Here is a 278,318-nt window from a genome sequence, read left to right as displayed (position 1 = left end):
GTGTTTTTTTTTATAATTAAACATAACCTCATGTCATCCAAAGCATTGCTGGCCTGTAAAGAAACATTGAGAATGAACACATCCGCCAAATACTAACGTGTGAATATTTAATATCTGTGAACCGTGGCAGAAACATAGGACTGCCTGCACTAATAAAATGTGATTTAGCAATACAGGAAAAACGATACCGCCTCCACATTGGTACAAAAATCCTCTTCCTGTTAGGTCAGTCAAACCACAGAAATATTCCCTTATTTCAATTAGCATTACAACAAACACAATAAACACGACCGGTTTCAGACTCTTCAAAATCACCACCCATATCTCAGATTTGTTCAGCAATTCAAAAAAATGTATTGTTGTGATTGATAGTTTTTTCCCCTCTGGTTAGTAAAGTGGTCGACAAGGGCAAATGTGCTGCAACGGCCCCACACATTTCAATCAGGACAAACGTAGGGGGCGCAGCACCAAATTCTGGGCTCTATGCACAAGCAGTCTCTGCAGCCCCCTACCGTTCCTCTCTTAATCCATGTCCCTCTCGCTCAGTGTTTTTAGGCTGTTGCCAGTCTCAATTATTGTATCATTATTTTTGCAGTTCACACAGCATTCTGTAAAATGCTAATAAAATGCACGTTTGTGAAGATAACTTTAAATATTTTCAGTGTTACATATCATTATTTTTATGTACATTCATCTCCCTGTCATGATCATTCAATGTTATCCTGTGAAGCACTCTGTCAGTTTCCAAATGAACAATATGAACGAATCATTGATTATCCCACTGACACTTCATAGAAATGATGACAGAGATTTCATCACAATGAGGGTTTGAAGAAATGTAATGAATTAGTGGTAAGATAGGGAAAGAACTGACTGACTATGTTTGATTAAGTCTGTTTTGACTGCATTCATTATACTTCATTGATATATATATTTATTGCTGTAAGCTTCTGCATTGATCATCGTCGCACCAGTCTATATGGATTAAAATTTGCAATGTAGGAGAGCAGACAGGCTAATCCTGTCCACTTTAATATGAGGACTGTTCTAGACTCTTGTACAGGAGTGCCAGGGTAACATTTTTGACAACAAATACCCACAGCTGTGCAAAATGACAGCTGCTCTGATACCGTTGGGGAACCTCACCAGTGCCACACACTGAAATTACACTTTCCTTACCATATTTCTCATTGACAGGCTAATGAATGGTGGAGGGGCACAAGAAATATTGGTCGTGCACCTGCGCCCAGAGCCACAATGATGGAGATTTATAAAACAGAATCCGGCACACACACAGCTTTATAAATCTGACCAAAAGAATGTGTATGTATGTATTTTGGCAGATGTGAAAGCTGCTGGATTTTGGACACAGTTTTCCCCCTGTCCTCTACCACCCAGACTGTCTAAACGCCTGAGCGAGTGTGGCTTGATGAAAAATGTTTAGTGTCAACTTGCTCAGCAGTGAAAGTGGAGTGGAGTGTTTGTCTTCTACATAAGTCGTACAGCAGTGCTAGCATCAGTGGCTGCGTTAGCTCAGACCTCCAGGTTCCCTGATAAATGCCTCGTGTCAAGGTGATATTCCAGGCTTGAAGCACTCCGATGGTATGAAATTCCTTACTGCAGAAATTGCAGAGAAAGATGGTCCTATCGACAGTTCATCTGTAAATGTAAATATTCCATTCATGGGGCCAAGTGGCGTCATTTGGTCTGCCTCCATCATGTGACAAAGCCACTGTGGTCTTCAATGATGCACAGGGTCCAAGGGCACCACGGAACGTGATTAACCAGCATTATTTTTGTTTTCAGCTTTATTTTTTCTGTGATTAATTAATCAAAAATCAATGTGTTAGTTTGACAGCCCTAGTATGTGCATTTCTGCCTTTGTGCGTACACAGTTTTAGCCATGAATCGACAGACTTTCATGCATCTAGTCTCTGGACAAATAAACTATCCGCATGGCTAGGTACCATCTGAAGCAATCAAAACAGCACCTCTGGTAGTCAAAAACCCCAGAGGCTATAAGTACAGATCAAATGATTACGCTTGTTGTTTTTACCAGACAATAAATTATTGAACGATTTCTCCTCCACAGTGAAAGAAGACAAGCCGAGTCATTAGCAGCTCCTTTCAAAGGAAAATCAGCATATTACACACGTAGTTCCACAATGTCACATAATACCCCGGCCGCTCCTATTAGTTATGTGATTTCTAAGATGTTTTATGGAGAAGATTTGCTGCAGTCTGTTTTGTAAAAGACTTTCACAACAAGAGATAGAGCTCAGATGACAAACAGAAGACCCACACAGCTGTTTGTGTCTAACTGTGAGCAAATCAAAGGTGTGTGCAGGGATGTAATATAACCTTGAAACAATGTACAAATATAAACAACAAGATAAAACACTCACAGCTGTTGTCCACTGAAGATAAATCCTCCCTGTTTTATTTTTCCTCTTTCATATTTTTCATTTTCAACACAACATGAGGATAATCAGAATCTTAATTACTCTCTGCATGAAGGAGCTTCTTCATGTTCATCACTGGCCGGGGTACAAGAGGACGAGAGGACTCTTGAGCCCTCAAGTGCTAACGCCATGGCAAGAGCACAAAACACAACCCTAATTAAAACACACAGTGTTAAAGCAAAGGGTTTAGAATAAAATAACGATGCCTCTGGGAGGATTCTGACAATAATGACAACACATATTTTATGTGATTAAAGAAAATGCAGTTGAAATAATGTTCTTCAGTGTAGAAAGGTTTCTTTTTTTCAGACAATGAGTTTTTAAGGAGGTGTAGTTTACCTTTGACATGTTTCGACTGTCACTGCAGTCTTCTTCAGAAGCGTCATCTGACGTGCGTCATGACATGTCTTTATTAGCTGGTAGTATCCCGGAGGTGTGACCAGCCTGGCAAATCGGATTGCCAGGCTGGTCACGCCCCCCCCCCGCCACCCGGTGTTCTTTGTAGGAGAGAGTCCCAGGTGTGCGACAGCATGAAAGCCCCCTCATCCCGGTTGATGGTGTTCCTGGCCCTAGCCTCCTGATCTCTATGGCCTCCTTGATCCAACGTTTGAACTTGTTGCTTTCCAATCCGATGATTTTTGCGTTGTCCCAGTCCATGATGTGATTATTTCTTTTGCAGTGATCTGGGGGGGGCGTGACCAGCCTGGCAATCTGATTTGCCTCCGGGATACTACCACAAGTTTTAAGTTTTATTATTCTGGTGTTATAATCAGGTTTTTTGTTCTGGTAGATGTGACATTTAGATAAAATAAGTCAACGGAGAGGGTGCAGTGAGATATATATGTGATAATGAGCTTCATACAGTCGTCAAAATTAGCACAAAAATAGAAATACAGCCACATTTTACATAAAAGCACATCTTATGCCTCCTCTGAGTTTGTCATGCGGTTAAAATGCTACCATGTCTGAAACCTACACCACTCAGTTTACATTAAACCTAGTCATTTCATTAATTGTTAAAAAACACTTCACCTCCCAAATGACCATTTGTATATCAACCATCTAATGTGAATAAATACATGTTAAACTGACGAACACTATTCTTATGCCTGGTTCACACTACACGATATCAGCACGATTATAGCACAAGGCAGCTTCGTACGGTTTCGGCTCAGATCGTGAACAACAATGAGTGTCGTATGTGATAATCCATCATTTTATTTCATGCAGTGTGTCATAGGTAGACGACAACCGATGCCTCGTCTGGGTAGCCTTACAAAGTCCCGACAGAAAGCCTAGCATGTTTGATTTTCTTTTTGTCATTCAAGACTTCTCCTGTCACAGCTGTACACTTTTTACTATACTACAGTAACATTTCATCTGGGACGTGAACAGCCCTAGTGACTGAAATAATAGTAATAATAAAAATAGGACAAGAATAACCAGATGACATCATGCATGTCGTGAATTGGTCGTGGACCATTGCATAGTCTGTCACGTCTGTCGGCTTAGTCACAGTCATTTTATGACTCCACAATCACCTAATCTGGGGCCATAAATATCAGTAAATTGGCAAAGTAATGAGGAGCTCCTAACACTCCAAGAAAAGGAGAGAATCAGCTGCTATATAACAAAGATGGTACATAATTGTTATGGCCATGTTTTGCCATTGTTATTGTTTGTAAAGCGCTACCAACAAGTATGTTTTATGTCACACTAGAGGCCGACACTGCTGTGTTACGTGTCATGCCAGTCACCTCTCTTTTGATTTCGCGACGCTGGGATGCTGCCTATAATCACACACTGGAACGAAATGATGCTGCTTGCTTTTGGTTCTCTGGCCAGACTCCATTGACAAAAACTGTAATTAAACCTCACTGAACACAGGAGCTGCTGGTCTACCTCTGCCTCATTCAGTTAGTTTGCTTGTGTAATTGTGTGACTTTGGTGTTTTAAGAAGTTCGTACGGATTCACCAACATCACACAATAACACAAACAAACTAATCCATTGAGGCAGCAGTTGACCAGCAGCTCCTGTGTTCAGTGAGGTTAAATATATATATATATAATATATATACAGTACAGGCCAAAAGTTTGGACACACCTTCTCATTCAATGTGTTTTCTTTATTTTCATGACTATTTACATTGTAGATTCTCACTGAAGGCATCAAAACTATGAATGAACACATGTGGAGTTATGTACTTAACAAAAAAAGGTGAAATAACTGAAAACATGTTTTATATTCTAGTTTCTTCAAAATAGCCACCCTTTGCTCTGATTACTGCTTTGCACACTCTTGGCATTCTCTCCATGAGCTTCAAGAGGTAGTCACCTGAAATGGTTTTCCAACAGTCTTGAAGGAGTTCCCAGAGGTGTTTAGCACTTGTTGGCCCCTTTGCCTTCACTCTGCGGTCCAGCTCACCCCAAACCATCTCGATTGGGTTCAGGTCCGGTGACTGTGGAGGCCAGGTCATCTGCCGCAGCACTCCAACACTCTCCTTCTTGGTCAAATAGCCCTTACACAGCCTGGAGGTGTGTTTGGGGTCATTGTCCTGTTGAAAAATAAATGATCGTCCAACTGAACGCAAACCGGATGGGATGGCATGTCGCTGCAGGATGCTGTGGTAGCCATGCTGGTTCAGTGTGCCTTCAATTTTGAATAAATCCCCAACAGTGTCACCAGCAAAACACCCCCCACCATCACACCTCCTCCTCCATGCTTCACAGTGGGAACCAGGCATGTGGAATCCATCCGTTCACCTTTTCTGCGTCTCACAAAGACACGGCGGTTGGAACCAAAGATCTCAAATTTGGACTCATCAGACCAAAGCACAGATTTCCACTGGTCTAATGTCCATTCCTTGTGTTTCTTGGCCCAAACAAATCTCTTCTGCTTGTTGCCTCTCCTTAGCAGTGGTTTCCTAGCAGCTATTTGACCATGAAGGCCTGATTGGCGCAGTCTCCTCTTAACAGTTGTTCTAGAGATGGGTCTGCTGCTAGAACTCTGTGTGGCATTCATCTGGTCTCTGATCTGAGCTGCTGTTAACTTGCGATTTCTGAGGCTGGTGACTTGGATGAACTTATCCTCAGAAGCAGAGGTGACTCTTGGTCTTCCTTTCCTGGGTCGGTCCTCATGTGTGCCAGTTTCGTTGTAGCGCTTGATGGTTTTTGCGACTCCACTTGGGGACACATTTAAAGTTTTTGCAATTTTCCGGACTGACTGACCTTCATTTCTTAAAGTAATGATGGCCACTGGTTTTTCTTTAGTTAGCTGATTGGTTCTTGCCATAATATGAATTTTAACAGTTGTCCAATAGGGCTGTCGGCTGTGTATTAACCTGACTTCTGCACAACACAACTGATGGTCCCAACCCCATTGATAAAGCAAGAAATTCCACTAATTAACCCTGATAAGGCACACCTGTGAAGTGGAAATCATTTCAGGTGACTACCTCTTGAAGCTCATGGAGAGAATGCCAAGAGTGTGCAAAGCAGTAATCAGAGCAAAGGGTGGCTATTTTGAAGAAACTAGAATATAAAACATGTTTTCAGTTATTTCACCTTTTTTTGTTAAGTACATAACTCCACATGTGTTCATTCATAGTTTTGATGCCTTCAGTGAGAATCTACAATGTAAATAGTCACGAAAATAAAGAAAACGCATTGAATGAGAAGGTGTGTCCAAACTTTTGGCCTGTACTGTATATCCTCTAAGCATAATGTAAATCAAGTGGTCTGAGACAAACAATGGGTTTCTGCACCTCACCATGGCTCTGTGTTCAGCCTCTAAAGAATCAGTATCGTGCCGATGTACATCAACCAATCAAAGGTCAGCTCAGACCACTGCATTCCTATTGGCTGTTCTACTGCATATGCGCGTTCCCGTGCCGCCGGCAGAAGGGGAGAGCAAGCGGCAATGGCGAACAGTGCACCAGGTAAAATAGCTATTCCAGCATTCGCTACAACTGCCTACACGGCTAAACAACCCAAAAAAGGAAGACAGAACTCGGTTCCCTGGAGCCCCGAAGGGAGGGGAAGGGTGAGGTGGGGTTGGGCCGGGCCGGAGGGCACGAGGGTTGGCCGTGGGAGCGGAGCCGAGGGCTCTCCAGGGAGAGCGAGAGCCAAGCCTCGGGGGTATGTGCGGGGCGGGTTGCTGCGCGGTGAGGGAGAGCCGAGGCTCCCAGAGAGGGAGAAATAGAACCAATTAGGATAAAATACTCGCGTGCTCGTCTGGTACTCGATGAACGAAACCTAACTCAGATGAGATTCAAAAATCAACCGTTTTCAGGCTTTCTACCTACTGCAGCTTTAAATTACCATTTTTGTCAATGGAGTCTGGCCTTGAAGAGTGTATAGATTAATTTTTACTTTCCATTCCCGGTTGAAAAGAGCTGTGTGTTTAGGAAGTACTGAGCATACGACTGGATAAATGAGACTTGGATTATACTGCACAAGTTGAGTGAGAGTTTGTGAACAGATATTTTTGATACAGTTTTGCTGCTGTTAAATATGGACGCCTATAAAGTCATCAAGAATTTTCTCTGTTTTTTGTTCACCATGGAGGCATGTGTTTATGAATTCAACGTACACGAGTGAGTGACTGATGTACAAGGGGTCATTTTGAAAGTGAAGAATTCCTTTGAAAGCATCTTTAAACTATTGACAACAGCTCTCAGGACAGTGGTGGCAGATGAGGAGTGCATAGAGCTGTTTCCTGAATGTTTTTATACTGAAGTGTCTTTTGTTGAATCCTCTGATCAGTGGGAGGGCCCATTTGTCAGTCTCGCCCCTACCCCAAATGAAGAGGGCAGCAACACTCGGTCTTATAAAGGGTTTCAATGCCCAATAAGAGGGGAGAGGAAGACGACTGCAACGATGTAGATAATGCAAGTCCCAACATACTCAGAGGAGGTTTTGTAAAGGTTTTCTAACAAGACAAGAAATCCATTCATCACAGATCTTCAGGATAAACATGTGTCTCTGTGAGAAGCGTGGACTGTAAATAAGTTAGCTCGAAAAGGTGAAAGTGATGTCAGACTTGTGTTTTGTTGACCTTTATGAAAGTGAAATTAACACTTTAACATATGATTAACACCTTCCCCTGTGGCTATCTCAACCTTTTGTCCGACAAACAACACTCCAATCGACACCTGTCACCTCCAAATACCAGCAATTACTGAAATTATCATGCTGTCCCCTTTTCACACTCACGCAGTCCTACACAGCAGTAACACTTCACATCTGCACTCTGTTCAGCACCTGGCTGATAATCACGGGCATAATTTCTGACAGACTGTCTGGACAGTGTGGGTCATCGAGTCTCCACAATGGATTTCCTATTGCAAGTGTCCACAATGACGCAAAGGAAGAAGAAAAGGGGGCTTTGTTGATGCAAAGCTAAGTGGAATCCTCCAGCATGTAACTGAATTAGATTTCAATTTGCAGTGACTGACAGCTACAAGTTAGTGTGATCTGAGGTGCAGCTATGGGAAAAAATAGAGAAGCAATTTCAGCCTCAAGCTGCCAAAGCCCATCATAGTGCAGTGACCCTGCAGTAACACGGGTACACCTGACTGGAGAGACCTTTAGTCACGAATATTGTCAAGGCACACGGAATTAAAAGATACAGAAAATAGTTTCTTGCCACCTGGGGAACATTGTGTCCTACAACTGACTGCTTGAACGGTGATCCTATTGGACATTATAGGCGACAAACATTGCTGCAGCCAGGAGCTTAGAAATTTGAATATATATTATCCCACAAAGCCTCACCAGCCCAAACCCCCAAATTCTTCACACTTGACATTTAATATAAGCAGAAAAATAAAAGCCAAAATAGAAACACTCAACATAAAGCTATAATGAGTGCATGAATTATTCATTTCCCCGACACTAAAATCTATAACTGAGCCCAGGGCATCACAGATAACATATCCTTGTCTTTGCCAGCCTTTACATGAAGGAGCCAAACTCCAGCAGCTGCCCTCCGAACCAAAAAAGATCATACAGCATAAAATATAGGCTGTAATACAATTATCCACAGGGACCATACTATGAGATAGCAGCAGCATAATTGCAAAAAAATGTTTAATAAATGAATTTTTTTCAACAAGAGACTGCCTTTAATGTTCTTTTAACACATTTTTATGTTCTAAATGTGAAGATGATAAAATGGTAATCCACTAAGTTAGAGCCTCCTCTCCTCCCCTCACTTGACAGACCTAAGAAGTCCTGCAGGCAGTCACACAGCAGTCAGTGGAGACACTGGATGGTAGCCCTCCCCTTGGACGTTATGTCCGTGAAGACGCACCTTACACAAGCTACAGGCTTCAGCTGCAGCAGAGGACGCAAGCAGCGCTCTGCGCTGCGCCCTGAGGACCTCTTGTGTCTCAGCTCCCTACTTGAGAACAGATGGATCTGACGCCGGAGCGCATCAACAGCGGCACTTTTTGATTTCTTCTCCATCCGGATCTCTTTTAATCTGTTATCATTTTTGCCTGCACTGATCACAGTTCTAATGGATATTTACGCCTCCACGTTGTCACCAGCGATGGACATCGGCACGGGCTGCTATTTGCTTGTTATAGGTGAGTTTAACGCGGCGCGTAATGCTGCGATTAAGTGATGTAATTAAATGCCATAGCGAGCAGAGGGTTACTACCACTGCTGGCTCAGTTACACTTGAGTGAAATATACTTGGAGACTTGGACTAAAAAGCACTAAATTGCACTTTTCCATTTTACGCACATTTGACCAAGAAGGCTGGTGACTAAACTTTACGCATAAAGAGGGTAAAGTGAGAGAAGTCTCTGCCGTCTAATATTTTCTATCGTCTTATCCCTCCTCTAAAACTCAAAGACGACACTTAGAAATATTTGTCAAGTGTTTCCAAAGTGAGGCGGGGAGCAGGTTCGTGTGGTGGGTGTGTGCACCCGATTAATCCTGCTGTGGGGAGACACTGCGGTGTGATACAACAGGTACCTCGGAAAACACTGATATTCGACACTGATGGCGTACAAGTTAAATATTTTTAATAGAAGATAAATATAACAAGCCTCCAGTATTATCTTGGTTAGTGGCAGAGTAAAGACGGATGAATGCAGAAAACATTAACAATAAGATAAAGCAAGAAAACGCAGCTGGGGTGGTTTATAGTTCCTCCAGAAATGAGTATTGAAACCGTTTCAAATATTCAGAATCAGTCAGTTCATCTTTATTGTCAGAGTCCATTAGAAAACATAGAACACAAGCAATGTATGATAGGGACATGAAAGCAACAGTTATCACAATGTTTCACCAAACACTACAAGCAGGAGCTGGATTGACAGCAGCATTCTGAGAATCATTAAATATCAGTAACAAATTCGTACTTCAGATTTCTCAAAAGAGCCTGTAAAATGGAAAAAGGATTGCAATAGTGACTTGACATAATCTGAACACAACCCTGCAGCCCCTCGGTGGAATAAATGATGGTACTGTATGTTCTCTGCAAACATTTGTAAGTTTCATATGTTGAGAATATGTTTCAACTTTACGGTTCAAATTACAGTTTTATGTTGTGACAACGCTGTGGTTAATGTGTGATTAGGTTTAGGCTCCAAAACCACTTGGTTAGGGTTACAAAAACATAATATTTTGGCTTAAAACATCTGCTTTAGTCACTACAAACACTGCTGGAAATGTCTGGAATAATGTTTAAAAAATAAAGTGTTTTTTACAAACTTGACCCACTTTCGAACCACCACCCACCAGTTGGGAAACACTGTCCTAAACTATTGTTCAAAACACCTGCTTCTGTCACCACAAACAGCTGGATATGTCCCGAAATATCTTCAAAAAATACTCGCTTTTGTCCCTACAAACACGCCTGGAAATGTCTAAAACTCTTGTTAAAAATACCAGCTTTTGTCACTATAAACACAGCTGGACTGGTCCCAAACTGTCATTTAAATAGACCTACTTTTGTTGCTACAAACACAGCTGGAAATGTCCAGAACTATTATTAAAGAATACCTGCTTTTGTCACTGAAAAACTTTTCTCCACCTGCTTTTATCGCTACAAACACAGCTGGAAACATAACGACTCTTGACCTTACAAACATGGCTGGACTGGTTCTCAACTGTAGTTCAAACAGATCTACTTTTGTCAATACAAACAGGGCTTTAAAGGTCCATAACTCTTATTGAAAAATACCTGCTTTTGCTGCTACAAACACTGCTGGAAATGTCCTGTACCCCTGTTAAAAATAATATCTGCTCTTGTTGCTACACAGCTAAGTATGTCTCAAACTCTCGTCTAAAAAGACCAGTTTTTGTTGCCACAAAGACAGCCGGATAAGTCCCAAACTCTCTTTAAAAAAATACCTGCTTTTGTCACTACAAACACAATTGGAAATGGCCCAAACTCTTGTTAAAAAATACCTAATGTGGTCGCTACAAACAATGCTAGACTTGTTAAAAAATACCGTTTCATCACCATAACCATTTTTGTTGCTACAAACATGGCTGCATTCTTCCCGAACTGTTGTTTTTTTTTTTTTTTAAAAAAAAACAAAACAAAACAAAACATTTTTGTCACTCTAAAACCTAGCTGGAAATTTCCTGGAATTTAAAAAAAACGGCGGCAGAACATGTCCTAACCTGACATTAAAAACTCCTGCTTTTGTGGCTTCAAACACAGCTGGATATGTCCTGAAATCTCATTAAAAAAATGCCCACTTTGGTCACTACAAACACAAGTGTAAATGTTAAGAATCATTGTTAAAAAAGACCAGTTTTTGTCACTACAAACATGGCTGGACATGTCCCAAACTATTATTAAAGAATACCTGCTTTCTGTGGTCTCTAACAGTGGTCTGCTGCTGTCTGCTGCTTGGCAGCCATCTCACTTAGGTGTTATGCCATCTACCATCCCCTCCTGTACTCTGAACTATTACATATGCATGAAACATATGACGCAATCATTGACTGGGGCTACTGGGCTGGGAATTTTCTTGCCAATTTGTTATCTTGAGCATATAATATGTAACACTTCCTATAAATGTCATCATCATTGAACATTTGATCTGTAATGTCCTCCAAAGTAACTGAAACATATGGAGTCCATATGTAGGAGTGCAGCCTTTATCCCTATAGGATACATAACCTGTGACATAACATATTACGGCACAATGATCTATATATAGTGCTATAATTGAGTTAATTAGTAGAATGAAAAGTAACACTGACACCTTCCATGTGCACTATGAAGGGGGCAAGTTGGTGAACAATGACTCACAGCAGGTATTTGAGCATGCTGGGAGATATTTTAAATATGACACTGTATTTGAAAATTTGTCTCTCATCAACAGACAGTATGATTCCTGCAGCTTGCGACCGCTGACATTCTCCCTCCACGGGTGCTCTCATCTTACAAAGCCACTAAGATCCAGCAGTGGTAGTAATCAGCTGGGATGACAGACACTTGCAGCCATCCTACTGCTATTCCACACACGGCGTCTGACCTTATTATAAGGCAGTAAATCCACTGAACAACCTAAGGCAGATTGATAGATTTACATAGCATAATGAAAGATGGATGAAAGGGGCTTTGAAGTAACACACTGAGTGTGGGTGTAAATTTGTCAAAAAAACAAACAGACAACTGACCCTGATCTAGAATCTTTGGAGCAATGCAATTAAAAAAAATCCATCATGTGATAAAACCTCCAAACTATCAAGTGATTTGTTTCCTGTAATGGGCAAAAGGAGTTGGTGTGGACACCCTGGATGAGCGTTGACATTCAGTTCACATCTGCAGTTTATCTGTGCTCATTTCTTTGTTATCCACTACAAAGACTAAGACGTTGATTCTGTCCTTGTAGTGCATTGGACTTTAAAATACATGATTCGTAAATAGAAATATCAACAGATTCAACATCATGAACAGAAAGATTATTACATTTTTAAGTACTCATCTTATCTTTCATTGCTCCTGTGACCTCTCTCTTTTTGGTGCAATACGACAACATCCAAGATGACATAAGATGTGTTGTGTAAAAAACCTTAGAGGAAGCATTTTGTGCAGCAAGACACCATTGTTATAAGACCAGATATTTTTAGTAATAAGGTATGTTTGCGATAAAAAAAAAGCAGGATTTGGTGTTAGTTGACCCGTTGTAGTGTGTCGGTATGTGTCAGTCTAACTGTGAGAGAGGGTGTTGGGAGAAAATAAAAAGAATGCAAGCAAAAATAACTCCAGAGGAAAGGGGAAAAAAGAGATTACCGAGGATTTCCCACCTTGTTAGGGCTTTGTAGATGAGTGTCAATGAGTGGGTTAAATTTATTACGTATCTCGTCTTCTTTCACTTCTCTGCTGCCTAATCAGGACAGATGTATAACACTTACTCCTCTCATTAGCAGCAAAATAGAGTGGTATGTCAGCATTAACATGATTGCTCTGGCTCAGGTCATCAAGATGAGGCAAGCTGCTTCTCAGATGCGTTGCACAAATGACACAAATGTGTAATGATGAAACTAATAGTCACACCAGGCAGAAAAAATATCATACTGAGTGAGGGTTGCACAGCGGCGACCAGATCTTTGCTCTCAAACCACAAAAAAATGTGATGGCACAACAGTCTCCTTCAGTACATTATTCTATGCTTTCTTTTGATTTTCACATTGGCTAGTCATCCTGTTTAATTTGTCTTCTGATTAAACCGGAACCGTTCAAACAAGTTGTAGGAAGCCTCTGCAAGTAATTGGTTGCTGGCAGACACTCTGTGCTGCAATAAAATGGTTAATCAGCAGTGCCGTGCACTTTAGAGCCGATGCGCTGCTGGTTCTGCCGGCCTGAATAGAATATAATGTCTATAGCCTTACTGTTGTGTACAGCCTTATAGACTGAGCTGAGTAGTGATGCGTGGGTCGACCCGTAACCCGCGGGACCCGCAAATGGACCTGCGGGTCAGGCAGCAGTGATCGTCTGTTAAATCGGTCTGTAAATGATATTTTGACATTATTGGCTATTACTGTCATGGCATCCGAAGGTACCGATGCGTTGAGCAGGTGACAGTCCGCGGCCGTTTTCAAAACACACTTGTGTTATGCACTCCAAAAGGAACTTGTTGAAACTTTAAACAATAATTTATTGTACAAAACAGGGGAAACAAACGTTGACAAAAACGGTTCCATAATTCATATTAAATTCAAAAGATAACGAAAAAAACAGCTACAAGTTAGAGGGAATAGTGATAAAGTGGTAAAACTTGGCATTGATCCACAACCTCAGACGGATGCGCTCAAGTGTGCCATGCACAAGCTCCGTTGGTAGGCAATACTATATTTTCACATTTTTAACAGTGCAATTTAAAAACTTTGATTTTTATTGATAACCTACATTTACCAACAACAAAAAGACTAAAAAAGTAAATTAAAAAACTAATATCGAATACCAAATTTTCATAACGAATACCTACCCATAGAAACGAATATTCGAATATCCGAATATTTGGGTACAGCCCTACAAAAATGCACACACAACTATTGGTAAGATATGCCAGGAATTAGTGCCCCATGAATGACGTTATGTACTTAACAGAAACTTACATATGAACATAAACGTAGGTTTGGTTTAGGCTAGGTAAGTTTCTGTGGTGAGGTTTGGGAAAAGAAACATGGTGAGGACATACCTGAAAGTGACTCAAAGTTCACTCTAAGTTCATATGGTTCTGAGGGTTTGTTATAGTTTCTCCTGGGGAAAGTCCTGGGTTTTGTGACCCATCCAACTGCAGCCACGCTCTGCTGGTCTGAACTGACTTGACTTGAATTTTGGTACATTGCTTTTTGTAGGAAAACCTACTAACAGTGCAAGAGAGCAGCCTGCCTGAGAACTAAGTCATCTTATAAACTACATCACTTAAGAAATGTTGATACGTATGAAATGTACATATGCAACGTATCTGTATTTTGCAGAAACGTACAATGCTGACATTTTTTTGGGTGACATGGCTGTAAAAAAAAACAAAAAACAAGAACCTCCCCAGGGTAATTAATGTTTACGGTGAACCCTCCTCTTGACTAAGAAAAACTACAACACCAAACTTCAGAACAAGTCAAAATAATGTAACAGCGTGATATAAGTAAAAGTTGCTTAATTGTGTACCCCAGTTTCAACCTTAACATCTCAATGAAACCTCTGTCATTCATTATCTGTAACCACATATCCTATTCAGGGTCACAGGGGGCTGGAGCTTATCTCAGCTGACACTGGGTGAGAGGCGGGTTACACCCTGGACAGGTCGCCAGACTATCACAGGGCTGACGTAAACCCTTTTCCATGAAAATTAGCGCATGTACGCAGGGGTTTTAAACACAAGAAAACCCACTACAAATAGATGATAGAATCCTTTCCCATTGCAAGTTGACTTGAGCTGTGTACACAGTTCTGCAGTGGATGAGCATGCCTTTCTTTCTGTATGTGTCAAGTCCGACGTCACTGACAGGCTAGGGAACAGCTAGTGCCAACAAATTTGGAATGACACTCAAGCGCTGCATGGATGGAGAAGGATAGTATTCTGAGGTGGCGCGTCATTGCATCTTGCAGGTAAAGGGGCTAAAATTAGCGTGTTCACCCAGGTGTTGTGTTTGCATCACTGCTGATCGGAGCCAAAGCCAATAAATACCCAGTAATTACTCATGACTACTTCAGACTCATTTGACCTGAGTGTGATTGCTGATTTTAAACTTTCCCATTACATACAAAAAACAGACGCTGCAGGTGTTGGTGGGTTTTTTGGTGCAGTGGGAAAGTGGCTATAGAGACAGACAACCATTCACACTAGCATTCACATCTGCGGGAAGCTGGAGAGCCCGGAGAAAACCCATGCTGAACAGGGAGTCCCCTTGCTGTGAGGTAAAGTGCTAACCACTGCGTAATATCATCACCTCATATCAATAATATCCTAATATCATAACCAAAATACAGAGTCAGAAGAGTTGTCCCCTGCATATAGCAACGTGTGCCTTTATGAACCATGGCATGAGTGAAAGTTGTCTTTTTTATATAACTATTTATATAATTAACAAAACTGCAAAAGAGAAACAGCAATACACCAGCCCTTTTCTAACCCTCTGTACTCCCTAATAATTTGCATACAGTCCCTCAGGTCCAATATTATACACAGTGTCAATATCCCTGACTTGTAACAGGCAATAATGGGGTCCAGTATGCAAGTCTCTGCCTGCCTCAGGGGGGACACTGGAGTCATGGTAACACATGGTATTCCTATACTGGCTTTATCATTTACATTTATTCTTGGATTGCATTTCTTATATTTAAGTATTTTTTAATAAGTGTCCAAAGTCCATCTAGGTCATCTCGTTCATGCATATCCTGTAGAACTGAAGCTGCACGCTCCATCATAATTAATTCTGTAAAGTCCTTCAGCCAGTTATTCAAACAAAAGCAGTTGGGTTTCCGTACTTTCCAATTCATGAGTATAATCCTTTTCACAGAGAGGAATGCCAACGTCAACAGTTGTTGTATTACACTAGATTCTACACCATCCATTTTAACTCCCAATAAACACACTTTGGGGCATATTGTTACATCATTTTTTACAATTAAGCTTAGACATTTTTGGACTCTTTCCCAAAATTTCCTTATTTCTGGACAATTCCATAACATATGCATCAAAGATCCTTTCTTTCCACAGCCGTGCCAGCACATATCTGACATCTGAGGGCTCATCTTGTTCTGTTTGTATGGGATTATGTATGTTCCGTGTAAAATCTTAATCTGTGTAATTTTATATCTATCTATCTATGGGAAATTGACACGTAAACAGATAACACCCATCTGTTTACGTGTCAATCTCCCATCCTTTACCCTCCACTCCTCCCCCACTGCTCCCTTCACTCAACCCATCTCTCATGTGACCCCTTTCCAGTCAATATTGTACCATTTGACCATTATTGAGCCCTGTTAAGATTAGGATGAAGAAAGCAACCTCATCTGACTCCTTTATCTTTCTATTTTAGTGTAAAATTACTGTTTTATGACTGCTTCACCAGGCAGCTGTGCCTTCTAAAAACTCACACATTTTCACCCACCCATACAGACATAACTTACTTAAGACGATCTGTGCCCTCTTTACACACCTCATGATTATGCTTGGATTTAATTAAAGGGGACCTATTATACCCATTTTCAGTTTATGGTCTACTTGTATTTTTAGAGTTCTACGAGAACATGTTTGCATGCTTTAATGTTCAAAAAACACTTAAGTGTCCTCATACTATCTGCCTGAATATACCTGCGTTCACACTACATATTAGCAAGTGCCTCTCCTGATAAAGCCCAGTCTGCTTCTGAATTGGTTTCTGCTAGGTACCCAGGAAGTGCACCAGACTTTGAAGTCAGTTTTTGTAGTGGCCAAACAAAGTGGAGTTACACCCTCCAAGTTTGTCACCTGATGCCATGGGGCCCAAAAAGACTTTTTCCCATAGACTCACATTGTGAAAGTGGCAAATCAGTGGATAAATTTTTTTGATCGTCACAACCCCTGCAACTAAGTTTACCATTAGAATTTGATCCATTCAGTCCGATAACTTTTGGAAAGTCTAGAAGAGCAACACGAGTAAATCATTTTATCCTCATTAAAGTTAGCAATGCGCTGGAAGTAACAGGCTCGGCTGGCAGAAGTCTCTTGTGCTCCCGCTATATGGGCCACACAGTGCAGAAGCAGTGCCGATCATGCGACTAATTTTATACGCAGCAGTTGAGCTAAGTATAGCAGCAATTTATACTTAATAAATATTCACCAATAAAAGCTTCTGAAACAAAGTCTTCACAACCTTACATGTTTCAGCAGGAATCTGATCCAAAACCAGGGAGACACTGGCAACCAAGATGACACGTTTCCCTGACATTAGCATGTAGCTACATGTTGCACTGAGCCTGTGCAGCCGGGAAAAGACTGTAACGAATATAGTAGTGCTTTCTACAATGAAAAATCACCAATATAAAAGCTTCTAGACTAAAATCTTCACAACCAGCCATGTTCCAGCAGGTATATGATCCAAAATCGGGGAGAAATTAACAACACCATCAACCAAAATTATGTTTCTCTGATGTTAGCATGTAGCTGCAGTACATGTAGCTATGATCTTGTAGCCAGGGAATGACTATAAAGGAGTATAGCGGCCCTCTCTATCATAGAAAATCACCAATAAAAGCTTCTGAACCAAAATCTTCACAACTGGACGTTTCAGCAGGAATCTGGACCAAAATTGGTGAAATATTAACAACACTGGATACCATGATTGTATGTTTTCCTGATATTAGTGTGTAGCTACATGTACCAGTGAGCTTGTAGCCGGGGAACAACTGTAACAGAGTATTGTGGCGCTTTCTACCATAACAAAAAATCACCAATAAAAGCTTCTAGACCCAAATCTTTACAACCAGACATGTTCCAGCCAGAATCTGATCGAAAATCAGGGAGAAATTAACATCAACTACCAAGCTACATGTAGCTGTGATCTTGCAGCTGGGGAATGAATATAAAGGAGTATAGCGGCCCTTTCGATCATCAAAAACCACCAATAAAAAACAAACAAAACCAGCCATGTTCCAGCGGGGATATGATCCAAAATCAGGGCGATATTAGCAACACCAAGCTACCAAGATTACGTGTTTCCCTTAATTTAGCATGGAGCTAGTTGTAGCAACGCAGGCTATGTAATGCAATCACTTGCAGTAGCATGCCTGGAGCAAATGACCATGTTAAGAAATCTCTCATGAGCTGATCTCAGCTTGTCTTCAAAGTAGAAAAATGAGTATTCAGAATAGTCTGAAGTTTTTGCTCACAGGAATTACTTTTACAAACGTTTACATCATTATTTTACATTTTTACATTTAATATGAACATCCAACATTGTAAAACTACGCATATGACAGAGGAGAAGGTAAAGCATATTAGATCCCCTTTAATACTCTTGATTTTACTTGTGCTTTCTGACTGTGTGTGGTCTGCCTTCCTGTCCAGGAGGAGCCTGCTGTCAAACATAATTAATGTTTGTTAATTACCACTGCTAACCTTAAAGAAATTAGATTTCCTTGACTTAATTTGGGTTGGTGCCTGGGAAGCTTATTGCAGCGTTAATGTTTTGGTGAGAGTCTCAGGTTCTGAATTTAATATAATTTTACTCTATCACTGCATATAACAAAGCTTTTTAAGGTCTGCATCGCTGTAGGTTACTCCTCAGTGAGATAAGACCTACCTTTCTTTTAGACCTAAACGGTATTTATCACATGAAGTGTCCCCACTGATTATATTTTAATTTTGTGCAGTAAATGGTTAGAGCAATTGGCTCGGCTGCACTTCCATTAAATTGATTATCAGCGATCTGGAAGGTGATTGGGTCACTGGGCTTTGTGCTAAAGTAGTCTCACAGCTGTTCCTGCATGGTTCAGAGAAAGCAGATAATGACACCAAAGGAGGTTATAGACTGAATGAGTCTGTCTCAGTGTTGGGGGTACAAAAACACACATTTAAACTCAAGTTTTACCTGCTAATTAAATATATTTAATGTCCTTCCAATAAGCAATGTGGTACTAATGATGTAAAAAGCCTGTCTAATTGAAATGACAGACTATAAGCTCTCAAGTAAATCTAGAAATACAATCCCCTTTTACAGTTTCACCTGGAAAGACAAATTACCCTCTCGGGACAAAACAGCACTGTAGAGTTCAAAGTGCTTAGAAATTATTCATCACCTCATGAAACCAGTGGCTGAACTGGTTCACCTTGAAGCTAGGCAACACAGAGTGAGCGCTACAGGCTGGCTCCTATTAGACATGAAAAGCCTCGAGCTATGATGGTGAAGGTTCAGCGTATTAACAACTGTGTTTCATTCACGCCACCAATTGACATCTGTTATTGACAGAGCCCAGGTTAGGCAAAAAAGATGTAAAGGGGAACTACGCCCATTTTCAATATGATACATTACTCCTGAAGTCTTTAACAGTCCAAAAATATTAGTGAACATGAACAATTCTCTCCCAAATCCAAAAACTAGCGCTGAAACATATATTTTTTTCATCATCAAGTATAAAGTCTGGAGCTGCTCCATAGACAAGAATTGGGAGAGATGTTTCAGATGACACTGAGAGCACCCTGGGGAGTGTTCTGGGTAAATGGGTAATAAAGATAGAGTGAGAGTAGAACGGACATGCCTATTCAAATCAATGTTGCAAGATGGTCAGAGTGGTGGCCATTCTTTTTGTACTGTTGGCAAATTTTCTTTTCCTAGAATGGCAATTCTCCCTATGATTGGCTAATACTTGTTACCATCGTGGGTTGAGTTGGTTTGGTTTAGGCAAGAGGAGTGAGACTGGTTAGGGTAAGAACTTCAGGCTAAACCAATCATGGGCACAGTAAGGCAGAGTAGGGTGGGTCATGCTTTTACCATCCTAGGAAAAACAAATCTGTATACTGTTGCCACTGTAACCATTACAGCGGGCTAACTTTCGTATCAACTTCCATGTGATTAGTCTGACTTGTGGCAAGTTGTGAACTCTCTAAGGTGAGGTTTTGCATTAATGACACAATAAACTTATAACTTCTACTTCTAATATGTTACCTTAACTATTATTTCCTAGTTTCTTTTGTAGCCATTGATTACACGGTTGTTGAAACACTGAGAGGATGAGATTGACAGTGGGGATAAACAACATGAATATCAACATTTTTTCACATCTAAAGCCCAGTTCAGATCAAAGATTTGCAACGAGACGAACTGAAACTTGCAATGATTTTGACTGCACCAGTCTGCAACTTTTTTGAAAACCTGCCTGTTCACACCAATGTGACGAGATCAGATGGTCTGTTGTCTCCATAGCATTAACTCTCTGTATTTCTGTTCTGATATCTCGCTTTTCTGGCTCATTTTGTCACTGAATGTAATTTGTAGCCATTGAAAATATGACCAAGGATAGTGATAGTGAGATATTTACTACAGTTGTGTAATGAAACTGTAAAAACATAAACAAAGTGACCTGAGCTTTAGATGGATAGTACTGATAACACTCTACACTCCTTTAAATTACCAGTGCCAATTAATCAGTCAATGAGTTGGAGACTGACAAATGTTTCAACAAATGCAGGGTAGTAAATGAGAGAGGCTCAGGCTTTGTTTGGTAAGTCAGGGTTTATTTGGATCAAACCAGAGTTTGTTGGGATTGTTGGAACAGTGGACTAGCAAACTAGATGTCAAACAAGACTAACTAGGATGGTTTTATTTGTTTTGTTTCTGTCAAGTCTGAATAAAGTGTGTTAAGTGTTTTACAATGAGTCAACAAGTTAGTCTTAGTTTGCTGAAAGTCAGCAAAGTGAATTTGTCTTGGTGGAACATCTACATGTGAGGAGTTAAGCACTGTCATGAAACTGGCTCTGCAAAAGAAAATGCCACAAATACTATTAAAAGTCATATATCGCTGTGTGATTTAACTTTTGCTGACTAAAAAGGCAAACATCATCAGTGCCCTAGAGGTGAAGCATGACTATACTTTAGCTCTGGAGGAGCTCACTAGACCCCTTGACACCCTGGAAGATTGGCTCGCTGAGCATAACATAATTGCGTTAAATAAGTATAAAGATAACACAGAAGCTTGTGTGAAGTGAAATGGATGGGAACATTAGTGAAGTCACTGTTATAGGCGCATGCCGCTGCCAGGGTAAAAAGATGCAGCAACTCAACTTGGCTGGCCTTGTCAGAAAACAGATCAGCATCTGGCACCGGGTCCATGTCATTGGTCCGACAGCCCATTGGTTCGACATCCCATTAGTCCGACTGTCCGCGGTGCTGAACGGCTCATGGCGGGCGTATGGTGCGCTGCGACCGGCTCTGGGTCAGCTGGGAAAGGCTTGAGGCGGAGCAGGCTCACGGCTTATGTGTTTGTCACTTTCTTTTTCATTTTAACCCACACCATGATCTTTTCCTGACCCTAACCAAGTGGTTTTTGTGCCTAAACCTAACCAGACCTTAACCACAGGGCATCATGATTTTTTCAGAACGGACTTCGGAACAATGTGTTTAATATGGTCGGAACAATGGGATGTCGAACCAATGGGCTGTCGGAACAATGGGCAGTTCCCCTGGCACCAGAGTCCTGTGAGACTGAGTCTGGGCTTTTCTGAGATGCGTTCACAAGTTGTTTAATTCATTGTAAATTTTTACAACAATTCACCTAAACAACAAAGCAGACATGCCTTACAAACATTCGTCCCAACTTGCCATTTTCAGCTTGTAAATCGTTAGCTTGGAGGTTGTTGTTTGCCATAGCAGAGGGGATTTGGAAAATCTAACATGTAGATAGCAGAAGGCAACAGCCCAAAGGTAGGCTTACAGCCACAGTCTACATCCAGTGAGTCAGACTACTGACGTGTTTTCACCATAACAACCAATAACTATCACCATTTTCCTTTGTACTTGTCAAGTGACCTTTTGTACTGTTCAATGTCTATTTTTTACTGTTTCTATTCATTCTGTTTCTATGTTCCAGACGTCATACTGACATCACAAGTTTGAGACCCACCTTTTTTTTGGTTTTAAGAGGGAGTAGCTCATCTTCACAAATATAAATTGAACATTTCCAGGCCACTGAAAAAAACATTTAGCAATTTTTAATTTAGGTGGTATTCCCCTTCAACTTTTACAATGGCAGAGTCCAATAATTAGTGTAAATGCTATTCCGGTTTGCTGATAGGGGCAGTTACCAAACCTTTGAAGCATTTCAATGGGTGCTGGAAAATTAAGCTCGGAAAATTCTTTTTTGCTTGTGAAGTGTCAGAAAAGTATTGAGTTTCATGAACTCATGCAGTACACCAAACCACGTTTGATTGAAAGCCTTGGGAGAGATATGGGCAAAAAATAATATCCACTGTTAAAAGTCAAGTCTAAATTGAAAAATGTCCTAGAACGTACAGTCTTTACTGTGCCGGTGTGACCAGCAGAAAAAGCTAATGCAGTAGCAAATGTTCAATGTAGAGGTTTAAGTCCCCAGGGTTGTGCTCCATCACTGACCGCCATGTGGGCTGAGATAAAATTACCTATAAAATTTTAAAGACGTAACAGGGGCACTCAGTTCCCTCTGTGCTGTCTTCATCTTCTGAGTTTCAGTATCAGACACTGGGGCTGCCCCTCTCGAATCTATATCTAATATGCCACCATAACCTTCCTGTGTCAGGTTGATGGACGATGTCAAGCCCCCTCACTGTGAGAGCTTTAGTAGCAGTAGTGTTAGCAATTTACCAATTTCCTGCTCCAAACAACAAGAGACCTGTTCTACTTTCTAACTTATCAAGGGCTGATGAGATAACATCCTCTCCAGTCATTTCTGTTAGAGATGAAAAAAATAAAATAGCCCTGCACTGAGTGCCTTCTAATGTCTCTCCCAGCCTACAAGACGTGTCATGTCCGTGCCACGTGTATTTTAGCCATAAGACTTGAAACGGGGAAACAACCTGACTCTGACCAAAGGAGTAAACAAGCATACTGGCTCATTAATCAACACCTCATATCTCATTTGATCTGTACATAACGTAAAAATACCAACTTGTATTTTTAAGGGGGTTAAGGAGACAACTATTTCTCAGCCATGTGCTGTAACTTTCTGGAGTCTCTGCTTGTCATTTAAACAAGATATAACATGATGTTGGTAAGTAAGCTTCAGAGGTGCTGGCAGATGGATTTTGTTACCTCTAGACAGAGCCAGGCTCGCTGTTTCCTCTGCTTCCAGTCCTTTCCTATGCTAAGATACAGCAAGGCTATTCAAGAGAAGGCTGAGACACAGGGTCAAACATGGGGGGATTGCACATGCGCAGTCTAACTTGAGCTGCGATGCTGGAGGGTGACAGCAGGGGTGCTGGATAAAAAGTGCAGGATCCGCTCAGGCGATCAAGGAGTGCGTTTGGTGCGGTCTGCTTGGACTTTTGGACGGCGGCTGCCTGAAGTTGTCGGAATTGCATCTCTGTCATTCTCACCCACAACGCAGGCCACCAGTGACAGTCCAGTAATAAGCTGTGAAAATGACATGCATGCACATCCCCTTGTATTCCGCTTCTGGCTTTAGAAAATCTAGCCTGTGACAGACACTTTGTCAAATCACAGGTCATTTTAGAGAGAGGGTGATCCTATTAACACACAGATTAGACCTAGTGCTACCGCTGCCCACCAGCCCCCTCAAACCTGGCTGGTGTGTTTGTACTGGCCAAATTCAAGCCGCTCCAGTCACTGATGGAAGGTCCATCTCTGTAGCTGTTGCCCTCTTTATTCCTGGGAAGCAGTCCACAGAGGTGGGGAGCAGGGCAAAGGGACCATGGGGTGGCTAGCTAGCTAATTCTTTAATTTGTTGTCTGATAAACAGAGAGACAGAGAGACAGAGAGAGACAGAGAGTGGGGCAATGGGGAGCTGAGCTAAACTCTACAATGACATAAGATTTTAAATAAATCAATGTATTGGAAACGCTGGGTTACTGTATGAAGTGTCTGCATATGCTTGTGGTCGTCTGGTGGGAGGGGCTTAGGACAGAGAGGGGAGAGCTGCAGGAGTTAGGTGTATTGTCAAATTCTGCCTTTTTTGCCTTTTCCAGAAAACTGCATACCCCATCTTAAAAAAAAAAAAAAATAAGTATATTGTCTCTAACTATTCATAAGTTATTGCTGTATATTATTTGTAATCATTTGGCTGAGCCTTCAGCCATTCTTGCAGGCTGACAGTCGGCAGAGTTCAGGGTCTTTATCCAAACCTGTAACAGAAGCCTCAGAGCAGATGTTACATTAGTGTTTCTGAGTACTTGCTCCTACTCTTGGCTCCCAGGCAACCTCCACCCTGTGTTTGTTTATACTTTCACTCGCCCTTACGTACATCACACACATGATCTCTACCCCTTCTTACACACTTCATTATGTTTGGTGAGTGTGTATTGATTCTTTGTTTGACCTGACTTTCAGTCAACGCAGGAGCACAAGGTGTTTTATGTTGGATGCATCAAGTTAAGGAGTGTCCACAACAAACAGAGGACTTGGGTTGGGTGGAGGGGGGAGGACGACTTATGTCCCTGAACAAGATGTGTCATTCGCCTGCCCCTGGCCTGTCAGCAGCCTGTCCCGTCAGCAGCCTGTCCCATGAGGGAGAATGAGCTCATAACTGTGCTTGGAAAAACATAAACTCCCTCAAACCCACTCTATATAAGTAAGCAAACTAAGACTCTGTGTTATTTTGGGTTTGGTTATCTATCCCTTGAGGTTTGCCTAAAGGAACAGCATCACCCAGCACAGAACAGGAATCTGATAACACTACCAAGCAAAGAAAACCGAAGAACACCTGAATCAGGCATTTTGTGAATTGACCATCACTGTTCACTCAAACTACTTTGCACCCCTCTTTTCATACCATCTGTCTCCTCCTCTTCCTCCTCCTGCTCGTCACAGCTGTTCTCTCCATTGTGGGAAACCTGCTGGTCCTCATCATGGCAATTAAAAGGTCGTCAAGGATGAAGCCGCCGGAGCTGCTGAGCGTGAATCTGGCAGTGACACACCTGGGAGCAGCTGTCACCATGTACCCTCTGTCCGTGGCCTCTGCCTGGAACCACCACTGGATCGGGGGCGATGTTACCTGTTTATATTACAGCCTGGCAGGGTTCTTCTTTGGCATCGCCAGCATCATGAACCTGACTATCCTGGCCATAGTGCGCTTCATTGTTGCCCTCAATCTGCACTCGCCTGGTGAGTAATTCGGGGGTTAGAAACACTGATAAAATGCTACCTGATATTTTCAAATTTAGCATCTGGAGATCATAATGACGATGCAAATGTTATGCAGCAACTTTTAACCTTATTTTTCATGCTCTAAGACCAAGAGACAATGCTATCATTATTCAAGGGGTGACTCTTCCTTTGGCAAAGGATGATTCAAGCAGAGGTGGTAAAACCTTTTAGTGTTAAAACTTAATTGTACCCCACCAAACCTGATGCCTGGTGGTATCAAGTAAAAGCCACCAAAGTAAAAACTGTATATAAAATATACCCAAAACCTGCACTTCAGAAAGGTTAAAAAAACCCAAATCTACTTCACATGGAAGACCGGAATTGGTTGCTTATACTTCTTCTACTACTACCTCAAACAATAATATTTCTATTAGTTTTTGCTTATTAATCAATATAATTATTATACTTCTTTGTTTGAACAGCATTCCAAGTACGTGTGGTAGCCTTCTGCATCTCTGGGTGACTTAGTTTCTGCCTTGTCATGAGATGTTATTGCTAAGTATGATTCAATGTCAAGAAGTATTTAACTGCTGGGGAGATGGTCCTGTCCATACAGTAGAAAGACGCAAATACTTTTAGACTGGTGTTACATGACCAGAGAAAACAGGGGAAAGGCTGTGACATTTGCTTTTGCTCAAGAGGTATAAAACTTGGCTGGATGGATGGCGCAGTTGACTGGCAACAATCAGTCTCCTATTACAAATAAACAGTGAGCTAAAATATGTTTCTAAAAACATTTTAGGTTATAAATAGGCAACATAGTTACAGAGTCTTGGTTCATATTTCATCAACACTGCCTAGTTTGATCTGAGGCCTGCATTTTCACAATACGGGTAACAGTATGTGGCCAATCCCTTTTCACAACTCACATATTACAGCCAGGCCCTCAGGAATGCCGCTCAGTCTCGTTTCCAATTTTTCCCAGTGGTCACTTGCAGCCCAAAAAGCATTTTCCACACAGACCACCACTGTAGAAGAGATGTCTATAAAACTGTTGACGGGACATCTCGAGCAGAAATCAAGGTCAATTATAGGGGTGGGAATCACCAGAGGCCCCATGATACGATACTATTGCGATTTTGCAATGTACTGAGTAGTTCAACAACATATATTGCAAAGCACTGCGATTTAATGCCGTTTTTCAACTGCAAATTGTGTCCCCAAAGGAAAACTTTGTAAACGTTGTTTGATCTGATAAGGTTTCAGTCTGTTCATCTAATGTCAGTCATTTTTATTGCAACAAAACTTATCTAGTGGACTGAAAAAGCAACTGAGTTTATTATTCTAGTGTTCTACCACAGTTTAATTTTTAGTCACAATAAAAATAAGTTATGTAATAAAAGAATCGATACTTCACTTTCTTGTATCGAAACACTATATAGTGTGCCAGGGCTGACGTCAAAACCCGGAAGTTTAGCATCGCACTGGTTCCCGGAAGAGAAAGTGAATGTGATTTTTACATTGCGTTTTGGATTATGTCAGAAAATAAGCTCTGTGGCTAACACAAGTTTATGATACGTACAGGTTTTGTTCAGTGAGATAATCTTCACATATGAACACCTTTCATACCGCATTTGAAGCTTAAATGCAATCGGCAGAAATAAAAAGCTAACGTTAGGCTTTAACGGACGGTCGCATGACTCTTGACGTCATCGCCACTAAGCTTTCAACTGATTTCGGCCGCTTTATTTTAAAAACATTGTATAATGGGGAAATCGGACTTTTAAGCTAAATAAGAAGCTGTAATGGCGGACTGCCAGCACTCTCGCCTGTTCGGGGGTGATGACGTTTAATGTCCCCAACAGGGTTTGTAGTCGTATTGAGCAACTTGTTAGCAACCACCTTTTTTACGACACGTAAAAGGTTCAAAATTCACAAGTAGGGTATTTACTGACGTGTTTTATGTCGTAGAACAAAACCTGAAACTCGCTTAAGCTTTTGTTAACCACAGACCTTATTTGAGGCATTTTACCGAAATCCCATTCAAAAAACATATTGACTTTTAGACGAGAGAACCAGAAGTGCTAAAAGCGCTATCTCTATTGCTATTATGAATTTTAATCCATTAAGGTTTTATATTAGTCGAACTCTCCTTGAGACGAGAAAAGTGATTTAAAAATCGGTGACATCGTCAATTTAAAGACCATGAGCCCAGCAGGAACTTGTGGGCAGAGCTGTCATGAGAAACACTACAGTGCATATTAAGTGGGCTGCATACCCTGGAAGTAAACCCAAATCCAAGGAACTGTAGAAACTGTTTTTTGTTGTGTACATCAGGCGAGCAATTCCACTGGATTGAACAGGCACCATCCTGGGTTCTGGTATCTAGTTGTTATTATTAAACTTCTATGATCACAGCTTAACAGTGCACTAAAATATGTGTCTGAAAACATTTTAGGCAAGAAATAGGCAATGCTGTAACAGTCTTGGTTTATATTTAATCAGCACTGCCTAGTTTTACTGTTTGTAATCTGAGTTTAAGAAGGGCAGCTTCCTCTCTTGATGTACTTCTACACTCTTTGTGTCCATGGCAGCTGGCATACAAATGTGAGGAAGCACAATCCGTAGATTGAGCAGAAGCCAAAGAGCCAGAGAAAATGCGCTGGATGGTGCGAAGTGAGCAGTGGGCACTTAAGATGGAGGGAAGTTTACCACAGCTCATTTACACAAACTACCCACATTGTAATGACACAAAGCTGATTGAAAATTGGTAAAGTATCTCTTTAAAGCAGTAATTTGACATTTTGAGCAATGCGCATATTTGCTTTATTGCTGAGACGTAGATGGACAGATTGATACCACTCTCGTCCAGTAAATATACGGCTATGGCCAACAGCCGGTTAGCTTAGCTTAGCATAAAGTCTAGGAGTTTAGGCCCAGCTCTGTCTTGTAAGGTTAGTTACAGTGTGGCCCTTCCTAAAACCACAATTACATTTTTGCGCTTTATTTTTTGTGTGAACAAACAAATTAGATATGATGTGTTACTGGTGAACTTTAGAGATGCTGGTAGGCAAATTCTGTGACCTTTAAAGCAGAGCCAGACTGTTTCCCCCTGTTTCCAGTCTTTATGTTAAGAAAAGCTAACTAGCCGCTGGCTATACCCTGATATTTACCTGCCAGATAATGACACCTTGAGTATATTTCCATCCAGGCTCTCTTATTAACTCTGTGCCCTGACACTTGAACATATATCAGAACATACTGTTGTGACAGCTAACCTTTCTCTTACTGACAAACATGATTGCAGCTCTGTGCCTGAGATGAACAGACTGCTTTGACAGTGCAGGCTGGAGATGTAGTTATTAACAGCATGGAGGTTCAGGCACTTGACTCAAGGCCTATGAAAAGTGGTATCAGGTGGGTGTATCTAAGTTGAACAGTGCTATCATATAGGGAAAAAAAGGCCCACACTCTGGCAAATTACTGAGGACCTCTGCAGACGCATATAATGTCATCTTAGTGACTGTTTCAGAAATAAAACTATCATCAGCACAATTTCCAGACCATGACACTACGCAAAACACCTCTGAAGAGTCAGGTGGAAGACAGTAAGAGGTGTGTGGTCAAATGTCTTACAAGGAGGTCTGAATAAATATACAACACAAACACATACAGAGTACACCCACATGCATATATAATGTACATTTCCACATATGCAGATATGCCTGTGGGTGTACACCAGGTATAATTAGCACGCAAGAGCAAAACAGAGTGTGTAAGACAAAGTCTACATCAGCCTGGGGACAAGAAGACAACAGTAACATGTTACAAAGTAATGGACAACTCCTCATGAAGACCCGCTGGATGTTTTATCATCAAAAAAAAAAAAACCTCTCATGCTCACAAGGGCTTCAAAATACTATTGTTAAAACATGCAAACCTGCTTACCTGCAAAATCATCTCACATCCATTATGCTATCCACCAGATTACTAAACCATGTAGAATATCTTATCAAAGAGTCCACAATAAACACTTTAGGAAAAGATCAAGTTTTGGCTTAAAATACCCAGTTTTGGTGCCACAGTCTCACCTAGAAATGCTGCCAATGTCTCGCTAAAAAACAACCAGTTTGGGAGGCACAGTCGCTGCTGGAAATGCTGGGATGTCTTGCTAAAAAGAACCAGCTTTGATGGCACAATCCCTACTGGAGATGCAAATACCGCTGATGTCTTGCTAAAAAAACAACCACTTTTGGTGCTAACATTTGCCACTGGAAATGCTGCCAATAACCAATTTTGGTCGCACAACCACTTCTGGAAATGCAGCCAATGTCTCGCTAAAAAACAACAGGTTTTGGTCGCACAATTGCTGCTGGAAATACAACTGATGTCTTGCTAACAAAAAAAAATAGTTTGGGTTACAAAATCGCTGCTGAAAATGTCACCATAGTCTTGCTAAAAAACAACCAGTTTTGTTGGCAACATTTCCCGCAAGAAATGCTGCCAATGTGCTGCCAAAAAATAACCAGTTTTGGTTGCACAATCGCTGCTGGAACTGCCGCTGGTGTCTTGCCAAAAAATAACCGGTTGTGGTTGCACAATCGCTGCTGAAAATGCCGCCGATGTCTTGTAAAATAACAACCAGTTTTGGTGGTAACATTTCCTGCAAGAAATGCTGCCAATGTGTTGCCAAAAAATAACTGGTTTTGGTTGCACAATCACTGCAAGAAATGCCACCTATGTCATTCAAGAAATAATAACTGGGTTGAATCTTAAGTGCCTCATGTAACTGCTGTCAGTATGTGCAGTTTTCTATAGGGCTGAACAGTGAGTCAGGTCTTACATCGGTAGTATGTTTTCATCTCTATTATATGGGCACTTTTCTTTGATACTTACAGTCTGCATGTATTTTTGAGAAATTCAGGAATATAACTGTTCTCATCTGCATATAATGTAAGCTGCACCACATAAGTGCCTTGAAAAGGGAAACTGTCTATAATGTACAGTGTGCTTAAGCAACAAAAAAAACAAGAGAACAACCAATCTTTCTTTGTCCCTCTGCAGATGAGAAAATCAGCTGGAAGAAGACAAAGATGCTGTGCATCTGGACCTGGCTGTATGCTCTGATCTGGGCTATGTTACCCATCCTGGGCTGGGGACGTTACGGCCCGGAGCCTTTTGGTCTGTCCTGCTCTCTTGCCTGGGGAGAAATGAAACATGAGGGTTTCTCTTTCGTCATCACCATGTTCTCCTTCAACCTCCTCATGCCTACTATCATCATCATCTTCTGTTACTTTGGCATCGCCTTCAAACTCTATTTCACCTACAAAAAGTCAATGAACAACAGCAACCGAGTCCCCAATATCGTCAAGCTCCATCGAAGACTGTTAGTGGTGAGTCGCTCATCATGATGAGACAGCTCTATAATTCTACACCCGTTTGTCCTTGGGGCTTCAATACTGAGTTGAATGGTTCTTGATTATACAGACGGTGGTCTGTTATTTAAGGATCATTAAATGGCCATTATGAAACAGCATGTTGCTCGATACTGCAAATGCAAACCCTCCTGCTTATGTAATACAAGTAATACACTAGTCGTCCTTTGCTATTGCTATTACTGTATAAGTAACCCTGGTTGAGAATCACTAGTACAGAGGAAAACCTTTCGAAGTTTGTTTTATTTAATACATATACCTAGGGGTAGCTGCTAAGGCAATCAACTGCTACACAGCTGCAGTAGAGGAGGTTCATATAAGAACAGAATGTTAACACAGGTAAACATTGTTTCATAAGGAAAACGAATGCAACAAATATAAAGCACTGAACAAAAACTAGCTGAAAAGTTAGCTGTTCTCATCCTGAAATGTGTTGCATCCATTAGTTTGCTAAGTTTGTACAGGGCTGGAAATTAGCTTCAGACACACGTCCTATATACCTTTTGTTTTTGCTCCCATTTATCGCAGATTTAACTAAAAATTTTAAGTTTTTTATGCACACAAAAGACTTATTTCAATCAAATTTGGGTCGCTAATTCGTTTAAATCCTTGTTAGTGAACACTTCTCCTTTTCCAAGATAATCCATCCACCTGACAGTTATGGCATATCACAGGCTGATTAAACTGATTAAACATCATTAGGTGTGTACTGGGCTGGTCACAATTAAAGGCCACTCTAACATGTGCAGAGTGATCACACAACTCAATGCCACAGATGTCGCAAGGTTTGAAGGGATGTGCCATTGGCATGCTGACTGCATGAGTGTCTACTGGAGCTGTTGCCCATGAACTGAATGTTGATTTCACTTCCATAAGACGTCTCCTATGTAATTTCCCTGAATTTGGCAGTGCATCCAACTGGCCTAACAACAGCAGACTACATGTAACTAGTGCTGTCAAGAGATTAAAAACATGGAGAGATTAATTAATTATGATCTGTAATTAATTAATCTAATTAATCTCTTTTTTAATCTCATCTCAAAATTGCAGAGAAAAGCCCTCAGCTTGAGGTATTTTCATTTAAATTCATTACATTATCGTGGCAGATGATTAAAAGATTGATATATACTACAAAAAGTGGTTTTATAAAGTCATAATTATTGTTTTCAACAATAACCCACTTGAACACAGATGCAGTACACCTAGCCATTACATTCTATTGTTTTTGAGATTAGTCCCAATAAAGAGTGCTGCAACCTTCAGTCTCGACCACCAGGGGGTGCTTGACTGTCATGACATGTCAGCTTCATTAAAAGCATAGCTGCAGATTAACGCAACAATAGATGTAAAAACACACAGAAACAATACATCTGTGATCAGTTCCCTAATTTTATTTTAACAATTTTCTAAATTATTTTCCTCATTTCCAATTTCTCGTTTTATTTCATGGAAGTGATCAATGTAAGTGCACTTGTCCTTTAAAGTTAATAAAAATAAAAGCTAACAAAATGAAAGACACCTGGTACATTCGTTACAGCTGTATCAGTTTATAGAACAGTTTTGAACAGTTAGAACAAGAGGCTGCACTGCAACGTGCAAATCACTCCTTCTCGTGGCTGCCTGCGCTTTCCCTGTCCTTGCGGCTGCAACTTGCCCTGTCTTCTCTTCTTCAAACTACAACACCCATAACTTATGTAGGAACTGCTGCAGCCAATGTGCAGCCAGTGGTAGCTGCATGACAAGTCAACCACCATGATCAGTTTTTAATATTTTATCGGGCAATAACTACTCCAGACTCTGCTCTAGTGTAATTTTCGGGACAATCAGAGCAGGATTCAGGATTCAGGACAGCTGAAAATTACACGGAGGTTGCCGGGGAGGTCAGATACTTACGTGCTAGGGCACACAGCTTTTCATAGGCTCCTGAGTGAGCAGACCACCACTGCAGGGGACAGTCAAAAATGCTGATGCTGGGCTCTGCTCTGTAGCTCTGCAGCTCTCCCACAACTCAAGCACAAAGAAGCCCAATCGTATGCCTAAAGACAGATTTTATAAAAGGCAACTCTGTGGCATAGAGAAACAGTAAAGTTAGTGATTAAAAATGAGATTAACGCGATCAAAAAATATAGCGCATTAAATATGGCTGTAATTAATTATTCGCAATTAACGCGATAATTTGACACCCCTACATGTAACCCCACCAGATCATGACCTCCGTATCCAGCATCTTCACCTGCAAGATCGTCCACTCAGACAACTGATGCAACAATCAGTTTGCACAACTGAAAAATGTCTTCACAAACTGTCCGAAAGCATCTCAGGGAAGCTTCTCTGCTTGCTTGTAGTCCTCACCAGGGCTTTAACCTGACTTGAGTGTGCAACTCCTCATGCTCGATTGCGCCTGGCACTTTAGAGAAGTGTCCTCTTCACAGATGAATCTGGGTTTTCACAGTGCTGGGTGGGAAAAGCGGTTTGTTAAAATGATAGTGCACCCAAAAGTGAAAATTCAGCCATTATCTACTCACCCATATGCCGAGGGAGGCTCAGATTAAGTTTTAGAGTCCTCACATCCCTTGCAGAGATCCCAGGAGAGAGGGGCTAGCAACAAAACTCCACCTAATGCAAGTAGTGTGGAGATATTCTGTGGTTTCAATTATGTGTTTTTTGGATGTTTTAATCTGGGGCACCGTCAGCCATTAAGTGTGCAGTTGTGGTGCTAGCCCCTCTCTCCTGGGATCTGCGCAAGGGATGTGAGGACTCCATCACTTCACCTGAGCCTCCCTCGGCATATGGGTGAGTAGATAATGGCTGATTTTTTTTAAAAAAAAAATTTGGGTGCATTATCCCTTTAATGTCAGCTTGTGAACAGAGTGCCCCATGGTGGCGGTAGGGTTATAGCATGGGCTGCCATAAGCTACAGACAACAAAGAGATGCTGATTAAACAGCATGATTACTACACAGGTGTGCCCTGGGATGGTAACAATTAAAGGAAACTCTAAAATGTGCAGATCTATCTTGAAAAAAGACATTTATTAGGATTTCACGTGACTAGAAAGCGAAAGAATGTGGTCACAGTTCCCCCAAAGAATCAGTCGGTACCTGTTGTGACCTCAGATGGCTGGTCTCAGACAGGTGAAGATGGTGGATGTGGAGGTGAACCAGCCTGAAAATGAAGGACATCTGAAACGACTGCATTAGAGTCAATGGAGCGCAGCTGTGTTGTTGTCAGACCTTGGTCTGAGCCGACCCAATGCTAATTTATGACTGGCCAGTCTGCGTCCAGAGGGTGGACTTAGCGAAGGGTCAATTGCTCTGGTGGACATTCCTGCAGCCCTGTACAATCTAAACAAACAAACACAAACAGGTTTCAGGATGAGAACAACAAAAACAATCTTTGCACTCACACCTGTAGTGTACATGTTGCCAGGCACATTTTGGTAGATCAAGACAGGTTTTTTGTTTTTCAAAGATCTTGAGAGGAATTTACTGACTTCATCTTCCTGTTCTATTGCAGATCGCTGTGCTCATCAGTGTAGGCTTCATAGCCTGCTGGGCGCCCTATGCCATGGTAAGCCTGTGGTCTATTTTCCGTGACAGTAGCACCATCCCACCTGAAGTCACTCTCCTCCCGTGCATGTTTGCAAAGAGTTCCACCGTATACAATCCTTTGATCTACTACATCTTCAGCCAGAGCTTCAAAAGGGAGGTAAAGCAGATGCGCTGTCTGTGCCTCGGCTTTAACCTATGCCACAACTCCAACAGCATCAACGACAACAACGTTTTTATGGTCAGCACTGACGTCAAGTCGAAATTAGAAGCACGGCCTACTTTGCAGGAGCTCACCGAGTGAAAGACAGTGATTCTTGGTTGAAAGACTTTTTTCGGACATGCTTGAGAATAAAGACTTTTGTGCTGTGTTAAATGTGAAAAAAACTAATGGTCTCATAATTTGTCATCTCACAAGCGTTAATAGGATGTACACCAGTACAACCGGTATGTGCTACTATAACACAACAAGCAGGGTCATACTAGCCTTTTTTTGTGTGAGGCCATGATGAATGAGAGGGCATGTTTGCACAATATGTTAAATGCTGTGAAAGTTCAGCAAAGTAAGCTATAGAAGAGAGTAAACTCTGTGCTTAAGTGGTGGCTGAAAACCCCTAAATTATTGTAGCCCAGAAACAGAGGCCTCCCCACTGCTGCCAGATGATTGAAGCAAAGGCGACAGGTGGCAGCCAAACAGGATTCAAGAAAATCATGCATTTTAACACAATACAAACCAAAGGTTGTACAGCAGTACAGTACAGTACAAAACTTTATTTTGAGCAAAGAAAAAAAGAAGTGATGTTTACTTTAATGTGTCATGTTTCATTTGTGATACACTTTTGTTTGAGAAATAACTTTGTGACACCAACTCAGTATTTTTCCATGGAATAAATCTCTTTCAGTTCAGGATTACCATTTACCAACTACTGCATGTGCTAGATGTTTTAATTAAGTGAATGCTGGAGGATCCTATATTTCATAAGTCTGCCTCTGAAAATGTTTACATAATGAACACATATTGTCCATGTTCACCCTGTCTGATGGATGTATAATGGTTTCTAATATCATTTTTAGCAGCAGCTGCAACAATCTTGTTTAGGAGAAAGAATGTGACCAGCTATTATATTTTAAGGATGAGACCATCGTTATTCTTTAATCTTTTTATTACCAACAAATTTGGACCAAAACCACACAATGGATTTATTCAACTAACAAGTTTTGTAAGGTATAGTCATTAAACTGATGTTCACTGTGATGAAGGAGTATGTTGACTGAATATTTTTGCATTAGTGGCTCTTTGTTGAAGAATTTGGCATTTTGGGAAGTATGCTTATTTGGTTTCTTGCTGAGAGTTAAATGCATAGCCAGGAGCCTGTTAGCTTAGCCTAGCATGAGGACTGTAAACAGGGGGAAACAGCTAGCCTGGCTCCGTTCAAAGGTGACAAAAACTGCCACAAAACATCCTTTTTTACACTTAAGTTTTTGCACAAATTAATCAAACAAGAGTGTTAAAGGGGAACTAATGTTTTTTTCAACCTGGGCCCTATTTTCCGATCTACTTTTGTCTAAATGAGTGATAGGACGTACAATATTTGACATTTCTCCAGTACGAAGCTAGGGCTGACCTGCCTGCAGCCTGTGAGCTCGCACTATATTAAATAATAGGGCACTCAGACAGCATCAGTGTCAAAATACGTCCACTAAAACTGCATTTTTTTCACACAGATAGGCTCGGATTGTTAGTATAATTATCCGACAACATAACGGAAAGGAGAAATGAACGTCTGTGTTTACCTTTAGCTGGATTCAGACATGTTCCTCTGCCTGTTGCTGCTCCCTCTCTCTCCTCGTCCGCTCTTCAGTTTCAATGAGCTCTGCGTCCGTGTACGTCCATGTACTCCGTGTTCAAATAAATACGGGCGCTCATCAAATTCATATGGCTCATCCAAATCCAGTTGGTCAAAATCGGGTAAAAATTCGGACATGTTTGTTGTGGCAAGTCAAAACACTCACTCAGAGAGTGAAAGTCTGGCTCTGAAATCTCACGTCTCGCGAGATTCTTCTTCTTCTTTGGTGTTTTACTATACAGTCTATGGTGTTTTACGGGAGTTGGTTGACTGTCAGCACTGTACTGTCAGTGCTTGTTAGTAGGATAAATGTATTTCTGTTTTTGGCCTTTCTTGGATTTGTTAGCAATTTTTTAAAAAAAATAAATCCTTTATTTGCAACCTTGTGAACACTCAGAATGATTAAAAATAAAAGCTGTTTTAGAAACCTGTGTGTAGCTGATTTTCATGTCATCAAGGTTTCAACAACTGATCTTTATATTTCACTGGAAATTCCCATGACAATCGACTGCCTGTAGTCAATGCTACAGAACACATCACTGTACACTGCTCAAAAAAATAAGGGAGCACTTAAATCACACATCAGATCTTGATTAACGAATTATTGTGTAATTTGTTAGGAACAAAATGATATACACATTTTCCCCGAGACAGCACAGACGATCTATACAATCAGCACAGTTTCAAGGTGGACACCCAAGATAAGAGTCACCTATTCAGTACCTGACCAAATGTTTCCCCTTCTGTTCCTGAGATATGACGTTGACTAATGGCCAGAAAAAGTGTTTTACGCATAACATTATGGTGTCACAGTGAAGCTGACCTTTGACCTTCTGGATATAAAATGTCATCACTTCATTATTTTATTCTATTAGACATTTGTGTGAATTTTTGTCATAATTAGCACATGAGTTCTTGAGTTGCGGCCAAAAATTATCTTATGAGGTCATACTGACCGTGACCTTTGACCACCAAACTCTAATCAGTTCATCCTTGAGTCCAAGTAAACATTTTTGTCTTTGGCCACAGCTATTGCCGGCGCAGACGACCAAAAATTTAAATCACAGGCTGATCAAACTTGTGTGAATTTTATCACGGCAACTCAAAATGTGACTCAGTAATGTGTATGGCTCCTGCATACCTGCATGCACTCCTGTCAACATCTGGGCATGCTCCTGATGAGTCAGCCGATGGCGTCCTGGAGGATCTCCTTCCAGATCTCCTTCCAGATCTCCTTCCAGATCTGGCTTAGGGCATTAGTGACTGGACAGTCCCTGGCGGTACTTGGCAGCGTTGGATGCACTGATACATAACATCCCATAGGTGCTACGTTGGATTTAGGTCAGAGGAACGAGAGGGCCAGTCATCGACCTCAAAGCCTTCGTCATCCAGGAGCTGCTTACACACTCTGGCCACAGGCTGGGCATTGTTCTGCACCAGGAGGAACCCAGGGCCCACTGCACCAGCGTAAGGTCTGACAGTTGCTCTGAGGATTTCATCCGGGTACCCAACAGCAGTTATGGTACCACTGACTATGACATGGAGATCTGTGCATCCCTCCAAAGATCTGCCTACCCAGACCATCACTGACCCCTTGCAGTGCTCCCCCTGTTCCTCCTCACACAAAGGAGCAGATACCAGTCCTGCTGCTGGGTTAATGCTCTTCTATGTCCCAGTCCAGCTCTCCTCATGTAATGGCTGGTCTCCTGGTATCTCCTCCATGCTCTTGAGACTGTGCTGGGAGACACAGCAAACCTTCTTTCGACCACATATATGGATGTGCCATCTGGAGGGGCTGGACTACCTGTGCAACCTGACTAACAGAAGAAAAACTAGAGAAGACTCAGTCAGGAAGGATAAGGAGAGAGCAACTGTCTGTGGACACCACATGTGAAACCATTCCCTCTTTGGGTGTTGTCTTGTTTTTGTCTCTCCATTGCACCTGTTGTCACTTTGATTTGCACCAAAGCAGCTGAAACTGATTCAAGTCACTTGTGCCTCCTAAATTGACAGACTGATATCCCTGAAGTTTAACTGACTTGGTGTTAGACTGTGATGATTAAGTGTTCCTTTAATTTTATTGAACACTGTACATAAATCAGCCTATGAAAGCATCTCTGTAATGATAATGAAGTCATGTTACTGCACACGCTTCTGCCGAACAGGAAACTGTTCTCGTCCTGCTTTACTCTGGGAATACTGTTTTCTTCAGCTGCAGTCTATCAATTCTCTTTTCAACCTTTCCTTTTCATTGAGCTTGACTGAGTGGCAAACACTGTACGTTTTTGCTGTGCCGTGTAGCTTTGTTTTATTGTAAACTATTGAATTATTTCTAAAAAATGTGAATGTAGAGCTCTGAACATTAACACTGATAAACAAAGCAAAACACAGCGATTGTCATCCTGAATTCCAGTCAGGCACAGCTGCAACTGTGAGACTTGCACACATTTAATTCTCTGTTTTCTTACTCTCACTTTCAAGGCAGCCAGAGCTTGATGCAGAGGGGATAGTAAAGTCAGTCAGCGAGCGTATCAGCCTGTCTACAAAGCGTCAAAATGTCAGTGTATAAATTAGCAGACACTCCTAAAAATACTCTTAGTATGCAGTATGAAAACTAAGTGTGTCTGTAGAATAAAATGAAATCAAATACTGGTGTATTGGTGTTCATGTGTGAAGAGGGGACAAGGTAAGAATATTGTCAGCCGCTTTGTGTTTCAGCTGTGAAACATACGCCATTTTGAGATTAAAGAGGCATAGCAGCGTAGACCTGTATCCAGGCTTTTCTCCCTGATTGCTGGCCTCGATCCTCAACACAGGAGCTGACTAGGTGTCCAGAGGGGTATTTGATCTTTCATGTATTACATTTTATAATACATACGCTATGCAATCATATGCTGTCTCCCTAAACTGGCACTTAGTCATCAAAACTTTGAGAAATCCTGTTATATCCGTTAAAAGTTTTGCAAGAGGCTGTCATAAACCAAAGAATAAAACATATCAAAGTAGGTCTTGTGGAGTACCTCTGCATATGTAGACAAAATAACATATATAATGTGTATATGTGCCTTGAGAGGGAGCTGCATAACATCCATAAATGTCCATAAGTGATGTCACTTTAATCGGCATCATTTGGGGCTGAAGGGTACACGTCTGAAAATGAAAAACATAGAAGTGAGCTTACCTGACAATAGAGCCTGCTCCTCATCTCTGCTGGCGGCTTGAGGATCCATTCACCACTGCTAGCATTACACCCAGATCTCTAACCAAGCTGTCAGGGGTTGCGTTGCGTTGTAGGTAACGTAGGCACTAGGTTTTGAAAAAGAAAAGGAATGCATGAAATGAAAAAGACAATATCACTGTTCCAACAATGATAAAGAGGTGCAATACTAAGTCATCGGAATAGTTTAAAGGCCCAGTGTGCAGGATTCAGGAGGATACATTTGCAGAAATGGAAAATAAAATGATAAGTATGTTTAATTTTGGTGTATAATCACCTTAAAATTAAGATTCTTTTGTGTTTTTGTGACTTTAGAAGGAGCCGTGTATATCTACATAAGAAGCAGGTTGTTGTCTACAAAGACAGTAGTCCAGAACGAACAAACCAGACACTGACCTTATATAGAGGCATTCGCCAGGTCCATGTGTTTTGGAGAGGAAAAGACCTCTGAGGATAATCTGGTAAAACATCATAATTTTATCAGAGGAAAAAAGCTGAGCACACATTAGCACATGCTGGGCTAATGGCCTGTCTCTGCCGAGCCAAAAGGTGTAGGAGAAACACAGAATTGTAATGAGAAGCTGCTTTATTCAGAATTTTAATTGCTTAAATCTCCTGGTCCGTTTGTTTTGGAGAAAAAGAAACCTCTGCAGGTAATTCAGCTCCCAGCAAAAACCTCCTGAATGTCTGGATCACTAAAAAGGTGACTACACTGCATCTGCAATGCACCAAAAAGCATAGGAGCAATTATGATTTGTAATGAAATGACATGAAATAGCTTTATTTGGTGTTTTTACTGCTTTAAATCGACAGAACAGTTTGTTTTGGAGAAGAAGAGACCTCTGCGGATAATTCGGCTCCCAGTATAAACCTCCTGAACCATGAACACTAAAGGAAATCTAACTGGGAGGTTTCAGCTGGTTGCAATCTGCAGTCTTCACCACTTTGTGTGAGTAGTGTGTGTCAATGAATTGGGGTAAACTTCCATCCATCTTATCAGCGCCTAGATCTCCCCGCTACATCGCTCAGATCGAAATTTCGCTAGCTTTGAGGCTGTTAATCCAACTAGATTGTACTTCCGCATTTTCATCTGCCCGCCACCATGGACACACAGGTCAAGAGAGTGAACCACCCTTCTTGCTCCCTCTTACACTGTAAAACTAGGGAGTGATAATCAAATACGACCAAATATTCTGTTAAAACACTGCCTATTTCTCAACTAAATGTCTACAGAAACGCATTTTAGTGTCTTGTATGGCTGTGATACAAACATTTGTAAACGAAGAGCGGGCGGGCGCCATCTTGTTTCCTGCACCTTGTAAACGGAGGCTGAAAATACTGAGCTCTAAGGGTAGAACTTGGCTGTGCTAAATAAACGTGAACCAAGATTCCGTTACTATGCGTATTATTTCTCGCTTAAAATGTTTTCAGAAATGTATTTTAGCTTACCGTTTGACTGTAATTTGAGGTCGTTTGTCACTGTTAGCAGCCTTTCGCCATTTTGTCCTCCGTGGACCAACCAACGGCCAACCTCGCACGTCATCCACCAGAGGTGGGGCGAAGTGCATTCTGGTAGATGTAGGTTTTCTACCTTTTCAGCAACTCTAAAGGCATAGCTCTTTTCCTCTGTTTTCTCTGATCATACAGCACAGATTTCAAAACTATCTGATATTATTCAATACTAAAAACGTATAAAAATACATTTTTAAGATTCTAATATAAATATGGAGTTATATATGTGAGACTGTAGCTGCTGCACTACAAAGTAACATGTCCTCTGACGTCAACACCCAAACGTGTTCGATTTCAAGCAAGTAACAAGCTGGAACCAGAAATTACTGTGCTCGTAATTGCTGCAAGGTTCAGTCTCTAACGAGTACATATGCTCCAACTCCATGAAGCCAATTACTGCAATGTAGTCAATGTCAAAATAGTATCAAAACAAATCACCCTCTCAATTACCACCAACTCTCATCCATTAAGTTTGAGATAGTACCTTCCAGTTATAGAAGTTGACTTCTGCCTTACCAGGCTTTAAAAAAAGATTTATTTCACCCACTTCATGTCCAGAGTTCACATACTTTATTTAGAGCAAAGAGCGCTCAATCTGGTTCACAATCACAAGTAGAAAAATACTATATCCAGCTGTTTCATAAATTGGTCTGTGGTTTTATCTCTGACAGAGGTTGGCTGAATTCAACATGATGCAATAGAGGCAAGAGAAAAAGACAACAGAAGGCCACATTCAAGATGATAATATCCATGAAAATAAAACCCAGGGGCAATGAAAGGTTTATTTTAATGTGAATTAGTACCCATCCGTCTCCACTGCTCTAGCACTATTACCACCCTGCATGCTAACTTCAAATTACACACATATTTCACAATTAAAACAGCACAAGTAGGATTATAGTGCTGTGGTGTAATGTTTTATATTGGATGCCAAAAAAGCGGATCTTATGCCAATGTTTCTATAACATATATTATGTTTTTTATGTCATGTGAGCTATGATTTATTGTTTGTTAAGTGTGAGTAGAAGTCTTAGGGTCCTCTCACACCAACCTCGTTTGGTCTGGACTTCTGGACTTTGAGGATTGATCCAAACAAAAATAACAGGTGTGAAAACTTCCCTGGGCCACGGTCTGGACCAAACAACCAAATCTTGGTCTGACGGTCTGGATCACACTAAACCATGGCTCAGTTCAGTTTGTCCATGAACAATGCAACATAACAAACTAAGCTGTGGTGGCACATGTGGAGAGGAGGCGACGTTATTACAAAGAGTCAGCTGGACAGTTTTCAATTATTTTCTGAGGATAAGAGCGGGATACAAGAGGATGGGAGAGCAGCTCACGTAGATGATGACAACAGGACATTGGTACGTTCTGTACAGTTCTTAACTGCACTTGCATAATTGCAATGTGAAACCAAAACGAACTGAATCAAATGTATACCACGTAAGAAAAACGCGAACCTGTGTTAACACCTTGGTTCAGACTTTCAGGTGTGAAAAGGCCCTAAATATAGTCTAATTTCTGTCAGAAATATTTAAGTATTTTCTGTTAAAGGGATAGTTCAGATTCTTTGAGGTACAGTTGTATGAGGTACTTATCCATAGTCAGTGTATTGCATATTGCACACAGCAGGTGTCAGACGGCACGTTCCCAGATTGGAGAAGCAGCAGCAGGAGTCCAACATGGAAGCTAAATAATGTACTACTAAAGATGAATTTTAGCTACCTAAAAAAATCAATATCAGTTTAAGTGTACATGATATTAAGAATATTTTCACCACTTTACCTTTCAGTCTGACAGGGAAGCCCCTGACTGCTTCAGTTCCCCATCTATGCTCTCGTCAAAACCACCAGACCCCACTGACAAAAACCTTAATTTAAGCTCGCTGAATTCAGGAGCTGCTGGTCCACTGCTGCTTCAGTCTTAGTTAGTTTGTGTTGTTGTGTGACTTTGGTGAATCCGAACTTGTCCTTTTTAATGCCAAAGTCACACAACAACACAAACAAAATACCTAACCGAGGCAGCAGTAAACCAGCTGCTCCTGTGTTCAGCAAATCAAATCACTGTTTTTCTCAATGGAGTCTGGCTGTGAAGAGAGCAATATAACGGCTTCACTTTCCAGTTGGAAATCACTGTCTGACATTAAGGTACAGCTGTGAAAATATTCTAAATATAGCGTACACATAAACTGATATTTTTAGGTGGCCAAAATATGTTTTGTTCCTAACCCCTCCACAGCAGTAGACTGTTTAACATCCATGACAGACTGCAGCCTGCTTCCCCAAACTGTGCGGGTGCTGTCTTTAGATTAACTACCTCATACAACCCCACTTCAAAAAATCTAAACTATCCCTTTAAAACTCTTAAGTGTTAAGCAAGAGGCAGTCTCACTCCTATTCTGGTCTTTGTAGGATACTAGCAGGATATTAATAATCTTATAACCACTGCAATACACACAGGCATCCTTCAAAAGTTGAAGTAATTCATTAAATGGCTGTTTACCCAACAGAAGATGTGAGAATATTTCTTTAGATTTTAACTACAGACTGTTTGTGATGTCATTCTTTTTTCTTTGTGAAGATACAGGACTGAAAAAGACAAACTGTGAGGACACTGTTAGTAATTAAAATCAAATTAGATAAACAGTAAATGCAGTGTTAATACAACCACATCACACCAGTAGGGTTTTAATCATCTTGACTGCTGTACATGCGTCTGTGTTCTCACACTGGGGAGTGATTTTTGTGGTTTTACAATCTTATGCTACGAATCAAACTGATTCTGTACACAAGCGTGAGCTCCCACTTGTGACTTTGCTGTTGCCACAACATGAATAAACAGTTCTTTTAGTTGTAGTCTGAGTTCACATGGCCTGCCGGATGTTTTCCAGGCTCTTCTCAATGTTGTCAATAACCTCCACTGCAGCTTGTGGGATCCTGGTTCCTGGGCCGAAGATGGCGCACACGCCGCTCTGGTACAAGAACTCGTAATCCTGCGTACACACAGAAGTAGAGCATTATCAGGGTTCCTATACATTTTGGAATTTCAAAATTCCATACTTTTCCATACCCTAATTTCCAGACTTCTCTGCGTTTTTTTTTCTCTCAGAGAATATGCGACATCTGAGTAAATATATCAGTGTATCATATTTCACATCATATTTAATTATTCTTAATAGGCGATTGTAGCCAAGCACCATAATGGCATGCAAATAAAAACTCAGGTAAGTTCAGTGTCTGGGCTGAGGCAAAAAGATTGGGACTCTGGGTGCAAGCGATGCAGTAACGAGACGTCAGTGTTTTTTCCTTTCATGTGGCTCAGAATCGCCTTCTCCCCCATGTTGGCGATGTCAAACAATTTCACACAAAGCTTGCATCTAGCTCTGTGTGTGAATTGGGAATCCTTGGCCAACCAGTATTTATATACGGTATCGTCAAGCCATCCATCCAAAAACTTGCATCTACCTGGGGGGCTGGAAGAGGGTCATGGGGCAGCGGACTGGACATACCACTTGTCAATCAGGTAAACACACACAAACTGTGCTTGGCCCGGCATAAAACACGATCCGGACTGATTACATTATTTTTGGAAATACCTAATTTTCTATTTTAGAAAACAGTATTTTAGAACAGTGGTAATAGTCTGGAAACATAAATATTTTTCCATACTTTATTTTTAATTTTCCATACCTTTTAATACCTGGAAATTGATCAAATTTATTTCCATACTTTTCCTACTTGTGTAGGAACCCTGCATTATGAAGTGTAGTTAATGAGGATTCAGATTTATTCATGTAGAGAAATAAGGATGTGTTAGTTATGCTTATGCAAGGCAGCGCTGCATGCAATCAAGGAAACCTATAGTAAGGATGTGTTAGTTATGCTTACGCAAGGCGGCGCTGCATGCAATCAAGGAAACCTATAGTAAGGATGTGTTAGTTATGCTTATGCAAGACGGCGCTGCATGCAATCAAGGAAACCTATAGTGTGCTACTAATAATTACATGTATCAGGGGGGTCCTAATCACTTCAGATTGGCTCTTTGTCCACATGATGGCAGGATGACATTTCATTTGCTTATCTGTGTGCTTTCCAAGTGAGCTACATAGTAGTCTCGCTCATCAGACCTTTCTCAAGAAAAGAAAGGTCTGGCTGGGCCGACTCTCACTTTGAGATTGGAGAAAAAAACGCCCCGGCTGCTTGTATTTCTTTCAACCAATCACAATCGTTCTGGGCAGTGCCACAGCAACGGAGCGCTTGCAAAAATATTGCCGGGGGAAACAGGTTTTGGTGTAACACACACACAAAAATATCGCCTACAGGACACAAACCATGGCAGAAAAATGGCTACATCCACGCAAGACCAAACACCGCAAAAGTTATTAAAGGACGTGCTGAAAACTGCAACCAGAGGTGGTAGGCCGGGACGTCAGCAGGTGGGTCGTTCCGCCCAATGAGAGGCTGATCTATGCAGCGAACTTCTGCCCACTCAGACTAGCTACATAGTGGCCTCCACACTCGCTGACTGAGCCCTCACAGACATCAGTCATCCCTTAGTCTGTGCTCTGCTACAGACTGGAAGACCCAGCAGAGAATGGTGAGGACTGCAGAGAATAATGTCAGAACCTCTCACTACTCCTTCCATTGGACATTGGACACAAACGCTGCCTGACACGTGCACGCAACATCACTAAGGACTCCACACACCCCCATCATTGACTGTTCTCCCTGCTGGCCTCTAGCAAGAGATACCTCAGCATCAGAAGCAGAGAAGCCAGCTTCATCCCTCAAGCCATCAGACTCCTGAACTCCATAAGATGATTACCCTCTTACACACCATCCACTTACACTGAACTCAGTCGATAAACCCCTTCTCACACTCTCACTGATCTCTGGTCTGAGCTCGACAGACTTTTATTTGCATTATATTTATTATTTGCACTGGAACTTTTGCTGCTGATGTGTAGCTTTATTCATTTTTATTCAGGGAGTCAAATGCAAGGAAACTTATGGTAAATAAATCAGTGAGGTCGGGTGAAGTCTGCACCCGAAATAAACGCTCTAAAAGTCTGCAGAAAGTCCACTTGAGGCCCCTTGCAGACTGGATAAAATGTGGATTTCAGAGTTACTATGACTGGATTTTGTCACTGTCCTAAGGGTTCTTAAACTTCATAAATTGTTGTAATTCAACGTCTCTTTTTTAAAGATATTTTGGGGTTTTTTTTGCCTTTGTCCTTACAGGTTTCGTCAGTGCTCCATCATGTTTGCGTGTCTTCAATAACCTCACATCATCTACTGGGGCTGCAGTAGCTCAGTCCATAGGGACTTGGCTTGGGAACCAGGGGGTTGCCAGTTCATGTCCTAAATTAACCACAGAGGCCCAAAATACACACACAGATAGCTATACATGCATTGAACTGGCACCTCTCCAGCTACTAGCCCACGCTCCAAACATGGAGCTTCAATAAAATACATAAATGTGATATATGTAAAAGAAACTGTAAACCACGTACAATGTATAAGGCTGTCTCACACACATATGTATAAATAGACAGCATGTTAATATCAGTCATTATATACTCATCATAAACTTCATCAGACTGCATCCAGGAAATGTCAAAACTTGTTTTACCAACATTTTAATCAATAACATTCTGAAAATGATTCTTCTGATTAAAAAAAGGATTTTAATTCTCCAGAAATGTTAATTTTTTATTAAGAAGCCATTAATGTTTTAGAAATGGATTTGTCTTTGGTTATTAGTGAAATTGCAATTACGGCCTTGATGCTCTGGCATGTGGCCTCGCAAAAATTGCCCCCTGCAGTCCAAATTGCCCTGCCTCTAAAATGACAATTCCAGGCCTGACACTAACATAAGTTTTCATTTCCTTGTTGTGTGCTTTTCATTTCCATCATCTTTCAGAGGGCACAGCTAAGTGCACACAGTGTGGTGGGATTATTAACATGAATGCCAGCTCATTATGTTGAATGCTGTAATCAAACTGACACCAGCACCTCACGCAGCCTCTCTGAGGCTCATTAGAAGATTAAATCCTCCGGGTCGGCTTTAATTACTGAGAAAGAAAATGCCTCACGCGTGCTGGGAAAAACTGATGCTTTCACTGATTTTGAAAAACATCAACATTAGCTTGACAAATACAGATAAGAAAAAACACATGTTTACATGCAAGTGTCCGTCATTAGTATGCACACAGTCACATCACTGTTGTGTCACAGAATAAACAGGACGACAGGAAATGAGTGGCACACGATAGAGATTTGATAATCAAAGTCAAAGGCTACCTGTGGTGGGATGACGCCCCCACAGATTACGAGGATATCGGGCCTGTTGAGCTTCCGTAGTTCTTTGATGAGCTCCGGAACCAGGGTCTTGTGTCCTGCGGCAAGCGTGCTGACCCCAACGCAGTGTACATCTGCATCAACCGCCTGCTGGGCGACCTCAAGGGGAGTCTGTTCACCCAGGAGTCAGACATGGAAAAACAAAGACAACACAACTTTGAGTGACATGTATGAAACATGAGAAAATACCAACATTTAAAATACAGCCACACAACTGAAGTAAAAGTATAAATCCATTTCTGGTTTTCCATTCCATCTCATTTTTACAGCTGAATCCAAAACCTTAAGGCTACAATACTGACACAAAAGGAATCATTTTGTTGTTCAATTTAATTTATATGGCGAATTTAGATTTGGTGAATGGTTGGAAGAGGATGATAAGAGCTCTAATTATCTCCAGCAGACAGAAGCTTGAAGGGGGTCATGTGTGTATGTACAGGAGTGAGTGTCTGTCTATCCGCAGCTTATCTTGCAAACAAATGGACCAGTCAAACTAATATTTTGTGAGCACCTTTAATACTGTATGTATGCTAAAAGATTCCCCCGGAGGAATAGACAATTCAAAATTAGATCTCTTCGTTGTCCAGCCTATTTCTCCCAGACAGAACTGAGCTGGATATAACATTAATATGAGATTTTGATCATTTTCTCATACTTTTTAAAACCAGCTCCTGACAAACAGCCTTCCTCTTGTGTCAGCCCGATCCTAATTTATCATCTTAATATGTTCTTTTTCCTTTCTCACTGCAGTAATCTTTATGTGTCTGAAATAATCATCTTATGAGACAACAGTAAGATCCAAAAGAAAACTTAATTGGCAAATAAATGAGCGTGCACCGTTTCAGAAGTTTGTCTCAGTGATCAAATTCAAGTCTCAACTTCTAGTCTCAACAACTATACTGTCTGATCTCAGAGTCAAGACATCTCGAAAGAAAGCAAAAGAACTCCTGCTAATTTATTCTTGTGCTTGGTGAAGCGGCGGGGGATTTAGTAATCTCCAAATAAAGAGCTGCTTTATTTCTGATGTAACACAGAAGACTCTGGGTCTCATGGTTGTGGTGATTCATAATAGCTGAATAGCTGAGTAATTTCATATTGTCGCTGACTGCTGACTCCTCACTCCTCTTAATCAGCTGACAGGAGCCAGCATTATTCTGTCGGTAATGCAAAAGTTAGCATCGCACTGGTTCCCTCGTCAAAAAGCGAATGGGATTTTTCCATTGGATTTAAGATTAGTACTAAAAATAAGCTCTGTTATGATACTTACACGTTTTGATCAGGAAGATAATCTTCACACACTTTTATGGTTATTGAAGCCTAAAGGCAGTCGTCAGAAGTAAAAAGCTAACGTTAAAAACGGCTATAAACAAACTACACTGTGGTCATATGACCCAACGACACCACCATAACAAGTCTGTAAAGCCATGTTCGGCACAGCTCGGCATGATGACGTTCTGTAGTCTCATTTAGCCACTTGTTCGCACCCACCTTTTTTAAGACACATAAAAGCTTCAAAGTTTACAAGTGGGGAATTTACTGACGTATTTTATGTGTAAGAGCAAAACATGATAGTCTCTTAAAGGAAATGGCCACTTTAGAATGAAAATACAGACAGTACTTATTGACCCTCAGGCCGACAAGAAGTCCAGGGTAGTTTTTTAATCTACAAAACTCATTCAGGGTATCGGAGGATAACAGCTAGCCGGATTTTTCCATACACTTGAAGTGCATGAAACCCACATTTTGAAAATGTAATAAAACTCAGCCAATATATTTCAAAAACGTCAGAACGGCTCATCCGTCGTAATCTGAGTGCCCTGAAGCCGCGGCATGCAAAATTGACTTGAAAAGACGTAATTTACCCCGAACGAGTTTTGTGGATTAAAAAACTACACTGGACTTCTTGTCGGCATGAGGGTCAGTAAGTACTGCCTGTATTTTCATTCTGAAGTGGCCATTTCCTTTAAGCTTGTGTTAACCACAGACCTTACTTCAGGCATCTAATGAAAAACTCATTAAAAAAACCCATTGACTTTAAGATGAGGGAACTGGAATGTTAACTCATTCCTGGGTTTTAAGGACTCATTCCTGGTGGACTCAATTGGCTCGGCTAAAAACAACAAGCTTTACCGTCTGTTACAGGCCACATTTTGGTTTTCATTTTGGCTCAAAAACTGACTTCCATAGAAATGTTTGGTATCATTTAAAACTGGACCAGATCAATTCCATACCCACTATGTTATGATCCACTAAAGTTATGCCTGGTTCACATTACACGACATTTCTGTCTGTTCCAACAATCACTATGTCACATGACGCGATTGTGGAGTCATAAAATCGTGCCATGACTTGGCCGACAGACATGGCAGACTGCACGATGGTCCACACCAATTATCCCCGGTCGTCTTTCACAACTTGTGTGATGTCATCGGGTATTCTTGTCCTATTTTTATAACCTTTACTATTATTTCAGTCACTGTGTCAGCTGACATTGGGCTGATATTGTGTAGTGTGAACCAGGCATTAGACATGATGCGAGATTAATTAGGCCCCATTTCAGTTATCTCTGCCACCATCTTGACTGTAAGGGAGCTGGGAGGGACAATTCTACGAGTTTTGTTCCGTCTGTCACACAGGGTTATACCACAGTGGGAGTATTTCAGAATGTCGGTGATGATTCTCAGTCATCCAGGTCATGGTAATAATAAGCGCTATGTCGTGGGCAACTAGACTTGCTTGCGTTTCTTGAAGACGTTTCACCTCTCATCCATGAAGCTTCTTCAATTCTAAATGACTGGTGCAGATTCACTGGCTTTAAACTCTGTGTGGGTGTGAACCCTTACAGGGTCGTTGAGTCTATGTTGTTTTGTTTTTGTGTCTCTTCCTCTCTGTCCGTTCTGGGTCTTTCTGAGGTTTTTGTAAAGGCCTAGTTGGGGAAGTAACCACAGGTGCTTCCCTGATATGTTTGTGTTCCTTCACTGTCCTCTGTCCTTGTCCACAAGCTGGGAGTCATCAGAACCCCGAACCATCGGGCTGAAAAAGTGCCAACGAGGACGGAGGGGAAGGTGAAGGAACACAAACACATCAGGGAAGCACTTAAAACCTGTGACTTCCCCAACTGGGCCTTTGCAAAAACCTCTAAAAGACCCACAAGAGACAGACAGAGAGGAAGAGACACAAAAACAAACAACATAGTCAAGCTTGTCCATCCTAAGGATAAAACACCCTGGCAGAAGCAGAGAAATGCACTGTATGCACTCCAATGCAGCCAGGAATGCACAGATTTTCACATAACAGCACAGGAGAGCCAGCTCATCAGGTCAAGACCCAGCTGGCCATTTATATCTACAGGAGAAGGGACACTCCCTCAAGGACAGCAATGTGAACATCTTGGCCAGGGAAGACAGATGGGTTGAAAGAGGCGTGAAAGAAGCCGTCTACGTCAAACTGGAATTTCCATCTTTAAACAGAGGAGGTAGCCTACGACACCACTTATCACCCACCTACAATGCAGTCTTGGGATCCCTCCCCAGACGACTTCACACCCATTCACACCTGGTCCCACTTGACCCTAACGACACACATGATGGCTAGGTGGGTCAACGACTCACATGTGACCTCAACGACTCTGTAAGGGTTCACACCCACACAGTGTTTAAAGGCTGTGACTCTGCACCCGTCATTTAGAACTCAAGAAGCAAGCAAGTGCAGTTGCCTACGATATAGCACCTACGAGCATTTCAGAAGCCTTATATATTTTATATTATATCTTTTATTATGTTGGTAACCATTATTGGCATTATTGGCCTCATTACTGTCATGCACTGTAAAGCACACCCTCACATGTAATATTGCTTAAGTAAGTTCCTGATGTAAGCTGCACTACTGTAAGTTACTGTATCACAGAAAAGGGCAGACACATGCTCAATAGGTCAGATAGTCATCAGGATTTTGCACATCACACTGATATAGTCCCATGATATTCAATGTTTCAACATATCACAAGAGGCCGTTTGATAATTGTGAAATCTCTGATCAAGCGACAAACAAAAAACTGTCTGTGAATCTGTATCTGTGGCATGTAATTAGTTTAAAGGGCAATGAAGCACGATTTGCAATATCAAACCAAAGTCACGGTAACACTGTGGAGTGATAAACAGGGAGGTGTGCCTCTACACATTTTCTGCCCTCTCAGGTCAGACCACATTAAATGTTCGGTATGACATCATCAAATGGAGTTACATTTTTTGGATGGTTTTAATTATACTTTAACACCAGGAATGGAAGCAGTCAAAGTGCTTGCAGACCTGTTTTACAGCGAATGTTTTAACTTCTCATTGCAGGAAAAGCACAGGTGCAATTAATAAGATTAACAATGCCTTTGTTCCATTTGAGAGTGCCAGTAAGTGCTGCAGTGAGTGAGCATGCACAATGACAGGACACTGGTACTCAAACACCTGAATGAAATGAAGCCATTGTTAATAAAGGTCATTAGCTGCACCTGTGTTTGACAAATCCAAATGTCAGAAATAACAGAAAGGTTTATAACCCTTTTTTTACTCCAAATGTTTCGGCATTTTAAGTTCCATGTCATTCAAAACTCCCATTATAAATATGATCACATTAGGAAACAGAAATAAAGGGAAATTTAGAACTAAAAGGGAAATGTTTGTGACTATTTAATTGGAACAGACCTGGCTTTCTTGCTCTTATTATGCACTGCAGCAGTTATCATACTATACAGTTTAACTGCATCACAACTGTATCATGTTTTACCATGTACAGGCATGAGTATTTGTATTTTTCAGTGCACCTGGTTTCAATAAAACATCAATTAAGAGCCCTTTTAGCGTCTGATAGTTTGCCAGTTGGTACATTCCTAAATACAAAGAGCTGTTTGGCAAACACTGGAGGAAGAGGAAGAAGTAGAAGAAGAAGAAGAAGAAGAGCAAATCTTTGAAGTTGTGTAGGACTTAGAATATCAGTAAATAATAGATATATTAGTAGATATCTATAATAGATAGATAGATAGATAGATACGTAACCATTAGAAACTCACTACTACTGAACTTTGACAGAGCAGCAAGCGATGTCTCCTCCTGAATATATTTCTCGCTTTTCCCCCAATGGTCTGAAGGAGTCACTAAATTTGTCACGATTTGCTTTTTAGAAATAAAGTTGCTAAGAGGGTCTGAAAAGTCACTAAATCGGACGAGAAAGTCAAGTGTCAAAACTGTGTTAGCCTGAGGCTGAGTGCGCTGCTAGCATGGGGCTAAAGCCAACCTAAAACTATAATACATTTTGCAATTCTCTTTTTATCTACACCTTACCTTTTGTTCTCACTATATTCATTCATTCACAATTACTTCTCAAGAGGTGACCTTAACTGAAATGCCTGTTTTTTTTCTATTTAACTGCAGTTGATGTGAATGTGTAGCTCCACTCTACTGTCAGACACTGACCTGAAACAGTGGTCCGATGTCCACATCAAAGCCCAGATCAGCAAACCCTGTGGCGATGACTTTGGCACCCCTGTCGTGACCATCCTGGCCCATCTTTGCCACCAGCAGTCGAGGGTTTCTGCCCTCGTGCTTCTTAAAATCTGCAACTCTGAGATTGGAAGACAAATTGGAAAGAAACCCTTATGCAACTCAATCAATCTGAGCAATCAGTCTGTGTATAATAAATGTTATAATGCAAATTAGTTTTATTTCCCACCTATTGTGAGCTGCAGCGATCTCTTCATGCTCCCCGAACTCGCTGCGGTAAGCACCGCTCACCATCCTGGTGCTGGCCTTGTGTTCACCAAACACTTTCTTCATGGCGTCAGTTATTTCACCAACTGAACATCTAAACAATATATATACACACGTTATTATTTGTTTTTAAGGCACTGCATGGACACATACCTGCTTACATATCTGAACTGCTCATCCCCTATTCCACCTTTGATCATTCCTGTGTTTTTATATCTATGTTAGGCACTGTTCAACATTTGCTGTTTTTAAATGTGCTTTATAAATAAATCTGACTTAACTTGACAGCATCTTCCATCATATATTTTCACCTTATGACGATAAATAATGCAAACTAGTCACTCAATTTGTTCCAACTCATTTTAAGACTTCCACATTCAATTAACTGAATAAAAAGGCCCTTGTTTTTTTTTCATTTTATTGCAGTATGCTTGATTATCTGTATAATTTATTGTCATGCCTTTTTTAGTGGTTGTGCCACAGAGCAGAAAGACTTACACTAGTCATCTGTCAGAAAGTATAAAGCAAAACACAACAATTCTTATTTTCCAAGTGATTATTAACCAATGAAAACACAGTTATGAAATTATATACAATTTCTGCCAACAGATGCCCCTGAATCCTACACACTGGACCTTGAAGTCATCTCAGTTATTCAATGCTGGTTCCTCTCAGCATGTTGGCTGTCAACAGCATGTGGGCTCTTTGTCAGATCTGTTTTCTTTAAGGCTTAACAGAATCAGATATCCACGTGTATGTGTGTGGGCCTTACATAGAGGTCAAATAGTACATCTCATAATGTTGGTTATAAGACTTCTTTTCCCATGTGACATCATGCTGGTCTTACCAGTAACTTCTTTGCTAGTTATTATCTGACTTTAGTATTCTGGCAGCTTTAAAAAGATATGTATGGAGCTTGAATTTCATCTATGTCCAAACACATGGTCCTCAGCTAAAAGACATCTGATTCTAAAGTAATTTTAATTAAATCTGATTAAATATTTTAAGACAATCCTTTTTCCTGCAATTACTGCTTTGCCACTGATGAGTTCTACTGCGACATGAACTGCCACATGACAGTATGAAGAAATAAGGGCCACAGATACACTGCTAGAGGCTGATGAACAAAAGAGCTCTGGAGAAAAACACCACATGAATATCATGGACATGTGCAAATCAAGTTCACATGTTTTCAAAGCATCAGAGGGTCATGAAAAGGGGAACCTCCTGACACACCAGTTATAAATTGTTATAGGTCATCTGGTGTTCCTACTAAACCTTTTCACAGAGTTCATTTGAGAATAATTAGGCGAAGGAAAGGCAGGAAACATTAAGATGCATGTCGTATGTGAAACTTAAGTCATGCAGACGTAAGTTCTGACCTGGCTCGTGCCGCCTCTACAGCCAGGGCTAAAAGGTTGCCCTCCCTGGTTCGGGCACACTCCTCAATGGCTGCCAGGCACTTTGCCGCTACCTCTGGGTCACGACTCGCCCTCACCTGCAACACAGAAAGTAGGCAAGATGCCATAAACATAGCATTTTTAGTTTTTGCCTGCACAACATTTTTATCATGAATAGAATTTACTACATACAGTGTGTATGGATGAGTCAACTGGGAAAACTTCTGTGTTCTGTTCTGTATGTGCTCTTTAAAGAGACTGAAAGGATTAAAACAGCTTAAAGAGATTTCTTACGGCAGATATTTTGGCTCATCCTTTCAGGAAAAGCACAGGTGTTACTGATAACATCAATGAAACCTCGGTTCCATTTTAGTGCGCCAGTAAACTCTGCAGTAAAAACCCAGCGCAGAGTACAGCATCACAAACATGAGGAGAAACTTCACAGATGTTCTTCACTCTAATCCCCAACATGCACACATGCACAGATTTAAAGAAATAATAGCGCTTCATAAACTGCAGGAACTTATTAAGATTATCATGCCAGAGGAAGCCAAGTTTTATTTTGCAGAAGATATTTAGTGCGTCCACTTGACACTAGAAGGGCTTCAGACACATACTTGTACACAGCTGTAGATGTTAATTACGTTTAATCACGGGTGAGCACATGTAACATTTGTCATCTGTGTTTCGATCAATATTGTGACTCTAACATTACTTGTAAAAGCAATTGATGACTGTTTGCAAGAAAAACAAATATAAAAGTTACCCATATACAAAAAGCTGAATCCAAATATTTCAAGAGGTTTTTTGAGTAATGATGTCAAAACCAAAAATTGTTATAATTGCACCTGGTCTCCTCTAATCAGTTGTGTATTGGTGCGATTTTTATACACCAGCGGCGCCGCTAAAAAAACAAATAGAGAAAACAATGTACATTATCTCTTACATGATCTCATGGGGAAGCAGATGTAATCTAGAATTACCGCCCCGAGGTTGTGTGCCTCTGCACACCACTCAAGTTTCTGTTACAGTTACATCCATGTACATCCAAAAGTGTTTTATGCAGAATATTATGATGTCACAGTGAAGTTCACCTTTGGCCTTTCAGATATAATCAGAATCAGAAATACTTTATTGATCCCCCAGGGGAAATTATTTAAAACAAGCAGGAGCGACTACAACAGGCTGCACGTGTGGGCGCATGCGCACTATCCATGTCCATGTCATCACGTCATTTCATGCTATTAGACATTTGTTTGAGGTTTTGTCATAATCAGCATAAGAATTCTTGTGTTATGGCCCTATTTGTGAGGTCACAGTGACCTTGACCTTTAACTTTCAACCTGTTATCAGTTTACTCTTCAGTAAAAGTGGCCGTTTGTGTCAAATTTGAAAAAATTCCTTTAAGGTGTTCTTGAGATATCAAGTTTTGTCATAATCAGCATAAGAATTCTTGTGTTATGGCCATATTTGTGAGGTCACAGTGACCTTGACCTTTAACTTTCAACCTGTTATCAGTTTACTCTTCAGTAAAAGTGGCTGTTTGTGTCGAATTTGAAAGAATTCCTTTAAGGTGTTCTTGAGATATCAAGTTTTGTCATAATCAGCATAAGAATTCTTGTGTTATGGCCATATTTGTGAGGTCACAGTGACCTTGACCTTTAACTTTCAACCTGTTATCAGTTTACTCTTCAGTAAAAGTGGCCGTTTGTGTCAAATTTGAAAAAATTCCTTTAAGGTGTTCTTGAGATATCAAGTTTTGTCATAATCAGCATAAGAATTCTTGTGTTATGGCCATATTTGTGAGGTCACAGTGACCTTGACCTTTAACTTTCAACCTGTTATCAGTTTACTCTTCAGTAAAAGTGGCTGTTTGTGTCGAATTTGAAAGAATTCCTTTAAGGTGTTCTTGAGATATCCCGTTCACGAGAATGAGATGGGTGCAAGGTCACAGTGATCTTGACCTTTTACGACCAAATCTAATCAGTTCATCGTTGAATCCTAGTGGACGTTTGTGCCAAAGTTGGAGAAATTCCCTCAAACGATTCTTGACATAACATTAACAGAGATGTGATGGACAGATGGACGGATGGACGGACAATCGGTAATGAGGCATAATAAAACACATCAGACTTAGTGTGCAAAGTTTCTGTGCGTCACAGTTTTTATCAGATGACGGATTTATCTTGAGTCATTTATTCATTATTTCTAATTCTATGCTTTTATTCAAATAAGGGACTGTTCGTTATTTATGAGGGGGAAGTGGTGGTGAAAAAAGGGGGAGGCATGTCAAATAATTTTTCAAGCACTGGGGCGGGACTTATGTTTTCTATTTTGGCTTTGGGAAGGGGTGTTCAAATTGAAATGGTTGTATTTTACATTTATTTTAGTGCCAATTTTTCAAGAAAATGTGGCATGTTTTCTTTAAAAATTGTTAAAATTACAGCATTTATCATAACCATTAACTGTAAAAATAAAATTTATTAATGGGTTTTCAAATTTCCAACGGTCCTTGGACACATTATGTGGGACAAACACAAACACACACAAAAAAACCCCACATCTGACTGTAAAATAGTGAGATTTTCCACCAGTCACTCAGGGAGGCTCAAGGAAAAATCTGAAGGTTTGAATATTTGAAGCTTCAGGGAGAGTCAAAATAAAATAAAATTTGATAAGCCACACCCTAGGTTCCCCCTCCTCTGATAAATAACGAACAGTCCCTAATGTTATACATTTCATTTCAATTCATTGCCCTCCTGCATATAATTCATGCACATTATAAATCCAGAATATTGATATAAGAGGATATCTACTGCAGTATTCAAAATAATGATAAAACACATTCTTCACATTTACTCAAACAGAATGGCAACTGAAACAAACTCTTGTGATCCTGGTAAAATATATATAATATACTGTATATACATACATAAAATATGTTTTTTCTGTTCATCTCCATGTGTGACAGATTTCAGTATATTCATCATGTTACTTATTTCGACATGAGAACTGTGAGTCTCAGTATCAATATGAGGATTTTCTGGAGAGGTGATGAACAACACTGAATAAGCACATGTGTTTGCAACTTCCCCTGAGGATCTTTGTTGCATGTGAGTGTCTTCATTATCTCCCTGTGTTTTCTGTCTGTCTTTACTGTCAACGATGAAACAAAATGCCAAAACAAACACACCAAAAAAGCTAATGAACATTTGTATGTGTTCTATATATCAGGGCTGAGGTCATCTCAACACAGCACCTAAGTTGACAACAGTGACAATGTTTTTCTGTCTTTAAATGCGATGGTGTTTTTCTCTGAGTATTTACTTGGACAAAAGCTAAAGGTCAGAAAAACAGCATTAGTCTTTGGGTGCCACACATGTATCTATTCAGTTGTTAAAGGAACACTGACCTTCTTCAGTTTTTCAATCTGTTTCTGGCGCACAGCCGTGTTATCTATAGCCAGCACCTCCACAGTCTCCTCTTTCTCCAGACGGTACTTGTTCACCCCAACAATGACCTCTGATCCTGAGGACGAACAGGGAGAAGAGAACACAGGTTAGTGAATCAGCAGGGGAAAAGAACATTTCAACCACTCATACACACATCTGTGAACAACCTATTCACAGAACAGAATAAGGAGCTTTTAGTTACACAATAGTCCAGACATATGTTACATCCACTGACCCTCCTTTGACCTCTTTCTGAAAGAGAGTCTCTTACAGTCTCAACAGAGACAGCAATAGCTTGACGACATGGCCAAACCCAAGTAAGATGCTGAATGTATTAAACTGTGTGGACCTTGAACTAATGACTAAGGAGAATTCTGGACCCCGAGGCTGAACCAGTTAGGAACCACTGCATGAACATGAAAAATATGTTTTATCTGATCCCACCTGGTGTCCAAGTGCGCCACAGGTGCACCAAAGGAGCCTGGCTGCCCAACTACCAAAAGCTGTATTTAGCAGGCACCAGACGCTCATGGCAGAGCACACCTGACTGCGACAAGAGGGCACCACATTAATATTTCATTGCCAAATGATGCTATCAATAATATCAATAGCGGGTACTGCTTGATCTGACATTCATTCATTCACTCATTTTCCGTGACCCCTTATCCTGTTAAGGGTCTCAGTGGGGGCTGGAGCCCACCAGCTGACACTGGGTGAGAGGCGGGGTTCACCCTGGACAGGTCACCAGACTATCACAGGGCTGACACATAGAGACAGACAAACATTCACACTCACATTAACACCTACGGACAATTTAGAGTCACCAGTTAACCTGCATGTCTTTGGACTGTGGGAGGAAGCTGGAGCACCTGACTGCACCACCGTGCCGTACCGTTGATCTGACATTTTTAGCTTATAACACTTGGGACAGTTGTCTAGACACCTTCTATGCATGCTGGCACGGCGCTCCGGATCTCTGATAAAAAATTACGACAGGGCAACCTCTAGCTCACCAGGTAGAGGTCGCCCCGTGTCAGCTGAATCCTTAGCATCAGCTCAGTTTCGATTTCAACCCGCGGCCCTTTGCTGCCTGTCGTCCCCATTCTCTCTCCCCGTTAGCTGTTCTGTAATAAAGGCCAAGATCCTAAAAAAATCTTTTTAAAAAAACCCTCAGAAGTAGCCTAATAGGAGGAAGCAACTTTTTTGTAATTGTCTTGTTATCTCTTGATAAAAAAGCTCCTTCTCTCATAATAACAAAATAGCAAACTCATGATTTTAAATTAACAGCATTAAATAAAATGATCTGAAGCATGGCTGCTCTCAGTTTCCGTCGTTTTAGCTTTCTTTACCACCTTGTTATTCTATGAAGATTTTTATTATGTAACCATCAAAGACTTAGATAGAAAGCATCCGTTTTCAAAGTATGATGTAAGATGTGACCACATCAGTAGCGAGACAGTCACTCAGCACATTCGTCATTTAGGCGGAGCATTGTCTGACAATCCTCCTGCAGGGTTTGATGGCCTTCAGTCTCTTATGATACTTGGGAATGAGAAAACAGTGATGTGCTCCAACTGCTCGAGAGGAGCCCTCACTACAGAGTAAAACGCCTGGTGGAATAACACAAAAACACCGATAGCGTATTTTCTCATTCCTGGCTGGTAGCTGTAAAAAACTGCTCTTTTAACCTCGGCACTGCTCTTCGTATACCGACATGGTTGAAATTACCCAGTGCCAGAACTACTGAGTCAGGATGGCAGTTTTCAATCTCCATAATTTGGGCAGATATCTGCTGAGAGGCAGCTGTTGCTCCGGCTTGAGGAGGAATGTATACTGCAACCAGGATGAAAGGTGCAAATTTCCTGAGGAGCTCTGGCGCTCATTGTGTTAACAGACCATAACGGTGTATGGTGCCCACGCTATCCTAGATAACTGAATTCTGTAATGAACTGTCATGATAGTCGCTTTCACCACCTTACAGACAAATCCAAATATAGCAGCCTTGCAACTTCATGGTCATCTTAAAAAAACAATGATTGCTATGAACACTCAAGTGTCCAAAAAATACACAGCAAGTAGACAGAAGCTTGTAATTCTCTATATTCTGGGGGAAAAAAAAATCTCACAATTGGACCACAGTGTTGGCAAAACCAAAGCTGAGAGCTGAACATGGTCAATCAGAATTCAAGCCCCATCAGAAGTGCAAACAAATGTCAGCAGCAACGATGGGCTGCGAGGAGTGAATGAGAAAGTCAATGAATATCAATGAGTGCAGGCATCAGGGGGATTAAGGCGGAGAGCTACACAGTCCGTGAAGGTTCTACTGTGCTCCGTCGCAGTCATCTCTGCCCTTATGTGAGTAAAACAAATTCCGAGGAGACACAAAAAAAAGCCTCAGCTGAACACCCTGATAACAACCTCTCCAAGTGTGTACACATGCCGGCCTCGCTCCTCTAACAACACAACAACATACACAAGGTCTGTTTGAATAAAGCTGTGATATCTTTTGTGAGCTGAGTTACTATCCGCTTGTGGTAGTCTTGCTACGCCAGCCTACAAATTATGTTTCAGGCACTAGAGTCTAACGAGGCTCAACAGGCAAGCGCTTGGGTAAAGGGCACTTTCAGGAGGCATATACATACATACATACATACATTTATATATATACAGTACAGGCCAAAAGTTTGGACACACCTTCTCATTCAATGCGTTTTCTTTATTTTCATGACTATTTACATTGTAGATTCTCACTGAAGGCATCAAAACTATGAATGAACACATGTGGAGTTATGTACTTAACAAAAAAAGGTGAAATAACTGAAAACATGTTTTATATTCTAGTTTCTTCAAAATAGCCACCCTTTGCTCTGATTACTGCTTTGCACACTCTTGGCATTCTCTCCATGAGCTTCAAGAGGTAGTCACCTGAAATGGTTTCCACTTCACAGGTGTGCCTTATCAGGGTTAATTAGTGGAATTTCTTGCTTTATCAATGGGGTTGGGACCATCAGTTGTGTTGTGCAGAAGTCAGGTTAATACACAGCCGACAGCCCTATTGGACAACTGTTAAAATTCATATTATGGCAAGAACCAATCAGCTAACTAAAGAAAAACCAGTGGCCATCATTACTTTAAGAAATGAAGGTCAGTCAGTCCGGAAAATTGCAAAAACTTTAAATGTGTCCCCAAGTGGAGTCGCAAAAACCATCAAGCGCTACAACGAAACTGGCACACATGAGGACCGACCCAGGAAAGGAAGACCAAGAGTCACCTCTGCTTCTGAGGATAAGTTCATCCGAGTCACCAGCCTCAGAAATCGCAAGTTAACAGCAGCTCAGATCAGAGACCAGATGAATGCCACACACAGTTCTAGCAGCAGACCCATCTCTAGAACAACTGTTAAGAGGAGACTGCGCGAATCAGGCCTTCATGTTCAAATAGCTGCTAGGAAACCACTGCTAAGGAGAGGCAACAAGCAGAAGAGATTTGTTTGGGCCAAGAAACACAAGGAATGGACATTAGACCAGTGGAAATCTGTGCTTTGGTCTGATGAGTCCAAATTTGAGATCTTTGGTTCCAACCGCCGTGTCTTTGTGAGACGCAGGAAAGGTGAACGGATGGATTCCACATGCCTGGTTCCCACTGTGAAGCATGGAGGAGGAGGTGTGATGGTGTGGGGGTGTTTTGCTGGTGACACTGTTGGGGATTTATTCAAAATTGAAGGCACACTGAACCAGCATGGCTACCACAGCATCCTGCAGTGACATGCCATCCCATCCAGTTTGCGTTTAGTTGGACGATCATTTATTTTTCAACAGGACAATGACCCCAAACACACCTCCAGGCTGTGTAAGGGCTATTTGACCAAGAAGGAGAGTGATGGAGTGCTGCGGCAGATGACCTGGCCTCCACAGTCACCGGACCTGAACCCAATCGAGATGGTTTGGGGTGAGCTGGACCGCAGAGTGAAGGCAAAGGGGCCAACAAGTGCTAAACACCTCTGGGAACTCCTTCAAGACTGTTGGAAAACCATTTCAGGTGACTACCTCTTGAAGCTCATGGAGAGAATGCCAAGAGTGTGCAAAGCAGTAATCAGAGCAAAGGGTGGCTATTTTGAAGAAACTAGAACATAAAACATGTTTTCAGTTATTTCACCTTTTTTTGTTAAGTACATAACTCCACATGTGTTCATTCATAGTTTTGATGCCTTCAGTGAGAATCTACAATGTAAATAGTCATGAAAATAAAGAAAACGCATTGAATGTGAAGGTGTGTGTCCAAACTTTTGGCCTGTACTGTATATATATAAAAAAACACACAAGGAGAAAACCGGTAGACGTGACCCTGACCTCAGGGTGCCTACGGGTATCAGACACTTAAATTTAATGCTTTTTAAGTCCTTCCAAGATCACTTTTAACCAAATTTAAGATTTTTTTTTGGACGTTCACACAGAAGAGCTTGATTCATTTTGACAAAAAGAAATTAAAAGATGGATAAATGAAATTAGATAAAGTGTCGAGGCAACTGAGAAACAAATTCAAATTAATATTCAAAACTATTTAATGTCTTTTAAGGCCCTATATTTATAAAATTGAACTGACATTTTAAGATTTAATCGGGACCTTAATACCACCCTGGATTTAAATATTTCATTCCAAATATGGTTAGAAAAATGACCATTTTAGACAGGATGAAGAAGCTCGGTACATTACTTAATGTCAAAACTGAAACGTCTATTTGACATTCTCAAAGCGGCTCTAGTGAGTTAAGAGGCAGAGAGAATTAAGTATTTTAGACAGACGAAGAAGCTAGAAAGATCAAAGGATGAGAGGCTTTAAGGCAATAAGATTATGATTTATTCAAACAGTACCTGAGTCAATGCGGGCCTGTCTGCGAGCTGCACACTCCTCAATGCGAAGTTTAGGGATCCCCTCTGCCACAGCTCTGGCCATGCCTCCCATCTCTTCAATGTCTTGGATGAACTGAAAGAAGGAAAACGCAGCTTGTAAAAGAGTGACTCAGTGATGATGGATTATTTCTGCAGATGTATGCTGACATTTACCCCACAACATAATGTGGTTTTGAAAAGCACTTATCCATAGACAGTTTACTACATACAGTAGGTCTCAGTCGGCATGCCCCCAGTTTGGAGAAGCAGGATGGAGTCGGACATGGAAGCTAAGTTATGTACTGCTGCAGAGTCAGCAGCAAAACCAATTTTAGCCACCTAAAAAATCAGTATCAGTTTAAGTGTACGCTATATTCAGAACATTTTCACTGCTTTACCTTACCGTCAGAAAACAAGTTCAGTAGGGAACTGAAGCCGTTTTAACACTTTTCAAAGCCAGACTCCATTTAGAAAACTGTGATTTAACATCGCTCAACAGAGGAGCTGCTGGTCTACCGCTGCCTCCATTAGATAGTTAGTTTGAGTTATTGTGTGAATCTGGCATTTTAAAGGGTTAACTCGGACTCACCAAAGTCACACAATAACACAAACTAACTAACTGATCGAGGCAGAAGTAGACCAGCAGCTCCTGTGTTCAGTGAGTCAAATGACCTTTTTTAGCAATGGAGTCTGGTGGCTTTGACGAGAGCATATATAGGGAACTGAAGCCAGTAACGCCTCGTTTCCAATCATTACTCTGACTGGTGTCTGTAGATCCATAAATACACGGATGATGCCTCTAGTGTCCAACAGAAGGAAGTGCATTTCTCTACGGATGGGTAGAAACCTGATAGGCACTACCTGTAGCGGTGGGGGAGAGGCTTTTTTTGTCCGTTTTCGCCATCCAGTAGTTTGGAATATGTGCTTGGAACACTACCTGGACAAAAACAGGACCTGCCAGGTACGTGGCATGTTAAATTCTTAATTAAAAAGACATATGAATGGCTGAATGAGTCATAATGACAATCTGACTGTATAACCATATTTTAGCAGAATAACATTACTCAGATAAACATGTTCTTTTCATCATACAAACTCACTTGACAATGAGCACAAGCAACTGAATTGAAGAAAATACCCTGTTAGCTTAGCTAGCACACTGTCATACAGTCTCTCCGAAATCCACTGCAAAAGTTCAAATTTTTGAATGTACTCGAGGCAAATTCCGGACCGAAATATTACAGAGAGGAGGAGTTTTGCAGGGACATCGCATATCACTGAGATTCCCATAGGAATTGATAGACTTCCTGTTGCCATAAGTGGAAAACGAGGGGCATTCTCGGAACCCATCGGCTGTATTCGGCGTCTGACTTCCGGCAGACGGCGATACAGCCTCTGGGGGCAGACCCCTGATTTTTTGGCATTCCGGTTTGATTTGGGCGGAGGAGGTGAATTTCCGTTTCCGACTTCCGTTTATATATAAGTAAATATGCTGAACCATTGCAATGGATTCAGAGTTTGCAGTGACGGCAGTTATGTTCCGCCTCGTTAGTTCACCGCACGGAGCGTTTAACCTGGCAACAACTGCAGCCGGCTCAAACGTGATCAGTCAATATCACGCGGACTACAAACAGCCTACAACCGGAAACCAGGGCTCTTCCACTCATCTTCCAGAGGCAAGATCTCCGGGGTTTGCCTACAGACTCTACGTTGACTGAATGTAGAGTCTGTATATAGAAACTAAATAACAGCTTCCCTGTCGGAACGGGTTGTCTGGCGGAAAGGTCAAGCAGTGAAAATTCTCTCAATATAGCATACATTTAAACTGTATTCGATTTTTTTTGGTGGCTACAATAAATTTTGCTACAGCCCCCGTCCACAGCAGTACATTGCTTAGCTTCTGTGGCGGTACTCCTGTCTGCTTCTCCAAACTGTGGGCGTGCCGATCACAATCTACAGTTGGTAATGAACTGACGAAGGATAAGTGCCTCATACAACCCCACTTTAAAGGATCTGAAATATCCCTTTAATAAGAACACTACTCTGATTACTTCCGAAGGAAGCCCGACCTGTTGCCCATTTGTCCTCATGACAAACCTTCATAGCTTTGTTGTAGACATCATCCGTGAGAGCCTCCATCATGTGCGAGCCCCCCCAGGGATCAGCGACTTTGGGGATGCCCGATTCTTCCTGGATGATGATCTGGGTGTTCCTGGCAATGCGAGCACTCTTCACTGTGGGCAAGCCCAGAGCTTCATCAAACGAGTTGGTGTGGAGCGACTGAGTCCCCCCGAACACGGCTGCCATGGCCTCAATCACTGTGCGGATCACGTTGTTGTATGGATCCTAAGAGGAGGGATCACAGGGTGATGCTGTAACGACTATTCTTTGATTGTGACGTGTTTGATCTCTGTATAGTTTAAAGACTTATATTTACTTGTTCAGTAAGAGACCAGCCTGAAGTCTGACAGTGTGTGCGGAGGAGCAGAGACTTGGCGTTCTTGGGCTGGAAGTTCTCTTTGATGAGCGTGGCCCACAACCTCCTGCCTGCCCTCAGCTTGGCGATTTCCATGTAGAAATTCATCCCAATACCCCAGAAGAAGGACAACCTGACAGCACATACAAAAAAGGCAGAAGAGAGAAATATAGTCAGTTATTGGAATTAACTAAACCTGGAAAAGTGTAGATCCTCCCTGTCTCCATGTGGCTCAAAGAAATCTCCTTGTACTTGGCATCACAAAAATGTGTTTAATCTTAAATGCAAACCATATCTCTTTGATAACTGCTGGTCTGGTTTCAGGAGTTAAATGGGAAATATTTCTCAGCCTGATGTGGGTTGACAACAACATATGTCTGACAGTTGCACTCAAGCTAAGGTATTAACACCGATGCTTTCATTATGGCCTCATGTTTTATATCAACACCAGTACGCAAACAAGCAGATATAGTCACACATTCCACCCAGTGATGACTATTACTGCAAACAGATGGCAAGCAACAAACCTCATCATAGCTTAAACTGTAAGTTTGGTATTTCTTTAACCTGGATCCTGTTTCCCAATGTTTTTGTGTCTACATGACTAATGGGAGCAACAGTTTTTAAACTGGTTCAGTATTCAGAGAGAGGGCTACAGCCAGCAACAGCCAAACAGGCTGGGATTTAACCACTCTCACAACATTATGGAAAGGATCCCTACAGAGATAGACCCTTCTGTAAAAGAGTGAGACCCTTTTGTTTAACCACAAACAGCCCCAAACAACTATCACTAAACCCACCAGACTCCATTTAAATAAACAGTAATTTTGTCATTGTAAACACACTTAATTCAAAGTCAACAGCAACAAAATAAAACTCACAAAAACCATCTTGGTTCAACTTTCCACTGTTCCAACAATCACCAGCTCTGGTTTGGTTCAAATAAATCCTTAATTCACCCACTCACTTAAATGTACATATGTTTAAATGGAGTCTGGTGGGCTTGGCAATGGCACTTTCAGAGCTGTTTTTGGTTAAACAAAAAGGAAACTCTCTAACAAAAAGGTCTATTGTTCCTATTAGTCACTTTCTTAGACACAAAACATGGGGAAGTAGGATCGAGGTTGAAAAATGCAAAACTTACCCTTTAAAGGATAACTTAGGTATTTTTCAACCTGGGCCCTATTTCCTCATGTGTATGTGTGCGTATGATTCATGGGTACAACTTGTTCTAAAATTGGTTCAGTATTGAGGGAGGTGGATGCAACCGGGAGCCGCGAAACGAGCTAAAACGGTAACGGGGGCAAATGTGTCCCGTATAAGTTTGCGCATTAAAAGTGCTTTTTTTCGCCACTGACCGGTTCAGACCGCCAGTGCTATGAGTGATTTGAGTGGAGTCAGCTGTCAGCCGGTGTTGGAGCAGAGAGGGGGAGGGCTGCCCCGCTGGGTACTGTAAGTGAGTATCTCTGGAGTGTTACCGGAGTTTTTGGAGTGCTCAAATAAACAGGCCTTTTTCCCGAACGTAAGAACAGGATGTCACGCAACACCCCATACAGCTTTCGTAGGCTGCCTTTGTTGGACGGCGAGATGCTGAAGTTGTGGCTAGTTGTGCTACAAATGGATGCTAACACTCCTGTCCAGACACTGCGCCTTGCAGACCATCGGGTCTGCAGTGCTCACTTCTCCCAAGATGACTACTGCCAGCCGAAGAAGAGAAGACATCCAATCCCAAAACACCTCTTCCTCAAGAAAACGGCTGTCCCACGAGTAGAGAGAGCTACAGACACAGTGGAGCAAAGCTCGTGACATCACACAGCCCAGAGGTAAGGGAAATGTTTAGTATGCTATTTACAGAGATAGCACTGGCGATCTGAACCGGTCAGTGGCGAAAAAAAGCACTTTTAAAGCGCAAACTTATACGGGACGCATTTGCCCCTGTTACCGTTTTAGCTCGTTTCGCGGCTGCCGGCTGCATCCGCCTCCCTCAATACTGAACCAATTTTAAAATGAGTTCTACCTATGAATCATACGCACACATACACATGGGGAAATAGGGCCCAGGTTGAAAAATGCAAAACTTACCCTTTAACGTCCAGGGCTGAAGTTTTCAAATACGCTGCCATACAGACAAAAACAAAGAGGAACATGGTTGAGATGCTACTTGGGTTGGTTTAAGGTTGAAAAATCGTTTAGGGTGTCACAACCTTTCCACCTGTCAGCATCCACATGTAATGCATTCCAGTTTTAAAAGCTGGGTGTACAAGGTCCACATTCAGTGGCAGACAGTGCCAACTAATATGGGCTGCAATAAGAAGGACCATGAAACTCAGGATCATATCTTACACCTGTCGTAAAGCAGTAAGCAGCACAGTGCAACTGTAATCACTAAATTTGGACCGTCCAACACCCATGTTGTATAAGAGAGCTGCAGAGCTGCAGAGCTGCCGTCTGACTCCTCATCAAGAGAGATGCTGTGTACATTAAGGAGAAGCGTGACTCCATTGATTGATTCAGAAGCTAAGAGTTTAAGGCCCTGACACACCAAAGCGACAGTCAGTTGTCGGTCAGTGTTGGGCCAATGGTGAGTGTCTATAGCCCTAAATTGGTGTGGTGTGCAAAATGTGCAAATGAGAACTGGCCTCCTCCACACTTACTAAGATGTTAATATTTTGTACCTTGGGGCAAATTCATCGATTGTTAAGCCTGCTTTCAGACCAGTGCGGCAGTACTCCAGGCCGTTAGCGATGGTGTATGCTACTTCCAGGATGGCATCAGCTCCAGCTTCCTGAAGGTGGTAGCCACTGATGGATATGGAGTTGAACTTGGGCATGTGCTGGTAACATGGAGACACATTAGAGTCACAATATGATTGATGAGGATAACATTAACAACATGACATAAAGGAAGCACCTCAGCACCGAAGGGAACAGTTCACCCTCAAATCAATAATACTGTATTTTTGATCTTGAGGTAAATTGCCCCATTAAGTGACACTTATGGTACCTACCTTGGAGGTGTAAGCAAAAATGTCAGCGATGGCGTGCATTGAAGGTTCCGGGGGGAAGATATAGGTGTTGCGTACCATAAACTCCTTCAGAATATCGTTCTGAATCGTGCCAGTTAGTTTGGCTATAGGCACGTCCTGCTCCTCTCCAGTCACTATAAACATCGCCAACACCGGGATGACGGCTCCGTTCATTGTCATTGATACAGACATCTTCTCCAGTGGGATTCCATCAAACAACATCTTCATGTCCTCAACTGTGTCTATGGCAACTCCAGCCATGCCGACATCTCCGTGGACTCGGGGGTTGTCCGAGTCGTAACCACGGTGCGTCGGGAGGTCAAAAGCCACGGAAAGACCCTGCTGTCCAGCTGGGAAGAAAGAGAACAAGAGATAGTGGGTGTGAGCCCTTGAGAAAATGCAAAAAGGGAAGGGATGTCATTGCTGGATATCTACAGTGTTTCAATCTACCTTTAATGTTATCTTTATAGAACTTGTTGCTCTCCTCCACGGTGCTAAAGCCAGCATACTGCCTGATAGTCCACGGTCTGTAGGTGTACATGGTAGGATAGGGCCCCCTAGTGTAGGGAAACACTCCCGGCAACTCATCTGGCCTGCCAGCTGAGTCTGTTTGGGTGTACACAGGCTTGATGTTAAGTCCCTCAGGCGTGCGCCAGATCAGATCTTCCGGATTCTTCCCCTTCAGCTGTTTCTTCGCCAGACTGGCCCACTCAGGATGCAGGTCCTCCTGATCCTGACGTCGTGTGGAGGTGTGGATCAGACAGCGGTGTGTGCGTGCTGAGGAGACAGACGCTCTAACCAGGCGCCGGGCAGCCATCGCTGCACACGCCCTCTGTGCAGTCAGCATGCTTACTGTGACTCAATCAGACGCACATGGACCACCTGAGGGAGATAATGAGGAACAGATATGAAGTGGTGAAAAAAACGTAGTTAGGAGTGAGGTAGTGAAGCCAGCACACATGGGCTGAACACTTAAGCACATCATCATCCTCTATGGAGATAACTGACTCAAACCTGTTAATGTTAGAGAAGAAAACAGTGCTTCAAATATGATAATTTCGGTACACTGTGCAGGATTGTCTCTTCCTTTTTGTAAACACGCTCACCAGCAAAAGTCAAAGCAAAAGCCAAGACCAGATTTACTGTCATTTGGCTTTTTGTCTCTGCACTGTGTCTCTTGGATGCCTGCTGCTTACGCTCTGGCACCTTTTTATAAAGGCCCGACCTCACCTGAGCACTGTGGGGATACACACCCATGAACAAGGGCTCAGAGTCTCTGCAGATAAATACACCACCACACACTTCTAGTGGGCCTTAAGGGATGACTGAGAGGGCTTACTGCTGTATGAGTGATCTGCTGCATAGTGTATCTTTACGAAGTCAATTGTTTTTGCCGCATGGACATCATCCTGCCAGCAACATATCTTACAGTGAGAAATATTAGTGTTGGTTTCCTGCTTGCTGACACCCTCTACACTTTGTTTTAGTGGATGATTAACATGAGGCCAAACAGTAAAACAGCATACTCTGACACAAGAATGCCCTTCACAGTCCAGTTGTTGTTGTACTAACAGCACTCAAAAAATAATTCCAATATGTTATTTCAACGACAAAGGAAAGTTTTATCAGTATTTGAGAGCATGAGCAACTTTCTCTCTCAAAGCCAGAAACCAGTCTCAAACATGTGATGTCATCAGGTATTAAGTCTGGAGCAGTTCCAGTGGCATTGTTAGGTCTGGGCATCCAAGACTCCAGTCCCAAATGTCCTATGTAGAGACCTGGTTCTAAATGGGTTGTATATATTTAAATGAACAAATAATTTAATAAATAAATAAAAATAGGCCTGATAATATATATATTTTTTTAAATCTCCAGATCTAATAATGTGCCATTTCGTTCATGCATTAAATCCCTCACAAATAATATGACATCGCTGATTAGGAATGGATCTTCCATGTCATTCAAGCAGCGCATTTTGAGTGAGATCATGTGCAAGAGAGAGACAGCACTGCCGGTAATCAGTTAAATATTGCAGCTGATAAAGGTGGAGCTCATTTTAAATGCTTTATATTAGGGCCCGACCGATTTATCAGCCGATTATAGCCATTAGAGAATAATCGGCAGTCAGCCAAAGTTGGCCTATTGACGGCGATGTTAACACTTAACACTTTCATCACTAATAAAATGCAGGGGATATGGTGTTTTACTTAGAAATGATCCTTGTGTTACTTTTTGCACTATAACGTCCCTCTGTTAAATTGGCAATAATAAGAAGAACTCTGGTACTGTGAACATACATGTGAATGTCTTAATTCATATAGACTTTGCATGATTATGTTATTTCCCAGAGCCTTTTTGCACATCATAATTTTGATTTATTTTTTGTTCAGATTGTTCATATGCTGCTTGTTCCACACAATTTCTGATAATAAAGCATTTGAAAATAGTAAAATGTTCTTCCTTCAATTTATATATTTGTAACAAGTGTTTGAACTACAGTACAGGCCAAAAGTTTGGACACACCTTCTCATTCAATGCGTTTTCTTTATTTTCATGACTATTTACATTGTAGATTCTCACTGAAGGCATCAAAACTATGAATGAACACATGTGGAGTTATGTACTTAACAAAAAAAGGTGAAATAACTGAAAACATGTTTTATGTTCTAGTTTCTTCAAAATAGCCACCCTTTGCTCTGATTACTGCTTTGCACACTCTTGGCATTCTCTCCATGAGCTTCAAGAGGTAGTCACCTGAAATGGTTTTCCAACAGTCTTGAAGGAGTTCCCAGAGGTGTTTAGCACTTGTTGGCCCCTTTGCCTTCACTCTGCGGTCCAGCTCACCCCAAACCATCTCGATTGGGTTCAGGTCCGGTGACTGTGGAGGCCAGGTCATCTGCCGCAGCACTCCATCACTCTCCTTCTTGGTCAAATAGCCCTTACACAGCCTGGAGGTGTGTTTGGGGTCATTGTCCTGTTGAAAAATAAATGATCGTCCAACTAAACGCAAACTGGATGGGATGGCATGTCACTGCAGGATGCTGTGGTAGCCATGCTGGTTCAGTGTGCCTTCAATTTTGAATAAATCCCCAACAGTGTCACCAGCAAAACACCCCCACACCATCACACCTCCTCCTCCATGCTTCACAGTGGGAACCAGGCATGTGGAATCCATCCGTTCACCTTTCCTGCGTCTCACAAAGACACGGCGGTTGGAACCAAAGATCTCAAATTTGGACTCATCAGACCAAAGCACAGATTTCCACTGGTCTAATGTCCATTCCTTGTGTTTCTTGGCCCAAACAAATCTCTTCTGCTTGTTGCCTCTCCTTAGCAGTGGTTTCCTAGCAGCTATTTGAACATGAAGGCCTGATTCGCGCAGTCTCCTCTTAACAGTTGTTCTAGAGATGGGTCTGCTGCTAGAACTGTGTGTGGCATTCATCTGGTCTCTGATCTGAGCTGCTGTTAACTTGCGATTTCTGAGGCTGGTGACTCGGATGAACTTATCCTCAGAAGCAGAGGTGACTCTTGGTCTTCCTTTCCTGGGTCGGTCCTCATGTGTGCCAGTTTCGTTGTAGCGCTTGATGGTTTTTGCGACTCCACTTGGGGACACATTTAAAGTTTTTGCAATTTTCCGGACTGACTGACCTTCATTTCTTAAAGTAATGATGGCCACTGGTTTTTCTTTAGTTAGCTGATTGGTTCTTGCCATAATATGAATTTTAACAGTTGTCCAATAGGGCTGTCGGCTGTGTATTAACCTGACTTCTGCACAACACAACTGATGGTCCCAACCCCATTGATAAAGCAAGAAATTCCACTAATTAACCCTGATAAGGCACACCTGTGAAGTGGAAACCATTTCAGGTGACTACCTCTTGAAGCTCATGGAGAGAATGCCAAGAGTGTGCAAAGCAGTAATCAGAGCAAAGGGTGGCTATTTTGAAGAAACTAGAATATAAAACATGTTTTCAGTTATTTCACCTTTTTTTGTTAAGTACATAACTCCACATGTGTTCATTCATAGTTTTGATGCCTTCAGTGAGAATCTACAATGTAAATAGTCATGAAAATAAAGAAAACGCATTGAATGAGAAGGTGTGTCCAAACTTTTGGCCTGTACTGTATATTTAAGCCATCAAAAGCAGGTATTTCAGGGTTTTTTCAATTGAAAATCGTAAAAATTTAATCGGCCGATATATCGTATTTTTTTTATTCCATAATATCGGAATCGGCATCGGCCCCAAAAAATCCATATCGGTCGGGCCCTACTTTATATACTGCTGGATAGTTAAATCTATAATTATACATCATCATTTATTAGTTTATTTGATTTTATATTATTAACCTGACATTTCAAAGTCACTAAAGCAGACAAATAAATGTAGTGCAGTAAAAAGTACATTTTTCCCTCAGAGATTTAGTGCAGTAAAAGTACAGAGTAGCATAAAATGGAAATACTTGAGTGCAAGTACCTCTAAAGTCTTTAAATGTTAAAGTATTTTGTTTCTAATCAGTTACTAACAACTACTAATATTTGTAACATCACAGGTGTGTAACCTGGGAAATAAAATTAAAATCAGCTTTTAGGGGTAAATAAGATGCCAGAGTGCATTTTAAAAAATCTAAATAGAGCTTGCTCATTAAAAAAAATTGCCAGGGGAGGATCCCCCCTCAGACCCCCTTACAGAGGCCCGGGCTGAGCCCCTGATGTCCTCATATTTTAGAAACACCTCTGAATTGCTCCATAGACAATGAATGAATAGAAGCCTGATTCTGCAGACCTGAGGGACCAATGGGTGAACCTTTTCCAGATGTGTGTTCTGGACTAAAAATAAACCACTGTCTAGTGCACATTATCTCTTTGGATTTGGCAATCCCTTTATTCTCAATACAATTTACACATGCTCAACATCACATAGAAAGGCAACAGCACTGCCATATGTAATCATTATTCCATTTAGCAAATTCAGTCTTCTACGATCAAAAACTGTCTGCTTCCCGTTCAACACACTTGGAGCTTACCTATATGCACTTTACACATGAATGCTTCTCCCTGTGTTCACTTTCATAACTGTCTGTGTATATTCATATCTAACTTGTGTTTAGATTGAATAAAGTAAACAAACTAAGACTATATTATGACTCTTAGAATGATCTCAACTCTAAAACAGAAAATGTACCCACATACACAGAACATTCATGTCATCTTTCCAGATTCAGTATCTGTGGAGCAGCTTCAGGCTGTATACCCCATGACATCACAAATTTGATTTTTAGCACTTTAGTTTTGGACTTGGAAGACAGTTCATCAAGTTTACTAACATTTATCGATGGTCTTAGACCATAGGAATAACGTATGGATTTAAAAATGGGCGTAGTTTCCCTTTAATCTCTCAATACCCACATAATGTGAAGCTATACTGTAAAGCAGACACGTTACGTCACTGCTTCGTAGTACTGCCCAGTCATATCTGAAGTAATTAAATTACAACTGGGCATGTCTGACCATACTTAGCCAGCAGCTAACATGTGATATCGACACTAGATGACATTGTTGTAACACTTGACAGCAACAACGTTCACATTAGCTAGTTTAGCATGGTTTAGCATTGTCAACAAGCCACTAGCCAGATATCATCTTTTAGCAAAGTTTAAAAGGCAGCGAAAGATTAGACACCAATAAACGACAGTGATAACTTGTTCACGTAATATTAAAGAGGCAAAATGTGCAAGGTAATGTTGACATGACGTTAGGTGAGCTGCAGCTGTGCTGCTGCGCACTGCTAGCTAACAACGACTGTTAGCATGAGCTATTAGCATTCGTTTGAAGTGCTAAAATAATGTCCGCTAACATTTGACATTTCGTTGTCACGTAAATATATTTTACAACGAACATTTCTGCGTATTTTCAGCTCATTTTCTGACCTTGCCGAGTGTTGTGCTCTTTCAAGTTGACGAAAGGCGTGTGTTCGTTTGTCCAATGAAGTTTCATAACATTAACATTCAGCCAATAGCGTGCTAACATCAACGGGTGAACTATGACCCGAGGACACCGGAAGTAAATGTTAAATTCAAGATTGTTGAATTTCGTAGAGATAAGTAAAGCCAGTTATTGTTAGCATGCTGTAATTATCATTTTAATTATGTGGTATTTAGTTTTACATGATGTTTTTTGCTAGACAGTAGGCGGCAGTAGCTCAGTCCGTAGGGACTTGGGTCGCCTGTTCAAGTCCCCGTCCGGAAATAAATATGGAGCGTGGACTGGTAGCTGGAGAGGTGCCAGTTCACCTCCTGGGCACTGCCGAGGTGCCCCTGAGCAAGGCACTGAACCCCCCAACCTCTCAGAGCGCCTGTCATGGGCAGCCCACTCTGACATCTCTCCACTTAGTGCATGTATAGGTCCTGTTTGTGCATGTGTGTGTTCGTACCTGTGTGTAATTGACAAACAGAGTGAAAAATTGAATTTCCCCTCGGGGATTAATAAAGTATATATATATATATATATATATATATATATATATATATATATATATATATATATATAAATCCATTTACTCCGATTATATTAACCACTATTTAGTTTTTAAGAAAAAATAAATTTTGGTCTGATTTAAATTATTTATATGATTTATTTTTCTTTGCTTTTTATATTTCAATGGGGCAATAAATACCAAAATCTTTTTATTTTATTTCATTCTTTTTTTTTAACAGCCCTCCCTTAGTTTTTCACAATATAGGCCTCCATCAAACACTTGAAGTGACTTCATTGTATTTTGCAAAACAGAAAGATACATATACAACATATATCAATTTTTTTTTTACCATGGTATCAGTTTTATTAACACTACTACTTTAATTTCCATGTATTTATGCTACATATTTACCATCACAGTATTTTGAAAACAATTAAAAATGGTGAAAATCATACACATATATTCTTTAATGAAATATGCAATGCAATAAATTGTAAATTAATTATTTTAGCATCACTACATTTTCCATAAAATGACAATTCAACAGTTGGCTTGAACATGGCTTTGAAGGGTAAAACAAAAACACAGTTAATGAAATTATTTCGGCATACATAGTATGCTGAATAACATGAAATGTATAATTTAACATTAATGAATGATCAGAAGTGTTTCTATTTGTAGCAAATAGTCAATTTTAATAAAATTAGCTTAGCTTCACTACCATAAATGACAAATAAACCAGTGGGTAGACCATGTTTTGTTTTTAGAATATATTTGTATTTTTGTATAAACGTACATAAATATGTTTAACAAGATCTCTTAAACTATGTCGAATAAACACGCCTGCCTTTGACTTACTGTTTTGTTACTAGCTGTAGGAGGAGACCTGAAAAGGCAAACTATTTAAAGACAGTGACATCTAGTGTTTTTTTTATTTATCTTTATTTGCATAATATACCTGAACCAAATGGTCGAGATAGCTCGGTAAAATCGGTTGAACAGAACGTTTAAGTGTTAAAGATATAACTTGTTACTGAACAACATGAGCAATCAACATCTAAACTATGCTATTAACTTATTTTACCTTAATGGGAAATACTTTAATCATACAGTAATCCTTAGGTTCACTACCCCTTTTTTAAATTCTATTTAAGTCAGTGTTTAACTCCCTTATTCTTACAAACAACAAAAAGCAATGGTTGCTTACAATATTACAGAAATCTTACAATTAAACCCCATTATGTCAAATTAATTACTCATTTCTAATGTCTGTCCTCATCTATTTTTAAGATTTTCATTATTTTTTTTAATATCTATATACTCTCTTTCAGTTATTAGCTCTCCTGTGTTGTGTACCTGTTTTGTGCCTGATGTGATAAGTAACTAAGTTCTGTGTAAAACAAAGAAATGGATAATTCAGACTCGATCTTGACCAGTGTGCATTTTTATAACGTCTGCCATTGGGAGGCGATGCTGCTGCGAACATGCTGTCAAACATACTGTAACTTGTTTGGCATTCCTTCTCCTGTTAAACTCAGAAATCAGACACAGGACGCAGACGTCTCAACACAGTACATGCCATTTTTATTCAAGAGTTGGTCGATAAACTGTCGTAGTAGCAATGGCTCTCAAAGAGTTCTGTACAGTATTGACTTGGGTTCAGTCGGATAGGGTACACTTGCAGTAAATGTTTATGAGGGATATAAAACATACTACACATAGCAACATCATTCAGAGCATTCAGCAGGACAAACCTTTATCAAAGTGGCAATGCAGACAGTGGTATATAATGCCCAGTTAAGACACAGAGCAGACGTCCTCTGTTGTTGAAACTGTAAGGCAGTATATGTTTTGACTGCAATGTAGTACGGCTTCTCATCAGATGACTGATTTCCTCATGGTTCAACAAAATTTACAACTTTAAAATGAAATTAATAAAATAGCATCTCTGACTAACAAACAGAAACCAAACCTCAGTGTGTGGGTGAAAAAGTCTTGCAGTATCTATAATGACAAGATGGCAACAAAGCAGCAGTAGATACGTTTAAATATTGAACTAAAGAAGACTGTAGATATCAAAGAAGAGTGGGTGGATGGTGGGAGGCAGCAGCCCAATATGGTCTCCCTGTGGAAACAGGTTGTGGCGAACGCAGCCTCGTTAAGCTTTAACCTTTGTACTTGACCTCGGGCATCACTCCAGCTTGAGCAGTTCCACATCGAATATAAGTGTGGCGTTCGGGGGGATGACTCCAGGGTGGCCTGTCGCTCCGTAAGCCATGTCTGGTGTGCAGGTGATTTTTGCCCTCTGGCCCAGGCTCATCTGAATAAGGGAGAAAAGAAAAAACATAACTGAGTTTGCTGCTGATCATTGCTGCAACTAACAATTATTCTCATGATGCATTTGTGGCGCTCACTTGGGTGATGCCTCACTGTACAACCGGGGTTTGTACAGTCACATATATCTAATGCAGTTACATATAATTCTATGTGCCTTGTTTGTGGGATCTATTTGTTTGCCCTTATGATCTACTGAGGTGGAATTTATACTTCTGCATTAAATCGACACTGTACCTATGCCGTAGCCTGATGTACACCTCCCCAGAAATGTAACTACTTGTCAAGGCGACGCAGACCTCCTGTCTATTTCTCTAAGTTGAAACCATTTCCCTCAGTGGAAACAAAGCTTTTATTTACTTTAATTTCACAGATAAGAAACAATAAATTGTGAAGACAAAAATAGCATTTTAAGTCTTGTGTGTGATTCATCCTGGCTTCACATGAGCAGAGGAAATCTCCGCTAGTCTCTAGGCTAATTTATACAATGTAAAATGCCATAGGCTTGTGCTAATAACGTTAGCATGTTGTGTTTGTTTGGAAAACATGTTTAGTATAAGACAGTTGTTTTGTCAGTGAACCTTGTGAGTTGTGACGTTACCTTTGTTAAATGTTGCTGTTGTCCCTGGCTTCATATGAGTAGAGGAAAAGTCTGCTAGCTGCTAGGCTAATTTATACAATGTAAAATGCCATAGACTTTTGCTAAAAACATTAGCATGTTGTATTTTTGGGGAAAATGTGTCCAGATAAAGACAAGTGTTTGTCTGTGAATGCTGCGAGTTATAGTGAAGCTGATTTGTGTACTTGTGTTTGAAATTGTCTCTGTTAAGCCATGTTTAATGTGTGTTTAATGTGTGTTTGAATCAACTAAACTTTACAGCACTTCACAGAAAATTGTCGCCAACTAGTGTTGGAGGTGTAACTGCAGAGTGACAAAGACACACCACTGCACAAGTGCGTAGGCTACAGCGTAGGGTCTGCTGCACAACTTTAAATCCAGTTTAACTCAAGATAATCCACAGACCTTGTTGTGAGCAGTTTCATGTAGGAACTATTTTCTTTCTACCAAACTACATCTGCTAATCATATCACCATGCAGATGGAAGCATTCCTCTAATGCCAGCCCACCCACCACCACTGAGCTAGCTAACGTTACATGTCAGCTGAGGACACCAATAATGGTCACATCTTGCGCTGTCACGTCCATGAGTAGATGTGCGCTTCCTTCTGTTTGTTAGAAAAAAATAGTTCCTACATGAAACTGCTCACAACAAGGTCTGTGAATTATCTTGAGTAACCCGGTTATGATTTCTGGAAAGAGACATTGCTGGGTTAGTTCCATTATACTGGAGAGAAGGCAGACATCTCTACGGTCGATATCTCCAACACTCTGCAACTCACACCAAAACAATTTAAACTGATAAACAGAACAACAGGAAAGAGGGAACATATGTGTTTCTATGTGATTATCTTTTGAGTATCAAATCCCCACCCTCTATAGACTTTAAAGGTGGTTTAAAAGGTAGTTTTAGGAAGAGTATCACTCTGAAAAGGCTGCTGCGGATTCACACTAAGTCTTCAGTGTCAGATGTCAGAGCTACACCTTCAGCACTTTCATATCAGACATAACTTTGCCAAAAACAACAGTCACTAATTAGTTGGTGTGACGCCTTCATCACAAATGTAAATGACTTAATTAACTTCCTGCTGCAGTCCAAAGGGCTGAAGGATGTGTGGTAATGTGATGAAGTAATGAGCCTCTCAGTGAAACTAGGCAAAGTGTCAAAGAATCCGTGCTGTAACTTTCCCCTCTTACCTGTGCTACTCCTTCCTCCCAGCCCTTAATGACCTCGTTCCGTCCAATCTTGAATTTAAATGGCTTGTTCCTGTCTCGGGAGGAGTCAAACTTCTTCCCATTCTGCAGCATACCTGCCAAAGAGAAAATGACATGAACGAAAGTCAGAGTGGTGAAGCAGCTGGCTCAGAAACTACCCATCTTGGTCATCTGATGCAAAATAAAGACGAATCACACACTGTGGTACTTTATCTAACTCCTAATTCATTATCGTCTTTTATCACAGCGTGATGCCAGATCAATGCACGCCCTTTCCTCAGCGGCTAATGTTTGGGAAAGAGACATTTTAAGATTAAAGGAATAAAGTAATGCTGGCTCCAGACTGAGGAATTATTCTGGCGGGGCTTCTTATCGGGATCTTGGGTTGGTTTCAATTACCCAAATGAACAAAGGGAATGTGAATCAGGAAGCATTGGCCTGATTTAGTGGATTATTTTTAAAGTTAACTAGGCCAGTGCTTGCCTGTATCTAGACCACAGGGAGAAAAGGGGTAACAAAGGCGGAGCAGTGCAGGACTGTTCCTTCAGAACACTGACCAACATGATAATAACATCTGGGCCTTTAAGCACAACTAAAGGCACTGGCACAACATCATCAGTCATCTTAACACGCACTTCTTCACTTCCCATGACCACATCCCCTTAGTGGAATTTAAGTTGCCATTTGAAATGACTGACAACTCAAACTTTCTGATGCTTTCGATATGCAAGAGACCAAGTCAACATACAGTTCAGTTCTCAACGTCAAGGACAAATTCTTAAATAGCTGAATTTCAAGGATGCTATGTCAACCAGTCTCGTCTAAGGACTGTTCCAATGTCAAGGATCCTTGAAATTCTACAGAGGACAGAGTCCTTCAGACAGAGACTTTTCAAGGATGCATGTGTGTATCCTCAGCAGGTATAAAGTACCCACAAATCTTTGCACACGATTTGCTGGAAGAGAAATCGGGGCCTCTTCAATGAAACCTGCGCCAGCTGAGCTCGGCAGGATTTAGATAAATATGTCATTTATTTGGATTAATATCTCCCAGAGTTTTTATTATACAAGCAAAATAAAAATACTGACAGAAACCTCATAATTTATGCTTTCCAATGTGTCCACTGCCAAATAATGAGATCTTTAAAATACCGTGATTAAGATAAAACATAAAAGCTTTTTAATTAATCATTCACAGCAGTATTAGAGCGGCAAGTTTCAATTAGCCTACCTCTTTGTTTTTTTAAGTATAATCCATAAATATATTCTCCCTAAAAGTCACGTGACTTTGAGAATACTGCTCACTTTGTTCAAATTGTACGACAACATTAGAGAAGGCCAAAAAGTCAAATCTTATTTAAGACTGTTCATTTCTTTTTTAATAAGAAGGATGTTCACTGAAAAAAGTTGCACATCTTGTCTTTGATGCAATAATATTTCTTTATTAAAATGCAAGGTTAAGTGATTCCACAATTATTTTGGCCAGGTGACATGACATTTACATACTGTGCCTAATCTATATTGCTCATTAACTTTTTAAACCTAGATCACAGTCACACAGCAGGGATTCAACCTGGTCCACAAGATCCACTTGCATTTTGGAGGTTGCTCTGTGATAGTCCTTTGATTTATCTTTCTCTGTCATACTTCAACAAGTGTGAATACTTGGCATTTAAAGTTGTGTGCTAACTGAAGTCATCCAGTCATATGAATGTTGGTACTGTACTGCTTCTCCTCTTTCACTCCCCCTAAACTTAGTAGGTCCATCATTTCCAAGAATCACTGTAGCCCAGATATCAGTGGACTGGGCTCGGTCCAACCATGGAGTCATCAAGTGCACACACCGAGGCAAATGCCACCTGCTACAGGGCATTCGGGTGGCAGAGAGGCAAAACTTTCATGCGTCAACCGCAGAAAAGCGGGTTCAGTTTCTGGCAGCAGTGGATGCTTCGTGAAAGGAAACACTCATTGGCAATGTTCACAGGTAGAAAGCCACTGGGGGAGCATATCCTGGGTGCTGCAATAATTAGTCTTACTGGTTGGTTAGGGAGTCTGTTTGGACTGCTAGTGTAAAAGCCTACGCTTGAAAACACTGTTGGTTATGGCTCCTCCCTGTTACTCCACAAGGAACAGCTTACAACTCTGACTGTACTGGAGGAGGAAGCAGCAAGCCCCCAGGAAGAGCGTAAAGCCAATCTGACATAGTGACAAAACTCTGGAATTACAATGTTCAGGTCGTCATGTGATGCCATGAGGCCCTACGAGAGTTTTTCCCATACTGTGAAAGCGACATCTGTAAAGCCCCGCTTCCACCAAACACTTTCGGTATGGTACCTTTGGAACTAAAAGTAAACCTTCAAACACAACCTAGACCCTAGGTCCGTTAAGTGTTTCCATGGCAAATAGTACTCTTAAATGTGGGCGGGGTTGTTGTCACTCACTGCTCCGTCCAGCACTCACTGTACTTCCTCCTTTATCAGTCTGCACCTCGTTTATCATCCACAGAACGAGGCTGCACGCATTTTCAGAACAAATTGAACAGGCTGCAGTGAGAGTCTCTCTCCATGGGATATTTAAATATAGCAGCTTTGTGCATTTAGTCCTTCTCAGGCACGCTCAGGGGTTTAATGTTGCTGTAGCCCACAGGAACGACGCTCTGCTACACTTTTTTCCTCCACATTAGGATTAGAAGATCCACTCATAACTAAAAGTGTATGTCATCCAAGAGAAACAATAAAAACTTAAGTAACGGTCAAAGTTGTCACAGTGAAATTTAAGGTGTGCTGATGGATTCACGTCGTCGACTCATGCATTGAGTAACATCACAAGTTAACGTTCCACCTTAAAAGTTGCCAGCAGTCGGCCCAGTGAATTATTATTTTCTTAGTCTACAGCTGCTGTGAGAGGCAGCAAAACATTATTTGATTTTATAGTTTACTAATATATGTAAACAGTGGATACATGAGCCTCAAAGCCAGACACAACTCAGCCCTGAGCAGAGTGACCGTCCTCTACTGACCAATCAGACTGCAGTGTTCACAGCTCCACCTTTTAGTACCAGATCTGTGTGCTAGGTACCCCAACAGAGGGGGGACCAAACATGGGGACGCTAAGGAACGGTTATACTGGTACCATCCACAACTTTTCAGAATGGAAACAGGAAAAAATGCGTACCAACTGAACTGAACTGAACCATACTGCTTGGTGGGAATGGGGCTTAATCTAGCCTGCTCGGCTGACAGAGGTCTCTGGTGTGCTTGCTCTATGGACCCAATAAAATGGAAGACCCTGGTAATTTTAGATGCAAAACCCAAACTCTTATGGCTTCATGCGCAACTGTACAACTTCAGAGGGATGAACGGGGCCGTCCCTGCACCACTGTATCCAGTTCGCCTTATAAATTCATGGCAGCAGCAGCCAGCAGAGGGGTTAACAGCAGCAGGGCCTGTGATTCACACTGGTAACTAGCTAAAACCGGTTTGAAAAACAAACAAAAAACAATGGAGATAGCACCACCTGCTCCTTGTTTCCTGTGGAGAAAAATACACAGCAGCATTGCTCTGAAGAGAGATATGAATTCCATTATTTCATCGAGTTACAGCATGGTAATGCATTGTGTAATGCTCTCAGCCACTTTTAGTTCTTGCTGCAACATAGAGAGAGCCAGGCTAAGCAGGTGCATAATGTTTTACTCATGTCTGTCAGATTGTATCTCCCAGGAGAGCAGAAACATCCAAAACTACGCCAGTGTATCAGTGCTTTGTTATCACTTTTGGATAGCTAAGCATGGGTGGGGTCTCTGCGAAAATAAAGCAGGGGCCCGTCCCTTCCTGAGGCTGACTCCAAGACTCTCTCCTCATGAAAGATTTCACTTGGTAGTGCTCTGGCTAGATCTGCAAAAAAATCTGTGGCGCACAGGGGTGGGGTTATTTTTACTCAGTTTACTGTATCCTGTCTCACTCCCGTCTAGGACGGCTGCCAGCACAACAACCCCCCTCAGCAGCCCAAGTGTGGATGAAATGAGATGCGTGTAAAGCTATCTGTCTACAACAAACTTATATATGTCTTGCTGCGTATCGCAGCTGCAGAAGCTCACGTCTCAATGGAAAGAAGAAAATCTTGCTCATGCTTCATTAAGACAGCAAGTGCCACAAATTAGGAGTAGGTATTGGGAGTATTTTCAGCAAAGACAATTAACGGCACATTGACTGCTGCAGCACAGATAGCCTGAAAATGATTGTCAGCAGTGGCTTAAAAATTACTTGTGCCAAACAAAACGCAATTCTGAACAAGATGTGGGGTGTCCTGATTCTTCAGTGGACCAGCAGGGTTTGCTGAATAATTATTCACATGCTATCAAACACAAAGACAACTCAATATTGAATCATGTTGAATCAGCTGAGGGTTCTTATCAGCTTGTCTCTTTCTTTCCTGAGCTCTGTGATGTTGGGAATGAACACTTCCCACGGCATTCAATCACAACATTCTCCGTTGGAAGGCATCTCCTTACACACAACCCTGTGTTTCAGCCTCTATCTATTTCTGTGTCACACACCGAGGGCCTTAAGGTCTCAGCACGTTTCGTGGTGAACTCTGGAGCTCAAACATGGTAAGGAATAACGTCCACATTTAGGCATGACATCATATCCAGTGAGCCCGTTGCTCCCAAAGCTCACGCATCTTGTCAGTGGAGCTGGACAAGGCTGTTTATCATCATAACCTGGTGCCAAACTACATCAATCACAGAGACCCACAGGCTGCTGTAGTTTTCTTCATACTGACTGAGATCAGATCAGCTTCCATTTTATTCCATCAGGGAGAGCCTCACACTAAGAGTTGGGCTTGCGATTTGAGGACTGCCGGCTCAGCCTGGCGCAAACCCTGTAACAGCTCTTCAAATCTATGATCTGCCCCCGAATCAGGCAGTTCACCATTAGATTTTCAAGCTTTTGGTCAGTCATACTATGGATGTAACAATATATCAAATTTCATGTTATCACAATAAGGCTAGTCAACTAGTCTAAAAAAGGGAAAACATTCAGAAAACAGTCCAAATTTCATGTACTGCCAAATCGCGCTGTTTTTGTAAGAGGACATCTCTCCAATTTCCCACCGTGCTGTTTTAAAACTCTGGTCTACTCGAGCATTACTGCAGGGAGGGGGACTGCTGTCTGACCGGTCTGTAGCACCCACAGGTGACGGGTGGCTGCATGACAGTTAAGCGGCCTTGTGCATGAATAAAACACTAATTGGTTTTAACCGACAAATATTTCTGGTGCCGACTAGCGAGGGGGCGGACGTTTAATCGTTTAAACGTCTAATCGCGTGGATCCCTTGTCACAACCCCTGTGATATGACTCATTTCACCATTGGGATTTGACCCATACAGTCTGATAATATTTGCATGTCTTAAAGAGCTACATGGGCCCAACTTTTTGGGCTTCATGTGCTACTGAGCAACAGCATCAGGCTAGCCATCTGTCTGTCAGCAAAGCCAACAGAAAATCAAATAAAAGGCAAGAAATCTACAACACAAAACATTTATATTTCACCACTTCTAAAGTAATCGTGCTTCATAATGAGGCGCTAAAGCTCAGTGAGTCAATGGAGCACCAGACGAAAAAGGAAACCACGTGATTTTGTGTATTTTCTTGAAAATTAAAGGGTTAGTTACCAGCTGAAGGATGTCGGGCTTTCAAAAGCAACATCAACCGAAACTGACATCCCTGGCTCAGACCCAAAGAGAGATGAAGATGAGAGAGAGGTGGAGTGCTGCACTTTGGGTCGGACCAGTGTGAAAAAAAATATATTAAAAATCAGGTGCTCTTCAGTACAGGATGACAAAATGAAAAACAGAGAGAAAGGCCTTCAAAAAGATTTCAAGTTGGCCACAAAGAGGCAGACTGAGGCACTCTGATGGTGATAGGAATAAAAATCCTTTATTGTAAGGGATACCAATACGTTTCAACTGGCATGGTCTTCTTCAGGGTAGTGCTAACTAATGCGTTACAGGTGTGTGAATTTATACGTCTGATCTCTATTCACACAAAAAAGGATTGTTAGTATCGAAGTGCATGTGAAATTGTACAAGGTTATGCTCTATGAGAAGCAGCTTAGTGAGTGTAGGGCAAACTACAGCTGTAGAGCGACATCAGAATGGCAAGTTTTAAAAAGGGGGTTAAACAAAAACTTCACAGGAAGGGAGAGAAGTCATTGTCTTCACTGAGTCCAGGAAAAGTAGTGGCACTGAGAGTGTTGATCCAAAATGTCCCCTCAGTGCCACTACTTGTCCTGGACTCAATGAAGACAATGACTTCCTTCCCTTCCTGTGAGGTTTTTATTATTTTTAAGTCTATCTACTTGCCTGAAGTCGGCCTTTCTCTCTGTTTTTTCCAAAGAGATATGAATTATTAAATACAGCCATCATCTTTCTTCATTCTTTAATGCTGTGATAAATATCTTATCATGGACTTTTTATCCTGGCGATATCGCACTGTGAGATTTTGGTGTTGCATCCCTTACTGTAATTAGACTGGGCAGCTCAGTGTGTACATGTGTGAAGGCATCGCAGGCCAGTGAAAGATAATCCAAGAGTCTAACAGATGATAACACATCTCAGTCCAACTTGACCCACACAGACTGCAGCTCTGAGATGTGCTGCTGATAGAGCTGCTGTGAACAGACTGACAGTCAGGCGTGACAGAAACCAGAATATGTTTCAAAGACCGAGCCGCTTTTCTACGTTCTTTTTTTTGTTTTGTTGGCAAAGCAAGAGCCTCACAGGCCTCGTGGCAATAAGCACTCTGCTAATTTGGGCAACCACAACTCTCACCAGAGTCAGAGGGTGGGTGTGGGGGGGGGGGGTCACACATATGTGAATGTCTATGTGCTCTGGCATGTGTGTGTCTGCATGTTTAAAATCCCAAAGGAGAAAGTGAGGATTAAAAAGCTTCAGCAGTGTGAGACAGCCTCTGTGAGAAATGAGCTTCCCCAGTGTTGAATGGTGGACACAGAGTGGTTTCCAATCCCATTATGTATTGGGAAATCACTCTCCCCTAACCCGTACTGTTTCTCTGGCTCAGTGCAGGCTGCAGTGCAGTGCAGTGCAGTGCAGGGTTTCTGCACAAACAGCCAGCTGGATGACTCGTGTCCCAGATCTACAGCTAACCTCTATCACCACTACTGTCTTTGTTTTAGATCTTCAACTGATCCTGCATCTGAGCGTTTAAATGAAACAAATGTGAGATAGTGTCCGTCTTTAACGACCTTGAAAGTAAGTATGTCATGTTAAATCCCCATTAGTTTAGGTTTCATACAAATTCCTGTATATCTAAGGGTGCTTTCAGACCTAGAGTTGTCTTGCTTTGGTCTGAATCAGGGACAAATTTTGTACAAAGCTGCATAATTTTTAGAGTTGGTTCGGCAGCATTTACAAGAGGACCAGATCAAATGCCTTGTGTGAGAAAGCTGCTCTTGATTGGTCAGAATTTCCATGTGGGAAAAATCCAGGAAGTAAAGCAAACGTTGAAGAAGAGTACACTTGCAAGATAAATGTGACACTTTCTAATGTCACAATGGAGGGACAACTACGCAGGTTGATTTTAGCGCTGCTCATCGTGGACTATATTGCTGTCATTGTTCATTTTAGTCAAACCATACAGTTTGAAAACGAGGCGCGGCTCCAACTAGAAAACAATGTTTTGATGCATTGGATGTGCTGAATGTGCATATTAAAGCAGTACAGGAGGAGGTGCACATTAATAATAAGGATAGACCGATACATCGGCCGGCCGATATATCGGGCCGATATTTGAGTTTTTACTTGTATCGGCATCGGCCGATACGCGCGTGGGTTCGCGGATTTATTTTTCCCTGGCACTTTTTTTCATTTGAAAGTATGTGGTTAAGTTGAACAAAGCTGTTGAATCCTACTGTGTACAGTAGTTGTTGTTTTATTTATGCTTCAGCTTAAATATTTGTTTATTTTATAAAGACATTACTGGAACATTTAAGAGCACTGAACTCTTTTTTTTATTTGAATGTATAATAATAATAATAATAATAATAATAATAATAATATTCTACCTGTTCTACCTCAACTTTCCATCTTTTTTTAGTATTTTTTACTGTTCAATAAATGTTTCTTATTTTAAACTTGAGACCTGTAATATTTGTTATCATTGTGTCATTTTTTTGATGTAAATTGAGGGAGCAAAAGCAGTATCGGCCCCAAATATCGGCTCAAGAAAATCGGCAGTCCATAATCGGTCATCGGCTAAGGGTGATGGAAAAAAATCGGTATCGGCATCGGCCCTAAAAAATCCTTATCGGTCTATCCCTAATTAATAATCCTCCAGGACTGTAACATGCTCATGTTTAACCCAAACAATGTGTCATGTGACTGCAGTTGCTTCACATCCAGGTCGGAACACCTTCTCACCACAAATGAACCGCACCAGAGTTCGTTTGTAACCGGACTGAGACCACCTCTTCAAGAAGGTCTCGGTCCGGTTGTTTTGGTGTGCACCTGAGTGTGATTGCTGTGTTCACACCTGCCCAAACGAACCGCACTGAGGGGGCAAACGAACTTGAGTTTGATTGAACTGAACCAATCAGGGCAGGTGTGAAAGTAATCCACACTGGCTGACTGCACTAATTAATCGGGACTAACCAAAATAGAAGATTATCGTCTGTGTTTTAGGATTGGTTTTTGCCTATTAAATTACAAAAATGTGAATGAAAAATCTAAATGAAATGAGAAATGCCTCTTTAAAGCACCATTATACAATGTGTGACTTACTTACAGGTGCACACATACCTTACTGTTGAGTATCCTGCATATGTTACAGTATTTATTACAATACAAATCCTTTCATATTCTCAAAGAAAACAACATTCTCCAGCTAATCTCCCGGCTTGTGCTCAACACAAAGGTCTTATTTTTGTCATGGTGTACAGCTCTACCTTTAAACACTGGTGTATTCATTTCTATATAAGAACTGCACACGCATTTCCCCTGCTGATACAATAACATATTTACAGCTCTTACACAAGCTCCTTGCTTTGGCTTAACTCTGCATTTAGCGTGCCACTGCTGCTAAGTTACTGAGAGCTTATGGGTAAATCCTGTGAGTCAAAAAGGGAAAGACAAAAGCAGAGAGAGAGATGGGGAATAGTTGAATCAAACAGGCTGAGTCACACAATGAAGAATGCAAGCTGAAGATAGTTGTGTGTGCAGAGTTTACTCTAAACAATCACACCAGCCGTTCCCAGGCTCTAGCACATCCTGGTGTTAACAGGTCTTGTAGACAGGAGACTGGCCGGCTTTGTTCCATTCAGGGATATGACCAGTACAACAGAGACCAGCCGTTAAAGGGTGAACTTGGAACTGTTTTTATCTGGACACTGTTTTCCTATGTTTTTGTGTGACTAATGGAGACAGCACTCTTTAAAACTGGTCCAGTGTTGAGTTTGAGGGCTGCAGCCAGCAGCAGTGGAACAGGCTGCACTGTAACGTAAATAGGCAGCTGCACACTGTCAACTTCTGTCCACTAAACTTGCTTGTTTTTGACACTTCAGGGTTCAACATCTGTGTTTTTTTCTTCACTTGCCCAGTCAGGAAAGTAGGTCAGAAATGTACTTGCCCTATGCCAGGGGCAGGAAACCTGCGGCTCAGGAGCCACATACAGCTCTTTAGGCCTTCCCCAGACACTACATTTTGGGTTTACTGGACCTTGTACTTCATTCTGCTTAATTAAGGCCTGTTGTCCTCATTTGTGGATGCTTTTTTTGTGCCATCTAGTGGTAGTAAGACCACAGTACACTAATTAATGTAAAAACAAGATGGTCGCCAAGTGGACAAAGTATAAAACCTGATCAGAATTAATGGTTGAAACTTGTTTATTTATGATTAATAATGTTTGTAGTTTGATATGGCAACAATTTTTACGATTTTAAGAACGGTACCAAGCTAAGGAGCTGTTAATTAGAAAGTATTCATTTGAAGACATTGGGAATTTGTCATCTTCTCATTTGAGGACATTAGGACTTTATTATCATCTCGTTTAAGGACACTGGGACTTTATTATGGTCTTGTCTGGGGACATTAGGACTTTATTATCGTCTCGTTTGAGGGCATCAGGACTTGTCTATCGTCTCATTTGAAGACATTGGGACGTTATTATTGTCTCGTTTAAGGACGATAGGACTTTATTATCGTCTCGTTTAAGGACAATGTGACTTTACTGTCATCTCGTTTGAAGACACTGGGACGTTGTTATCGTCTCGTTTGAGTACATTAGGACTTTATTATCGTCTCGTTTAAGGACAATGGGAATTTATTGTCGTCTCGTCTGAGGACATTGGGACTTTATTATCATCTCGTTTAAGGACAATGGGACTTTATTATCGTCTCATTTAAGGACAATGTGACTTTATTATCGTCTCATTTAAGGACAATGGGACTTTATTATCGTCTCATTTAAGGACAATGGGACTTTATTATCGTCTCGTTTGAGGACAATGGGACTTTATTGTCGTCTCGTTTGAGGACATTGGGAATTTATTGTCATCTCGTCTGAGGACACTGGGACTTTGTCGTCTCGTTTGAGGACATTGGGACTTTATTATCGTCTCGTTTAAGGACAATGTGACTTTATTGTCATCTCGTTTGAAGACACTGGGACGTTGTTATCGTCTTGTTTGAGTACATTAGGACTTGAACGTCTCGTTCAAGGACAATGGGACTTTATTATCGTCTCATTTAAGGACACTGGGACTTTATTATCGTCTCGTTTGAGGACACTGGGACTTTATTATTGTCTCGTTTGAGGACATTGGGAAGTTATTATCGTCTCTGAGGACATTGGGATGTTATTATCGTCTTGTTTGAAGACATTGGGACGTTATTATTGTCTCGTTTGAGAACACTGGCACTTTATTATCGTCTCGTTTAAGGACAATGGGACTTTATTATCGTCTCATTTAAGGACAATGGGACTTTATTATCGTCTCATTTGAGGACATTGGGACTTTATTATCGTCTTGTTTAAGGACAATGTGACTTTACTGTCGTCTCGTTTGAGGACACTGGGACTTTGTCGTTGACAACGTTTAGTTTTTTAAACTTATCAGGTCCTTCTAGTCCAAAATAACTAGGAGCAATTAAAAATGCATACCAAACAAAAGTTCTGGTCTCAGGAGGAGAAGGAAATGAATAACATTTTTTTTTAAATGCAGTCTGGTGGGTTTGGTGATGGCGAAGTCAGGGCTGTTTGTGGTTACACAAAAGGGATCTTATTCTTTTATAAAGAGGTTTAACTCTGCCGGGATCCTGTCAATAATGTTGTCAGACACTTATATAATATATAATAATCTGACCCTGTCAGTGGCAGAAACAAGCACTTTTATTGTAATTACAATGAAGGTGCACAAATGCCCCAAGCAGTTACATTGCAGATTGTTTCATCACTCCCATCTGCAGCGCTCTTGCTCAATCCTGGACCAGTTTCAAAAACTGATGTCTCCATTAGTCACCTACACATAAAAACATGGTCAACTGGATCCAGGTTGACGAACACCAAAGTTACCCTTTAATGGTGTGATTGTGAGAATTAAGCACAGGAAATAAAAGGCAGAAAACACAGAGAAGTGCATTCAAAATCAGTTTAATCCAAGAGTGGGGCTGAGGTGCTGATGGAGACTGAAACTTGTTATCTGTTTTTGTTAATTTACTGACCAAAACAGTGAGTTACTACCAAACCCTCACTATGGAAGACTCGCGACTGGGATGTGCTGTATCTCTGCAATACTCCAACAACTGGTCAGTCTTCCACTGAACCCAAAGAAGCTGAACAATACCACATTCATTATCCAGATCTGGTCTGACAACTCTCACACGCTAGTCAAACAAAGCGAAAATTCCTCCATTAAACTAAGTCCTATGAGAAGTCAGTCCAGCCAAGTAATCTCAACAGATTAAGACATCCACGTGAGCCTATTTTAAATCATTGATGGGAAATCCCTAGCATCAGGGACAAGAAAGAATCGGCGACAGACTAAAGCACGCACACCTTCACAGAGAATGAACTACTCAAACACAAACCCGTTTACCACAGAGCCAATACCAGGGAGTGTGCAATAACTTTTATAGCTATGTAATAACACTGATACTCAGACAGACTGATGACTGTGAACCAGGCTTTGTTTACTTTCTGTCTGACCTAGTTGTCTGGACTACCAACCCTGGGGCACTGAATAACCCAAATTTATTTCCTAAACGTCTCCGCGTCTTGCCGCCCCGCCTCACACTTGGGCAATCTGACAGGAAACAAACAGGAAAAATAAAGCATGTCTGTGCATTTGTGTGTGCGCACGAGTATTCTACGTGCACGGTGCAAGTTGCAGCAGTCTCCAACACGGCACTGACAACACCAATGTCACATTTCTCCTACAAAACAAAAGAAAACTAATATTTTTTGCACGTACTGGCAGCTCCACCCTATCTCTGAAACTTTAGGCGACACGCAGGTGCCTACATGTCGTGCAGACTGTGAGAGCTGAGCTGCAAACGGACTCATGTTGTGTTACAGATATTGTCAAACCCGCAGGGACAAATTTCCCCTCTCAACAAGGAGACAGGAAACACGACTGGCTTCACGGCTGCCAGCACAAAACAAAAGAAGAAGGGTCAGTTACCTATGTAATGAACAACACATGTCTGGTTCTTCTTTGGAAATGTTCTTCCTGTTGAGAAGAGAAAGAAAACAAGGGTTACTGTGTGTCAGCACACCTCAGAGGCTGTCAGGCTTATCTTGTAGATTAACAATGTCTGGGTTAAGTCTGGTGAGGCATTCCTAGCAGGAATGTCATACTCCCCTTATGTCTACAAGCAAACTGAAGTCAAACATGAGTCTGAAAATCATCCTCAGTTTGAAACTTAAGCCTAGGGGCTTCTTTTTCCAGGACAAGGGGCTATGAAGTGCCTCTGAATATACTATTAGTGCATTTGAAAGAGAAAGAAATAAGCCTGAAGGAGTCCTGCAGGTTAAGACACACATGCATGTATCCTGAGCCAAATCTGTATTACCTTGTGTGCAAATTCTCAATGTAATAAGACATGCAGATTAATCTTGACTGAATTAACCTGGTTATCAGTAACAGTATGTATGGAGAGTTCTAGAAATATGCTATGCAGGCGTTGGTCATGGTGAGTAACAGTGAAAAATGGGATTTACAGACTTTTAAATTAACCCCGAATATTACTGTTAAATGCCACCTATTTAAAGAGTAACCTAAAACACCTCCTACTAGACTGAAGTCAATGTTTCATGTGATTCAAGTTCAAATTTAACAAAATTTGAACGAGATTCCGGGGAAATACCGAGCCCCAACACCACAACCACCACCCCCCGCATCAAAGCACACACAAGCGGATAAATCCACTCACCATCACCGGGGGATATTGTGTCGACTTCCACGCCCATGGTTGTGCTTCTTCAAAAAAAATCAGCTCTGAAACATACAGCCTAGAAAGCCTTTTCCACAGCCAGTGGCGCCCGTTTTGAGGCTACAGGTCGGGCTGTATCGGTGGAAACCATGCATTCACCGACCACTACGGACCTGCAGCTGCAGCCAAGCGCGGGACAGCCAAGATATTTCCTGGTTTGTGGCTGACACGGCGTCGAGATCTTCAACTGCAACGCGTACGTCGTCTTCAGCTTTTTCTAACAAGCACAAGACGGTTTGTGGGCTAAGTTTCAATAAATACACCAACCGTAGCATTACGCCATGTTTTTCATTTTCTAGTAAACTATTCTTAATCATAGTAAATATTTCACCGCTTTCAGTTCCCTTAACTGCCTTGTATTTAACAACAACACACAAGAAGCGCCCTCGAGTGGCCAAAACGGCTAAAACAAGACGGTTGTAAATCCACTACATATCCCATGATGCACCGCCAATGTCACTTAGTTTTGCTTCCGGGCTAAATCGAAATGAACAGTGAAGACACATTTCAGCCGGTAAAACGTGATTTAAAGGATGGGAAACTCGCTTTCAGTGTTTTACAAGGATCCCACATGAAATGCTGATGGTTTTATAAGGTATGCGTAGAGTAAAACTACATATTTTTGTATAGTTTAACGCTTATTATTAGTTAGCTTGCTAGCTACATGTAAAGGATAGCTAAACACATGCACCTGTAATGGTTTCTGGTTAGCACTAGTAGCTAAGTCTATAACCTTATTTTAACCACATTTGTAGTATAACTTCTCCTTAGTTAAGCAGTTTGCTGTTACTTCCTATAAACTCTCTATACGGTAGATTTAAATAATCAAATTAATGTGCTCTATTAATAAAATTGTCAATTGTGAATAACTCACAAACCTAATTAGTCTATAAATCAAATTTAGTTGTCTTATTCTTTTGAAACTTTATATTTGATAAGAAACAAATGCTTTATTTGATCATATGAATTTATTAATTTGATGGGGACTGTGCTATTTAACATAGATAGACTATAGAAATTGCTGATTTGCAGCACTTATCTCTAGTTGGGCTTTTACAGCGTTTACATGCACAGAAAGTGTAATTAAAATATACAGCTTTCAGTATTATAAAGCCACAATACACTACGAATATATAATTAAAATAAAATATACATTATATAAAAGTAGGGCTGCAAATAAGGATTATTTTCATTGTCGATTAATCTGTCCATTATTGTTTTAATGAATCAATTAAGTGTTTGGGCTACAAAATTTCAGAAAATATTGTGCCCAAGATCATGTCCTCAAATGTCTAGTTTTGTCCACAACCCAAAGATTCTCAGTGTACTGTCACAGACCAGTAAAGAAAACAGGAAATGCTCACATTAAGAAGCTGAAATCAGACTATTTTGACTTTTTTTTTTCGTTGAACATGACTCAAATTGGTTGTCAATTATCAAATTAGCTGGGGTTTAATTTAGGGCTTGGTGGGGGGTGGGGGGTCAATACAGCATAGTGTCACAATATTTTGCGTGGCAATATTCATATAAGAAAGCCAAGTATGGATTCACTTATTATACATTAATGATATGACAACTACAAACTACAAACTTTGGTAGCCTACTAGAGTGATAAAATCAGTTCACTAGGTACATTTTGCTGCAATAAAAATGACTGAAATTGGATAATTAGACTGAAACCTCATTAAATAAAACAAACATTGACAAAGTTTTCCTTTGAGGACACAGTTTGCAGTTGAAAAAAGGTAATATATGTTGTTGCAATACTCAGCATATTGTAAAGCAATTAAAATTGCAATATATTGTATCATGATAATATTGTATTGTTGGGCCTCTGGTAATTCCCACCCACAGATTAATTTAATAGTTGAGAACTAATTGATTGATAATTGCAGTTTTACAGAAAACACATACCACTATATGCATAAACCAGTGCACTTTGGTAATTTACAATAAAGTTAGATTAAAAAAGGTACAGCACCAGTTTGTTTTATGAGCACTTCATCTTTTTTTGTGAAGGATTTTATATCCAGAAATTAATTTGATTTTAGTTGGTAATGTGTTGCAGAGTTGGCGGCCCTTTATGGAAAAACCTGTTTGTCCAAAGTTAGCTCTGCAGGGTGGGGACGATAAGCAGACGACCTAATTCACCCAACACGATTACGGCAGTTTCGCCAGATCTAAAAGAGGAAATGCTGTGATGAGACACTCCTTCTCAACACATAGTATCGTTAATGCCCTGACAGTAGCGGCGTGTTGTTAAGGTCATTCAGGCGTAAGCAGCTATAAGTGTTCGTCACCACTGCCTCAGCTCAGGCAGAGGGGATTAAGGCATGTACTTGGAAGGAGACACGAGAGAGGCTTTTGCTATTCTTAATCTGCATAGGTATAGGCATAGGTAGCAATAGCTACTCCTGTGCAGGACCGCTCAGACAGGTCTCTGTCATCAATGTTAACTCTCTGAGTCATTTTGTTTTCTTTTCTCTTTGAACAAGCATCTTCATAGCTGCCAGGATGGATCTTGGTAAGGCAAAGCTGCTTCGGACTGGTCTCAACACTCTCCACCAAGCCATCCACCCTGTGCACGGGATAGCATGGACGGACGGCAAGCAGGTCTGCCTGACATCTCTGTATTTCATCAACGGCGAGGTGAACTTTGGGGACACAAACGTTATTGGGCAGTTTGAGCACGTTTTCGGGCTCTTCTGGGGCCCGCTGTGTTGCCCTGACTCCCCTGCCTTGCTGGCTGTTCAGCACAAGAAGCATGTTACCGTGTGGCAACTGCAGCTCAGCGCGCTCGAGCAGAACAAGCTGCTGTGCACTCAGACCTGTGAGATGAGTGAACCCTTCCCGTTGCTCTCACAAGGCTGTGTGTGGCATCCTAAGCTGGACATCCTGGCTGTGCTGACCAAGAGGGACACTTCTGTGCTGTTTTCTGTCAGAGTGGACAACAGGAGAATCAAAGCGGACATCAAAGGTAGCGGACTTATCCACTGTGCTTGTTGGACTAAGGATGGTACACGCCTGGTGGTGGCTATAGGGAGTTCTCTTCACTCTTACATCTGGAATGACATCCAAAAGAGTCTGGTGGCCTGCTCCTTCTGCCCCATATTTGATGTGGGAGGCTACATTTGCGCCATCGAGGCCACAGGGGAGGCTCAAGTAGCCGTGGCTACGGAGCTGCCTCTGGATAAAATCTGTGGGTTAAACGCCGGCATGGCCTTCGACATGCCGACAGAAGCGGAGTCCCTGCAAAGCCACGGCTCGCATGTGGTCTTGTCAGAAGAAGACCACCTTATAGACTCGAGAAGACGATCTCTTGAATCAGAGAGGTCCTACATCCCCAGCTCAGGCCCTCTGGACCTCACCCACCTCTTAGCAAGGCACCGCCGCTCTGACCCCAGCCCTCTTATTCACCTGCGTCGCAGAGACACTATGACAGGCACTGGCCAGGACTCCTCACACCTCATCCTGGTCAAGTATGAGCGCAAAGTCACTACCAGCCGTAAAGTCAGCATCCCAGGGATTTTGGTTCCAGACATTGTGGCTTTTGACCCACGTGGTTCCACAGTTGCAGTGGCTTCCAACACCTGCAGCATGGTTCTTGTGTACTGCATCACAGCCTCTGCCATGCCGAACATTCAGCAGATCTCTCTGCAGACGAACGAGAGGCCCAAAGGAGTCTGCTTCCTCAACGACAAGATGCTGCTGATGATGGTGGGCAGGCAGAAGTCCAACGACCCTGCCTTCCTTCCATCATCTAACACAGATAAATATATCCTTCGTCTCGTAGCCAAAGAGCTGATGCTGGACGGGGAGACTCCCATCGCACCATCCCCCTCTCCTCACAACCACGAGTCTACTTCTAATTTCTGCGCAGGGATTAGGAGGCACTCGGAGCACCTATCTAAGGATGACAGGGAGCGCCCAGGGATAAAGGACTTGGTGTTACCTGGAGGGGGAGTTGTTCGTTCACCTAGCAACAGGCGCAGGCTGGTGGAGGAGGTGAGGAGCGGCGAGCCCAGCCCCGTCACCAGCTCTGTGGACTTCTCCGACAGAGCATCAGCCGTGTCCAGTGCCTCCTCCATAACGGTGGAGAATTTCGACATGGACCACGTCAACCGCATGACCAGCCTGGCGGTGGCCGGCCAGCTCAGCAGGGACTCCAGCCGGGCCAGCTCTCCTCGCCTGGAGCCTGCAGACAAGCTCCACACAGAACCGACACTGCCCATGCCTGAAAAGCCCCCGAGCCACGCTAAGGAGCGGGCACTGGAGCAGCTGGTTCAAAACATGGAGAGGCTTTTTACACGCTTCGCAGATGTACAGCAGTGCCTGACAGAAATCAGAGATTATACCCAGAATGGCAAGAAGGCCCTGAGCGTCTACCCCAATGCCTGTGAACCCCCGTATGTCAACGTCACCTGTCAGGTACGGTTTCACTCACTTTATTTCCTCTGTGTGTTTGTGTCTGACTCTGCAGGGATAAGCTAGAGAGATGGAGATTTCCCTTTCTTTCTCTCTGCGATCTCTGTCGCAAGCAGCTTTTGCTCGAGAGGCTTAAACAGCTTAATCAGCCACTTTAGGGATAAGACAACTGAAATACCTGGAATCGTTTAATGTGGCAGAAAAATCCAACTATGGTGCGTGTAACTTATCGGGTTGCATTAAGCTTTACTTCTTTGAGTTATTCATTGCTCTGCCCTTTGTGCACATGCAGAAGCAGTTATCAGAAAATGTGTTTATTGATGAGCGGAGGCCGGTGCTGCTGTGTGACGGGAAGCTGTGTCTGCGTGCCCTCCAAGACCTCTTCAACCTGACTATTGTGGAGATGATGTACGGTATGTGCAACCTTTTTTGCCTCCATTCTTAACATGGCACTTTGAAGACTTATTTGCTCTCTGTCATAACTCCATCTAAACCTTAGGATATTTTTGTTTTTAATATGTATTAAAACCGCCTTCTTCTTGCCTGTGAGATTAACCATGTTGTGACAGAGAGTAGAGGGCGACTGCAGGTCCTTAAAAAGTAAAAGAAAATGTCCTAAATTCAGTTTTATAAATATTAGGCTGTAAAAGTTATTTAATAGTCTTAAATTTAAATTATTTTTGTCAAACTGAGTCAAGCTTTTCTGCATGAATGTCCACGTCTGATGTTTACTAAACCTAATTCTGTCTTTTTACTTTACACTTGCACTTCCTTGTTGGCAAAATAGAGATTAAGTTAACTCACTGCAATGACCATATCATTGCATAAAACCTACCTCTGCACAGGATGACATATATATTAATTACCTTCTCACTTAGCTGCAATGTTTGAGCAAGAAAAAGATGATTTGTCCAAAAGTCTGTTAAATTTGGTTAAAACTGATCTTGAAAAGGTTCAAAAGGCCTTAAATTGAAGTGTTTGATACCTGTAGACATGCTGTGTACAGAGTTAATCATTTAAAACCACTTAAAGGAAACTGTTTTAGGAGCTCGCCTCCCTGTGAGTATTTTCAGAAAGCCTGTGTGATGGGCTTCCCTCGTGAGGTCACCTGGAAGTCATCACATAGAAGTCTTTTATAGCTTTTATAAACCATTAATTCAGAATGCATTTTAATTGATATTTTACTGTACAGTCTAAGGCAGCACATATTCACATCGGTGTTCTGTCAGCGTGCGTAAGCTATAATTGGCAGTGATTAAAAGCCTAGGTCAGATTACAAGGTTTAAAACAAAAGCAGCTTACGACTGTTTCATGAGCGTAACATTATGCAGTCGTAAACTGACACACAGCAGCAGGAAACAGCTATCACAGGCTACATGTAGCAGTGGTTTAACACTCAGATGTTTAGAAAATCACGCTCAGCCAGTAATCTTTTGTTATTTTTCCAGGTCCGTTGTGGATCGTACTCGTAGCAGACGCAGACGGCTTTGTGCCTCTGACGTTCAAGCCCAAAGAGGAGCTCACGGTGCGGAACGGGAAGAGGAAAACAACCCTACGGACTCCTGGGAGTCCGGACAGCTCCGTCCCATCCAGTCCGGCCCCCGGCCAAAGCCCCAGCATGAACACTGAGTCTTCCACATAGTGCCTCTGAACACACACCTCAATTTATGGACTTGTGCAGTTGTATTCATGTTACTTTAATATATCTGGCTGGATCCAAGCATGCAAGGCACTTGGATCTGAACTGAAGATGCAGAGTCTCAGTAATGCAAATAGATACAGTCGGTGTCTAGTCATAGTTGGGGGGCGTCGTCAGAGAGGAGGAAACAGTCCTTTCCTAAGCCTGTAAATGCTGGGACAGACTATTACATTTACTTTAGATATGATTAATTCAACTTACCCTTCAGCCATTATTGCCACGATGTAATAGACAACCAAGTTTTTTGAATTCCATGCACATTTCAGGACAGTATAGCAGCTCTAACGCCATTAGCCTATGTTTTGACGATGTGCTATAGAGTTATCATGCACAATTTGAAATTTAAAGAACACTAGGTCCTTGGAAGTTCACTACTTTTTTACCTGTGGATAAACAATCTAACGCTGTTTGGAAAAAGAGTTTGTTCCTTTTTGTTTAACCCGTCACAGCCCTGAAATCACCATCATCAAACTCACCAGACTCCATTTAAAAAAACAGTGATTTTAGCGTGTATAGAGCCAACATGTTTTCACATGTAACTGGGTGACATAAGGGTTATTTTGACCAAACCTGAGCTGGTGGTTGTGGGAACAGTGAAAAGATGAACCAAGATGGCTCCTGTGAGTTTTATTTTGTTTCTATCAACTTAAAACGAAGTGTGTTTTATGATGCTAAAATTACTGATTATTTACATGGAGTCTGGTGGGTTTGACAGTAGCGATATTAAGGCTGTTTCTAGTGAAGGAAAAAGGTTCTTACTCTTTAACAGAAAGGTCTATCTCTGTCGGGTCCCGTCGATAATCTTGTCAGACACTTGTATTAACAATATGAGCCTGTCATTGGCAAAAATAAGCACCTTTAGTTTTAAAAAATGTTGTTCCCATTAATCACTTTGTCACAGGATCATGGGAATAAATGATCCAAGTTGAAAAATACCGTAACTCTGGATTTTTATTCGACATGCAGAAAGCCACTCCCCCTGGGTGTAAAAGAATGTGACGTTTGGTTGGCGCTCCCATAAATCCCGACTGTATCTACAACCAGAGTTATAATTTCAGACTTATTTTTGTATTGAACAGTAGTGGGGAGATTAAAAAAGCTGCCTGTTCAGATGTCATGTTTACATGTTGCTGCTTTAAAGTGAACCTGAGTGAAGTTTGAGCACTGAGCCATGTTTTTTCTTTTACTTTTTTTGTTGACAAAATGCAGTGCAGTTGTGGAGGACACCAAATGTAGTGCCATTGTGCTCTACTAATGGCTTTGAGTACTTCTTTAGAGATTACTTTAAGTTTAAGACTGCTGTTCTGGTGCAGGAACAATAGAGGCTAATGTACTGTATGTAAATGTTTCCTATTTGTTGTTACTGGAGTCCTGCAGGAATCCCTGCTTGTATGAAAGTCAGGTTTTACCCATAAAATGTCTGTACTGGCACTTTTATGCTGAATGTGTAATTTAACTTTGTTATACAACACTCTAGGTTAAATATATTGATATCATAAATGGTGAGGAGAACACAGTTGAAACTTGTTATTGTTACTGTGTTACTGCGCTTGTTATGAAGCGCAGTAACACAACTGCCCACCAGAGGGGACAAGACTCAACAGAAACTTCCATGTCATCACTATGCAGTGTTGCTCAGAGCTCCATTGAAGACCAAATAAGTGAAAGTGTATCTTTTGGTAGCTTTTTCGATATTAAATCATAACTACAAGCATAACTACTGTGCACTCTGTGTGTTACTAATGCCTACAATACACCAGAAGACTCTGAAAACACCCTCAGCTCACACAGGCTCATCAAAACATGACAATAGAAGATTGGAAAATCGTTGCTTGGTCTGATGAGTCTAGATTTCTGCTGCCACATTCAGGTGGTAGGGTCAGAATTTGGTGTCATGGATCCATCCTGCCTTGTATCAACGCTTCAGGCTGCTGCTGGTGGTGTAATGGTGTGGGGGAGATTTTCTTAGTACCAACTGAGCATGGTTTAAACACCACAGCCTACCTGAGTATTGTTGCTGAGCGTGTCCATCCCTTTATGACCACAGTGTACCCATCTTCTGATGGCTACTTCCAGCAGGATAACGCACCATGTCACAAAGCTCACATCGTCTCAAACATGACAATGAGTTCACTGTACTCCAATGGCCTCCACAGTCACCAGATCTCAGTCCAATAGAGCACCTTTGGGATGTGCTGGAACGGGAGATTCTCATCATGGATGTGCAGCCGACAAATCTGCAGCAACTGTGTGATGTCATCATGTCAATATGGACCAACATCTCTGAGGAATGTTTCCAGCACCTTGTTGAATCTGTGACACCAAGAATTAAAAAGGGCGTCCAACAAGGTACTAGCAAGGTGTACCTAATAAAGTGGCTAACGTGTGTAAGAGCTGATTGGGGGATCAGATACACTCAAACACAGATTCTTGTTCTCTCCACAACTCCACCACCTCCTTATCCACAGTGAGAGAGAACATGTTCTTGCACCTGTTTGATGCTGGAGAGAGCGCAGCTATTGGTTGTGCATGTCATTGAACATCAGCTTTTGTTTGGGGCCAAAACTAAAAACTTGTTTAATATTAAACATTTGATTTTGTCAGAACATCCAAACAAGAAAGTGACTGCCTTAAGACAGCTCGCAGCCTTCTTTTTTAATGTTCCGTCACTACCTGACATCAAACCAGCGAGATCAACTGAGGTAAAACTGAAACACTAGAAATTTGTCTGCAGCAGTAAAATCGCTTGACAAGTCGTGTGGTGTGAGGTCGGGATTATTTCACTTCATCAAAGAACACACACACATTTATTCGGTCCGCCAACCAACCTCTACAACATTTATTCATTTCATATCATCAGCCCTCAGTAATAATATATCATAAATAAATAACAATGTTGTAGAGCTAAACACAGCAAATAATGATATACATTCATTTATATAAATTAGGTAATCTTATTATATATTTATATATATCCAAGATAACTGTACAGTACATGTGAAAATGAAACAAAAATGTTTACATTAAAACAATTGAACTATTTATCAGTGTAATATACACTAATCAACAACTTTCCAGCGCCAATCGCTGGAATACGTGGCTTTGTGGGTTCACTTCATTCAAGATGCAGGTCACACGTTGTTCAGATCTTCTGCTGTTCTGGAGCTGATGCTTTGTTTCCTGTGGGACACATGAATGTATCACGTTAACCCTTTGAAACCTGGAGAGACATCACTTTTCTTGTGCTGATTTCAGACGCCTTTTGCAAGTCTTTAAACCTTTGAAATTGGTGTGATTTATTTCAGAAACATGACAGATTGATTATTTATATTGCCTCTTACTTTATGTTGTATTTATTTATTTTATTTTTAACTTAGCTTATTTATTTATTTATTTGTTTGTTTGTTTGTTTGCTTATTTATTTATTTGTATTATCAATTTATTTTTGATTACTACTCCTTATGAGTTAGGTCCTCATTTGGTTTGGATTTTATTTGAAAAAAAAAAAAAAATATTCCAAGAAAAAAAAACATGGGAAAGAAGACAATGAGCAACTTGACAAGAAATGTCCCACAAATTGCAAAAAAAAAAAAAAAAAATAGATTTGGATAATTATTCAAAAACAAAAACTAGGAAAAAGAAAAAAGCTAGAGAAAAATTATATTCATAATTATTATTATTATTACATTTTACAATTATCTTTCAGAATTATTTTAATTTTTAAGCTCTCTTTCCAGGTCATTTCATTATTTGTTTGTCTTGAACAGTTTTTTAAAAAAAAATTAAAATTTATTTATTTATTTTTTCCAAATTTTATTTTTTCTTTTTACTAATTTTTTGCTAATTATTTGGGTCATTTCTTCTTTCGCTGCTCCCATATTTTTTAAAAGAAATCAAGCCAGTCAACAGCTGCAGTGTAAAGTAATTAAGTACACACACATAATAACTTTATATAAAATGTTCTTTATTTTAGATTAAACTACCCAACAATGATTGAAGCAGTTAAGTAGCTCTGACTTGACCAAATATAACATATAAATACCTCTTACATGTAAATATTCAATAACAGTGATCCTATAACGTAATAATATAACTGACAAGGATCAGTCTGCATAATGAGTATTTTTACTTTTGATAGTTTAGGTACATTTTGCTCTTAATACCTCTGTACTTAAACTGAAAGTATCATTTTAAAAACAAGACTTCTAAATTAGTCCAACAATACTACTGTAATGGAGTATTTTTATACTGTAGTATTGCTGCTTTTTACTTCAGTAAATGATCTGAACACTCCTTCCACCACTGATCAATAGTGTATTAAATGTTTATAGCATCATTAGTATAATGGCACAGCTGAACACGCTGGCTTTAAACAGTTTGTTTCATGGTTCAGATATTTAATGAAGAGAAGTAACAGCAGCATTTCTTACAACATAACATCCTTTATGTGGAAATCCTCGTAGTGTTTTTATGTTTTTATTTGATGACAACTAATCTCTATTTCTAGCATAGAAGAATCTGATTTGTTTCTTTATTTCACCGAAACTGTAAAGTAAGAATCTCCATAGTTGCCAGAAATGTTGGCGAGAGTGTGGATCTGTTGATGGAGACCACTCTCATGTTTTTTGGAAATGTCAGAAAGTAACTCTATTTTAGGAAATGTATGTAAAGAGCCTAAGCACATACTAGGATCTGAGGTTCCTAACAGCTGTTTGGTGCTTTATTTGTGTAAATTCTCTGAAGAAAATGTTAATGCTAGTGATAAATATCGGATCAAAATGTTGCTGGTAGCAAGTAAGAAAGCTATAGCAAGCTAAGAAACACCACCAACAAAGGACCAATGGCCAAGGACCAATCGATGCACATACTGAGACTACATGGAGCACAGCTAGGAGGAAAATAGGAAAAATGGACTCCATACAGGACTCAAAAAGACGACACTGGACTGGAATAATCTAATCGTTAGCTCTTTTTTGTTGTAAAAATTGGACATGGAGGAGCTAACCAGCCATGTATAGATGTCACGGATTAAAGAGGTACTCCAGCAGTTTAGGAAAGCACTTCCATTAAGTTGTTGGACTTGCTGGAGTCACACTGAAAAAAGACTGGTTAATGCTTGTGTTATTGTGTGACTTTGCTGAACCTGAACAAACCCTTTAAAACACCAAAGTCACACAAACAAAGTACCAACCGAGGCAGCCGTAGACCTGCAGCTCCTGTTTAGGAAGCAGTGAGCATATGACTGGATAAATTAGACGTAATTATACTGCACGAGTTGTTTGAGAGTTTGTGAAAGGATGTTTGGATGAGTCCAGTCTCAGTCCGAAGTTGTCAAAATCCAGTCTTGGGCAGTGTCTTGCGGTGTCAGAACGAAAAAAGGTGCGTCAGGGGGAAACGTGGCAGGACAAGGACGAAAGGAGTGGTGGATGGGTCCAACAAACACCGACTTTCACCCAAGAGAGTGGTGTTTGTGTCCCGTAAGAAGCCAAACCCTGGTCTTTTTTCCTAAACCCAATCACGTGTTTTTTGTTTGTTTGTTTTTTTGGATTCCTCATTCATTGTGAAGGCATTTGAGAAACGAGAAAAAAACATTTATCTATTTCGAGGTAACACAGTTATTCATATACAAATGATCATTTAGAGGCAGAAGTCTCCCTATTCCCTGTTCCTTGTGGGGGGGGGGGGGTTCTCAAGTGTACATTAATGATTTGTGCTCACCGTAGCTCATCCAGGCAGAGTCTGTTCCTGAGCCGCACGTCTTCGCTGATCGGATAGAGCAGTAGGATCATTAACCCTGTAACAATGAAGGCCACTGGGGCAGCACCAATCAGCAGCTTCAGGGTGTACACCACCGGAGCAGGCTGCTTGCAGGCGCCGGTGTCATACCCTGCAAATCTACATACACACACACAAACATGCAGAGATCCAATTTAAACACAGGTTACAGAAAATCGACATCCAGCCTGATGCTGCAATACTGCAAACACTCAAACTCCATACATCAGGTCTGGGGTTAATGCATTTCTGTAGGGCATCATGACACGCTAAGTGCACGTCCAGACTATTATAGAGTGTGTAAATTAGTGTGATAGTAATGCAGACTCACTCCAGACAGAGGGTGGACACTCCCAGGGAGATGCCGGCAGCAAACTTGGTGAAAAACACGTAGAACGAGTAGAAGATGGCTTCATGGCCTTTAGAGTACGGGTTGGCCAGTCTGAAGTCGTCCACCACATCTGGCAGCATGGACCTGCATCACACACACACACACACACACACACACACACATGCAAAGTCAAATTCACACCAGTATTTATTTTACGAGCACATGCCCTTCATATTATACTCAACATCGCTCTGAGACATGGTAAAATCTGAGGCTGATGTGTGTCTAAGACCTCCCCCACGCTCTAACTTTAATCATCTTACACAAGATGTTAGCAGCTGATGATGTGAGGTCTACTTATAGCGCTCTGATAAACCGGTGGGCTAAAATTACAGAGCTAATAACACGATTAGATGATGAGCAGCGGGGGCGGCACCACCGGCCTCGGCCCACAGACAGAATAAACAATCGGCCCCTTCCAAAATAAACATGCCCCCGTGGGAGGCGCCTGTAATTTGGGGTTTGAGGGAGGGGACAGGAGATGAGTGAGGAGCGGAGTGTGCCATAGAAACGACTGCTTTACCTCTGGTGCTGTGTTAGCTCTGTGATGGTATAGAGGATTTATAGAGGACGCTGCCTCTAATTCATAAAAGTTACGTCACTGTCATGACCTTGATGTGACCTCAGTGAACAAATAGGGCCCTGTAGGCACCGAGTCACCACTAACAGCAGGCTGGTGTGCTATTATGGGTTAACTAATGACACTGCATCAAATCAGAGCAGCACAACCACTGTATAGACAGACCTACAGGAGGAGGCTTAGCGGATTTTGAATTTCCTGCTTGAAGAAAAAGAAAGTCTTGGTTCATGTGATCTCATAATGGATTTTTTAGCTCAAATATTTAGACGATTTTTATAAATTATTTGGCGTGGAATCTAAATAAGTGTTGATCCTATGTATAATGGAAAAGTGATACATCCCAGAGGAATAAGGTGGGAGACCTTTCCCTGAAATGGATTAGGGCTGGGCAGTTTATCCATAGTATATTTATACTATTGACATGAGACTAGATATCTTCTTATATATTGGATAATGTAATATTGTTTCCTGGGCCCTTCTTTGTGGAGTTTGCATGTTCTCCCCGTGTCAGTGTGGGTTTCCTCCAGGTGCTCCAGCTTCCTCCCACAGTCCAAAGACATGCAGGTTAACTGGTGACTCTAAATTGTCCGTAGGTGTGAATGTGAGTGTGAATTGTTGTCTGTCTCTATGTGTCAGCCCTGTGATAGTCTGGTGACCTGTCCAGGGTGAACCCTGCCTCTCGCCCAGTGTCAGCTGGGATAGGCTCCAGCCCCCCCTAACAAGATAAGCAGTTATGGAAAATGAATGACTGAATGTCTTTTCCTGGTTTTAAAGGCTGCTTTACAGTAAAGTGATGTCATTTTCTAAACTTACCAGACTGTTCTAACTCATCTGTTATTTGCCTTTTAACACTTAGTCATTACATCCTCATTACTGAATATTATTTATCAAAAATCTCATTGTGTAAATATTTTGTGAGAGCACCAGTAGTCAACCGTAGTCGCAATATTAAAATTGACGTCTATAGTCAAAAATATATATTTGATTTTCTCCATATCGCCCAGCCCTAAAATGGACTACCTTCATGGCAAACAACAAGAGAGCTATCATATGTGGAACTAGACATGTGGTTCGGATCCACTCAGCCTCTGTGTGTGTCAGACATGACATTATATAGTTCAAAATACTTCACAGACAAATTTGATGCAACATGTCAGTAACTGGGATGCAGCAACTCTCTTCCACTCATTTTGGGCATGCCAAAGGATGGGACAATTTTGGGACGAGATTTTTTAGACATTTTTGTACATGTGTACTAAAAGACCCAGAGCTGCAGTTGGCAATATTTGGTGTGGCCCAAAGAGATCTTTCATCATTGCTAGCAAGACGTCTCATTCTGCAACTGGAAGTCTAACCTGTCCCCTCTGTTTGGCTGCTAGGTCAATGATGTCATGGCTCACCTGAAGTTGGAAATGCTCAGATACATTGTTCAAGCATCAGTCCATGAATTCTATAAAGTATGACAACCAATCCTGGACTATCATAATAATGTCTGTACTTCAAGAAATGTGATTGAATGCCTATGTGTGCCTATTAAAGTATGGAAATTTGAGTGCAGTATGACTTGATGTGCTCTAGAGTCTCTTACCATGGCAGCAGGAGCGACGCAGCCACACTGAGTCCAGAGGACACAGCCACGACGTATGCCACCACAACATTAGGGATGAAGACCAGCATCAGGGTGAAGGGCATGATCCACTAGAAAGAGGGGAACAGAGTCTTTTAGATGAGGATTCCACGTTCCCATTTTGTCCACAAGATGGCACAAACATCAAAGCGGTGTAGTCAGCGTTAAAAGCTACTCTGGCGAACCAAAATAAAAACAGAATACTCACTGTGATGCCGCAGAAAGCTGCCGTCTTCTTCCCAAACCTCTGCAGAAACCATTGCCACAGCGGGATGCTTATCACTGCAGAAACCTGGGTAAAGACGTGCAAGAGAATCATGTGTGATGCATATGAGAGGAGAACTGGGAAAAATAGTACCAACATTTTTTAAATCAAGGAGTCATGTTGTATCTTCATGAGGTGAAAGGGTGATAAACGCCGTACTCACCAAGATGGTCAGCACTATATTCTGGAAGTGATCCCTCAGGTCGGCGGCGTAAGTGCAGAAGAGGACAAAGTTGCTCTGTACCAGCTGCAGAAATCAGAGATCAAATGTTCAGATACTCGTCTTGCCTCGTCTTGTCTACTCAGCGCTGTCGCTGGGTGCTCAGCTTGCTGCACTGAGTGCCAAACCAAGTGACTGGAGAAGCTGCTGACGGCGTTTTGCAGTGATTTATTCCCACCCTGGGCTCATACACATGACAACTGACACCTCCACTGAGATGAGAGGGCGAATATATACAGAAATAGATCCCATGTAAAAAGTTGGAGTAGTCTGCAATAATTTAAGCAGCCCAAACCCCCGAGTGTCAAAACTGAAGCATCGGCCTACATGTGACAGACAAACTGCAAGGATGTGCCACGCTGCTACGACTCTCAGGAGACTTAAAACATGTTTTAAAGCGTTCGCTTTCAGTAAGTGCTCTTCTACATTGATCAAATCAACATCGAGCGTCAGCAGCAAGTCTTCCGCATTGTCAGGATCCCACACTGCCTCCATTTACTGTAACGTGGAGTTACGTGTCTGAGGAGTGCTTTATAAATAAATCTGCTTTTACCTGAATGGCGACAGTGATGAAAAGGAACGCAGCAGTGAGAGTGAGGTACGGCCCGTGTCTCATCACTAGGATGAAGCCCTGATGGAAGGGGATCTGCTTCTCGGTCCGTGGGGCGTACGGATCTGAAACAGTTACACGTGGAATAAGAATATGAACGTGCAGCATATCGGATAACATGCAGTGAAGAGAAAGGAGATGTGTTTGCTGCCCCTGCATTGCAGAGGATGCTGTGTGTCATTTATAATAAAGATCAGAGAATGAGAGCAAACACTGGCAGATTCCAAACTAGTTCAGTGATTCTCACTGTGAAGGGAAAGTACAGACGATGGAGGGAAACTAGAACAGCTAACGTTGCAGTTACAAAGTGTGAATCTTAGACCAATAACCCAGAGGGATGCCCTGAAGACACTAATCTCATCCTTAACTCTGCTACTTTAAATTCAAAATTCTATTCCAAATGTGGAGTAGCTCATTAGAGCCGTATAATTAACACTTTTCATTATTACTTTTTTTTTAATTTTGTCAGTGTGACAGAGAACAGACAGGTTGTAAATTAGACAGACAAAGGTGTAATGACAGATATTTCAAGTGTCTGTGTGCATGTATTTGTACAGAAAGTGTGTCTTATATTTATGTATGAATAACTGTGACCAGAGGAATGTGCAGGTATCTGCATGAGGAGGAGAGAAATAAATAAATAAATAGGTAAATAAATAAATAGTCAAATAAATTGTAATAATAATGTTTATAAGTAAATTTAATGACAACAAAAATATTAATAAAAATAAAATAATGATCAAAATATTAATAATAATAACAGAAATAAAATAGAATAAATAATAAAAAATAAATCCATAAATAGGTAAATAAATGGTAATAATAACCATGTTGCTAATAGAGATCAATAACTACAAAATAAATGTTAATAATTAATAGCAATAATAATAATAATGAAAATAATAATAAAGATAATAATTACAATATTAATAACAATAAAAATAAGATAATTAATTAATAATAATAGTGATTATAATAAAACAAAAATTCACAAATAAGTAAATAACAGGTATTATTAATAATGTTCGTTTTAAAGTACAAAAAAATAGTAATAATAAGCAAAAATAATGATATTGAAAATAATTATAAACATAATCATAATAATGATAATTATAAAATAATGTAATGATAATATCAATGAAAGGAAAAGAATGGGCAATGAAATGGTAATAATAATAATGTTAATTTTAAAGTACAATAACTACAAAATCAATGATACTACACAAAGAAAAATGAGAAGAAGCAGAATGAGAGGAAGAAGAGTAAAAACAAGTAAGTAATTGAGTCAATTTAAAATCAAAGGTTCAGTGTAGCCTGGGGGGGCTGAGGAGGGCTAATGGAGTCTACCTCTAATTTCAGTGACATCTTAAGAAGGCTTGTTTCTTAACAAGAGAAACAAGCTGACAGCAGCTAATGTCGAGCACTTTGCTTGGGAAATGATTCCCAATGATGACAGTAAACAAAAACAGAAAATAAGGGGTCTGCGTTTAACAACAGCAAAACTATACTAAAAGTAAAATGATCCAAGTCTCATTTATCCAGTTGTTTGCTCATTACTGCCCAAAGCCAGACTCCATTGACAAGAAAAGTAGTTTTATCTCGTTGCACACAGGAGCTGCTGGTCTACCGCTGTCAGTTTGTTGTGTCATTGTGTGACTTTGGTGTTTTAAAGGAATGGTTTGGATTCACCAAAGTCACACAGCAAAGTTCAGCAAGGTAAAATTACAGCTTTTGTCAATGTCTGGCTTTGAAGAGAGAAAAGATAAGTTTCACTTTCAGCTCAGTTCCCCGTCAGAAACAGCTGTTTGTTGGGAAGTACTGAGCGTACGACTGCATAAATGAGACTTCGATGATACTGCACGAGTTGTGTGAGAGTTTGCAGACCCCTATGACTTCAATTCATCAAGAATTTTCTCTGTTTTAGGATTCTTTGTTCACTGTGGAGGCATGTGAGAAAAACAAAGTTTTCCTTGTGGATTCAGCGTTACACGGGGCACTCAAACCACCTCAGTTAAGTCTCAAGGGACAGATTTTGAAAAGAGAATGCTCGAAATCAATACCTCCAGTTTGTAATGCAGTCGCTTTAAATCATAAAGTAATTACTGAATTATTTTTTTGTCCATCGATTGTTTCAGCAGACCCAAAAAAAGTCTCACCATCTCTCTCTTTGACTCCCAGGAACATCACCACGGTGCAGATGAGGAACACGCCTCCTATAACACCAGCAGCGATCATGTACACCTCCTTCTGCAGAGACAGGGAGAACACACACATGTAGCAACATCAGTCCGTCTCTTCTTACACAGGCAGCACAATCCAGTCTATTCTGAGCCGCTCCTCAATCTTTAATTCATAATGTCCTCAAATGCCTAAAAGATTTAAGTGCTTCATTTCAACAAGCTGTCACGGAAGGTGTAGATGTACTTTTTACTCAATTAATGGATAGGTTTATTTCATATATATATATATATATATATATATATATATATATATATATATATCACTCATCAGTGCCTGATTTATCGCCTTTACCTTTCTGTGTTCTTTTCCACATCAGCCTAAACTGCACATTTCCCTGTGCAAACACAAGCATAAACAGGAGGAAACCTCAAGTACATCTGTATCCCAAAATACAGCCTTATCCGTTCAGCGCCGTACCCCGACAGGAACTGCTCTGCCTTAAACAACCTCTGTTTGTTTGCTATTTTTCCGTGTGGCTCAGCCCAGCGGTTCATTATTATTTATGCACATCAAACACTCCCTGTTTCCGAGGGCAGACCCAGTTTGCCCAGACGGTGTGCCACCCTCACCAGCGACCACAGAGGAATTTAGCGGGTGGCTGCAGAGGGTTTGGCGTGGTGAGCGGGTCGCCCTGATAGGGTTCACCCAAAATCCATTGGAAAAGAACCATTTGAAGCCCAAATAGCTGTGGTGCGACCAAAATCCAATGCAGGACAGTTTGGACTTGTTTCATATTTGCAGAAAAGTCCTGTGATGGATTCACAGCAGTTTATTCACAGCTCTGCAAACTGAAATGTGGATGTGAACATGCCCTCCACCTTGAAGTACAAGACTAATATCTCCAACATATTGAATCTGGAGTGCCTCGTTCCAAATGTTGTGGGTGAGATATAAATAGGCCTAATGACTTACAGACTGTGGAGACCCCTCAGAGTGGGGGCCACAGTTTGGAGCCTGATGTGAGGGAGGAACCCCCTTTGTGGTCACGAGAGGGGAGCAGGCTCAGGATGTCGGGTTCAGATATCAAACAGTGGCATCTCCTTTCAATCCCCTGGGCTTTCATGGGTTAAAACACGAGGCCATTTTGGATGTCAGAACCTGTAGACAGTCTGTAAATATGGACCCAATTTCCAACAATCCCCCTTTTCATTCAGCGCTGCTTTTTTCGACCCCCGGATATTTAGCAAACCGCCCTGAGCACACACCGCAGCTCCAAGTTAAGTGAGAACACTGATGACAGTCCGAGTTATTTTCAAACCAACTCTGCGGCCTACTTTTGAGCACACCTGGGCTCCTGGTTTGGCACCGGCTGCGACACTTACAGAGTGTGACAGGTAGTCCTGGGAGCGCACCAGGCTCTTGACGATCTCTGCCCCGCTGCTGTTGCCAAGGTAACCGGCGGACATGTTGTGAGGCGGGCAGTGCTTCAGAGTGTGAGCGCTGGCCACAATCTGGCCCTGGATGGCAGCACCCACGAGAGTCCCCAGCACCTCCATTGTCATTCCTGTCACACGAGAAAAAGATCCAGCCATCAGTTCCAGCACTTCAAAGCTATTCACACAGTCTTAATCTTTAAACTGAGAAGGCAAAGATTAATTCAGCATTGCATGCATTAACAAGTGCTTTCTGCATACTCAAAGAGCTTACGGTAAGCAGTGGCTGAGTCTCTTTCCTTCTGGTCCGTGCTCAGGAACATGGTGAGAGCAGAATAAGGCACGTGGAAGCACTGCAGTGGGGCAGAAACACACAGTCATGGCTTGGGTAAAGAATAAATACAGGTCTGGCACAGCAGCAGTCAGTCACAAGTCTCACAGGGTTAGAGAAAGATAATGAATTTGGAGTTCTATTATTCTTTATTTATTAGCTCTTGTCGGTCGGTCCAACACTTTAGTCCAGACCAAAATATCTCAGCAACTATTAAATGGACTGCATTGATGACTGCATGATTCCCTCATGATAAATCCAAATGACCTCGTGATCCCCTGATTTCTTCTGTAGTGCCACCATGAGGTCATGAGGTCAACATTTACTGTTTTGAATGAACATCTCATCAACTTTTGGATGCATTGCCATAAAATGTGGTGGAGATATCCACATCTACGGTGGCTGACAAGGGACAATGCACTACACCGTCTGCTGCAGCTACAGAAATGATGTTAATAGATATCATTTTTACCACGTTCACCATCTTACACTTAGAGTAATGTCACCAATTTCAATCAAAGCATTGGATTAACTGGGATTTTGACCTGACAATGGTGCTAGATAACAAATAAAGGAACAATCAAAGTGATTAAAATTCATCCTGAAGGGACCAGCGATGGCCGACAAGGGCAAACCAGCTACAACAGCTCTGAATATTTCTGCGGACTTTCACGTTTTGTTCTACGACATAAAATACGTCTGTAAATACCCCACTCGCGAATTTTGAAGCTTTTGTGTCTTAAAAAGGCAGTTGCTATCAAGTGGCTAAATGAGACTACAGAACGTCATTATGCCGAACATGACTTCATAGCCGTGCTGTGGGGGCGACGTTAAGATACGCAATTGTAGTGTAGTTTGTTAATAGCCTAACATTAGCTTTCTACTTCTGGTGATTGCATTTAGGCTCCAATAATCATAAAAGTCGTGTTCATTCATGAAGATTATCTTGCTGAGCTAAACATGTAAGTATCATAAATGTTTGTTTGCCACAGATCTGATTTTCTGCGATAATTTAAAACTCAATGGAAAAATCCCATGGGCCTTTTTGATGAGGGAAACGGGTTGATGCTAACTTCTGATACCAATCCAAAAATGGAATGTGCTGCAAACGAAAAAACGTGCCGTAAAAGCCAAAACAAATGCACACATGCTGCAAATACAGGCATTACGCTAAGTCAATAGTACACAAACCCAAAAAGTCAACACAACAGAAGTTCTTCAGGCCTCTACAGGGAGCACCAAGTGAAACAGTTTGAGAAGTTAGCGCTGCTTTGGTTCCCTCGACAAAAAGTCAATACGGACTTAAGATTACTGCAGGAAATAAGATCTGTAGCAAACAAACGTTGATGATACTTACATGTTTTTTCAACAAGATAATCTCCACAAATGAACAACATTTTTATGATTTTTACAGTGTAATTGCAATCGCCAGAGGTAAAAAGCTAACGATAGGCTACAAACAAACGACACCACAATTGCATGACATCAACGTGCGGCCGCAATGAGGCTGTAAAGCTGTGTTCGGCGTGATGACGCTCTGGAGTCTCATTTAGCCATTTGTCTTTTTTAAGACACATAAAAGCTTCACAATTCACAAGTGAGGTATTTACTGACGTATTTTATGCTGTAGAAGCTTGTGTGAACCACAGACGTTATTTCAGGCTTTTAACCAAAAACCCATTGACTTTGAGAAGAGGGAATCAAAGTGCAAAAACGCCAACTTTTTTCCATGTTTTAGGACTCATTCCTGCACCTTATCTAGTCAAAGTCAAAAACTTTCGATTTGTCCAATAATGTATGCTTAAATCTGCAAAACTAATGACATTCCCATGAGTCTAAAATGGTGAATATGATAAATATTATACTGATAAACATTAGCACCGAGCATGTTAGCACGCGGCTATTCATTTAGCTCAGCCTCACAGAGCTGCTAGCACTGCTTCCCACTCTTAAAACATTTGACTCACAATCAAACGGGAACACCCAAGATATCTTTAGATGTCTTTTATCAACGAGTTCCTGTGAAAATGCAAGATGCACGCCGACTGTAAATATATCAAAAGCAATCTCTGCAGTTTCCATGTCGGCCAACCTCAGCTCTCTGTTTTCTCCTTCCTCACCACCTCTCCCAGCCAGAGAATAGGCGAGCAAACCGAGTCCTGCTTCACTTTGTAATTTACACAAGGGCTCAGTCAGCACTGCGGAAGCCACGACGAAAATAAACGCGGCCGTGAAAGGATTTTTTTTTTTCCCCCGCCGCTGGTTCTATACAGCATGTCATTTACGGGGCCTTTACTGGATGCAAACATTTATAGAATTGAAGCTGCTCAACCGACCGCTGCAGATGGAAGTGAGAACTAATAAATCTGACAGAAGCCCATTGGAGGTTCATTACATAAACAGATGATGTATTACATCCTAACCTCTGTTTACAGGCTGTGACCCTCTGAATGATAACAGCTGGCCTTTTCCAGCTCGCTTCACACAAACACACAACCAGAGACAATGAAGGAAGGGCTAAAAGTGGTAACCAGCATTTACCCAGCGAGAGGTTCCTGGCAGGAGTGACCGTATACTTATCAGGTAGTTAGAATGACATGCCATTACAGCTGGCCGCAGTGTGGCTGCAGCGGTCTACGCGCTCTGTAGCACATGTTATATGGGTTACCCCAGAGCAGAGAGGGAGAGAGATGAATGGTCTGGACCATAATAACAAAAGGCAACCTAAATAACTACACTTCCCCTTTGAGGTGAGGTGTCTAAGAGCTCTGGGCTCTAATCTGCTGCACGTCTCGCAAATCAAAGTGTAAATCCTACCAGGGGCTGTTGGAGTCTGGCATGAGACGACTGTAATCGTCTCCACTTTGTTATTCGCAGTGTTTGCAGCATTTTATCTATATGTTATGTAATGTGTCATCTGCAGACTGTGAGCTGCATCAGTCAGAGCTTTCATCTCCTGTTTGACGTGTCTCTCGCGCTGCGTGTGAAGTGGGTGATCTGAAGCATGCGTTCAGATTTCTTAAACATCAAATGTACTTATGAAAGAGCATTCGTCAGTGCTGCAGTCAGGACCACCTAAACGGAGACCAAGAGCAGAGTGTATCAAGACTGAGGCAACGCCAAGACTTTGACCAAGACCAGTCCAGGGTGAGTCCCACACTGCATGACACATAATAAAATGTGGAACATGCAAACCATAGGCAGTCCTCACATTGATCTGAAAGATCCACACTCCCATAAACACACCCACACTCTTCAATCACCTCTTTTATTGACATAGACCTACTGTATATATATGTTTAAGTGCAGAGGTGAATTTTATGTGTGGGAATTTTCCTTTGTTTTCTTCAAGCAAACAAATACAAACAAAAACTAAGGAGCTCAAATCGACTTAACCATCTAAATTCAATACTTCTTTTTTGCACAGGCAATCAAGTGCGGCTGTGGTCTTGACCGGTTTTGAAATAAAGGTAGTCTTCTGCATGGATCTATAAATAAAACTGGATACGTCACCAGACCTTGACATTTGGTTGAATTTAGGTTGTGACGTCAGGTGACCAAAATTCAATGTCAGGACAACGTCCAATGCCAACGTCAATTTGACAAAGAATACTGACGACAGATGACGTTGATTTTTTCTTGGTTTTAAGTTGTGATGTCCTGAAATCAAAATCCAACATCTTTCAAACATCTCATGCCAACGTCATCTGGGCGTTGAACAATGACATTTTGTCGTGAGGTGTGAGGAACAAGACCCAACATCAGCAAAACGTCACCATGTTAACCTTCACACAAAATGAATTTGAACATTGTTAGACGTTTAAAATATTATCAACCTCATTTTCATTTTAACTAAAATTAACGTCTGTCCAGTGTAAGAGTCCAATGTCTTTCTCACGTCATACCAATGTCCATTGCCAACTGGGCCAAGATCTTCCGTATCATTGGGCCCATACAGCAAGTCAATTGTCAGACTTCTGGTTCGGCCCTCTTATAACTTATGTGAGGATAAAATGATTTAATCGTGTGAATCCTCTGGACTCTCAGAATGTTATCGGACTGAATGGATCAAATCCTGATGGTGAAATAGGTCATTTCACAGGGGTTCTGATGGTCAAACATGCCTCTACTGATTTACAGACACCTCTTTCCCAAAGTCAATGGGAAAAAGGATTATTTGGCCCAAAAGCATCATGTGACAGACCAATACAGTTTGGTCACCATGTCGAATTGGCTTCAAAGTCCAGCACTGTTCCTGGGTGCCTGCCTCTTTGTCTGTGACCGAGTCAAGACCAATCTCTAGTACTACAACACTGGCATTCATACTTACGGTGATGAGGGTTTGGTAGAGGCAGTAGAAGCCGAGGTACCAGATGAACCTGCCGCTGATGAAAGGAGGAACAAACCAGAGGTAGAAGTAGGAGACCACCAGAAACGGAGTGCAACCCACCATCCTAGAAGAACACAGACATATGACAGGTGAGAACACTGAAGTCAATTTGATGCATAAATATTCATTCATTCATTTCCTGTAACCGCTTATCCTGGTTCAGGGTCGTGGGAAGGCTGAAGCCTATCCCAGCTGTCATGGGGCGAGAGGTGAGGTACACCCCATACAGGTCGCCAGACTATCACAGGGCTGACACACAGAGACAAACAATTTAGAGTCACCAATTAACCTGCATGTCTTTGGACTGTGGGAGGAAGCTGGAGCACCCTAGTTTGCTGTGACGCGACAGTGCTAACCGCTGCACCAACATGCCCTCCATTTTAATCAAATTTCATAATTTGTTTCAAGCAATTACAGTTCTAAGCTTCTCCGTGCAGCCACCGTCACCATTTTGAGCTGTCAGAGTCGAGATGACAGTGGCTGTGTTATGTAATTTTCATAGCAGCGCACTTTTAAAATCAGGCCATATTTCTGGCAGATTACAGTGAGGCTTAAGCTGACTGCTAAATGATTATGTTGCTGTAAGTATGATAGGAATCTGTCCGGGGAGGGACGGGCAAGCATGCAGGGAAATACCACAATATTTCAAACCCACATAGCATTTAGAGATCAACACACACACACACACACACACACACACACACACACACACACACACATAGACATGAATATGCAGCAAACGCAGCATGAAGCAATTCTGCTGCGATGTGCTTTTCTCAGAACTTGGACTGATACAGAATGTGGGCCATGTATAATTCATAGGTAAACAACTGCTATGTGTCATTATGGTTAAAGTGAACAGCTGCGTGTTTTGAAATGAGGCGAAACAGGCGGATTATGGATGATCAAGAGTATGACTTGTCTGCAAGCGCCAATAAATCATCCGCCCTCTTATGTTTTTTTTGCTGTTAGGAGATTGTTTGTCATGTGGTGTGGAGAGACTGGAACAACTGTAACAGCAGCACATCTACAGGTAGAAAAAAAAACCATGGCATTTTGGTGACTGTGGCAAATACCTGCAGCGGCTCTGACCTCTGACCTGCCCTGCACCAGGAGGTATAAAGAGAGAAAGAGGTAGAGAGAGTCAGGGAATGGTCATTTCTAGCATCGTCCAGCCCTCCCACCTCGCTCTCCTCCTGATTGTTTGCTCAAACAAAGGCGGCTGACAACGCTGGTGCTGCAGTATTGACCGCTTGGTCATGGGAGCGATGAAAGGGCCCCGGGGGTCGATGAATGGGACAGTTAGAATGTTCCTGCAAGATGACTGTGTTTGGAGAGAGGCAACAAAGCCACAAGCACCAAACACATATTTTCTCACACGTCAGGCACTCGCACCTGTCCCAATAATTTGCACAGTCTTAATTAAGCATGGGCAGGTTGACGGGAAGCTGGCACACGCGTTTCTCTTCTCTCTGACTTGCTCAGGACACCCGCAGCATGTTAATTAGACAGCGTGGAGTGGAACGGAGGAGATTTAGAAGAGGTGTGGTGGGGGGGGGGAAGAGTGTGCTTTCTTTACTGATACTGAGTTCAGTAGTGTTCAGACGCCCCAGGGATGGAAAGTACATATACTCAACTACCGTTCTGATACTTGAGTATTTCCATTTTGTGTTACTTTCTACTCCACTGCATTTCAGTGGGAAATATTATATCATATAGCAGATTATAGAAGATTGTCTTTCTCTAAGGAGAGGAGACAATCTTCTATAAGAAAAGAGATGTTGTCTGAAGGCTCTACTCGGCAGTAGGATTTTACATTACTACAGTCACAAAAAAATAAACACAGCATCACCGAGGGGGAAGCCAAATGACTCCATCCTAAAGAACTCAAAGATAGAAATCACATCATGTCTGGCTGTGGATGTGACAGCCAGAGGGGGGAGAAGCACTTCCTATTGGATGGGCAGAGGGGAATTTCCAAAACTGAGGGAGTGTCGTGCAATCTCATCACAAATACTGATGAACACACATTTAAAATATCCCTATATACCACACACAGTATTCACATGGGCACACACACACCTACGGCTTCCCGGGGGTAATTAAAGCTGATTTAACAGCCATCAGCATCTGTCTGCTATTGAGCGCGGCTGGCTGGCCACAGTGGACTTGGTCCCCCTCCAGCTCTGTCAGCCTGTGTGTATAATCTATGGTTTATAATGCAGCAGAGAGTGGATGTGTAATTACAGTAAGTGTCACGCTAGTATGTTAAAAAACATACACTGCACACACACACATCATCTTAGCAAATGGAGATTTATGGTGCTAATAGCTTTGTATAATCCACCATCATAGAGCCACAAAGCAAAATTGCACTCAGAGGCTGTGAAATACTGAGACACATCTTGCAGACAAAGACAGCTGGATGATGCCCAAATGTGAAATGAGGTGTTACATAAATGCAATAAAATGTCAACTGGCAGCACAGTGGCAACATGATTAATGACAGAACACCGAAGAATTTCCTTGTCTTTTGTTGTCTGGTCTCGAAAGGCAAAAAGCAGCCCACGCCCTTGAAGCATACAGAATGCAAAGCTCATCAGAGGGAGCGTCGGGAACAGTGTAATTAAAGCACAAAGGCTATTTATTCAGTCCAATCCTCAGGTGAGACGCTCGGGCCTGAGAACGATTTCAAAACTGGAGCAGTTGGTTTGTTTTTGTTTAGATTGTGCACAAACATTAGCATTACGCAGCGGCCGTATTTATGTCTGAGAGAGCGGGAGCAGACCCAAACAAGTTTCATAATCTGTCGACAAATTGCAGACCTTTACGCAAGCTTAGCTGTATGTCAACAACGGCACTTCGCTCTGTGTTAACTGAGGCGAAGAGGGTCATTTCACCCAAGATTATCAACTAAGATGAATAAATATATATATCACATGGATTCCATTTTCATTAGGTCCTTTGACAGCTTGGGAGTAGAGCTGAGCAACATGCCGGTATCAGAGTGTGAGACTAGATATTGTCCAGTAACTGTGCAATACACTGCAATAAATCAACTATAGAATACTGTTTCTTATTTAATTCTTACTTATTCTATTCTTGCATTCATATGTAACACATTTTGTGGTATGATGCACATATTTGTTTATATTTCTTATATGTTTTATTTCTCTATTATATATATATGTACATAGTGTTATATATTGTAGCACAAGGCACAATTTTGTTTTACGTCCTTATTTTCTTTTACTATTTCTTATAATTTCTCTATGCCTACAATATAGGAGCCGCTGTAACGTGTTCCATTTTCCCCCCCAGAGATCAATAGTAAGTATTTAACTGTCTGTGTGATTTAAACCGTTGAAAACACTGAATTAAGCAGTGTCATGTTACAAACCAGTGTTTCTACAACGCTGCTCTGCAAGTCACAAACAGCCACTAGCTCAGCGCCTGCTAATGTGTGCTCAGCTTTTTTCTCTGGTAACTTTGGATCCAGACGTTCAGGAGGTTTTTACTGGGAGAGATCTTTTCCTAGTAGACCTGATGATTTGAACCGGTAAAAACACTGAATACAGCAGTTTCACATTAACAAATCAGTGTTTTTTCACTGGCGCTTATCTTGGAGGGGCTGCTAACTAAGGTAGCTGACACAAAAATGTGAATGGCCCTATCTGGAACCAGTTTGGTTTGTGGGCTCTGGGCTACTGTAGAGACATGGTGGTGCAACATGGTGGACTCAGTGGATGAGGACCTACTCCATATGTAAATATAAATGACTCATTCTAAGGTAACAAAAACATTACGCTTCTTATTTTCAGGTGATTACACACTAAAGAAAACATACTGACTATAGTTCAGTGGTGTTCATTATGTCTTTAGTTTCTGATAATGTTGTTCTTTTATCTCAGACATGTCCTGGAGTGTAGCAGGTGGCATGACCATCCTGTCAGTTTTTGACAGGACGGTCATGCCACCCTGATATCGGCTGTTTGACAGATCAGCTGATAAAGATGCATCACAACCACCACCAAGTGACACTTCTGAGGAAGGCGGAAGTTTCCGCCGAAACATGTCAAGGTATGTAACATCCTAACATGTCTGAGATAAAAGAACAACTAAAGTCATGCTGATAATATCATATTCCATTTTTGCCAGTATATCCTCCTGAATCCTACACACCGCACCTTTAAATCTCATCCCTTTCTGACCTTACACATCGCATTAAACAGTACAATTCTGTGCACTGTTTCACTGGGTGGCCAAATAATAATGTTTTGTAATTTTCTTTTGGGTCAATATCTTGAAATCAGTGATAGTCTGCTCCTAAAGAACTGTCTTATCATCAATATTTATGTGGATGCTGTGAATCTAATACTGTAGTTCTGCCTAACCCTATTTTTGTGCCTATGTAAAATCTAACTGTAGAAATGCAGGAATAACCAGTAAAAGGAGAAGGAAATCAACACTGACAGAAGTAAAGGACGGGTAAGAGAAATAACATCAAGGAGTATCCTTCAGTGAGACCCGGAGCTCACCAGGGCATGAGTCTGCCTATCTTGGTCCATCTGCTCTTTGTAATGAAGAAGCCGACAATAGGGTCAGTCACTGCACCCCAGGCTTTACCAATGAACAGCACCATGGAGGCCTGGAAGGCGTTGATCTGCAACACAGAGCAGGGACAGACTGGAGTTACAAGCAGGCGCACACAAACTCATTTAACACACATACTTTCTCATGCTCTTTGTTCTCAAACAAATTACCTGAGCGACATCGAGCAGGTAGATTTGCAGGAAGAAGGCGGTGGCGCTGGCAGCCACCTCCTTGGGCGCGCCACCAATAGCGAAACACAGCTTACTGCATAATGTCAGCTTCTGGCCCAACTCCGTCTGTGGAGACAAAGGTGACAAGGGAGAGGGAAAAAATTTAATAAGATAATGGTGGCCTGGCAGGTCGGGCTGCTAATGAGCAAAATAACTTCTCACCACATGCAAGCATTGTGATGAAGACTCTCCTTCCCCGTGGGAACAGGAAATAAAATGTGGTTTAACTGCTTACTGTCGAAGTTTATACTAACTGTATGATAATCACTTTCAACATGGTTATGCATTTCTGGACACATATTCTTTGCAAATGACTTATTAAAGTGATACATAAACCCCTAAGAAAACCTTAAAAGATGACATTAAGAAAACTTTGTTTTCTTGCATGCCTTCACAGTGAACGAAGAATCCAAAAACTGAGAAAATTGAGCTTCAGGACACGGCCAAATGCAAGTATAATGCTGAATATATTAAACTGTGTGGACCTTGGACTAAGGACTAAGGAGAAATCTGGACCCCGTGGCTGAACCACTGTATTTAATCATATTGAGTGGGCATTTATGACTTATATTGTCATCAGGCTCATTCCTGGAACAGCAAATCAGGAGTATAAATAACAAATATTTCATTTTGTTGGTTAGTAAGCAAAGATGATTCAGTCATAGCATGATACACTGTATGATTTTTGTTGCTGTACTGAAAGACATAAACTCTTACTAAACTAACTTCGTTTTTATTTTTGTGTCACAGGGCCGGGCAAATTCCTACCTAAACTTTACTTACCAGAAACAAAGACACGTTGCAAGGTGTGTCGCTCTCAAACACATTAAGCCATGATAACAGATGTATGACTCATGAATAGTCAATTGGGTAGTCATTCATAGTCTGAATATCCTTTCTATTTCAGGTGCTCCTAAAATAACATTTCCTCCTCATCTTCATGTCGCAATGATTCAGTGATTCAGTGGAGTGCAAAGAATTGTTGCAAAAGTGTTTGCACATCACACTACGTTTGCTGTGATGATGTATGTGGAAGATATGTAGGTGGTAATCTGTTTTCTTATGAATTCCACTTCCTTAAAGACACAAAAATAGTCTCCTGATCATTAATCTTCCTGTATTTTTGTCCCTCTAAATGACAGTTACTCTAGGATAAGAGAGATGTTCGTGTACAAAATATGTGTGTGTGCAAAATAGAGGATCAGAAGGAGACCCCCTGTCGGCTATTTGTATTGTGGTGAATCTGTGCAGACACTGTGGGCCACAGAGGAGCCTGACAAACCCACCGAGTCATCCACAGCTCCATTTCCCTTCACCGTCCTCTGCCAAAACCACGAGGCACGTGACTCCGTGTGTGTGTATGTGTGTGTGTGTGTGTGTGTGTGTGTGTGTGTGTGTGCAGCAGGAAGGGCGAGCTTTCATCTTCACACATGAATAAGACGAGACACCGCAGTCTAGGGAGCCCAATATTTACGACTGTCTCCAGGGCCGTGCACAACCTCTGTGTGCCCCCCCCCCCCCCCACCCCCCCCAAATCCTTTGGTGTCGGACACACACCTTCTTGTATTTCTGTCTTTGTGAGGACCTGCGCTGACATCATGCATTCCCTCGCCTTCCCTTCTCTCGAAAATTATGATGCTAAAAAGGTCAAATCATTATTTCTTGCAGGTTTTAAAGGCTGATTTTGCTCCTCAGTGACAGCTGATTGTGGTTTAGACTATTATTTATTATTAGAACATGACAACATTTGCCAAACAGCAGAACATTTAACAAATCGGAGGTACAAAATCTCAAAAAATAAAACAATAAATAGACAAATAAATCTTAATTCTGGTCTGCAGCTTGTCAAACTCTTTCTGAGGAAGGTTAAAAACATTTTGTAAGAGTTTTAGTTGACGATGCAAAGAGAATGAATAGACGGAAGGAAATCTGTTTTACCCCACAAGGTGTCATTTCTGCTGTTTCTCAATCAAAACAATAACAAACGGCGGACTTCGATGACGTCGTGAAGTAACGTGGGATCATTCATTGCTGATAAAAATCCATCTGACGTGACTCAGGCAGGAACCGTGTTTACCGACGAGGAAATGTATGACAGTTTTAATCATCTTATGTTTAGTCACATTATGTCATTTCAGTGCAATGAAATAGCCGAATAGTCAGTCATGTTACCGTGCTAATTCACCATTAGCACTGGATGAGTCGACTATCGCATATCGTATGCATTACTAGTCGGGCTTGCAGCGCTGCCGTGCCCACTCATCATACGCTGTGCTAAGGGCACCATTACCAGAGGGGGGCACCAACATTAATCATGATCATACATATTGCATTAACTCTCTCAGTTAAGGCCCTCTCAGACACAACACGGTTTGAGCTGCGCTGCTGCTACTTCAGTGAATACAGCAAAATGAGAAGCTTCCTTTCAGGTTACGAGTACAGTTATTAATACAGTCAGCTGCCTCTGCTGAGTGAAGTTCTTCTAAACTTAAGCTTATTAAACATACCTGCGTGTAACAATGGGACAGTTTTGCTGTCATCAGTATCGATGCAGAGCTTACTCAGAAGGTGTCATATAATGACCTAATTTACGACCTTGCAGCCAGGTAGAGCAGACGTGTGTGTCTTTGTAGAGCCTCTGGCAGCTGCTGTAAAATGCCTGTTATATGTAAGGACTTTTCTTCTCTATGTGTGAGCATAACAACAAATCAGTTACACTTAGGGCGCCCACATGACCAGCAGTGGCCCTGCAGTCTTGTCTTCCTCTTCTTTTACTACTACTACTACTTCTCTTTCTTCTTCTGGTTAATGGCGGGTGGCAACTGCTGTTTAAAGCGCATTATCACCACCTTCTACAAGTGCATAGATGTTTAATTGCATTAAGGATTTCTTATATCTCTATTGAGGAAAATTATATTGAGGTAAATATCGTTATGGAAGGAGAACCCTCAACCACCGAGCTGGACTCAGTGTTTGAGGCAAGTGATGCAACATCTAAAACTTGAGAAACTAAGATTCATATTAAATGGCTCTTGTGTTAAATTTATGAGAATCTGGAATCCATTTTTGGAATATATATAAAAGCTAGAGTCTAAACCCCCAGTTTATTGATAACTCCACGTGAAGTAAGTCACATTTAATTATTTTATTTATTCATTTTGTATTTCATCGTATTTTATTTTACTTTATCTCTTTTTATTTTATTATATTTAATTTTATTTAATTCTATTTTATTTTATTTTGCATGTAGTACATTTTTACTTGTAGCCTTTGAAGGTTCTATGTGTATGTAGGCATCTATAAATATGTGTACTTGTGCATGTATATACTTTTTTCTCCTTCTTTTGTAATGCTGTATAGCAGTTTATATGTTCTTAAAAAATATATGTTTTAAATATGTTAAAAAAAAGGTAATTATAATTATCATTTTATTGCCTAGACCTACCTTACCCTCACCCTACTCTAAACCTAATTTTAATCTAAACCCTAAAACAAAGTCTAAACCCTCAAACAGGCCTTTGAAGAAGTGATGTCCTCACTTTCCAAAAATGTCCTCACTCTGTTGGTTAAAAATGTACTTCGGTCCTCACTGTGTAGCAAGTACAAGAACACACACACACACACACACACACACACACACAACAGTGTCGCTCCACATCCAGTGGCCCAGGCTTGGCCCGTAGCTACTCCCCTCAGAACTTTATGAAAGAGGGAAATCACCAAAGTAACCACAGCCGCGACCAACACACTGTTATTATCCGACTCACGTTTTCTCTTCCTCCTTTTTTCGCCCCATCAAAACATGGAGGGGTTCGAGAACGACAATTACCAGGAGGGAGGTGTGTAATTATTCAATTGCAAGACAAGCGGGTCAGAGGTAAGTAAAGGCTGCGCGGCGGTTCCGACTTCAAAACTCTCTCTTCTTCCACTCTCACTGCAATTACCCCTAATTGGAGAGAAAAAATTAAAGTCTTTGGTGTCTGGAGAATGCTGCTTAACTGATGATGTGCAAAAATACTCTCTCTCCCTCTCTCTCTGTCTCTAAACTCTCGTTCTTTTCCTGCAAACACTCTCAATCTCTCATTACTGAGTTCTTATCATCAAAGAGGATAAACAGGATATCCCTTCTACTGTTGTCTGGATGCACAAACAGCACCACATACACACAAATCAACACACACAAACACATATACAGAAATAGTTGCTCAGACTAAAGGGAGCATCTGTGAAGTTCATACTGTCAACAAGCGAGGGACAAGGACAGATAAGACTAATCTCTAAAGTTAATGAATCCTTAACCGTCAGAGGGAAAACAATTTAAAATGCTTGAACTGCACTGCAAGTGATTTAAATCAGGTTTGAGGATAATTCAAGTGCAAAGAAAGGGGGAGGGGAAAAAAGCGTTTTAAACCAGCTGAGCTTTATTTTCCAAACTAAAATGTGTACACTGATTGTTGGCATGCTAAAAGTTAAGCTAGTAAAAATGGATCCATAAAGCAGTTTAAATGCGTGGTGAAGGATTTTCTGACAATCAGGGTCGTATCATGGGTTGCCGGTATAGGAGTTGACAACAGCAGCTTTGTGCCGTCAATTCAGATTATGGATTATGAGCATGAAAGGGATGGTTGATGATGTCAGTGATGGAAGCAAGCCATTAAAATGTGACGCTGCAGCTAAACTTGCAGAGAATTGATCCAAAATCCAGAGATGGACAGAAGTTATAATCATTCCCTTCAAACATGCTCCACATGAACGTCACAGTGACAAAGCTCGGTACTTGTGTGATGGATCAGGAAGCTCTTCATGTGGCAGTTAACTGGATCCATCAGTTGGTCTCATTTAGCTGCTTTCATCTCTTTTGTCCCACTTAGTCATCCTTATTTGACATTTCTCATGCATACGACTAAAAATCCCTCTTGTGCTCCTTGGCTTTCAGGGTAACATGCAAGTCTAAAAAATTTCTAGTCTTATCTAACTTATCAAATTTAAAGAAATTAATGGTATATTTCCAGCCTTCCTAACATGCATTGTTTGGGGGTCAAAACATCTTTTTGGAATTTAGAGGAGAGCAAGTTGCTGTGTATATTTGAGACACAACCCAATCGCCAGAAAAAAATGTTGGCTCTGTACATTTCTGAAAACCACAAATATGCTAGATTTGGACATTATCATGTAGCGGATACGGTGAAACGTTAGGTTTCAACAATGCTGTGGTTAACGTGTGGTTAGGTTTAGGCATGAAAAATACTTGGTTATGGTTAGTAAAAGATGATGTTTTGAAAAGCAGTAACGTCTTGGTAAAAAATAACCTCTTTTCGTGCCTAAAAAAGCCGCTGGAAAAACAGCGACAGGTCGCTACAATCACCCACGTTTGGTCCCTAAAAAAAATGCTGGGAACACAGAGATGACTCGCTAAAACACAACCGCTTTGTTGCTTGTTTGTCTCAAACAGTGGTCTGCAGCTTGGCAGGTGTTACGCCTCGATGACACACCACCCACCATTCAGATGACAAAGTCAGCTCACATATTACGGCACAATAGAGATGTTGATATGATACGTATGAAACGTACGAATGTAACATATTCGTGGTTTGCAGAAACGTACAATGCCAACATTTTCTTCTGGCGACTGGGCTGTTGAGCCATGTTAAGCGGAGTGTAAGAAAATATTGACACACTTGAGTATTGCATTATTGTGTTTTGTGATACTGCATTGATCAACACCATATTGGACAAACGCTATCACCATACATGCAAAGACTTGTGGCAGTGGTTCATTTTGTCTTTAAACCCCCCGACATCTGTTACATAACAGAGCTGTAATCTATCTTCAGCCATTTGCCATATATGTAGTCCCACCTTTACCAGCTGCAACAAGTCTATGTATATATATCATATATCTGACCAAGGAGCACAGCATAATGCAGAAACAGGATAAAAAAGAGCTATCAATGCACAGCAGCATAACAAGTGGCATTAACAGTAACTAATAACACGCTCTACCCATTGACAATTGAATAGGCCTGCTTTACACCAAGGAAATAACAAAGTTTCCATCTAAATTAAGCACAAACTTTACAGAAAATCAGTGAAAGAAATTCAAATTATTGTGTCTTTCAATCCACTACTTTTGTGTGAATATTAATACTCTGGAAAATCTACATTTTTTAACTGATTTTCTAGAAATTAGTTTGAGGTAATTTCAATTTCATTTTAATGGCATTTACTGTATTGATCTTTTGTTCATCTATTGTATGATATGAATTGGTTGTCCTGACTATTGTTTGCCCCTCGGGGACACTAAAGTCTATCCAATCCAGCTCACCTCGGTAAAGTTCTGCCATCTTCAGGGAAACTACCATCACCATGATTTGTTTATGGTAAAATCAAACTCTCAGGTGTCAAATCCACTCAGCCAAAACCAATAACACTGCAGATTATATGAAGGTTTCACAGAGATGAGACAGTTGCAGAACAGGTTAGAGGGAGTGATGTCACCCTGCTTCAGAGGCAACCTGAGTCAAAGTAGCAAAACAGAAAATAAGTGACTAACTACCACGGTATTGGATTACGTTAGTATTTGACACACTGTCTGCACAGTATAGTTTCTACCTAAATAAAGGGGCAATGCACCACGTAAAGGCTTTGGTCTATGTCTTTTATTTCCTCAGTTTTACAGCCTGAAGAGCATCACTCTGAACGCACAGCAGCTGCTATACAAACACAAGCTCACCTCACAGACTTATCACCCTCTAGCAATCAGATGGCAATCACCCATAAAGCCCTCACAGAGATAAATAACGCAAGATAAAACAGAAAATGGCAGGATATTCCACCCAGGCTTCTGTTCTTTGCAAAACTTGAGTAAGTCATTCCCTTTCTACTGTCTCGCTTCCTATTACGGCCGTGATTACAGCTGTCTTCATCGCTTACTGATCAGGCAAAAGAAAGCAATCATCTCTCAAGTCATCCCATCAGTGGGAACAGCCTTTATCAAAAGAAAACAATCAACTTCCCGGCATTGAGTCTATTGCAATCTGGGGGATTGCAGTTCACAGGAAAACAATGCAGCTGATTAATCACAAACAGATTAGCCACTAAAGAGATCACACTTTCCATCTTTTATTCCCCTCTTCATCCAATCAAGTCACTCACAGCCTCACTAAGCCGCAAACACACCAGATGCGATTGAAAATTGTCACTCAGATTTAGTGACATGTGATAACTACAACACAAAAGAAGCACTAAAAACAAAACAGGTGAGCTTACCTGCTGAGGTGTTTTAGGAAACAGCGGTTCAGTGGGCTTGATGAGCTTCCCTGCAGAGCCCTGAGCTCCCTTCTCTCCCTTGGCCATGGCTGAGAGGCTGTGTGTGAGGCGGCAGCCGTACTTCTGCGTCTGTGTGTGTGAGGGAGTGTTGAAGTGAGTGTGACTGTGACTCCTCGTGTGAGCAAGAGCGCGAGGAGGCTGCCACTGGGAGGTGGCGGTGGAGGTGGTGGTGGTGTGTGTCAGAGGGTGAAACTGGATGTGGCTCTGGCTCCGGGTGTGTGTTTGGTGTTGCACATGAGCAGCGGCTCCAGAGGCTGGGAGCTCGTCCTGCTGCTCCTCTGTGACAACTCTGCCGTTTTCCGTCGCCATTCACATGCTGTTGTTGCTCTGGAATGAGGCCAGGAAGGGAAGGGCAGAGTCAGACAGGCACACATATGCAAAAAAAAAATGACACAACCATGCTCTGCAACATACAAGCACAGGAATGCAGGGAGGTAAACACACAGACAAAGACTTTTGATGCATGCATGAAAACACAAAAATGGGACAATGCACAAGAGCAGAGCCGAATACAGATGCAGGAGAATGTTGCAAGAACACACAAGGTCTGTAAGCTCCATTTTAACATGGAGAAGGGGACACATATGAAACAAGGGGCCCTCGGCTATAAGATTTTGAGCATCAACTTAATTTCCTGCATTCTGGTGAATCTTTATTTTTTGCTTTTTCTGCATCAAGTCATGGTGTTATTCTGTCAAAGTAAAAGTCCTCTGCTACTTTTATGCTTTTATTTGGTGGACACAAATGTACATGCATGTTTTAAATATTCTAAATACTGAGGGGGATGTGTCCCCTGTGCCCCCCCTTAATCTACACCCATGCTCACACTCTGGCTTTGAGCAATCGTCTTTAAAACACACAGCCTACTTAAAGCCAAATGTCATTCAGGTTACTGTGATCTGCAGTATTTAACAGCTTGAAAGAGCAAACCGATGTCCCGTACAGGACTGTGCTGTCTGCCCTCATCTTACTATTACTGTAATGCACAAAGAGCAGAGCTGAATACAGATGCAAGGGAATGTAACAAGAGCACACAAGGTCTGTAGGTTCCATTTTAACATGGTGGAGGGGACACTTATGAAACAGGGGGCCCTCTGTGAGAACATTTTGAGCATCAAACACTTCATTTCCTGCATTTTGGTGAATTTTTCTGCATCAATTCATGGTTTAAATGTCTTTAATTCTGTCAAAATAAAAGTCCCCTGATACTTCCATGCTTTTATTTGGTGGGGACAAATGCACATACATGCTCTTAATATCCTAAATATTAAGGAGAACATGTCCCCTGTGCCCCCCTTAATCTACACCCATGCACACACACATGCTATTTAAAACAAACAGCCTTCTTAAAATCAAATGTCACCCAGGTTACTGTAATCTGCAGCATTTAACAGCTTGAAAGAGCAAACCGGGGCACACAACGCGACGATGTCCCGTACAGGACTGTGTTGCCTGCCCTCATCTCACTATTCCTGTAAGTGCATCCATAAACAACCACTCTGCACACCTGATAAGAACCACTGAAGCTCATTTTAAAAAAGCGAGAAAACATATTAATGATCTCACCCTGTGTTGATGGAGAAGCAGCCGGTGCTGTCAGCAGGTTGCAGTTGCAGGTATAGTTAGTTGGTGTCGGTGCGGTGATCTGCCAGTCAGCCAGACGGGCTGGATGAGAAGGAGACTGCGGAGGATGGAGATGGTCTGCGCGTCTCCACTCGGGCTTGTTTTCAGTCTGCAGTGACGGAGCTGCGCCCTGCAGCGGCCGTCACGGTATATGACACTAAACGGATTGCATGTATGTGGGCTGTGCGTGTGTGTGCGCGCGCGCGCGTGTGTGTGAGGGGATTATGGCAGGGGATGCGTTGACACCAGCAGTGTGTGCGTTTTGGATGGGAAAGATTATAAATACTGGTATTTCTGTATCTTAATATTTCACAGAGGCTTATTTTGTGCTTTAAATCATATAGTGACATATTTGATATTTTTAAATCTCATGTCATAAACAATCCCACAATATTTCTGTAATATTCTCCCCCTGATATAACATAGAGCCAAGCATGACAGGCGCTATTTATTTGGCACGCGTCATTGTTTTATTGACACATTCCCTATGAAAAGCCTCCAGGCGTCATGGTGATGGGTTTGTGTACAAACACCACCTGTCTCATATAAACATCTTATTGGTAAATCATAATTATCCTCGCACTGATAACATTCCGCTCGTGAATGTCATTTTTAATGAAGTGTGGTGTAGCTCACGCGGAATGTCTAAAATGCAGTTTGGTTTCATTTCCGTCACGGAGAATTACCTGATGATTTCCTGGGAACAAGGAGCTGGAAAGGTGTGTGAGAAAATACCTCAAGCATCACACTACATATTTCCCAGACTGCATCATCATCATCATCATCATCATATAACCATTATGACTGTTGCTGTATGCTATTTTTAAACATGAATTACATATATTTCTGTAATACATAACAATGTAGGCCTACAGTGTGTGTGTGTGTGTATGTGTGTGTGTGTGTGTGTGTGTGTGTTGGGGGGGGGGGGGGGGGGTGTAGTTAAAGGGTTACTCCAGTGATTTATGATGTATTTCATAATGTTGATGGAAAAATATAAATAGAAAGGCAGGTATCCAAACTTTTGCTCGTAAATGGGTTTAGCCTCCCAGAAACCACTGGATCCTACATTTCCCACAATCCAACAATCTTTCATTAAAGCCTGGTGAAGTTCACGTTTCAAAAATGGTGAAATTTAGTATGAAAATAATTCAGATAAAATCACAGACATTAGTTAGATTGCTCATGGCGCCGCAGGAAATATGTGCCGTTTTTGGTGAACTTTGACTCACAGATTAGTTGTTGAACACAACATGGTCTCACAGAAATACATAAAATAAACACAACCTCTTAATCACCCACGTAGTGGTGGCATGTTATGTCGTAAAACATACACATATACATAAAAACAATGCCAACGGAAAGTCCATTAGGATCTCTTTTCGTGGTGGACACACAAATTCCCTGGACAATCTCACGCAATAGGGAGTCTAATGAGCAATAAAGTAGGGCAGGAGAAGAGGTGGGTCAAACAAACACAGGACTTTCACGCAGGAGACCGCTGTTCATGTCCTGTATGAGACCATACTTGAGCATTGAGATATTTTAACTTTGCCTGCTTACGTACTTTAAGTAAAGTGTCATTGTTACTAGCTATGCATGGTATTGGATTTTTGCCGATATCCGATATGCTGATATATAACAACTCATTTGGCCAATAACCGATACCAATATCGATATTCACTTTTTTTCCTGTCTGATTTTAGTGATCATCCACTTCTGTAGTGGAAGGTTGCACTGCTACATAATGCAGTGTTAAGAGGTTGTGGCCATTTCCTGTATTTCTGTGAGGACAGGGTAGCTGACCAACAGTAAACCGTCTTGACCTAAGAGTCCAAAATGGAGGAAGCTTCTCTAACTTATTAGCTCTATTGCATCATTCACTTCTATTCACCCTCCTCTAATCAAGAAAAACTGCTCCACAAGACAAATGGTTTGCAGTAGTTGATCATAGTGCTCTTTATAGTAGTCTCTTGAGTAAACTGTGTTAATGTACCCTCCCGTTAGCAACTGAGCTAGCTTTTTACCCCCTTTAATAAAATCTGTATTGGATGAAATCACGTAAAATCCCCAGGAGTCGCATTAGTAAACAGTACAGCTCAGAAAAAAACAACCACAGGGAGCCATAGTGACTGGCTTGTGTTAGCATGTCCTGCCACTTACAGTAGCATGTTAGAGGTTAGCTCGCCAGCTAAAGTATATTAGCAACAAGCCTTGCGAGTTGTCGAAAACTGGCACTTGGGCAGTGACTCACGGCATTAGACCTCGACGAAAAAGCTGCCCTGTAACGTCCGCATGATGAGCAGCTGGTCGCCGATATAGTTTAAAAATGCTCAGTGGTGTCAGGGGGGAACATGGCAGGACAAGAACAAAAATAAGGCGGTGAAAGTCTGACTGGGGTGGGCAAGCTCAACAAAACAGTGGTGTACGTGTCCCCTGAGATTATAAAGCCAAAGCCTGTTCTTTTTTTCCGAAACATAACCACGAACGTGTGTTGTTGAAGGAACAAAACAATCAATTCGTGGTGTTGTACTGATGTAGTGCTTTTATTTTGAAAGAGATTGTATGTAAAAAGTGAATTTCCTGTGAAAAAGGAAGTGTATTTTGAAAGAAGACAATGCATGAAACAGGCAGAACTTGACACTGTATCCCAGAACGTCACCAACCAACGCACCCAGGGTACCTTTCACATTGTATCTGGACGTGGAAAGTCCATGACCAAATGTTGATACATGACGAGATCGGAGCGAGAATGTGTTGTCTCTTGAGTGAACTGTGTGAACACACTGTACCATTAAAAACTAAACTAGCTTTTGTTTACTCTTTAATAAAACATGTATTGAATGAAATCATGTAAAATCCCCAGGAGTAGCATGAAGTGCCAGAGAGGGGTAAACAGTACAGTTTAGAAAAATCAAACAGAATCACAAGGTGCTATTGGGACTGTGTGTTAGCTACAGTATCATGTTAGATGTTAGCTTGCCAGCTAAAGCAGATTAGCAATAAGCCTTGTGAGTCGTCCTCATGTCACCAAGCCTCTAAGGCCAAATAGTTTGCCAGTACGCACAGATTCATTTCACTCTGTGCCACTTTCTAGTGTCTCTGCCCTGACACGTCTGCTTCTTTCAAACCTCATGCATGTTTTAAAAAAGCGAACTTCGGAGCCCTGTAACCTTGATGACATCATAAAGGTTATTTTCCTGAAACTTTAGAGAGCTCCCTTCAGAAAGCATAATGCATCTGATTCACAGGCTGACCAATAAACCGAAAATCTTGTGAAAACCCGGTTAGTGCCTTTTAATTGAACCTTTATAATTTCTTTCTTGATATCTTATAAGATCTTGAAGGGTCAGATTCTTATTGTACGATAATATTTTCTTTTATTTAGAGATGCTTACTTCCATAAAATACAATTATTCTTTAAACTGCATAGAAATAGTTTAATCAGGCTTGACCCTGAAAAGAAAGAAAGCCGTCTCTGCACATTTTTGTCTGGTTGAAGAATGAGATACAGTTTTACACATACTTGTTATGCTATTTTTACAGGCTCCTTTTTTAAGTCTTTCACTTATGATATATTGAGTGCCTTTTATTTTCCCACAAAGCACTTTCATAAACAGCTCCTTCAGATCAAGCCGCTTGCTCTCCACAGTAAGCCTTTCCTCGGAGCATGACAACAAACATGCCATAGAGACCTCGGCTGGTGAACCCAGACCTCTCCATAAATTCCAAGCGTGCAAACCCCTCAACCAAAACCACATTACTGACAATGAAAAAGGCACCGCTGCAGAAAGGGCCCGGCATATGACCTGCATTAGAACGGGTATGTTTCCGATAATGCGTGAAGAGGAATGTGCAAAATGAAAGGTTGGCTGCTGCACGAGTAAAAGGGTCATTCTGAAAGGAAATGTGGGAGTTAAAGGGAAAGTAATTCCCTGCATGCTTAGCCTTATTAAATATGTAGCAGAAAGGAAATGTGCTCTCTTTTACTCTTTAGCCAGACCCCCTCTGGCTGCCAACCAAGTGATGCCCACAGCAGCCTTCACATTTAGGTTGAAGAATCTTAAGATGTGGCCTCATAATTCTTCAGAGGGGATTATAATATTCAAGACATTTCTTCCCTTGACCTTGACCGCCCTGAGGCTGTCATCTTGTCTTCCTCAGCCATGAGCAAATACAAACCCTCTCCTGTTCTGCATCCCCCTCCCTCCCAAAGCTTTAAATATTGAAGATGGATAATGGCGTTCGCCTTCCTCCCCAGGCCGGGCAGAAAAGCTCGGAGAGGGAGAGGCATGCACACACTCATGATAAAGCGCATGCATGTCCTTACACATGCCAAGAAGCACAAGATGTCTCACTCAAGAAGAAAGGCAAGAATTAAGAATATGAATGGCTTTTTTTTTTTAACAGTTTTGATGTGAAGCCACTGATTTTGTACAACCCAGTCAAAACTATCTGGTCACAGCAGTTACACTTCATACCCATAGGTGGGTTATGAGACCTCTTCTACACAGTAGCAGGTCACAAACTTCGTGGTGATTCTGCAAAGGCTATGGAAAGCTGTGGTTTGATTGTGCGGGGATTTGCAGCCAAATTAAAAGTTGGGGATAGTTTTACTTTTAGCAGCGGACTGCAGCCAGAGAATACCTGCAGCTAGTCAGTAAACAGAGTCCTGTGATATGTTGACCATGTTGTTAGAATGAATTTTCTTGTTGTCTGAAACACTTGAAAATGCGCCCAGCCACAGAAAAATTTAATTATTGCAGTTGGATACACTGCACTGCTCTGGTGTGTTTTCACTTTTATGCATGAGTGGTAATTTTGTGCCCCCTCGTGAATGTGTTTTGTCTTTTTGAGTCGACTTTGTGACATTTTTGGTCATTGTATGTCTTTGTAGTCGAGTTGTGTCTCCTTGTGGTTGTTTTATGTCTCTTTGAGGAATATTGTGTGTTACTGAGGTGAATTTGTGTCACTTTGAATTGATTTTTTATGGCTGTTTTTGTCATTTTGTGTCTCCTTGTGGTTGTTTTATGTCTCTTTGAGGAATATTGTGTGTTACTGAGGTGAATTTGTGTCACTTTGAATTGATTTTTTATGGCTGTTTTTGTCATTTTGTGTCTCCTTGTGATGGTTTTGTGTCTTATTGAGATAGTTTTGTATCTCCTTGAGGTCATTTTGTTTCTTTTGGGTCATTTTGCATTACTTTGTTGTCATTTTGTGTCTCCTTGTAGTTGCTTTGTGTCTCTTTTTAGCCCTCTTTGCAATTATTTTGTGTCTCTTTAAGATAATTTTGTGTCTTTTTTGGTTATTATATGTCTCCTTGTGGTTGCTATGTGTCTCTTAATGGTCATTTTGTGTCTTATCAAGGTAGTTTTGTATCTCCTTTAGATCATTTTGTGCCTTTTGGGATCATCCTGTGTCACTGTGTAGCCATTTTGTCACTCCTTGTGGTCCCTGACACTTCTGGTCACTGTGCCTGCGCCTTGTTGACCCATTCAGTAATCCATCTATGTTCTTATCCTCAGATACATGCTTTCCATACTATGTGTCTTAATGTCAACACTGTGAAGTCATCACTCCTCCATTTCTGACATCTTTGACATTAGCAGCCCCTCCCCGCCTCCTTCTTTAAATCCCTATTAAATCTGTAATGACAGCACAGATGTTGCATAACAACACGGAATAAGGTGCTGCCTGGTGTCATGTCATAATCACTGTGATAATCATCATCGCTTGGAGCTGATGGATGCTTTAATTATCAAATATATCTGTCAGCAGTCTTCACACCTGGGCAGTTATAATATCACAAATGCTCATTAGTGCTTTAAAAATATTTCACTTTGTTTTTTTAGCATCAAAAAACAAAACAAAACAAAACTTTGAGGAGGATTTTTATTGTACCTTGATGTGTGATATGTCTTTAAAGAATGCAGTCAAATGAAATAATACATTACACATTCTGAATTAAATACCCCGACCCCAGAACAAAGGCAAATGTTCACAAACAAATGCAAAAAAAAGGCGAAACAATTAATAGGCCAGCACAAGTAACAAGCTGCCGTCTTCTCTTTTTAAATTGTAATAAATGTGCAAACAAAACATTGCATGTCCATTAAATATAACTGTAAACTCAAAATTGAGATATCAGCCCCTTATTTTATCCACTGTAAATAGTGCAGAAAAACTGGTGATCACAGTTTGGGAAGACTTTAGAGGGTTGGTTGGTGGTGCTGGTGGTAGTATTGTGCACATGTGTGTGTGAAGGAAGGAGGGAGGGTAAGACCAACAGATGGACACACATGGTTGACCATCTGCACGGGTGACAGAACTGGTTTGCCTTTCTGGAGTTTGGGGGTTTGGGGCTTTCTGTTGGAAGTTAAAGACTGTCCTCCAGAGGGAGAAGACATAATGTTGACGACAGCATTCCAGCACCTGTGGTGGTGACGAGCTGGCGACATCTCCATTAGGCTGTGGATAATCTCACACTGAGATTAATATGTAACAATCATCAAGTGCAGCACAAACTGCAGAATAAATTAAGATTATAGCTTATAGAAGACCTTGAGACTGCAATCATGGTGAGGGGTCAGTGACGGGAGTAAGTGGCGTGCTGTGGGAATTATGGGGGAGCCTTTTTAGTCAGGAATGTCCAAACGCAGACTGTGTGTTCAGGGGTCTCTGGACGATGACGGCGTTGGCCAAGTCGGCTTGTTCGAGGCTCAATTCTTTGTCGTCAAGCTCTCGGAAAGGAACTGATGTCGTCAGGACAAAAGGTGGGCAGCTCCTCTGGCAGCGTGCCACGAAATCTTGAACATCTGTGATCCTGGAGAAAAATTAGAGACAAAATCAGAGAAAGATTGGGACTGAGGGGTTTAAGAAACATTATAAGGTAAGGGTGACTCTGGTATTTTTCAACCTGGATCTGATTTTCCCATGTTTTTGTGTCTATATGACTAACTAACAAAGACAACCATTTTGTAAGTTGGTCCAGTGTTGAGAGACAGACTGCAGTGTAACCAGTTGTGGCATTTGGCACCATCAACTTCTGTCCTCTACAAGTTCGTGTTTTTGCCACTGACAGGCTCAGAATGTTAATACAAGTGTCTGACAACATTATGAAGGAGAAGGACCTTTTTGTTTAACAAGAAACAACCCCACAATCACTATAACCAAACTCACCAGGCTCCATTATCAATACATCAAACAGTAATTCTATCAGCATAAAACACTCTTGTGTCCAATGACGTTAGGGAGAACATCCCTACAGTGAAATAAAATGTTTCTCTTTACCTTTTGCTCAATCCAGTCTGTTCATGATCTATCTATTGTGTCTAACCAAGGAGAAATCTAGTTTTTACACTGTTGAAATCAGCTAAATATTCAGCTGACTTTGGAAATCTTCTAACTAATAACCATAAAGCCCAGTTCAGACCAAAGATTCACGATGAGACGAGTGAAAACATGCAACTACTTGCAACCGTTCTGCAACGTTCTAAAAACCTGCCGGTTCACACCAATGCAACTAGATGAGCCGGTGTATCATCTCTATGCAACAGCTCTCTTCTCTACTTCTGTTCTGATTTCCAGCTCTTCAGACTTATTTTGTTGCCGAATATAATTTGTAGCTTTTTGAAATATGAATGAGGATAGTGATAGTGAGATACTGGCTACAGCTGCATTAATAGTAGTGATGAAACAGGGAAAAACAGAAACAAAACCACCATCAGATAGACTGTATTCATAATAAATACACCACAATGATATAAATAACCAGCAGAAATTAATCAGTCTGTGAGAATGTGTGTGTTTGAGGGGGCATAAGCACATACAGTGAGCAGCAGCAGTGACCCACTGTCTGACACCGGCACACTGTGCACATACTGCCTTCTATAATATTAAAGGCAGGGTCCAGGCTTAAAGGGTTTTTCAGTATTTTTAAACCTAGATGCAATTTTCTTATGTTTTTGTGCCTAAGAAACTAATGGGAACAACTTTTTTTTTAAAAAAAATTGGTCCAGTATTGAGAGAGAGGGCTGCAGCCAGCAGCAGTAAAACATGCTACAGTGTGAGCATGTTAACACGACCAATTTACGCCCACTGAATATGCTCTTTTGCCACTGACAGACTCAGATTGTTATTCTAAGTGTCTGACAACTAAAGGAAAGGATCCGTACAGAGATAGGCCGTTTTGTTCATCAGAAACAGCCCCAAAATCTTGATTGCCAAATCCACCAGACTCCATTTCAATAAACAGTAATTTTGTCATTGTAAAACACACGTTATTCAAAGTTGAGAGAAACAAAATAAAACTCAAAAAAGCTGTCTTGCTTCGTTGTCCTACAATATGCTCTTTTGCCACTGACAGGCTCAGATTGTTATTATAAATGTCTGACAACTAATGGAAAGGATCCCTACAGAGATAGACCGTTTTGTTCATCAGAAACAGACCCAAAATCTTGATTGCCAAATCCACCAAACAGTCATTTTGTCATTGTAAAACACACGTCATTTAAAGTCGAGAGAAACAAAATAAAACTCAAAAAAGTCGTCTTGCTTCATCGTCCTACTGTTCCAACAATCACCAATTCTGGTTTGGTTGAAACAAACTGTTAATACACCCAGTTAGATGTTGAAATAATCTGGTTCTATACATGCTAAAATCATTGTTTATTTAAATGGAATCTGGTGGGTTTGGTGATTTTGGGGCTGTTTTTGGTAAAAAATGATCTTACTCTAACAAAAAGGTCTATCTCTGTAGGGATCATTTCCATGTTGTCAGACACTTATCTGAGCCTGTCAGTGACAAAAACAAGCTTTTTTAGTGGATGTATAGCAACAGCGCCATATGTGCTACATGTTTACATTGCAGCCTATTTCGCTGCTGCAGCGCTCTCTCTTAATATGGACCACTTACAGAAATAGTTTACCGCATGAGTCACTTAGACACAACAACATGTCCAGGTTGAAAAATACTGAAGTTCTCCTTTAAGAAAGGCAGAGTTAGAACAATCCCTTGTGTCTGCTCCTTCCGTCCAAATACTCTACTCTCTCTTGTGACACATGACGTCTCTGTGAAGCACTATACTAGTAACATCATCCATTATTAATCACGGCCCAGCATAGACGAGCAATCTCATGGCAGCCCCACTCCTCACACACAGAGGCTGGCTGAAGGTTGGAGGGGTTCAGCCCTCTGTATCCTTCAGCTACTAACCCCGTTATATAAATGCTGCATCCGAGTTACGCAATCCCTCTCTGGGGATTTTATAGATCCACTCCGTTGCTACATCTCAGATTATGTTTTCTGCAGCCCCATGCACTGTGGCAGGGAATATAACATGCAACATGCCTTCAACTCCAGCAGACTAGAACAAAGCATTACGTAATCCTTAAACAAACCCCCCTCGCCGCCTCCCATGCTAGTCCAAACAAAAATATTATGTCATTCCTTCAACTACTTCTTTCCTGCGATACTCGAGATTAGAGGATTTATGATAGCATAGCAGGAGTGGGAAGTGTTTAGATATACGCAGATCATTCAATGTGTAAAATATGATTTGATGATGTGAAGCTCAGATGTAAAAAGATGCATTTCGGCCTCGACTTTGTGATACACACCGATGCGATAGGTTAAACCTCTGCACCAATCTCCTGCCGTCAGCCAACCAGATCTGCAGGGAGGTGACAGGAAGGGCGTGGTCTAGTGTTACCATGGGAATAGGAGGAGATTCTCCATCCTCGTGCACAGATGGTGACCTGGCCACTACTCTGGGTGCAACACTGAGAATGGACAGGAATAAATAGAAGATTAAGAATCGGTTAAAAGTGCACACAGCATTTGCATTGTGTATTTCTGACTAATTACTGCAAGACGTGAGCAGACACTATCACACTGAATATTTGTTTGAACTCTCTGGACAATTTAGCATTCATACAGTGATGCTATGGAGATGTTGAGGCTCTGAGTTCATCAGGCTGTGTGCTTGCTCAGATTTGCTTGTGGGTGTTTTGATACCTGGATGTAGAGGGACATCTAGTGGTGTAAAGTAGGAAGTATATTGAATTTTGAGGCTTGAGAAACTACTTTAAAACAGTAACTCCACGTGTACATTTTTTATGATTCCTGACCATATTCATAAACTAAATAACTATTTAAACAACTCTATTTAAACAACTCTTATATTAACATATACACTATCATGTTATCAAATGCAACCTTTAACTTATCGTCACAGCAACAGTCTCTTACCTGCCAAGTCGATACCCTCGGCCGCTGAAGGGGTGAAAGGCCTTTTTCCTGGGAACATAATTTTCCTCCGTGAGGTCCTCCACACTGATCTCCAGCTCCTCCTCCTCGGCTCTGCTCTCCCACTCCGCCGGAAGCTCCCTGGGAAAGATAAAAGACCGGGGTTGGCGTCTCGTCAGATCAATCAATATGACAAATGAGCGCTAATGAGCATTTTGCTTTATCTATCTTATGTGGCCTGGCTGTGGTCTGTAGGAGGGACATCTTTACTGCTAACCTCCCCTTGGGGACTGATCGGGTTCGACTGTGAGATCGAACCATCGACTGACATACACACAGTGTTCATATGTTTTTGTGTCTACGTGACTGATCTGAATAAAAATCAAATTACATCCACTAAAAGCGCCTGTTTTTGTCACTGACAGGCTCAGACTATTATATTAAGTGTTTGACAACACTATGGAAAGGATCCCTACAGAGATAGACCTTTTTAAAAAGAGTAAGATCTCTTTTGTTTGACCAGAGACAGCCTCAAAATGCTCGTTTCTTTAACCTTTATTTTAGGATTTCCAATATAACACAAATTCTCAGTATATCATTTTAACAACAAATATTTTGACAGGTAGAAAAACAACAAAAAACATGTCCTAGAACTTCAGCATTACTAGTAGAATAAATACATATACACAGCAATAGCGGGTTTACTGCTATAGAGATAGATAGACACTCAAGTACAGGGCTCCAAATTCTGACAGATATTTGAATCTTATTCTTATTATAGAATCTTCCTACATACAATAAATTAATCAGCTCTCTTATCCATATATCATATGCTGCTGCACAGTCTGACTTCCACATAATTAGAATAAGTTTCCTTGCCACAACCATACCAAGTGAAATGGACTGAGTTCTATACTGCCAAAGGTAACGCACCCGAGGCACCTCGGACAGCAACTAGTGGGTTAGGTTCCCAGTTTTTCTCAAAGGCATTAGAGAAATATACTCTTCCAATAAGTTAACAACGTCCAACATGTCCAAAGAGAATGTGTTAATGTCTCATCTGCCTCTTTACACCTACTACAGAGGGCGGAAACATTACATTACCATGTAATTAACATTAATTTTATCATTATGAAACACCCTTCATTCACGGAAAAAAAAAACATGTAACCCACAAAAACGGTCTTGGTTTATCTTTTAACTGTTCCAACAATCACCTACTTTGTTATTGTTGAAATAAACCTTTAATTCACCCGGTTAGATGTGAAAACATGATGGCTGTGTACATGCTTAAATTACTGAGTCTGGTGCATTTGGCAATAGTGATTTCAGGGCTGCTTCTGGTTAAACAAAAAAAGGACCTTACTCTTTGACCAAAGGTCTATCTCTGTAGGCATACTTTCTATTTTTGTCAAACACTTACAATAACAATCTGACAATGAGTCTGACAATGGCAAAAACGAGCTCTTTTATTGGACAGATTTTGCTGCTACTGGCTGCAGCCCTCTCACTCAAAACTGCACCAGTTTCAAAAAGTGTTGTTCACATAAGTCTCTTAGACACAAAAACATGGGAATATAAGGCCCAGGTTGAAGAATACAGGTTACAGTTGTTTGTCACAGACACGAGTCACATTTTCTCAGTACAACCCAGAGCCAGCAGAAACATCGAGTGATGAAATTTAATAACACAATAAAAAATAGAGTAATAATAATAACACTGCTTTGTTATTTGCTTTTCGACTGGAGAATATTACGTGTCACAATATCTGACCATCGCACAAATCACTGTCCTCCATCTGTAGCCTGAGTACAGGCCAGAAGGCAAGTTATTAAAAGACAGATGACAGCATTTGTTGTAGTAGTTGTTATGTCACTGATATTAATCAACAGTCCTGTCAGATCTCAAGATACTACGGCTCTTATGTGCTTAAAATGAATACGTCACCCCCAAAATGACTAGTTTTATTTCAATTACTCACCCAGTGTTTCATTGAATTCAAATTCGTTTTTCTCACATGCCTCCACAGAACGGAGGAAAGTCTTGATGAATTGAAGTAAAGGCTGCCCAAGTTCAACAGCAAAACTATATCAAAACATTGGTTAACAAACTCACACAAATCATGCAGTATAATCCAAGTCTCATTTATCCAGTCGCACACTAGACAGTCCTTTCTGACAGGGAACTGAACTAAAAGTGAAACTTATCTCTGCTCTCTTCAAAGTCAGACTCCATTGACTAAAAGTAATTTTTATCTTGATGAGTACGGGAGCCGCTCATCTTCTGCTACCTCGATCAGTAGTTTAAATTATCAGCCATTTTTACAGAGACTGCACCAAAGGATAGCTTCAAAGTTCCTTCTTTATGCCTCCTTTGCATTTTTACACAGAACCAAATAGCAGCAGCATCATTCTGCTACAGTGTGTGATCACAGAGCGTCAGCCTCTAGTGCATTTGTAGCGCTTTACAATCATTTACTGTCTCTGTTATATGCCTGCTGATCTTGTCCCCTGCTCAGAAGGTAAGGAGCCCCCGAATCTCTTTGTTTCCCAAACTAGCGGACATTTACAGCTGCTGTTCTTCTTCTTTGAGTTAGCCACTTACTGCTAACAGCTACTTTTTAAATCTCCTGTGGTCGGTTGCACGCAAAACACATTGTCAAAACCTCACACCTGTCCTGCCCATGGTCCCGTCCTGCTGACTGACCTGTTTATACAGACAATTTTGTGCTGTTACTACTACTTGTACAGGCAGTGTAAAAGGGGATAATGTGTGACTTTGCTGAATTCGAAGTGAATCCCTTAAATACGGAAGCGTATTGCATTCACTTGAGTTTTTCTGAGTAATTTTTTCTGTTTTTTTTTTCTGAGTAATTTTTTTCTGTTTTTCAGAGTAATTTATTTATTTTTCTGTTTGTCGAGATAATTTTTTTCCTGAACGAGGAGACAAGATACTTCAAAATCTTGCGAGAAGCTCCCACCTGGCACCTGCAAGTGACCCCTGCATCCATGGTGACTCCTGCTCATGGATGTATCTTGCATCCGTGCTCCTGCTCCTAGACAGTTTCAACTACGGGATCAATAAGGGTAAGGCACGTAATTAGTTACACACAGGGTATGATAATCTAGCTATGTTTTCCACTGCATCCTTCTGGTGTAGGCCTATCGCTCAATCTAACAGGTTAGGTTAGTAACAGGTTGTAACAACGTTAGCTGACAAATTTGTGATGAGTAACAATGTTCAGCATGATGGTAAAAAACTGTTAGCTTAACGTTACCTGACAACTGAAATCATGCCCATACACGTTTGTCAGGTAATGTTGTTACAACCTGTTACTAACCTAACCTGTTACATTGAGCGATAGGCCTACACTAGAAGGATGCAGTGGAAAACATAGCTAGATTATCATACCCTGTGTGTAACTAATTACGTGCCTTACCCTCAGTGCTTAATTTGTAAAATTAGAAGTAGGGGAACACTTTGGGCCTCTGAGAGAGCAGTGTTCCCCCACTCCCAAAAGTGGGAGAACACTTTTTTAAGCGGCACCTGAGCCGCCTCACTGCGCAACTCTGAATGGAATGGTTGTTACATCTAGTGTTGTCACGGTACCAAAATTGGGACCCACAGTACGATACCAGTGAAAGTATCACTGTTCTGAGTAGTATCAGGATACCACAGCAAAAATGAGGCAGATGTGCCTTTTGTCATTTATAAAAAGATAAATCATTTTTCTATAATACATCAATGATATTTCAATGGAATAAATTACTTATTGACTTATTCATACTTCAAAAACAGCATCAATAAGTGATGAACATAGGGGGGATCAAAATAAAATAAATAAATAAAATAAAAATCAACCAGCCACCCTCCTCCCCTGACAAGTAAAGAACAGTCCCTTCATAAGTAAAGAACAGTCCTTAAAGTGCGGTGAGGTTTGTGGACCGTTACCTGCCACAAAGAGAGAAGTGTGAACGGCTCGTTTCTCCTCTAACACGCCACATACCTATGTGCCACAGCTCGGTTGTCCAGGTACTACTGGGCAGTCATGACGCCAACGAAAGAGGAAATTAGGCTACTGGACCTGGAGTTGGACTTCTCTGTCGCCGGTAAGCCGTTATCTTGCGCCGTGGAGCCGCCATAGGCTATTTGACCGCCGTATTCCTGTCTGTGACCCCCGTTCAACCCACAACTGCCAGGATTCACCTTTCGTTTCTGCTGCTGGTTGAAATCTGTACTTGCACAGCGTGCTAAATGAGAAAAAAATTTCCACGAAAAACAGAAAATATTACTCCGAAAAACAGAAAAATAAAGAAATTACTCCGAAAAACAGAAAAAAATTACGATGAAAAACAGAAAATATTACTCCGAAAAACCGAAAAATAAAGAAATTACTCTGAAAAACAGAAAAAAATTACGATGAAAAACAGAAAATATTACTCAGAAAAACCGAAAAATAAAGAAATTACTCTGAAAAACAGAAAAAAATTACTCCGAAAAACAGAAAAAAATTACTCAGAAAAACAGAAAAAATTACTCAGAAAAACCGGGCTTTTTTTATTTGTCAAGTGAATGCAATACGCTTCCATACTTTAAAACATCAAAGTCACACAATAACAAACTACTGATGAGAGCAGCAGCCCATGTGTTCGGTGAGATAAAATTAGGGCTGTACAGACTTTTGTCAATTGAATCAGATTCTGACATTTATCATGACTATTCGTTGATTTGTTTTGTGTTTTTCCATTTGAAGTTTGAAGTTTAAACAGGGCTCAGCAGGACGTTCGGTGCAACATTCTTTTACACAGAGAGTGTGTGGTGTTAAGTATCTGCGAGCTGTAAAATCACCACTTCCTAGCAGAAGAGAGAAGATAATGTTATCTCGGAGCTTTGCGGTGGAAAGTTTCTCCTCCTCTGCTCCACTGCATCACATCTGCAGCTCTGTACCAAAGAGTAGTGTGAAAGACAAGAGTGCTCACTCTGTGGTAAAATGGTCCCCAGAAGTACACTGCAAAGCACACCAATGACTGAGGGGTCTCTGACTGATGATTCGAATCTCCGACTTTCAAGGGGCTGGTCTAGATAAAATAACAGTTTTTGTGAATGGACTCTGGCTTGGAGGAGGGCATAATGTTTTAATATATAGTTTTGTTGTGGTTAAACACGGACCCCTATGACTTCAATTCATCAGGACTTTTCTCAGATTTCTGGCTCACCATGGACGCATGTGAGAAAAACACAAATTCTTCATAACACAGGGTCAGTACTTGACATACAAATGGTCATTTAGGGAGTTAAGTATTCTTTTGATACAACAACCCTATCAGGGTTTACAAAACTGTGCTCCCATTGAGCTTTAAGGCTGAAAAATCTGACTCAATACACCTGTAACACCTGTAAAAACTTGTCTTTGCCGCTTTCACTCACCCCCTCTTGATGGCATCCAGGAAGTCCTGATTCTCTGGTATGGTGTAGCTGCGAAACTCCTCATCGTTCACAGTGAAGCCGTCCTTCCACAGCCTCACCACCATCTCCACCTTTGAGTAAAAGCCACACAGATGATGATCAGCCTGAGACACAACAATCCCTGTATGTGCTGAACTCCACAGGCTCTGGAGGCGTCACAGGTGTAAACACGAGTCGGTTAATGAGCATGTATAACTGCAACGTCACCCTAACAATGTCCACTGAATTTTTAAAATGGCAGCCTAAATGTCCCTGCTGACATGTTTTAATACTCATTTTTTATTCATAGGCTATAAGTCTGTGTGTGTGTATTAATGCAAAGTTAATTACATACAATAACAATCTCAATGTCTGAGGACACAATGAGGTTTTCCCGTTTCCCCTGCAGAGATATCGGCCCTGCAGATTTACTGGTGTGAAATTGTTTCTGACCTTTGATGTCCCCGAGGCATCGTAACAGATCTTCTCCACCTCATCAAGGAGGTCCTCTACCGAGAAGCTACGCCTCATTGGAGCCTCCTCTTCATTTTCTTTACTGACAGCAGCCCATTAAGAAACAGACAAGTGTGTAATTCACTCATTATATGTCTTATTGAATTCGGCCCGCAGTCACAGCCTTTATTATACATAACTGTTCTATTCTTGAGTTCTCAACCCTTAAACTGTGCTCAGGCATGCAGGTTTGTAAACCAGAAAATGCAGCTTAAGGGGGAAAAAAGAGCTCTGCTTGACACATTACAGTCAGATCAAATTGATTTCTTACTCTGGATGAGACACACATGATACTGACCTGTATAAATGAATGTTTCACTCAGGAAAAACACCAACAGGGTGACTGGGACTCTTAAATTGTTGCATTTAAATAGGTGGGATTTTAATTAAGGACAATATATCATCATTATTGGTTGTGACTTACCCGTTGTCATCTTTCTCGCCCCCCTCAGTGTCAATCTCTTTCATGACGTTGTGTGTTTTCCATCTGATAACAGAGCAAACATCATGTCAGGGCCTATCACACCATTCTATATATATCTATTAGCACATCCGTTCATAATGTAAATGTGATCACTGGTTATTCACGTGTCAGTGTGTTAAGCCCCAAAAACCTCCCCTAATACACCAAATCATTTCTACACAGCTCCAGTATCGATAAACAGCGTGCAGCCTTATCTTTAATTATATAAGTGGGCGGCGGAGACAGAAGCCATGGAGGCGCGCGGAGACAACGACACACACCCGGACCTGTGTGTGTGTACCCTCACATGGATTATACACACATATACACACTCATTAGCATGCGCGTATTAAGGTTAAGGTCACATACTGATTTGCCAGTCCGCGTTGTGTCGCTTAATCCCGGGCTACACATCTGCAGCCATAAGTTTCGTGCAGCGAGGCTCTTCTGCTGAGCAATGTGTGTGACGTCACGGTGCCGTAAATCGACCCCTCCTGTCGTGACGACACCGCTGCTGCTGCTGAGCTCAGCACATCGTCCTACAATAGAAACTGATGATACACTATTCAGTGGCATGAGGGTATAAATAGCACAGTGAGGTGTATATCATAATGTCATTGTAACAGTGAGGGAATCACTGGGCTGTTTTTGGTGGTAAATTTCCTAATAGCATCGCAGTAATTATACATGTCCTATAATCTTTTTATTATATTGCACATCTGTGGTGCAGTGAGATTATAACGACCCAACTGGACTGTATAATCATGATGTTATATATTTATATATGTTTTTATTATGGACCACAGTCCACATGTGATCAATATTATGTTATATTATATTGTTATATAACTTATATTATTTATTAATATTATTTAAGATATTATTATTATTATTATTATTATCTATTTATTAATTATGTCTCACAGTCCAGATATGGTCAATATAGTATATTATTATACTATATATATATTATTATATATATATTATATTATTATATTATATATATATATATATATATATATATATATTATATATATATATATATATATATATATATATATATATTATTATGCTATTTTTTTGGTAAATTCCTAATAGCATCACAGTAATTCTACATTTCCTGTAATGTTTTTATTACATTGCACATCTGTGGTGCAGTGAGATTATAATGACCATCTGGACTTTATTATAATATTTTCAGCAATTATTATTATTATTATTATTATTGTTACTGTTGTTGTTATTATTATTATTATTATTATTATTATCTATTTATTAATTATGTCCCACAGTCCAGATGTGGTCAATATATTATATTATATTATATTATATTATATTATATTATATTGGGCTATTATTTTGCTATTTTTTAGGGTAAATTCCTAATAGCATTGCAGTAATTCTACATTTCCTGTAATGTTTTTATTACATTGCACATCTGTGGTGCAGTAAGATTATAATGACCCCATCTGGACTGTATTATAATATTTTCAGCAATTATTATTATTATTATTATTATTATTGTTATTATCATTATGTATTTATTCATTATGTCCCACAGTCCAGATGTGGTCAATATATTATATTATATTATATTATATTATATTATATTATTAATAGTAGTAGTAGTATTAGTGTTAGATTTATTTTTATTTTGTCTTTTTATTGCTTTTATTCTTTTTATTTATAATTATTGATATAGACATTTTGCGTCTTGTATTTTTTTGTCTCATCGTCCAGTTTTACTTTACTCTGCTTATGTCAGATTATGATTTCAGTGTTTGACTTTCTGTTGCTATATCCTGTTTCTGTTTTTCCTTCATCTGTCAAAGTCCTTTGTAAAGGTGCTATATAAATACAATTCTTGTTATTATCATCATCATCATCCATTGTGGTATATTAACAGTCCTATGTTCATTACACTTCTTCCCTCTATTTAACAGCATACCATTTATACAGAGGACTATACACATTGTTTATATACTCAAAAACCACGCCTGCCCCTTTATTAAACACTGGACAGTGGACAATCTGAAAAACATGTTTATTTTAATGTAAGGCATGTTGCAGCCCAAGTCTATTCTTAGCTTGTTTTCAGGTGATGAAGGTTTCTAGAGCTGCATACGTTGCCATGCCTCCTGTTGCCCACTAGGAGCACACAGCATAACCACCAGTAAATGGATATAACTGAGTGTACAATATGAATTAATTACTTAATGCTTGTGTGCATTAATAATTAAATTAATATTTGAATGAGTCATTTTCAGAATTTATAATTCACAGTGCAACTAAAACCCATGTATAGCCTCAGGCAATGTCAAAGGAACAGCCTCTCAACCCTCTGATAAGTCAGTAATGATTTGTCTACTTGTGCCCTTTGAAAGGCCCAATGAATCCTTTATTTGTTCAGAAATGTGAAACATATTCACATACATACTTGAAGAGTTTTAGATAATTGAGTTGTGTGTGTTTTGGAAATAATGAGAATTTAAAAAATACTAATAAATACACATTTACAACATCAGAAAACATTAGAATTTGGACAAACATAACGTATTATCCAATATGATAAAAATAGTTTTGATTCTGCTTTTTTTAAAAAAAAAACATAGCTTGAACCAAAAACATGAAACAGATGGCTAGCACAGTCACATCCTCAGTCAAGCCAGAAATAGAAGAGGCAACACACACAGGTTTAGGTTTCAGCAGTGATCCCCAAACTGGGGTCAAGGGATCCCACAGAGACTCTGGAGGGGATCACAGGACGTTCTTGGCAAAGTATGGTTTTGTTAAATGTCAGTTTTAATTCAAGGGACACCGAGTATGATCAAAGGTGTGACCACTTCAACATGACATGAATTGTGCCTGACAGATATTATGATATTGCAGATATTCATTATATATATATATTTTACATGTGGGAACTGAATGGTGCAGAGAACAAGGTGGGACAAGGACAGGCAAGGTGAGTTTATTTATATAGCACCATTTAGACACAAGGCATGCAAAGTGCTTTCCAGGGGCATAGATATACATTAACTATAATATATTAAAAAAAACATTAAAATTGCATTTAAAAGACAATGAATAAATTAAAAAAGAAAAAGAAAAAAAGGCAACAAAAACAAATAAGGGAGTGTTCTTTACTTATTAGAGGATGGGGGTTGCTGGGGTGTGACTTCTTTTTTTACATATATTTTTTCTTGAGCCTCCCTGAGTGACTGGCAGAAAATGCATGACCCTCCATCCCACATAATTTAGTTATTATAAATTTAAAAACTCATCCTTTGATGTTTTGAAGTTAAAGACAAATCCTGGAGTTGGAAAAAAGCCTCAGTTTTTCGCTCTTGTCGTGTGTGCTGGTTAGCAAATAATTAATTTTTTGGTCAAATTTTAAATGAGACATGCAGATAAAGTGATTTTTAAGAAAGATTACTATTTCAAGCTCTTATTTGGTTATGTTCTTTTCTGTCGTGTTGGCCCCACATAGGAATGTGTCCAAGGACTGTTGGAAATTTGAATATCCAACAATAATTTCTGTTCTGGCCACGATCAATTTCATAAAATTGGCATTTTTTGATGAAAACATGTCTTCCAATCAAAGGCTGATTGTTTTCGAATGTTTTCTCTCGATTTTTAAAGAAAACATGCCTTCCGGACCCCACATACGATGTGTTCAAGGACTGTGGGATATAGGAAAACCCAAAGATAATTCTGTTTTTACAGTTTCTGGCAATTTTTAAAAAGAAAACATGCCTACCAAACACGTCACTAAGTTAAGAAGGCATGTTGCTTTAAAAATCTTTGGTCTTAAACTTGAAAAAATCAGGCTGACTGTGTGTAGCACTTTTAATGCATTTTAAAATACCTTGAATCCTTTTTGTCACGTTAATAAAAATGGCTGGTTATAGGCTATAGCTCTGGACTAAATACGATTGTCTTGTTTGCTCAAAGTTATTGTTACTTTTTTTTAAACAATTGCTTTACAAGGGGTGTGTATGTGGGGGTGGGGGAGGGGGGCAGTTAATAAATGTTAATGTGTGCATTCAATAAAAAAGCACAACTGAAACTTGTAACATATAATTAAAACCAGTAAACAAAGTTGGAAAAATAGCGGTAAAATAAATAAAAAAACACAACCATTTGAAGTTGTAATAAAAACACAAGTCTACCCCAAGTGCTTAAAAAAGTCTTTGACATGCCTGCCCCTTTTTGCACTACCCCTTCCCCCTCATAAATAACGAACAGTCCCTTAAACTACAGTATGAATTTTGAAAATGGGTGAAGCCCCCCTTTAATACTCAATCCTTACAAACTATTTGAGGTAATAATTATTTAATTATAATAATTATAATTTCCACAGCCCTGGAGCTAATGACTCCAGTCAAAGTTTTACATGTCGACATCGTTTTGATCATATTTTAAATTAACTTAGAAAGAGAGTAAACTTTTTTTTCTCATATAAACTGGAAGCTGCCCACTCCCATCTGTTTTCTGCAGCTTCAAACCGGTGTCCCACTGGTGTTTATTTAGAGGGTACACTGTGTACTCAAGTTTAAAAACATCACATATTTACTTTTTTCCAAGTTTTTTTCTTTTTGTATTACTATAGGGAATTATTGTGCATCAGGGGTGTTTAGTGGAGTTACTTTATTTAACTTTATGGTAACCTTTATTCCCAGTGCTCCAGTAACTAGTCTTACACTAAGTTGCACATTATAACCATAGCAAAAGGACACAGTTAATTCTGTTCATTGTAATGGTGTTTGATATATTTTTATGATAAATTTATGATAATAAGGCTACTAGTTTTTTTTTGTGGTAGTAGTCCAGTCAGCAAAAATTAGTGCACCTGCAAAACAGACCAGGCTACATCCACTTGAGGGAGAGGGAGGGAGGAGATAGAGACAGACAGGGAGAGGGAGAAATGGCGCCTCGATGCTGCGCTCACTGAGGCAGTGTTTGGAGCCGGTTAGGGAGATTCAGTAAGGGCAGACAAAAGGAAAAAACATGGTGAACACAAGGAAAAGCTCGCGGTCGAGGAGCGGTCCCTTCATCTCCTCCAGGACTCGGTCGTCGTCGAGAAACGAGCGAAACTCTGAGGAACATGTAAGCCGGTTTCTTTTCTTTGCCGGTGTGCTAACTGGCTCTGCTGCTACTTGGCTAAGCTAGCTAGCTGTAGCCGTGGCCTCAAGGTGTTCCACTAAATGTATTATTCACAGCAAAGTACGACCACCACCGCACTTGACACCCACTCAGTCACGCAGAGACACAATAAAACTCCTGAATGCGGTGATTCGTGTCCGTGTCACTCGCTCTGAACGTGTTGCACAGCTGTCAAATGACATGCTAGCGATGTTAGCTCCTGGCTAGCTTCAAGTTGAGTTCTCTTTGTGTTTGGCAATTTCTCCCGGCTGACTTGTTTCACCATTGTCTCCACATATTAGCCCTTTCAATGAAGACAACTTGGATTTTGACGTGAGGCTTCTAGCATCGCTTCACGTCGCCGTCCTGGAAGCGTTAGCGTTGTTATTTTCTCAAATGTATAGAGATAAAGCTTTAGAGAAGCTAACATTTGTAGGTTAGCTAGCCCGACAGCTAGCTTACAGTGGGGGAAGGGAGTCCCTGGTTCAAAACAGTTGGCTGGCTCCAGTCCCATATTTAGAGTCTGAACTTGGTGAACTTTATGTTGTAATCCTCAAAAGACCCCTGTGCAACATGTTTACACGTTTAGTGTTTCAACCAGGCAAATATAACGTTAAACAGACGCTTTTTTCCGACTTATTCGGAATGTAGGCTAAATTAATAGCTGATGTTTTCACTGTGGCTGTGTGACCCACAAGCTGACAGTCTTTGTCTCAGAATGTAAACATTGAGATTATGTAAGGCCGGGGAGGTCGTGTTTCTGCATTATTTGCGATTATTACAGCACTTAACACAGGAGAACAATATAATTCACCGATCTGATAATTTATTGACAGCCATTAGCACATTCTGGAGTTTCAATGGGCTGTTTGGCGGGGGTTTATACTTTGTTGAATTGTGGCTGAAGAAATCCGAGACCTTCCTGGATCATGTCCAGAGCTGTGGGTCTCAAGCCAGGCTAACTGATGACACATTAAGCGATATGTGATTTATTACAAGGCTTGAGAGTTAAAAACCCTACACGTCCACTATGCTATTTCCAAGAATTAAGATTGATTTTGTGCAATACCTCCCAACTGTTTCTCTCAGCTTCCTGTGTGATGTCACAAACTTGTTGCTTAAACTTACAATAATGTTAAGGCGCACCTATCTGGCCACAGCTGGGCTTTTGCTAGTACATTATTCACTGCCTGCACATATCTATCTATCCAGTCAGTCAGTCAAACAGACAAACTCCTCTGCAGGCATTGCAGACAGTTGCCTATGACAACAGCGAGATATGCTCTCATATCAGCAGGGAAGTTAAAGCTGTGAAGGGCACAAGCATCAAGGGCATATGTCTGGATGGTGCTCTGTTGTGATTTGGGGAATACATCGAGGAGTTGGGCACAAGGTGTCTTGTCTCATAATACGCTACTGGAGCTCTTGTCTTTTATGTTGTCACAGATTTTTACTTTGTTCACACATGCTCGGTATTTGCTTAATATTCTGGCTTTGTACGTTGATTGATGGGGTGAATTTTTTATGCAAATAATTGTGAAAAGCTGTCACGGTATTTGGCATCCTCTTTTTTTGTTGCTTGCGTGTTCTGATCATTTTTTTTGCATTCTCACCTCCTTCCTCTTTTAAATTGGTGTGATTTTCTGTTTGCTCAACAGAAGGAGCCCAGTAGTGATGTGAGCAGTCCCAGCAGCCCGCGGTTGGCTCCCCCTTCTAAGCGGACGCGGCGGCAGACTGCCTCCGAGCCCAGCTCTAGTGATACCTCACCGTCCCCTCAGACTAAGGGCCAGAGGGTCAGCTGGGACATTCCTACCTACCGCACCAGGTCAGTTACTGGCCTTTGTTTCGCTCATCACGAGCATCTCAGAGTGATGGTGTATGATATTGTGCAGAAGAATGACAGGCTAGTACATTGCTGCTTTGTCTTTGGCAGTCGTGTAATGTTTTGTCAAGACAAAGTTGGCTGCACAAAAAGTTTCAACAAGTCAGCTATTTGTTGTCCCTGGCTGTCGAGTCAGGTCTCATTCTTTTCAAATCATGCATTGCAATCAGGTAAACATGAGCTCTTCAGCTGTGCATACATATTGTCACTCATTTTGTTCTATTTCTAGGTTGTCCTCTCGCATAATGCAAAATGGGCACGGTAATAAAATTCTTTTCAATTACCCTCAATCATGATTTTAGAGGCACACAATTAAAAAAATGGTCACTAATTAATTTTTTTCTTGTTGATGCTGCAGCCCATATGAGTCACCGGAATGACGAGAGTGGAGGGGGAGATCACTCTCACATGAATGGTCATGTGGAGCTGAAGAGGAGCTGCAGGGTGAAGAAGAGCCAATTTGAACACCTCAATCAGAGCCTGCTGTTTGACCAGCTGGTCAACAGGTAAGCTCCCAGTGACACTTCTGACACCTTTCTCTGAAATATTACTTATAAAACAAGAGAAACAGGAGGAGGAAATGATTGTATTGGTTGAAGCGGACTTTATTCATGTCAGAAGATATGAATTATGACTTAATATACTTGAAAAAAGCATGACAAATCCAGAAAGCACAGTGTGTACTTTTGAACAGTGCAGCTGTCAAGTCAGGGCTACAAGTCCTACACTGCAGTTCACCTAATATTGATGTGAATACCCTCAAATTAGAGATGAAATTCAGCATCTCATACATATTGGTAATTTCTCAACATGTTATTTAAATGGTTGCTCAAGGCCATACATTACATTTTTTTTGCACATAGCACTGGTGCTACAGAGGTTGAGAGTTTTGTAACACAGGAATAAATGTATCAAGTAAGTCCATTGTAGTTTGTACTGTAGTAACCCCTTTCCTTCTGGGATACAGGCTACATGTGCAGTACACAAGTATTTGTGTAGAGAAACAGACAGAGACTTTGTTTGATCATGAAACCCAGTGTTAATTGTAAAGTTCTCTGGTTTATCAGTGAAGTCTGTTAACTACTACTGACAATGATGAACAGAGTGACAGCTGACTGATATTAACAGGTCCACTGTGGGTTGAATGCGCAGCAGCAGGTCCATGTTATACACAATACATCTGTTGTATCAAATGTCTGTACCATCCTGCGCTGCATTTTTATAAACGCATCTGTTGCCCACATCCAGGCGCCTTCTTACCGTCTTAGGACTACAGCTACCAAGTAAATTGGTGATGTGCTATTGATTCACCTCACACTCAAACCCTCACCTTAAACAAGATTCTCTGTCTCACATCCATGCACCGCAAAGCTGTACAGCATGGGTGCTACCGCAGTGATTTCATTTATTGTACAGATGGATTTTTGCTTATGTCGCACTGTGCAGCCCTGGTTTAAACAGCAAAAGATGTTATGTCAGGATTAGGCATCATCTAGGGTAGACAGGTGGTGGAGCGGTTTCCTTCCAAGATGATGTTGGGTCTGGGCTCGGCCTAAACAATCAATATTTGTCTTCATTTTAAATTACAGATATGTTTTAAGGTTGTGATGTTGCTCAAGGAGAAGTACAGGGTACACAGGACAGTACACACACACCAGCAGATACAGACCTGCTTAATGTCAGGCACACCGGTGTGACTGATGAAAATGTTTAGTTGCAGCAGACAGATTTTTGCTTGCATGTGCAGCAGTGCTTCAATTTGTTATATTGTGTTTTGTTGTCTGTGTGCGCAGCACTGCCGAGGCTGTCCTTCAAGAGATGGACAACATCAGCAGCATCAGGCAGAACCGTGAGGTGGAGCGACTTCGCATGTGGACTGGAGACACTGAGGAGGTGAGTGTGGTCCTGCTGTAACACACAGCCCAGAGGAGTGCAGTGCCACTGCCTGATGATCTAGTGTGAATAAAAGTGATAGTGTAAAGGCCCTGTGTTTTTCAGGAAAACATGGACATGTATTCCCGGGTGAAACGCAGGAAGTCCATGCGCAGGAGCACTTTCAGCATGCCTACACACCACAAAGTTATGAGCAAGAATGAGCAGGAGGATGAAGAGGAGGAAGGGACGGAAGGTCAGATTCCTACTAATGTTGTGCTTGTGAATCAGTAGAGCGTGAGGGGGATCATGAAAACTTAATGAACCACCTCAGCTTTGACTGAAGTCATCAAATGAAAAAAATCTCAATTGCTGGGTGAATCTTTTAAAAGCTCACATGTGGTAGTACTCTTTTATCTTAAGTTTGAAAACTGCATTTTTGACTTTCAGATTCCCACGGTGAGGAAGAGGAGGAGGACGCAGAGGATGAGGATGATGAAGGGGATGAAGCAGAAGAGGCAGGAGAGGAAAATGACAGACCGTACAACCTGAGGCAGCGAAAGACAGTGCAGAGATACGAGGCACCGCCTATTGGTAATGATCTTCTCTCTTAAACAAACCTTTGTATATTCATTTTGTTTAACTGTGTGTCAGGGGCATTGTTGATTTATTTAATGATTTCCTTAAAGTTGAATCATGTTTAAAACTATTTTTTAGGGATGTCCTGATCCGATCTCAAATATAAGTATCAGAGCTCATCATGGCATTATTTTTTGTAATATATTTATTTAACCTTTATATAACCAGAAAAATCTCTTTTTGACAGAAGCCCAGCGAGTAAAAAGCCAAAAAAGAGTAATTTATTAATGTAATTTGCACGACAGATGTGCATGTGACAAAAATAAGCGTTCAACAGAATACAGTCTATTCAGGTAACTCAGGCAAAGGCTGCACCGAATGATTAAACACTGGAGAATATTCTCTCAAAGGGAGAAAGAAATTCCCTTGAGACAGCGACAAGGCCACAAAGATTAAAGAGAGGGTTTCTTATTTTATACTTTATTATTTTGTGAAAAACATAAAAGTAGAAGAAATTAAAGAAGAGCTTTGATGCAGGCAGTTTTTTTCTAAATGCATTGGAGAGCTGTTCAGTTTATAAGTTCATAAATTCGATTGATTTTAATGAACCATACTTGAAGTGTGCACTGTGCAGCTGTAAAATCTAGTATTGGATCATGACTTGGTATCGGCAGATACTTGATATAAAATGACTTGGATAGGGACCGTGGGCAGAAAACTTGATGGGAACATGTCTTATGTTTTTAGACGCTTGGTGTGTGACAACCAGTCGCTTTTGTTTGTTTTCTCAGAGCCAGTGAACAGAAAACAGAGCAACCCCTCACTTTTTGACACCCACAGATCCCCAGCAAGAAGAAGCCATATAAGGTTGGTAGAAATTTGTGAAAAATCACACTCAAACCTGATGCTATAAGCAGAACAGTGTGTGACTCCTAAGCAGCTTTCTCAAGACCTTGACTAATGAGCTGCGGTTATGAAAAAGGTTTTTACACTTTGACTGGTTTCAGCTGACTCAGGAGTGTCGCTGTGTAACGGTGCGATACTCAATCTAGATTGTCCCACTTCTGCAGAGTGAAGAAACATGCCATCCACAGCAGCGACACCACCTCGTCTTCTGATGAGGAGCGGTTTGAGAGGAGAAAAAGCAAGAGCATGACCCGGGCCAGGAACAGGTGCTTTCTGTCTTTTACCTTTTCATCTTCCTCTGTTTTACTTTTTTTTTTGATCGAGACACTTTTCTGGCATTTTTTTTAACATACATGTCAATCCTATTCCCCTCCCCCACAGATGTTTGCCCATGAACCTGACTGCAGAAGACCTGGCTAGTGGGGTGCTGCGTGATCGGGCGAAAGTGGGCGCCAGCTTGGCCGATGTGGATCCCATGAACCTTGATAGCTCAGTGAGTGGAAACCAATAAATACCAAAAAGCAGCACAAGTTTTAGTCTTAGCATTTTTAAGCATTCAAGTTTTTATGAGTCAGTTACTCTTTGTATGAAGACCTTCAGCTTTCATAGGTAAGTGTTACGAACGTGTGTTTTCTCCTCAGGTGAAATTTGACAACGTGGGCGGCCTCAGTAATCACATTAAGGCACTGAAAGAGATGGTAGTGTTCCCACTGCTTTACCCTGAGATCTTTGAGAAGTTTAAGATCCAGCCTCCCAGGTGAGAAGAGCTGTGATTATGTGTGTTTATTTGAAAAAGGTCACTTTATTTGAAAAAGTTCAATAGAGAAATTGACTATTTTAATAACCCAATAACGGATACGCTGTCCACTTTCATGAGGTCATTTTATGTTTGCCATTATCAAATAACCACGGTTTCCATTTCCTCTCCCTTCCCTTTTAGAGGGTGTTTGTTTTATGGCCCTCCAGGGACAGGAAAGACCCTGGTAGCACGGGCACTTGCCAATGAGTGTAGCCAGGGAGACAGGAAGGTTTCTTTCTTCATGAGGAAAGGAGCCGACTGTCTCAGCAAGTGGGTCGGTGAATCGGAACGCCAGCTACGCCTGCTCTTTGACCAGGTGAGACACTTACACGGCACACATGTGAGGATGAAGGCAAATATCCTCGTAACCCTAGCTTCAGGTCACTGACCTGAATTGACTTCACAATGTCAATAGAAAACTGGTGGCTGCCTGTTTTTAGTGCCTGCATTTCTTGTGTGTTAGCTATTGTAACTTTATATTGTCACATTGCTTTTCACTTTTTTGAGAAAATTTACTAGTATTTAAAGAACAACTTTGATATTTTTCAGCCTGGTTCCTATTTATTTTCCCATGTTTTGAGCTGTATGTACTGAGCCAGTGTTAAGTGAGAAGGCTGCAGATGGCTACAGGGAAACATGCTGCGTTACCACTTGGTTACATTACGTTACGTTGCTTCAATTCACGCCCACTAAAAGTGCTTGTTTTTGCCACTGACATGTTCAGATTATTATTTTAAGTGTCTGACAACATTATGGAAAGGATCCTTAAAGAGAGACCATTTTTTAAAGGGTAAGTGTCCCTACACTCACCAGACTCCATTTGAATGAACGGTCATTTTAGTGTGTATAGAGCCAGTATATTTTCACGTCTAACTGGTTGAATTAAGGCTTTATTTCAAGCAATCAAGAGTTGGTAATTGTTGGAACAATGGAAAGACTTTCAAGACGGCTTTTGTGAGTTTTATTTTGTTTTGGTTAACTTTGATTGATTTGTGTTTTACAATGATAAAATTACTGTTTATTTAAATGAAGTCTGGTGGGTTTAGCGATGGCGATTTTGAGGCTGTTTCTGGTTAAACAAAAAGTATTTTACTCTTAAAGAAAAAGGTCTGTCTCTGTAGGGGTCCTTTCCATGATGTTGTCAGACACATAATAACAATCCGAGCCTGTCAGTAGCAAAAACAAGCACTTTTAATGTACTTAAATGGATCTGGCACAAACGTCCCAACTGGTTACATTGCAGACTGTTTGGACCAATTTAAAAAATTGTTGTCACTTCAACTCAAAAACATGGGATAACAAAGTCCAGGATAAAAAATACTGAAGTTAACATTTAAATAAACTGAACAGTACTAGATTTAATGTTGTTTTTTAATGAGCATAATGTTTTTTGTTTTAAACAGGCTTACCTGATGAGGCCATCTATAATTTTCTTTGATGAGATTGATGGTTTGGCTCCTGTTCGCTCCAGCAGGCAAGACCAGATACACAGGTAAGGCAAAAAAAAAAAAACTTCACTGTTTCCACAGATGTGACATGCAGTGGTGAGAGTATGAAAACTATAGCTGTTATTACTTTTGTGCACACTGGCATGTCTGGCTCTGCAGGTCTGAACTGCTGCTGCTCTTACATTCTTTGCCAATAGGTGGTGCAGGTTTGCTGAAAGTGCAGCTTTGGTTTTGGATGAAATTGGCTGGATTTGAATTTGGGTGCTTCACATTAGTGACACTTGAGTCCATGTTTGATTGTTTATGTGGCATTGAGTCGCCATAGCAAAGGAAATTGCAAATCAGAACAATTTAACTTGCGATTTAGACCACTTGTGTATGAACTGCAGGTTAGGAAGTGTCCTATTATGCAAACACAGCTTGCAGTTAATCCTCATAGAAATGGTTGCCTTCTAGAAAATGGAATATTTGTAACTGTGAAATTGAATTCTGGACCAAAGTTTATTCAGAACATGAAACGTGCTTATGCTTGAGTTTATAGACACTCTCCTCTTTCTGCCATGCTGGGTAAATACGTGCATGGAGCTCTAGTCAACATGGAAAAAGAACAGCTGATATTTTTGCCCCGCAGTGTTCTGTTCAATATGTTATGTTACTATTTGCAGGAATATTGTCTTGCAAATTTGGTGAGCGCTGACTCATGGGTCTTGCCAATATTGTCAGTTTCATTAAAGTATTTAGGCTCTAAATGTCTGCACATGTACTTACGTTCTGTCTCACCACCTCCTTCTCTTCATCCCTCCGTCCAGTTCTATTGTGTCTACTCTGCTGGCCTTGATGGACGGCTTGGACAGTCGTGGGGAGATAGTGGTCATTGGTGCTACAAACAGACTTGACTCTATCGACCCGGCACTCAGGAGGCCTGGACGCTTTGACCGGGAGTTTCTGTTCAACCTGCCCGGCAAGAAGGTGAGACGGAGTCACACATCAATATTGTGTACAGCGGACACATGTTCATTGAACTAGACATGCACAGTCTTGTTTTCACCGCACAAGGAGTTTCAGCAGATGTGTTTATGGCAACCATTTGTACGCATGCATTGTAAACTTAAAGCTTAAATATTATTATTTATTTAATGTACTCAAAGCAAACGCTGACCAGTTATAGTGACTTATAACCAGCTTTTAATATACTATGTCTGCCTCTACCTCAGGAATTTCAATACTAGTGGTCCTCCAAGCATTTGAAGTGCTTTAACACTACATGTCACATCCACACACTGGTGGCTGAGGCTACCACACATGGTGCCACCTGCCACGATTCACACGCACTCACACACACCGATGAAACAGCAATCGGGGTTCAGTATCTTGCCCAATCTTGCAAACTGGAGGAGCCACTATTCTTCCAATTATTGGATGACCTGCTCTGCCTCTTAGCCTCTGAGCCACAGCCGCTCCCACTTTAAGGAATACTTCACCTGCAAAACATTTGTATATCAATTATTCACCGCATGTTACCTTGAATTTGTGAAGAAAACCTCATTTTTCTTGCATGTCTCCATGGTGAACAGAGAATCCAAAAATCGCTAACATTCTGCATGAATTGAAGTAAACAAGACTGCGATTAACATCAGCACAAACATCCGGTTACAAATTCTAACACAACTCGTGCAGTATAATCAAAGTCTCATTTATCCAGTTGTATGCTCGGTACTTTCCAAACACATGCAGTTTCGCTCAAACGTTTTGATTTAAAACCCTTCTGCCTGTAAGTAGCACAACTTGAGCATGTGTGTATGAACGCATGTACATGCCCAGGAACACTGCTCAGCCATGCATGAGACTGTGTCAGGGTTTCCCACACATTTGTTTATTTCATAAATGTAATTTCTTTGCCTCCATGCATTTATGTTCTATTTTGGAGCTGAACTGACTGAAGTAACTAATTTGATGTTGGAGTACATGTATCGTTCGGTTATTAAGAGCACCACACTTTTCTAGCGCAGCGTGCACTCTGTAGTAGCAGATCTCCAGACACAGTGAAGTAATTCATGTAGAAACAGAATGCTCCGTTTCTTACAACAACAGCATTCTCATTTTGGTGTTGTCGATCGGCTACATTTCCTAGGAAACTGTGCACCCTGCAGTCCAGCACTTGGGCTAAAAGTTTGCTTTCACTTGCCTCTGCAGCAGCTGCTTCCTTAAACCGGTTCATTGGTCTGATTTGGTCAGCTCTGATCAGTCTGACCACAATGATCAAAGCGGCATGGAGAGTTATGCCTGTGTTGCGTTCAGGGACCTGCAGATCCCTCCGAATTCAGAGAGGGAACACAAAATGATCAGAGGGACACACACAGGCAGAACCAGACTCTGTATCTCCTGGCCAACTGTGAAATAACAAAATGTAATTTTCTGTATGAGGAGCACTTAACTGTACAGTGCTGTACCCACATGCACACCCAGCTGGAGACACAAAATAATGCAGATGTAATTGGTGTTTTACTCACAAGAGTCGTGCGATGAAACTAGTACATGCAGCCCTCTGGCTATTAAGAGTCTCCGCAATTGTTTTTTTTTTCTCTCTGTTGGATGTTTTGATCCAAGAAGCAAGTGGCAAAGCAGATGCTCATTAGGTTTCTGGAAAATTAAAAATCAATTTCAGAAGAATTATTGCTGCGCAGATCTGATTGCTTTAATCATGCACTCGGGGAGACTCGTTTATTTTCCTGCTATGCACAAAAAATGTTACATGTGTGTAAAGTGACAGTGAGTCAGAGAAATAGCTCAGCGTAGGTGACTCCTCTCCAACGAGCCTGTCTAATGAGGTGGCCATGCATCATTTGTCCTGACAGCAGGATCATATTAATCAAAGCCTAATCTACAGGCCATCGCTGGTTAAACTCACCAGTAGCGAGCTGACTGATTACAAGCCTTGCTAGCAGCTTGCAAGCAGCCATCCTCTATGCACATTCAAGTTCAGCTCCCTCCTGGTATTGCCCAAGACAGAAACCTGCATGAAATCTGTCTCTAGTTGTGTCTTTTCAATAGAAAAGGAGATGTGATGAAAGATGATGAAAACTGTTGCCCTTGATTCACGACAAAGACCACTTTGTTCTTAATGTCTGCTCATCAAAGCAGCGTCCTGTGGAGACGACGCAATGAAATGAAGGACGTATTGGGCTGAAATGTTAGGAAGCCCTTCACTTGAGTTGATTCCTTTTTGATCTTTCGGTTGCTGTTGTCAGTTCTAGATAGCGTAAAGGTGAGGAAGGCTTGGTTCTTTAATTACAATATTTATGATGTGATTTTCCACAGCATTATTGTCAAGCAATGTTTCTTTTATCCGGTCTTATGCAACGTGCCATTTAAATGACAAATCAGAATTCTACAGTGTTTGTTAGCAGTGACAGCTACTCTGGCAGTTTAACTTGTTAATTCGCCAGTATTTTTGTGACATCTTTATCACAGGACTTGTACCCCCTCATAAATTGACTCTTCCTTTTTTTGTTTTTCTTTGTGTCTGTTTTTCTTTGTCCACCCCAAATCCTCTGTTCAGGCCAGAAAGCACATCTTGGAGATTCACACACGGGACTGGAATCCCAAATTGGCTGAGCCATTTGTAGATGAACTTGCAGAAAAATGTGTCGGTAAGTGTGACATCTGTGTATAAAACTGTGTGTCAACTCTGCTGTATACAGGGAGAGCAATACGTATTCAAACAACAACATTTTTGTTTCATTAAACAAATTTCCAACGCAGCTATTCACATGAAATTTAGATCAGACTACACATTAATTGAAACATTTCAATCCATAATTTGTGGTGTTGCTGCTGAAATACTTGTTTGAAGTTTGCTGCACAACATTTTGTCGAATGAAGGACTGTAGTGTGGTCAGACGAGACAAAAATCAATCTTTTCTGCCACAATATGCAGCACCATGTTGGGAAGAGAAATGGCTCTGCATATGATCTAAAAATACCACACCTGCAGTGAAGTTTGGAGGTGGAAGCATTATGATATAGGGCTGTTTGTCATCCAGTGGTGCCAGCAGAATCCAGATCATCAAAGCGCCAAAATGAGTTTCCTCTGTAGAGCGGCTGGGCCCAGCCTTAGAGATAGGGTGTGGAGCTCAGACACGTGGAGGGAACTTGGTGTAGAGCTGGTGCTCCTTTGCATTGAAAGGGGTCAGTTGGGGCGGTTTGGGCATCTGATCAGGATCCTCCTGAGCACCTCCTGTTAGAGGTTTTCCGGGTGTGTCCAACTGGTAGGAGGCCCCGGGGCAGACCCAGAGCATCCTGAAGGGATTATACATCTCATCTTGGCTTGGAACGCCTCGGCATCCCACAGGAAGTGCTGGAAAGCATTGCTGGGGAGAGGGATGTCTGGAGTACTTTGCTCAGCTGGCTGCCCCCGTGACCTTGCCCTGGATAAGCAGATGAAAATGGATGGATGCCTGGAAGATGAATAGGGCCGTGCACTGGTTAAGTCTTAAGAAGAATCTGTTGCAATCAGCCAGGACAGTGAGGGTGGGGATAGGTTGTGGGTTGACCTTCCAGCAGGACAATGATCCAAAACATACAGCAGTGGAGACTGTCAGTCGGATCCACAGAAGAAAAATAAAGATGTTGGAATGGCCCAGTCAATCACCAGACTGAAACACAACAGAACATTTGTTGAAGGCACCGAAGATAAAAATTCACCAGCGGGCCCTCCCAGAATCCTCTAGATTTAAAGACTGTCTGTGTGGAAGAATGGGCCGAAATCCCACCTGAGCACTGAGAGAGATTAGTGTCTTTGTACAGGGAGTGTCATGAAGCTGGTACTGCAAACAAAAGCTTCTCCACCAAGAATTAAAAAGGTATTAAAAGGCATGGTTTCTGCTTCACTTCACTTTATTGCACTTGACGTTGTTTTATTTATGGATTTAAATTTTTTTTTTTTTTTTGTGGTCTGGTTTGAATTTCACGTGAAAGGCTGCATTGGAAAGATTGTTGAATATTTATTTCCCTCACTGTCAGTGTCGGTGCAAGTTATCACAGATGAATGTGAACCTGTAAGGCATGATTTTCACTAAGCCACCCACTGACATTGCTCTTCTCTGTGCTGTTTGAAAACAACCTTGACAAAGCCAAAATGTATTTGAACAAATCATTAACTAAGCTTTGTGTATCTGGCTTGCTCACAGGCTACTGTGGTGCTGACATCAAAGCGCTTTGCACAGAGGCAGCCTTGGTGGCGTTGCGCCGCCGCTACCCCCAGATCTACGGCAGCAGCGTCAAACTGAAGCTGGATGTCACCTCCATTGTCCTGGGGCCCGGTGACTTCAGCAAGGCCATGAGGACAATCGTCCCAGCCTCCCAGAGGGCCCTGGCTCCCCCTGGCCGAGCCCTGTCCCCCACCCTCAGGCCCCTGCTGGCCAACTCTTTCTCCTTGGTGCTGAAAGCTCTGCTCCGAGTCTTCCCCCATGCTCAGTGTACTGACAGGGACAACACACACGGTAGGGATCTGGGACCCAGGTGCCCATGGTTTCATTTGTTTTCACTTTCCCTTCTGCCGCCTCTCCCTTTTGTGACTCCTGCTCTCTTCTCCCTTGCCGCCTGTGTCACTTAATGTGCTTCCCTGTTGGCACATTGTAGTATTTGATTGTTTCTCTTTCCCCCGCCTTGTTACCAAAGTGCTTTGTATCAACCCTAACACAGTGAACATAGTGTGATGAAACATTCCCCCTGAGAATGCAGAGGTGATAGCATAGAGATTGGATAACCAGTCATCCTGCTTGCACTTCAATAACTCAGCTCCAGTCAACAAAAGTGTTTACAGCAGATTAGCCACAATGCAGCACTTGACCAATGGGAGATTACCTGCGGGAGTTGTACTTCTTGCACCCAATAATGACACCAGTTTCCCAGAGTGCTGTATCGCTTTAAATGCCCATTACATCTTGCCTAATAAGCCAGCTCTCTTTTTTATTCTCACTTTTTCAGGGAAATGCCTGCATTAATGTCAGTGATAGGGCTGTTTTGAGGATTAAACTCTGCAGAAACAAACTTTTAAGTGCTATTGTCCTAAATAACTCCAGGAAAAGTGAATTGCTGCATTATGCATGGCCGTATAAGCAGCGTTTCCCTCTGTGCTAGGCGGTGACAATCAACTGCTCGAAGAGGACTTGTACAGCGACGATGACAATGAGGAACGCTCCGCTTCCATCTATGAAGTCCAGCCTGCTGCATCCCCAAAGAGTCAGCTCTCCTCTTCTGCAACGCACAGACCCTTCCTCCACTTCTCCTCGTGAGTGCATTGGAAAAAAAAAAAGAAAGTTGCTATGTGTCAGAAAGTAAAGTTATTTAAAGGGCAGATCCATCTGCACTCTTTCACATGTCTTTCAAATTTGAACTCCTACTTGGCTGTTATCAAAAAGCAGTGACGTAAGTTACAGGGTGTGTTAGCTTGGCAGATTCATGGATTTTTTTTAACCAGGTGAAAACAAACTGGGATTCAGCATAATACTGCATTTGTAGTGTATACAAAACATTAATAGATCCATAGTCACAGTGTTACCTACAATAAGATGAGGTAACTGGTAAGCCTTTGTGTTCAGCGAAGTAAAATTCCGATTTTGTCAAAGGAGTCTGGTGACTGTGGAAGGGAGTGGCAGCAAGATGTATTTTAGCCTCCTGAAAAAAGACCACCTAAAAAAAAATCAACATCCGTTTAAGTGTATGCTATATTTTGATTATTTTATGGCTTTACCTTGCTGTCACAGCTCTTTCAGACGGAAAACTGTGGCCGTTATTTGTGCTCTCATTACAGCCACCAGACTGCATTAACAGAAACGGTGATTTTACCTCACAGCACATGGAAGTTGTTGGTCTAGTGGCTGCCTTGCTCGTTAAGTTTCCTGTTATTGTGTGACTTTCAGAACTGAACTAACGTGGCGTCCACAGCAGTGCGTGGGTTTATATGTTGCAACATCATAATGCAGAAACCTACATCAGCTCATATGGGAAAACGTTACTAGAGGGGTTTGAAAAAAAAATAACATTTTGAGGATGAAAAATACATACTTAGACCAAAAAGTGAATTTTCAGATTTGAATACACCAGGGCAGGCCTCGAAATTAACACCTGGCAAGCGCCAAATGTGGGTATTTCTCCATTTGGTGATTAAATCTCAGCAGACTATCTGCCACACAGGCATGTAAATGTTTGAACCATAATTGTCATGTAATAGAAAAACTATGCCGAGAGTCTCTATTACGTTTTGGTGACACACACATACAGACTTGCATGTGCACGTCAAAACCTTGGTGCTGCAAAACTGACTGCCTCTAGCGCTCATAGTTTTGAGGCATTGTTTACGGTGCTGGACATCAGCTGATCTGCAAACTACCACTGCTGTCAATCTGCTGCTAGCTAACGTTGCAGCCATACTTATGAAGGTAATGAAATAGTAACATGGAGGCTTTGTTGTCTGAACCAAGATGGCAAACTCTGTATCGCCTCCCACATTGTCAGCAGCAGCACATTACAGTGTTACTACTTCTGTTCTTACCTTTCACAATTAAAGCCCTAGGCATATACTCTGCATCACTGCTTACTTGAGGGAACTTAATCATATGATGAGGCTGAGGTGATGAGTTGTTTTACAATCACTTTAATTCTAATTTTGCTCTACCCTCTTCTTTATGTTAGCAATCAACATAATACCTTATTATCTCAATGAAAGAATGTATATGTATGACACAAAAAGAGTATTTATTATTTTGGCCAGTAAAAAATGTGCATGGCCAGTGGATTTTTTAATCTACCGACCCCCTTGGCCAGTGAGTCAAAAAATTAATTTTGGACACTGCATCAGGAACACCACTGAAAAGCTACAGGATGATATAAAAACGTACTAATAAACAAAACATAATGGAGCCGCCCTAAAAGTGCATAGACACTGGTGTCTAATTATGCTGCTAAAGACAAAAACAGGAAAATAACATTTTTAAAATATATTTTCATACGTGTTTTATATGGGATTAAAAATGAATAGAAGATTTTTTCCCTCTAAGATGAGCTTTTGGCATTTTTGCCTTTTATTCATAGAAGAGCTGTAGATTGACAGAAAAGGGGGAAGTGAGAGGTGGGATAACACACAGTAAAGGGCTGCAGGTCGGAATTGAAGCGCGGCCGCTGCAAAGGACTCAGCCTATATAGGGCGCGCACTCTGTGCTAGTGAGCTAGAGGCCGCCCCAGGCGAAGGAATTTTAAAGACAGCATGCCATCATACCAAGCATACATAGAATATATATTTATTTTCAAACATGGAGCCAGTGCTGACTGCTGATACTGTTGCAAGACGTTGCCTCTGCTCTCCGGAGTGTTACTGGTTTTTATAGTGTCCTCTAATTACGGATTAATATAGATCAAGTGTGCCTTGGAAGTACAGTTATCGTTCTCGTAGAGGGAAACCTCTTAATTAAAATACAACACATTAGTTCCCATACAGGTTGGACTGTATAATAAGACGAACAAATAGTGGCTCCACAGGCAGCACTTAGACAAGTGGCAGCATGTACAAAATGCTCAGCAGTGGAGACAAATGAGCTAGATCAGAGGAGAGGATGAAAGTGGAAAGAGATAAGACATCTCTGAAATCAGAATTTCAGTCGCTGTTTCCATACAGAAAAGGGGAGAGTTGAAGGAACTGGGTGACTAATAGCTTTTCATTTACTGGAACCAGTTATTGATGAACCAATTAAGCAGCTATCAAGCCTCTAGTTTTTAAGTTGTATAGGAGCCTGAAACTTTTTTTTACTATAGAGGTGTGTGTGGCAGACAAAGGAAAAACATAGAAAGGCTTTATTGGATTGTCACCACTTAATGCCAATTGACTCTGACTTTATTAGAGTGCTCTTAAAGCCAGGGTTTGGTTGTTATCACACATTTGTGCCTCAGTGGAAGCTTAAAAAAAATCTCCAGGAGTTCTAATACATACGTCCTGTAGGTAGAGTTCCACAAAACATATAGGAGAGATCACGAAAGAGCAAGATGAGAGCAGAGACACCCTCAGTCTAAAGCGCTACCAACCCCAAGAACAATGACTGTAACAATACTGATACGATGTGAGCGTCCACACTGCTGAACCGTAACATTCTGGAAACAGTGGCACCAAGATGAAACCATTTTGCAATTATTTTAACAGATATTGCGATATGAGTCGAGATTTTAGATGGAATGGTATTTTTTGCATTTCACTTTCTCTGAAAAATATCTAAAAACTATGCTAATGTGATTTTTGCTGGGGTCTTTACTCAACAAGCATGTTCCCTTGCATCTGGAATATGATTTGTAGCCAGGAAATCTCCACCATAACGCTTCATTTATAATGCTATGTTGTGACACATTTTACCTTTATCAAAAAATTGCTGTGATTTGGATATTACACTCGGCCATATTTGGCTTTTGAATATATTTCAATTTATTCTGCAGCCCTACTGTTTCAGCAGCTTAGGAAAATGGATATTGATGACCTGTTTTCTTTCATCAAATCACTCTCAAAGTAATCCAAACAATAATGTTCGCCACTGTCTTTGTTATTGGAGTGTGGACTCCACCATCCACTTGAGTCAGAATGATTTTTAAAGTGATATCTTTATAAATATTGTTAGTTATTGCTATAGTTATCAATCTCACTGTAGACAGCCCTTGATACTTGCAAAATGCACAGTAGATGTATGGATTTTGTGTACTGATGCAGACCTAACAAACTGTACTGTACTGTACCGTACTGTACTGTACTGCTGTATGTTGGGTGGTGATGATGATGATGATGATAATGATAAAGTAACTGAGCAGACAGTCCTGACAATCATGCCTAGCTTTCTTGTGAACCAACAAGCGCTGTGACCAGTGATTGCGAACAATGCTCTCGCAAGGCTATGTGTGATATGAAGCATTTGTCGAACGTACACTTACCAAAGCTAGCTAATGTTGGCTGTCTGCTGATGGCATGAACAAGCAGCTGCAGAGGATTATGTAACATCATAAAGATATATGACACTGATTCTGCACACTCACAAAACCCAGATTGGAGGTATGGAGAACAGCTAGTAGGCAATTTAAAAGGCTAGCAACAGTATAGTAAAACTAGCTGATAGCAAACTCTAGTAATAAGACCTGGTTAACATAACTAGATTTTGAATTATCCAACGCCTGGTGGCAAACGTATGTCCATGCAAGGAATATCCACGTGTGTTTTCTCACTCACACCATGAGCAAAGTAAAAAACCACAAAATTAGTAGCTACATTGATGGTAGGATACAAAATGAACACTGCTACATCGTGACGTCACTTGTTCTGACATAGTCCACTACATAGTGGGTTCCCCATTTTGTAGTGCTGTCCGAATGTCTTCTTCCTCTTTTGGCTGTTCCCTTTAGGGGTTGCCACAGCGAATCATCTGCCTCCATCTATCCTCTGCATCCTCTTCCCTCACACCAACTTTCACTACATCCATAAATCTCCTCTCTGGTCTTCCTCTAGGCCTCTTGCCTGGCAGTTCCAACCTCAGCATCCTTCTACCGATATATCCACTGTCCCTCCTCTGAACATGTCAAAACCATCTCAGTCTGGCCTCTCTGACTTTATCTCCAAAACATCCAACATGAGCTGTCCCTCGATGTACTCATTCCTGATCCTATCCATCCTCGTCGCTCCCAAAGAGAACCTCAACATCTTCATCTCTGCTACCTCCAGCTCTGCCTTCTGTCTTTGCCTCACTGTCTCTAAACCAAACATCACTGGTCTCACCACCGTCTTGTTCACCTGTCCTTTTAATCTCGCTGGTACTCTTGTATCAAGTCATATTCGTGATTCGCATGTTTGATTTGGCATAGGTTTTATGTCGGATGCCCTTCCTGACACAACCCAATGAGAACACCGGCTTGTGCCCATTGGGGGAATGTATAGTGGGAATTATTATGCCCTATATAGTGGACTCAAAGTATCCCACAGTGTACTGTAAAAAGTAGTGTACAACTGATGGTCACTCACCAAGCAATATATCCCATTATGCATCGCGCCAAAGGAAGGGACGGATTGTATGGGATGGACACCAAGATGGACCAGAGTAGAGAGAGCAACTTGATGTCCATGGAACTTCTTCCCCACCTCCTCTTCCTGGTTAAACCCAACCCTGCTATAATGTACTTTGCAACGTTGTTTATTAATCGGGGAAGATAGGCTCAGCGTAATGTGACATTTTTATCTTGTCAGTATTTGTTACAGATGGTTCACCAGCAACATGTTTTAAGTTTACAACAGCAATGACGTACTAAACGAGTGAACAATTTCGGACACATCCAGTTTCTCCAGCAGGTACAATTAGAATTGAATGGATTTCTTTCCACATGTACATTAGACAGCTTGGTTATCCTCTTATTTACTTCATTAATATCATTCCAGTCACAAAAAACACCCCATAGCTGCAAGCAGAGCCCCTGCTGTGGACCCTGTGTATGTCCATATGACAGGTACACAAGGGAACATTTTCTCTTTTTCTTTCTCTTACACTACACCACTTGAGCGCAGTGTTGCTTTCACTCCGGTTCAGAGAGTTCATTGTTGTCCAGAAGAGGCCAAATTAGTCTTCATTGTGCTCTGATTGCTCTCATTTTGGTCAGAGATGTAAAGCACTCAATTTTGTCCTTGAAATGTTTTAAACTGACCAAAAAAACGGTTCTCACAGATACCTGGAATTTTGCTGTGTGTCAATGTGTGCTGAGGCCTACCACTGCCACTTACATCAAAAATGCATTTATAGTGAAACACTTAGAGGATTGTTGAGTTTACTGTAGCTTTACGCTGCGACTTCACTGAAAACAATACGGCCTCTGCTGTGGAAATGCTTTTTGAATGACAGTATGACTTAAAAGGTGAGAGATACTGTGCTTACTGTGAACTCTATCTGCTTCTAGATCTGCCCTCCAACAGCCCACATCATACCGGCCTCGTCTGATGCTGGCTGGGGCCCCGGGCTCAGGACAGAGCTCTCATTTGGCCCCCGCCTTGCTGCACCACCTGGACAAGCTGCCAGTGCACCGCCTGGATTTGCCCACTCTCTACTCCGTCAGCGCTAAGACGCCAGAGGAGTCCTGTGCTCAGGTAACACACGCTGATGCATTCACACACACATGCAGATCCATAAAAGGCCATCTGTTACACAGGTGGTTGAAATCTGGAGAAAGTAAGCAACATACTGGCTTTCAGGTTTAATGATTTCTACAGTAACTCTTTTCTTTTATTCAGTCAGATTTAAGCAGCAACGTGTGCTTGACCTCTCTGTGTGGTTTTAGGTTTTCCGCGAGGCCCGGCGGAGCGTGCCCAGTGTGGTGTTCATGCCACATATCTCAGAGTGGTGGGAGACAGTGAGTGACACTGTGAAGAGCACCTTCCTCACCCTGCTGCAGGATGTGCCCTCTTTCAGCCCTGTCCTTATCCTTGCCACTGCTGAGACTCACTACTCACAGCTGTCAGACGAGGTAGGAACACGGTGCACACACACCTGAGCTGACATTTTCAGATTTACCTCGAGGCCTGCACCATGTTTTTCAGGATTACATATTGCTGTTGATGGATTTCATTCCATGATGTGTGAGAGGAGAGTGCCACTGTGATGTCTTTTTCTATACGGTTTTGGAGGCTAAAGCAGGATTCAAAGGGTTCCTTTCTTTCTTTCATCTTGAGGAACACGAGTGTAGTCACACACACAGTGTCACAGTCAAGGTCATGTGCTCCCACAGAGTTTTTATTTACTTTGGCTCCGTCTCCCTTTTCTTGTCATTTATCCCGTTGCCCACTTTTCACATGGGTATCCCCACCCCTGCTCCTCCATCCTTCCCTTTGGATTTATTATTCTTTTTCTGAAAGCCAAAGCAGAGTCAGACCACCCGTTGTGGGTTCAGGCTGTCGGGGGGGGGGGGGGGGGGGGGGGGGCGTCAGAGCGAGGGGAAGTGGAGAAAATTGGAGCTGGAAAAAAGGGACGGAGACAAATAAGGAGGAAGGTCCTCTCTAGTCAGGCAACAGAGGGGCTTTAATTAGGTTCGGGGGTTGGCAGCCCCGTGTCTTCACCCCTGGCCACACACACACCACGTCAATAAGCCTCCAGGCTGCTCAGGTTTTTTTTTCTGTTTGTGTCTTTGTATGTGTGTGACTGCTGTTTTGGCAAGGCGTCAACCCTGGCTATGCTCCAAGGGGAGCGAGGCTCTGGGGATGATTCCTTCTCTGTGGTGGACTCATTAGGACTGAGGCACCTGGGCTGTTACACCCAGTGAGGCTGAAGATCTTTTCTAGCCTCTGTAGTGCCTTGAGAAATGTAGTCGAATTTGGCACAGACGTATCCTTGGACTCAAGGATGAAGTGATTAGATTTTGGTGGTCAAAGGTTAAAGTCACTATGAAATCACAAAAAAAGTTTTTGGCCATAAAAATCATACAGGGCTGCCTCCTGAAATGCAGAGGTTTGAATCATCGATCGACTGAGTTTCCTTCAAGTTTAGCAGTCTTTTTCATTGTCAGTCAGTGTGCAGTGTATTTCTGGGGATATTCAGGTCCCCAGATTTAGCTGCAGAGTGCGCTGCTCACTTTCATGCTGCTCTTCGTCACAGGCAGCTGCGTACATGGACACAGCTGCCTTGAGGAGGAGAGGCGTTGCCCGTCAGGCTCTGAAGGTTATCTTCTGCCAGAAGTCTAAGGTCAACATGACGTTCTGCAAAAACACTTGTCTGGCCATCATTTAACGCCATTACTCAGGAACAGAAGGAGAAACGTTTGGTTGGATACTAAATTGGTGACACTAAGCCTGGGTGTTTACTTTGAAACTATGCTGATTATAAAGATCTTTTGTGCTGCTGGGGGAACTATGTGTGCACAACATCTATGTTTCACACACATCTGGACAGACATGGATGTAAACTGCAACTTGACTGGTTGATGGAGGCATACAACTGTTTTACACAAGTATTCTAGTTATATTTTTGGACTGTCGTAGACCATAGGACTGACATGTATGAATTTTGGAATAATGGGTGTAGTTTCCCTTAAAGCTTTTCACCTAACTGCCCTGTTTGTTGATTACATGCTGCGTTAAGTATGAAAATGGAAGTAATCACACCGCACCGACCATTCAGCCTCAGTGTCATGTGACAGATTGCTATTCATTACATACTACGTGACTGGCTGAAACCACGTAGGACTGGCAATTACTGTTTTCATTAAATTACCTTTTCTTTGCTCATTGAACACATAGCCATGTAGCCTGTGAAGCTGGGAAGCTCATGATGGGACAAATGGTGTGCTGCATGAGGATATCAACACTGTCCTCAGGCTATGTTGGCTTTCTCCTGTGTCGTCTTCTCCATTTGAGTGTCTTGCGCTGCTAGTTCATAGTGGTGTTGCATCATTACACTTGTTAATCAGTTCTTTTCTTAACTTTTGTACAGTTGTAAGAAGACACAGTGTCTGCCTAAAGTTATGTTAAAAATCAAACTATTATGCCTGTAGTACACACTGTGTCCCTGTCTGGCAATCAACCCACACTGGCAATCAAAATGCATGGCATAAATATTTGACAAATCACTAACAATAATGCCAAACCCTTGTGCTGGACTACGGCCCAGTTGCTGTTGCAGTTTTGTTACTGGTTTTGATAAGGCTGCTGTTCAGTGAGTCATTGAGTCATTTCCACTAATGGTGATTCTGCTTATTTTAGATCCAGCTCTCAGATCTCTTATGCAGAAGCTTCCTATGAACACGACAAATTTCAGTGTTTCCCTCAGAATTAGAGGCGCCATATATGGTTAAGTTTCACGTTTAAGTGAGCCTGACGTTCTGCTGAGAGTTAGGAGCCCTGAATATCTGAACGGTGTGTGTGTGTATATATATATATATATATATACAGTACAGGCCAAAAGTTTGGACACACCTTCTCATTCAATGCGTTTTCTTTATTTTCATGACTATTTACATTGTAGATTCTCACTGAAGGCATCAAAACTATGAATGAACACATGTGGAGTTATGTACTTAACAAAAAAAGGTGAAATAACTGAAAACATGTTTTATATTCTAGTTTCTTCAAAATAGCCACCCTTTGCTCTGATTACTGCTTTGCACACTCTTGGCATTCTCTCCATGAGCTTCAAGAGGTAGTCACCTGAAATGGTTTCCACTTCACAGGTGTGCCTTATCAGGGTTAATTAGTGGAATTTCTTGCTTTATCAATGGGGTTGGGACCATCAGTTGTGTTGTGCAGAAGTCAGGTTAATACACAGCCGACAGCCCTATTGGACAACTGTTAAAATTCATATTATGGCAAGAACCAATCAGCTAACTAAAGAAAAACCAGTGGCCATCATTACTTTAAGAAATGAAGGTCAGTCAGTCCGGAAAATTGCAAATACTTTAAATGTGTCCCCAAGTGGAGTCGCAAAAACCATCAAGCACTACAACGAAACTGGCACACATGAGGACCGACCCAGGAAAGGAAGACCAAGAGTCACCTCTGCTTCTGAGGATAAGTTCATCCGAGTCACCAGCCTCAGAAATCGCAAGTTAACAGCAGCTCAGATCGGAGACCAGATGAATGCCACACAGAGTTCTAGCAGCAGACCCATCTCTAGGACAACTGTTAAGAGGAGACTGCACGAATCAGGCCTTCATGTTCAAATAGCTGCTAGGAAACCACTGCTAAGGAGAGGCAACAAGCAGAAGAGATTTGTTTGGGCCAAGAAACACAAGGAATGGACATTAGACCAGTGGAAATCTGTGCTTTGGTCTGATGAGTCCAAATTTGAGATCTTTGGTTCCAACCGCCGTGTCTTTGTGAGACGCAGAAAAGGTGAACGGATGGATTCCACATGCCTGGTTCCCACTGTGAAGCATGGAGGAGGAGGTGTGATAGTGTGGGAGTGTTTTGCTGGTGACACTGTTGGGGATTTATTCAAAATTGAAGGCACACTGAACCAGCATGGCTACCACAGCATCCTGCAGCGACATGCCATCCCATCCGATTTGCGTTTAGTTGGACGATCATTTATTTTTCAACAGGACAATGACCCCAAACACACCTCCAGGCTGTGTAAGGGCTATTTGACCAAGAAGGAGAGTGATGGAGTGCTGCGGCAGATGACCTGGCCTCCACAGTCACTGGACCTGAACCCAATCGAGATGGTTTGGGGTGAGCTGGACTGCAGAGTGAAGGCAAAGGGGCCAACAAGTGCTAAACACCTCTGGGAACTCCTTCAAGACTGTTGGAAAACCATTTCAGGTGACTACCTCTTGAAGCTCATGGAGAGAATGCCAAGAGTGTGCAAAGCAGTAATCAGAGCAAAGGGTGGCTATTTTGAAGAAACTAGAATATAAAACATGTTTTCAGTTATTTCACCTTTTTTTGTTAAGTACATAACTCCACATGTGTTCATTCATAGTTTTGATGCCTTCAGTGAGAATCTACAATGTAAATAGTCATGAAAATAAAGAAAACGCATTGAATGAGAAGGTGTGTCCAAACTTTTGGCCTGTACTGTATATATATATATGTATATATATATATATGTATGTATGTATGTATGTGTATATATATATATATATATATATATATATATATATATATATATATATATATATATATATATATATATATATATATATGTATATATATATATATATATATATATATATATATATATATATATATATATGTATATATATATATATATATATATATATATATATATATATATATATATTCCAACAATGCTGCTAGTTAACGGTTCAGCTCCAGAAATTGAAATCAAACATGGCAGCAGATGGTTTAATCGTGGGGGGCTGCCACAAATAAATGAATGTGTGGGAAAACTTGGATTTAGTGTTGTCACAATAGAAAAATTATGACTTTGATGTCGTGCTCAGCGTTATTGCTAAAAAATTTATCATAATAAAAATTTTCATGTCAGTCGATATTTATCACGATACATCTAAAATCATTATTTCTTCAAATTCAAAGGCTGATTTTTGCTCCAGAGTGAAGGTTGAAGAATCCTGGGTTTGAGCTTCATCACCATGAGTAGCCAGACTTAAAGGGGAACTATACCCATTTTCAAAATTCATACGTTATTCATACTGTGGTCCAAAAATATTAGTTAACACGAATGATCCACGAGTGGATGGAAAAAGATGTTAAAATCTAGATGACACTGAGAGCACCCAGGGTAATGTTCTTAGTATATGGGTACAATTTTTTGTTTCAGAACTGAGAATATTACAATAGAATAAAACTCTGTATTCCACAAAATCAGGCTCCCATTCATTGTCTGTGGAGCAGCTCAAGACTTTATACCCTAAGACATCATCAAGTTTGAGACTTACTTCTCTGATTTCTGGCTGTGACAGAGTAGCTCATGTTCACATGTTGAGTGAACTCTCCAATGCCATGAAAATAACATTGGAATTCATAATTTAGGTGATGTTCCCCTTTAATGTCATTTATGTTTATTATTTTCAGTCAGTTAAATTGTAGTTTATGTTCTGTTAGGTTTTTTCTTGTTTGTTTGTTTTTCCATACATGTAGGTATGTTTTGACAATGAATTATGACAATAATTTGATTATTATAAATAATTGGATTCAGGTCATAGTGTTATTAAAGCTTTAACATGGTATGCAGTGATCTGATGTCCCTTATACTATAATAGTTTGTTTATTTAATCAGTGCACCTTGGTGGCAGTCTGAGCTCTACTGTGCATATAATTATTGACAAAAATGTACATGTCATTACCAGCACTGATGGAGTATAAAGTAATAATTTTATAATTTATAATGGGTATTGTTGGTCTGTATAACTGTGAACACCTAATTTTTAAAGAAGCCTACAAGTTAATTTCGCCAGTGTGGATATTACGTTTGAATATAGTTTGCCACATTGTTAAGTTTGCTAAAAAGACAGAGCCACAGTCACCAAACAGTCATCACTGCCCTTAATTGCCTTGTCAAACTTTCGTGGTTAAAAAAACATCTCTTCTTTACAAAATAAATCACACTCGCTTGATTAGCATCTGAGGGCATGAGCACTATTTGTGTTATGTATCACATTCATTAACCTGTTGCACGGCTCTCGTCGAGATGCATTGCTAAGTTGAGTGTGTAGGTTTAAAACATCTTTTACAGACAGGCTTTGCAGTGTCTGTAGGCTTGCCCTGATTGTCGTCTGTGTCCCCCAAAAAATGCTGTATTTCACCTGGTGTGTATGCTTTGTCAACAAACCGTACACGGTCAGAGAGGGAACTTGCATTTGCAGCCATGCCTCTCCCACTATGCCCTCTGGGAGTGGAGGCAGATCACTGCACATACACACAGCAGGGCAGTGTGTGTGTGCAGCTTGCTGCTGTCTCACATTGATGCAGCTCATAGTACATACTGCCCTTATTAAAACGGTCATTCTTGAAGTATTGGTATTAATAAAATGGGGCATATTATCGTTTTAACTGCAGGGTATTGCGATATCTTTTGAGTAACTGTGTACGACTAACACTTAGTGAACACTCAGTGGATTACAAGCAGGTTTCAAGTTTCTGCTATGAGGACACACAACCACCGCTGCAAATGATTTTCATTGTGATGCAGGTGTAAGTAAAAGCTCTGTGTGGAAGTCGGGAACAAATCTAGTAGTTGGCCCCCCAGGTTTTGTAGAGCGAGTATGACTCGCAGACTATTTGCTAAGACTACGTGAGTGGGATTTACTCAGGCTGTGTACATGTTAAGCAGCTATAATTGTTTGTTTTATCAAATGATATTGCTTGTGTCTTGTCTCCAAAGTGGCCCAGTAGTTTCCCTCAGCAAGGTTTGAGGAGTTTTGGTTTAATTTTTTAGGCATAGACAAGCTGCAGTCTATGGTGCTTTAAGTGATTTGGCTATCTCTGAAAGTGTTGTTTCACTCTCTGGCACGGAAAACACAGTGACAGCTGCTGCCTCAGCTCCAAACCTCAGCAGGGAACAGGCAGCATCCCTCCCCAGCCAAAACTGACACTACAGGCTTGGGTCCAACTACATAGCCTCCCTCCCTCCCTTAACAGCCGTTCACTCCGCTTAGATTGACTTCCTTCTTGGTGGAGGACCGATGGAAATTGCTAGAACACGTGATTGTAAGTGTGAAGTAACTGCAGTTAGAGTGAGAGATCGTGTCCCATCAGTCTTTACTTTTACCGCTGTAACACTTTTTGGGATGTGTGTTTTGAGTCATCTCAAGTGCGTTTTAATGGTATAAACTACATGACGAATCGCACCACATTTTTACCACCAGGACCTGATTGTTAATGCATCATTAATCTGGTTGAGATAAAGTAGACAATGCTTCAAACAATAGCCATGTCAGATGTTTCGCTTTTGGTTGATTTTGCAGCACAATGGCGTGGATGGAGTTATAATTATAAAAAATTAACCAATTCATTATAGTCAGGATTTATTTTTGGGAGCGCAATGTTTACTTGTCTTCGAGCACATTGAAGATTGCATTTCTGAGATTCAACCAAAAAAATCTTGATTTAGTGCAACAATTAACATCTATACTTTTACACCAGCTTAAAGACAGATTGTGTAAAATGATGGATGTTACCATCCTGACGTCCTCAAGTCTGGCATTTTTTGCCATCTCCATCTTGGACTTTTGGAGCTAGAAGTGACCCTATTTGTACGAGAGGGTGGAGCTAACCCTTGTGCTATCTGCTAGCTTGGTTAACACAGTGGATGGATGTACCATGGATGTATTAAGAGACCTGGATACAGCATTGAAGGTGGGAACACGTTCATCCCTATGAAAGCTGCTCAGTGGTGCATGAAGCCAAAAATGCTCTGTTTCCGCAGTATAAAACTACCTGGATGATTGGCACTGCTTGCGCATCATTGGCTCATTGAGCACGCACTGTACAGACTTCAGCCGGCTGAGCTGGCTACTTGCGGTTTAGTGCCCCACTAACTTGAATGAGTGTAAAATGATTTAATCGTGCTGCACTTCTGGACTTTCCAAATGTTACTGGATTGAGTGGATCAAATCCTGTTAGTGGAACAAGTCATTTCACAGGGGCTGTACTGCTCAAAAAAATTTTTTTAGTGCCCATTGGCATCACATGCTACCCTGGAAATCCAGAGATCTCGCGAGAGCACAGTTTGAATTTGCTCAGCGAGTCACTCTGGCAATCAGTAATGATGCTCATTACCCATGCTGTTGGAGCCGAGCTGCACCAATCACATTGGTGTATCTGATATAGGCGGGCCAGAGGCGAGCTAAACAGATGACGACAGCGCTGCGACGACAAAGTCCGGAATCAGTCAGTAAACATTGCTAGATGGCTACGGATGAACACCAGCTGTTTGAAACGGCTTTGGCCGCTACAATGAACGAGTTAGACTTGGCTTTTTCTCTAAAAGAGGAACAGAAGAGGGCGCTCGAGTCTTTCCTTTGCAAGAAGGACGTTTTTGCTGTTTTGCCGACCGGATACGGCAAGAGTCTAATCTACCAGTTAGCTCCACTGGTAGCTAAGCGCTAAGTTTTGTTCTGATTGGTCGTAGTGTTATCCAATTGCGTGCAGTGATATTTTCAAATGCATGCTTGGTGCTGCCCCTCGAGTTGGGCCATTTGCATTACTCATAGCCAGACCCTAAATCTTTCTAGATTTGGCACACTCCACAGTTATGGTTAACTGTAATAATGCTAATTTCTGCTAGTAAAAACAGGCTTAAAACCATAAAATCAGCAACTTGTCAATGGACAGCACCCACTTGTCACTCAAAGTGGCCACACCCAAACACGCCTTTAAGCCTTAATAAGAGTTATTGTGCGTAAGTTATATAAATGTTCACCCCCCATACAGTTGTCATTAATATTGAAATTAGCTATAGAGACCAAAACTGTTTTTTACCAGGCTGTAAACATGTTTATTTCTCCTGTAAAGTTGGGCATTTTAACATTAGGGTATATGAGGAATGACTTGGTTTTGGAGCCAGCCTCAAGTGGCCATTAGAGGAACTGCAGTTTCTGCTGCTTGTTAAATGATATATAATATATTATGCACAGTAGAGCATTTGGCAACACAAGCTTACAAACTCAAGGAAGTTGCGACTACCCACTCCTGAACTACAGTGCACCCATATTGTCAATTTGCTTCATATACCTCAAGCTTTGTAATACACATAGGAGTCATGGCACAAATTATGGCGTTTGTGTGAGTTAACAAAATGCAGCAGATCTGAAAGAAATGCTGAGTCTTCTTCAAAATCATGGTACCTACACAAACTGTACAAAATAATGGTGAAAAATTGTCTTTAGAAATGACTTGAGCCACATTTGTTCAGGCATAGCACCATCTGGTTATAAAACAACTCTCCGAGCCGTGTGCTGTAACGTCACTGGTCATTTTTCCTCAGTGGATGTAAAACATTTAGTTAGTGAGAGCATACATCATCCATTTTCTCTTGTTTTTCCGAGTTCGGGTCGCAGTGGCAGCAGGCAAGGCAAGGTAGTCCACATATCTTTCTCCCTCGCTGCATCCTCCAGCTCTTTTTGGGGGACCCCGAGGCACTCCCAAGCCAGATGGGAGGTAATCCCTCCAGCGTGCCCTGTGGTCCGCTCCCAGTTGGACATGCTGGAACAGCTCCACAGGGATGATGCCCAAACCACCTCAGCTGACTCTAAGGAGCAGCAGTTCTACTCTGAGCTCCTTTTAGCCGCTTTTATCTGTGACCTCATTCTTTTGGACACTACCTAGAGATCATGACCATAGTTTAGGGTTGGAATGTAGATGCAGTGGTAAATCGAGAGCTTTGCCTTCAGCGGCCTCTTTGCCAGGACAGTCCAGTATAGCGTCTGTATTACTGCTGACGCTGCACCAGTCTGCCTGTCAATCTCAGGCTGAATCTTACCTTCACTTAGTTGTTACTATCTGGACTTCACTGTGTGCATTATTGTCAGGACGCCATTATCACCATTTTTCTTATTGCAGGATGTTTACTACTCTGAGACATCCCTCCTGGTTTCTGAGAGCGTTAAGGTACCATGTTTAGACAATTGTGATTCAGGAAGGTGTCTGAGCTGTTTTTATGTGGATTACACGAGGAGTTATTCACTCAAGCTGTGTTTTACTGCCGTCTCATTCTACACCTGCAGTAGTGATTCTTTTTTGCAGAAAATTGAGACGGAGATGTAGGAACAGGGCAGAGTCGGGCAGTCTGACAGAAATGTTTTTGCGTTGCTTTTAAGTCTGTTTCTGCAGTTAGGAATTGATCATGCTAGCAGAACAGGTGTCCAGTTTTGTTTTACAGTTGCACTACCCAGCCAGACATCCTGAATTTTCCTTTGTACATTCAGCTCTCTTCTCTACACCTCCCTCTTTTTAAGCATTCACTCTCCCTGTGTCAACACCCCCGCAGCCTTTATCATGATGAAAAATACTCAGAATCATTACCTGCTGTGTGCTACATACACTTTGGCTGTCTCTGGCTCCCCTACTGTCTTCGATGTTTTTACTCCATTCCTCCTTTTCTCTCCTGTCTTCTGAGGAGAGATTGTGAAATCCAGAGAGAGGGAGGATAAGAAAGAACAGAAGGCAATGCAGGGAGAAAGGGAGAACAAACATGTCACGGGTAAGGGAGAGGATCGATGTGAAAGACAGATGGGGGGAGATATAAAGTGGAAAGGAGGTGCTTGGTCAGCAACAGGGCTTCCCATCGGGAGCGGCCTTGAGCTTCATCGTGGAAGTGAACTGGGATCTTTGAAGCCCCAGTATAGATGCACACCAGATATTAAGGTAGCTGGGAAAAGCCTTGTCTCCCATTACTGTGTATTAACTTATCAAAATTGGTAAAAAAAACAACAAAAAATCAAAACACTACACCGTACCAGCTGGGTTTGTGGATGGATCTCTGAATTTAAGAGAGGATATTTTTAGGAAGCTGGAATGGAGAGTCAGTAAAATTGGCCCAGCAATATGCGCTGGTTGAAAGATATTCCCTTGCTGGTTGTAGATGTGTTGTTTCCTCCCCCAGCTATTGTTTTGATCATAATAATTACAGGCAAATTCATGTTCCACTATTATAATTATTAATTATCAGCTGTGTCTTTACAAACATAGCTGATGTGTTAAACACCCCAGACAATGCAGTGAAATTATCATTTAACATAAACCAGGTGGAGGATCGGTCAAATCTGGTTACAAATGTGAATTTATCAACATAGTTTGATGTTGCAGTTCTTATGTTGTGATATAAGATAACCTCTGAATTACAGAGGCGATGCAAACTGAGAAAGGTGTTGTAAGGCTGAGTGTTTGAGTGGGATTGTTTTGTTACTGGGGTCAACAACTAGCAGGGATTCAGACCGAAGACAGAACTGTGTTCACGTTACAGAATAATATGCCACACAGGGGTGGTGGAAAATAATTGACTCTTGCATGCTTTGTGATTCTCTCTTAAAAGATGACGTCTCAGTACAGAAAAGTCAATAATCGGAAATGTAAAACCCAACTCTTCGACATTATGATCAATTGATCTATTTTTTATTTTATTTTTTGTTAGTTTTCTCTTCACTGAAAATAAAACATGAAAAGTAAAGGTAAAGGTAAAGTTCCACTGATTGTCACACACCTGAATGTGTGAAATTTGTTCTCCGCATTTGACCCATCCCCTGAGGGAGCGGTGCCGCGCTCGGGAATCATGTGGTGATCTAACCCCCCAATTCCAACCCCTGATGCTGAGTGCCAAGCAGGGAGGCAATGGGTCCCATTTTTATAGTCTTTGGTATGACCCAGCCGGGGATCGAACCCATGACCTCCCAGTCTCAGGGCGGACACTCTACCACAAGGCCACTGACCTGCCACAAACCTGCTGAGTTACCAGGGAAAACAAAAGGTTGGCGCACTTCCTTTGTGCCATGAATCAAGCCCACAGTTTCCCGGGAGATCGTACTGAGCGGCTGACAGAATTGCATAATGAAAGTGAGGTTTATAGGGAACCAATCTAAACACAGATGGTGTACTATGCTATAGCCATTACATTGTGCAATCAACATTTACTTCATAATGATAACGTTAAAGCCAAAAGTGTGCCTATTTCCACTTTAAGTCCTGAACTTCATCTAAGCAGAATGCTCCGTCTCCACTGTGCTCAGTTGTGCTTTAGCTTAATGTAGTGGCTGATGAAAACAGGCACGCACTCCCAGTTATGTGACAAACATAAATTGGAGTAATCAGTTTAATACAGTGGGTGTACAAAATGAAATTGGGTTGAAATGTAGGATTCTCAAAAAAAAGGTGATGAATTTTATAGGGAGGTAAAATTAAGAAATGGAAGGAGATTTGGTGCGCTGCCCTGTGCAAGGAAAAGGACAGAAACCTCCCACACAGCCACCATAGTTTCATCGTACTGAGGTAATTCTCTGCTTTGCCATTTCATAGTGTAAATCTAGCTGGGAGCCTCGGCCTTTGTGGTTGTTTTATGCTTTAACCGTCATTACAACAGGAGTTTAATCGGAGGGCGTATCAGTATATCGTGGTGGTGACTGAATTCTTATGAACCCCTTGTTTGTTTTTAATACAGGTGAGAAGTATGTTCCAGAGGACCTACGGGGAGGTAGTGACGCTGTGCCCTCCAGGAGAAGAGGACCGGAGGAGCTTCTTCTCCGACCTGCTGCTGGTCCAAGCGGCCAGGGCTCCGCCGCGCCTCAGGATCACAGGTACTCACTGTGCTCACTTAGACATACACATGCAGGATGAGACAGTGATGTCTCATCTCTGCTGTCAGTGCTAGAGGGCAGTGTTGTCTGCATGTGTGTCTTTCCCTCCTAGATCAGGTCTCCATCTTTCCCACAGTCCTTTCTGAGTCCAGTGGAAGGTGGAGGAGCAGATGGTATTTCATTGGTATTTGAGAGATCCTCTTGTGTGTGTGCATAATTCATATTTGCCCACTGCAGTTAAATGTTTGACATCTTAGAAGCTGTTTAAATTCACTCAAAGGGATAGTTTGGATCTTTTGAAGCGGGGTTGTATGAGGTACTTATCCATAGGTGTATTACCTATGGTAGATGTCACTTGACACGCCCCCAGTCTGGAGAAGCAGGTCGGACACAGCATGGAAGCTAGGCGATGTACTGCTGCTTAGTCCCACAAAAAACATAAAAACAGTAACAGTTTAAGTGTTAGTGTAAGTCACCCAATAACACAAGCAAACGAACTGATTGAGGCAGTGATAGAGAAGCAGCTCCTGTGTTCAGTGATGTTAAATCACTGTTTTTCTCAATGGAGTCTGGCTTTGAAGAAAGCAATCTAACAGCTTCAGTTCCCCGTCGGAAATGACTGTCTGATGGCACATTAAAGTGGTAAATATATAGCATACACTTAAACTGACAGTGATTTTTTTTTAGGCGGCGAAGAAATATGTTTAGTAAGTAAATATTTAAGCAGTACATTGCCTAGCGTCTGTGTTGATACACCTGCCTGCTGCTCCAAACTTAAGGTGTGCCATCTGCCATCTGCTGTAGGTAATACACTATACAACCCCACTTCTAAAGATCCAAACTATCCCTTTAAGAAAATAGAAACATACAGATGTAAAATATTGAGGAGTTTACACTCACAAGTTGGTGCAGTGTGAAACCTGTATTTTCTTTGACATCTCTATCCCTCATCCACATAAAAATCAGCATCCCCCATACATCCTGTACCCCCTTGCCACCGCCCCAGTCCTCAGAGCTCTCCTCACCCCACGATTGGGTTCAATATAAGAGAACTGTCCTCCTGGGCTTTCAAATGGAAATTGTGCCCAGCGTTCATCCACAGTTTGCTCATTGATGCAAGGCAGGGGTCCCCCGCTTTACTTGCCCGGTGCTCTTCAGGGGTTCCTGCCTGACTAAGACAGCAGCCTGGCTTCCAACAGAGAGGCCAGCAGAAAAGCAGGGAGAGGAATTGCTATGAGAGGGCCCGGCTGCTATTAGCCATAATTAGAATCAGGGTTTTGGATTGCTGCTAGTGAGTGAAGCGGCCCGAGGTGCTGTGGAGCCTTCCTAACGATGTCGGCAGATGCCTTGGGCGAGGACTGGTACCTTGGGAGAAGAGGAGAGGATATCTGCTTGCCTTGCTTCATCACTCTGTCATTGGCCAGAGGCTTTTCCTTAGTGTATTTCACAACCTGTGTTTGGGAAGGAGAGTAGCTGTATTATTTTTTTTCAGCTGCAAGAATCTCAGAACATGTTTTTTTTCCCTGGGGTACGTATTTTTTGGTTTGTGTCTGCAATGATGATCAAATGAAACAGTCAAGGATCAGGTTTGATATTCCACTGTCTGGTTGTTCACTTCTAACCAATGAGTGTTTATATTTTATTTGCATAGTTGGTGTAGTGATTTTGCCCATACGAGAGGCCGTTGTGTTTTGTTGCTGTGGGCAAACTTGAAAGATTCTTTTTATGTGTCTGGATTGCTCTTGGTGTTAGATTTTCAGGTCTTGTTTATAGACAGAACTGTGCGAAAACTTTATTTAGTTAGTATACTTCTCTCTTTTCTTCCAACTTTATTTATTTATTTTTTTTTGCTTCTCTCCCGACAGAGGTGTGTATAGAGACACTACCGGTGGCAGAGGCTCCAGGCCCCAGAGTCCTGTCAGCAGAGGAACAGCGCCGCCTGGCTGAGCAGGAGGAGAACACACTACGGGAGCTCCGGCTCTTTCTCAGGGATGTGACCAAGCGCCTGGCCACTGACAAACGCTTCAACATCTTCAGCAAGCCAGTGGACATTGAGGAGGTAAAGAAGAATGGACTCATGTAGGGACCCACACCTTGATAGCTAACTCAGAGCTTGACAAGCTGGTTTAATAAAATAAACTTTGTGTGTCAGGTGTCAGACTACCTGGAGGTTATTCGGCAGCCCATGGACCTGTCCACTGTCATGACCAAGATTGACACTCTCCAGTACCTGACAGTGAAGGACTTCCTGGTGGATATCGATCTCATCTGCAGCAATGCTCTGGAATACAATCCTGACAAGGATCCTGGAGGTGAGGAAGAAAATTACACTGGCACGCACATGAATACACTAATGCACACACATGTATTACACACAGTAGTATTGACCAACCACTTTTGAATGACTGTAAAAACTCTGTATGGAGAGGCGGAAAGCAGGGGCCAAAATGCAGTCTCTGACCTCATCAGCCAACAAAGAGTTAGCTTTGTGTGAGCTATTTTTAAAAAAATATCTGCATTTATATCTGCTTAAAGAGATTAGGCTGAAATGACCAGAGCATGGAAGAGGAAGTCTTAGCTCAGATATCTGCTTGTTACACCAGATCTCCCCGAAATATTGGCCCTCATCCCCGGAGGCTCTGTTGTCGTCAGACCAAAAGCCAATGGGTTCTGAGACTGTACACATATGAACCTTAAAGGGATAGTTCGGATCTCTCGAAGTGGGATTGTATGAGGTCAGTGTATCACAGTAGATGTTGGTTGACATGCAGACAGGAGTACCAACACGGAAGATAAACAACGTACAGCTGTGGACAGGGGCGCAGCAACAAAACGTATTCTAGCACCGCAAAAAAATTAATATCAGTGTAAGTTTACACTATATTTAGAACAATTTCACCCCTTTACCGTGCTGCCAGACAACAATTTCTGATGAGTATGTCGCTCTCTCCAAAGTTCTCATTGAGAAAAATGGTGGTCTAACATTGCTGCCGTTGATCTACCGCTGCTTTGATCAGTAAGTTTGTTCCTGTTATTGTTTGATTTTGGCACTGAAAAGGGTTAGTCCTCATTCACAAAAGCCACACGATAAGACAAACAAAAAATTGATCGCGGCAGCAGTAGATAAGCAACTCATATGTTAAGCAAGCTAAAATTACTCTTGCTGTTAATGTTGTTAAGTGGCTTTGAAGAGGGCATAGATGGGAACTGAAGCTGTTAATGTTGCCCCCATCAACAGCAGTACATTACTTAGCTGCTGTGTCAGTACCCCTGTCTGCTTCTCCAAACTTGGGGTGTGCGGACCAACATCTACTGTAGGTAATGAAATGACTAGAAGTAAGTACCTCATATGACCCCACTTAAAAAGATCCAAACAATCCCTTTTAATGTGTGCACACCTGACATGCTTGCAGTCCATCAGACGTGCCATTTGCCAGGTAAAAAATAAAACTATAAATTAAATTTATATTGATCATTGCATCTAAGACTTCAACCAAATGTTGATGGATTCCTTTAATCCCAAACTCAATCCTAAAATGATCTCTACTCTCTGTAACTTCGACAGTACATACTCAATAAAACTTTCCAGTTTTTGTGATGGCGCAAGACAGTCTCTTGATAGTAAGACAGCATTGGACAGTCCAAATAAGTATGACCATGTGTCTGTGTAGTTACTGTTGTGTTCCATTTGGCTGTCATTGTGTGAGTAAAAAGTAATTAGATTTAACACTTAATGACTTATGAAAAGGGCTTGCGGGCAGTCAAATTACGGAACCTCTAGATTGTTTTCTTCAACTTGGAAATCCAAATGAAATAAAGCGCATACAGCCCCCACCGAAAATAATATTTCCACAGTGTAATTCATGCTCCGTAGCTGAGAAAGGCTGCATATGCATGAAAATTTAATTGTCTCTTGTCTTGCAATTTGAACAGATTTTTACATCACCCTCCTTCCTGTCTCAGCACCTTTTTCCAAAGGCAAATATGGGCTTCATAATGAGTGCTGGAAAACACAAGAACACACATGTACACACACACACACACACACACACACACACACACAAAGAGGCCAGTTATTTGCAATAGCTTACAAATAAATTGGATTTGTATTTATTGTTTAAACGGGGTACTTGCTTGCATGATGGGGGAAAAGCCCATGTGGAGAAAATATGACACTAGAAGACAGAAGGAATTTACTGGTACCATTCATGTCATTCTAGTTTGTCAGAGAGGTGATGAAATCACGCTCACAATTTTGACAAGGATAAAGAAAACTTGCATGTGTCTCTTGAACTCTCAACTCAGGATATCTTCTGTGACATGCCCACTTTATGCTAGTCCCATGCAGTTATTCTCATGCAGCACAACTGTTGTGTTTGCCTATTGTATTTGAATATTTCTGTGAACTGGGATCCTTAAACAGTACTTGAATTGCATAAATTGGGTCTGACTGGAAAGCTGAGACTCTTGTGGATCCAATGAGCACAGTTTTATTCATGTGTGATGATGGTAGTCCCCATAGTAGCCATTTCATTGTAGTAAGTCCATTTTTTGAAACTTGACCTCACTGTATAAAATGACCTATTGTGACCTCTAGGATAATCACAGCCTTGTTAAACTTTACAAACACAAACTAGAGACCTCGGGCATTCAGAGGATCTATGACTTTCATGGGTATATTGACAACAAGGGGGTTTGTTAGCAGTTTCCAGAACAGAAGTGTTTGTCATCTAGTCCCAGAAAAATGCAGTTCTTACAGAAATCTCCAAATCCACCAAATTACAGCATGGATTTCTTTTGGTGTTTATGAAAGTCTTGGTGTCTTAATTTGATATTTTGAAGGGGATTTTTGACAATTTTTACCATTCTCAGGTAGAAGAAAATGTTAGAATTTAGCACCAAATCTTTGAAAAAAAAAAAAAAATCAGAAATTGTCACAGCAATTGTTAGATATAATTCAGCATGGGAAGGGCCATCAAATACTTCCATCATAATGTTCTAAGCCCTTTCACACTTTAAATTTAAAATGTTTGAATAGATGACATACTAAAACACTACTTACTACATATTTATGACCAGAAAAATTTGACACACAGTGCTGAGCCGCATCTCAAATTATTCTTCAGGTTGCCAGTTTTCAGATGATGTAAACGACTTCTGTGGCCTTGTTCAGACTACCAGCCCAAATCGTTTTTTGGCATAATCAGTTTGTATTCAGATTTATTTTAGGAGGTCTGGGCAGCAAAAAAAAGAGGCATGAAATGCAGTTTTTGTCAGTGTGATCCAAACCACATTTGCAGGTTGGTTTGAGTTGGATTTTAAAGTGTCTTTGAACACAACACACAACAATTACATCAAGTCCAGAGTGACGGCAGTGCTGAGCAGATCCACGCTGCAACTAGCAGAGCGATAAGAGGACAACCTGAGGTGAAATGATGGACCTTCGTTTTTATGCTTCTGCAATGGAAAGTCATGTCACCACTGTCGCTACATAATTAATGATGCCTGCGTCAATTACTACAGCAACCCATGCAGATAGGCTGGTGATGTCTGGACACACAAATCCAGTCTGATTACCTTGAGAGTTTTTCCTTATCTGCTGTGAGGGTCCAAAGGACAGAGGGATGTTGTATGCTGTAAAGCCCTCTGAGGCAAATTGTAATTTGTGATATTGGGCTTTATAAATGAAATTGAAATTGAATTACTTGCAAATAACAGTGTGTTCAGACTGTCTTTAAGATCTGATTTAAGAACCAAATCTAAATTTTCCTGCAGGCTGAGCATAACCTGTGTGGTATGTACTGCTGACCTGTTCTCTCCCCCTAAAAATCCCCTATCCCCACTTAATAAAGACAAAATGGGTCTATGATAGGGAGGGGTGCAGTGGAAGAGATTAAAAAATAATAATGAAGGAAAAGTTGCTCGAGAAATGGAGCTCGTCACACAGAAGAAAAAAGTTAATTTCTCCCAGAATCAAATCCTCAAGAGCAATACCGTGATGTTAATTGAAAGCTGCATACAGTAGGTCTGCTTCAGACTATTTAATTGATATTACCATTTTAATTCCTGCCTTGTGTATTTAGCTGCTTGGTTCCCTCACACGACACCAATGGGAAGCAATTCTCTGCCAGCCCAAATGAATAAATCATATCTCTGTCTTTGCAGGCGAAGGCCTGGGTCATTTGTTGGAATGCAGGGTCTACAAATGATACACTAAAGGGGAAAAACGCAATTAGGCAGTTTAATAAAGAAGACTAACGAAGCCTCTCACCCAGTGCTTGGCCCAGGGAATATGGCCCAGACCTTGCACAATTATGCTGCTGGGAAAGTTCTACATCAGCTCACAAAGCGCTGGGAAAAAAACCTCATTATCCCTCAGCGGTGTGTTTCTCCTTGTCCTTCGTGCTATCTTCATTGTGCCATCCCTCCTTGTACAACCGTGTTGGCTTCCTTGTCTTTTACCTCCTCACCTTGCTAAATAATTACTTGGTCATGTTAAAAAGGCTGATATCTCTGTGCCTCTGTCACAAATACGTCTTTGTTGCTTGAGGAAAATGGCAATAACAATCCTTTTACTACGAAGGAACGAGTAGGAAGCAGTGTTTCATGTTCAGCTCTAGATGGGGCGGTTAGGCAAGGCCCATAAGGGTGCTGATGAGCTCTCACGGCATCCTACCTGGCCTTTGCCACCTATTCCACTGACAGGCCCTTATAATGCACTTGCATGTACACACACTTCGACATACTCTGTCAGTGGAAAAGCATGCACGCACACAAATTGCCTCCATCGCAATTAGGCAGCCATCCTCCAATTAGACAAAGGAAGCTGGCAGATTGTGACCCCTCTGCCACTCTCTGCCTGAACTGTTCTCCCTCTGCCTGCCGTAATGAGAGACTGCCTGTTTACAGTGCCTATGCTTTTAGCCTGCCTCCTCAGCTCCGTCTTTATTTTCCCTCCATGGATGCAGGAGCGGGGGAAAAAGGAGGATTTAATGATGCTGCGGTACATCTAAGGGAAAAGAGGCATAAGAGTTATGAAGGTGTAAGGAGTGTGAGAGAGAATGCATTTCAGAAAATATTCCTTGTATATGTGCCTGTCTGTGTGTATGCCCCCACCTTTGTCTTAAAGGGCTGAAGTGGTGATATCAAGACTCCCATGCATGTGTGCCTGCTGACGTTTCTCACCAAAGCCAGCTCTATCCTTTTATTCAACCTGTGAGAAAATACTACAATCCCCTTTCTCACAGATACAGTGAAACGGGGTGGGCTGGCTATTGACTTTTTGCCTTACATTTACATACATGATGGGGTGCTGCGGACATGCAACATCATTGTGCAAATTACATGATGGGAGAAAAAGAAACTGCTATCTTAAAAAATGTTACAATGCCATGGCAGAGATTCAAAGGACGTGCACAGAGGACCACTGTTTTTTATCTTGTGGCACTGATGTCATGTTTCACTGTCTCCTCTGTTCTCAGACAAGGTGATCAGGCACCGAGCATGCAGTTTAAAGGACACAGCCCATGCTATATTTGCGTCTGAGCTGGACCCCGAGTTCGACCGCATGTGTGAAGAGATCAAGGAGGCGCGCAGGAAGAGGGGTAAGAAATGTTTCTCAGCCACTGAAATAACACACCAGCTATTGTACTTGTATCTGTGCACTGTTGTACAGGTGAGGGATCACACTATAAAACTTGATCATCTCTGTTAACATCGAAAACATTTACAGGCCCAAATGTATCCCTGAAAGGACAATTCATCCTAAAATCAAAAATACATATTTTTCGTCTTTCATGTAGTGCTTTTATCAGTCTAGATTTTTTTGGTGCAAGCTGCTGAGTGTTGGATATACTGGCTGTAGAGATGTCTGCCTTCTCTCCAGTATAATGGAAATAGATGGCACTCAGCTTGTGGTTCTCAAAGTGCCAAAAAAAAAATACATTTAAAAAACTCAACAGCAATGTCTTTTTCCAGCAATCATGACCTTGTTCCTCAAGATAATCCACAGACCTTGTTGTGAGCAGTTTCACGTAGGAAGTATTTTCTTTCTGTTGAACTACACCCACCAACCGAATCACCGCACAGAAGGAAGCATGCATCTACTCATGGTTGAGAGGCTTCAGACAGTGTGAGATGTAAACATTAGCCCCTTTTATTATACTGCCTGTTGACGGCGGGAATGTTGCGCTGTTATTCTGCCAACAAAGGTAGAAATACAGAATAGTTGGTACAGAGTTTTCTCGCCTTAAAGCCAGCTGTGGTTCTAATAATGGCGGCAAATTGACTTCTGTCTAAAAATGTAAGCCGGCAGGACAGGAGAAGCGTGACGTTTTGTCGATGTGTTATGTGTGCATCCCGCCATTGTAAGAATGAAAAAGCAGCTAGACGCAGTTAGCAGCTAACTCAAGGAATAACAGCACTTGAAATTGTTCGCAAATTGGAAAAGCAGTGAGGTCCGGAAGCCCCTTACCCCACAACCAGAGGACGAGATCAACCACTATATATCAGGAACGGTAAAATGATTGTTATTGCCATGTTATGCCATTGTTATTGTTTAGAAAGTGTTGGCGGTGTGTTTTTTTATATGTCCACTGAGAGGTTGATACACATACTAGGGTGGCATTACGTCGGCGTCGTTTGCTTCTGGATAAAAAAAACCCAGCAAAGCCAGCGTAATAAAGGCTCTTTGTTGTGGCAGTATTGTGGAATCTCTGAGTAATAAGCACAATTCGTGACATCCCCCTCTGGTGAGCTGTAACGTTAGCTAGCTCAGTGTTGCTAGATGAGCTAGCAGTAGATACACACTTCCTTCTGTGTGGTGATTCGGTTGGTGGGTGTGGTTCGGTAGAAAAAAAATAGTTCCTACATGAAACTGCTCACAACAAGGTCTGTGGATTATCTTGAGTAAACAAGTCATGATTTCTGGAAAGAGACATTGCTGTTGAGTTTTTAGATTTTGGCACTTTGAGCACCACAAGCTGAGTGCCCTCTAGTTTCATTATACTGGAAAGAAGGCAGACATGTCCGACACTCAGCAGCTCACACCAAGACAATCTAAACTGATAGATAGCACTAAAGATAAGAGGAAAAGTATGTATTTTTGATATCAGGGCGAACTGCCCCTTTAATTAGTAGTGTACTACAGCACAGCTTTACAAGATCATTAACCTTAATAACTCCAGTTACTTGATAAATACCTGTAATTTCATCTTCACTGCCCTTTTCATCTAGGGATGCTTGTTTTCAGTACATTATCGGAACAGCAGACTAATATAGCATAGTAATAACCCTGAACTGAGAGGCATCATTTGTTTATCTAAACAAATAAACATTTTGGAAGAATACTCCCTCACATGAATAATGAGCCCAGTCCACGCTGGCTGTGTAGTTCCCGGCCTGCCCCCTCACCCCCTCTCTCTTTGTTTCTAGAAAGTCTTTGATAGATTATTTCAGAGAATAGAAACCTGCTTTTAGGAAGGGGTAAAAAAATCTGTAGGCTAGCCCGGTCGCACTTGATGGAGCAGTCAGTTTTTAGTGTAGACTATGTGGCGCGGAAAGGAGCGATGCCCGAGGCTTCAGTGTTCCAGACAGTGCCTTCTGTGCTCGCTGTCTGCCTGGCGCTCTGCATCTGTACACTCACCAAACAGCCCCAAGCAGTGCTGAGTGGATTTAGGGTAAATCTGAATTAGGTTTATGCACGTAGAAACACACACATATACAGTGTAGTTAAATTCCTGTTGCTCCATACTTAGCCAAGACTGCAGAGTCGGAAAGAAATGAAACCACTACAAAGTTTTTTTTCCCTCCGTCTCTTATTGATTGACCATGAAGACATGTCCCTCCCTGCTCTTGATAGTTTTTGAATTCACAGGCATGAGAAAACAAAACCATTCTGCCACATCAGAAGCGGATCTAAGTGCCTCGTGCTTTTCCCCATGAAATATCCTTTATCTTTCAAGGAGATGAGACACTGTCACACATTATTGCCCTTTTTGTTCTGGTCTGTCGTGATTCATTTTTTGGGAATGTTTTAAGGCTCACAAGCGCATTGAGGAAACTGCACAAGAGGACCCGGTTTCTCTTTAAAAACATTATCTACAGTATTATGCGCAGCCTTTACCCCCTGAGGGCCTATTGACTTCTGACTTAAGCCACAGAGGTTTGGCTCTTCCGTGTCGAGCGGGAAACTTATCAAAGAGGAAGCAATTTTCAGAAGTCACTCTGTTGCTTTTGATTTCCTCTTTTAGCAACTAAAAGCACAGGATGCTAAATGAATATTGCAGGAGCAGAAGTCAACTGCCTGAGAGGAGGAATACAGCAGTGTAAATATTTCATCTTCCAGTCAAGGTCCTGCTATAAAGCTATCAATTAGCCCAGCGCTGCATGATGCCCATTTGCAGCAGTGTTCAAAACCCGCAGTGCATCTCAGTGGATTTTCTCCCCCCCACACCCCGTGACAAGATGAAAGGAGCCATGATAAATTTGGCCAAAAAACTTCAATATCACTTGATGTCAGAGTTGAAATGTCTCATTTTCAGGGGCTTGCATGACTCCACACTCCACCTCTGCTTTTCATTCCCGTCACACTCAGCCTCTCAGAGTGAAACATGGAGCCACTGCAAAGGGAAATCATTGTCATTTTTTGTTGTCGTAATATTTGCGCTGATGGACATGCGGTTGCACCTCGCTCACCGTGTCGCAACCCCTCGGCCATCCTCGTCTGTCGGATCACATTTTCATCACTGCCTGTCAAAGCACCTTCCTCGTCTTTCAGTGTTTGTACACACATCCCCACACACACGAGCACTCTATCTCTCCAGCAGTGTGTTTCAGAAGTGTTTTTCCCATCTCCACGCACACACACACATATTGCACACACAAAGTCTATTGTCTGTTGACGGTAACTGATCCTCTGTGGGCACCACAGACCTCCAGACGCCAGCTCTGCCGACGCCGCCGATGGGTGCTGTGGCAACCAGAAAGCAGCACACTGCAGGAGAGGAGCAGGCGAGGAGCAGCACTCAGGGCGAGGCCACTGAAAAACAGTGCACCACTAGTGAGTAGTCAGACTCCATCCGAAACTTATATAGCTGCTAATCTTTGGAGTGATCATGCATGAGTGTGCCCTCTGTAACCCACACACCCACCTAATAGGAGAAGCTAAGCCTACCATCCACTTGAAGATTTAAAAGATTTTTAAAAAGACTAAAGTCTGACACCCTCTAACATCCAAAGACAATGTGAGTTTTTAGTCGCACACTATAGGATTTTGTAATGACTGGGGATCTTGCAAGGTCACAATTTGCATGACTACAACTACCTTTTGAGATTATTTCCCATCATGTTCTGGTGGAAAATATTACGCCAAACTACCTTTTAATGAGTGACATATAAACAGTCCGCAAAAGCATATAACTCCAGAAACACAAGATGAAAGGTGGTGTTTATATACATCTGTATGTGGTGTGAGATGTTGGTATCAAATAAATGAATGTGTGAGTATCTTGGTGTTATGTAGACAGTATTCTTGTTAATTCAGCATCAATATAATCCCCAAATACAAACTTTACATTTTGGATTTTGTCGTCTCAACGTGTACCAGCCTTCGTTGCCTCAACTGTGCTGTTTTAGTGGGAGGAAACTGGGGGAACGAGTGGCGAACCAGAAACCCTAAGCCGGGCGGCCCGCCCAGCCTAAGCTGACCCCCTGCCTGGTTCAAGCACGGGGGATTTTTTTATAATGTATTTTTAAGATGGTAGCCTAGAGTGTAAAGATAAACGCTCTGCTAATGTTCCAATTAACAGCAGTGTAGATGAAACTGACTACACATACAAGCACTCACACATACACACACAGCACAGAGCCACGAGCCTCTGACATCAGGGCAGCCGCTGTTGCGATAAGGAGTTCGACCCAAGTCAGTGAGGTAGCGTTATGCTTGCTGGTGTTAATGTTACCTATTGGCTAACATTAGGCTGTGTGTAACAGTAACATTACTGTTCATGCTTGTACATCAGCAGCTGGCGTTTTGCGCTTACAGTGAGTGAGATGACGATAACGTTACTATGAGGAGCCAAAACTCTGCAACAAATCATATTACTTACTTACTCCTCTTCATCCTCTGTGGAACATAAGACTGCAGTGAGATCTCTCCATTGTATTTAGTCCTTGCGCCATGCTGTGCCTCTCCCCGTGACGGCTGCATCTTGTCCAGCAGGCACACCAGCTAGCTCTTGGGGGCCCTATGCAAAGTCTTGTTTTGTCCCCCTACTTCAATCACACCAAGGTCCTGTCCCAATACCCACACTTCCCCTAGAAATACCCACTTGCACTTGGTTGTGCCCGTTCACTTTTAGGCTAGTGGTGTCCCAAAAAGAATTGAGGTAGTGGAAGTGGTTTCCAAGTCAGCAACTTCGGCAAGTTTTGGAAAACAATTTGTTACCGTACGATCGGACTGTAGGCTATACAAACAACAGATGGTTGGACTAGCGTAAACTCATCAGCAACTCGGTTGAACACAGCGTCAAAATATTTAAACAAACCGACTTACTCGAAGAAATCGATCAGAACTTTCTTCTCCGTTGATTCATCAGATGAAGAAGAATAAATATAGCACACGCCACAACACAAGCACTGGAGCTGGCATTGTCATTGCGTTGCTACTACGCGTGACTTATGCCTGCACGCCATTTCTTAGGGAAAGATGTCTACCCTTATATTTCTCACTTCCCTCATCAAGAGTTATCTCGCAAACGAGGGCACTCAATACCAAGTGGCAGATTTAAGGGGTAGAAATGGGACAGGCCCCAAATCTCCATCATATCCAATATGCACATGAGACCAAATGCAAATTTTTAAACATACAAACTTTTTTAATTTGACTTAACTGGCTGCCGGCGTGCACCAGGCTGCAGCCAGCCCTCGTCAAAGGATACTTGACACTTTTCTTGGGGTAAACCCTGAGAGCTGTTTGAAAAATTAAGATTTCCAAGTAAAATAAGTGCTGGTTAATGAATTAGATGCTTGCTGACATCAACTCAGACCTTTGCTCTCTTAACAACTCCACTAGTTTTGCCCTGTTTCCCGCAGTAAAGAGAACTGAGACTTGTTCATGTTCTTGCGCCTCCCCAGAGTCCCTCTGTGTACCTGGTTTGCTGCTTCCTGTTTGTGCTGGAGAGAGCACAGCTGTAGGTTGTTGACAGTGTCCACATCATCAAACTTAAGTAGTTGCATGAGCCAAAACTAAAAATGTACGGTAATATTAAACATGTTTAATTTTATCTGAATGTCAGTATGAGAAAATCACTGACTTAAGACGGCACAGCACAGAGTTTTATGACCGCCCCACACCAAATGATCGAGATCATGGGAGCGCCCACAGACTGAGCTAAAACTCATTATTTTATTCCGACATTGGAAATTTGCCTGTGACCGTGAAATAGTTTGAAAAGTCGTCAGGTGTAAAGCTGGCATTGAGTGACAGCAGTGCTGCGTCCACTACACAGTCAGGAAACACACACCGTCAACTTTCTGTCTCTTTGACTTACACACACTCTCAAACTTTGGTTCTCACCTATTTTTGTGTCTCTGACGCAGCAGCAAGCAGCTGGGTTGTACTACAACAGTATACCAGATGTATATGCGATGCCACACACCTGCCTGCTCACACACACACACACGCACGCACGCAAGCACACACACACACACACACACACACACACACACGTGCATACATTTCTCATCAGTGGAGAAGCATCACAGTGAGTAGCCTCATTAGCGAGGCTGCTCCCTCCCAACCACTCGGAACATGACCACGCCACAGAGCAATTACATGCCCACCTGTGGTAAACGGCAGGTGCCTAAGGGTGAAGGGAAGGCCAGGTATGGGCAGGGGGCAGACTAATTAGGCTGTTACCTGAGCCAATCAGAGGTAAGCAAGTTGTACATGCAATCTGGAGAATGCCCTCTAGATTCCACCTCGACAAATAATGGAAATGATATGATCTTAAAGGGAGTCTTTAGCAGCCATCATGAGATGTCCAGAATCTAGATTAAGTCATAGGAGAATAGAGGTAGGATATGTGGCATGTGCTGTGTAGTGCAGTCAAAAAAAAGGGTTTATCAAGACATCAATACTGAATATTTGCGCTTTCTCACTCTCTCCTATTGTTAATGTTTACTACAGTCATTGTGCCGCTCTCTGCTTCTGCTCTCAAGAGAAGAAGGAATCGTCCTCATGTTATAGCCTTGTTATATTTGTCTTTTAATATTAATTTTAAATTGCATGCCCTCAATGTTAATTTTCCCAGAGGTGTCAACAATGGTATCAAATATTGATATTTTTCACTGTGTTGTATTGAAGTCAGAGATTCCAGTATTGTGGAAACACTGGTGTTGTGACATCCTCTCAGAAAAATCACCGAACTCATTTCATTATCTGTGCAAATCACAGTTAATCCCCTTTCTGTGTGATTAGTGGTGTAATTTTGACTTCAAATATGGGGGACACAGTTAGTACAGGCACAAATCCTCCAAAGGGCTGTAGTTTTTCAGATACCCCAACCTGAGGTAGAACAAAACGTAACCATGTTTTTCATAATCATGATTTGTCGCCTTCATGAAGTGGATGGTCTTAACAAAAGTATTTTATACATTAAGAAGAGATGAAATTGATTAATATAGTACAGTACAGCGCACAGTAATACTATTCTGGAGATGGGTTGGTACCTACTTAAACTTGTGTGATTTTCCAGCTATTTCTTGGATTACGTTCAGACTTGCACTAAAATCTGCCCTGCACCTCAACGTAGAGGTGTCACAGTACACCGCTATTGATGATAACTGCGCTATTAATGTGCTGAAATCTTGATACCATGTTAATAGTATGCACATGATGATATGTAAATAATCCAGAGCCTCTTAAAATATGAATGTAGGGAGGTGGAGAGGGAAACAAAGCGAGAACAGGAAGAACCACAAATGATTTAAAGATGAATTTGACTGATAGCTTTATTTATTTAAGAAAAAAATCTGTGGATTTATCAAGAAATCCTTTAGTGACAATAATAGTCTAGTGATAATTTGATATTGTGGGGCGTCGGTGGCTTAGTGGATAGAGCAGGCGCCCCATGCACAAGGCTGTTGTTGCAGCGGCCCGGGTTCGTCTCCAGCCTGTGGCCCTTTGCTGCACGTCATTCCCCCTGTCTCTCTCCCCCTTCATGCTTAGCTGTCCTGTCAATTAAAGGCAAAAAATGCAACCAAAAATGTCTTCAGAAAAAAAGGCAGTGTCCTCGCTGCAGCAGCTGGAGGTTTGATTCCACCCTGTGGCCCTTTGCTGCATGTCATCCCCCCCCCCCCCCTCTCAATTACTGTTCTGTCAAATAAAAGCATAAAGGCAAAAAAAAAAAAAAAAAGTATAAAAACTGAAAGAAAAGAAATCTGGATATTGTGCTAAGCCCTCCATCAAAGCAATATGAACATCAAAATATTTATTTATTATAAAACTAGAGCCTTGAGGCTTTTAAATACAAATATGTCAAAGGCAGAAATTTACTCAAAGTGTTACAGTGTGATGTTACGTTAGCACGGTCGTCATGTTGATAAAGGTGGTGCAGTAAAACAAAATATGTAAAGTGAGGAGTAAAAATCTTTTTTTTCATGTTAATATGTAACAAAGTATGCAAAAGTCATTTTTGAAATATCCTTTATAATTTGGAGATATATCAAAAACAAATTTTCACCCCGTTAAACCCTGTGGTGCTCAAGATTTAACATTTATCTCCACTTACAGTAATAAAACTGGACCCTCTGAGCTCCAGTTTTATACATACTGTTAATACTTTTCAAGATTTTGTACAATTTTTTGAAATTTTGTGAAGTTTTTCCCTGTTTAATTTCTATAACTTATAAGATATAAACACCATTCCAACTCCTATACCTTATTTTAATATGTTAGTTTTCAGACCTTAAAATCAGGGGGATTCAATACTGTCATGTCCCCCACATTCCCCCCAGTGAGTTACGCCCCTGTGTGTGACCCAGCTTAATTTTATTTTGAGGCAGGAATGATGATGATGTGAGATGACATGACATGAATGAATTTATTGGCTGAAGCTGTACGCCTTGATACTTATTACAGTCTGTTTGTTGTAGCCAAAGTTTAGATTCATTTCTGAGTGTCTGTGTAGTACAACTGTCCAGCACAAGGTGGCGCTTGTCCCTCATGAGAGCGTCCCCATTGGAACACCTGCTGTTTGGGTAAACCATCCCTTCTCCCAGAGAGCTGGTGCCCTCTTGAGAGATGAGGGCCTCTGTTGGCCACCATTAATACTGTAAGACTCTTGTCTCGAGCTCACTACGGTTTATCTTGTTCTGCTAAGCCTGGAAAAAAAAACACAGCTCTATAGCAGGGAGGTGTTATTTAATTAATTGTTTAATTTTCTCCAAATATAATTTAGTCTTCTCCGGGGTGAACTAATGGAGCTTTGATGGAAGACTTTAATGTCAGACCTGATCCAGTAGTTTTTCAAAGATTCATATTTTCATGTCAGTACATATTATACATGGTTCAGTCTAATACAGTGCAATGCTACACAATCAGTAACTTCAGTCTAAATTGCCACTGAGCTGATTCAACATCTCTGACACTCTGTCAACAAAAAGTCAACTTGAAAAGATTCAGAAACTTATCATTCACTGCCTTGGTGTTTTATTTTATCACGTTATTGTAACTTATGAACTCACGTCTCAGAGTATTGATTAATTTACTGTGCATTAAGCTGATATAATGTCTCACTTATCGTATCTGTAATGATGTGAAACTCATAAAAGCAAGGTAAAAAAAGAGTTCATGCTAATATTATTCAACCAATTGATAATTGTGTAACCCAGACAGACCTCTATTCCTCCTTTTAAGGGTGACAGTCAGCAGTCAGGCACGTATTTGCTGCTTTTAGCTGTAGTTTTTATCTGTAAAGCCAAATGTCACAGATGCGGACCACCAATTTAGAAGCTCTTGGGAGAGTCGTTATCAGCCTCCACCAGAGGCTTTAATTAATTAGGCTAACTCAGGTGATTAATTTGTGACATCGGCAGCATGTTCTCACCTGGAGCACCTCAGCAAGGCAGCTATTAGGCTAATTGATCACAGAGTCAGTTGTGCCTGGAGATGTGACACAACATCATAATGAAAGCACAGTGCATGCGGTGGAGGAGATGCGTCCTCTGTGCCGATGCTGAAGGAATAAACTGTTTGTGGAAATACACCCGCTGCAGCTGGGTCACACCGGGGTCGCTGGCTTTCCCTTCGTCTCCCACGGAAGGTCAGGACACATGAAGGTTAAAGTTATCCCTAGATCATTACCTGCAGGGGGAAGCCTATCTGCAGCTGTTTTGGTGTCTGCTTTTTCTATAGGGCTTTTATCTGGGCCACCTCTCCCTCTCTCCCTCCATCCCTCTTTCCCGTCCGCCTAGAGCCGAGAATTGCCTGCGACATTCAGATATAACGGAGAGTGGTAGCAGGAATGAGATGCACTATTTGGAACCGTGGAGAAGGTTCCACGAAAAGCTTTTTGAAGGCTCTGGATATTTCTGAATCAGGTGTTAAAAGCAGTGGCCGTGGATAAGCCCGGTTGTTGAGATCGAGATAGCCGGGGCAGCCGCTGCTGCTGCTGCCGGGTCAATCAGGGGGAGGAAGAAAGGAGACCTCTCTGCTGTTAATGCACAAGAAAACTGGAGGAAGGATGTGGTTTCCATTAGCCTGCATGGATAGCTCTGTCATGGTTTCTCCGCTCCCCGTCTCTCATAGCTCTTTCTCGTTCAACCCCCCCCTCCCCCTCTCGCCTGTCACTCACTCCCAGGAGGAGCAGAAAACCCCAGGCCCATTACCTGGGCCACAGCCCTGGGTTCATTCATAGTGCATCACCACAAGGATCTGGTTCATATGGAGTGCCTTCCTTTCATTCATAATTAAGTCCTCTCTTTTTCTCGTTCACTCTTGACATTTTTTCACAAGCCAAATCAGACAGTCAGAAAACATGTGCTATTGATTGCTTAGCTAAATATAAATGTCAGGTTATTCTCCTGCTTTTCTTAAATATCTTAGTCAGACCTAAGTGGTGTGCTGCTTTTCCTCTTTGGTGGAAAAAAAAAAACCTCACACAGTCTGTTTTTTTTGGCATGGTTCACCAGTGTTTTTCCACTGCCGATTGACAAGATGGTCCTTATTCAACTGTTGAACTGTTTGCGGAAGAAAAGAATAACGATGCAGGCGCTGCATAATGTGTCCTCCGCGTCACTCAATAGCACGCCCAAGGCAACAGGCACCAGGCTGTATTCATGTAGATGAAACACTGCTGTGTGTTGCCTCTCCCCTGCCTTGCATCTCGCATCACGGTAAACAGACAGCTCCTCTCCCCATTGCCAATGTCAATCCATCACAAGACCTTGATGGGATATTTAAGTCATAATAAACCATCGTGCTTCCTTTTACCCCGGGCTGAAGTAGTTACCGCATGAAAGGATGGCCTGGATTTTTTTTTCGCGCTCAGGACAAAGGGACAGCAGGCACACAGCCCTGTGACGTACACGGGGAAATAGGTTAATAGGAGGGCACTTTGTCTGTTTAAGAAACACAAAGCACTGTTGAAGACAATTCTATTAACTTGATTTTCTCATCTTTGCCTCTTCTGTTTACAAGGATGCACTACGCTGACTGAAGGGAGAGGTTTAACCTTGAAGCCAATGTGTTTTGCATACAAGCTGATGTCCGTAATATCTCCCACGTATATGTTTTACTTCCAGGAGCTTCACAATCAGAATTACTTTATTGATTCCCAAGGGGACACTGGACAACAGTTGCTTTTATTCTGTGTATAAGCATGTTGGATAAGAAATATAAGAAATATGTAGAGAAATGTGTATCTTACTGCAAGTGTGGTGAATATATACCCTATAATCATGAGAAGAATAGTGCCCAGTTGAACTTATATTGCGCAAATTACATAGAGGTTTGCAGCTGAAACCGTGCAGTATTGCACAGTTAAAAATCTAAATGATAAATAAATGATGGGTTATAGCTGCTACTGACGAGTGAACAAACAAACCAGTACAAACCAGTTGTTGCCACTGTCCCTGTTTTAAAGCTCTACGAGTGTTGGATTTGATGCATTCCAGTTAATTGAGAGTTAAGTAAAATGTGGGCACACAGTTGGCCAGTACGTCATGACTGTACAATCCAAGTGATCTATAAACACCCTCATGTCACCCAATCCCCCTGTGAAGATTTCTGCACTTGTTTTCTTCCTTCATCTCACATTTTTGTTCCAAATTTGAGAATTGGAAAAGAAAATGTGATAATGAAATTCTGTCCTGCAGTTGATCCTTTCTTGTTTGGCAAATTGATTCAGCGAATGCAAAACAATGTTTTCTTCAAAGCGTTTTTTAAATACTGGTGTATGTATGTTTTTGCACTAATATATTCCTGTATTCAAATCAGAGCTGCTATTATATCATTTATCTTAGAGTGTGTGTGCATGGATATGAATAGCGTGTTTATGATCAGGCTTTTGGAGTATCCTGTTTATGTGTTTGAGCATGTAAACACCATGTGCTGTTTATGAAAAACTCGAACATGATAGCTGGAGTGCTCCTAAAGAAACTGGGATACTGTTGCATGTATCCACCTCATGCTGGTTATTGAGGATCACTGGCTGTCTGCACATGCACAGCTTCAGCCAAGTGGAGCTGAAAGTTTCTGGTAATGACCATTGCTAACAACAACCTACTTGCTTTTGGTTTGTTATATCATTTCCAGCAAGTACCACAATACAAAACGTGTTTTTTTTTTTTCAAAAGTACAAACGCAAAATGACGGCAATTACTAACCCATCTTTTAAGTGGTTACGTCTTGAGTATGAACATGAGCACACAGCTGATAGGCACGATGGTTTGCTTACATGACATGAGAGAAGTGCATATTTAATGGACTCAGTGTGGACAATGAGAGGCTTGCTTGCTTGCTTGTTGTTAGTACACAGTGTTCTCAGAGGGAAATCTTTTTACTGGACATGACCGGAGAGATTTAAATATGTCAGACTTCAACAAATTCCACTGGTCATAAACCAGTTAAAGCTACTCTTATCTTTCTTGCATTTCACACAGCACTTAGAAAAAATTTGAACATCCACAACTCCCGCCTCCCTCCAAAGTCCCATCCCCCTCCTCCTGCAACTCCACCTCCCTCCAAAGGCCTACCTCCCCCCCCCTCCTCCATTACGTCCTCATTACGTCTATGATAGATGCAGGCATTGGCAAGCTAACGTTAGATACACTGAAGAGGAGAGCGAATGTAACGTTACAACCAAGACAGTCAAACGCAACCCCGGAGTTTTAAAACTCAACCGGAGTCAGAGATGACTGATGAGTTTTAGAATAAGGTTACAGTGCTAATGTTAGATAGTAGCGTTAACGTTACTAGTAAGTAGAAAAGCGAGCAGTTACGTCAGTTAAAGGCCTCCACGTGGGGAAGACAGACAGGATGCTCGGCTCGGAGTTTTCTTAGAGCCGTATGAGAATGGTATAATTATGAGTTTTTATCGCTGGTGGAACAGAATTCACTTAAATTTTAGTGTGCCGTCATCATATTAATAGCATTTTAACCTAAACAAAGAAAAGCGTAAAATTTCCAGAAAGGTAAGTGTCGCTCTAACAGAAATCCTGAGCATAGTAGCGCTGATGATAAAGCTGCTGTGTTTGAGAGAGAGACAGAGAGGGGAAGAGACGGTGGAAGGTGGACTATTGCACAGTGTTTCTGTAAGTTATTAACTGACTCAGAACGCTACTTTGTCATAAATGACTACCAGTAGTGTAACTACTTTAAGGAATAATGTTATCTAAGTAGGCTAGTAGTGTGTCTGGTTGAGAAAGAGAGGATGCATTAAGAGCAGACAGCTGTTGGCGATCGCAGCAGAGGGACGAGGAATGAACAGTTCAGTTGTCAAATGGTTGTAAATGTGCAGTGTAGTGTTTAATATGTCCTGTTTCTCTCATGTCCCATCGCAGGTTTTTTTTTTGCAAACATCACAGGCACCTGCACAAATAAACAGCAGTAATCCATAACCGGGTTACTGGTATTTGTCATTTATACAAGGAATATGAATAACCCAATTTCTCTGTGCTCATGTACACATCATATCCCAAATATGACCATAACTGTGATAAGCCTCATAAATGGGTTATTCATGTCCATATAAACGCCCTCATGTATTCCACACTTGCACAGACTACAGGTGGTGAATGCCGTCTCTTAGACTGTACTAGTGGCGGACTGCAGAAAACAAAGTGTCTTGCCTGAAACTAAAATGGCGATGCTATTAGTAGTTATTAGAACTGGACACTCATTCTCCCCAAGCTACCTCTCGGCAACCAGGCGGAAACAATCTTAAGTTGCACACTCCGACACCCAGTGGCGCTCACTGATAAAATCCATGCAAAGCATGCAAAGCCCTGAGCGAATAAGCGCTGAGCTTAAGCTGCCATTTTGTGGGCACAGATGCCTCTTGGATCATTGTGGCACCAAGCGTGAAATGAATGTAAAATCATCCATGATGCCTCTTGCTTCCATTTATTGTTTTAGGGTGCAGATGAGCTGACATCAGTGTTAGTGTCTCCGAAGATTCATTGTGTCTGTGGGTCTTTTCACTCCCGGCGTATCCCCGTGTATAGTTGTTTCTGCGTAATAAGTGTACACAGTTGACAAGGTTGGGTGGTGATCCTCTTCACAGGATTTTAATGTTGGTTTTTTATTACTGTGCGATGCAGATAACCATATATATATTATGGTAAACAGCTTATACTTCTCCCTGAAACGAATGAGCCCGGAGAGTTGCACTGGGATGATTGAACGCTGCTGCTCATTGCCTCTGTGCACGCCCAATAACTGCAAGCTGTGCTGCCTAAGGATGTTAGAGAGGTGATGGGAGGGGAGAAGACGGGGAGTGAATGAGTGAGGAAGGCTTTGTAAAGCTCAGCCGACTTCATACAGAGTAGAAGTGCCAAAACTTCTGTTGATTGACTGGTGAATCCGATGGCTGGACCTCAAATGACACATTAATTGTTTTGAGATTGTGTTTTCTTTCTAAGAATATCTGTCCATCGCAAATTACATTCAGAGGCTTCCGTGGGTGGTAGACAGGTTTAGATTTTCACAAAGGATTGGCTGGTCTGGCGTACCAATTAAAGTGGATCTGGGGCTGTGCTTTTGTATGATAAAAGGCCTGTCTTTTCTTTTTTTCCTCTGTTCCTCTCCAACATTAAAGAGCAGCCCGACATCTTAGCATTTAGGTTGTTCTACAGACAGAAAATTATACAAGGCCTCCTGGGCTTTTTACTCTCATTGTTTTTGCCATAGTGCAGTCGATGAGTCAATTTCAGTAAACATCAGAAGCTAGTAAACGCCAAGCAGCTTAATGGGGTGTATTCCCTTACTCTGCTTGGTTCTGGTAAATTGTAATTGACTGGAACAATTGCACAAACATGATGCATTAGTGCTTGATTAGTTGGAATGACTTATAGATTTGTTTGTGAGATCCAAATTATCTTTCGGACTTTATGCACTCCTCAAACTCAGCGTGATGGAAAGTGAGCTGGTATCTGTTTCTCATTAACATCTACCTTTTTATAACAAGGCCACTTTGGATATTATGGTTTGCATTTTAATGCAGTGATGTTTTGAAGATTTAGTTACTGGTTGTCTGAATTAAGCCATGGATTTATTATTACACCTGGATACCAGACCCCAAGATGGCGCCTAATCAGTGAGAATTGCTCACCTGGTGCATACGCCAAATAAGTTCTAGCTTCCAGGTTTACTTCCAGGGCTCATCGAATGTGCGTAGTTGTGTTCCACAAGTTCACGCCTGGCTCATGGACTTGACACTGTGATGACGTTAAGAATTGTTCAATACCTTTTTCTTGGCTTGAGGAAAGTTTTATGAATGCAAAACCTTTATGGATCGGCAATTCATAATAGAAAAAGTCATAGTATACTGTGTTTGCAGTTTGAGGTGTCCTGTCAACAGTTTGACAGGCATCTCTTTTATGGTGGTGGCCTAAGGGAAAAAATGCTTTAATACCTCGAGTGGCCACTGGGAAAGAGAAGCAAGGTTGAGCTGCTTTTCTAGGGTCTGATTTAAATGCACAGGATGTAATTCCTGATACTAGGGGTCTCTCAATCTGTGCAGTAACAGAAGAACGGCTTTGATGATGTTGTGAAGTAGAGTGGGATCATAGAAGTTATTGTCTTCATTGTTAAACTACCATCTAGAAACGTTTCTAGAATTATGTGACAACGGCTGTTGCAGAGGAAAATCTTTCTGATGTGACTCAGGCAGAAATCATGTTCTTGAAATACGTGCATTTATTCATTCGTTTTCCATAACAGCTTATCCTGTTAGGGGTTGCGAGGTTGGGTGAGAGGCAGGGTACATCTTAGGCAGGTCGCCATACATCACAGTGCTGACACATAGAGACAGACCACCATTCACACTCACATTCACGCATGTGGCCAATTTAGTCACCAATTAACCTGCATGTCTTTGGATCATGGGAGGAAGCTGGAGCACCCAGAGGAAACCCGCACTGACACGGGTAGAACATCCAAACTCCAGCACCTCCTGTGTTCTGCAAAATAAAATTACTGTTTCTGTCAAAGGAGTTTGGATGCTTTTGTAGAGAGCGACAGAAAAGCAGCAAAATGTACTTTAGCCACCTGAAAAAAAAAAGATTCTCTATCATTTTAAGTGTATACTATATTGAGAATGTTTTCACCACTTTACCTTATCATGACAGCGGATATCATATGTGTATATAGTCTGTTACAGAAGAAGCTGCCAGCCCTTTCTTTTCAGCTTTTGACCATAAATGATTAAGACAACACAAATGATGTAAATAACTGTATCAGCTAAAGTGCAGTTACGTTTACTTTAAATTGCTTCCACGAATGCAGATAACATATCACATTGGATGAGTTAACTTCAGGGCTCCCTGTCATAGAGAGACCTTTCTGGAAGAAATGTTTTCATATTAACCTAAGCAATGATCTTTTTCCCAAAACCTCAGGGTTATCTGTCTTCAAGCCCTGACGGCAAACTGCACCAAACAACTATGAAACATTTATCAACAGCATCATTTAACAAAAGTGTCAAGTCCAGCTTAATAATAACTGTTCAAGATTCACAGACAAAACAGTTGTTTCTTGCTAGTTACTCTTAATTGGCTTAAGCACGTTTACATTGCATAAATTAGCCTCGAAGCTAGCAGACATTTCCTCTCATGGCTTTACACATGACATCTATTATTTATGCTTTTTCTTAATCACAGTTGGTTTAAGTCACTGCATTAGCGGAGTGAGATGACTGGCCAGGCAGGTATGTTGTGTCTTCTCTCATAATGGCATTGTGTACATACGGCATGTGCTTTGTGTGTTGACCCATATTTTATGTAAAATCGAAAATACTTCCACACTGCTGATTTATTCCCAAGAACATAAAGTTATCCTTGCCGTCTTTCTCTTGACTGCTCGCTATCTGCCTGCTGCTATTTGACGGTAACACAGAATTTCAAAATAAAGGCGTATTCCAGAGATGATCGAGGTTTTCACTTTGCATCAATGATATTGGACCATTGACCATTAAATTGATATCAGTCCAGATTGATGGATTGTTACACCCCTACATGCTGCCACTGGTTAGTTTGTTTGTGTTACTGTGTGACTGTCTAATTCAGATGAACCCTTTAAAACACCAGTCACACAACTCATTTTTGAAATTTCTAAAATAAAAAAGATGTCAAAGATTTTTGACAAGGACAATGACACAAAACAAGTTATAACACAGAACAAGCAAAACAAATGTTCAATGTCGCCTCTTTTTTAAACAGAAAGCACAGACAACTTCCTATCAAACAAAACAAGGGCGAGTATAACAGAACTAAATCCTCAAAGGCAGTCGTTTCCCCCCTAAAATTATCCAAGGACACAATTCAATTTACAGTAACTCAATGGTATTGTAATATTATAACGTCACCGTATGCCTTAGCTCAGTGCCTGGCATTACCGACTTGTTATAGCAGCACATTACATTTAAACAGTATTTAGACAGTTGGTATGCATGGTTGTATGTAAGTGTATGATGTAATGTGCTGCTGGATTACTATATAGAGTTAATTTCTGGGACATCTATGAATTTTAGTGACGTATCGTCTGATGTTTCTCTGGAAGTTAGAGCAACTTAGTGGGTTAAAGGCGATATGATGACATTCACAGGCGACCAAATGAAACTCTCTGGGTTTGAACACCATTGGAAACATCTGGAATAATGTTAGAACACAACTCCACAAAGTATATAACATAGGTTCAGTCATTTTTAGACATTTTAATGTAGAACAGTTATGTATCTTAAAATATATTACCCCCCCATACTCTGGGAATGCCATGAGACAACACCCCTACATCTATTCCATTTTTTATGTGTGTACTTGCTTTATAAATATTCAGTGGGGTAGTTTTGGTGCTTTGGTTTTGGTGGTTATTGCTACTGATACGTCTTCTTTCCCAGAATAATAGATAAGCTAATGTCTACATGTTCTGTGGTGGCGATTAAGTCTCCTAAACACAAACTCAACCATCCATGCTTGTGTCTCAGGGGACTCTGGGGAATAGATGGCCACATTAAGCGACATGAGTCACATTAGACCACCATAAGAAAAGGAGTGCGCGCAGACCGGGTTTTTAATTACATCAAATTACTCTTAGAATTGCACTTATCCAGGCTAATCACCACATCTCCATTAAACCCAGAGATGAGATACATGTTCTCTCAACAAAACTGCTCTTTCCCTGCTAACCACTCATTATGACATGTCATGAAAGGTCGAGGGCAGTTATGTATCTCATCAGCTCTCTGGCGCTAAGACCAACCTGTGAATGGTTCATTGTTATGTATCAGACTATCTTATCTGTCGTGTGTCAGTCCATGCAGCGTCAATGTGACAGATTTGAGTAAGAGCTTTTTAATTGTTGTTGCTCTTTGTTGTTGTGGCATTGACATGCCATTTTGGGGTCTGAGTCAGGGATAAGTGGCTGTGAATTGCTCTCTTTCTCTTGCAGACCTTTTCAATGACTTTCAGTAATGCTTTGCTCTCATATCAAAGCATTGTTAATCATCTCACCATTTAGGGAGTTCCACCAATCCAATCCCACTGCAAACTACAGCATCAGAAATGATTGAATTCCTGTCACTCTGGTGGTCTCGAAAAATGGAACATTATCACCTTCAAGATTTATTGCCGAGTGTTTGAATTAGATTGCATCACATTTTAAGCTTTCTGGGCAGTATTCATTGTGGCTCAATAAATGGAGAATATTAAGTACGGTCCAGACGACTGAAGGCTATTGTTTACATTTTGCTTCTCGTTAATGCACTTTGGAATTCCTGATTAAATTTAGAGTGTGCATATTGGGAAAGATGTTATTTGCAAATCTCTGATCTTTATTACACTACACTGGAAAATTGGTTTGAAGTTATGAAAAAGTTTTGAAATGTAATTGTAAGAGAAGTGTGGGAAGGCTGGATATATGAACTTCCCTTGCTTCAGAAAATCTCCCAAAAGTGCAGCCAATAACCTGAAAGGGAAGAGAGTTTTTATACATAGGGATGTGAATACACTCATCTAATCATTTTAATATTCAACCCAGTCAGCAGAATAAATGCTGGTAATGTAAGTTTCTGCAAACCATGGATATGTGACATGTTGAAACTTAAAGTTTCTTTAATTTTGAACAACACTTAAGTTGAGCTACAGTTATCGCTCCACAAAGCCATTTCATTGGACTACAGTCCTTGTCCCAGTATACAAGCACAGGAGTGGAATCAATTTATCGACCAAAGTATGTCCAGGTCCACTATGGTAGGCGGCGATATACCGCCTTTCATCTTGTTAGTGTTGGGCCTTTTTCCGGTTTACCTACTATGTCATAGACCAAACAATCAACAAACAAGTTAGCTATGGTTAGCTAGCTGCAAATTGGTGCCATGGTGGACAACTTTACAGCTCTGAACATTCCGTTCGTCCGAAATTGCACGGCTATAGATTTCACCATGTTGTTACCCAATTTTTTCTTCTGTTATGCTTTTAATGCTTTCGACTCCTGGGTCTAAGCCTGGGAAGGACATTGTGGAGGATGTGCCGAGCACCCCGGCCAGTTTGGGTCCGATTGACTGTATCCATGCAGGAATAATTAGACTCCCAAGTGCATTATCTGGGTTTATTAGTCCAACTTTCAGTTGGACCTACATGTTTACATGTATTGTAAAAGTACGGTTGTAGCTGGATGAACACAGTAAATCGATTCTCTCTAATTACATGTAAACGTACTGACTGTGGTTAATGTGATTATGTTTATGCAAAAATCCACTCTGTTATGCTTAGAAAAAGATCATGATTTGGCTTAAAATACCCGGTTTTAATGGCACAATCACAGCTGGAAATGCCACTGATGTCTCACTAAAAAACACCTGCTGATGTAAAAAAAAAAAAAAAAAAAATCTTGGTCAATCAATCTTCATTTTGATGAATAACAAAAAAAATACGTCTCAGTTGATCTTTCGTGAATATATGTTTAATACAACACAAATCTGACATCAAAGAAGATCCTGGTATAGCATGTATGCATGGACACAGCCATACCACAAACTTAGACTAACAGCAATGATTCAGCCTTATATTTAGTGTATCACACACATCTTACAGAAGCACATGTAATAAAGCTGTCTTGGAGGAGTCAAAACAGTTGTATCGCATCCTTTGGTCCACTCTGTTTAACATTAATGTCTGAACATCTACAAGGTCGTTATCTTACAGAACCTCTACTTTTTAGATTCCCTGGAGCCTCTTCAATATGCTTGCATGCAGACGGTGAAGGACGCTGAGGCCTTTCAAAATACCAAACCATGACCATGGATTAATCACAGTCATATAACTATTACCATCATTCTTAATCATTTAATATTTTTTGTAAGATATGCTTTTGGTGTCCTGATTATGGCTGGAAATGCAGCAATGTCACAATTTTTTTTTGCCACTAAAGCGACAAAACTGGTTGTTTTTTAGCGAGACATACACACTCATTCCTCTTTAAGTTCATTCCGGTCTTTCTGCGCATGCTCGTTTCCTTGCCCTTCTGGCGCGATGACGTATATAGTGCGCATAGCAACGGGCTGAGATAAAGCAGTCGGACTCGTTGCACTCAACGGTTTCCATTCACCAGAGCACGGTCTTCTATCTCCCCTCTTCGACCTTCTACCTCCCTTCTCCTCCTCAACAGACGAAGCATTAGCAGAACAAGGTTGTTGTCGTACTGCTGCTTCAAGAATATAAGCAAAACAAGCCCCAAAATGGCACTAAGAACGGCGTCGTCAAGCATCTTGTCATCCAGAGCGAGGACTACAGTGTTTTCTTCCGGTAAATGTAAACACGTAACGTCCGCCCTGCCCCCTATCCAATCAGAAACCTTCCCTGCCTCAAACCTTGTGTGGACCTGGATAAAGGTGATTAAACTGATCTCCTGTGTAAACCCTCATTCGGAATGAATATTTCCCATGTAAACTACCTGGAAAGACTTTAATTCCGAATGATTTCATTGAGATTTATTACGTTCTGAATGAGAAGCCATCATGTAACCGTAGCCATTGGTGTAACACTAAAGTGGCTGGATAGGTTGCCAATGTCCTGCTAAAACACACTGGCTTTTGGTGGCACAATCACGGCTGGAAATGCGGCAGATGTCTGATTGCAAAAGAACTAGTTGTATTCTTTGCTGGTCTCAAACTGTGGTCTGCTGCTTGTCAGCCGTCTCGCCAAGGTGACACGCCATCCACAATCCCCTCCACCTCTTGATGACAAAGTCAGCCCATACACATGCATTCAGAATTATGTCACCTTGGAAATGTTGATATAATACGTATGAAATGTATTGTGGTTTACAGAAACATACATAATTTCAACCACTCCTTCTGGCGACTGGGCTGTTGTATTGCTAGTGATAGTTCATCAGAATCACTCCTATATATGCTGCGTATCCTTTGTACAAGTTGTTTTATTAACATTTCTAAAGGCTATTGAGCAGTACAATATAATTGTCCAAACTGCCTGACAACCTTTAAGTAGAATAATAATAGTTGACAAGAAATATGTATTAGATATCTGAACATGTAATTTAGCTACAGCCAAACATAATAAACTTCACCAGGTACTTTTTGTTGCAGAACGAAGTCAAAGCAGGAGCAAGAAAGAAACACTAACAGCTGCCGGTGGGGTATGAATACATAGGAAGCTCCAGCAGTGCAAATTGCAGTTCAGAATCAGCAACTCAGTTTGACACCTTAAAAGACCATTCACTTGGTAATGACAATGCAGGAACTCAGCTGACAGATTAGCAGATCAAGTGCACAGTATCACTTGAATTGCCTGCCTGAACTAGCAGACTCACTTCATTTCGGCTAGACAACTTACAGACTCCATAAGAACATTTTTATTGAGCATAAATGTTAATACAGAGTTTTATTTTGGTGTCTGGCTCTGTTTTGTTTACAGCCTGCGGGCAAAATTGTTGAATCAGCCAAAGCAAGAGTTGGGAGAAATCAATAGTAACCTCCTAACATCTCAAAGTCCGACGCCAACTTCACCATGGGGCAGTTTGAGCCTGGATTAGCCTTAGTCTAGACACTGTCTGGGAAAATTGCCATTAGATAGAGGAGCCCATCAGAACACCAAACCTATATCCAATTTTTCTTTCATGGAGGACAAAATGTAAGCTGTTACTTTCTTATGTTTTCAGATCCATTAGATAATGATGAATATATAAATGTAATCTTTTGAAGAAAAACACTTTAGAAAGCAAACTTTATTTCTGTGCAGAAACTCATTACTCTGAGTGCAGCGGCCTATCTCATATGCAGCAGTGTTGTGCAATCACAACACAGCATTATTCCTTAATGCTGTTCGTAACAGCAGGAGCCCATTGTCTCTTGAATATGACTTTTAAAAAAACACGTTTTAGAAGTAAAGGTCCTGGAAAAGTTAGATCAGAGACAAGAAGACTTTCCAGCGGACACAGCACAGCGTGATCATGTAAGGAAGCAGATGCTTGTTTTAGCATCACCACTGAGAGGCAGATGATCACAGGGGCACAGAATGTTCAAATTTGGGGCATGGAACAACAAAAATGTTAGTTTTAGCAGATTATTACTCACTGTCCTTACCGGTAAATTATTAAGACATCATAACCCCATGCATGTGACTGAAAGAGACTGATTTTTGATTTAATTTGCCACCATATAGAAAGTCAGTGATTCTTTAAACTGATCTAGTAAGGTGTCTATGTAGAGCAAAGAATCCCTGCGTAAAAAGTGTTTAATTTAATATCCTTTCTGCCGAGTCCCATTATTACACAGCTGTGACGACCTGAATCCCTTAACAGACTTGCAGGGTATCTAATTGGTATCTAATCTAATCAGTCTAGCAAGTATAAGTGTTCTGACAAAGTACAACGGCTATCCTTCACACAGTATGGCTTTTGTCAGATGGTCAGCAGAGTTAAAGCAGCTATAGCAGTAACATAGTAACATATCCAGGAGTGATCTAACTCATGATCCCATCTAGGACCTCCAACTGTTTGTATCTACAAAGGTTTATAATAAGATGTTCTGGATTGGTTGTAGGAAGGATAGATGATGCAGTATGTTTCTGGTAAAGATTTATTTATCCATGTTGTGCACTTATCTTAAGTTCCTATGGTGAGAGTATGTAGTATTGACCTTCAGTGGTTTCATTAAATTACATTTATGTAGCTGATGCTTTTTTCCAAAGTGATTTTAACCCCGTGCCCACTGGACAAAAATCCCACCAACACACACTAACATCTGGCCTTTGACTTTAGTGGGGAAGTTTACAATTGGCATTTATTTCCAGGACAAATGATTATGCAGTAGTCAGAATCTGTAGCCAGTAGTCACGCAAGACTTTGCCCTTCCTCTGGTGTGACATTCAGTAACTTCCATGACTCTTTGTCCTCTCAGCCACAAAATCCGTCTGCCTCTGTCCAAGCAGCACTCAAACATAGTTCCAAGTAAGGCTGCCCAGAATTTGAATGAGAGACTGCATAATATAAAAACAAGAAGTAACCACCATAATGTTTTCCGCTGGCCTCCATGCTGCTTTTTACCGTTCACTAACACTCTTTTCTGACACGTTCAAATCTGACACACCGGAAAAAAACCCTAACAGAAATGCAAACTTGTCCACTGGCAGTGGGAGGGATTCTATCGCCTATTTTAGCGGGTTTCCCTGCTTTTAAAAACACAGCATATCCGCACCAATTTTGGTGGAAAAGCGTGGCACAATAAATGCATTAAATCAAATCTGTACAACTCCAAAAATTGCAAGAATCATGCAAGTATAGTAACTTCATCAGATATGCTGAACTGCTTCAAGTGCTGCAATTTGAGACAATAAGAGAATTTTTTTAAAGGTTCTGTTTAAGACATTCAGAGCATTATTATAACAGCAAACCACTATAGAGTAGAGAGTAATAGCATCCTGAGAATGAAGTCACGCTGCCTGTGTGTGTTATTACCCGAGCTTCTCTGTTCTTTGTTGGGTTGACGGTCCAGCCATACATGCATATTAATGCATGTGAGTCTATGTATCTGTCCCATTGGTTAGCTAATCGCCACCATGTTGCACTGTGCTCATATAGCATATACTGCTGATACTGGGATGGTGTTGCTGTTGTTAGCACTGTTCATGCTGTAAGCACCGTTAGCTGCCAGCTAGTTGCTCTGCCTCAGAATCATAGATATGTTAAGGATGTCATTAATGGGCAGTGGTTAAGTCTGAACAGGTATGTTTCAGTCTGTGATGGAAGATGTGTTGAGTTCCTGCTGTCTTGATGTCAATAGGGAGCTTGTTGCACCATTGTAGAGGCATGACAGCAACAGTCCAGATTTTGTAGAGCTTTAGGCGGGCCCCCCTTTGTAGTGAGGGAGTAGCAAGCTGATTGGCAATAGTAGAGCACAGTGGACGGGTAAGACTATATCCTGGATGTGAGATGGGCCTGAGCCATTCACAGCACTGTGGGCAATACCAGTGGCTAGCTGTGAGACATTGCTATTCTCCTTGGAGGCCCCGTCCTAGGTGTATTCTTCCCTCCACAAGAGGTGTGATGACTCAAATGTCAGTCAAATGAGCCAACCAGTGCACATCTCCTTACCTCATCACTCCTGCCTTATAGCTTGTCTGTATGCATGTTTTTGCTGTGGGCGACAGACCTTTCCCCCAGAAGGCTTTCAAACCCTGCTTTGTATGTACGTGTGTGCGTAGGCTGACATCTTCAACAGTGCTTGGAGCTGCTGGTGCATTAGGGCATATCTGTCTTCAGAGGAGAGGGCACCACAGGCACCGTCATCTCACTGGCCATTTACTGAGCAGCAGAGAGAAGGACAGAAAAAGATAGATGCTCCGACTGAATTATGTCTTCAGCTTCTCCACCTTGTGACTGTATTTCCCTTCTTACTGATACTGATATGCAGCTAATACATAGTCAGCCCATAGTTGCCTTAGAGGAGTCTGACACCTCACAGAGCTCTGTGAAATGGCTGTATATTATGATTAAAAACAAGAGTTTTGTACCTGATATGTATGCAACTATATGCTGTTTCAAATAAATTGAGTTGTTGGCATTGAGTGAAGCAGGGAGGCAGATATGGAATATGCAAATTATGGGGTTCATGTAGCCATTAAAGTTAATGGGTTTTTGTTTAGGCTTTAACTTGGCTCGGCATTATGAAATGTTTATGCTGACTCCGGCCTTACATGACAAGACTGGCAGATAGAGTTGCAGTGCATGTGTGAAGATGAGACTGTTAAGTAGAATTGTGGCTTAAAGGTACAGTTCACCCCCAAATCAAACTTTGATATTTTAGGTTGTTGGTTTATTTGTTTGTTATCAGTCTGTGTCCCTTGATTGAGTTCAGACATTTTTGTGGGTCCCTGAAGACAGCACAAGTTGAACTTTTCATGACTTATTATTTTTTTTCCTCGGCTTCCTTTTGATCAGTTTGTGGTTGGATCAATCAGAGCTGATCAGATTACATCAGTGGATTAGAGGCGAGTGAAAGCAACCTTTCTCCTGCTGCTGTTACACAACAGAGACCTAGCTCTGCACCACAGGGTGCATGGTTTCCAGCGGCATGTGGTCTGTTATATCTAAAGTAGGTTGGAGAAATGATAGACAACACTATAGCTATATGAATTAATGAACGGTTAAGTTGCGCTTTCACAACGCTTGGCGCTCTACTACTCGGTCTATGCCCAGACTACACTCTGCTGAGAATGAGGCGGAGACAAAACAAGAAAATTTAATTGTGGCAGCACATGCCAAGGATGTGGCGGTGTGCCACAAATTGATGAATGTGTGGGAAACCCTTCCATTAATGCTTAGATAGATAGATAGATAGATAGATAGATGGTTTGCAGCATAATTACAAAGGCATTTTATCACATAAAGTCACTATGAACATACACATGATGAAATGGAAGTCACATACAACAAAAATCATCATCAATAGACCTACTGTATGTAGAGATAACAGATATACTCATTCATTTGCCAATAGGGATACTAGGAGGGGAGCAGAGGGGAGCAGACCAGCTGGACACCTCTTGTCCATGAGTAGATGCATGCTTCCTTCTGCGTGGTGATGTGGTTGGTGGACGTAGTTCAGTAGAAAGAAAATAGTTCCTACATGAAACTGCTCACAACAAGGTCTGTGGATTATCTTGAGTAACTGGGTCATGATTCCTGGAAAGAGACATTGCTGTATTTTTCAACAATATTGTTTGGGTGCTTTGAGCACCACAAGCCGAGGGTCATCTAGTTCCATTGTATTGGCGAGAAGTCAGACATCTATACGGCCAATATCTCCAACAATTGACAGCTCACACCAAAACAATACAGACTGATAAATAGCACTACAGGTAAGAGGAAAAATACGCTTTCTTGTTTTTGGGGTGAACTGTCCCTTTAATGGAACCAGTCTTGAATAGTTGAGGGGAAATTTTCTCCTTGTGTTTCTTCTATGAAGTGTTGTTGTAACAGTGACTTCAGAAAGTCAGTGGCCAAGCCAACTTCCACTGCAGTTGAAACTTTCTATTTTTCATGTAGGAATTGTGCACCGAGCAAACAAGATAAATTGTTAGTGAGCTTTAGAGGTGGTGTTGGTCGGCAGGCGTTTGTTTCCTTTGGACAGAGCCAGGCTAGCAGTTTCCCCCCTGCTTCGTTATGCTAACCTAACGCTGACTGGCTCTGGCTCCATAATTAGCATATAAACATGAGAGCAGTATTGGTCTCCTTTTCTGACCCAGGAAAGTGAGTAAGTGTATTTCCCAAAATGTTGAACTATCCCTTCAAACCAGCGGGGTGGTGTGGCCAAGCAGCAGCCTCCGGGGCTGAAGCATGAAGCCAACGCAGAAGTGCCAGGAACGGCCACTCGAGGCTGGCTCCAAAACAGTTGTTGGCCATGTTGACGTGGCCAACTTTGCAACAGAAATAAACATGTTCACGGACTGTTACAAAAAACAGCTCTGGTCTCTATAGCTAATTTTCCCATTCATGACAACTGTAAGAGGGTGAGTTTAATATACTCGACTGTTTCAATTTCATAAAGGATTAAAGTTACACATAATTAAGGGAGTAGCTGCTTTGAATGACAAGCTGACGAAGCGTCACCTCAGTCCGTGAGCCAGATCCACCCTTCGCTTATCCGCAGCTCCACCGTCTCGTCCAAATATGTTCACTTCTGGCTCCAACAGTCCAAGAAGTCGACGGCCAAAACGCCAAACTCTGTTCTGTTTATAGGGATTATTATGTGAGAGAAAGGGAGAGAGGGTGGGCAGGAGGGAAATGGGAAGGAAGCAAAACAGCAATTGAGGGAAGTGACTGATCTCTTTCATTTCAAGAAGCAAGGATGGGATCATTTATTGATCTGGACATTTCATTAAGTGTCAGTGTGAGGTGTCACATCAGGTGACAAACTGCTTTCCGTCTTTCATGACCCTGAGGCCCTGTGTCACCATGACAGCCTCTCTGGCTTCCTTTGTCTCCTATAGTGTTTCCTATGTTGCCTCCTGTTTGCTCACCCCCCTCTTCTTTTATAGGCTTTCTTACTTCTTAGTTCAAACTCCCAAAGCAAATGTTATATGCTGCGACTTATGTGCATTTTTCAACATGAGGTGATGAAACTATTGCGGTTAAAAAAAGTTAATACTTACTTAAGATAAATTCACTTTTTTACCTTAGCTGAATGGAAGTAATTTGAAATTCATGCCCGACTGAGAAATAGTCTTCATTTTACCTCGACCTATGCTTAGAAATTTATATGTAGAATATCAATGACATTGCTAGCTCAACAGAGCTGTAAAAAAAAAAATCATCATTATTTATACACACTCATCATTTACGTTAGATTAACATTTAAAGAGATTCTTCTCTTGACCTGTGTGTTTTTTTAAAACATGTCCCGGAGTGGTTATTCTGTTTTTTTTTTTTTTTTTCCTGTGCATATTTCTAAAGACAAAATTTAAATTATTCATTTAGTTTAAGTGATTAGGAACCATTGAATTGGAATTTGTTCAGCAGTCACGGCAGGGGATATACAGCTTTTGTGCTGTTAATTACAGCTCAGTGGAATGATTCAGATAGAAGAAAAATGGCTGAAATCCCCAAGGAAGGATAGGGTTGGAAAAATATAGTTTTAAAGAATAAGCCGTTATCGCTTGTGCTTAGAACAGCAAAACCAAAGCAGTGTCACAATTTACATTCTTCACTGTGAATACAGTTGCATTGTACCCACCCTAATTTCTGCCTTTTTTGTTCTGCGTCAAAACATGACAACAAAAAGAGAAATATATGCAGCAGGTGCAGACCTTCTTTTTTTGGCTTTAATTTAATGCAGTGATAAACAGATGTCTGATGACGCTGGCATACTCTGCAGACATTGATGGCATTCTCATACAAAGCTCTGATGTCCTCAAACATGACCTCACCTGACTGTTGGTTATTAATAGATGTGTTATGATAGCTGTTCCTCTTTGTCTCGCGGAGCATTGAGTGTGAATTGTCACATCATTTTTTAAGCCACCGGTGTGAGACTCACTTTGGGGTTTTGGTTCTGTTGCTTTCTCCTTTGGCTCTCTCCCTGTCACAGATGCAAAAAAGAAAAAAAAAAAAAAGACTTAAAAACACGATTTGTCTCACACACACACACACACACACACACACACACACACACACACACACACACACTCCCCTGCCCAACACTACCACTTTCTCCTGGGTGATAGTGTGTGAGCAAGCGAGGCATGTGTTTTTGCATCTGCAGGGCTCCAGCTCATTTAGTCTCATTTTACGACCATGGAGCACCAGTGCAACTTACATATATTATTTATATACGAACTGGAGAGATCTTAGTTTGTTTCCTACTCACAGATAATACATCCTCATGTTTAATAGTGTTGCTGTGATGGTTTAACTGTCTGCTAACAGCTAACTGTTGACCAGAAGCTTTAAGTTCACAGCAAAACATGAATTCTTCTGGACGGAGATGAGCCGGGTCCTTCAGAATAAAAGCACCATTGTCTCTGCTTTGACTTATTTCATTATAACAGTACTTTATTTAACATTATTAGAACAGAACTTCAAGTTTTTAATTGCAGTACTTTAACTTTATTTACCTTTATTATAACAGTACTTTATTTTACTTTATTTACCTATATTATAACAGTACCTAATTAACCTTAATTGTAACAGTACTTTATTTACCTTTATTATGACAGTACTTAATTTGACTTTCTTATAACTGTACTTTACTTAACTTTATTATTGCAGTACCTTATTTGACTTAACTATAACAACAGTTTATTTGCCTTTATTATAATATTATTTTATTTAACTTAATCAGAACAGTTCTGTATAACTTTTTATAACAGCATTTTATTTCCCTTTATTATGACGTTACTTTTTCAACTATTATAACAGTTCTATAGTACTTAATTTAGCTGTAATGAAACATTACTTCATTTAATTATATTATTATTACAGTACTTTTTTTTAGCTGTATTGTAACAGTACTTTATTTAGCTTAAGTATAGCAGTACTTTAACTGAATTGTGACAATAATTAATTAGTAGTCTTTAGTAGTTTAAAGGAGATTTTAAAATATTGAGATATATGTTGTTTGTTTTGATATAGCCTAAAAGTAGTGTGATATTATTTATAGGCCATATTGCAGAGCCCTGTACACAAACAGGATGCCCCTAATTATCTTAGTGAGAGGTGGACAACATAGTCTTTTGTCAGTGGACCAAAAAGGACATTAATACTTTTTCCCATGTGAATTTTGTCCGCACTTTAGTTAGAAAAGAGTTACAGAAAACTATTTTAATATGTCTAAAAGTTTGGCAAGAAAAAAAACCCCCACAAGGACAGTTTTGCTTCAGTTATAGAATGTGCAGACTTGATGAAGGACAAGAATTTCAGTCCGTTAAAAGTGCCACACAGGTTTGGAAAGAAAGCCTCATGGTCTCTGTGTAAAATCATAAAAAGGTGAGTGAGTTTGTTTGTTTTAAGATTGTAACACAACTTCTAACTCCAAGCTCCTCCCCATCAGTCGCAGGTGATGAGAGCAGGGCCGATCAATACTTCATTAATGTTACAAGATTGAGGCCCCAACTCCAGTCGATTCCAATGAACCAGGATTGCAGAAAGAGTTGGAGGCCGGGTTGTGCCTGTGACCAGGCACATAGCGGGCCTGCATGCAAGTATCTGCCTATGCATGCTTTCTTATGCACTGTATGTGTGCATGAGCACGCACAGAGCCCATCAGTTACAGTGACTTGTGGGGGCAGCAGATCAGCAATTCTTCCATAAGTGTTTAATTAGTTTGAGACCAGGGCCTCCTCAGCGTTTTATATACTGTACATCACAGAGATTGATAGGGTGGTAATTGCTTCTTTGTAGCGCACACAGTACACCTGCATGGGTGTTATGTTTCCCCAGTCATTTATTGAGGTTTGTACTTTAATTTTTAGGTTGCACCACAATAATCTATTCGTTCTTTACAGAGCCATGTCCTAATCATTCGAGGCACTGTGTTTATTAATAATTTTCTCTAACAACAAATTGTTTTTTAACCATTTTATAAAATTGTAAGCCATTGATTTAACTGCTAAACAGCTATGATGTAATCAAATATATTTCCCATTAGTGTCAATAATAGTTTTAAACCACCTTTACCCTCCAAGTTTAAACCATAATCCCATTGCATTCATATATCACCAGGATAACTGTCTCATATCTCACATGCGGTCCCCTGTCCCATTTTTTTCTCTCACTCAAATTTAAAAGTGTAATATTTTTCAATTTGGGCTCTTTGTCGTAAGTCTTCCCTCACTTTAATTCGAAGCCGAGATCTATAGCCCTCATCCTGTGACTGATGTGAATCTCGAATCAGTCGGACTCTGGCTGCTACTAATGTGCACATAAATCCCAGGTGGTTACCAAATACAAAAAAAAAGCATGTTTGTTTAATCAGAAATTTTCTCTGGCACTTCACGTCTCAAAGTGCTGTAATATTTTTCCCAGTGTCCTAAATGTGAATTCATAGAGGCTAATTAGAGAGCAAGCATTTTCTGCAGGCGAGGGAGATGTTGTTCATTGCCATGGAAACACACTCCACCACCCCTACACACACACGCACACACATACACTCAACAATAGGGAAGTAAGTAGGTTAGTAAACAACAGAGCATCTGTCCAGGTTAGCAGAGGATTGTGTCAGTGTGAATTTGGACTGATTTGTGCAGACGAGCTGACTCTCCAGACCGTTGCCTCTGACAAATGTTGATACGTTAGGTTTGCTGCTGTACTCAGTGTTACTGGTGTTACATGATGTTCCAGCATACACGATTACATTACTAGCCCACCACCCCACTGTCAGTTTGTGTGTTTTTATTGAAACTTAGCCCGACGAAGGACGCTAAAATTATAAGCTCAGAGTACATTAGCAACAGAGAGAATACCAGGAATCAGATTTCACTTAGAATTAGAGGTGACTGACAAGACAATGGCGCAGGATTTGGTGTCAATATTCCAAACTGTTCTGCAGTCAAATACAGAAATGGCTGCTGTTTTGTTTTGTAGATGGCAATAGTGTTAATCTCACCGTCAAACACATTACATTTCCTTTAACTACTTCATAATAAAAGTCAACTTGTCAGTTAAATGCTTTCAAAAGAATATCTCGCCCACAGAATGAACATATATATAGATAAATTATTTATGCAGTGCTACCTTGTTTTAGTGAAGAAGAATGTTTTTCTCGCATGCCTCCATGGAAGATGCTGATTTATTGATTGAGTGTGCTCCACCTTGAACAAGACCAAACAGTAGGGTTGGGTCGGTTTGAGAAAAAAAAAAAACGGTCCAGTTTTTGTAAAAAAAAAACAAAAAACGTATCAAGTCCGTAATACTGGGTTTTTGCCACTTGGGGGCGCAATTGACTCATTTAAAATAAAAAACGACCTTAGGACAACAGAGTGACACTAACAAGTTGTTTCTTTTATTCCTTACAAATAAATTTTGCAGCTTACTCAATCAGTGCAAACAAGGGTTGCCTCCTTCGTCTGGCTCAAAGCCAAAGTGTTGCCATAGTGGCGCATTCCTTGATTTCATCGAAACTAAATTGTCCGCCATTATCGACTCCCCGTCACTATTAAACAAACTCCAGGCTACAGTAGAGGCGCATGCGCACTCGCACCTCCTAGCTCAGTCCCCGCCCCACCCCTCTCTCTCCTGCTTGCTGTGCGCTTGGTGAAGAGGCAGACACAGGTGCTCACAGACTCGGGCTTACTATAAGTGGAGCGGACTACGTGTAAAAATGTCTGTGAAAAATCCCCGCGATGTGAAAAATACATGCTGAACAGTCTTTTGTGTGACACTGGTGTGCGGAGCGAAGTCCGCGTGGTCGTGCTTTGCGCGCACAGGGCTTGCGGACGTCCACTTTTACCGGGCGGACCTCCACGGCGGTATTACCGAGAACCGACCCAACCCTACCAAACAGTAGCCCTTTTAACAGAGAGATTGCACTATAGAGCCGCTAAAAGTCCCCTCTTTATGCCACCTTCGCATCTTTACACAGATCCAAACAATGCCGGCATCCTGGAAGCAAAAGAGGCTAGAAGGGTGTGACGTGTAACCCAACAGCATCGGCCTGTAGCGTGACATATAACATAAGCGTCAGCAGTGCTTTATAGATAATAACAGCGGCATGATAAGACAATAACAATCATTTGCCGTCCCTGTTATATGGCGGCTGATTTTGTCCTCTGCTCAAAATGTAAGGAGCTCCAGGGCCTCATTGTTTTCCCAGTTCATGGACATTTTAGCTGCTCTTCTTCTTTGAGTTAGCTGCTAACTGCTGCAAGCTGTTTTTTATATCTTCCAGTTGTATGTCACACACATAACTTGTGATCAAAACATCAAACCTGCCTTATCCATAGGACCATCCTTAAGGCTGTCCCTTTTACAAAGACATCAGTTCGGCACTGTCACTACCTCCGCTGCCAGCTTGAAGGCGAGGTAACTCTACCTTCTATACAGAATGGTGGAAGGCGGAATAATGGCGAACCATTCCTGCCTTGAACAGGCGGTGTAAAAGGGGCTTATATCAGGTTTCTGTATTCACAACTTACCTCGGCTCCTCCATGTCTGCCTAAATCATGTTACCTTGCGAGGCAGCTGGATTCGTGTGATCTCACTGTCTTGCAAGAATGAGACTCTAACCCTGATTTGCTGCATAGCTTGCCCCGAATAGATCCTGTGGTTCAAACGGTATCACCAGATCTCTACAGGTGGACACATTGAAGACGTTGTATTGCCCACCCTAACTACATTTGATTTTTTGTTGGTTGGTTGTGATCTGATTATACAATACAAGGAAATATCAGGTAAAGAAATCTGTGAATCAGAGCAACTGAATTTCAGTTCCACCCAAAATCATTGGCAGTATCCCGTTGAATTGTCCATTAGCGTCACTGGGCTGATTTATTTATTTAATACTTGCTGGTACTGCAGTGTGGGTTCTCGTCTCCTGGGGCTTTTTGCACTTAGAAGCTGCATTTGTCAGTGTGTACATATGTGTGTGCACACACAGACTGTCCTGAATGTAAGTGTGATGTCAGCTTTAAATATTTGTACCACTTCTTGAATCTCATTTGGTTTGGGCTCTTTTAATTATTACAAAGTGCTCTGGTCCTCTCGTCCTTTCCTCCTTCTCTCTCCCATCAGCATCTCTCTCCTCTGTTGTTGGCTGTTCATGCTGTTTCATGCATTATTTAAGAGCCAACAATGACAAGTCATTTGCTGCCATTCTGTCTCACCTTTTCCTCCCTTAGGAGCACGCTTCAGAGCTCTGATGGTGATAGCTGACCTCATCTAGACCTCTTTCACTGGGTTGTGGATTGTTTGTTTTGGTTTGCGTATGTAAAAAAGACTGTGGAAAGTGTGTATCCAGAGAGGGTTAAAAGGGAAATGAGGGGTCAGCAGAAAATTAGCCGCTATGCTTCTTTTCTCTTATGTTCCTTTCAGAATAATCATGCTGAAGTTTGCCTTTACTCGGCTGTGTTTGATAGAAGACATAATATATTAAAAAAACATTAATGTAAAAGTTGGAGCAGAAAGGCAATATTTTCTATACAGAATTTGAAAGGAGCCAGGCCATGACTAATAGCTGGACACTGCAAAGTGACAGTTCTAAATTAAATCTAAATTCTGAAGGTTAATGCTGGGATAGGTGTTTTATTGGATAAAACTTCTATAGAATCTCTGAGCATATTGTAATTGTGTGTTTTCAGGCTTTAGAAAATCAAGCCCGTTACGGGAGACTTTCGCCAGTCAAAGGTTATTTCAGAGAGAGGGTGTCCCTATTGGCTGTTCTACAAATGCAGATGCACATCCCTTCAGTGAAAGCCTGATTAAGTAGTGGACAGTCCTGCAGAAAAAGCTGCTATTCCAGCATTGGCAACAACTGCCTACACTTTAAAGCAACCCATAAAAGGAAAATGGATCAAAAACAAGTCTCTAAAAGAGTCTGATAATCAATGAAATAAAACGTGCCAACATCAGAGAAGCATTTCAGAGTTGGAGGGAAATGTTGCTATTAGCAAAGTCTTATGCTAACCAGAGCCAAAGGCTCATAGCTGCTGCTTCAGGTTCTAAGGGACCAGGCAGCCTCAATGCTGCAATAGATCAGCAAACTTTCTGTTGCTGCCATTACACAAGTTGGTTTTGGGGCTGCTGTAGGCCATCACCCTGTGCTGGGGGTTTTGAGCCACTACAAGCACAGACTGAAGGTATGTCTCCCATACTCCTGTCCGCTCTCAGCCAGGGGAAGCAGTCCACAGCGGTGGGGAGTGAGGCGAAGGGACCATGTTGCGTAGCTAGCTGTTGGCCTGCATGCTGGCCATCACTTGAAAGGCACAGACAAGTAAATCCCACCCCCTCCACAAGATCGCTACGGAGACACCACAGTGCTTGCGTCTCAAGTCATGATGCCCCTTTGCCACACACGCCCAAGAACTGCTCTGTGCAATGCCATCTGATACCTCCAAGGCTGCCTGGGTCAAGGCAAGATGGAGGGACCATTGGAAGTCAGCGGAACCATCAAGGCTCCACCACTACTTTGAAGATCTCAAAGATGTTCCCAGCCAGCACCTGTCCCGAAAGCGATGGGTAACCCTCAACTGCCTAAGGACAGGTTTAGCTTTGGGGCAGCAATGCAGAAATGGGTTCTCGAGGACAGTGCCCACTGCGAATGCGGGGATCCACTACAAACTGTGGAACACATAAAAACCAGCTGCCCCAAACACCGACCACCGATTGCTGTTTGTGCTCTAATTGACCTGGATGATGAAACACTGGACTGGCTTGTCTCAACGTAGCTGAAGGTCCAAGGACATAGGCTAGAAGAGGAAACTGTTGTTGACTCATTTGTGGTCTGATAAACAGAGAGAGAATGGGGCAAAGAGGGGCTGAGCGAATGCACTGGGTGCAACTCTACAAGGAAATAAGATACAATAAATCAGTGTATGGGAAACACTGGGTAACTCTATGAAACACATGTATTGGCCCATTGATGCCTGATGGGAGTGGCTCATGACAGAGAGGGTAGAGCTGCAAGAAGAGGATGTATTTTGAAATTCTGCCTTTGTTTCTTAAAGATTTTTGCCTTCCCCAGCTTTGAAAAAAAACTGTGGTCAAAACTGAGCATTCTGACTAGATGAGAAGAAGGCATGTTCACACACACAAAGAGAGTAGCATTATTGATGGGATGCCAGCATTCAGAAATATCCAAGCTGCCTGGCAGGTTTTCTTCGTCTTTGTTCTTGCTCTCTTTCTCCATCTCTGGTCCCCCCAGTTATAGAAGAGCAACTATCCCATGTGCCAGTCATGCCTGAAGAAGAATGGCGCTCTCTGCGTGTTTCATTGCCTACCCTACGGCTGTGTCCTCCTTCCAAATCAGATCAGAAGCAACCAAAAACCAAAGTTACATCCCATCTTAAAACTCACTCCTCCAACAGCCCCTGTACCCACTTGAGAGAGGCTCTGTGACAAACTGGGCATGATGGCCGGTGGACAGCCTGCTGATCGCTACAGTGCTGGTCGCCTCCTCTACAAGGGATAGTCATTGTAGGTATTTGTGAAATATTTATGGGAGAGCAGCAGTCCTTTTCGGTGATGCAATGTTATTGTCTTGTACATTCAGAGTGCTCGTAGCTCTGTTTTGGAAAGGTATTCATCAGTCCCCTAGTGTGATAACATACGTAGCCTGAACAATGTTTGAGCACTCAGTGCATTACAAAATAAGAGCCCAGAAAAAAATTCAAGGCAGTACTTCAGCACATTCAATAAGCACTCTTTTGAAATGTCCTTGAAAATGTGTGTGATAAGATATAGTACCCAAACGTAGCCACTTCATACACCCATGCAAATTGCTGTTTGTTACAGTAATTGTACAACATCAGTCACACCGAGTGTACTCCATTCCCCTCTGGGTTGTCTAGTGTGCTGGTTGTGGTTGACAGGAAAAGCATGGACGGTCATTAAGAGGGTCACTAGAAAACACAAAGATTAGGGTTCTGAGCCCATCAGCAAGCACCCGTTGACTAATTAACCCCTTTTTGTCATCTTTTTGTAGGAGACATAATGTAACTTTGAGCTGGTGTGATTGTTGTCCTTCCTCTCTATTGTGAAGGAGCACTTAACATAAGGTTTCATTTTCTACCTTCCTCTGATGTACGCACAGTGTGCATAATCACATCTTTAGAGTGGAAAGACGAGCCCTGGTTAAAAGCATTAGGGGGGATGGAAGGAGATTTGACAGACAACAAGCAGGCGTATCATGATTTCTTGTCAGAGATTGCCTATTCATATCTTTGTGGGGAATGTATTGCAGATGCAGATTATACAACGGAGACCTTCAGTGGTGTTAAGGGAAAAGCTTTGCTCGAAGCATGCAGGGAGGATGTTTATACTGTACACTAAGATGTCTTATGAATAACATAATGCAGTCCTGTCCATTTAGTCCTTTGAGAGCCAGGCTTACATTATTGATTCTGAATAAGATTCCACTTTTGCAGATTTGGCTCATTCCAGTGGACCCTGACAGAATTATAATGGCAAGGACTTTATGGATTTTAATGAGTCCATTGTGATCTAGTGTACATATCCACATCGGAGCTCATTTGCACATATAGACGCACATGTGGGACCTTTTTATGTAATCCCCTTTTTTCCTGTTTGAGATTGTTATTTTATGAAGGGACTGCTGTTTTTATGCTGCCAGTACTGTGAATTATGCAAAAAACTGTCTGATGTGACCTCAGACTTAATTGAAAAAAATAAAAATAAAAATGGATGTAGCCACCGTTATGTCACCCATTTTTTTGTGGACTCCTGTTTTGAAGCCTTGAGTTTGGCTTTCTCGCCCTTGCCAAGCCTGACAGGATAATGACGTTATCAGCTTATCGAGGTCATGTTCATATATCCTACGTTTAGGGCAGCAACTAACCATTACTTACATTAGCGACTCATCTACTAATTATTTTCACAATTAATTAATTTAACATTTAGTCCATAAAAAGTAAAAAAATTGTCAAAAGAATTTCCCAGAACCCAAAGTGACGTCTTTTATTTGTTTCTTTTGTCCAATCAAAAGTCCAAAACCCAAAGATTCTCCATTTACCATTATTTTCTTTCAGTCGACTCACTGATTGACTACTTGTTGCAGCTGTACCTACCATATTGCCCTTGTATTTTAAGCTTGGTTGTTTACTTAAGAATGTTAGAATAAACAGCAGGTTTTTCTCTTTTTCCCACCACGCCTAAGCTCAAATAACAGAAAAAGAAACTGTGCTGAGGCTTGTTCTGCAGTCATTTCTGGTCTTCTGTCCTCTTGTTGGCTCTCCGTTGGAGATTCACCATGGGTGGGGCTCGGCTCCTCAACCCACACACATACACACACATTTATGTTTTATGTATTAAGTATATTTTAATATTTTTAAATTTCAGTGTCTGAATATTAATTTGAAGTTCATTGCTCTTTGAAAGCGTGTACTTGCATTATTATGCTAATATATTATCATTTTGTCAGTGACCTGAAACGGTCTTAAAATGACAATAATATCCTTTACTGCAAATATTGCTGGGACAATTTATTGTCTATTAAAAGCAGATTTCATGACTGTTCTTGCCGCTGCCATCTTGGATTTTTGGACAGTGGAACTGACTCATAGGCTGTGGTGACACCTCACATACAGCCTATCACTCAGTGCGGCTACACCCTTAATTACGCATACATTTAAGCCTTAATAAAATGTAAAGGTGTGAGTTAGTTAAAATTTACCCTTGTACAATTAGCTGTAGAGATTGAGACCCGTTTATTTACCAGGCTGTAAACTTGTATTTGTGCTCTGAAGTCGGGCATTTTTAAAGGGTGGTCTATGGGGATTGACTTGCTTTTGGAGCCAGCCTCAAGTGGCCATTAGAGGAACTGCATTTAATGGCACCTCCATGCTGGCTTCATCTTTCATTCCCTGAGGTTGCTGCTTAGATGTGACTCAACAGATGATTTTAAACTTTGAAGGCCTTTTGGTGCCAAGAACCCAAAGGGTTTCTTCGGGGTTAGGATGTGTTCACTGGCAGGTCATGGTAATGCCACTCACTGTCAGGTTCAAACGCTTGTGTCCCGAGGAAACTGACTTGTGGTGGTCCCTGTGTGTTTGCTCTCTCACACTCTCTTTTCTATGTCTGCTCCTCTGTCTGACTTTATCGCTCTGGTCTGTTTCTCAGTGTCTGCTTGGGAGAAGCAGTAAATGAAGGCAAATGCCTTGAAGTTTCACTGCATTTAGTATTCTTGCTCGCTTGCTGTGACACTTTTACTGCACTCTCAGAGAGCGGGCTTCTGCTTCCCCCTTCCTCTTAAAACCCCAAGCACCATCTGTTGTCATTAGTGTCCAACATCCATGATGTAGCAGGGCTGCTGTCTCTGCCTTCCTCTCTGTTGCAATATTTGTCACACACTGCCTGTTACTCTTTGAGGAAGGCCAAATGTCCAGATTTAAAACCAGTCAAATTGCAAGCTACACTGTAATACTACATGAGGAGATAGATATGTTTTTCTGCCTTACAGTTTTTAGCGTTAGAAAGTTGTGTTTTGTTTTTTTCTTATCTTGTCACAACACCAGATTATTAAACTTTTATGCAGTACCAGGATAGGAAAAAAGATACTTGATATCTCTTTTATTACCACAGCCAAAGGAAAACAAATCCTAGGGTCACAAAATAGTTTAAAAAAAAAGCCTGAACAAGGGAGCTTCCACATTGTTGTGCTCTTACTTCTGTGAAAGTGTGAAGTGTGATTACTTTGGTCAGTGTCACCAGCTTTATCATCCAATACTTACAGAAAAGTTGTTTTTAAGGTTTAAAAAAGCTGTTATTAAGTTTCCAGGTGAGAAAGTAACCATTTGCATTCCCACTATGTGATCAGTTTATCCAAATAATGCCTATTTGGAAATTTGAGTAGAAATGTTTGGAGCTGCTGGCTTATGTGAACATTACAAAAGCACATGTCAGTAGTGTACTTTGAAATTCAGGGTTCCCACTGTCATGAAAAACCTGTAAACACCTTGGAATTTCACAGCATTGTTTTTCAGGCCTGGAAAAGGAATCAGTCATGGAATTTTGTTGTGTAATAACATTGTCACAGTAATCTTCCATGGATAACTTTCCAAGTGATGTAACACAACGGCAAATTTATTTTCTGTAGCTGTCGAGGTAACGTAGCTCAAATGTATGTCGATGTGTGAGGTTTCATGTGCGTTTTCTCCATTCCATTCGGAGATTATTTCATTCTGAACATCTGGTATCAGAAAAAACTATAAAAGTATAGATACTTTTATTGTGAATTCCCCAGTGTGGGATCAATAAAGTTTATCTTATCCTATCTTAACAACCTTATCCTCTTGTATGCTTTGCCATTTATCCTCTGAGATCAAGAACTCGATAGCCTACTGCCCCAGAGATACATCTAGACAGATATACATCCAATCAAGTACTCAAAGGGTGTTATAGGCATTTGCCATGAAGTGGATCCTCTTTTTGTCCTATGTTAAGAGGGAGGTAATTCTAGTTACTTGAGAAAAGTGGTGGGTGTGGTTAAGGGATGTTTGCTGACTGTTTTGAATTAAGAATGATTCATTTTTGTAGTTTGTCCTAGTCATTCTGAAACTATATGAAAATTCTATGCTTGTTTGAATTAATTAAATTTTCTTCCTTATCTCTCTCCCTCCTTTCTCCATCATAGATCATATAAAGCGGAAGATTCGCCGGCGGCCATCTTGGGGGCGGGGCATCATCCGTAAGAAGAAGAGCTACAGGAAGGAAACAGAAGAGGAGGAGGAGGAGCCTGAGGCAGAGGCGGAAGCTGCAGGGCCCAGTGACTCATGTTTGACGCAAGATGAGGAATCATCTTGTGATACCATGGGTCCCCAGCCCAATGGCCACCATCCCCATGTCCCCTCCACAGAGGAGGAGAGCTCCAACGAGCCCCCTGTCGCAGCTCCTGCCATACCTCCCGATGCCAGTGAAGCCCGAGAAGAGCCAACACCTAAGGAGGAGCCCACAGCCAAAGAGGCAGAGCCCGAGAACACAGAGAAACACACTGAGCTGCACTGCCTTGATGGCACTTCTCAGCCCAAGGCAGAAGGGGATGGCCAGGCCAAGCAGGCCGACTTCCAGCCTTTGATGGAAATGTCCGAGTCTTCAGATGCTGAGGTCCAGCCTAAGCACACAGAGGGTCTCCTCGTATCACAAGCGGAGTGTGTGAATGGAAACGAGTCGATGGACAGCCTGGACTCGCAGAGCCTCCAGAGGAGCAGTGAGGCTGAGAAAAGGACTCCTCTGAGTACGGCTGAGGGCTCGAATGAACCAGTACAGGAAGAGCACAAAGACAAAAATGAGAGCAATCCAACTCAGGAGCACCCTCCCCAGGATGGGAGTGCAGTAACAGAAAGTGTTGTGGAAGGTCAAGATACAGAAGGTAAAGCCAGACGTACAATACAGTTCCAACTTTAACAGTTACATAAGAAGATACTGTATTTTCTCCCTTTAACTTTAGTGTTTTTTTTTTGTTTGTTTTTTTGAGGGTTCCCACAGTCATGAAATTTTATTTTATGAAGAATTATGAAGTAGAAAAACAACAAAACGTGCCATCACTTCAGAACAGAGACAGGAAAACGCCTAAAAGCTGTGGTGTAGCAGTTTAACCAAGACTCTCATGCTGAGATATGAGGCACATAAGATTGGTGAATATTCACTGTCAGTGTGCTGAATGGCTAAATGATGCTGGTGATAGTTACTGCTGATGAATAACTAATGTTAGCTTGAGTGGGAGGCTGGTGCAGTATGCTCATACAGTCATACAGTACAGCAGCCTAAAGATACCTGGTGATTCAGTCACACTTTAATATTTGGTTGAATCACCAGGTGTCAGATGAGCACTAAACGGCCATTGTAAAGTGTCACTGATACACTTGGTTTGGGGAAGACTGACGGGACATGATGGCTTTACACCTTAAATTATTAAGGTATTGTAAATGCGCAGATTCAGGGAAAGTTGCAGAACAATTATTAGATATGTCCATAAAACAAACATTTGTTTATTAAGAAATTACAATCCAAACACACGTCAAATTGCATTGACATCTACAGGATCTTTAGTTTTCTGTCTCCCCAAAAGGGGCGTGGCCTTAATATTTTACAAAGAATTTCCTTGTTTTTTGAATCTTAAAATGTTTAAAACTAATGGCATAATTTGGACTTTTGTGGTGGGTTTCTGTACAGAACAGGAATTACAGTCTGGCTGAAATTAGCTCTTGAAGAAGTATTGTAATGAGGCTCAAATACATCAAGCATATTTGCAAAGCCTGTGTTTGGGTCTCTAATCTGTGGCTATAAATGTTAATTGCCGTCGTGTTTTTTGTTCCCCAGCCTGAATCAGTTGTGAATGGCTGCCTAAATAAAGTTAGCTTGTAGCGCATGTTGCTCCTTGTTTTTGCCTAGTTCCGCCTATTGACCAACTGGGAAAAAGTCGTAACTGAGGTGACATGTTTGAAGTATTCCCACTGATGTAACCTACTGTCGTGTAGCAGATTCAACGTACGTTTCTTTCGTCCACCACTCTCTCTTGTCATTGCCGTCAAAATTCAAAATGAAACCAAAGTGGCTCCAAACACCAGACCTGTAGGCTTTTGGAGGATCTTCCATTTCTGGTCTGGTAATGGCGTTACTAGCCATCTTGCAATGAGCTAGCTTTGCGTAGCGTGCCTCCCAGTGTGTCTTACTGGAGTAGACTGTTTTGTTTGTGGTGGGAAGGACAGACAGTTGGCGGTTACTTCATGTGTGCTGCCTTGTTGGGCGCAGTGGAACTAAGACCATTCAATGCAACACAATTTAAGCTGTGTTTTTTGTTTTCTTAATGTCATAGGATTTGTTCAGTGAACCTTTTGGTGTGTAATTGTGTTGAACAGTTCAATACAAAAACGTGTATTGTTACAGCCCGAGGAAAAGTTATGAGAAAGTTTTGAAATATTCATTGGTAAAAGTGTGTGGGAACCCTGTTTATTTGTGTTTTAATTTCTTCCTTGAAAATGCAAATGCAGTACGTAACATTTTAACCTAATCTGCTCAGAGTTGGACACAGACTGCATTTCAAGTAATGATTTTCTGTTTGTGAGTTTCGGGTCACACTTGAACCTGCAGAGCCCATCTGTCACTTTTGCAAATATTTGGACAAGCCATTAATCAGCTAGATTTATTTTCTCAATAGTTGATGCTCAAAGTTTGAACAGCATCTGAAGGGAGTTTTTAAGTGAGAACATAATAGTGCAAGTTCTCAGCTACTTGTTTTGGTCTCCTCATTTTACTTGCTAATCAGTTGATCTTCACAGAAGATACGCAATTAAGCAAGTTAACAAAATCTGTTAAGTTTTACACATCCAGTCAGTGCTTTGCCCACCACTTAATTATGACGATAAATTACTTTCTTGATTATCATCCAGCTCCTCTGATTTACACTCGGGTTAGCTTTTAAAACAGAGAGAGGACATGAATAATGCAACGTAAGTTATACAGGATATGAAAAAGTGTATTTCAATAGATAAACTCCTGAAATAACGTTTGCTTTTGCCAGGCTTTCTATTGTTGTGTGGTGTTTGAGGCACAGATAACTCAGTATGTTTATGCGTTTGATTAGGGGCTTGTGGTTTGGCTTGCGACGAGTAGAGGCCAGCTGGAAAGCCGAGGTAATGGTGCTCCTAGAATATGGAGAAGCCATCAGAGGATGGCACGATCAGCCAACAGAACACAAACAAACTGCGGCTCCTCAAACAACAGACAACTCAGCTACTCCGCCCCCACTCTCATTATGAGCCGAGCCAGGCCTTTTGTTTCCATCAAAGCGTTTCTTGAGCGCTGTTATAAATGGACAGGAAAGAGGCCAGATGTGAAATATTGTGCCCTCAGTAGCTGCAAGTAGCTTAAAATAGATTTTCCTCACATACTGTAGTATTGCTTTAATCTTGTAGCCATGGCAGTTTGAATTTATTTTCTTTGAAATCCAGTTTGTGCTTTTCAGTAGTTCATGACAAACACCAAGACGTCTAAAATATAGCTCACCCCCTTCATTGTAGGTTGTTTATTTGATCTCAATCACACTGTGTTAATTCTTTATAACTCTCACTGTTAACCTTTTCTCCATCAATAATCCATTGGTCTCTTGACAGGGGGTTCCACAGACAAGACATGCAAGATGAGCCTGTCGGAGCAGCTGAAGGGATCTGCTGAAAGCGTGGAGGAAGAGCCACAACCAGTCCCTCCCCATCCTCCCTTAGTGGTCGACCACCAGCGACTTTCAGTAAGTATTTCTATCAACCACTTACTTTACCTATTAGTTATGTAGTGGTACATAACATTCCTTGTCTGAAAGCTGCTGTGGTTTGGGGGTCACGGGTCGGCATGTTTTCAGCACAATAATGAAACTGAAGGAAGTGTAGATGTGAATATTAAAAGGAATAAAAGCTGAATTTCATTTAGCTGCTTCAGATTCAGGGTCCTGGTCACAGTGTCATGGCTTACTGGGACACTTGGAGCCATCATTATTTTGACGTTTGTGCTTTTCCCACTAGGACAAGTGAATGCACAATAGAGCAGTTTAGAATAGTAATAGAATATTTTTTGCCAAATACCTCAGTATTCATATTGTGATGATATTGTCGGGTTGAGCATTGGTGCCTTCACCTAATATTCATCAGTGATGTGAATATAATTACTAAGTGTGTAATGGCAAATAATAGAGTAGCTACAACAGTCAGGTAAGTTCAAAATAATTCATCACTTAATTTTAATGCAGCCTTTAAAACCAGGAAAATACAACACTTACGAAATTAGGTCGTCCAACTTCTAAGACACTATCTAGTCTCAATTAAACAGAATCACACTCAAGGTTGTGCTGTTCTACTGAATATCAGCACGGCTGTGATTCGGTCACAGGCACAAGGCCGCAGGTTGAGTGCTAAAGATAATTGCTTTTGGAGCATGTGAACACACAGCATTTTTGTCAGGGTGAAAAGATGTGGCACGGAGCTGGGGAGCGCTTCATTCCAGCGCTTCGTAAAAAAAGTGCTCCCAGTGCTAAAAGCACAACACTCACCAGCAGCAGTGAGTGTCCGGCCAATCTGCTCCCACTAATGGGCTTTTCTGTCGCTGTTGTGGTAGTTTCAGACTGACGAATCATACAGCTTGAAATAGACAGTAGCTAGAGGAGCGACAATGACGACATCAGCACCTTTCTGAGAAGTTCACAAATTTTTTAACACAAAGTACTCAGAGTGGCGGCACAAGAAAAGCCTGAGCGCCTTGAAAAAGACGCTGGGTGCAGCGCTTGTTATCCGGTCGGGTATATACAGCTGTGTATGCTCTCTCCTCATCCGGAACGATTGAAAAAGATGCCGGCACTCAGAAAAAATAAATTGGACACAGGCCCTTATACAGCAGCTCTAGAAGTGCTATTTATCAGGTAACAGTAATAAGCAACAACAGATTATGTTCGTTTATTGAATCATTTATTTGGCTCTGCCGATACAGTTCCACAACTGGAGGTTTACACGTTACCGCAGGCCAGTTACTTTGTGTCATATTCATTTATTTGTGTGCATCCGTTTATTGTGCATCCAGTGAAATAAGAGTCTGTTGACAGGTACTTTGGTGATGGGGGATGTCGATGAGTTAACATCTTGAGCAGACAATACGCTGCATCATCGGCTAATGTCATGAACTAGGGCTTGACCAAACGTTAGTCGACCAAAAAGATCATTGGTCGGCAAGATTTCATTTCTCACTTTGATGCAGAAAAGAAACCATAAATCATCAAACTGTGGAGCTGTGCCTTGTCAAAATAAATCCAAACCTATATGATTGGACCATGTGGGACTTTAATTTGAAAGGACAGACACAGGAAGTGTCCTCGTCAGGTTAATTTCCAGGGCTGGTACCTGCAGTTATTCCACAGGCTAGTTAATAACATGTCGGGCAGGAAATCCAAAGTGTGGGATCATTTTGAGAAGGTGAAGGACGAACCCAAGGTGATATGTAAACTCATCTTCATTGGTCGACTACAAACATGACGTATCATCTGAAACATGGAAGTAGCTACATGCCCATTAGCCCACAGCGTCATTAACAGGCGGCTCGCTCAGTGTGTGACGTGCACTTGGAGATAAAATATAGGCCTATATTAATGAAGGTTCATTAGTACGTTTTTGTATTTCTCTGTAATGTAACACAGCGTTAACAATGTTACTGATACTATTCTTTCTCACACCTTCAACTCACACCACCAAAATATATCATTTAATCATTACATTAATATCAGAAAAATGTGGGCGACTAGTCGACTGATGGACGACTATTGGTCGACTAGGAAAATTCTTAGTTGGGAGCAGCCCTATTAGGAACATATCTGGAGGTTTGCAGTGAAGTGACAGAGTTGATTTCCTTCCCTTTGTCCTCTTCTGACGGCCATTCATAGTTCAACTAAAATGTTATTTGTGGAAATATGTTTATATTTGCGTTGCAAAGGTCGTTACAAAGACCCTTAATGTAGGCTAATTAATATCAAAGTAATTAATGGTTTAGAATGGTAAAGCAAAGTCATACATGCATAGTTAAAGTGCCAGCACTCATGGTACATCTGTTGTCCGCTTGGTTGGAACTAACTGTTGCATAAATTGTGATGTCGATATATTTCTCACCCCAATGTCAGAATTCACCAATTGTTCAGTGTGCCCTAAAAGTTATAAAAAGATTTACTGTGAAAATATTACTCATTGCATTGTAAGAAAAGCAGCAAGTGCCCACAGACTGGAGACTTTTACAGGAGAGCATCAATTTAGTGGAATGTTATTGTATATTTGAACATGAAATTCTTATTGGTTTTATTCAGTGTAAACCCTTTGCAAGACTGTAGCACTGTGAATAGAAGTTTGTTGCTCACAATGCATTCCTTACATCTGAAAATTCTCTTAAAAGAGACTCATTTTTTGAGTGCACAGATTGATGATGGCAATTTACAGACACATTCCCTCTCAGATGGTGTTTGTTTTAGACGTAAAGATTTTCAGCCTGATTGTTGTTCATCTGTCCACTGTCTCGTCTGTTGTTTCTTTGTTGTGTTACAGCAGCATTTGTCAGAGAAACTCTCACAGCCACTCTAGTGCTAAAACATTATCTAACCCCCTCACAACACACCAAGACTTGAGCCTTTTAAAACCCCAGTGCGTGCCCCGTCACCATCTTGCTTCATTCTCCATGCTCATCATTCTAATTCAGACCATGAAGGATGTAACAGCTGGGGTGATTTGGCGTTGTGCACTGACTGTGGATTGGAGATTTAACAGGTACTGTGATCTGTATCAAAGCAATGATCTGCTAACAGGAAGAAGAACATTCTTAAGGGGGAAACGTGGTCACACAAAATGTCCACGGTCATTTGTTATGATTGTGATGACTTCATGTATTCAGTTATTTCAGCAGTTAGGAATCAGCATTGATGTGTTAGAACATTGTGGCACGTACCAAAAATAATTAAACACATTAAATAATTAAGTGAAATGAATTATGTAGCAACAGACAATCTTGGAAACAGAAAACGCAGAAGTTACAGTGTAGCCAAATATTAATACATATTCAATTTCTTTTTTTAGATGTAAATTACTAAGGCTATAAAAAGGGGGTAAATATTCTACAGCAAAAATAAACATCCTCCACATCCCACCAGTAAATCAGAAAAATGTTGAAATATAGACTTATTGGTTTCAGCAGACCCAGCTGTGGCAAACTGTCACATTTTGCAACTGACTAATTAGACTGTGATTATGGAAAAGAGGAGCTATAATCTGAAAATGTTACCAATATGCTTTTGTTTTTGTCTTATTTAAGTTCTTGTGGGTTCGTGTTTAAATGTTGGCGGTGTGGGTGAAGAGTTTTTTAAGTGTTTTCTCCTCCCATCTGTAAAAGAGACAGCTGTTGTTTATTTCTATACTCTAGATTGGTCACTTACTGCTTCCTGTGGATTGTTGAATCTTGTTTTGTGTATAGACGATAAAGGTACTTATATATACTTACATAGTCAGTGTAATACATACAGCAGATGTCGATCAGTATGACCCATTTTTGAGAAGCAGGCAGGAGTACCAAAAATCAGCTAAAGTGTACACTTTATTCAGAATATTGTCACTACTTTACCTTGCAATCAGACACAGATTTCCAACAGGAAAGTGAAGTCATTATATTGCTTCCTAAAAGCCAGACTCCATTGAGAAAATCAGTAATTTACCATCGCTTTACACAGTAGCAGCTGGTGAAATGCTGCCTCATTTAGTCAGTGTTGTTTCTGTTGTTGTTTGACTTTGGCACTTTGAAGCGTTAGTTGTGATTCCCCAAAGTTGCACGATAGCACAAGAAATCTAACTGATTGAGGTGGCAGTAGACCAGCAACTCTTGTGTTCAGTAAGCTAAAATTACTGCTTTTGTCATTGAAGTCTTACGGCTTTGACAAGAGCGTAGATGGGCAACTGAAGCTATTAACAACTTTCTGCTTGAGAGCCTGTCTGACTGGAAGATAACGAGGTGAAAATATTCTCAATACAGCGAACACTTACACTGATATTGATTTGGCTACACTATCGCCACATCCACCCTCCTGCACTCTAGAGATGCACCGATCCAGCTTTTTCAGTTTCGATACTGATTCTGATGCTGTGGCTTTGAATATCAGCCGATACCTGATACCGATCCCATACCATGGTTGACCTAAAAAGCTATATACCATTACATGTAGAACAGAAAAGACTAGAGGCATCAGGCATTGATGACTACACAGTTCTTTCCTAAGATAAAATGAAACAAGATGTTCTCCCATCGATCGGCCAGTGATCGCTATTGGCCAACATTTGTGCTAAATAGTTCAAAGGCCAATCAGAGAAGCCGATCAGATGACTTAAAACACACAAGACAATTTATCTACACGCCACTGAAATAGCCTTACTTGTCTGGCAGTTCTGACAAACTGTAGCCCCTTTTACACTGCCAGATTTTCCGCGAATGTTGGGCCGTTTTGCAGGCACGTTGCGAGCGTTTGGACACACAGAGCCGGATTGGCGGGTTGATCCAAGGTACCCAATTTTCCGCCTCGTAGGGTAGACATATTGGCGGAACCCTTTCAGTTTACGGCGGCCTTCCACAACGGGAGGGGCTGTTGAAGACTTGTGGGAGGAGCTGTTGATGATGTCGCACGTGCGACCCACCGGCGGTGGATAAACAGGACACAGCTGATAGCAGGAATTAGCGAGCATCTAGTAGCAAGAGGGAAACACAAACCTGACAGACACTGTAAAGATGAGCAACTGGGGAGACAAGGAATTGCGCGCCCTCCTTGCCCTCGCAAACGAAGAGGCCATTAACCGTCAGATGACGGGGACGGTGAAGGACGGGCCGACTTACGAGGGAATCGCCGAAGGACTGACCAGCCACGGCTTCCCTCCCACGTCACTGTTTACGTCACACGCTGAGCTACACGTTTTGTTACTTGGTCACGCCCCCCATTGCCCCGAAAAAGGCACATTTGCACAATTCCTATCTAAAAAGGGCTTGTAGCTCATAGTGAACGTCCACTCTCACATTTATGGTTCACTGCTAACCTGCCGTCCAGTCCACCTGCCTGTCCCAAGTGCAAACACACCATCTATCACCTCGCTAGCCACACACACCGCACTGAACGCATCTGAAGAGGCTGCAATACACTCTGCTGTTATCTGACAGTGTTTACATTTAGCTTGTTTTGTCCTTTATTTTGACCGACGTGTCATCAGTGTGGTGTTAGAAATGCCACTGATGATCATGCTCAGCTCAGGCCTGCTCCCCATGTTATCCGTAGTGAGCCAGCAGAGGTAGCTAGACCCGTTTTCCTATTTCATGCTGGCAAATCCTGTCACATACTCATCTCTGAACCTTCTGCATGGGCATTGATTTATCCCTTTGTCCTCCGTTCTTTCTATAGCTTCTAAGTATAGAAAAGGTTAAATAGAACTAGTGTCTGGATAATTAGAAATCCACCATTATTTGAACAGCGCCTAGACGGCTGCGCATACATTGGACTTTTTTTTTTTTTTTTTTTGTGTGGAATGGCACTTGAGGTGTGAAGGATGTGGAAACTCAGTCATGGGTGACCAGCCTTAAGCTTCCTCCAGATCCATAGGTCTGTTCTGGAGCTGATGCTGTCACACTGCCCTTCTCAGATGGATAACTTCAGAGGCTTATCCCTCCTCTCCATTCACCCTATGGTCATGCCACTGTCTCTCTCCCCCCTTTTCATCTCTAAACCATCAATTTTGTATCCCTGCTATCTGAACAGGGAGGGAGCCAATTACAGTGGCAGACCATTTTCACATCTCTCAATCAACAGGTGCTGTCCCAGTGACATCTGAAGGAAACAAGGTTATGAGTCAAACATGAGCCTCTCTCTGCCTCACTAGATCCGCCAACTTGTCCCAGGATGTGTTTGAGTAACATATGAAGCAGCTCTGTTCTTTTTTTTTTTGTGCACAGTCACGCTAGGGTCCCACCTAATACCCCAAGTGTAAATTGGAGCCTCGGCTCAGTGGGCTCCCCTGACAGCACTTCTCACTGATCGGGTGTGGGGGTGCTTGGTTTTAGGGCGCTCTGTGTAGTGTAATTGATGTAAAAAGAAGTGTTCTTCTGACATGTGCTTACTTCTTTCCTCCATGCTCCAAAGTGACATCCAGCTATCAAGCCATTATCTAGTAGCTTTTACCCGTGTCCCATGGGGATGATGGGGATGGCAGGGTGTGCGCGTTTTGTCTTGCCGAACCTGACTCCATCTTTGAAACTGATTGACAGGCTTTTTAGTTGGCCTGATCTCGGTGCCTCAACTGGCTGCCCCTATGAACAGCCACACACAGCACTAATCTGGAGGTTTATTTGTTGGTGGGGGGGAAGAAGGGAGCTATCTTAAAGAAACAGATCGTGAAAAGAGGGGACTGTGAATAATTGCTTTTTCATCCCTGGCTTACGGAACAAATTGAATATCCGGTGCGCAGGATGAGAGTCACCATTTAAGCAGATATTTGCTGGCAGGGTTGGAGACTGGCATGGTGCCTGATGTGTATTAGGGCCCGCAGTGACTGTTGCACTGTTCCTTCTCTCTTCCTTCAGTCGCATTCATTGATTGCAGAGGGCTGATTATTTCTGACTTTTAACTTGATGGAAGAGGCTCTGAAATCTCCCTGGAATTAAATACCATCAGAGTGTTATGAGTTTGTTCACACGCCCTACACTCAAAGCCTGTAGGACACAGATTATTATTATTATTAGTATTATTTCAGTATCCCGCCTTTCAGAGCCGTGGTGCAGTTATTTGCTCTGATTCACTTAGTAAAATCAAGTTCTGTCATTGCCAGTTTCGCTGAAATGATGCTTGATGCTGTCTGGATCAAAATGAATTCCTCAGCATGAATAAATAGGTCCTGAGGCTCGCTTCTCTAAATACTCCAAAATGTCTCTTATTGTCAGCTGTTTTCTTTCATCAATAATCAGACACTTGTCCACAGATGGACTGGAAGAAGTGGTGCTGATGATTGCAGATGAGAATTCAGTAACAAGGAATCCAATCTGGCCCGGCAATTTTTCCTCCATCTCACCAAGAACACACAGATTATCGTCTGCTCTGCTGTTTTCTTTAGCAGCTGCCTAGAAAGAGCTAGTGTTTCTAGTTGCTGGCACAGTATGGAGTCTTTTGGCTTGATGTGTAGCTATTACAGCATGTCAGGATTTCCTGTTTTAGAGAAGCCTGTCAACAGAAATGGGCCCCATTTCAGTTTGTCATCTTCCTTCATTTTTAGCACTAATAACAGCGGGGGGTGGGGGGGTTCTGGCGAAGTAGCCATGCCACATGTCTGTTCAGAAGAGAACAGTTTAATAGTAGTGCTGGACCAGCGTTTGATTGTCAATAAAAATAGATAGCGTCTGAAGTGGTTCTTTTATTTTCATTCATTCCCACTGATGGCCTTGACAATGTGGCTATTTGCATGTAATTGTGCCTCCAAAGCTGTGCCTCTTGGCCATGCGTGTGCGGGCCAGCAGTGTCAATAGCTCACACAACATAAACATACCAGTCTCTTGTATTCTCTTCATATTCCGCTGCAGTTTGCTCCCTTGCCAAGTCTGTCGGGTGATTTATTATGGCCCTATGCCCTCATGCATCACACTCAACCCCTGGTTTATATAAACTAGAGGTTCATATTGTGTGGGATTTTGCACTCATGATTAGTTAAACAATACATGAAGAGGATTTTTTTATACTTGCCCTGGTAAGTACAATAATAGCCATCAGTATTGGTCTTCCACTGGGAGCAAAAACACTGTGTAAAAAAACTGGATGCAATACTGGAAATATTATCCAACAAACATTTCTCCCTGGCCAGTTAGTCTCTTACATTTGCTTTTAATAACCACAAGCTGATCATGTATATAAACTCACCTGGCTGCCTAAAGGCAACAATTAACCCCAAAATCAAAAACACATGCTTTTCCCTCCTCACTGTAGTGCTATTTATCAATCTAACTTGTTTTGGTGTGAGTTGCCCAGTGTTGGAGATAGAGAGATGTCTGTCTTCTCTCCAGTATAAAGAAATCGCACTCTCCAAAACATTTAAAAAACTGTACAGCGATGTACTCTCTCCAGAAATCATGACCCAGTTACTCAAGATAATGTTGGCCTTGTTGTGAGCAGTTTCATGTAGGAACTATTTTCTTTCTACCAAACTACTGCTAATCGTATCACCATGCAGAAGGAAGCAGCTGGGTGAGCTAATAGCCCTCTTTAGATAGGAATCGTGCAAATTTGCAGGAAAGCCCAATCAGTCTTTTTCAGCATTGGCAGTATAAAAACAAAATCAGGGAGTGTGGTAAAATGCCGCCTACCTACTTTTGTTTATACAGAATGTCCCTTTTCGGGGCAATGGGGGGCGTGAGCAAGTAACAGAACATATAGCTCAGTGTGTGACGTAAAAAGTGACGTGGGAGGGAAGCCGCGTTCTTCACCACTCTCGTCATCTGACGGTTAATGGCCTCTTCGTTTGCGAGGACAAGGAGGGCGCGCAATTCCTTGTCTCCCCAGTTGCTCATCTTTACAGTGTCTGTCAGGTTTGCGTTTCCCTCTTGCTACTAGCTGCTCGCTAATTCCTGCTATCAGCTGTGTCCTGTTTATCCACCGCCAGTGGCTCGCATGTGCGGCGTCATCAACAGCTCCTCCCACAAGTCATCAACAGCCCCTTAAATGTCGTCGCTCGAAGTGTGTGGGCGGGTGAAGCCCTGCTCTCTGAGAATCTAGAGCTACAGTTAATGACAGCAAAACAGGGTGAAGACACCCCCGCAAATGCACATCATTGATTTCTGAATAAATGGATATTTGAAATTGTTTTTAAATGTAAATAAAGGAATTTTTGGGGGGCCTTGCAGCTTGTATAGTTAGGTGTCACCTAGAGGGAGATTACCAGGGAGCTGAAAGTTCGTGGTAAATGACCATTGTTAGTAAAAACCTGCTTGCTCTTGGTTATATTGTATGTCAGATGACAAATAATTCTAATTCTGGCAACCCAAAGGGTTTTAGTTCACCGTCATGGAAGAGTGTGTAAAGCTGCCAATATTTGAACGTAAGAACCTGCAATAAGAATATTTTGGGGTACTTTTATAGTACTTTTCTATGAAAAATGACGATTAGTTGACTACTAAAATAGTCACCGATTATTTTGATAGTCATTTAGTCATCGATTAGTCGACTAATCGTTGCAGCCCTAATTTGCACTGTCCCTTCTTAAAATAAAGTCAACTAATTCCCAGTAAATATCACAATATATAACCAGTGTTTTCTGATTTAAAAGTACAAATGTAGGAAGATAGAAAGTAGCCTGCTCATCTTTATTTACATGATGTAACAGAGGTGCATATATAAGGGATTCTGTGTGGACAGACTGCATCAGATGTGACACGTTAGACATCAGGACACATAAAAAAACATACATTCAAATAGTAATGTTGATTAGTAATGATTTCTTTACTCTTTAATTCACATTCAACCCCCAAAGATCATTCCAACAGCCCAAGTGTAGTTCAGTAGAAAGAAAATAGTTCCTTTATGAGACTGTTTTCAAAAAGGTCTGTGCATTTTCTTGAGTAACCGCATCAGGATTTCTGAGAAGCGACATTCCTGTTGAGTTTTTCAAATATATTATATTTGCTGCCTTGAACACCACAAGCTGAGTGTCATCTAGTCTAGACATCTCCACAGCTGATACCTTAAACACTCGACAACTCACACCAAAACTATCTAGACTGATGAATAGCTCTACATGTAGGAGGAAAAAAAAAACACTTGATTTCGGGGTGAACAGTCCCTTTAAAATGCCTTGATGACAGAAATGTACTGCAGAGATTCAACCAGCGGTGCTTATTTAAAGGCATCCGGTTTTTCCACGCTGTACATGTTTGTATATTCTGAAAACATATTCTCATAATGCATAACTGACAGTCTGAAATGCTCAGCGCTCGGTCAGCACATTTCTCTATTCTACACTCTTCCCAGTACACACACAAACACACACACTGTTTGCACTTCACATGTAAAGGACATTGCGTCGATTAACCTTTATTTCCCTTGAGGTTTATCCTAACTTTACCCATAGCTGATCGATAGCTAGTCCTTCCCATCACTTTGACCTGATAGGAACTTTTTTGCTTCTGGTTTTGGGTCCGGTGCATTTATTTTAAAAACATCAGGTAATTTTGCAGGAGTATGTGGAGATGTGTTTGGGGTTATCTGTGTAAAGTCAGTGCTGAAAGTTTCTTCTCCTCAGCTGTCTTGCATCTCTAAAATATTAAAATTTTCCGTAGCTTGCATGTTATGTTTCTCACATTTATCTGTTATTGAATTGAGTCTTTTATACTTGAATTTTTTTTGCCCAAAACCTTGTCACTGAAAATGGAGGAGTGAAGGTGAAGGTTGTTTCATGATTTTTTTTTTTTACATTTCTCATTATTCTTACCTTGACCTTGAGTGGCAAATAGTAGGAAATAGTTGGAGATTCATAACTATAATTACGCTCTGTTTGGATAGTGTGGCGCAATCTGACAGTGATGCATTTTATTCTCTAGCATTTTGAGTTATTAATAGCAACAGTAAGCATGATTATTTTTATAGCACTCTTTATCAACGCAACAATATTGTCACGAGACGTTGAAAGCAGATAAATGAAGCAAACTAAAAACAATTAGATAACAATTAAAACAGAACATCACTTTGCATACTAAAAACAATTTAATAGTCAAGTAGCAGAGCAGTAGAACAAGGTGTTAAAGCAGATATATAAATATGCATGCAGCAAGTGCAAAGTGCACACAAGGGAAAATATTCAGAATACATACAAACGTTATGCACGCACTAACACAAAGAGCCTGCAGCAACCTGTCACCACCCAGATCAACCCTTGAGATGATCCAGTCAGAGCTCATCCTGGTTAGTTTAAACCTTGTCCAGGAAACAGGCCCTGAATCTCTAAGCTCTATATTGATTTAATACAACTCTTATCAATCCTCACCCTGAAGTGAACATGGTAACCGTTTTATTTCTTAGTTATTTATTTATGTTGTACTTTTTATTTTATGTGGTCTGACCGGGTCTCTGTTGAAGATGTGCTGTTACTGGCAAATGTTGCTATTTTTATAATGTGAATATCCGAGTCATTAATTAAGACTCTGCCTTCGCACATACAGATATTTATGAAGAACAAATATTTTCCTCCACGTTTTGGCCTCTTGTCCTCACAGATGGAGTTTTCGGTGTCTGAAATGTAGATTTTTTTAAAGGATCACATTTTTCAAAAACCCTGGATATTGTTTATCTGTGTGGACATTTGAAACAGAGTTTGTGAGAAATGATGATGTAATTTCCTTCATTTGCACATGCCATACACTGTATACATCAGGGGTGTCAATCATACGGCCAGTGGACCAGAACCGGCCTGCCAAAGGGTCTAATCTGGCCCACTAGATGGCTAGGCTAAGAGGTGCAACGTTTCAGAGCAAGTTTAACAGCTTGTAGCTGCTTCATGTAAAATGCTGCTTCAGAGGCTTCTCCCCCCTGACCAGAATACAACCAGCAGCTTTAGTAAGAAAAGAATATGCATCAAAATTCTGTCTTAAGAAAATATAGGTGGAACCCTGTTGCTAAAAAATGGACATGTATAGATAAATGCACATGTACTCACAGAGAGGCAGAGTGACTGAATGTGGGAAAGCTGAGACATATCATTAAAATTGCAGTTATTTTTCTTAAGACATCTCAGGTTCTTCATGTGTTTTACAAGGATGAACGTTTTTAGAATGTATGTGTACTTACTTACATGAAAAGATAGGGAAACAATTGGAGCTGTTGTTATTTAAAGGTTATTTTGTGATGGTTTCATCGGTCCGGCCCACTTGAGATGATGTTGGGCTCACTATACACAATGGATGTAGCTACTGTGACATCACCCATTGGTTTGTGAGCTGGCGTTTTGAAGCCTCGAGTTTGGCATTTTTCCATTGTCATCTTGGTTTTCTGGAGCCAGAAGTGACCATATTTGGACAAGAGGCTGCCGCTGTGAAAAAGTTAGGGGTGGATTTAACTTATCGACTATGGTGAGGCCTTACAGGCAGCCTGTCACTCAAGCAGCACCGCCTTAAAATATGCAAACGGCTGAGTAATACAAAAACCCCAGTACAGTCGTCATGAATGTTGAAATTAGCAATAGAGAGCTGTAAAGTTGGACATTTTAATATGGGGGGTCTATCAGGATTGACTCTGTTTTGCAGCCAGCCTCAAGTAGCCATTTAAAGAACTGCAGTTTTTGGCATTTCGGCATTGGCTTGGAGCATGCCCGTTGTTGCTTTGTGTAATGAGCATGCTCTAGAAACGACAACATCAGTGTTGACTACCAGTTTCAAGGTTAACGTCAGCCAGCATCTGGCAGATGAAAATATCAATGGCAAAAATGTCCGGTGGAAAAAGGCCATATAAATAAAGCAATTTATAGCATATTTAACAGCCTCAGATTCTGTGACATATGAGGTAAATCTCTTGGTCATGGTCTTCCTCTTAGTGTGCTTGGTGTAAGTGTATAATTCTGGCATGGGAAACCAGACAGTTGATAGCAGGCTTGGTGATTTCCTGGAAGTTATTACAGAGGTTGTTACGGTGACGCATGGCGCCTCCTATACTGAGTGATTTTTTTTCTCCTTTGCCTCTGCCACACTCACTCTCTGATTAGTCACTTTGTTTTTTCAAAAGACCACTTCTTCATTTAGGCTGTCTCATTTTCAGATTATACCTCTGACAGGCTTGCAGTGCGGAGTGGATGTTAGTGTTTGTGTATTATCAGTCTTGAAATGTAGGCTGTTACATGGCCACTTTAAGTGTGTCTGCTAGTTGTTCAATATGGCCAGAATTCTAGGAAAAACGGAAGTCTAGCGTGAAGTCGGACCACGTTTTTTTAGGACAGCTTGGTCTAATGACTACATTACATCTCATCCACCACTTCACTCAGTACGTTTACATGACACTTGAAAAAAACAAATTATTGCCTTAATCTGACTATAACTGGACAACTGAAGTGCATGTAAACGCGTTACTCCAACTAATATCGGAGCTCTCCAGCTCCGATTAAGACACCCAGATAATGCGATTGGAATTCGATTTTTTCCGGCATGTATACGCCTTAATCGGAGTTAAACTAGACAATGCATGTGCGCATGCTCCACACCCCTCGTACTGGCGTATGACCCCGGAACAGACAAGACATGCTATTGTTGTAGCCCTCCAACAGCATACGGCGTTCTTGTCTGCCTCTCGAAATCACCATGACCACGAGGGATAGCGTGCACCTTATCTGTACAATCAGTAACACGTACATTACGTACGAGATGAACAAAGCTGTACGATTATCCATCTTGCTGTTGTTCGAAAATGCCGGTCTGCCACCTGACTTCAGTTGTTTATTATAAAGTGACGTAATAGGTCAACCGGAAAGGGGGCCGTATTAACTCGCTGAAACGACGCATATCGCCACCAATTTTTGAGGAGGGGGACACGTTCCTGTCAGTAATTCGATTTTCTCAGTTGCATGTAAACTGGGACAAGGACAGAAGTCCGAAATCGAATTTTGAGCATAGCTCGAATAAGCTGTGCATGTAAACATACTGACTGACGAACAAAGGCATCTGCTGTGCCTATTGTTATCTGGTCCACCTCGGTGTCTACAGTTTAAAGTCTGTCACACAGTTTTGGATTATTCTTCTCTGGTATTTGAGGTATCATTGATGTGGCTTGACATGTAAGAAAATTACATAGAAGTCCTAATTTACATACATCTTGATAAAGAATAACATTTTAATTAAGTCTTGTATAAAAATCATAAGTAAACAAGTAATACCACCCTTAAACAACATCAGTGGATTAGGTTTATGACTATGTTAAATCATGTAGTTTAATATAGCTCATGCACTAAGGACCTACTGCTTAATAATCATATACCTTGTCCTCATCTATATTAAAAAAAGAGGCTGCACAGCTATCAGCTGGCTGGGACTTTGCCAGTGATTTGATTTTAGAAGTAAAGCCAACCATTTAGGAAGAGTTGTCAACCGCAGCAGGGTTTTAACACAGCCAGCCAAAAGGGATGACCATTTCATTTTAATGTGCTGAGACCATGGTAATGTGATTTGTCATGATCGTCCCTGACCCTTATAACACTATCTATATTGCATTACCTGTGTGACCGAGTGCCCTGTAAGCCACATTATGTGCTCCTGCAACTGGAATCTTATTTTTCTACCAGCAAATCAGTGTCGACCAGTGCCACATCCACACTCCTGTCCTGATGAAAGGCATTCATGGTGCTCATGGTCGCTAGCAAAGCAGAATGATTCAAAATTCATTTTACTAGTGTTGGAGGGGAAAAAAATCATCAGTTGTAACAGGAAGAAGGGGACGAGTTGTTCTCCCAGAGGCAGATATTGAAGGCTTAATGTTGTCCCTGGTGACGGTGACTGTTGGGTTTCAAATCATTGTTCTTTTCCCATCACTGCCTGTTAACCCTTTATATCACCATCAGCATTTTGTGATTACATAATAGTAGCATTGGCTTTCTTTTTAGGAAGAATAGGAGACCGTGGGATGAGTTCACCATGACATTTACTGATTATGTTTAAAGAGCAACTTGACACCAATTAAAAGTGTTGTTTTCTGCTGGTGGTTGAGATTCACACATTTATACATTGTCTAACATGTGCTCTGTAACACACAGACTCCATCTAGACTGATAGAAGTCTCTACCTCGTCATAACAACTCAAGGCATAGGGCTCAAATTTTAGAATCTGGTGTCAGTAGTAGGGAAAACATTGTAGGCTGGACCCAGTGGTGGAGTTTAGGGCTGTCCCCTGAAAGTCGAAGAATAGAGTCATGAGTTGGTCCCGAGAAGTACTGTAGCTGCGGAGTCAGCACTCTTGCTTTCACCCTGCTCTCTGGGTTAAAATGATTACACTGCATCAAGTCGTCCTTTCTGCTCAGTGAAGATATCTGCAACAGGTACAGGCAGCTGTAGACGCAGACCCAGGCAGAGTGAAACGGAGGCAGCTGCCTGGAGGAAGAGAGGCTTTGCCCGGTTAGGCTCCGAGATAACATTATCTTCTGTCTATTGCTTAGAAGAGGTGAATTTACAGCTCACAGCAACTTTATACGATGCAGTTTCTGGTTTTTTTTTTTGATATCTACTGTTGGCACAAAGTGTCATTGCACATTTCCGATTCATCGTTAGTGTAGTTGGCATGCATTAGCTTGGAGGACTAAGTTGGCTTGTTTACGATATCATGAGTATGTTGCTGTCACCTAGCCTGGAAATCCAGACCCAAATCTAGAAAGATTTAGGGTCTGGCTATGAGTAATGCAAATGACCCAACTCGAGGGGCGGCACCAAGCATGCATTTGAAAATATCACTGCACGCAGTTGGATAACATTACGACCAATCAGAACAATACACAAGGTGACGTATACGCTTAGCTACCAGCGGAGCTAACCGGTAGATTAGACTCTTGCCGTATCCGGTCGGCAAAACAGCAAAAACGTCCTTCTTGCAAAGGAAAAATTCGAGCGCCGTCTTCTGTTCCTCTTTTAGAGAAAAAAGCCAAGTCTAACTCGTTCATTGTAGCGGCCAAAGCCGTTTCAAACAACTGGTGTTCATCCGTAGCCATCTTGCAGTGTTTACTGACTGATTCCAGACTTCGTTGTCGCAGCGCTGTCGTCATCTCTTTATCAGATACACTGATCTGATTGGTGCAGCTCGGTTTCATGGGCATAGATAATGAGCATCATTACTGATTGCCAGAGTGACTCGCTGACCAAATTCAAATTGTGCTCTTGCGAGAACTCTGGATTTCCAGGGTAGCGGTCACCCTGAACATCCTGCCAAATCTCGTTCAAAAATCGGGCACTATAGTCTCTCTATTATCTGTAGAGCTGTAGTATTTGTATCGATCAACCAAATCACAAAATTCTGAGTCGGGTACAGTCATAGTGATTTATTAACTCCCGGCAGGGCTGGGGGGGGAAATAGTCTTTGATGTGTCACGATTCTCATTTGAAAGATTAGGTTTCGACGCAGAAGAATCAGTAATTGGCCTGTAATTTGAAATCCAAAGTTTCGCCCCCTTTGTTACTGTTGCTACGTTGAATGAGCTTAAAAGAGAGAAACATGGTGACACCATATTCATTTCTGGCTGGCTTTAATTACAAACACTACTTTGACAGCGCAGCCTGGCATCCTGTTAATAAAAGTAAGATGGCATTTTGCTGTGTTTGTGAATTTTGTATGTGAAGTATCATAGTGATGCTAAGCTAGCTTGCTAGCTAACTGAGTCAGACATTTGTCCGGGCCATCTGGGCCTCAGGTGGGAAAAGCCTGTTCAGATTGCGAATGATAGTTGGCATGTGGCGACTTATACACCATTTTAAACATAAACATTTTTAATGGGTCCCTTTGTTTTCCCTTTTTGAAGGTTTTGCAGCATATGTGAATGACATCAGCTGACAGGAAGTAAACATGGACCCAAGCTGTTGCCTAGCAATGCAGTTCCAGTGAAATGGTCTTTTCATGGAACATAGATAATATGATTAGCACATAGCATAATTAAGTATAACAGGGAAGGGGAAGTTGACTGATGTTCTGCCAAGTACCAGGCTTACTCAACTGTTATTGGCGCACAGAGTGAAAAGGGGCGGGACTTAGGAAGGGGTAACAGATGTAAAACGTGCATCATTTGTGTCTTGTTGTAAAATATAACCTTCTAGCTGATACGTCTCGTCCATTTGTTAATGCTTTTGTGTTAATAAAAGATAATGGCAGTAATTTCATCTGTTTATTTTAATTATAGATCATTACCGCAGTCACACAGTGAGAAAAAATAAATCATGTCTAGAAATCCAAAAATTAATGCATCAGTATGCATCAATAATAGTTTTATAATTGCATCCTAGCACTATGAATCCCATGATGAGGTACCTACAGATTCCCACCCCTATCTCCCAGTGATCCTCACCTTGCCTGGGGGGCACGAGGAATATAAGACATATCTTCACACCTGTCCGTGGGGTTGATGATGTGACTAGAATTGACATGTATCTGGTTCATAGGCAGGGGTTAAAAACCAGACCTTCAACAGGGTGTAATGAAGTGTGTCTGTGCCCAGTCTCTTAGTCGAATACAGTCACATTAATTCCTTCTGGTTTGTTCCACTTGCATTTCCTCACTGTTTATGAGAATTTAGTGTGTTGTTATGCATTAGCATAGCAATTAGATTTTGGTAAATGCAATTTAAATACTATAATTGTCCGGTTAGAATTCTGCGCAAATTATCAGACGTGAGCATAAACCATGTATTAATTAGTCGTTATGTTACAATAAATCCTAGAAATTAACACCTGCAAATGCTCTTCATGATCAAATCCTCTTTCACAGGGAGAAATTTGGCACTAATATAACTCCATGTGCCATTATTCTGCTTTGTTCCCTCAAGCCACTGTCATCGCAAGCCCCGTTAGCTCCATCTGTGGTCTTAAGAAACATGGGGATAGATAGAGATGTGAGTAAAGAAAAGGGATGTGAGTAAAGATGGGGAGGGGAAGATGGAACAGGGAGTTTAGAGGGGGTGAGGTTAAATGGTCCATGTCAGTAGCAGTCTTTAACGCATGGGATTACTGCCCTTTTGTGTGCAGCGAGCTCACTCAATCACTGAGCCCCGTGTAAGACACACTCTCGCCATTTACCCCACACTGTCACAGGCATCCTGATCAAGCTGACAGAGGCTGGGAGGTACACCGCCGCAATCAGCTAGCTAACAGTAAAGAGGAGAATAAATTGAGGGGGACAAAGAGAGAGGGCACAGGGAAGGAAGAAAGAAGAGAATTAAAAGAGAAACGCATTGAAAAGAAAAGGTGGGAAAGTGTTAGTTGAGTGTGGGGAGCCTTTATAAAACTGAAATATGCAGGAGGTGAGACGATGCACTATAAAGGAGAGAAGGTGCACTATAAAGTAGTGAAATGCACTTAAAGCAAGAGATAGGAACATAATGAAAACTAGAAAGAATTGCAGTGGCGGCTGGATGAAAGGAAGGTCGAAGAAGTGTCTTACAGAGACATTTTTACGTTATTATGCATATGTGAGATGGGTTGTAATGATGCTAATTAAAGCTTTTATGCATGTGTTGTTAAAATAGGCATCTCGCCGTGATGTGCTCCATTTGGTCCTCTTTTATGAGCGCTCATGGCTGGGTTGAAACCTGAGAACTCCCTTCGTGTTAGACCAGAATTATCGTATGAAAAAGGCACAAAAAGAATCCAATAAAATATGCTCAATATAGAGCAGTGGACAGCGCTTTCTGAAGGCAGATGTGATGATTATTATCACTTTGTATGAGTTCTGAATATTTTAGAAATTCTTTGTGTTCTTAGCTTCTGTATGCACACTTTATTTGTCAAGGGACCTTCAGTTATTACATTGGCCAGGTGGAGGTTTTTATGTCAAAGGCATATTACTGGCAAATCCTCCTACACTGCCAGATTAAGTTATGGAACTGTGAATATTTGAAAGGTATTATCTACTCAATTACAAGTCATGTTTCCGGGCTATTGAGTTCAGTATGATAAGCACCCCAGTGGAAGTCAAACTAGGAAAGAATGGAAAATGAAACTTGCTTTCAGTGACAGCATACAAGAGAGATTTGAAAAGTTTTCTTATTTCTTTCTCCGTATTGATGGCGTTCAAACTTATGTTAATCTACTTTTCAAATTCTACTCCTCTTAAATGATTTATGTCGATAATGGCGTTGTAAATATACCTTGAAAAGGCAGTGCAGAAAAATGTGTTTATCACCTTTGGAGTTAAATAGCTGCCGAGTGTCCAATCCTCTAACAGGTGTCATTTCTCACTCTTACTTCTGTTGTGCTCAGTGTGGGGCAGAGTTATTTTTACAGGGCTGTAATGGGTTTCTGTGATGCAAATAAAAAATCTGAAACATGAAAACACTCAACAATGCAGACCCCTGACAAGCACTAATAATCTCCCCTGTTGCCCATTACTATTACTGTCAACATTGTGGTGGGGAGATGAAAGAATAGTTATACAACAGTAGCCACAGTTTGGACTGGTGGTTGTCCGTGGAGACTTTCTGGGATCCATTGTCAGTGCTGCTTAAAGGGTAATTTCAGTATTTTTCAACCTGGACCCTATTTTCCCATGTTTTTGTGTCTGAGTGACTAATGGGAGCAACAATTTTTGAAATTGGTCCAGTATTGAGTGAGAGTGGTGAAATAGGCTGCAGGTTAACCACTCTGGGCATGTTCGCCCCATCAGTTTATGTCCCACTAAAAGTGCTTGTCTTTCCCACTGAAAGGCTCAGATTATTATTCTAAGTGTCTGACAGCATTATGGAAAGCATCCCTATAGAGACTGATTTTTGTTAAAGAATAAGTTCCTTTTTGAAACCAGAAACAGCCCCAAAATCCCGATTGCCAATCCCACCAAACTCCGTTTAAATACACAGTAATTTATTGTTGCAAAACACACTTCATACAAAGAAGAGACGTCAACGGTTAACTGTTCATCACTTAACCACAAAGAACATTTTACCAGTTATACATGTTAGAGATCTCTGCTCTTCAGCCCTCTCACTCAATACTTGACTGATTTCAAAAATTGTTGTTTACATTGGTCGCACAAAAAACAAAAATGTGAAAATGGGGTCTAGATTGAAAAATACCAACATTTAATAACATTTTAGGAACCAAATACACATAAACATTACATTGTGGACCGTAATGTTTCCATGTGTTTGCAGTCATATTTTAATGAATAATTTTAAGAGTTGAGAGCTTTGGGAAAACAGTTCAACAGTCATGGTGGATCCCAAGGGCAGCTCATGTTTGAATTTCAATTTTTCACAACTCCATTAGAGGTGTTTGTGCTGAAAAGTAGAAACATCTCAGCAAAGTGAGGTTTTGCTCTCAAGGTCATATTTTTGGTCATGAATTAAATGTGTCTTAGGATTAAGTTTCTACTGAAGTATTTGCTGACGTGAAGCCGTCATCTATGGCTTTAATCAAGACAACTGTTCTGTCATTTAAACAGAAATCATAGTCAGATGGAGTACAGTGATTAATACAATGCTAACCTTTTTGCCTCTGTAATTTTTCTTTTGCTCACCGTAATTATCTCTCAGACGTTTGCTGATGAGAGGCTTTGACAAACATCCACGTCTTATTAATCTTGACATTGCCTTGGTTTTATGCGTTTAACACATGGTCACTGTCGCTCACACGCGCGCCATCATTTCATTTCTGTTGAGGTTTCTCTGTTTGCCTTGTGTCAGTGATGGTAGCATTAATTATTGTGCCTTTGCTGTCTCAGCCCATGCATTCTGATGAGCCCCGTGTTTAAACAGACACACATATACACACACTCAGACTTTGGCTTGGGTAAAATCTGAGAAACAGGTCAATTAAAAGGGCCTTTGACTGTCCAGAATGTTTTAATTAAAGTAGCAGTGAAATGTAAACTTGGTTCTAATTATGATTAGCCTTAATTAGCTGTCACTCTGATCTTAATTGCTTTTGAATAGAGCTGACCTCCAAATGCTTCATCTCCATGCACCAACATCAGCGTTTAGCTTGTGTGTCCAGTTATCCAGCGCTGTTTACCCATCTGACTCAGTGTTATTTCTCCATACTCTTGTTTGTGCATATTTGAAATAATGTATACTTTATGTACAGATACTTAATTTGTATTTGTTTGTGTCTCAACCCCTCAGGCTCTCCTGGACATGGTGGTGATGAAGAGTGAGGGCTACAGCGTGGAGCAGCTGGAGAGACTGTACTCCCGTCTCAGCCAGTGTATCTACCAGCACCGCAGAGAGTACGACAAGACCCAGCTACTGGAGGTCAGAAACACACATTCTCCTTTAATAAGTCGGGCTTGTGTCCACAGAACTTTTTTTTACAGCAGAAAAGTGGTGGCAGGGAGCTGGGGAGAGATACATAGAAAAACTGCTATTGCTAATTAGCCAGGTAACTAACATTACATTAACGGAGCAGGAAACATCCAGTGTCCGCTGACCAATCTGCTTCCAAAAAATAAGCTTTTCTGTCTTTGTTGTGACAACAGAAAGTAGCCTAGCTAAAGAAGCACCAGCGCCTTTCAGAAAAGTTCAGAGATTTTCAACTTAAAGTGCTCGGAGCAGCTGCACAAAAAAGGCGGAACGCTCTGAAAAAAAAGATGCTGGATACAGCGCTTTTTCTCCAGGCGGCTGCATGGGGCAACATAAGCCCACTCCTGTCCCAGCTGGTCCAGCCATGGGATCCAGATTTCTTCCTAATCATCAGTTCAAGGTCCACACAGTTTAATACATTCAGCATCATACTTGAGTTTGGCCATGTTGTCAAGCTAGTTTGCTGTTTGACAACACGGAACAACGGAAATTTGCTGTACGTCAAAATAAAGTGTGTTTTCTAGAAACTTTACAAGTTTGTGAGTCACTTGTGGTCCATTCAGAATGGACCCGCAACCCACTTTTGGACCGCAACCCACCAGTTGGGAAACACTGAGAACAATTGAAAAAAGCTGCTGGTGCTGAGCAAAAAAATGCTATGTGGACGCAGGCCCTTTGTTAATCAAGAAATAATCAGCAGATTACCCTGGGCCTCGTGCAGCAGCGTTCTCTTAAATTTTCTCTTATATTGTCTCCGAATTTTCTGTTAAGAGAAGTCAACTCCAGATGCACCAAACGTTCTTAACCATCCAAATCTGATTTTACCCAGGTGTGCATAGTGATGAATCCCACTTGATTATACTTAAGACATGAGCATAGGTAACGCCCCCTAATCACTCCACAAGGGCAGGTGTTGTACTGTGTGCAAAGACCTGGGCACATGCCCAATAATTGGGGAGAAGAACTTCTTCAGCACTGCAATCGACTCACTGTTAAATAAATTAAAACAAAGTTAATATATGAATTTCCAGGATGTCAGTACTGGTGTTAGAGTAAAATCAAAAACCCAGCAATGACAAATTATTTGTGACGCTGTAAGTGCTGTGTCGTCAGCAGTGATGGAGCACATATTCAGATCTTTTACTTAAGTAAAAGTACTAATACATGAAAAATTACTTCAATGGTTATCAAAATAATTGCCAGTTCATTTTCCAATCAACCATTTAGTCGTTTCAGCTGCACTCGTAAAAAATTACCAAATAAATTACCAAATTATTGTAGTGGAGAAAAATGGACAATATTTCCCTCTGCAGTGAAGTGGAGTAGAAGTAAAATGTGGTACGAGGCTAAAATGGTTGAGGTTGAGTTTTTCTCTTATTTTGGTAAGAGTGCTGTCACCCACTCATAGAATTTTCTTTTACCTGAGACAAGAGCAAAAATAAGAAAACACTGGTGAATTTCTGAAACCACTGGGTGCTAACAAAATAAGAACAAATTATGGATGAGAACAAAACATGTTGCCCATTGTTACATGATTCCCACCTCTCATCTTTCCACCACACAGTGGTTTCCCCATTTTGTTGCCAGCCAACCAGCAAAGAGATTCAGTTAGCCTCAAAGGCAGGGGTGTTCATTTAAAATTCAAAGAGGTCCAGTTGCTAAAATTTCTTCCCAGCAAAAGTCTGAACCTCATAATGTCTAAATTGCATCCCATAGCCTATCCCTACATCTATCAAATAAAGTTGACAGCATGCATTTCCATATCATTTCATTTAAGTTAGTTCTGTATGGTAAACAAACTGAATTTATATATATCGCTTCAAAGCTCCATTCACACACTGGTGCTTGAGGCTACCATCCAATGTCACCTGCTCATCAGATAAACATTCATACACAGTTTGTGGTTCAGTATCATGGCCAAGGACACTTTAACATGTAGACTGCAGGGGCCAGGGATCGAACCGCAGACCTTCAGACTGGTAGACAGCTGATTTACCTTTTGAGCCATAGTGAACCTGAGGCCTACGTTTCATGAAAAAGTAAAAGGAAACAAGACCAAATGTTCTGAACAAAATACATAATAGTGCCTCTTTCAGAAAAAAGTACGGAGCTTTGAGCAACCTGATATTTTTTCTACTTTCTTTGCTGGAGTTAGAGAGGAATGGGCCTGTGACTGCCTGCCAGCAGTTTGAATCTTAGCTTGAAGTGAGTTAGTGCCATTATCATGCACATGTTTAGGTGTTAATGTTTATAGCAAAGAAAGCTGACTCTCAGCTGTTCGTTGATGCATACGTGGTCAAGGTGTACAGTGCTTCTTTGGTTAGAGCAGGGAAATGAGTCTGAGACACACTACTATGATCTTTTGATTGGCTCATTTTAGTGGAGCTCTTGCTGTTTTAACTTGATTAGCTGCACCAGCGGTCTTTAGCAGTGACCTTCGGGGACACAAACACAAAAAAGCAATGCTCTGTTACTAGATTATTATTTATTTTAGTTTAGTTTAGTGAATTTCAGAAGGGACAGTGCAAATTAATAAACACACACGGTGTAAAACTGCCAAAATTAGACAAAAGGCTACTTTTCATATGTAGTCCCTCGGCCAAGATGTTACACAAGGCTTAATCTCTCAAGACAGATTCTGCAATTTACATTGTAGAATCTGTTGGCAGCCCTGTGTGAAAGACGACTGGGGGGGGGGGGGGGGGCGCGGCCGAGACGTGCAGGTGTCCCCAGGAAATGTGTACCTACAGAAACAGCAAGCTCCGCGTCCATGATGCCATAATGCCGTCTTGTCAACGTGAAAATTTTTTTTTTTTCCAGCGGATGTCTGAGTTACAACATGATTGAGCTAAATGGAGTAGTTTCATGTCGTATCCGACAACGGGAGGCTTTTAACAGATGACGTCCTGATGTTAGCTTTGCTAACTGTCCCTGTCAGCTGCAGCCACTGATGCTTTCTAGACATTGTGATTTCCCATAACTGAATAAATACCGCACATAGCAACACAAAACTGCTTTGCTAGCTCAATCATGTTGTAACTAAGATATTCGCTGGAAAAAATATTTTATTCACGGACCGTTTGAGTTATTACCTTATTTTTATACAGTCTATGGTTATAGACAACGCTAACGGCTAACGTTAACAGCTAACGGTTAGCCCAGCTAATCTACAATAACCATATTAATTACGTGCACACAGAAATAGTAACCTTTGTTCAGTCATTGTGTTTATAGACTTAACAAACATCAGATTAGTCTATACGGTGATATAGTGACATGAAAAATGTGATATATATCTAAACTCTGCTGGTTTTCTACCCGGAGTATTTGTAAACAACACGGCGATTCCCTGGGGGCACCGCCGGAAGTGAAGGGCGTGAGGCCCCTTCACTTCCGGTTAGTCGAAAAACTCTGGGCTGTGCCTCCAGAGGTAAAGGAAGAATTTTATTTATTTATTTATTTATTTTTTAACTGATGGATTTCCAGATTGCACAAGGCTACCTAAAATACAACAAAGCCCAAAATAAAAAAAAAAAAAAAAAAAGACACAAAAAAGAAAACAGGGCATACAGTTCAAAGACTTCTTTAAACACATCAACAAGAAATTGTTCTAACGTAATTTTGTAGTGCTATATCGAAGGCAACTGGACTTGCTTGCGTTTCTTGAAGACGTTTCGCCTTATGAGCTCTTATGCTGTGTCTCAAATCGTGTACTTCTATTAGTACACTTCCATGTAGTATACTATGTGCACTATGTAATGATTTGGTACCGCGAACGATTACGCGAATGCTAATGCTAGTTTGCTAACTAGCTAAGAGCTGTGGTCGTCATTTCCGGCAAGTGCACAACAGCCGTGTTTGGTTTGAGACAACACTACCCTGTTACAATTCCCGCACTACGCCAATAAGTACATAGTGCACATAGTATACTACATGGATGTGTACTAATGGAAGTACACGATTTGAGACACAGCATAAGAGCTCACGTGACCCCTATGACTCTGCAAGGGTTCCCACCCACACAGGTTTAAAGCCTGCAACTTCGTACCAGTCATTTAGAACTGAAGAAGCTTCTTGGATGAGATGTGAAACGTCTTCAAGAAATGCAAGTCCAGTTGCCTTCGATATAGCACTTATGATTACTATGATCTGGATGACTGAGAATCTTCACCGACATGATTTTGTAGTCACAAGAACCTAATGATCATCAGATGTGTGATTCAGTGCTGAAACTTGAGGCAAAGTTGACGCAATATAAAAGGTGATAAAATTTTTAAAAGCACTAGAGGCAGTAGTGAAATAAAATTACATTAGTATTTATTCTTATAAAATATCAGAAATTGGTCACTGGTCTGTGTAGAACTGTTACAAGGTACGTTAACACTGCAGGTCTCTGCCCTGATCTGATTTTTTTGTTGTGGTTTTATATTTTGCTTTTTAAATCATGGAAGAAAGATCCCTTGAGCTTTCTATCATTTTTTCCTTTTCGGCTGAGGGATGTCGTACGCTGTAAAGCCCTCTGAGGCAAATTGTGATTTGTTATATTGGACTTTATATATAAAAATTGAACTGAATTAAATTAAATGTGGCCAATATCAGATTCCATTGTGAACTGGTCATGATCCTGAACTGACGCTGCATGCACCAAAGAACAATAACAAAGATGTCACATGCCCTCGCTGTCGCACAGATGTAAACATGGAGGCTGCTGATGTCAGAGTTTAAGGTTTAAGTTGATGTGCAGTGGAGTGTGAGCCGGCAAATTTGTGTGCATTGGATGTGGATGAGGAGAGAAAAAAACTGTTTTTTTTATTTATGGCTGCTTTTTGTGGAGCAATGGCTGCTGCTCCTGTACGGAGGTGTGTGGATGCACAGTCGGAGCCAGGAGTGTTGAAATCGTTATGGGAAAAATTTGAGGATGTTGAGAGCTAATTTTAACCACATCTGTGTCATGTGTGTGTATTCACAGAGTGAGTCAGGCACAGAATTGTGACGACTGTCAATCTAGAGTGACGTCAAAGTCACATTTATTCTGATATGACTGTTCAGACCGAGGTCACACTACAAAAAAACATCATGCCTGTATCTGATTAAGGACGATACATGAAAGTGGCCAAAAGCAGAATTAAAAAGATCAGATTTCATCTTATTTGTGCTCATCACGCCGTTAGGAAAAACAAATCTGAGGCACATATGAGCAAAAATCTGGTTTTGGCTGCTCTCACCTGCAGGCTGAATTGATTGAGTTTGTGAACGTGGCAAATTCACTTGAGTGAATGTGAGACTCTGTTGTGGCTGTCTAACAAGGAACATCTGTTGTGTGCAACACAAAAGATGTGACATTAGTAGTTCTGCGAGGTGTTATTGAGGCAAAATGGCCAGGAGAAGAAACCTGAGGATAAATATGTATTTTCTGACTTTCTTTTTTTTGTGCTGCAGATTTGACATTGTGTGAGCAGAATAACTCAGTCCAAGTCGCTCTTTTCATGATGCAAAGTCACATGTTGTCATTTTGACACCGATGTTCCAAACAACTGGTAGCATTTATTGAACTCATAACATTCCAGACATGATGGAAAAGTGGATGGGGGCAAATAATATCTGAGAAGAAGTGATTCATGCCAAATGTCTCTTTTGGGAGGTAAGATAAAGACACACACACACTGAGACAGGCGGAAACAGCGTCTGTACATGATAGGCATCATGACACAAACCACGGCGAGCTGTAGTTATTGGAGCATAGATATCCACCACGGAAGTGCAGCAGAGCAGTAATGGTATAAATCAATATCTGGGTTGAAATTAGGGATTAACTTTTGTATCAGTGTTCTTTTTGCTTCAGAATAGGATCTAATGAGTACAGTGGGGACTCTGAGTAAGTGAGAATAATGTAGAAGATTTGGTTCGGTGTGTGTGTGTGTGTGTTCGAGACTTATAGAGATAAGTGAGTCCAGGAGCCATAATTTAAAACAATTCATGAGGGAACCTTATTTTCCACACAGTGCTTTTTTTGGTTGAGGTTAAATGCATTTACATCGTAAAGGAATACTTCTCACTACCAAGAACCAGTTGTATATGAGAGACTCACCCCATGTTGTTTTGAATTCATGAAGAAAATTTTGTTTTTCTGATGCCTCTTGTGAACAAAGAATCCAAAAACTTTTGAGAACATTTTTGAGTAATTTAAGTCATAGGCAACCTAGTCTGAGTGGGTGGAAGTTTGCTGCATAGATCAGCCTTTCATTGGGCGGAATGAGCCACCCGCTGAAGTCCCGCCCTACCACCTCCAATTGTGTAGCAGTTTTCAACCGTTTTCAACACGTCCTTTACTAACTTTTGCGGTGTTTGGTCTTGCGGGGATGTAGCCACAGTGTTTCCCATACATTCATTTATCTGTGGCGGTGCGCCACGAATAAATTATCTCCGCCACATATAGATTTTTATGCTTTTGGCACTACCTGTTCGACCTCGCTCATAAACACATTATAATGGGACTCACTGTCTGTGAATGTAGCTTGTCGTTACAATTCCGGTGCAATAGGTGGCGGTATGCATCGTAAAGACGCACTTAATGCACCTGGTCCGCCAGAAGAAGAAGAAGAAGAAGCAGACATAGTAGCAGAACGGATCCAAAGACCTCTCGGTACAAATATGTGGGCAAACAAGTCCAAAAGTGGTCCAAACAACTCTAACTCATCATGTTATATTAGCCTGTGTCTGTATTAACATAGCTGGAAGCTCAACATGTGCAGAGACATTAACTCACGCTGTTAGTAGTGTTAACTGCAGCGCGAGTCCCGTAGCAGCTCGCCCCCGTTAATCAATTACAGCGGCTGCACCGGCAACGGGAGCGGCGCGACAACCACTGTCTGTCGCGCGACAACTCTTTATTTTACGCGGCTCTTCTATTTTTGTCGTGCTACGCTCCCCTACGCGACCCTCCAGCAGATAAAAACTACATGAAATAGTGTGCTAAACGAGCACAATGTGTTTTTAAATGAATAAACCATTATCAGAGGTGATATGCGATGATTCTTTTTCATGCATTTACCCATGTTTATCCGTGACATTGTATAAATGTCCGTGGCGGACATTTGAAAGCGAGTAGATAACAAACAGTACAGTAAACTTGTAGTTAACTCAAATATATGTAATAACTTAGGTGGAAAATGCTTTAACATTTCATGCAGCCTACATGCAGCCTCTTGGCTCAGCAAACGGTAAACAACCCAGCTGGCTTCTCTACGTGTCGCTTCCGTACGCAGTCAGTGGAGCCCAAATGAATACGCTGTGACGCTACGCTGACGTGACGCTTACGTTTGCAGGTGGAGCCCAGCTGTAAGGTTCTGCTCTAGCCTGGTTCCAGACCATAGACCCCGCCCACTCAACTGAGTAGGCTTGCATCTCTGGTCTGGCATACTTCAATGAATTTGCGATTTATCTCGTCCAAACGATGGACGGACCAACGAACGCCGGGGGTCTAGCGATTAGCCAATCAGCGCCACGCTGATGTCAAGCTGTACGCCGGTGGGTAACTGGTGAGGATAGCAACAATGGCGACCGCTACAGATCCTACAGACCACATTAACGATGCTATTGAGGTATTTCGCCACTACTCGCGTTAATGGAGGACCAAATTAAGGAAGCTGCTAAACTGGATTTAACGGCGATGCAGCTGGGCGTGCACGACGACAGAGACATTTTATACGGGCAATGCTCGCTTGTTTTCGGCACCCCCGAGGCATGGATACTAATGACGTCAGATTCTGGGTGAGTCGTTGATCTCTACTGATTGGTTAGGGAAAAAATCAAATTCCCTCCCCCTTGTAAATCGCCTTCAATGGAAGCCATGTCAGACTGAAGGTTCTGGGAGCTTCAGTCTGACACTCAGGCTAGTTCTGCTCATTAGTAATTAACTCTGACGTTGGATGTTCACTCTTTCACACAGATGAGTATTGAAAAATGATTGTTTTTTTCCACCTGGACCTTTATGCTCTGCCATTTCTCCTCTAATCATCACGCTGTAACCTGTGACAGGCTGTTATGATACCACAACTATCACACATTCACATATAGGTAGTTTTTGGTTGAGATGCGAGCGTCACGTAGGTTTACATTACCAAAGGTTTATGACAAAATCACTTAGCGACACCGACTCCCGTGTGCAAATGGCGAGGAAGGAGAGGGAGAGACGCTGTGCTGCTGCCAGAGGAGCCTCTGACTGAGTTCCCTCTGAGCGGTAAGTCACTAAAAGAGTCTGAGAAGTCCGGGACTGTTCATAAAACATTCAGGACGCCACAGTTTATTCCACACTACTGAAGCTGCTCCTCTTTTTGGAACCACTGCAGAGTCGGTAATAATTTTGCTTTCAGCCATGCTTGTTGTTGCCGTGGGTAACAGTATGATCTCAATATGCCAACAAGCCAAAATATCATGAGTAATTTTTCATATCATATTAAAAACTGTACCAATATTACCATGAACAAGATGATAGATAGATAGAAAGATGCTGCTCAGCTTAAACATTCACATGGATGGAGCAGCCATCAGGAGCAATTTAGGGTTCAGTATCTTGCCCAAGGATACTTCGATTAACTGATTAGTGGATGACCTGCTCTACCTGAGTGACAGTCGTCCTCAAAACATCCGTTAACAAACTTTCATACAACTCTTGTAGTATAACCCTAGTCTCAGTTATCCAGTCGTGTGTTGTTTGGTGTTTTAAAGGGTTAGTTCAGATTCACTGAATTCACACAATAGCACAAACTAACCAACTGATCGAGGCAGTGGTAAACCAGCAGCTCCCGTGTTCAGCGAGGTAAAATAACTGTTTTCGTCAATGAAGTCTGGCTCTGAAGAGAGCATAGGTAAATTTCACTTTCAGTTCAGTTCCCTGTGGGAAAGACTGGATAAATGAGACCTGGACTATAATGCAAGACTTGTTTGAGAGTTTGCAAATAGATGTTTTAGTTTTACTGTTGTTATGACTTCATTTATGACCAAGAACTTTTGCAGTTTTTGTACTTTTCTTACATTGTGTAGAGATGGGAGAAAACATAAGATAAAAGTCAATTTGATAATTGTTAACTTGCATAACAAAGCTTGTATAACAGTGAATATAGATGTGCTTGCCCTGTTTTGATAGTGATTTAAAAAAGAAAAGAAAAAAGAAGACAGATTTCCTACATCTGTAACATAATAGCAAATATTGTAGAGGTCATAAAATGTAAAATAGAAACAAAAGCTTAAGTGTTATTGCAGCCCTCTGAGTGTGTGAAGTGTTTTCTTCATTCAGTCTCAGCCTACAGTCTACAGATAGAACAAACAATATATTTCTTGCATACTGTGAGTAAGTGTCAACAAACAGACCCTTAATATAAGGTCATGTTTTTTTCTTTCACATTTTCATTTTTCATCTCTCTTGACAATGTTCCATACAGAAAAAGCTGCTGTATTTTTTCCCAGAATCCCATCTGGTCATCTGCTGCTGCTGTAAGGATGTCAGCGCAGACAGCGGGCCAGGAGTGGCAGTGTCCTGGTGCTGGTAGCCAGAACTGGCTGTCAGGATGTCAGAGAGAGGAAGCGGGAGAGAGAGGGAGAGGGAGAGAGCAGTCAGCCAGGTGGTGCCGCCTGTCGACAGGCCGGCTGGTGGAGGAGGGGAGGGTGCATGTCTGGGTTCATCTCATACTGCCAGCCTAAATTGGTGTTTCCAGAGCAGAAATGTCAGCTCGTTTGGCACGTGTTTTGTTTGCCTGTGTTTCCAACACACATCTCGACTCACACAGCAGGTCATCTCCTTGTTCCTCCCCAGGGAATGCAAAAACATGTGCACATACACACTCATATACCGGGCTCATACTCAGTATGGCGGCTGAAGCCATTCCCACTTAATGTTGCAGCGCAGGGTGTTTGTGTCTACACTGCAGAGACGAGTGAAATGGAGCGCGTCCATACATTTGTCTTCTTTACTCTCGCCCCGTCCTCCTCAGGGTACGGCTTGTCTTGGTCTTCCAGAAGAGCTGACCTTTCAGCAGATGGAGTGGACTTCACCCTGCTTCCAGTTAAAGCCAGAGGGACCATCTCTGCCCTGTACACAATAACGCACCAGCTATGTTCCTATCTACAAATTGGCGTCCATATTGCCCTCGGCCGTGTATTACAATTTGCTTGTACTTCAGACAGCAATTTAAGACTTTGTAGGAGTCTGTGACCTTTAACCTGAATCTGTGCAGTGCCAGAGCTGTACATGCCACCAGTCGAGTTGGCTGAACATCCTAAGGGTTGGTTTTTCTCTGCTTAGTTGTGTGTTAATTGCTGAAGACCTTGCCCTGCAGGTCATTTCAAAGGTATATACCATTTTTGATTCACTAGATCATTAGTGCTGCAGCTAACGATTAGTTTTATCGTTGCGTATTCTGTCGATTAGTTTCTTGATTTACCGACTGACTGTTTGAACTATAAAATGTCAGAAAATGGTGGAAAGTGTCGATCAGTGTTTCCCAAAGCCCGAGATGACATTCTCAAATGTCTTGTTTTGTTCAGCACCCAAAGACAGACACTTAACTGTCATAGATGAGTAAGGAAGCCAGACATTGTTTACGTTTAAGAAGCTGGAATCAGACAGTTTTTACTTTTTGGCTGGTCTACTCTGCAGCATTCAAGGCCAGCCCTGTACATGCAAAAGTCTGTCTATGAGTGGGTGATGAAGTTACACCATTGGTCAGAGTAAGTTTTTGTGTTTCCGCATTGGCCGCCGCTCCTTTAAAATGATTAAGCGCAGCCATACCTGTATTACTGTATTCCTAATTTTCTGTTACCAGTGTGGCATGATAGCATGGTGGAATTAGCAAACTACTTAGCTAACTAGCCAGCTGCTACATGAGTAAACTATAACAACTTAATGCCTCATCAACACACTCTTGTCACAGCTTAGGAAAGCACATTGCTATCATCAGATTGGAGACAAATTGTTTGGCTCATTTTCTGTTACCACTGTAACGTTGGCATAAGAGCATGTTGGAGTTAGCAAGCTAGCTAGCTAACTAGCCAGCCACGATGGAAATGGCAGTTTTGGACAGAGGAAAGAGAGGATCACCCCATCAGTTTGTTTGAGATACAGCCATGTCTGTATGACACAAGTCTTACATTTATTTAAACATTATTGACTATAACGTGTTACAGTGTCAGAACTGGTGCTGCCACCATAATGACAAGAGAATGGAAATAAGACACTGATTGAAATTGAAGGGAATACAGCATGTTAAAATGTCAGAACATGTGCTGCCATAACGACAGAATTTCTATTTGTAAAACATCCTATCGCTGCTAATTACCAAACAGTTGTTGTGGGTGGAACTTGGCTTCGATAGTGGCCGACGGCTGTGCTGCTTCCACCAGTTGGACTGGAACTGAAGTGAGGAGGGTTATGTTGAATGATCAGTGGGTACAGCTCCAGAGAAAGCAGGTTCTTCATTTCAGGATGCATTTACAAAAATTATTTGGGCTGAACTGTACCAATGAGGCCAGCGCTATAACAGCAGAAGGCTGTGACTGAGTGTTTGCCCCCACTTTTTTGTTTCAAATTAAAAGCTCTCTAGTGCAGTGGTTCCCAACTGGTGGGTCAGTCCAAAACTGTGTCGCAGGTCCGTTCTGGATAGACCGCAAGTGACTCACAAACATGTCAAGTTTGTAAAAAAAAAAAACACTGAATAACAGACAGCTACTTAACAGAGACAGCAAACTAGCTGGATGACACGTCGAAACGCAGGTATGATGCTGAATATTTTTAACTGTGTGGACCTTGAACTAATTACTAAGGACAAATCTGGATCCCATGACTGGACCAGTTGGGAACCACTGGGCTCTAAGATGTAATTTCAACATTATGAGGATCATTTTATACACAGTCAAGCCATAAAATGGGTTTTGAGTGGGTCTTGTTTCTTAAAAAAATAACACAAACACAAAATCATCAGTTACTGGATTAGTTGGTGATTAATGCAGTGAACTAAGGGATTAATCATTTTAACTCTATTGTTTATCAAATGCAACATCAGGGGCAGTGTCTGTTGCAAAATGGTCACTAAAACACAATGATATTCTAGGTCCGTTTAATTATTTGATTGTGTGGTGTTCTTATTTCTACAGATAGGCAATAAAGTCTAGATGATGTGACTTTATGACACACTTTATGATCATTTACGACCCCATTAGGAGCATGTGTACTCTTTGAATCACTCATGGTAAACATCTGACTTGATGTCAGATCTTTTGAGTCAGTCTCTCAAGACTTTTTGTACCAGTGTTGTCTTCATACGAAGACACAATCATCAGGCAGGGAAATCCATTGACAGTAGCCTCTGTAGAACAGAATGCAGCCCAGGCTTTCATCATTGTGAATCTCTTGTCAGTAGCTTGGAAAAAAAAACACCTTAATCCAGATACAACACACAAGATTGTTCTCTTTCAACTTTCAGCTTTTCTTTTGTGGAAAAATGTACAATGTTGTTTTTGCTCTCCTAACCTACGAGCACACACCCGCAGAGAACCCTGTTCTCCCAGGGGCTGTAGAAAATTTGATGTGGGAAGTAGAGGAAATCGGTAACTGAGGTGGAAGTAGATAAGGCAGGTTAAGAGAAGGCAGGTACACCAAAGTAATTCACACCTTTTTCACAAATTGATGACATTTCGACAACAGTGTGATGCTGGATTTTTCTTTTAATGCACAGCATGATGGCCTCATTGGGAATACTACGTTTATGACACTACTACTTTAAAACTACGATTCAACCAAGTTGTACTTACCGAGCAATGCAGGAATTAAACCTGGTCGACTTCCACTCAATGCGAGAGAGGTACTGGCTTAATCTCATTATAACCCTAACCTCTACCATTTAACCCTGAACGCTGTGTTTTGCACGTTCATGTCCAGTAACTTTATCCCCACCCCTCGCAGCTGCCATCTTTCTCAGCTCAGCTGCCTGTTCCACCAGTAGAGACTGACCTGGGTTGGTACATGCTGTGCACACTGTGGGTGAAGTGAATAACATTGATCATCCTGTTACAGTGAAATGTTCTGCTGGGAAAACTTTGGTCCCGGCATTCATGTAAATGCTACTTGACGCGCTCCACCCATCCGAACACTGTTGAAGAGCAAGTACACCCCCTCATGGCAACGGCACTTATCGATGGCAGTGGCCCCCCCAGCAGGACAGTGCGCTCTGCCACATCACAATAACTGCTCAGGAATGACCTGAGGAATGGGACAAAGAGCTCAAGCTGTCAACCTGGCCTCCAAACACCCCATGTCCCAATCTGATCGAATATTTGAGGGACTTGCTGGTACTCCATAGTAGAGGGCTGCATTGGGATTGGGACAACCCAAATCTTGCGGGAGCGGGCAGTTTGAACTGTGCTGCGTGCGGGAACGGGCGGCTAAAAAAACACTGCGGGATCGGGATGTGGCCTATAGCGACAGGATGTTGTGGAAAAGAAGCTCAAACAAGGTCTGAAGGCGCACTGAGCCCTCTACTTCCCAGCGCTCTCCAAGCTGGCGCGTTTCATCTTCAGTATCCCCGCATCCAGTGCGCCTTCAGAGCGGGCCTTTAGTGTCTGTGGGCGCATCTTTGAAGAGAGACGCACGGGATTGGGACCGCAGTCGGTCAGCAACATTCTCTTCCTCCACAGCAATATTATGGCCAAGTGATTCATTTGTTAAATTCATTCGTTAACTTTGTTTATTTTATAATAATAATACATTTATGTTATTTATTAGTGTTATTTGAGCCACTCACAGCCTACTCTCGTTGCTATTTGTTAATTACATAAAGAGGCGTGATGATGCCGGTGTTATTGAGCATAGGCTTTATCTTTATCTCATTAATATTCAGGTCTCTCTTAGAAAAGAGACCTTAACCTCAATCACTGTGTGATTATGTAAAGGTAGAAGAATAAATAAAATACAGAGGAGGAGAATAGAATATGAAACAGCCTTTATTTTATTAAAAACTAAATAAGAACATCGAAATGGTCTGCACTGGTGTTTAGGTGGGTGGAGCGTGTCAGGTGGCATCCACATGAATGTCAGAACGCGGGGTTTCCCAGCAAAACATTGCACTGTAACAAGACTTGCACCGATTAAAATTTTTTGGGGCGATACCGATTTCTGATTTGCAGAATATTTGGATGGCTGATTCCGATTTTGGCCGATTCTGATTTCATTTGTTTCAAACCACTTTACAACACACAAGATATTGCAGTATTTTCTATTTTTCCTTTATTAGAACATTTCAACAGGAAAAAAACATAAAATTCACACAGGGCTTTACATCTACAAAATGCAGTGTTATGGACATTCTTATTTTAACAATGAGAAAAAAGGTGCACATTTAAACAGGCTGCCATGGAACATTTATATTTGGTGCACATTTGTACAGGCTGCCGCTCCCATGAGAACGCTCCCGTCAGTAAGCGCACGGACGCAGACACGTGCATGTTTGGTACACGGACACGCGCCTCGTCAGTTTCAAGCGGCACAGCGAGAGCGCCGCTCCGCTCCGTTAAGTTTAACACGGACAATTAACAACTTTCGCCTTCTCTCTTTTGATGTGTGTGAATCATTTACTCCATAGTTGTCCGACCCAAACCAGTGTGTCCCTGAGGTCTCCTTCCTCACGTCGCTCAAGCCGTGAGCTGCACATGTTCGTGTGTGCGCGCTGCTGATGTTACGCAATGTCAATTGCCATAGTTATGTCTGCTTATTGAAATGCCATCAATGGCTACTGATGACTTATCAGGGTCTTGAAGGGTTGTCCCATTTCATAGCAGAAGATTTAAACCACTTCCCTTTGAAACTCTGTTCAGAAAGGCAAAGGGGCACTCGAAAACGGGAGGTGGGGTAAAAACTGGAAATGGGATTTTGTTACAGAGTAAGGTTAGTGAGACAAAGGGAAGGGGCTGCAGAGACGAGTTACATTGTTTGCTGTGCTTTTGGGATGACAAGGTGATAGGCCTTGAGGCAGAAAGACTCGAGATCACACAGGTGGAAGACATCAAGGCGGCAGAGAGCTTATTTGTGTGTTGGTGGTGTGTGGGTGTGCGCTGCGACACGGCAACAGACAGGTGTTAAAAGCATAGACGTGTCTGAACAGGAGCTGTTTGTGATGAGCTGAAGCTTTCAGGGATTTTTTTTTAACTGGTGACTTTTTATTCAGTCACGTCAACTTATATTTCCATACTGTCATTGGGTTTTTCAGCTCGTGTGAAGATGTAATAAAGTGCTAAGTGCTTAATGTATGTGTTAATTGGAGTTGTAAGGGAAGATAAAATCACATGCACTCAGAATAGCATCAGTTCTCTGACCTTTTAAATCTATTTTGAATAAATGGCAAGATATGTTGGGTATAGTTTTTTATTATATCTCGATTATCAAATCAACAGTTGGCCATAATTCACTCCAAGTTTTCATTAGCAGAGGACTTTTAACACAGTTTAACTTTTTATGTTTGTGGGCATGAGAGAATTAAAAACCACTTCGATTATGAGAAGTTGGTTGTGAATTCAGTGTCATTTTACAGCCAACAAAAGTGTGCATGAACAAAACATGAAGGTTGACTTTTCAGTCAAGGGCATTTCTAAGAGGAATTTCTTAAAAAAAAAAAAAAGGAGATAATAAATACAGCAACACAGAAATGACCTTTTTTTACACAGCTCACTGAATCAGCTAAGCATTTTAAACTTGGTGATTGTTAGGGCTGTAACTGTCTGTTATTTTCTCGATTAACCTTTTGGTCTCTAAAATACTATTAAATAGTAAAAAATCAAAAACCATAATTTTCAACCAGACACATTCAGTTTGCTTGTTGGATCCAACTTAAAGTCTTAAACCCAAAGGTGCGCAACAAGAAAACATAAAAGAAAGAGTATTTGTCGATGTCCTTGTATGTCATGACTAAATTGTAATGTCAATCAATGTGAATGAAAAATATTGCCAACAAAAATAACGGCAACATTGGCAGCTACCTTTGTGTCTACAGCTGCCTGTGGCGAAGAGCAGTGAAGAGTGCTCACTCTGTGGCAAAGTCTAGGGACTAAAATGTTCCTAGAAGTACACTGCACACTGACTGACAGAACAAATGAACAAACATTAAAAAAGACAGCTCAACTTGAAGCAGTCTCAGTGAACTGAGAGGTCTCCAACTAATGATCTGAATATCCGACTCTCAGGGGGCGGTCCTACTGCTATGTGCGTGCATCAGATTGGACCCCTTGACAAGCTTCTGCCAGGCTAAGACAGATGACAGTTTACACACTTATATAACCTATGATTTACTAAATTGGAGTTCTGTTGGGTGACACATGACGCCAAATTTAGCAGAAGACCTCAGTAATATAAAGTAGTGGTTAGCATTGTCGCCTCAAGGCAAGAGTTCCTGGTTCAAACCCAGCGTAGGGGAGCCCTTCTGTGCAGATTTTGCATGCTCTCCCTGTGTCAGAGTGGGTTTCCTCCTGGTATTCGGCTGTCTCTTACTTGTGAGTGGTTACGGAAAATGAATAAATTATTTTAATATCATATTTTTCTAATAGGAGTATGGTAAGTCAGTGACACATTCTCAGACTAGATGACTAAACATATAGTTGAAGTTATGCCTTCCTCTCAGGAGAAATATCTTTAAGCAAAATTTATTGTAGTATCATGAAACTGTCTGATTAAATTATGATTGAAATGAAACTGAAATTAAAAATGAGTTCCACTGGCTTAACCTTGACTAAAACTAAAATAAAAAAGACTTAAATGTGACTTAAAATCCGCTAAAATGTTCAGTAAGCAACTAAAATTTAAACAAAATTTTGAATTCCTGTTAAAATGAACACTTAAGCCCTATTTGCACGGGATTATTATTACCTGGGGACGTCTGGTAATTTGTAAATTACCCCCCCAAGTCTGTATTTTACTCGAATTTACTGACATTACCGCCCGGATATGATGACAGTATCACCAGGACAACATAATTTGTGCTTTCCAAAACCCTTATGCATCACTGTTAAAAGCTTATGTTGTAACAATGCTATTGTCTCGTTAGGTTTAGGCACAAAAACCACTTGGTTAGGTTTATGGAAAGCTTATGGTTTGTGTTAAAATGATGACTTTGAACGTGGTATGTGTTCGTGTCGTCATGGCAACAGTAAATAAAATTACAAAGCAGCAACGGGACTTCAGAACAGTGGGCAGTTGTTGTCGGGAAATTTCGCTCTTCTGACGGATCTGAGCTTGCTGTTTCTGCGAATGGGTCTCCATACTGTGTACCGAGATGATGAGACTCCTGCATTTGCACCTAAAATGCTGTCAAAACTGTCATTTATAATTTTCACCACAGCCTCCATAATTCAACTGGAAAAGAGGTAGAAAAAAGGCACGCAATAAAAACAACAACTAAAATACCCCCAATTCGCACGGGACTAGTATTATCACGGGATGTCTGTGTTTGGCGAAATATAGTAGGTAATTTGTGGTGGAATTTTTACTTTACAAATTACAGACATGGTGCATTCGCACGGGATGAAGATCCCAGACATCCTCCGCAATTATTACAAATTACCAGAGGTCCCCAGGTAATACTAATCCCGTGCGAATAGGGCTTTACTCATATTTTCAGCGGATTTCTAAAATTCTTGATTTAAAAATGACAGAAATAAATGACAACATGTAATCAGTTGATCAACAAATAATCTCAGCCTCAATGATCATTATATCTGGGCCCCACGTTTTTTGTCTCGGCTACAGAAAGACTTTAGAAAGTATCACAAATAGTTTCCAGTGATTGACATTCAAAACACGACAGCACTTTATATTTGAGTACCTGTTAGCTAAAAAAGCAGATTATATTGTCTGCTAATAGTTGATATAATGTTGGTGTGAGATGCAAAAGTTCCATCCTGGAAAAGTTTACCTCCCTTCAGAAGAGTAAAGTTGCTTTTTACTGTAAAGTTTATCACTTTTGTTGCAGATGTTGAAATTGGTATCTTGTTGTGGCGTCTGTCGCAATGACTCAGCCATTCAGATGAGAGAACACGCGCAGTGTAACATCTTCAAGGCATTAATCATGGTCTATCACAGGCTAATATCCATCTCTCTTCCTCCGGCTCTGTTCAGATTTAGTCAGTGTCAAACTCTGCTGTTTTCATGCTGAGAAAAATCGCCTGTCTCATTCCAGCACAGCTTTGCTTCATTTTACATCATTTATCATGGTGAAAGCTGTTGTTTGCTGTGGGAAATTTCCAAGTAATATTGAAATCCATGGCGCACAGATGCTTTATGCACACATCTGAGTTGTTGCAGTGTTGGTTGTGGCTAAGCAGCGTGTGTTTATGTGTGTCTTGCAGGAGATGGAGGAGAGAATCCAGCATTTTGATACATTCCTGTGAGATGGAGAGAAGACCTTATCAGGTAGATCCTGAACAGCCTGGGACCACAAAGACACACACAGACTGAGTGAGACAGAGACAGAGAGTGGAGGAGCTTCTGAGTCCAGCCCTCAATAACACACACAGAAAATCCAGCACCCTCTTCTTGCTGGGCTGGGGACACAACGAGGACGACGTTGAGGACATTCAATGGTGCTATCGTCTCAGGAACCTGGCCAGATCCAGACCCATTCTACACAACCAAACTCCTGGAGGTGTGTCAGTCACACACACGCACGCACACACACCGACGGTGACGGGCAACCCTGGTGCTACTCGGGTGCTATCCTAACTTTCATCCATGCTGCTCTTGGGATTACTTCTTAACTTGGATGACTAGCAAAACCAACAGATCGGGTGATGTCATATCGCAACCTGCAAGCCGCGCATAGTACACACTCACACATGCCCTGAAACTTGGGTATGCAAGTTTATCTACACACCCAGAAAATGCACACACACACTCACCCAGATCACCACCAGCAGAAGTGTGAATGCAGAGTGCCGAGAGGAGATGAGGACAGATAATGTTCTGAATCACTGAACCACGTTGCTGAGCCCATCTTCCCCCCTCGAGTGGAATGCTTCGTCATAGGCCAGTTGTTACCATGCTATTATGCGGCTCATTTTTTCTGCCATTTAAGCTACTTGATTAATTCAATATCTGAGCCGCCGTCAAGGATACTCACCCAGAACAATAGTTTACAAAGAAGTTTTCAGTGTGAACACAAACTCGTCGAGGTTAGCACAGCAGGACTAGAACCGATTATGTCCTCTTCAACGCAGCAGTCGTCGGGGGTGGAGAGCCCCCTCAGCGTTTGTCTCAGAGTTACTGGTGAACAAGCTTGTAGGTCAGCTGTACAACCACTCCACTCATAGACCACCTCTGGCGTTCACAGTCTTAGCAGATTGTCATGTCCTAAGTAGTTTGTGTGGTAGCTGAACCCCCCTCCTCCTCACTGCATTCACAGTCTGAATGTTTTCCCTCCCGCTCAAGCTGTGCCCGCCAGTTGATTTTCCTAGCAACACCCCGGCTGAGGAACTGGAAGCAGTACAAATTGGAATGCGTCAAAGAGTTTGCACTGCCTAGTGTGTGCCTTATTTAAAACCTCACATGAAACTCTGATATATTTAGCAGGGTTTTTTATTTACTACTTGTGACAATGAACAGGCTCCAAGTTGGGGGTGGGTCCTAACCACTGAGGTCACAGTGACCTTGAAGCAAAAATACATATATTTAAATGTTATTAGGTCATTTTAAAACATATCTTGACCAAACATCTCCAAACTGGGCCAAAAAAATACATTTTAAATCTGAGGAATACAAAAAGTATGGAAGCAAATAAGAGACAAAAATATTTTAACAGCAACTGAAAACTTTATATTGAAATTTTAACATTAACACTAAATTCAAGCACTGAAATATTTTACTTTGAAAACCAAGTGTCTGAATTTATCAGTTTTAGGGATATCAGTACTTAATCATTAGTCGGTTTGTAGCTGAGAATATTTTTGACTGGTTGTGCATACTGCTCTGCAGATTAATGTTTTTATATTCTTCAGTTGACTGTATTGCACACCACCCAGCTCTGGTGGAAGCTAACGTTAGCTAACGGCACTGCTCATTACTTGATTACTGCTTGTAACACCATCCTGACCCAACAGCACTGCTGTGGAAACACTCCGCCAGGTTGCCACGGTGATTTTGAGCCGCAAACCTCCTCCAGCATTAATAACGACTGTTAGCTTTGTTACTACTGTTTGCAGTGTTGGCACGGTTAATGGTGCCAACATAGTTAACAGTCCTAAAGAGGTTTTGCCACTCAAAATGAACCCGCTTAGATTAGAGGGTGGCCACCATTTACTGCAGCAATGGCGTTGCAAGTGGTAATGGCTAAATGAGTGATACTGCTGGCGAAGTCCCACATGACCCATTTCGTTTGTCCAGTTTAAAGTGGACAAGGCTAACGTTAGCTAACAGGGGGACACTGGAGGGTGGGTGTTGGGCACTGTTTCAGCATGTTAATGCATCAAGGCAGTAGTCTGTCAGTAAGGCAAACCAAAAATAAAATGAGAAGCAGGATATTTACAATACAAAACATTTAAATTTTACAACCTTTCAATATATAGTGCTCTGAGATGTGATGCTAAAACTCAATGAGTAGATGGAGTGCTAGACAAGGCCTTTTGTATTTCATATCATTTGTATTTATTTATTTATTTATTTTCTTAAAAAGCAACTGCTTTGTTACTGGGTTTTTTGTACCATCTCTTTAAAAATGAAAACATGAATTTCTTGATTTGCAATTTCAAAAGCTGAATTTGAATTTATACTTTTATAGTGTTCTTAAATTAAGATCCAAAAATTCAAGTTTCAGAAAAAAAAAACCCAATACAAAACAAACAAAAATAACAATAATAATTATGATAAGGTCCAGGTTTCTCAATTTTGGAGTCAAGAAATCCTTTTAAAAAAAAAAAAAAAAAAAAAAAAAAAAAATTTAAATTGAGAACGTAAAAAAAAAATACATATTCAAATTAAGCTTTTCAAAATGCAAATCAAGAATTGTTATGTTTTGATTTTAAATACATGAATTTAAAAAAAAAAATTGATCCCAAAATAGATTCATGTTGGTCAAATTTGAATGCTCAAATTCAGATCCAAAATTCAAGTCAAAAATCTATATATTTTTTTAACTCTGAAAGTTGAATTTTTGGATCTGACCTCAAAAACATTGAAAACATATTTATTCAAATTAAGCTTTTGTAATTGCAAATCAAGAAATGTTGTATTGTCATCTCTAAGAAGTGATGCAGGACATAAAAATTCAGATATATGGTTTTCAAATTTAAATATTTAAATGCTCTG

General features: G+C 41.3%; 7 protein-coding genes across 8 annotated transcripts; 3 read left to right on the top strand and 4 right to left on the bottom strand.

The window, feature by feature from the left end:
* The first annotated feature begins 8,749 nt into the window (after positions 1-8,749).
* On the top strand, positions 8,750-35,458 carry opn8b (opsin 8, group member b). Its single transcript, XM_033648366.2, has 4 exons — positions 8,750-9,053; positions 24,946-25,239; positions 30,286-30,614; positions 34,172-35,458. Exons 1-4 carry the CDS (start codon positions 8,984-8,986, stop codon positions 34,505-34,507), a joined length of 1,029 nt encoding a protein of 342 aa, XP_033504257.1. The 5' UTR covers positions 8,750-8,983; the 3' UTR covers positions 34,508-35,458.
* Positions 35,459-41,326: 5,868 nt separating this feature from the next.
* On the bottom strand, positions 41,327-74,189 carry mmut (methylmalonyl CoA mutase). The gene is made up of 13 exons (XM_033648919.2): positions 74,068-74,189; positions 68,590-69,021; positions 68,122-68,489; positions 67,790-67,947; positions 65,076-65,247; positions 64,736-64,984; positions 62,621-62,732; positions 57,710-57,825; positions 54,280-54,395; positions 52,860-52,991; positions 52,604-52,751; positions 47,085-47,252; positions 41,327-43,774 (listed from the first exon to the last, which is right to left on the bottom strand). Exons 2-13 carry the CDS (start codon positions 68,984-68,986, stop codon positions 43,646-43,648), a joined length of 2,265 nt encoding a protein of 754 aa, XP_033504810.1. The 5' UTR covers positions 68,987-69,021; positions 74,068-74,189; the 3' UTR covers positions 41,327-43,645.
* A 1,987-nt stretch (positions 74,190-76,176) lies between these two features.
* fkbp1b (FKBP prolyl isomerase 1B) lies at positions 76,177-92,575 on the bottom strand. Its single transcript, XM_033647952.2, has 4 exons — positions 92,230-92,575; positions 91,479-91,526; positions 78,766-78,878; positions 76,177-76,935 (listed from the first exon to the last, which is right to left on the bottom strand). Exons 1-4 carry the CDS (start codon positions 92,264-92,266, stop codon positions 76,807-76,809), a joined length of 327 nt encoding a protein of 108 aa, XP_033503843.1. The 5' UTR covers positions 92,267-92,575; the 3' UTR covers positions 76,177-76,806.
* Positions 92,576-92,724: 149 nt separating this feature from the next.
* On the top strand, positions 92,725-100,130 carry wdcp (WD repeat and coiled coil containing). 2 transcript variants are annotated; one of them, XM_033647842.2, is made up of 4 exons: positions 92,725-92,884; positions 94,785-96,717; positions 97,007-97,127; positions 98,163-100,130. In XM_033647842.2, the coding sequence occupies exons 2-4, from the start codon at positions 94,804-94,806 to the stop codon at positions 98,354-98,356; spliced, it is 2,229 nt and encodes a 742-aa protein (XP_033503733.1). In that variant the 5' UTR covers positions 92,725-92,884; positions 94,785-94,803; the 3' UTR covers positions 98,357-100,130. The 2 variants fall into 2 exon arrangements, with proteins under 2 accessions (XP_033503733.1, XP_033503734.1); XM_033647843.2 differs by lacking the exon at positions 92,725-92,884 and having other exon boundaries at positions 94,586-96,717.
* Positions 100,131-101,219: 1,089 nt separating this feature from the next.
* On the bottom strand, positions 101,220-130,113 carry mfsd2b (MFSD2 lysolipid transporter B, sphingolipid). Its single transcript, XM_033648132.2, has 15 exons — positions 129,935-130,113; positions 128,309-128,695; positions 120,980-121,105; positions 120,755-120,879; positions 116,157-116,280; positions 111,770-111,848; positions 111,445-111,626; positions 110,038-110,128; positions 107,825-107,946; positions 107,215-107,298; positions 106,995-107,078; positions 106,748-106,857; positions 104,520-104,663; positions 104,132-104,308; positions 101,220-101,593 (listed from the first exon to the last, which is right to left on the bottom strand). The coding sequence occupies exons 2-15, from the start codon at positions 128,675-128,677 to the stop codon at positions 101,545-101,547; spliced, it is 1,866 nt and encodes a 621-aa protein (XP_033504023.1). The 5' UTR covers positions 128,678-128,695; positions 129,935-130,113; the 3' UTR covers positions 101,220-101,544.
* Positions 130,114-135,869: 5,756 nt separating this feature from the next.
* Positions 135,870-147,148, bottom strand: ubxn2a (UBX domain protein 2A). Its single transcript, XM_033647801.2, has 7 exons — positions 147,028-147,148; positions 146,620-146,682; positions 146,136-146,238; positions 145,665-145,774; positions 140,241-140,378; positions 139,610-139,771; positions 135,870-136,814 (listed from the first exon to the last, which is right to left on the bottom strand). The coding sequence occupies exons 2-7, from the start codon at positions 146,661-146,663 to the stop codon at positions 136,631-136,633; spliced, it is 741 nt and encodes a 246-aa protein (XP_033503692.1). The 5' UTR covers positions 146,664-146,682; positions 147,028-147,148; the 3' UTR covers positions 135,870-136,630.
* A 4,391-nt stretch (positions 147,149-151,539) lies between these two features.
* atad2b (ATPase family AAA domain containing 2B) lies at positions 151,540-277,859 on the top strand. Its single transcript, XM_033648440.2, has 28 exons — positions 151,540-151,767; positions 153,462-153,628; positions 153,915-153,946; positions 154,044-154,191; positions 155,479-155,578; positions 155,684-155,813; positions 156,008-156,151; positions 156,928-157,003; positions 157,207-157,308; positions 157,424-157,535; positions 157,684-157,799; positions 157,983-158,157; positions 159,245-159,333; positions 160,099-160,258; positions 162,849-162,939; positions 164,479-164,790; positions 165,431-165,581; positions 171,257-171,443; positions 171,635-171,820; positions 183,919-184,054; positions 185,920-186,113; positions 186,207-186,366; positions 191,536-191,658; positions 194,985-195,113; positions 232,090-232,824; positions 235,568-235,698; positions 256,811-256,939; positions 275,369-277,859. The coding sequence occupies exons 1-28, from the start codon at positions 151,669-151,671 to the stop codon at positions 275,408-275,410; spliced, it is 4,356 nt and encodes a 1,451-aa protein (XP_033504331.1). The 5' UTR covers positions 151,540-151,668; the 3' UTR covers positions 275,411-277,859.
* The last annotated feature ends 459 nt before the right edge of the window (positions 277,860-278,318 follow it).

This window comes from Epinephelus lanceolatus, chromosome 13 (genome assembly GCF_041903045.1).
Source record: "Epinephelus lanceolatus isolate andai-2023 chromosome 13, ASM4190304v1, whole genome shotgun sequence".
NCBI lineage: Eukaryota > Metazoa > Chordata > Actinopteri > Perciformes > Serranidae > Epinephelus > Epinephelus lanceolatus.
Note: the sequence above shows the minus strand (reverse complement) of the source record. Positions and strands in the feature narration are given on the sequence as shown.

What these genes read in the sequence shown, in the direction of transcription:
- opn8b (XM_033648366.2), top strand. Translation starts at nt 8,984, where the DNA reads ATGGATATTTACGCCTCCACGTTGTCACCAGCGATGGACATCGGCACG. An exon ending in CTGCTATTTGCTTGTTATAG is followed by an intron (nt 9,054 to 24,945) that starts GTGAGTTTAACG and finishes TGCTCGTCACAG; the next exon opens with CTGTTCTCTCCATTGTGGGA. An exon ending in CCTCAATCTGCACTCGCCTG is followed by an intron (nt 25,240 to 30,285) that starts GTGAGTAATTCG and finishes GTCCCTCTGCAG; the next exon opens with ATGAGAAAATCAGCTGGAAG.
- mmut (XM_033648919.2), bottom strand. Translation starts at nt 68,986, where the DNA reads ATGCTGACTGCACAGAGGGCGTGTGCAGCGATGGCTGCCCGGCGCCTG. An exon ending in GCTGGTCTCTTACTGAACAA is followed by an intron (nt 64,985 to 65,075) that starts GTAAATATAAGT and finishes CCCTCCTCTTAG; the next exon opens with GATCCATACAACAACGTGAT. An exon ending in ACAGGCCCGCATTGACTCAG is followed by an intron (nt 57,826 to 62,620) that starts GTACTGTTTGAA and finishes GTTCGTCCTCAG; the next exon opens with GATCAGAGGTCATTGTTGGG.
- fkbp1b (XM_033647952.2), bottom strand. Translation starts at nt 92,266, where the DNA reads ATGGGCGTGGAAGTCGACACAATATCCCCCGGTGATG. An exon ending in CACAATATCCCCCGGTGATG is followed by an intron (nt 91,527 to 92,229) that starts GTGAGTGGATTT and finishes TCTTCTCAACAG; the next exon opens with GAAGAACATTTCCAAAGAAG. An exon ending in GGGAGGAAGGAGTAGCACAG is followed by an intron (nt 76,936 to 78,765) that starts GTAAGAGGGGAA and finishes TCCCTTATTCAG; the next exon opens with ATGAGCCTGGGCCAGAGGGC.
- wdcp (XM_033647842.2), top strand. Translation starts at nt 94,804, where the DNA reads ATGGATCTTGGTAAGGCAAAGCTGCTTCGGACTGGTCTCAACACTCTC. An exon ending in ATGTCAACGTCACCTGTCAG is followed by an intron (nt 96,718 to 97,006) that starts GTACGGTTTCAC and finishes GTGCACATGCAG; the next exon opens with AAGCAGTTATCAGAAAATGT. An exon ending in TATTGTGGAGATGATGTACG is followed by an intron (nt 97,128 to 98,162) that starts GTATGTGCAACC and finishes TTATTTTTCCAG; the next exon opens with GTCCGTTGTGGATCGTACTC.
- mfsd2b (XM_033648132.2), bottom strand. Translation starts at nt 128,677, where the DNA reads ATGGCGACGGAAAACGGCAGAGTTGTCACAGAGGAGCAGCAGGACGAG. An exon ending in TCATCACTGTCGCCATTCAG is followed by an intron (nt 107,299 to 107,824) that starts GTAAAAGCAGAT and finishes TGATTTCTGCAG; the next exon opens with CTGGTACAGAGCAACTTTGT. An exon ending in GTGTCCACCCTCTGTCTGGA is followed by an intron (nt 104,309 to 104,519) that starts GTGAGTCTGCAT and finishes GTGTGTATGTAG; the next exon opens with ATTTGCAGGGTATGACACCG.
- ubxn2a (XM_033647801.2), bottom strand. Translation starts at nt 146,663, where the DNA reads ATGAAAGAGATTGACACTGAGGGGGGCGAGAAAGATGACAACGG. An exon ending in GGCGAGAAAGATGACAACGG is followed by an intron (nt 146,239 to 146,619) that starts GTAAGTCACAAC and finishes GGCTGCTGTCAG; the next exon opens with TAAAGAAAATGAAGAGGAGG. An exon ending in CGAGGGTATCGACTTGGCAG is followed by an intron (nt 139,772 to 140,240) that starts GTAAGAGACTGT and finishes GTCCATTCTCAG; the next exon opens with TGTTGCACCCAGAGTAGTGG.
- atad2b (XM_033648440.2), top strand. Translation starts at nt 151,669, where the DNA reads ATGGTGAACACAAGGAAAAGCTCGCGGTCGAGGAGCGGTCCCTTCATC. An exon ending in AGCGAAACTCTGAGGAACAT is followed by an intron (nt 151,768 to 153,461) that starts GTAAGCCGGTTT and finishes TTTGCTCAACAG; the next exon opens with AAGGAGCCCAGTAGTGATGT. An exon ending in GGACTGGAGACACTGAGGAG is followed by an intron (nt 155,579 to 155,683) that starts GTGAGTGTGGTC and finishes TGTGTTTTTCAG; the next exon opens with GAAAACATGGACATGTATTC.